General features: G+C 44.7%; 3 protein-coding genes, 1 long non-coding RNA gene and 1 other non-coding gene across 10 annotated transcripts; 2 read left to right on the top strand and 3 right to left on the bottom strand.

The window, feature by feature from the left end:
- Positions 1 to 39,666: 39,666 nt before the first annotated feature.
- Positions 39,667 to 146,795, bottom strand: NUDCD3 (NudC domain containing 3). 2 transcript variants are annotated; one of them, XM_055293265.2, is made up of 6 exons: positions 146,287 to 146,795; positions 140,825 to 141,150; positions 83,174 to 83,306; positions 60,362 to 60,505; positions 48,271 to 48,459; positions 39,667 to 42,194 (listed from the first exon to the last, which is right to left on the bottom strand). In XM_055293265.2, exons 1-6 carry the CDS (start codon positions 146,476 to 146,478, stop codon positions 42,084 to 42,086), a joined length of 1,095 nt encoding a protein of 364 aa, XP_055149240.1. In that variant the 5' UTR covers positions 146,479 to 146,795; the 3' UTR covers positions 39,667 to 42,083. The 2 variants fall into 2 exon arrangements, with proteins under 2 accessions (XP_055149240.1, XP_063465032.1); XM_063608962.1 differs by lacking the exon at positions 39,667 to 42,194 and having other exon boundaries at positions 43,403 to 48,459; positions 146,287 to 146,650.
- LOC129490488 (large ribosomal subunit protein eL32-like) lies at positions 123,341 to 123,960 on the top strand (the record flags this gene model as incomplete). Its single annotated transcript, XM_055294413.2, has 1 exon — positions 123,341 to 123,960. A coding segment is annotated over one exon (564 nt), but the record flags the coding sequence as incomplete, so codon positions are not given.
- LOC134731343 (uncharacterized) lies at positions 146,758 to 197,240 on the top strand. Of its 3 annotated transcripts, none has more exons than XR_010113542.1 (4): positions 146,758 to 146,952; positions 159,766 to 159,858; positions 190,904 to 191,086; positions 196,491 to 197,240. It is a non-coding gene; the product is annotated as an uncharacterized lncRNA (long non-coding RNA). The 3 variants fall into 3 exon arrangements; XR_010113543.1 differs by lacking the exon at positions 196,491 to 197,240 and adding an exon at positions 174,988 to 175,090 and having other exon boundaries at positions 190,904 to 191,185; XR_010113541.1 differs by lacking the exon at positions 196,491 to 197,240 and having other exon boundaries at positions 190,904 to 191,185.
- Positions 162,194 to 162,300, bottom strand: LOC129490825 (U6 spliceosomal RNA). Its single transcript, XR_008660319.1, has one exon. It is a non-coding gene; the product is annotated as a U6 spliceosomal RNA (small nuclear RNA).
- NPC1L1 (NPC1 like intracellular cholesterol transporter 1) lies at positions 170,842 to 199,687 on the bottom strand. Of its 3 annotated transcripts, XM_055293240.2 has the most exons (19): positions 199,563 to 199,687; positions 197,181 to 198,706; positions 195,286 to 195,386; positions 194,718 to 194,890; positions 194,302 to 194,430; positions 192,901 to 193,083; positions 192,193 to 192,307; positions 191,884 to 192,011; positions 190,529 to 190,666; positions 190,206 to 190,295; positions 180,566 to 180,756; positions 180,225 to 180,349; positions 179,505 to 179,631; positions 179,278 to 179,333; positions 175,444 to 175,594; positions 174,940 to 175,171; positions 174,322 to 174,435; positions 174,076 to 174,238; positions 170,842 to 171,928 (listed from the first exon to the last, which is right to left on the bottom strand). In XM_055293240.2, exons 1-19 carry the CDS (start codon positions 199,614 to 199,616, stop codon positions 171,726 to 171,728), a joined length of 3,999 nt encoding a protein of 1,332 aa, XP_055149215.1. In that variant the 5' UTR covers positions 199,617 to 199,687; the 3' UTR covers positions 170,842 to 171,725. The 3 variants fall into 3 exon arrangements, with proteins under 3 accessions (XP_055149215.1, XP_055149216.1, XP_055149217.1); XM_055293241.2 differs by lacking the exon at positions 190,206 to 190,295 and having other exon boundaries at positions 180,566 to 180,708; positions 199,563 to 199,616; XM_055293242.2 differs by lacking the exons at positions 170,842 to 171,928; positions 174,076 to 174,238; positions 174,322 to 174,435; ... (7 more) ...; positions 190,529 to 190,666; positions 192,193 to 192,307.
- Between the last annotated feature and the right edge of the window lie 17,345 nt (positions 199,688 to 217,032).

Raw genomic sequence — 217,032 nt, 5'->3', positions numbered from 1 at the left:
TTGCAGTGATCCGAGATCACGCCACTGCACTCCAGCCTGGGCGACAGAGTGAGACTCTGCCTCAAAAACAAAAAACAAAAAACTGTGTGATCATGAGTATAACAGCTCTTGTGAGGCCAGTGAGTCCTTCCAGTGAATCATCAAGTCAGAGAGTGGCCCCACAACATACACATGGTTATATTTTTTCATTCCTTTACCTTCAACTTTTCTGCATCCTTATACTTAAAATGTGTCTCTTGTAGCAACATATAGTTTAATTTTGTTTTGTTTTATTTTGTTTTCATTCAGTCTATCTTAGTCTTTTACTTGGGGTATTTAGTCCATTTACATGTAAATGTATTTCCTGATATATTTTAGTTTATACCTACTATGTGAATTTTTTTCTTTGTCCCACCTGTTTTATATTCCTTTTCCTCTTCTTTTTTGCCTTTATTTGGATTAAATATTTTTTATTATTCCATTCTCCACACCTATCATTCTATTAGTTATGCATTTATTTACTATTATGTTATTACTTACTATTGACATCATTTTATTATTATTTCAGTGGTTACCCTTGATGACAAGATTCCAGAAGAACTCCCTGTACACATTAAAAAATTTTTTCCCTAAAAATATCTTCATTTTACCTTTATTTTTGAAGAATATTTTGGCTATAGAATTTTGTGGAATTCCAGGTTGGCAGTGATTTTTTCCAGCAGTTTAAAAATGTTATTTCTTTCCTTCTGACTCCAATAATTTGTTTTGAAAAATCTGTCATCTGTCTGATTGTTACTCCTATGGTTACCCTATTTTCCTCTGGCTTCTTTTAACATTTAAGTCTTTGTATTTATCCTGCTTGGGGTTACTGAGTATCTTGAGTTTGTGGGTTGAAGGCATTAATTTGTTTCTAAAATGATCATACTCTAATATTGCTTCTGCTCCATCACCTTTCTTTTCTCCTTCTGGGTCTTCAGTTGTGCATATATTAGAACTTTTCAACATGTTCCACATATCTTGTATACTCTTTTCTCTATTTTTCATCTTTTAAAAAATATTTGTGTATCAGTCTTGATATTTTCTGTTGTCCTATCTTCTACTAATCCTCTTCTACTTCTACTAATCCTACCAATCTACTTCCATTAGTCCTCTCTCCTGTTGTATTCCATCCATTCTTACATCTGTTGTATTCTAAATATCAGCTACTGTGTTTTCAATTCTGAGATTTATATATTTTTTTCTTTAGTGAAATTCTCTATCTTGTTATCTATTTTCTCTAAAGTATTAATAGCTATTTTAAAGTCTGTGTCTGATACCTCTAATATCTGTATCACCTGGGAATTTTGCCCATTTTGTTTTCTTGGTATGCTTATTACTTTTTAATTGAATGTTGGACATAGTGTGCAACAATTTATAGAGGCTCTGGATTCCATTAACTTCCTCCAGAGACCATTCACTTTATCCTTGGGGCAGCTAGAGCGTGAGCAGACTACCTTCATCCAAAGCAGCACGAATCAGGATTGCAGTCCTTTTACATCTCATTCTCTCTTTGCTTCATGCCCACCCCTAGGTTGTTGCCCTCCTGAGACCCCAGCTAGGATCCTGAACTCCCATTTTTGTCTCTTCATAACCATGAGATCATTGAAAAACTTCATCTTTTCACTAGCTTTCTTACTAGCGCCTCACCATGTGTATTTAATACACGGGCAAATGCTTCAAGGAAAACCTCTGAGTTGGGGGCTCCTGGCTTCTTGCGTCCTGGCTATCCTGTCAGCTCTATAATTAATTTTTTATTCTCTTCTCCATGAAATTGCTGAAAGATCTGCTGGCTTCTCTGCCTCTTAGCAGTAATAGTCCTATGCTCAGATTCCTAGCCTCTCTAAGAATTGGTCATCACCTGGAGGGGTAAATGATGTGCAGAATATCAGCTCATCTCTCTCCAATTCTCTTCTATTGGAAACTTGGTTCCTTAAGCCCTGGTTATCTGCAGTTGTCCAGTGCCTTCAAACCAGTTTTTTTAATCTGGATTTTCTAGTTGTTCTCAGTGGGGTCAGTGATATGCTCCAAACACTCCATTATAGCTGGAAATGGAAACTCAAGGAAGGGTAATTTTATAGATGGCACCAAATTGAATGTGTTTCTAGACAAGAGTAAAGTGAACACACGAAAATAATTATGACAGCTCCCCCATATTGAGCTCTTACTATGTGCCAGACTTTGTGCTATGTGACTACATATATTATGTCATTTGATTTTTACAGCAAGGCTAGGTACTATATCTATTCCCATTTTACAGATGTGGAAACTGAGGCTTAAAGAGGCTAATTAACTTGTCCAATCAATCTTTTTATCCCCTGGAGGCAAAATGCATAGAAAAAATTTTGACTTTTAAAAAATTGTGTATATGTATGTGTGTGTATACATACAGAGAATTGTGTGTGTGTGTGTATATAAAACAAGATTTGTGATTTTAACAAATTTTAAGTGTACAATTCAGCAGTATTAAGTACATTCACACAATGTTGTGCAATCATCACCACTATCTATTTCCAAAACTTCTTCATCATCCCAGAGATTCTATAGCCATTAAGTAATAACTCCCCTATAATCCCCTATAATCTATAGCCATTAAGTAATAACTCCCCTTTCTTTCTGTTTCTATGAACTGGCCTATTCTAGATATTTCAGGTAAGTGGAATCAGACATTATTTGTCTTTTTGTGTCTGGCTTATTTCTCTTAGCATAATGTTTTCAAGGTTCATCCATATTGTAGCATGTATCAGAACTTTGTGCCTTGTTAAGGCTGAATGATATTCCATTGTCTGTGTAAATATCACATTTTGTTTATTCTTCAATTAGCTGGTGAACATTGGGGTTCTTTCCTACTTTTGGCTATTGCAAATAATGCTGCAGTGAACAATGGCACACGAGTGTATGTTTGAATCCTGTTTTCAATTCTTTGGGGGATATACTTAGGAGTGGTAATTCTATGTTTAACCTCTGAGGAACCACCAAACTGTTTTCCATAGCAGCTGCGCCATTTTACATTCCCAGCAGTGACGTATGAGGTCTCCAGTTTCTCCATGGCCTCCTCAGTACTTATATTCTTTTCTTTCCTAAGTACAGCCATTCTACTATGTGTGAGGTGTATCTCATTGTGGTTTTTGCACTTCCTATTAACTAATGATACAAAGTATATTTTTATGTGCTTATTGGAAGTTTGTATATCTACTTTAGAGAAATGTCTATTCGAGTCCTTTGCCCATATTTTGACTGGATTGTTTGTTTTTTTGTTGTTGAGTTGTAGGAGTCCCCTTCTGTATTCTGGATAACCTTTCTTAGATATATGATTTATAAATATTTTCTTCTACTCTGTAGGTGGTATTTTCACTTTCTTGATAATGTCTTTTGATGCACTGAAGTTTTTAACTTTAATAAAGTCCATTTATTTTATTTTTTCTTTTGTTGTTTGTGCTTTGGTGTCATATCTAAGAAGCCATCATTGAATTCAAAATCATGAAGATTTACCCCTATGTTTTCCTCTAAGAGTTTTGTTATTTTAGCTCTTATGTTTAGGTTTTGATCCATTTTTGAGTTAATTTTTGTAAATGGTATGAGGTAGGAGTCCAACTTTGTTCCATGAAATAGGCAAACTTATAAAGGCAGGAAGTATATTAGTGGTTGACTAGGCTTAGGGGTGTGTAACAGGAATGAGGAGTGACTGCTAATGGGTATGAGGTTTCCTTTGGGGGTGATAAAAATGTCCTAAACTTAGATAGAGTGATGGCTGCATAACTCTGTGAATATACTAAAACCGCTGAAATTGTACAATTAAAAAGGTGAATTTTATGCTATGTGAATTACACCTCAATAAAGCCATTGAAACAAACAAAAAGAATAGCTGGAGGCTCTATAATGGGGGACAGGCCTTGCAGCCTCACCTCCTGCTTCTAGGAAAGGGAACTTCCCATGGCTGTGGGCCAGACCTCTGCGCTGCCAGGGTCATGTTGTAAATTAAACAAGTAGCCCAGGCTCAGGATTCCTTCTCCTCCCCGGTGCCAAGTTTTAGATAATAAAGAGTCTTCTTTCATGAACTTTTCCCCAATTTCAGCCCAGGTTCAGATGTTGCTGCCGGCTCTTTATCCTGGCAAAGCAATCACAAGAGGGAAATAAGTCATAGATGGCAGCTTCCTACACCCACTTCTCTTGAGAGTAGATGGGAGCCTTGATGAAAAGGCAGGAGCACTGGCAGCTCAACAAATCCTGGGTGAGGAACCAACATTTCGCCTGGGGCCTCCCTGGTGTCTCCTCCAGGGTGGGAGTGGTGGCACTCAGCTTGTCCCCTGGCACAGGGGGAGCTGCTGTCTTGAGGTGACTTCCTGCTCTGGACTCCCCTGTGGTTGGACCAGACTAGCGCTGGGCATGGGGCTCATTTGCTGATGGGCTCACCTTAAGTTTCTACTGGGATATGAACATTTGGACACATGGACAGCTCCTCAGGAGCGCAAATCTCATTGGCTGGTTGCAAGAGGCCTCTTCATGGACAGGGGTGGTGGGGGTATTAGAAGGGTGGAAGGATTGGAAGTTCTGTCTCTGTAGAGAACAGCATGGCTTTGGGATGTCAAAAACTGCAGGGAACCTACCATGTTCCTGCACTTGGAGGGTGGAAGAGCTTGGGGCAGGGGTGTCAGCATCCTCTGGCAGGGAGTTAGGGGGCAGTGGTGAGGGGATCTTGTTGGCTTTCCTGGGCATGGGACACTGATAACAGGGTCCAGAAAGGAGGAGACAGCAGACCCTGGTGGAGATTGTGGCTGGCAGATCTGCATATGGGTCCCCAGGGGGCACCCTGACTCCTTGGTGTGAATGAGGCCCTGGGTTGGAGCTGAAAGCTGAGGGAAATCTGACTGGTGCCACTGTTGTGTGTACCTGGTATGGCCGCTGCTGGAAAGCTCAGGCCTCTCCCAAGGTCCCAAGGCCCTGAAACCTCTCTGACTTCCTGCTTCCCCAACAGGGTGGGCCAAGGGAGCAAAGTGCAGGACTCCTGAAGTCTGCAAAATCACAAAGGAAAAGGATGATGACCCCCCAGGAGGTTGCTCAAGCACGTACAGCCCCTCCTAGCCCAAGCAAGCCCTGCATCCCCTCATCTCAGGCACTTGCAGCTCTTTGCCTGGATTTGGCAACCATCACTGGCCGCAGACCTGCTTTGGGGTTTTAATTATAGTCATTAAGATGCCCGTATCTGTGGCCATGTCAGCAGGGCCCCTAAGGACCTGACCCCAAGAACAGTGCCTCCCCATCCCTCTTGGGTTCCTCACACAACTCCTTGGGGTATGCAGTCCCCAGAGACATAAGGGTGTTCACCATGTCACCCTGCCCCAGCCCACCTCAGCCAGTTCCTGGTCCCTCCCCAGAAGGAAGCTCCCAACCTCATTTGCTATGTCTGCACCGAGGCTCTGTGAAGTGTGGACCTCTGCCATGGCTTTCCCAGAGAGTCAAAGGCAGCTTGGCCAGGCCGGGACACAGGCCTTCTCCATGGGGCCACGCCTGCCCCTCTACAGTTCAGGCGGGACATGTGCCTGCCTGTTTTTTTATGGCTGGCTGGCTGAAGGGTGGGGTGGGGGTGGGGAATAATAACCAGGCTACCCCCACTTCACCCAATAAGGCAATGAGCAGAATGCCCGCCTCCCTGGGCTTCCTCCAGGGACCCAGAGCCTGCAGGCAGAGAGTCTTTGATTCCCAAGAAAAGCTGTTCAGCCAAACTTAGAACAAAATGGCAATTCAGGAGCTGAACTCTACCTAGCAACAAGATTAGCAGCTGATTTTGCAAGCTAGTATTTTTATCCCTGGGATGGGAACAGCTGAGAAGAGTGGCCGCCTCCTGCTACCGCAAGGAGCGCTACTCCCTCCTGTGCCACCTGGGGACCCTGCTCCCTCAGCTGCTCCTGGCCCCATGCCTGGCTCTGCCTTCCTTTCTTGCTTGCAGGGGTCTTGGATCCGTGGGGGGAGGGTGTGGGGCCTGAGAGCTTCCAGAGGGGAACGTCAGCCCCCAGGTCCAATAGGAACCATGAGATTCTGGAGCTCAGAGGCCAGACTCAGCCTTTCCTCCTCTCCTTGCCACATCGTGTTTTCTTTTCCTCATCCCTCTGTCCCCAACACCTGAGAGCCTTTGCACTTTCCATGCTGCGCTGCAACAGCCCCTGGCACTCTGTGCCCATCAGACAGAGGGATCTGTGGGGCCAGGGCTCCCTATTCCCCATAAGCACACAGTGGGCTCTTGATAGACATGTGGTCCTCTGGACCACTCCTTCACGTTATCTCCAGTTTTTCTTTCCACCTCCCAGCTCTTCTTTGCTTGCCTTCTCACCATCCCTCACAATGACCAGAGAACCTTCTGGTAGCCTAAAGTCCTGCTACCTTTTGTGTGGACTACCAATGAACAAAACTGCCATCTTAGGGGCCGTGATGTTGCCTGGTTTTATAGAGAAAATATTATGATGGTAAAATCTCCCAGAAGTGGACTTCCAGTTCTAGAACAAGATGGTACAGACTCACTTTTCCCACATCCTCCCTCCATGGACATAATTCAACAGACACTACAAAGGGACCACGAAAGCTGGAAAGAAGGTGGCAGACTAGCTAGAAGCCTTGGGACTTGAAAACAACATGATAGTAGGCTCTTGGGCTTTTTATCTCCCACATTCCCCAGAATGAGCACAGACAGCCCTGCAACCTGAACTTCCAAGAGGCGTTGACAAAACAAATAAGCAGAGCTGTCCTCTCTGGCCAAAGGACTGGGGAAAGGGAAGGGAGGCAGTGCTAGGGTTCTGTGCTCCACAAGCAGGACACTGAAGTGAGGGTCAATTCATCCACAGGGCAGTATCAGTGGAGCCTGTGTCTCCTGCCCTCCACCAAGTGCCACAAGAAGCCCCAGGCCCCAGTGGAAGCATCTTCCACCCTCACAGGCACAACCACCAGAATAGTATTGCAAGGGCTACGAAAACTAAACTGTCATTAGAACTACAACCCACACAAGTAGGCCATACCTAGATGCTAAACCTAAAAAGGGTGACTGCCTGCTAAAATAGAAGACCTAAATAGCAGCAAGAGTCTTCTAATATAACCAAAATGTCCAGGATATAATCTAAAATTACTCTTCACACCAAGAACCAAGAAAACCACAATTTGAATGAGAAAAACAACCAACTGATGCCAATGCCAAGATGAATCAGATGTTGGAATTATCTGACAAGAATTTTAAAGCAGTCATCATAAAAATGTTTCAACAAGCAATTACAAATTCTCTTGAAACAAATGTAGAAATAGAAAATCTCAAAAAGGAAGTTTTACAATTTACAAGTTCATTTTTAATAAACAAATGACAATTATAGAACTCAAAATAAACTAACCAAATTCAAAACTTTGCTGAGTGGATTCAATAGTAGAATGGAGATGATAGAGAATAGAATAGTAAACCTGAAGACAGATCAATAGAATTTATCAATTCTGAACAACAGAGAGAAAACATACTGGAAAAAAATAAACAGAATTGACCAGGCATGGTGGCTCAGGCCTGTAATCCCAACACTTTGGGACGCCAAGGTAGGGTGGATCATTTGAGGCCAGGAGTTTGAGACCAGCCTGGCCAACATGGTGAAATCCCATCTCTACTAAAAACATAAAATACAGCCAGGCATAGTGGCACATGCCTGTAATGCCAGCAACTCAGGTGGCTGAAGCAGGAGAATCACTTGAACCTGGGAGGCAGAGGTGGCAGTGGGCCAAGATCATGCCACTGCACCCCAGCCTGGATGACAGAGCAAGACTCTGTTTCAAAAAAAAAAAAAAAAAAAAAAAAAGAGTCTCAGGGATCTATGAGACAAAACAGAAGATCCAACATTCCTATCATCATCGTCCCAGAAGGAGGGAAGAAGAAATGTGGGGCTGAAAAAAAATCAAGGAAATAATGTCTGAAAACATCCCAATATTAACAAAAGATATAAATCTATAGATTTAAGAAGGTGAGAATATCCCAAATAGGAAAAATCCAAATTGATCCACACCAAGATACATAATGATTAAACTTCTGAAAACTAAAGACAAAGAAAAAAAATCTTAAAAGCAGATAGAAAAATGATACATAACCAACAGAGAAACACTATGTCAAATGACAGTAGATTTCTCCCCTGAAACCACCGCAGTCAGAAGTGAGTGGCACAATGTGCTGAAAGAAAACACCTGTCAACAGCAAACTCCATATCCAGTGAAATTATCCTGTAGGAATTCAGGGGAAATAAAGACATTCCCTGACAAAAAACTAAGAGAATTTGTTGCTAGCTGAACTGTCCTTAAAGAATGGCTAAAGGGACCAGGTGGAGTGGCTCACGCCTGTAATCCCAGCACTTGGAAGGCTGGGGCAGGCAGATCACTTGAGGTCAGGAGTTCAAGACCAGACTGACCAACATGGCAAAACCCTGTCTCTACTAAAAATACAAAAGTTAGACAGTGCATGCCTGTACTCCCAACTACTCAGAAGGCTAAGGCAGGAGAATCACTTGAACCCGAGAGGCAGAGGTTTCAGTGAGCCGAGATCATACCACTGCCCGGTTGACAGACTGAGACTCTGTCTCCAAAAAAAAAAAAAAAAAAAAGTTCTGGTCATTGTGAGGGGTGGTGAGAAGGTTAAAGGAAGCTCTCCAAACAGAAAGGAAAGTATAAGAGAAAGCGGCTAGAATTTTCATCAAAGAAAGGTAAACAATGAAAAGGATAAAAATAAAGGTAAATATAATAGACTATTCTTTACTTTATCAATTTCTTTAATATTTTATGGCTAAAGCAAAAATTCTAGTACCATCTGATGTGGTTCCTCAATGTATGGAAAATACTTAAGATAATTATATTTCAAATTTTGAGATGATAGGCCAGGTATAGTGGCTCCTGCCTGTAATCCTAGTGCCTTGGGAGGCTGAGGTAGGAGGATCACTTGAGGCCAGGAGTTCAAGACCAGCACGGACAACATAGTGAGACCTCCTCTCTACAAAAATAAAAATTAAAAAATTAGCTGGGTGTGGTTGCACACATCTGTAGTCCTAGCTACTCAGGCGGCTGAGGCAGGAGGATCATTTGAGCCCAGGAGTTTGAAGTTACAATGAGCTATGATTGACTCCAGCCAGGGCAACAGATTGAGACTCTGTCTCTAGAAAATAAAAAGTAAAAAATAAATGTGAAAGGATAAAGGAACCTTAATGAAAGTAAGGTTTCTGCAGTCACTCAAAGTGAGAAAATCTTGACACTAGCAGACTGTGACAAGTTGTATATGTATATGATAATAATACCCAGAGCAACTGCTAAGAAAAATATACAAAGCAATATACCAAAAAATTACAAATAAATTTAAATTAAAAATTTAAAAAGATTCAAGAAATCTAAAGAAAGGTGAGAAAAAAGAAACAGAGGAATGAGAAGCAAAGGGAATAAACAGAAAACAAATACTAAAATGACAGTATAAATGCCTAACATATCAGTAATTATTTTAAATGTGTATTGTCAAATGCACTCATTAAAAGACGAGATTGGCAGAACGGATTTTTAAAAATGACCTAACTATATGCCATCTACTGAAAACTTACTTTAAAATAGATACACTGAAAGTATTAATAAAAGAATGAAAAAAGTATACTGAAAAAATATTAATTAAAAACACAATTTAAAAATTTTATTAATATAGATGGAATAATTATATTAACATGAGAGAAAGTAGAAAGAAATTTCTTCATGGCAAATAAAATTACTAGGGACAAAGATGGATTTTTTTTTAAACTTTTAGGTTGGGGTACCTGTGAAGGTTTATTATATAAGTAAACTCAAGTCATGGGGGCTTGTTGTAGAGATCATTTCATCCCCCAGGTACCCAATAGTTATTTTTTTCTGCTCCTCTCCCTCCTCCCACCCTCCCTGGGGTCAAGTAAACCCCAGTGTCTGTTGTTCCCTCCTTGGTGTTCATGAGTTCTCATCATTCAGCTCCTACTTATAAGTGAGAATATATAGTATTTGGTTTTCTCTTCCTGCATTATTTTGCTAAGGATAATAGCCTCCAATTCCAACCATGTTCCTGCAAAAGACATGAACTGATTCTTTTTTATGGCTGCATAGTATTCCATGGCATATTCCTTTATCCAATCTGTCATTGATGGGCATTTAGGTTGATTCCATGTCTTTGCTATTATGAATAGTGCTGCAATGAACATTGCATGCATGTATATTTATGGTAGAATGATTCCTTTTCTTCTGGGCATATACCCAGTAATGGAATTACTGGGTCAAATGGTAGTTCTGCTTTTATGTCTTTGAGGAATCACCACACTGCTTTCCACAATGGTTGAACTAATTTACACTCCCACTAATAGTGTTCAACTGTTCCCTTTTCTCTACAGACTCACCAGCATCTGTTTGTTGTTGTTGTTGTTGTTTATGATAGCCATTCTGTCTGGTGTGAGATGGTATCTCGTTGTGGTTTTGGTTTGCATTTGGCTAATCATCAGTAATATTGAGCTTTTTCCATATGATTATTGGCTACATCTATTCCTTCTTTTGAAAAGTGTCTGTTTGTGTCCTTTGCCCAATTTTTATGGGGTTGTTTTTCTCTTGTAAATCTGTTTATGTTCCTTACAGATGCTGGTTATTAGGCCATTGTCAGATGCATAGTTTGCAAATATTTTCTCCCATTCTGTCTGTTTATTCTGTTGATAATTACCTTTGCTTTGCAGAAGCTCTTAAGTTTAATTAGATCCCATTTGTCAATTTTTGTTTTTGTTGCAATTGCTTTTGTTGTCTTTCTCATGAAAGCTTTTCCCATTCCTATATCCAGGATGATATTGCCTAGGTTGTCTTCAAGGGTTTTCATAGTTTTGAGTTTTACATTTATGTCTTTAATCCATCTTGAGTTGAATTTTGTCTTTGGTGTAAGGAAGGAGTCCAGCTTCAATCTTTTGCATATGGCTAGCTAGTTATCCCAGCACCATTTATTGAATTAGGAGTCTTTTCCCCATTGCTTGTTTTTGTCAGCTTTGTCGAAGATCAGATGGTCTTAGATGTGCAGCCTTATTCCTGGGCTCTCTACTCTGATCCATTGGTCTATGCACCTGTTTTGGTACCAGTACCATGCTTTTTTGGTTACAGTAATCTGTAGTATAGTTTGAAGTTGGGTAAAGTGATGTCTGCAGATTTTTTCTTTTTGCTAAAAATTGCCTTGGCTATTCAGGCTCTTTTTGGGCTCCATATGAATTCTAAAATACTTTTTTTCTAGTTCTGTGAAGAATGTCATTGGTAGTTTGACAGAGAGAGCATTGAGTCTGTAAATTGCTTTGGGCAGTATGGCCATTTTAATTATATTGATTCTTCCCATCCATGAGCATGGGATGTTTTTCCATTTGTTTGTATCTTCTCTGATTTCTTTGAGTAGTGTTTTGTAATTCTCATTGCAGAGATCTTTCACCTCCCCAATCAGCTGTACTCCTAGGTATTTTATTCTTTTTGTGGCAATTGTGAATGGGGTTGTCTTCCTGATTTGGCTCTTGTCTTGGCTGTTGTTGGTGTATAGGAATGCTAGTGATTTTTGTATATTGATTGTATCCTGAAGCTTTGCTAAAGTTGTTTATCAGCTGAAGGAGCTTTAGGGCTGAGACTGTGGGGTTTTCTAGATAAAGAAATACTTGCAAACCAAATCCAGCAGCACATTCTAGATATAGAATCATGTCGTCTGTAAACAGGAATAGTTTGACTTCCTCTCCTCCTATATAGATGCCTTTCTTTCTCTTGCCTGATTACTCTGTCTAGGACTTCCAACACTGTTGAATAGAAGTGGTGAGAGAAGGCATCCTCTTATGCCGGTTTTCAAGGGGAATGCTTCCAGCTTTTGCCCATTCAGTATGATGTTGGCTGTGGGTTTCTCATAGATGGTTCTTATTAATTTGAGGTATGTTCCTTCAATACCTAGTTTCTTGAGAATTTTTAACATGAATGGATGTTGAATTTTATCAAAAGCCTTTTCTGCATCTATTGAGATAATCATGTGGTTTTTGTCTTTAGTGCTGTTTATGTGATGAATGACACTTATTGATTTGTGTATGTTGAATCAACCTTGCATCCTGGGAATGAAGCCTACTTGATTGTGGTAGATTAGCTTTTTGACATGCTGCTGCATTTTGTTTCCACATGTTTTTTTGTTTTGTTTTTGAGGTGGAATCTCACTCTGTTGCCCAGGCTGGAGTGCAGTGGCGCGATCTTGGCTCACTGCCACCTCCACCTCCCAGGTTCAAGTGATTCTCCTGCCTCAGCCTCCTGAGCAGCTGGGATTACAGGCGCCCACCACCACGCCTGGCTAATTTTTGTATTTTTGGTAGAGACGGGGTTTTGCCATGTTGGCCAGGCTGGTCTCAAACTCCTGACCTCAGGTGATCCGACCACCTCGGCCTTCCAAAGTGCTGGGATTACAGGCATGAGGCACCGCACCCGGCTGGTTTCCAAGCATTTTGTTGAAGATTTTCGCATCAATGTTCATCAAAGATATTGGCCTGAAGTTTTCTTTTTTTGTTGTGTCTCTGCCAGGTTTTGGTATCAGGATGATGCTGATCTTATAGAATGAGTTGGGGAGAAGTCCCTCCCTCTCAATTTTTTGGAATAGTTACAGTAGGAGTGGTACCAGCTCTTCTTTGTACATCTGGTAGAATTCAGCTGTGAATTAATCTGGTCTTGGGATGTTTTTGGTTGGTAGGCTATTTATTACTGATTCAATTTCAGAGTTTGTTATTGGTCTGTTCAGGGAATCAACTTCTTCCTGGTTCAGTCTTGGGAGGGTGTATGTGTCTAGGAATTTATTCATCTCTTCTAGGTTTTCTGGTTTGTGTGCATAGAGGTGTTCATAGTAGTTTCTGAAGGTTTTTATTTCTGTTGGGTCAGTGGTAACATCCCCTTCATCATTTCTAATTGTGTTTATTTGCATCTGCTCTCTTTTCTTTTCTTCTTTATTAGTCTAGCAGTGGCCTATCTTATTAATTTTTTGAAAAACCAACTCCTGGATTCTTTGCTCTTTTGAATGGCTTTCATGTCTCAATTTTCTTCAGTTCAGCTCCGATTTTGGTTATTTCTTGTCTTCAGCTAGCTTTGGGGTTGATTTGTTTTCGCTTCTCTAATTCTTTCAGTTGTGATATTAGGTTGTTAATTTTAGATCTTTCTAACTTTTGGATGTGGGCATTTAGTGCTACAAATTTCCCTCTTAACACTGCGTTAGCTGTGTCCCAGAGATTCTGGTATGTTGTATCTTTGTTCTCATTAGTTTCAAAGAACTTCTTTATTTCTGCCTTAATTTCATTATATACCCAAAACTCATTCAGGAGCATATTGTTTAATTTCCATGTAATCATGTAATTGCATGGTTTTGAGAGATTTTCTTAGTCTTGACTTCCATTTTTATTGTGCTGTGGTCTGAGGGTGTGTTTGGTATGATTTCAGTTATTTTGCATTTGCTGAGGATTGTTTTATGTCTAATTATGTGGTTAATTTTAGAGTACGTGTCATGTAGAAATGACAATGTCTATCCTGTTGTGTGTGTGTGCGTTTTGTTTTGTTTTTTGAGATGGAGTCTCACTCTGTCGCCCAGGCTGGAGTGCAGTGGTGTGATCTCAGCTCACTGCAACCTCCACCTCCTGGGTTCAAGCAATTCTCTGCCTCAGCCTCCCAAGTAGCTGAGATTACAGGCACCCACACCATGCCTGGCTAATTTTTGTATTTTTAGTAGAGATGGGGTTTCGCCATCTTGGCCAGGCTGGTCTTGAACTCCTGACCTCGTGATCCTCCTGCCTTGGCCTCCCAAAGTGCTGGGATTACAGGTGTGAGCCACCACGCCTGGCTCTGTTGTGGTGTGGTGTGTGTGTGTGTGTGTGTGTGTGTGTGTGTGTGTAGAGTTCTGTAGAGGTCTGTCAGATCCATTTGGTCCAATGTTAAGTTCAGGTCTTGAATATCTTTGTTAATTTTCTGCCTAGATGCTGTGTCTAATACTGTCAGTGGAGTGTTGAAGTCTCCCACTATTATCGTGTGGGAGTCTATGTCTCTGGAGGTCTCTAAGAATTTGCTTCATGAATCCATGTGCTCCTATGTTGGGTGCATATACATTTAGGATGTGTCTAATACTGTCAGTGGAGTGTTGAAGTCTCCCACTATTATTATATGGGAGTCTATGTCTCTGGAGGTCTCTGAGAATTTGCTTCATGAATCCATGTGCTCCTATGTTGGGTGCATATACATTTAGGATAGTTAGGTCTTCTTAATGAATTGAACCCTTTATCATTATGTAATGCCCTTCTTTGTCTTTTTTGATCTTTGTTGCTTTAGTCTGTTTTGTCTGAAATTAGGATTGCAATCCTTGCTTTTTTCTATATTCCATGTGCTTGGTAGAATTTACTCCATCCCTTTATTTTGAGCCTATGGGAGTCATTACGTGTGGTATAGGTATAGGCCTCTTGAAGACAGCATACCATTGGGTCTTGCTTTTTTATCCAGCTTGCCACTCTGTGCCTTTTAAGAGACTTGGGGCATTTAGTCTATTTACATTTAAGATTAGTATTGATATGTGTGGATTTGATCCTGTCAGTGTGTTATTAGGTGGCTGTTATGCTGGCTTGTTTGTGTGGTTGCTTTATACCGTCACCAGTCTGTGTATTTAAGTGTGTTTTTGTATTGGCTGGTAGTGGTCTTTCCATTCTATATATGGTGCTCCTTTCAAGTTCTCTTAAAAAGCAGGTCTGCTGCTAATGAATCCCTTAAATATTTGCTTATCTGAAAGAATCTCATTTCCCCTTTGCTTAGGAAGCTTAGTTTGACAGGATATGAAATGCTTGGTTGAAGACATTTTTCTTTAAGAATGTTGAATATAGGCCCCCAATCTCTTCTGGCTTGTAAGGATTCAGCTAAGAGGTCCATTGTTAGCCTGATGGGGTTCCATTTGTAGGTGACCTGCCCCTTCTCTCTAGCTGCCCTTAGCACTCTTTCTTTCATTTTGACCTTGGAAAATCTGATGATTATGTGTCTTGGGATGATGTTCTTGTGTAGAATCTTGCAAGTTCCCTGTATTTCCTGAATTTTACTCTTAACATCTCAATCAAGGTTGGGGACATTGTCATGGGTGATATCTTGAAATATGTTTTCCAAGTTGTTTGCTTTCTCCCCCTCCCTTTCAGGGATGCCAGTGATTCGTAGATTTGGCCTCTTTACATAATCCCATACTTTTTGGAGGTTTTGTTTATTCCTCTTCATTCCTTTTTCTTTATTTTTGTCTATCTTATTTCAGACAGCTATTCTTTGAATTCTGAGATTCTCTCCTCAGCTTGGCCTATTCTGCTATTAATACTTGTGGTTGCATTGTGAAATTCTTGTATTGTGTTTTTTCAGCTCTGTCAGATCTGTTACATTCCTTTTTATACTAGCTATTTCATCCTTCAGCTCCTGTATAATTTTATTGTGATTCTTAGTTTCCTTGGATTGGGTTTTGCTGTTCTCCTGAATCTCAATGATCTTCATTCCTAGCCATATTCTGAATTCTATTTCTGCCATTTCAGCCAGCTCAGCCTGGCTAAGAACTCATGTTGGAGACCTGGTGCAGTTGTTTGGAGGACATATGACACTCTGGCCATTTGAGTTACCACAGTTCTTGCATTGGTTCTTTCTCATCTCTGTTTGTGGGTGTTCCTTTGGCTGCAGTGTGGATTGAGTAGTCAATAGACTTCTTTTCTGGATGTTTTCACAGGGCCGAGGCTTTGTGCAGGGTCTTTATCTGAGGCTGACTTCTTGTTCTTGGTTTCACAGGAGGTAGGTTAGCGAGGTATTTTTGGTGTTGAAGCTTTGGCGTGATCCAGTAGGTGGTGCTTAGGTGTACTGGTCAGTTGGTAGACACTTGCTGGGTTGTGTGGCTCCCCTGTTTCCTCACAGTTTCAATGCTCTGAAAGCATGGGTTTCTCTCCCCTCTGAGTGCTGGATCATGGCGTGGCACTCCTGGGCTGCCTGCTGCAGTTCTGGGGCAATCTCAGGATTTATCTTCCTCCCCCAACTTGGAGGCAGCAGAGGAAGGGATCTTAGTAGTGGCTGTGGCCAACAGTCTTTTGCTTGTTTCCTGGGGGCTCAACCCCAGAGAGATGCAGGTCAGCAGTCATTCAGTGCAATCATCCCAGTATGGAGGGTCTGTGCTATGGTCCTAAGCTGGGAGTTCCTGATCTGGTGATGAATGGGGATGGGGAGGTGGAACCCATGGGAGACAGACTGGCCTCCTCTTCTTGGGTCAACTGTACCTTGTTAGAGGTGTGGATAAATCACTTATGGTCTTTACCCTTTCGTTAGTTTGAGGGTGGCGAGGGCAGTTCCACTACAGAGGCAGTGGCAGAGAGGCTTTCAGTTGCCCCTGGGGCATCTGTCCAGGAAGTTGCAGAGCTTCCACTGGTTTGATAGCCCCAGCAGCGGGTGGCTAGAGGCCCAGGCCTTGAGGATCCACCCAGTGAGGAGCTGTGGGAACAAGCATCCACCTAACAGTCTGGCCACTTTTCCATAGAGCTGCTGCAATATGCTGGGGGTCTGCTCCAGTCCCTAGGTACCTCAGATTTTCCAGCACCTGGAGGTATCAACAGTGAAGGCTGTGAAACAGCAAAGATGGCGGCCTGCCCCTCCCTCTGGGAGCTCTGTTTCAGAGAGGTACAGACTTGTTGCCAGCCCAAACGCACCTGTAGGAGGTGGCTGGAGACCTGGTTGGGAAATCCACCCAGTGAGGAGGAATGGGATCAAAAAACAGCTTTAAAAAGCAGTCTGGCCATGTTTTCATAGAGCAGCTGTGCTGTGCTGGGAATCCATTCCAGCCCCCAGTCACCTTGCACTCTCCAAAGCCCAAAGGGCAGAACGGCTAAGTCACCCAAACAGCAAAGATGGAGACCTGCCCCTCCCTCTGGGAGCTCCATCTCAGGGAGGTTGGAAATCTCTGATAGCCAAGGGACACTGGTGGGGATAGCTGGAGACCCCACTTGGGAGTTCCCATCCAGTGTGGATGGGATCAGGGACCTGCTTTAAAAAAGCAGTCTGGCATGTTTTCATAGAGCTACTGTGCTGTGCTGGGGATCTGCTTTAGCCCACAGTTGCCTTGGACCCTCCAAAGTCTGAAGGCTGGAATGGCTAAGTTGGCCAAACAGCAAAGATGGCAGCCTGCCCCTCCCCCTGGGAGCTCCATCTTAGGGAAGTGTAACACTGCTACAGGTGGCTGGCTGGAGTTCTAAGCCAGTGGGTCTTATCCTGTGAGGTGCCATGGAAATGGAGCCTGCAGACTGTCACTGCTCAGCCCCCGGGATTCAGCCCCTTTCCTAGGGATATGCATGGGGGTCTAACCTCCCATTTTGCTGGAGTTGAAGCTGCTTTTGCTGGGGAGTCCAGAAAATCCAGGTATCTAAGGTTCCTGGGTCTCTGCATGTGCCTGAGTGGCTGCTCTGCTGAGACTCCATGTAGCTCTGTGTGTCAGACTGAAGGCCCTGGCGGAGTGAGTTCACGAGGGGATCTCCTGACTCCATGGAAAGATCCATGGCAGAAGTGTGAATTCTCAGGGTTGCATATTCACTAACTGCTTCCCTAGGTTGGGAAGGTTCCCCCAACTCCATATCACTCTCTGGTGGGCCATTATCCTGCATTGCTTTTCTCCATTATCCATGGGTTGAGTTGTTTCCTTGATTAGTCCCAATGCATGTACCTGGATGTTTCAGTTGAAGGTGTTGTATTTACTTGCCCCTTCCATTCCTCTCCATAAGAGCAGCACATACTAGCTGCTTCTAGTCAGCCATCTTGGCCACCAGGTAAATAGATGTTATTTAATGATAACAAGATCAATCCACCAAGAAGGTATAGCAATAGTAAATGTATATGCACCAAATAATAGAGCTTCAAAATACATAAATTAAAACTAGTAGAGCTGAAAGGAGAAAAAGCAAATCCACAATTGTCTTAGTCCATTTGTGCTGGTATAATAAAAACTCATTCTGGGTAATTTATAAACAAAAGAAATTTATTTATTACAGTTATAAAGGCTGGGAAGTCCAAGATACAAACACTGGCATCAGGTGTCTGGTGAGGGGTGTCTTTTTGCATTCTCATATGGCAGAAGGGGCAAATGCCGTGTTCTCACATGGCAAAGGGCAGTAGGACAAAAAGGGCCTATCTAGTTTCCTCTGGCCCTTTTATAAAGTTGCTAATTCCATTCATGAGGGATTTGCCCTCATGATGCAATCACCTCCCAAAGGCCCTTCTTCTTAATATTATCACATTGGGGTTTAAGCTCTAACATAAATTTTGGAGGGGACACAAACATGCAAACCATAACAACAATTATAGTTGGGGACTTCAAGAACCCCACTCTCAGCAGTTGATAAAACTAATAAATAAAGAATGAACAAGGATATAGAAGAACTAAACAACATCATTAACCAACAGGATCTAATTAATATTTATAGAACACTTCCTCCACCTAACAAGAGCAGAATACACATTCTTTTTAAGTGTCCCTTGACACTCACTAAGATAGACCATATCCTGGGTTATAAAACAAACCTTAAATTTAAAGAACTGAAATCACATATAGTATGCACTCTGACAATAATAGAATTAAAATAGAAATCAATAAGAGAAAAACAACAGGAAAACCTCCAAACACTTGCTTGGAAGTTAAAAATACACTTCTGATAATCCATGGGTCAAAGAGAAAATCCCAAAGAAAATTAAAAGATACTTAGTGCTGAATGGAAAAAATCCAAATTTGTTTGATGCAGTTAAAACAGTGTTGAGAGGGAAATTCATAGCACTGCACTTCATCTGAAAAGAAGAAAGGTCTCAAATCAATAATATCAGTTGCTGCCTCAAAAAACTAGAAAAAGAAGAACAACATAAACCCCAAGCAAACAGAAAGAAGGCACTACAAATGATAAGACTAGAAATCAATGAAATTGAAAACAGGAAAACTATAAGGAAAATTAACAAAACAAAACAAAAAACAAATTCTTCAAAAAATTAACAAAATTTATAAACCTAGAGCAAGACTGATAAAGATAAAAAGAGAGAAGACACAAATTACCAATATCAGGAGTGAAACAGGGGCTATCAGAACAGATGAGGCCAGGATTACCCTGATATCAAACCAAAACACAAAAAAAGGTAGCATAGGCTGGGCATGGTAACTCATGCCTGTAATCCCAGCACTTTGGGAGGTTGAGGCAGGCAGATTGAGATCAGGAGTTCAAGACCAGCCTGGGCAACATAGCGAAACCCTGTCTCTACAAAAAATACAAAAATTAGCTAGGTGTGGTGGTGTGTGCCTGTAGTCCGAGCTACTTCGGGGCGCTGAGGCGGAAGGATCACTTGAGCCTAGGAGGTCAAGGCTGCAGTGAGCTATGTTTGCACCACTGCACTCCAGTCTGGGTAACAAAGTGAGACCTTGTCTCAAAAGAAAAAAAAGAGCATAAAAAAAGCAAATTACACAATCTCTCATGAACTTTGACACAAAAAAATCTTCAACAAAATACTAACAAATTGAATACAACAATGTGTAGACTAAATGGGATTTCTTCTATGTAAGCAAGGCTAGTTCACTATTTAAAAATAAATCGGGCTAGGCGTGGTGACTCACGCCTGTAATCCCAGCACTTTGGGAGGCCAAGGCAGACAGATCACGAGGTCAGGAGATCTAGACCATCCTGGCTAACATGGTGAAACCCCATCTCTACTAAAAATACAAAAAATTAGCCGGGCGTGGCAGCGTGCCTGTAGTCCCAGATACTCAGGAAGCTGCAGCAGGAGAATCGCTTGAACCTGGGAGGCAGAGGTTGCAGTGAGCCGAGATTGCACCACTGCACCCCAGCTTGGGCGACAGAGCGAGACTCCGTCTCAAAAAAATCAATCAATCAATCATTGTAATCTACCATATCAACAGACGAAAGAAGAAAATCATATGATCACATAAACTGATCCAGAACAAACACTTGACAAAATTCAGCATCTATTCATGATTAAAAAACAAAACAAAACAAAACAAAAAACTCTTGGGCCTGGCACAGTGGCTCACACCTGTAATCCCAACACTTTGGGAGACCAAGGTGGGTGGATCATGAAGTCAAGAGATTGAGACCATCCTTGCCAACATGGTGAATCCCTGTCTCTACTAAAAATACAAAAATTAGCTGGGACATGCCTGTAGTCCCAGCTGCTTGGGAGGCTGAGGCAAGAGAATTGCTTGAACCTGAGAGGTGGAGGCTGCAGTGAGCCAAGATCTCACCACTGCACTCCAGCCTGGCGACAGAACGAGACTCCGTCTCAAAACAAAACAAAACAAAAACAAATAAACAAACAAAAAAACAACTCTCAGCACACTAGGAAGAGAGATTAATTTCCTCAGTGTCACAAAGAGCATCTATCAAAAACCTACTATAAGCATTATACCTAATGGTGACAAACTGAGTGCTTTCCCTCTAAGTTCTGGAACAAGTGAAGGGAATCTGCTCTGACCGCTCTTTTTCAACATAGTACTGGAAGTTCTAGTCACCGCAATCAGAAAATAAAAATAGATAAACAGTGTCAAGAGTAGAAAGGAAAACATAAAACTGTTCTATTTGCAGGTGACATGATTAAATACATTGAAAATAAAATCCTGAGGAATCTAAAAAAAAAATTACTAGAGCTAATGAGTTTAGTAAGGTCACAGGATACAAAATCAACACACAAGTCTATTTCACTTCTATAAAGTGACAATGAACAAGAGGAAATATATATTAAAAACATATAAACATATACAATTGACCCAAAGAACATGAAATAGTTAGGTATAAATCTAACAAAACCTGTACTGAATTTATGTAATAAAATTATATTATAGAATGCTGATGAACCAAATCAAAAAAGATCTAATATACCATGGTTGTAGATTGGAAGACTCAATAGAGTACAGATGAAAATTCTTCCTAATTGATCTACAGGTTTAACGAAATTCTTTTTTTTTTTTTTTTTTTTTGAGATAGGGTCTTGCTCTGTCACCCCCAGGCTGGAGTGCAGTGGTATAATCATGGCTCATTGCGGCCTCGACCTTCTGGGCTCAAGTAATCCTCCCACCTCAGCCTCCTGAGTAGCTGGGACTACAGGCTCTTGCCATTATGCCCGGCTAATTTTTTGTATTTTTTTGTAGAGACAAGGTTTTGCCATGTTGCCGAGGATGGTCTCAGACTCCCGGCCACAAACAATCCTTCTGCCTCGGCCTCCCAAAGTGCTGTGATTACAGCCGTGAGCCACCATGCCTAGCTGGTTTAATGCAATTCTTACCCAAATCTCAGCAAGATTTTTTTGTAGACATAGACAAGCTTATTTTAAAATTTATATGGAAGGGAAAGACACTAGAATAGCCAAAACATGTAAGAAAAAGAAGAAAATTCATCATGTCAGGGCTTACCGTATAGCCACGGTAATAAAGACAGTGTGGTATTGGTAGAGGAGCAGACACATAGATTAATGAAATACAACAGAGATCACAGAAATAGACCCACATAAACATTTGATTAATAATTAAATAAATAATAAAATAATATTTGATGAAGGAGCAAAAGTGGTTCACTGGAGAAAAGAGAGCCTTTTCAACAAATGCTCCTGGAACAACTGGACATCCATAAGCCAAATAAATAAATAAATAAATAATAAACCTCACACCTTATACAAAAAATTAACTCAAAATGGATCATGGACTTAATGTAAAACATAAGCTATAAAACTTCTAGAAAAAATAGGAGGAAAACTGAGATCTAGAACTAATCAAAGATATTTTTAGACTTGACACCAAAGCTTGAGGAATAAAAAGAAAATTTGATACACTGGACCTCACCAACATTAAAAACTATTGCTCTGAAAAAGACTATGTTAAAAGCATTAAAAAACTAATTATAGACCAGGAGAAAATATTTGTAAATCACATATCCAGCAAAAGGCTTTTATCTAGAATATACAAAGAATGCTCAAAATTTGACATTTAATGGGCAAAAGACTTGACACAACATTTCACCAAGGAAAATATACATATGGCAAAAAGCACACAACAAGATGCTCAGCATCGTTAGCCATTGGTAAAATGCAAATTAAATCACACAGTAAGATATCACCACACACCTGTTAGAACAGTCAAAATAAAAAATACTGACAGTACCTATAATAGTTTCATACTTTACTGTAGTAAATCACCACAAATTTCGTGGCTTAAAACACCACATATGTATTATCTTACAGTTCTGGAGGTCAGAAGTCCAAAATGAGTTTAACAAGGCTTGTGGCTATCATCCTTCAAAGCCAGCAATGGCTGCTTGGTTGAGTCTTTTTCACTTCACATCACTCTTTTGCCTCCTTCTTCCACATTAAAAGGATTATTGTGATTATATTGCGTCCATCTAGATAATCCGGAATAATCTTTTCTTAAGGTCAACTAATTAGCACTCTTAATTCCACCTGCAACCAAAACTCCCCCTTGCATAACTTATTTCACAGGTCCAGAGGATTAGGATGTGGACTTTTGTGGGAGCCGTTTTTCTGCCTATCATAATACCAAATGTGAGCAAGGATGTAGAGAAACTGGAGCTCACACATTGCTGGTTGGAATGTAAAATGGCAGAGGCGCTCTGAAAAAGTTAGACTATTTTCTATAAAGTTAAACATATACTTAAACATATGACCCAGCAATTGCACTCCTGGGTATTTATCCTAAAGAAATGAAATTTTATGTTCAATTTAAAAACCTATATATGAATATTCACAGCAGTTTTATTTGTAATAGACAAAAATTGGAAACTACTCAAATGTCCTTCAATGGGTAGGCCATTAAACAAACTGTGGTTCATCCATGTACTATGGCATATTATTCAACAATTAAAAGAAACTATGATACACACAGCATCTTGAATGGACCTCAAGGAAATTATGGTGAATGAAAAAGCCAATCTCAAAAAGATAAACATTGCATAATTCCATTTATATAACATTCATGAAACAATGTAATTATACCCAAAGAGATCAGATTAGTGGTTTCCAGGGGTTGGGGATGAGGGGCTATGCCTATAAAGAGGCAGCACGAGGGAACCTTTTGGCTACCAAATAGTTCTGTATCTTGATTGTGGTAGCAGTTTTATAAAATTACATGTGATGAAATTGCATACAGCTATAAGCACACATGCACACACACAAGTGCATGTAGAATTGGTGGAATCAGAATAAGCTCTGTAAATGGTACTGATGTCAATCTTCTGGTTTTGATGCTGTGCTGTGGCTTCACAAAATGTTTCCATTGGGGTAGTCTAGGTGAAGGGTGCATGAGATATTTCTTCACAACTTCCTGTGACTCTATAATTGTTTCAAAATAAGTGGTGACAATTGCTTCTCGGCCTTTTGGCTAAGACCAAGTGCAAAATAAATGGTGACATCAGCAGGATGGCCAACTAGAAGTTCCTAGCATTTGTCCCCTTCACAAAGAAAGCCAGAATAGCAACATTTTAATGAAACAAAACAAAACAATCAAACAAACAAACAAAAAACAGGGAGAGCACTGGAGTGCATCAGAGAAGCAACAGAAACCCTGGTGAGCACAGAAACTTGGAATAGCCAAATAAAGAAAGGAAGAAATGCTGGGCCTTACCCCATCCCCAAACCAGGATCATCTGGGAACCAGGAGGAACTTCTTCCTACAGCAAGAAGGTAAGCAAGAGGATCCCAGCAACCCCCACCAACACCTTGAACACACACAGACCTCATCAGTAGGGTGCCCTGCAGTCTTTACAAGGACTAAGCCCAGCTGAGGGAGCTGCCTCCAGTCCACATACCTATGCTCCCTCCAGAGGAGACACTGACACTGTGCCCCACCCCGTGGCCTATGTAGCTACTGTGCTACACCATCTTGGAATTGCAACTACGGCTAGAGTGTCTTACTCGGGGGGTGAGTAGCCACAACTCCCCTTCATCCCTGAAGCTAAGTCATCACTGAACCACCCCAGTCTAGTAGCCCAACATCCACAAGCTGAGCTGCAAACAGCTGTTATACTCTTTCCCATGGGATCAAGGGTGGAGCTGCTCTACCTGCCCCTCCCTACCCCAGGCCAGAGCTGAAGCACTACCCTCTCTCCTGGAAAAACAGTATCTTGGCCATTCAGAGCAATCACGCCTTCCTGGTGCCTAAGTTGAAGCAGCACCCTGCATCCCAGGAAATGGTGCCTGGGCCTCCCAGAATAGTCATATCCCCCAGGCCTGAGCTGAAGTGGCATATCATCCCCTGAGCAATCAGTACCCTGGCTAAGCTGAGCAGTTGTACATCCCAGGGCTGAGCTTATGTAGTACCCTGGGTCCCAGAGAAACAGAGCAGTGGCTGAAATGAGACACCCGCACCCCCCACAGGCCAAAATACTCAAGTACTCCACTTCCCTGGAGCTGGACTAGCCCCCTAGAGTTTGAGCTGCTGAGACACCCCTCTCCCTGGGGAGTGGAGTCACTGCTGTTTTGTTTCCTGTCCCCCACCACCCCAAGGCCCAAATGACAGCTGTGCTCTGGCATTCTGGGGTCACAGAGTCTAGGATACTGCTAAGCCCCACCATCCCAGGGTCTAGAGTCACCATTACACGATGCCTCATCCTTTGGGACCTGAGTTGCCAATGAGCTCTATTGGCCCAGGTTCCAGAATTGCAGCCATATTCTGCTCCTCAGGCTCAAATCTGCAAAGCAGCCCTTCTTCCCAGGAGTCAGGCCAGTGCTATGCTTTGTCCCCAGGGGTAGAATCACAGCTGTGAACCAGCCCCTGGGCCCAAGCAGCGAGGGGTTGCCACAGAGTCACAGATATTGGCTCTGTGGGCAACCTACACCAAACCCTGCCACATACCACAAGGCACAGGTGCCGCAGTGGGTTCACAGATGCTGAGCCTAGAATCCCAGCCCCATGGCCACTCTGAGCAGCTGCGGTTGGAATCAGCACCACTGTAGCTGCTTGTAGGCTGTGTCAGACCTGATGGCAAAGGAGAACCCCTCAGATAGGTCCCCCCCACTGTGGGAAAAAATGAGAATAGGAGGACCCCAAAAGCCCTTGACACTGAGGACATTAACATCCTATACTGCTGCCACAAACTTCTACGGCCTAGGCCACTGAGGTGTCCATAGCTACTGCTAGCATTGAATGAAGGTGAAGAAGACTTCATTCAACACGAAGACTATACCACTGCATCTATCTGGAAGCAGAGTCACCACACCCTCCCCAGCAAGCCCACTAAAACCCAACTACAAGTGAAAGTCTTTCACTATGAGTCACTCTACAAAGTTTGGAAGTGGCTATTGTCCCAACAGATGCACAAACATCAGTGCAGGAACACAAGAAACATGAAAAAGCAAGGAAATATGACACCGCCAAAGGTACATAATAACTCTCTAGTTACAGACCCCAATAAAAAAGAAATCAATTAATTGCCAAATTCAAAATAATGATCTTAAGGAGAGTCAACAAAATACAAGAAAATATAGATAGACAATTCAACAAAATGAGGAAACCAATTTACAATATGAATGAGAAATTCAACAAAGAGATATAAATCATAAAAAAAGAACCAAATGGAAACCCTACAACTAAAGAATTCAGTGAATGAAATTAAAAATACAGTAGAGAGCATCAACAGCAGACTTGATCAAGCAGAAGAAAGAATCACTGAACTTAAAGACAGGTCATTTGAAAGTACCCAGTCAAAGGGGGACAATAAAGAAATAGGAATGAAGAAAGCCTATAAGACTTATGGGATAATATTAAGCAAACAAATATTTATATTATGGAAATTTCAGAAGGAGAAGAGAAGGGAAAAGGTATAGAAAACCTAATTAATGAAATAATAGTGGAGAATTTCTCAATTCTGGGGGAGATATGAACATCCAGATCCAGGAAGCTCAAATATTTCCAAATAGATTCAACCCAAAAAGGTATTTCTCAAGGTATATTATAGTCAAACTGTCAAGAGTCAAAGACAAAGAGAGAATTCTAAAAACAGTAAGAGAAAAGCACCAAGTCACATATAGAGGAATCCCCATTAGACAAATAGGTGATTTCTTTGCAGAAAACTTAGAGGCCAGGAGAGAACAAAATGTTATATTCAAAATGCTGAAAGTAAAAAAAACTGCCAGCCAGGAATATTAACCCAGCAAAGCCACCCTTTAGAAATGAGGGAGAAATAAAGTATTTCCCAGATAAGTAAAAACAAAGAATTCACCAGTAAACCAGCCTTGCAAGAAATGCTCAGGAATTCTACATCTGGATGTAAAAAGGCAATAACTACTATCATGAAAATATGCAAAAGTATAAAACTCATTGGTAGAGCAGATATACAAAGGAGAAAGACAAAAAAATCAAACCTTATCACTACAGAAAACCACCAAACCACAATGCAACAGTTAAGAGAAAAAATAAAGGAAAAAAGGATATGCAAAACAACCACAAAACTACTAACAAAATGATAGAAGTCCTCTCCTATCAATAATAAACCTTGACTGTAAACAATTAAATTTCCTACTTAAAAGATATAGACTGGCTGAATAGGTTTTTTAAGTGACTCAATTATATGTTGCCAATAAGAAACTCACTTCATCTGTAAAGACATAAATAGACTGAAAGTGAAGAGATGAAAGAAAAAAAACAAACATTCCATGCAAATGGAAACCTAATGTGAGCAGGAATAGCTATATTTGTATCAAATTAAACAGACTTTAAGTCAAAAACTGTAAAAAGTGACAAAGAAGGTCACTATATAATGATTAAGGGATCAATTCAGCAAGAAGATATAACAATTGTAAGTATATACACACTCAACACCAGAACACCCAGATATATAAAGCAAATATTAGATCTAAAGGGAGAGATATATTCCAATATAATAATAGTTGGGGATTTCAACACCCTACTGTCAGCACTGGACAGATCATCTAGACAGAAAATCAACAAACACTGGATTTAAACTGCACTTTAGACCAAATGAACCTCACACTTACAGAACATTTATTCCAGCTGTTGCAGAATATGCATTCTTTTCATCGGCACATGGAACAGTCTTCATGACAGACTACATGTTAGGTCACAAAACAAGTCTCAACTATTTTAAAAGAATTGAAATTATATCAAGTATCTTTTCTGACCACTATAAAACTAGAGATCAATAATAACAGGAAGTTTCAAAATTGTACAAATACATGGAAATTAAACAACAGGCTCCTGAATGACCAATAGATCAATGAAGAAATTAAGAATGAAATTAAAAATGTTCCTGAAACAAATTAAAATAGAAACACAACATACCAAAACCTATGGGACATAGCAAAAGCAGTATTAAGAGGGAAGCTTATACAATAAATGCCTACATCGAAAAAGTAGAAAGATTTCAAAAAAAAACGTATCGATGCATCTCAAGGAACTAGAAAAGCAAGAACAAGCCAAACCCCAAATTAGTCCAAGAAAAGAAATCATAAATGTCAGAGCAGAAATCATTGAAATGGAGACTAAAAAAAAAAAATCAACAAAATAAAAATTTGTTTTTTGAAAAGATAAACGAAATTGACAAACCATTAGCTAGACAAATCAAAGGAAAAAAAAGACCCAAATCAATAAAATTAGAAATAAAAAAGAGACATTGCAACTGATACCACAGAAATACAAAGGATCATCAGAGGCTATTACAAATAGCTGTATGCCAACAAATTAGAAAACCTAGCAGAAATGGATAAATTCCTGGACACATACAACCTACTGATATTGACCCAAGATGAAATAGAAAACCTGAATAAACCAATTATGAGCAGTGAGATTGAATCTGTAATAAAAAGTCTCACATGGCTGGGTGCAGTGGTTCACGCCTGTAATCCCAGCACTTTGGGAGGCTGAGGCAGGAGGATCATGAGGTCAGGAGATTGAGACCATCCTGGCTAACACGGTGAAACCAAGTCTCCAGTAAAAAATACAAAAAAATTAGCCAGGCATGGTGGTGGGCTCCTGTAGTCCCAGCTACTCCAGAGGCTGAGGCAGGAGAATGGTGTGAACCTGGGAGGTGGAGCCTGCAGTGAGCCAAGACTGTGCCACTGCACTCCAGCCTGGGCAACAGAGCGAGACTCCATCTAAAAAAAAAAAAGTCTCCCATCAAAGGGGGAAAAAACCCTGCTGAGAATTTTATTGAGATTACATTGAATCTATATATCAATTTGGGGAGAATTGACAGCTTAACAATATTAAGTCTTCCAATTCACAAATATGATATATATCTCCATTTTTAAAAAGTCTTATTTAATTTTCTTAAGTAGGTATTTTTTGTGGTTTTTAGTATACAGGTCCTATACATGCTTGGTTAAATTAATTTCTAAGTATTTTTCACTTTTAATGCTATGGTAAATGGCATTTAAATTTTTATTTTCCACTTGTTTGTTGCTAGTATACAGAAATGCAATTGATTTTGTACATTGATCTTGTATTCTTCAAACTTACTAAATTCACTTATTAATGTAGTAGTAAAATTTTAATGGAGTTTCAGTTTGGGAAGATGAAAAAGTTCTGGAGCTGGATGGTGGTGGTTATGGTTACACAACCACGTGAATATATTTAATGCCACAGAGCTTGTAATGGTAAATTTTATGTAAATTTTATGTTTTTATGTTTTATATATATATTATCACTGGGTAGATTTGTTAGTATTTTCTAGGTACATTATTATTATGTTCTATGTGGATTTAAAAAGTTTAACTTCTGTATTCATAAAAGAAGGAGGAAGACAAAGAGGAGAAGGAGAAGATAGAAACAAAGACTGTTGATAGCCGCATTTAGCTTTCATTGAATACAGTTAAGGATTCAGAATTTTTCATTTGCTGCCTATATCAGCAAAGATTAGAAAATTTGCAGAGAATGACATTCACTATTATTAGGCAATTCAGAAGATGACATAGAAAGACAGCAGCACTCTCTAATGATAATGATGAAAATGAAAGTACAAGGGAAATCTTAGAATGAGTCTTCAAATGATAACATCCCAGATAAATTTTCTTGAACTCAAGAATTAATGATGAACAATATATTTCTAATTTCAAAAAGGAAATATGACATTCTCATTCAGTGAATCATTCAGCATGAAGGACTTCATCACACAATATTTCACAAGATCCTGGACCATCCCATTTTGCTAAAAGGACAGTATTTTGTGACAGTATTCTTTCATCTTTTATGATGCTTGTACATCAAAATGTACTTTATATATTAAAATTTCTTCTGAAAAATGAGAAGTTAAAAATTAATCCGAGAAATCCATCTAGGATTATGTTTGTTCATGTGTGGAAGATAACCTGGGTGAAGGCAGGCCTCAGACAGTTCCTTCGTCGTGGGCATCCCTTCAGCCTTTCTGGGTAGACAAGAGGGTTATGAGAGAAAGCAGCTAAAGGTGAGGAGTGCCCAGGCTGCCCTCACTACTAATGCATCTCCTGTCTCTGCCTCTGACCCAGCCCCTTGCTCTGCCATGGTGCTAAATCCAAGACCTGCCCTCCCCTGTGAGGGCTCTCCACACCTTCAACTGACCACAAACCTATCCACACCCCTTAGTTTGCCATTCAAGGCCCTATGCACATACCTGCTTGTGGATTCTACCTGGGCTGTTCCCTCTGCCAAGGCAGTCTGACTCCATTCTCCTTCTGGACCCTGGTAGCATCCCTTGCTCGGTCTCCAGTTCCTCCCAGTGCAGTGTTGCAGCCAGGCTGACCAGGCTGACAACCAATCTGCCAGGGGATACTGCCTCTAGGGCAGTGGGTCCCCTCTGCCCTGAATGTCCCTATGCGGGGGACCTGTGGTGTGAAGTGGGGAGTGGTGAGGACTGTGGTGCTCAGCCCTGCCTACCTGCTACAGCTGAGGCTGTCCCTAGAAGGATCCCACCCAGCACTGCCTGGGCTCTTTACTTTTTCAAAAGAGCTCAGAAACCAGATCTTTATATAAAATCTCTTGTTTTTTTTTCAATGCCAGCAACAACTCAAAATTTTAATGGCTATGGAGTTTCAGTTTGGGAAGATGAAAAACTTCTGGAGCTGGATGGTGGTGATGGTTGCACAACCATGTGAATGTACTTAATGCCACAGAGCTTGCACACTTGAAATTGTTAAAAGGCTAAATTTTCTGTTATGTATATTTTATTACACTTAAAATAATTTAAAGTGTGTGGGGGTTTCCCAACACCCCTCCTCAGGTGAGGGCAGTGTAGTAAACAGTGACGATGGGTAGGGCAGGGAATCAGAAAGGGTAGGGGAGGACAGGGGTTGGGTTAGGGCCAGGCCGGGTCTTGCCCATGGGCAGCAGGGGTCCTGAAGGAGGGGCCGTTGACGTGTGTCCAGGTCTGTATGCTGCATTGTGTGGGGGAAAGGGAGAGTGTGATCGTTCAGCAGAGCAGTGGGCTCAGGGGGTGGCCGAGGGGTGGGGATTGAGGGCAGGTGATCCTGGGTTCAGTCACTCACCTCCGGTTGGCAGGCCCCAGGTGGCAGGAGGCCATTCACTGGAGGCCAGAGACAGGTGGTGCTCTCGAGGGTGCTGATGCCCTCATGCGGTGGGACCCCCAGGGAGCCTGCCAGTGCCTTTGGATGCTCAATGCTGGGGTTCTTCCCACTCAATGTTGGTCATTTTGCAGCTGAAGAAACTGAGGCATGGGGAGACTAGGCCCCCTCCCTAACCTTCCTGTGGTAGCCTTGGCTCTGGGCAAGCAGTCAGGGAGAGCCCAGCTGTGCTCCACCTTGCTCAGTGTGGAGGTGACAGTGAGGGCTGGGTGAGATGAGCGGGGGATGGCAAGGGTCACAGGCACCCCTTTGAGAACAGGTCCTAAGGAAGCTCTTAGCTCCTGGGGTCACAGCCCCTTTATCTAGTGGCCAAGGGGTACTTTTGTGGGGCCTGCCACCCCATGTACACCTGTGCCCAGGCCTCCACCTTGCCTCTGGCACCTGCCTTCATGTGTGGAGCAGGAGATCCTGCCTGGGGATCCTTGGGGATCACACGTGATGAGCCAAGCTACGTGCCTATGGAAAGGAGAAAAGGAAGGAGATGGAAGAGGAGCAGGGGAGAAGGGGGTTAGGGTCAGGGGAGGGGAGAGGTGGCCTGGGCCTGCACAGAGCTGCAGTGGTGGGACTGAGGGTGGCCCCGCTCTCAGGGGCCAAGTAGGATTGTGGTGTCTCTATCTCCCAGTGCCCTCCCTTGGGGTCTGGCTCCTGCCCTGCTTCTCTCTTCTGCCTTCAGACATTTGGGATAAACTCCAAACAGCAGACCATGGCCTTTAAGATCTAGCCCCCAGGGTCCCCACTCTTTCTCATCCATGTCTCCAGGGTCCTCTCCCCTCTGAGGGGACCCTCCCAGGGACCCAACCTAAGCCCAGCCTGCTCCCCGGGCCCTGTGGAGTCCACCAGAGCCCAGTCCTCCCTGAGTCATGATGGCAGAGTCCTTTGTTTTTATCTTTTGTCACTACATGGGAAATGTGGGGTGTCAGTGGCCTGTGTTGCTCACAAAGGTCCTGAACATGGGAGTGGCTGCCTGTGGCAGGTAGATCCAGGCTGAAGCAGAGGCGGCCGTCCACTTTCTGCCCTGATCCCTCCCGGCCACCAGACACACTGCCTGCCTTCCACTTAGCGGAGGTTCAACACGGTGTCCATCACCACCTGTAAGTCCACAGGCTTGTTTGGCAACAGCAGTGACCTGTTGACCAGGCCTGGGGTCTGGAGCCTGCACTACTGTGCCCACCGCTGGGTGGTGCCCTCTGGACAGGTGTCCCTCCCAGGAAGCTGAACTCAGGCACTGAGTCTGAAGGGAGGGTGGGGGCCTGGGAGGGCTTCATGGCAGGTGGTGCGAGGTGGGATGGGGTGACGGGTAACATGAGGGGGCCCCCCAAGGCAGGGGCAGGGGGTCTCTGATCACACTCCCAAGGACCCCTGCACCCCACCTCTTGGCAGGAGGATGGACAGCTCCTTGAACTGAACCCCAATGGCTGGGGATCCTTTTTCTCTTTTTCCTTCCTTACCCCAGTCCTGGAACCCACGGTCTCTAATGCTGAAATTCCCAAATCACAACAGCTTGTGCATCCGCAGGAAGCTCTTCTTGTCCTCCTGTTCTGAGGGAGGGAGGACTCTCCCACACCAGCCGCCCTGGTGTAGATTGCGTGGGCTCCACGCTGTCCTGCCTACCCGTTCAGCAGGGCTCTGTGTCCTGGGGTGAACTTACAGCCGCGTCTTCCCGCAGAGAGTGGGTGGTGTTGCCTCCTCCTTCATGTGTGGGCCCATCAGCCCTCATTTCTGTAACGCCTAACCCATCGCTAACCAAAAGTCAGACATGGCGCTGCGGAGATGCTCACCTTCAGGTTCTGGCACCTTCCACCTGCCTTGGTTTCCTCAGCTGTCATGTGGGGTATGGGTAGGATGCACCTCAGGCATTGTTCAGGGCAGTGCTTCTCAAACTCACCCCCAAAGCCTCCACCCCCACCCCCCCAGGGGTTCTGATCCTATTGGGGAGGGGAAGATGGGAAATTGCACCACTGATCCACTCAGGTGTTGGTGGCTTCCACTGGAACCCCAACGTGAGACCACCTCTGAATACTAAACCCACTGCTACATGCTCCAAAAGTGCCAGTGGCAGGTGACATCCCAGGGAATCAGCAAACCCTGCAAAGCGGACTTGATGGTGGCCTCAAGTTAGGGCTCTTTTTTCTCCAAGACACAAAAACGACTAACCTTTAGAAACAGGGATATTTATCTTGAACACAGACAGGACCCTGAAACCCTGCAGGGCTGCCTTGAGCACCCAAAATACACTTCCTCCATGTCCTTTCTGAGTGCACCTCTCAGTCTCTCTCCCTCCCTGTCCCTCCAGTGTCCATCTCTGAGACCCCGAGTCCCTCTCTCTCCCTTTCCCTCCTGTGTCCATCTCTGGTGTCCCTCTTCCTCCCTGACCCTCCCGTATTCACCTCTGAGTGTCCCTCTCCCTCCCTGTGCCCTCATCTGAGTGTCCCTCTCCCTCCCTGTCCCTCTCATGTACCTCTGTGTCCCTCCCTCCCTGTCCCTCCCATGTCCATCTCTGTGTCTCCCTCCCTCCCTGTCCCTCCTGTGTCCATCTCTAAGTCCCTCTCCCTCCTTGTGCCTCCTGTGTCCCTGAGTGTCCCTCTCCCTCATCCCTCCTGGGTCCCTCTCTGAGTGTCCCTCTTCCTCCCTGTTCTGATCTCTTTGGATCTCTACTGGCCTCTCACACTGCAGTCAGTGTCTCTGGTCTGTCCACTCTGTTCCCACCCTGCTCCCTAGGTGCCCACTCAGCCCTGGCTGGCAGCTTTGGGTGCTGGTCTTACAACCCAAGACTGATGTTCTGCTTCCTTGGGGCGAAGGGCAGGGCAATCCCTGTGAGGGGGTCAGTTCTTGGAGAAGAGATGGGCCTAGCTGACCCCCAGCAGGCGTCTTCCTCACAGTTGAGTGCGTGCTTCTCAGGACTTCAGTAGAGGATTCCACTGAGCTGGGTGAAAATGAGTTTCTCTCTGTCCCCAGTTCATTCCCCTTTCCATATTCCTTTCCATGGGGCTCCAGCAGCAGCCTCTGCTCCAGTCAGCTGTGGTTCTCAGTGTCCACCTGCCTGTCTCTCTGGTTTGGGGGCAGCGTGTGCTGTATGACTGCGATTCTCTGACGGATCTGAGAAATGTGGATTCTCCACTCAGCGGTTTCATTGTTCAGATGGGAATCCCTTCCATGCTCCCCTGACTGTCAGGGGTTCCTCCCAGACGTGGTGGAGGCTGGAGATGTCAATGCTGGCTGGGGAAGCAGCCAGGGGCTCCCAGGCTCTGGACTTGGGTGACCCTGTCCTGAAGGTTCCTGGGAAGGGGGAGAAGGCAGGTGGTATGTGGAGGGCTGGGTTGTATCTCCACCTGGGTATTCTCCCAGAGTCAACAGCAGAGAGCTCCCAGGTAGAGTGCCAGGTGGCCAGACTTCTGTGAGGTGTAGGCACTACCCAGGCTGAGAGCCAGGAGGGGCCAGAGATGCTTTTGGTGGGATCAGTCCTTCCTGCTGGGCCCATGGTGCTGGGGTTCTCTCCAAGGGCTGCAGGCCCAGTCTTGCTCATGGCACTCACTTTCTGTTCTCCATGCAAGCCAGATGTGAGACAAGAAACTTAGACCATTTCAACTGCTTAGTGCTTTCTTCCCCCAAAGCCCTGCGATGAGGAAGTGGGCAGTGGGATAGATTGCTCATTTGGTCGTCTGACAGGTCATGAATGGGCCCACCTACAACACAGGTGGCTTGGGTGCTGCCACCAGCCACAGCCAGGAGAGCAGGTCTCTAAACCTGAGGGAATGCTCCGTGGGCACATGCAGGCTTACTGGGGAATTTGGGCTCTATCCTGGGAGTAGAGGCAGCTTCTATCCCAAATGCATGCCCTACAGCCCTGCCCTGCCTCTGGGAAATGTGCCTGCCCTACAGTCCCATCCAGATGGGAAATGTAGGGGAAATGCAGCCTGTGTCTTGGGACTCACGGTGGCCTGAGCACAGAGTAAGGGGTGATCCTCAAGAATACCCCCCACCTTGGGGGACCAGGAGGGTGGAAGGGGAGCTTAAAGTGCAAACACAGGCTCCAGGCTGGGAGTTCTGGAATAAATACAACTTGCAAAGGGTTGTATGCAGAACATTCCTACAAGTCAACAATAAAAGACAAACAGCTTAGTAGAATAAATGGTGAAAAATAGAAACAAAATGCACAGAAGGAACCTGAATGCCTAATAAAAATATAAATGGGAGTTCAACCTCACCATGACAAAGGAAATGCATGGGCAATCCACCTTTACACTCAGCATGACTGCACACATTACAGAGTCCATTAAAATGGTGAGGAGCTGAGCAACAAGACCCACTCACAAGAGGGGTACAGAGGATGCCCTGTGACCCTGCAACTCCACTCACAGGAAATGCCTAGGGAATCTCTCACACTTGAGAATAACTGCTGCATTGTTGTAATATTGAGAAATTGGGACCAACCTAAGTACTCACCAACAGGATGTTGTTAAATAAACTGTGATATCCATTCAATGGAATACCACACCCCACCTGGGGGAGCAGAGGAGAGTGTATGTGGACACAGACAGCTCATGAAGGTAAGGGAGAAAGAAAGAAAAGCAAGTGACAAAGATACTGATTTATACAGTTTACAAATACACGTACAGTGAAAAATGACACCATCAAGCCAGGCACAGTGGTGCACACTTACAGTCCCAGCTACTTGGGAGGCTGAAGCAGGAGGATCACTTGAGCCCAGAGGTTTGAGTCCAGTCTGGGCAACACAGGAAAAACTGTCTCAAAAAAAACTTAAAATGACCATATAATAGAAAATTCTGGAGAGCAGTTATCTTGGGACAGAGATGAAGCAGCTGGCGGGTGAGGGGTGGGGGGGTGGTCACCGGAGTCCTAGCTGTTCTGAAGTTGTGAGTGGGGACAGCAGAGCCTGTTCAGGAGGCTGCTGACTGTCCAGGGCTTTGCAGAGTGCCTGGCTCTGCCAATGGGAGGTTACTAGCAGGAGAGCCTGGGGTGTCGAGAAGTCACCAGGGCTCTGCGCTCAGTTAATGCTCTACTGCTGCTGTCTTATCACTTGACTTTTGGGTGTGGTTGATGTTGCTTTAAGTTTCTGGGGATAGCAAAAGCGTAAGAAGTGACTCTTGCCATCACATGGCTGACCACCTCTGGGGAGAACACTGGAGAACAGTTTAGAGGTGCCCGAGTTTCCCTCACTGCATAGAGAGAGCCTGGTGCCAGGGAAGACAGGCTGGACCTGGTTGTGGCCCCTTGAATGGTGGCAGGGAGACCACAGCACATCGCAGGGCCCTGAGGATGACGTGTATTTGAGGGGGTAGGGTTCTCCAGTAGCAGGTGTTGCATAGAGGAGAATGATGGGTGCAGAGCTGGGTTAATTTTAGCAGAGGTGTGAAGGTGATTCCTCTCTGAGCTGGAGGTGGAAGCAAATGGGAAAACAGCCTGGCATGAACAGACCAGCCCCGGGGAGGCAGACAGTGTCCACCACTACCAGGTCCACCTGCTTTAGGTATACCTTCCTACCAGGACATGAGAGCCCACGGTGGCTGGGGTCTTGTCATCAGGCACCCTGAATGCTTTCAGGTGGATGGTTTGGATCTCTCCTCACCTGGCTGGTCAGGCCAGGGAGGACAAGCTGTGGACCTAACAGGTGACCACTGTCCAGACAAGGCCTATTCTACCTCCTTGCCTCGCTGTCCCCTCCTCAGGCCTGTTGCCCCTTCCTCTCTAGACCCTCTGCCTGCCAGGTGTGTGAGCCTTTCTGCCTGGATAGCCTCATTGAGACAGCCCTAGACTAACAGTCACCCATATTGAGCCCAAGCCCACCCTGCATGATGCCAAGCTTAGAAATGTCACCCTGGAGTCACAAAATTCCTTCTTTGCATTACCAAGAGGTGGTCACTCAGGGGTGCTGGAATCTTCCCCACCTTAAGGCTGAGCTCTAGTCTGTAGCCCATTCCGACAGGTACCTGGGTTTCCCTGATGACCCCAAACCCTGTCTCTTCCCTAAGGGTCACTGCCTTGGGATTTGCCTGCAGGCTAGGCACACCTGGTAAATGAGGTCTCCATTAGTGCCCACAAGCAATCACTGGTGAGTTCCTGAACTCTCAGGCTGGAGCTCAGCAGTCTCACTAGGGACCACCACTGGGGTCACAAGATGGCCCTGATCCCCAGTTCTCTGGATCCCCAGTTCCCTGGACCAGAGCAGCTTCCTAAACTCCCTAGTCCAGCAGAGGTGACGGCTCCCTTTCCCTGCCAGAGGGGCCTCCTCCAAGCCCCACGGTGCCCCAACAACACTCCCTGTCCTCTGGCAGACCCTTACCTGCCTGTGTCTTGCACAAAGTGCACACTGGGAGGCAAGAGCCTGTCTCTACAGTAAGAGGGGCTTGGGGGCAATGCTCCACTGGCAGGCAGACAAGGCAGGCAGGCCCCAGCCCAATGCCTGAGTCAGCAGGCTCCTAACAGCCTGAGTGCCCTCCTCATAGCATGGGGTCAGTGCAGCGGCAATGTCTGGGTTGTTGAGGGTTTTGGTGGGTGATCAATGCTGGAGGATCCTCCCTCTGCCTTCCCCATCCAACACAGATCACCTTCAATGTGCCTGTGCTGGGCAACAAGGTTGGCTGAGATGGCCTGAGACAGGGTACCTTGATGAACAGTCCACTGGGAATGGGGTCTGCAGTGGCCTTGGATGATTTCAGTATCTGCCACTCACCTTGGTCATGGTGCTACAGAGAATGTGGCATGGCCAGGACTGTACCTGGGGCAGATGGTCTTGCTCTTTGGTTTTGGTTCTGGGGAGGAGGGCAAAGTGACTGGGCTCAGGTGAAGGAGCTGTTGGCTTAAAAGGAGGCTGCTCCAAGAAGCAAGTAGGAGACAAGGAACCACTGGCCTGCAGATGGGGCAGGATCCTGGGCCTGGGCCCCCTGAGTCACCAGCCACATGGCCTTGGGAGTGTTACTTACTCCTGTGATTGTAGCACAATGAGGGGTTAGGCTACAAAGTCCCTGAGGCCCTGGCCAGCTCTGGAGAAGAAGGCCTAGGACTGAGAGAGGCAGCAGGGAGGCTGGTCAGGGTCATCTCTCAGGTCCAGGCAGCTTTCCTGCAAGTGTTTCCTAAGCCGCCTTTCTCCAGGGAAAATAGCCTCGGCCCTGCCTGGCAGGAGGTGGGATACACCTGAGTGTTTGACAGTACCCTCATGAACCTGCCTGAGGGTGGCCACATTCCCACACCCCACGTGTGCCTATCTCCATCAGCACTGAGAAGACAGCAAACGCCAGCATGCCAGGGGTTTACCCAGAAAGCCCAGCACATACCCCCAGTGTGTTCTGGCAGACCTGTGCCAGCTGGGTTCAGTGACAGTTGGTCCTGCCATGGGCTCTGGTCTCATCACTCTCTGAGGAGGAAGCAGGAAGTTGTGAGGGGTAGCCGGGCCTGACCTCTCTTCCCTGGCACGATGCTATCTCCCTGTGCAAAGTGGGGACTTCAGGCATTTGGTGTGGAGGAATGGGTGGTGGATCGAAAACCCTTATCAGGCCCGTCACGCCAAGGAGCCCAGTGATGGGCGGGTTTCTTCCCTCCCTCTGAGGTAAGACCAGTCTGTTAAACTTTCAGTACTAAAAAATAAAGCTGAGTGGGAGGAGGGTGAGGACTGAAAAACTACGTATCAAGTATCATGCTGATTACCTGGGTGACAAAATTATCTGTATACCAAACCCCTATGATCCAATTTACCCATGTAACAAAGCTTGAACCTAAAAGTTGGAAAGAAAAAAAAAGGTTAAATTAACAAATCCATTAGTGTGAGCTGGGTGAGTAGTTTAGTCTGAAATGACAGAATATCCATTTTTCGTCTCTGTGGGATAGTGACCACACTGTCCTCACCAGGACTGGCAGGGGAAGCCCCAGGGCTTTGTGACCCTGTCCCTATGGGGCACCCTCGCATCCAGTGAGCACTCCCCAGGGCAGCAGCCTGGTTTAAATGCCTGTTCCCCAGACCTCGCAGTCAGACAGTAGAGAAGAGCCTCAGGGACATAGCCCAGTCCTTCAGGACCTTGGGCCACATGGGCTGCTTGGCCTCTGACCACCAAGGAGGGAGTTTATCAAGGACTGGCCAGGTTCTGTTTTGACAACTTCATGCTTTTCATCCACAAAGCGAGTCATGCTGTCCCTTCCCCATCTGAGCTGGCTGCCAACAGGCCCAGTGGGGAGCAGATTTGAGGTGGGGGTGAGGTCTGTTCCCCAAGCGCAGTGTTCTGGGCAGTGAGTTCTCTGTGCAGCAGCTGATGCCTCTTGGACACATTTCCACACAAAACACTTCTCAACTGTTCTCCCTCCTGCACTCTTCAGGGGCAAATATGCCTCTCCTTTCTCGCGAGTTATTTCTGGCCCTGGGAGTATGCTAGGAAATTCTAAGGATTGCCTTTGAAACAGTCTTCATTCAGCCAAGAAGTACTTCTCACACCCCTAGGTCCTGTCCCCAGGGGTGGGCAGGGTCGGAGAAGGCTGGAGATGGGGTGGGCACAGAACAGGGTGGGGCACAGAGAAGGAGAGTCAAAGATCTGACTGAGGAAGAAGCAGGTGACCACCCACCTGGGAGACTTCTGTGTCAGACACGGGGTTATGTCCTGTAGGAAGCCCATTGAGAGGGCTCAGCAAAGGTAACAGTAGGTATGCACCTGGAGACCAAGGAGGGCCTTGGAGCCTGGTGGGCAAAGGTGGCCCTTCAGTGAAATCATTCCCAACTCTGCACTCACCCTAAGCTTTCCGGTAACTACAGAATTCCAGAACCTGTTTGAAAGGATGTAAGATCTATAGCTACATTCTTTTTCTCCCCACTGGTCAAAATCTCACAGGATTTCTAAAGCTGTATTGAGATCTTGCCCAGTGCATTCAGACCAGATGGGAAACAACCCCTAAGAATTCCCCATGCTGGTGTTTGCTGTGTACACTGGCCTGGGACCTCGAGGCTAGAATATAACAATAATGACCATGCACAGACAGGACTGTCTCAGCAGCAAATGTCACACACAGACCCAGAACTGCTTAAATACCAATTTATTGCAAACCAACACCAAGGAGCTGGAACAGCTTTGCAGGCTGGACACCTCACTCTCCTGGGGCCCTGGACAAGGGAAAGAGTCACCCCTCTTTCCTCGGACCTCAGCTGGTGGGACTTAGTGGCTGACCAAACTGCTGCTGTTGTGTCTAAAAAGAGAAAACAGGCAGGGTGTGCCAGCTCCAGAGACTGGGCCAGTCCAGGGTGGTGGCTCAGGGCAGAGAATCACCCACCAGACAGCGTGGCTCAATGGGAGCAAGGTGCGCAGGGACAGGCTCCACAACCACACCAAGCACTGCAGTGTGGCACCGGGACCAGATGCAAGTGGCTGTTCCTGCCATGGGGCCAATACCCAATACTGCCCCTCAGTCATTCTTCCTGGATATTGGTTTGCCATTTATTAAAGCAGGGCAGGGAGTGGGGAGAAATGCAACACAGAATATAAAATCAAGCAAAACAAACACTAGTCACCATGGAAGTGAATGACTCTCAAAGTCTCCCAAATAACAAGGTTTAGGGCATCTCACACCACTGCATCACTTCTGGAAGACTACCCACAGGGTGGGGGCTGCAATGGGGACCAACTCGGGAACTACAGAGAAGAGAGGAGACACACACCACAAGACCTCCTTTCATTAGGCAGGAAAGCTCTCGCGGGACAGTGGTGTGCAAATCCTAGGACCTCGATGGGAAGAACTCTAGGAAAAAAATGACAAAGTCTTTCTCAGGATCCCTCATAGATGACAAGAATTCTGCTCCCCAGGGTCGAGATCTCTTTAGAGCGGCTTCACCAGCTCAGTGGCAAATAGACAAGACTCTCACATTCCAAAGGGGGTATCTAGGGCCTTTTGCTCTCCTGTGATGATCGGAGCAACATGTTTGGACCCACAGAAGACTTCCCAGGAATGCTTTCTTACAAGGGGTGTCAGCCACCACTGTAAACCAGAAACAAACCACAAACTTACTCTCCAAGAGAGCCCCCACAACCCAAGTATCCACAGAGAGTGTGCAGGGGCGGGGACCTTCCCCTGACGATAGGCTCTCTTAGAATCTGCGGGCCTTGATTCTTGCTGGCCATGCATGGTGCCAGGGTGCACTGCCCTGTTGTGTGGCTTATCCATGCTCTGAGCTTGACAGATAGGCAAATGGACAGTGCCAGTGGTAGCTGAACCATACTCCCGGCGATGGGCACCCAGAGCCCCTATTGAGTACTTGGAACACGGGCCTGAGGCCCTGTCTCATAATCTCGTCTTTGCACCTTGGCTGGAGTCAGTCAGCAGCCATGGCTCAGGGCATAGGCTTGGGGGTCCTGAGGCAGTGACCAGTCCCTGAAGAACAGGTAAGATCGGGCCATAAGTTCCAAGGAGCACAGTCTGGCACCTGGCACAGAGGATGGGAAGAGGGGAGTCTTCACTCTCTTCTGGTTCAGTTGTGGTAGGACAGTGTGCCTTCACGCCCCACGCAGAAATTCCTCCTCTCCCAGAAGCCCTTCAAGGTCAAAGCTTCTCAGGACTTGTGGCTGTCGTGCTCTGCTGATGAGCTGATGGAAATGCTGTGGTCTCCTCCTGAGGGCACCAGCTCTCCACTCCTGCCCACGCTTTGACATCGTGCACCCAAAGAGGACATCTTATGGGGAGCCAAGCACAGCATGCCATGCGTGGTGGCCAGGCTTGGTTCACTTCAACAAGAACCAAAGCAAGGTCGCCACAGTCAGAGAACAGAATCCCCGCTGCATCTGGACCTGAGCCCAGAACCTAGGCTTTCTCCCAACAACTAGAACGTGCAAACAGGGCTCCAGTCTCCACTGCTCTGACCATGAGGCTGAGGCAGGCAGAGCACATTTATAAGGGGATGAGCAAGAAGACCACGTGAATGCTCTCAAAAGAGGTCAAGGGGCAAGGAGTTTCCCAAAGCAGCCCCAGGCACAGCCATTCCTTGCTCGCCCTCATACAAGCACAGAGCTTCACACACTTCAATGACTTCAGCTTCGCCTGAGAGTCCAGCAACAACTCCACATCCCAACCAGAAGACATGCAAGCAGAATAGCGTCAAAACAACAGCAAGCAGAGAGCAGGGGAGGAAAGACATGCTGCCTGCAGTGGCTGGTTGCTGTGGAGACAAAAGCATGTGATCCCAATTTGCTGGGATATCCTCTCCTGCATTTCAAACACTTTCACTCAGTGTCAGCCACAGCAGCCACCACACAGCAGCTGGCCCCGCACCTTCTCTGGAACAGTCTGGAGATGCAAGGTCAGGGTGGAAGGCCTGGTTCACCCTTGAAAGAAAGGATGGCTAGGGGTAAACAAGACGAGCAAGTCCCTGGAACGCAGGGAGCCGAGGAGGGCAGCCGAGGATGAGGCTCTGCCTCCCCACCGGCGAGGGTTTCCTTTCCTTCTGGTCATTAAAACTGCACAGCCCCCGGGGAGATGTTGAACATGGCAGGGTCGAATCGCTGGCCTCGGAAGGGAGAACCTTCAGCATCCCACCCCTTCTTCAGCATCTCATGGACTTTCTACAAACAGAAAATAGAGAGATTAAAGGGTATCACAAGGCACTGTGTACTTTCTCCCAGAGCAGACTCTGACTGCAGGCAGAGAGCCTTCCTGCTTCCTCAGGGCTCAGGCACTTGCCTGGCAAGACCGGCTGACCAGAGAACCGTACTACCCTGGAGCAGCCTTCGACCAAGGGAGGTACTGGGTGCCTGCCAATTTCTCTCCAAGACTGTGCTCCACAGACTGAATTTCTAACCCTCCATCTTCTGTACCCAGCAAGCACTGGCTCCTCTTTATGGTTCATCTTGTCCCTTTTCCACCAGGATCTCTGTCCAAATTCCAAACAGCCTGCAACGTCTATGGTCCCACCAGGCACTGATTAAGGCATGAAGAGGGAGTGTCCCAGCCCACCGGGGTTGTAGAGAAGGTGCGTAGAGAAAGTGCTCAAGCCCCACCTGAGTCATGACTAAGGTGTGCAGAGGAGGTACCCTAGCACCCCAGTTATCAGCATCAAGAACCATATCATCAGACAATCCAGGGTTGACCCAGGATGTGGCACGGAGGAAGAAACCTCAGAATGTCCAGTGGTAGACCCATCAGTCAGGAATTCCCCACTGCATCCTTGCAGATGCAGTCAGAGCTGGTTGACTAAGCCCTCGCCAATGTGTGGCCATTCTGGAACTATCTAGCCTCCAAGGATCAGAAGCAAGGCTCAGTGTGTGGCCATGGCAGGGGACATCAGGAAGATTGGACCCTGAGGGAAGCATCTGTACCTAAGCTGGCAGGCCCTCTCTCCTCATAGGGACTCCACATCTGCCCTCCTCTCCTGGCCACCATGAGTACACTGAGGGCTAGGGATGATCTCTCCTTCCTTCTGACCTTCTGACCATAAGAGACAAAAGAGACTGTGTAGGGCCAGTAGTTATTCTACCAATATGATCCACAGTCCCTGTTGCGCAAAACCCTGTAGCATAGGCCCAGAAAATGAGGCTGTGGGATTCTCAGCACCAGGGCTTCTCCTTAAATAAAACATAATCTTCCTAACAAGAGGGTTTTCTTTTTCCTGTTTTTATTTTTTACAGATAGGGTCTCACTCTGTTTCCAAGGCTAGAGTGCAGTGTGTGGTCATAGCTCAGAGCAGCTTCAAACTCCTGGGCTCAAGCGATCCTCCCAAACTCAGCCTCCTGAGTACTTAAAACTACGGGTGCAGTCCACCATACCCAGCTTCTTTTTCTTTTTTTAAGACCTAAGTGACGCAACAACAAGCATATCAAAGACAGATACTATATACTAGGGATTAATTGACATTACTATCAATTTCTTACAGGCAACTCACATCAGAGACTTTGAAAAGACCATTTTGAGAACAAGTGCTGCAGCTCACATGGAGTGTCTGTGGGTGCAGAGAAGACTACACGAAGCCCCCTCTGCACAGCCCAGAAAGCATGGCCCACACCTCTGCCCACTGGAGGTGTGAGGCTGCACAGCCGCAACCAAACACAAGAATGGATGACCTTCAGCAGGCAGCTGCATGAAGCCTCTGAACCTTTCAACAGAATCCCAGCCAGCTGTAGGGCAAATGACAGCTGCAGAGCCCTGCAGCCACCACAGTCTTACCCTGGGAACCCGGGTTGCTGGATGGGGGCCCGAAGTAGGATGCCCAGAGTGCAAAGGGCAGATTAGTAGACTTGATCTTACAATAGAGGGAGCCTAGGGTACCAAGATCAGCACTCAGACCTTTCCTGAGGCAAAAGAAGAGAGCAGGCATTCCTGTGTGTCACCAAATTCACTCTATGACCAGAGACCATGCCAATGCTATCTGCCTATGAGATGTCACAATTACTAACTGTTAGGGTGAATCCTACCAGGCTGAAGAGATCCTAGACACAGACACATCTGAGCGCAGACAGAGCAATGGCACCTGTACATTCCACATTCTCTTTCTAGATGGGGGAATCCTGCTCAAAAAAAAATTAGGGAAAAGATGAAGGGTTTTAAATTTGTTGACTTTGGAAAAAGGTTAGTGACACCAAAGAATTTAAAACAATAAAAGTATTGTCATTTCAAAATAAAATTGCTTCAAAATACACAGCATCTGTGGCATTAGAAGCACAATTTGAAATCTTGGCAAATTTAGAAAACTCTGAGTTCACACCATAAATGGGCATCAATGCCAGAGCACGCTGGTAACTGTGACTATGCCGACGTGAACGGCAGATGGAGGCTGACAGGAGAACCTGGCCCGTTTTCCATTCTCTCTCCTTAGCGAAGCCTGGTGATCCCAGTGAAGCAACTCCGACCCCTAACTCTCACGATAGTCTCTCTGCCTGTGAGGTATCCCTGAGGACACCTGAATAAAACGTGGCTAACCTGCTACATGAGGCCACATGAGGGCACATACCTACCTTCTAGGTCTGTTTCCTCATTTGATTTTTTTAAAAAAGGCTACAGTCACTAAGGACGTTTTACATGAAATCTCTGCGTGTTGCAAGCCTCCACATTCTGCAGACCCTGCCCCAGACACTGTCATGCCCAGGAAGGAGTTGAGACTTTAGCATCAGCACCAGGCAGGTGCTTGGACACACACAATGAACGACCATAGCCCTGAGAAGTCAGTTCATTACTGTCTATAGCTGTCGCCTGAGAGCTGGAGGCTCCCTGGCTGTTGAGGAGCAGGTCAATCTCAGGGAGAGGGTCACTCTGGGACCTACGCCCCGGCCACCAGCCCTGGGCTTCTGCATGTCGCTGAAGATCTCCCAGGGCACCTTACTCTGGGGAGGGACACACATCCTCTCAAGGGTCAGGATGCTGCCCCATGGCAAGTCTACAGCAGAACAGATTTAGATTCAACACACAGAGCTCTTTCCACTGGACCACAGCATCTTCAAGGTTCTTTGAATCCTTCCTAACTGGGTCGCTGCCCAGTCTACGGGCTCCCCCTTGCTAGGTCACAAGAAGCTGTTTGCAGGCACGGGGACTTTCTGTTCCACACCAGGCTGTGCAGTGCCCTAGGGGCCAAAAAAACAGCTTGCCAAGAGGACACCAACAGGATGACCCCAATGAATTGCCCTCAGAGCAGAGCAGTAGGGCATGAAGGAAATGCCAGTTGCACCCTGTGATGCTGCATGTGTGCAAGCATATATGTGCATGGTGCATAGTGCTGCCATCTTTCACCCCTTGAGGTTGGCCTGTCCCAGACTGACAGTGAGGATCTAGGTAGGGGTTTGAGGTCCAGAACTGCCTGGAAGTTGCCTCGGCTTACCTGGAATGAACAGACCTCCCCATTCCTGGTCCTGGGCAGTGGGCTTGGCAACAAGCCATCAAAATAAGGAGGCCTTAGGCCTCCAGAAATGGAGAGACAAGAGCAGCTACTTCCTGGGGAGGATTATCAATGAGACTGCAAAGCGGGACTGAAATACTCTTTGGAGAAGGTAATGGCTGGAATCCTAGCACCACAAAGGCAGATCTGTGTCTGTCTTCCTCACCGATGTGCCCCAATAGGGGTGTGAGACTATGCAATGTTACAAGGTTTTGGCACAGAACATAAAGGATGGGAGAAAAAGACTGACAGGAAGGTCAAGGAGAGGGAAGGATATAAGGGAAAGAAAAGGGAAACAGCAAGAAAGGAGGGAAGGGGAGGGGCAAGGATGTAGAGAAGAAGAAGAAAAGGCTGGTGGAGCCCCTGACACCTCCACGCGTGTCCTTGGCACTACTGGCAACTCCAATAATGAGCAGGTATTAATGCTATTTTGTTTTTGAATATAAGGTTCTGTAAGAGATACAATCACAGGAAACATGAGGGCTTACAGACAAAAACAGCCAGAGCATCCTAGCTTCTCCCATATCTCAACAGCTAAAGTCTACAGAAAACTGGCCAGGCGTGGTGGCTCATGCCTGTAATACCAGCACTTTGGGAGGCTAAAGCAGGTGGATCATCTGAGGTCAGGAGTTCGAGACCAGCCTGGCCAACATGGTGAAATCCCGTCTCTACTAAAAATACAAAAATTAGCTGGGCATGGTGGTGTGTGCCTGTAGTCCCAGCTACTCAGGAGGCTGAGGCAGGAGAACCGCTTGAACCTGGGAGGCAGAGGTTTCAGTGAGCTGAGATCACACCACTGCATTCTAGCCTGGGTGACAGAGAGAGGCTCTGTCTCAAAAAATTTAAAAAAATAAATAAATAAAGTCTACAAAAACTTCATCAAGGCTTTGAAAAACGCACAAATGCCATTCAAACTACAATAATTTTTATCATCTCTCTGTAACAAAGACTCAGTGTCAGTGTCTGGGGAAGATGTGAGAAACCACCTGACCTTAGACCCTCCATCCTGTGGCACAAAAAGACACTTCTAAGGGGCACGTGGTAAGACTGCCTTCTTACCTGCCTAGGACAAAAGGCATCTGGGTTCATGTTCTCCAGTCAAAACAGACTCTTTCTCCCAAAGGTCAACTCATGAATAGATCTCAGCCCTTTTGTGGACCCAGTGCTGAAAATGGGCACAGAGTGGGCAGACCTTCACATACCCCACCCCCAAACACTACCATGAGAAGCCCTACCCATAGGGCAAAGGTTCAAAGGCTGGCCTTTCATCTAGTGGCCACAGGCAAATGCAGCATAACTGGAATGAGCCATAACCAGGCAGGTCTGGCTGTCTAAGCACCTGAGCTGAGCACGTGCTGCAATACTACCTGAGGCTTCAAACTCTGCATGGACATGGGCCAAGCAAAGATGTCCTTTAAGCTTGCCATGCCCCAGGTGGAAAAGGGGGCCAAACCTAGAGGAACATTCTCTTCCATAGAGACAACGGCCAGGGTGGACAGGGCTGCGAGGACAGACAGGTGTGAAATCAGATCAGAGATCAAACCCCATCCCTGCTGCTTAAGCTACTGAGTCACAACCTCAGAAATTCAATCTCTCTATTGTGGGGGAAAAAAACAAAAACAAAAAACAAAAAACAAACAAACTGTATTTTCAGGGGTACTGTGCAGCCAGTCAACCCCACCTTAACTGTGTGTACTAAGTGCTCAGGACATGCCCCTGGTGTGGCAGTGCCAGGTGAAGAGAACATGCTGACACTCCTCTCCGCAGGCTCCTTCACCTCATAAGAGCAGGATGCACTTGTCTGTGAAAACAGGCAAGAACGGACGACACACAGCAACAGGGCTTGCAGAACCACCTACGATGTATTAATACGTGTACCTTAGTCTTAGTCTTGCCTGTACCGGAAGGCAAGACTAAGACAATCCAGATACACCACAAGGTAAGTTTCCTCCAAGAGACAAAATGAGAAGAAAATATCAATCAGCGATCTTCAGGGGGAGGAGGTGGTCCGTGTTTACAGAACAAAAATAAGGAGACTGTGCCCAGCAGATGACCCCTCCCCACTGACTCAAGGCTGCACTGGGTCCGCATGCCCTGCCGTACTGCGGCCCAAACCCACGTGCTGGGTATATGGGACACGGGAGGTTAAAAATAATCTGAGGAAAGCAACCCTTCTTTCCCTAAATAGCTACTCTTGGGGTTATTAAAATAGGAAGAAAGAATGTATACATCTAATTAATCATTCTCTTTGGCCATGAGCAAACTCTACACTGGGCACTATGCTGGTCAGACAGGAAGCTTTCTCTTCCTCCTCCCTAACCCACTGCTGACATCACAGAGTCTTCACATGCTGGCCTCCAACATCCAGAAACTGGCTCTGCAGCCTGGCTCCCTCCCCTCCTCTATCAAAGGTCCCACCAAGCGACTCTTCATGGGAAGACATGTGCAGATGAGGCACAAACAAAAGCCATCAACACACTTGATGTTACCAGGCTCTGGTGCAGGCAGGGCACATCTCATGACACCCTTAGAGGTCCTGTTATCTGGGCTCTCAGCCCAGATATTAGAACACAGCTGAAAGACCGGAGTGCACCTGTGAGGCAGTGACTGGGGACAAGAGCAGGTAAGACAGGTTCCTTGCTAGGCTAGGACATGGCACGAAGCTGGTCCACACAACCTTCTTCCCCACCGTCATCACCAACCCCTCTGCCACTATCGGCCTTGTCACCAGCACAAGGGCCTAAAGGGTGGGCTCTCCAGGACTGCCGTGCTTGTACCAGCTCATGGCTCTGTGGCTTTCCCTGCAGCTTCTGGTGGTAGTCAAAGGTAAGCCTGTCCAGCACCGCCTGTTCCTCTTCATCCACGGTGGCCATGGAGCGCTCCTTGTTGATCTTGTCAATGTCGATGGGCTCTTCTCCCTCCAGGATGGCGTTCCACCAATACTCGCCCACCTTGCTCAGGTTCACCTGGGAACAAGCAGGACAGAGACCTGAGTCAGAGACCTGGGACAGGTGTCCAGGGCTGGGGACAGAGCAGAGCCCACTGAGGGATGGGTGTCCAGGATAAGCTCAGGACCAACTACACAAAGGGAGGTGACAGACAAGAGGGGGTGCCAGAACCCAAGGCAGGACCCTCTGCACCTGGGAATGTATTTGCTGCCTGTGCTAACAACATATCCCAGGGAAGAGCTAGGAGACACATACCTGAGGGGACTGACATTCTGGAAGATGCCTTTGTCCTTCTTCAGCAGGTCCTGGATACTCAGGACAGTGCCCGTTCCATGTGCTCACCTTGCCCACTCTCATCAAGAAAGGCTGTTTTCCAAGACCCCTAACACCCCCCACACCAGGACCTGTCCTGGGCCAGCCCAGCCTGCCCCCACGCTTGCCATGGAAGGCTCTGCTTAGCTCTTACCAACCAACTACCTCTCCAGTGATCTCTCTTGCTTCCAAGAGCAACACCCAGCATTCTGCTATCTTGGGGGTAAGCTGGGACCTGTGAGACTTAGGGCTCAGCCTAATGCATGACAGAATCTCCTGGGGAGTCCTCACCCCATGACAGGGCGCCATGCCCTGTCCCTACTTCTTCCTCACTGGGGCCAAGCTTGCTGTATGAGGGGGTCCTCCAGCCCCATTCCCTAAAGTTCTCTGATGGCTTGGGAAGGAGAAATAACCATCAAGAACCAACCCCAAAAGTGGTCCCGGCCTCCTTGGGCACCTCTGTGGGGATGGCACAGACACCCCTTGGTCAAAGGAAGCAGCACCCAGCACTTACGATCCAGCCCTCAGTGTTGGGGTCTGTGAGACTCATGTCATTACCGTAAAAACTTAAAGACAACTGGAACTGCAGTATGAGAGCAAACGTGAGGGGTGCTGTATGTACCTAGGTGACTCTGGCTGCTTGGCCTGTCCCAGGGACACAGAGGAGGGCCCTGGCCACACCATGCCCCGTTATCAGTGGTCATGGGGACACAGAAAACAAGAAAACTGGCTGCATCTGCTGTGGTCAGTGGCTGGGCTCAAAATTCTTACCAGAGTGGCCAAGAAGCAACAGAGTGGGTTTGTCTACTTTGCCCTAGATGAGCACTGCACTTTTTCATCAGAAATACTTGATCTGTGTTTAGATTTCATAATATTTACAATTGAAAGAGTACATTCACATGCCCAAGTGTGATGGGACTCTCTGATGGGATTAAACCACTAAGGTGCTCACAGAAAGGGAGAAAAGGTAGCAAAGGGCCCTCAAGTGAGAGCAGCTCTCATCCATGGAGGTGCAGCCACCAGGACACTTATTGACTGGGTGGGCAAAACCTACCAAGCCACACTCAGGGTAACTGTGACACTCAAGAGGTCACAGTGAGTCCACAGGACACCATGTCCCCCCAAGAGGGAGCACTAGAGACTCACCAGCATACACGGGCTTGAGAGAGCAGTGTCCTAACACTGCACCTTCCACCTTCCCACCTCCAAGCCCCTGCTGCCAAAACCTACCCACACCACAGAAGGTACTCAGCACCAGACTCTGCAGAGCCCAGGGATCAAGTCCGAGAATGTGCTCTACTAATGAAGAGGGTGGGCACTGCTGTGGTGCGGGAGAGCACACAATGGAGATTTTCCAGAACTGGGAAGAGCAAGACAAAAACCTGCAATCATGACCTGAAGACAGCATCCCAGAAATCTTGTCTGACATTCCCAGAGCAGATAGGGGGAGTGGTGAACAGGGGGAGTGGGTGGCTCCCCTACACGCCAGCTCTACCCAGTAAATGACGCTGCTCTGCCAGTGTCAATTTAAATTTGGGATGAATCTTCCATTTCCAGACACTCTGCTAAGCTGGTTTGTCGCTGACTTTACAGTTTGTGTGACGGGGACCTGACTCACCCTCAGAGACCCCAACACTATGAACTCTACCTCGTCTTTACCAAGCTGATGCAATGAAAACCTTCCAAGAGGGAAATGCATTGTTTTCTCTATTCCAAGGAAGACTTCAGAGGAACTTGCAGAACTGTAAGTCTCTGGAAAGAAGAGATCCTTTACGAATTTTTTAACTTCACCAGTAGTTATTACTGTGATCGATGTAACTTATTTTATTAGCGTTCAAAAGTCCCGTAAAATACATACCATTACCATTTACCATACATATCATTTTTTGTATTTAAAAATGAGGACAAACCCTTGGAAGTAAGGGCCTTTTCCAGATTGTCCAGCATGAAGAGGCAAAGCAGAGCTACACTGGGGCTGACAGCCCACCACCAGCACTATATGGGCAGGGGGTCGGCCTACACACCATCCAGGGTACGGTGCTGGTGCTCTCAGGCCTTTCAGCACTCCACAGACCCCAACACAGGGTTTCACCGGCCAGGTCCAAACACACACCCAGAGTGGAGGGCTCCTGGGCACAGTGGGAGATGGACCTGAAGACAATGAGCCACCTGCCCAACAGGAAGGAGGGGAACATCCTCAAATCTTCTGTGTCCACAAGTGTACTTTGGACACAGAAGTACACTTGAACCCAACAAAAATTAAGATGAGCACTGCACTTTTTCATCAGAAATACTTGATCTGTGTTTAGATTTCATAATATTTACAATTGAAAGGGTATATCCCAAGTTGTTTCAAAAATATTCAAGGTTTTCCAGTAACTAAATCAAGTAGGTTTTAAATTTAAGTTAATTAAAATAAACTAATTCAGTTCTTCAGTCACGTGAGCCACCTGTCAAGTGTTTACTCAGCTGCCACATGTGGCTAGCAGCTACTATGCTGGGCAGTGCAGCTCTCCAAGGGGGCCATGTGCATCAGTGAGGTATTTTAGGAGGAGATGTGAGCCGACTTTATATTGAACAATTTTTAATGGAGGCAAAATCCACTTAACACAAAACTTACCATTCAAAACTGAACTCAATGGCATGTAGTATATCCACAATGGTGCACAACCATCACCTTTATCTAGTTTCAAAACACTTTCATTACCTCACAAAGAAGCCCTGTGCCAATTATCAGTCACTCCCCATTTGCTCTAACCCTTCCTCTAAATTGTTCCCTCAACCCCACCAAGCCACTAGCAACTACTAATGATTCTGCCTCTACAGATTTGCCTGTTCTGGACATTTCACGCAAATGGAATAATACAGTTATCTGTTTTTGTCTGGCTTATTTCACTTGGCATAATGTCCTCCTCAATGTTCATCTATGTTGCAGCATGAATCAGAACTTCATTCCTTTTTAAGGCTGAATAATATTCCACTGTATGGATAAACCACATTTTGTTTATCTATTCATCAACTGATGGACATTTCAGGTGCCCCCACTTTTTGGCTGTTGTGAATAATGCTGCTATGAACACTGATGTACATATATCTGTTTGAGTCCCTGTTTTCAATTCTTCTGCATATTTACCCAGAAGTGCTGGGTCATATGGTAATTCTACAGTTAACTTTTTGAGGAACTACCATACTATTTTCCAAAGCAGCTGCACCACTTCACATTCCCACCAGTGGCATACAATGGCTCCAGTTTCTCCATACCCTCACCAACACTTGTTATCTTCTGTGTGTGTGTGTGTGTGTGTGTGTGTGTGTTTAATTACAGCCATCCCACAGGTGTGGCTAGCACCACTGGTCCTTTGTCCTGACCGTATACACACAGGCCTGCCTCCTCTGCCTTCCAGACCTGCTCCAGTTAAGTTTCCATCTGTCATCACTGTAAGCAAGTGGGCTGACCTCCATGCTGGGGCAGCAAACAGGACCTGAGGTGTTTTCTATAAAGGTTCTCGTAAAGGCTCTGGAAGACCAAGGTCTCAGTTGCAAAATTTTAGTTAAGTATTTACTTAGTACCCTTAGAATATCTTCTATTTTCTAAGGATGAGCATATTAGTAAAAACAATATGAACAATATTATTAACATGATAATTATTCTAAACAAGGGCATTCTAACATCATTCTTGACTTGCCTGGAGTCCCTCTCCACACTGTTCCTTTACAGAATCTCTCACTCTGAGCTGCAGATCCCCATTCCTTTCTCCTTCCCAAACTCCAGACCTTTTTTTTTAATGGCCCACGCCTCTTAAGTCATTGAGCTGACAAGCTTCTTTATGCTCTGAACATTCTCATGTTCTATAAACTGGTTTAATGTGTAAATGTTTCTGCTGTCACTGTCCACATTTAACTACTTTCGTTAGAGTAATGCTTCTGGGAGGCCTCAGATATGACTTCTGGTAGTTAACCTTCAAAACCACTGAATGGTACAGAGCATACAAGTCTTGCAGGGCTGTCTTCTGACACCCAGTGCAAGATGCAGTTCTAGGAGGACATGGGTACAATGTTCCTAGGATGGAGTTCAAAGGCCTCTATCTAAAAATAACCTCTGATAAAGTAGTCTGACGGTTTTACACTTTTGTTTTTTTCTGTGAATATTTTATTTTTTTAAAGTCAAGTTTGTGGAGGTATAGTATGCACATAGTAAAAATCACTCTTTTGAGGTCACATCTCCATGAGCTGCTGCTACAATCAACCCACATCCCAGCAGCCCCGTTCCCCTTCTCGGCAGTCCTCTCAGCCCAATGCTCGTTCTGCCATCCAGCATGTCCGTGTCCAGAATGTCACGTGTGTGGAATCACACAGTGTGCATCCCTATATCTGCTGCCTCCTTTGAGTGTGGGGACTTTGACGCTCAGCCACACTGTGCTTCACGGCACAGGCAGACCACACACTTGTTTGTGGACATGTGGGCATTTCCAGTGTTTTGCAATCAGGTAGAGAGCTGCTATAGAGATCTGCCTGCTTTCTATTCTCCTTGGTAAGCAGCCAGGAATGCGTGTGTTGGGTCACGTGATGTCAGCTACTGTCCAGACTGACCACTCCACTGCACCCCTACCAGTAGCACAGAAGAGCACCAGGTGCCCCGTCTCATTTAGCGCTTGGTGCTGTCTGCCTTCTTAGCAGCTCTTCTAAGAGGTGTCTAGGGGTATCTCATCACGGTTTTGCTTTGCATTCCCCTAACGACTCATGACGTTGAGCTTCTCATGTGCTTATTAGCCTTCTCATTTTTTTAACATTTTATTTGGAAAGAATTTTAAGCTTAAAGTTACTAGAATAAGACAAGTACAAAGACACCCATACAAGTGTTTAGCAGCTGTGTGTCTGCACACAGCTCTCTCACTCTGTATGTGTGCTGTATGTATAATATATAATAACATAATATTTTCTCTGAACCATTTTAAGAATAGGTTGCATTCATCTTGGCCCTTTGTCCTGAGTTATTTCCTAAGGATAAGGAAATAACTTATGATGATTTACGGAACAGGGTCCAGTCCAGAGTCCCTCCTGCATCTTGAGGGTCCTGTCCTCTTTAATCTGGGACATTTCCACAGCCTTTTTCCTCCCCTGACATCTCCTGATTAACTCATGTGTGCACACCCAGCTGGACACACACATGTTCCACCTGCAGGCACACAACATCCACAGCCCTCAGTGGGTGGGGTGTTCACTCAGGTTACCTGGCCAAAGGGAGGTCTGACTTCTCCACTGTAGTTACTGACTTGCAAACTCTCCTCTCCAGAACCCCTGCATCCCTGCTCCACCCTGCCCCGCGTAGTATCTGCTGGTCCCATCTCTCCCATGAAGGCTGGGAAATGCTGACTTTCTTGCCCTAGTCCCTCCACACTGACTGGTGGCTTATGCTTCTTACTGAAGCAAGCACCTTCTCTTCTGCAATGAAGTTACCTATCTATTGCTGTCAGTACTGACCCCTGGATTCCTGGCCTCTCTGGTCTCTCAATGGCTTATAACTCATTACCATGCTTAATTATGTTGGTGTGAAACGATCCCAGACAAGCTTGGTGGAGGTTGCTTGACTTTGATGGTGCTCCATCATTTCCCTGGCACGTTCTCATTTTCCAGCATAACAAAACGCTCCAGGTTCCTCTTTTATCTACCCAGTCCCAGACCTCTAATCAGTCCATTTCTCTGAGGGACCCCAGACTGCAGGCTGAACAGTGTTCCCAAAATGTCCTCACAGAAACTTCCACCTCAACATGAATAAACTTACCTCAGCATCCCCCAATCTGCGCTGATGACTCACCAGCATTTATATCCCTTTCCTTCCTTAGTAACGGAACCTCATTTCTATTCAGGGAAGCAATGTGCCCAGCGAGGATGACTTTACTCCTCACAGCTGCCCGCGTGATCGAGACTGGGCCAATGAGACTTATGGGAATGCTGTGGGACGTTCCTTCCGGGAAGGCACCTCGGAACGAGAGCAGATAACGGGGTGAGACGACAGCGTGGCAGAGGTCCAGGGCACCTGCTCAGCACCTGCTGCTGGGGGAATGTGGGCCACACTGGAGCAGATTCGGCTTCTCAGGACACTCCACAAGTCAGCACTGTTATGGGCAATCTCCTGATTTTCAATGCTGTCAAATATTTTTTTAAGCTTGAAAATTAGAAACAAAATTAAAACACTGTATAGGCCAGATAGGATCCAGCTGTGGTCTGAGTGTGGCTGGAAGGCCCACGTATTCCAGGGATGGGGCCGACAAAGCAATGCCAAGCTGCGTTCCCTTCCTCTCCTCCAACCCCATGAAACAAGGGTGCCCAGCACTCTGTCCATGGTGCCACCAACAGGCACCATTAGCCGGCTCTGCTTAGTACATTCCTTCCACTCACACTGGAACAGGTTTCCTTGGGCTACCACCTTCTGCTAAATCCGTAAGCTTCAGCTCTTCCCTACTGGAACTGATGAAGGATTCTGATTTCCCCTGAAAAACACTGAGGGCTCTCCCTAGAGACATCACTTGCATTGAAGGCTTAAGGGCTCATATTACATTCACATACTAATTTCCAGGCTCTGGGCTCTTGCCAAAATGCTAAGGTAATTTAATCTGTAGTTCCCACTCTGAATTTATGAAGAAGTATGTTAAGTAATCCATGGGATGGCCTCAATGAGCCAGGAAAGGTTGTGGGGACTCAGGAAAGTGGCTCGCCAATGAGGACAAGTAGACAATAAACCACCCATCTTCGTTTCATCCTCACAATTGTTCTAAGAAGTGACACTGGAATATCTGGGTAAACTAGCAAAGATAAGTGAAGATGAAAAGCCCACTGTTGGTGGGGATGTGGGGATACAGGGCTAATGTCATCGGCAACACTCCAGAAACAACTCTTCCACCAGGGAGAACCACAGCAACAGCTCAGAGGCTGCAATTACACTAGAATTCCACTTTTGAGAAATAATCTAAATTGGGGGGAGGAGGTGGATACAGCTTGCACAAAAACACGCACACGGTTCAAAAATCATAAACAAATATATTACGATGAGTTTTAAAGCCTGAGCTTCAAGGTCTAACTCCTCAAAGAATACTCCAGAGCAATTTCACTGATTTTAGATGACTTGTGTGTGCACCACGTCAATACACGAAGAAGTGTATATGGAACGGCATTCACCTCACATACAGCTACGACCATCTCAAGCACAGCCATGTCCAAGAGCCCACGCAGCAGAGCAGCCACCCACGGCAGCATGGAGGACAGCCTGTCAGCTCCCCCGACTGCAGGAAGAAAGGAGGACGGTGCGCATGCCAACTGCCTAGCTTTGGGGACTGAACGAGCTATCGGAAAAAAGAGCTAGTGCCGTTGCCACGGCTGATTTTACATCTTTGTAACCAAGAAAGGAGCTTGCCTGAGTCAAGAAGTCTCATTTAACATTCTGAAGTGTGGGAGGGAGGGAGGGAGGCAAGAACTGTCATACGGTTTTAGCAGCCACCCCTGCCTGCCCTGGCTGGCTGATGTGGGATCCACGGCACAGGGAGGAGCAGGTTATGTGGAAGGCAGCTGGGAAGCGAAGGCCATGTCTGCACTGGGCTGCCGGGAGGTCAGAAGGTCAGAATCTCTAACCAAGGAGCTGGGGGTGGTGGCAGCAGCGCAGCTCTGGACGCCATCCCTTTGCATCCTTCTCATCTCATGTGGCCTCACAGCAGTGCTGTGATGGGAGACCTGCACTGGTGTCTGGGGCTGCCCTAATGGGGAACAACAGACCAGGCGACTTAAGGCAATACAAATTTATTATCTCCCAGCCCCATGGGCCAGAACTCTGAAATCCAGCTGTCAGTAGGGCCATGCTCCTGCAGAGACTCTAGGGGAGGATCCTTCCTGCCATTTCCAGCTTCTGGTGGCTCCAGGTGTTCCTGGGCTTGGTGGTTATATCATTCATCTCTGCCCTATCTTCTCATGGCCTTCTCTGTGTCTATCTCTGTCTTCTCCTGTTTCTTATAAAGACAGGTGTCACTGGATAATCCAGGATGATTCCATCTTGAGAGATCCTTAATCATATCTACAAAGACCCTTTTCCCAAATAAGGCCACATTCACAGGACATCTCCAACCCTTTAGAGTAAAGCCCTCAACTCACTTTCTTTAGCCATCCCCAGTACCTGCACAGGGTTGGGTACTTAATGATAAGAAACCAACAAACATTGGAGATCAATGAGACTACAGTGCTCAACCTTGTTTGAAGGGTGAGAAATGGAAGTACAGCAAGGCTAAAGAGATGACCCAAACCCAGGCAGCTGCTTGACAGGGAGCTGCAACCCAAAGCCAGCCCCTCTGATTCATTTGCAGTCCCTCTCTGCATCCACACGCTCAAAGCAGTGTGCCAAGCTCCACACAGCAGACACGACGAAGCAAGCGGGAGGCAAACAGGATCGTCGTGAATCAAAGCAATCGGCTCATTAATTCACAATATTATCTCAGATATGTAATCAGAGGAAACAATGTGGGCCTAAAAGGTCACACATAAATAAATAATTAAATCAAGAAGACAACAAACGCCTTAGCTCCTGTAAACAGCAAAGTTTCTATGATACACTCTGCGTTTACTGCACTAGAGGCTACGTGGTCCAGAAAGAGGTGGAGGCAGACAGAGCCCTGCATGGGAGCACTATGGGAAGAGTTTAAACGCCCTCCGTAACTCCTCTTTCTTCAGGTACTTGATTTCTCACAGGTGAAGGTGCATTAGGAACGCAATGCCATCTATCGATAATAAAGGCACTTTAAGGAACCATGGGAAAGAACTCATGCAGTGTTTCAATTGTAGAGGGATTTTTAGCAGAGAATATTTAGGAGCCGTGTTCATGGGCAGTGACAGGTGCCCCTCAGTCTACAATGGTTCTGCTGAATTTCTATAAGCTCTTTGAGTAGCAGGTGTTTGATGAAAGCTAACTACAAAAACTAAAGGCAGCCAGGGCACAAATGAAGCCTGGACTCAAGCAGAACACACAGGTGGAGACAGGCCTGCCAGGGTTGTGCTACGGCCCTGGGGGCCCTGGCATGAAAGCTGAACATCCAGCTATCCTCTTAAGGCACAGCTCCCCCAACCTCCTGCCTGGTGGCTGCATCTCACACATTTACCTAACACAGGGAAGACTCTGAAACCCACAGTGGGGACCCACACTCCTCCCTCCTCATGTTCTGCTCCACGGAGCCTTTCAGGTGAAAGGGAGCAATGCTTCCCAGCCTCAACAGGTCTGAGCCTTCTCCAGAGACTCCCGTTTCTCACAGCACTGGAAAAAGCCTTCTGGGACAAGGCAGGCATGGGTTTGAGGTCTAGCTCTACCCTCTTCGCAAGCTACTTACCTTCTCATAGCCTCAATGTCCCAATTTGTAAAATAAGTTTGCAGAGAATTAAACAGATTGTAAGGCACCTCACAAAGAGCCTGGCCCAAAGACTGTGTTCACTGAATGGCGGCCATTGTTAAAAGAAGTTAATGTTTTGGCCACTAGTCACATTCCTATTCCACTTGTATTTACACATACAAGTGTACAAAACGCACACAAAAAAGAAACATGGCTTTGAAATATCCATGAAGAAGTCAGAATCACTTCTGTCAACAAAACCCTTAAGAGTTGAGCTATGTATTAATAATCACATATTTATGCAAATAGTGTAAAGTAAAAGGAATCATTGGCACCCTGATTGTAATCCCAACGGATTCCAAATACAGTGGCTATGGGCTCAAAGACCAGTGACTAAGGCTTTGGGCTTCTGTATGAAGTATCTACAAAGTGCAACCGGACCACATGGGGAGGCTCACCAAGAGCTCCTCGCTCATAGGGAACCAACTTGAGAGCATCGTGACCTGCTCCATGCTCTGCACTGAGTTCACCCAACAGAAGGCAGGAGAGTCAAGGTCAGTGTTTTAAGGCAGGGCTGTCACGACCTCTCAGTCCATGGAGATGGCAACCCCAGGATCACGGGCTCACTAGTGCAATCCAGGCGGCCAGGGCTGCACCTTCAGAGGGCAAGCTAGCCGGCCCCAGTACTACTAGTGCACCATTCATGCTCTAATACCTCCACAACCACGTGAAGCTCAAGTGAGGGAAGGCCGTAATGGCATCTGCAAAGTCAAGTATGACATAAAGGAAAGGAACTGGTAGTAGTCACAGGAGCCCATAGCTTGGGAAAAGGCTCCAGGCTGTGTAATAATGCATAGGCTTTATATGTCTGGGGTCAGAGGATGAGGAACTGAACTGCTGGGTGATGGGGTGATCATCACAGTACTTGCAGGCAGGAGAAGAGGACTTCTCTGGTCTTTGGCTGCTGAATGCCACGGGCAGGGGAGCACACAGGGTGAGATTTAGAACAAGAACCACTGCCATCTACCGCTGGCCATCAGCAGAGGTAGGCCCTGGGTGGCCAGGAGAGTCAGAACTGGGATGGGCCAGTCCTAGCCCCATTGCTGGAAACTCTACACATCACACATAGGGCCTGACGTAGGGCCTAAATAGGAGGCCCTGTTTAGGATGAAACACCCAGTAGGAGAGTGAGCAGTTGAGGCCACAGCAGCACCAAGAAGCATGTTGTCTGTGCCCAGGTTGGCCCCACCTCTGTGTAGCCAGAGTGAGCTCCACTGTCCAGGCTTGATATCAAGACCAGAGTTAAGGTTGGTCCAGGTTCCTGCAGCACTGACAGAATACCCTCTTTTCAGTGCCTGGCCCGCATGTCCCTCCAAGCATGAGGACAGCCAGGACAGAGTCACTGTGGGCCCAAGAGATAGTTTGTCCCTGCCAGTCAGCACTGGCCAGGGAAGCCCAGGCAGAAGCCTGCCAAGCATGTCTTATAGAAACCAAAACAGATACTTTTATTGCATACTTTGCACATGTGAAGAATATATCTGTATAAAATTCTAAAGACTTTTGTCCAGACATTATATTTTTATTTTCACCTTTATTCCTTTTACCATGCCCTGTAAACACCCCAGTAGGAGAAAAAAAGGAAACAAGTTAGTTCAGAACATGCTGTGCCTCAATTTATCTGTAGGTGACCTCCACTTGGACACCAGCACAGAGCCACCACTGACAAGTTTCAAAGCTTTCACAGGGGAGAAGGAGCTGAGCCACCAACAGATCTGGCCCAGGCGTGCAGCCCAATTTGTGGGCAAGTCTGCTAACTGGTAACATGTGAGCTGTTCATTTGAATTCACACCTTAATCTCACTGTCCTGAACTCTTAGCTATGCCTAACCAGCAGCTGGGTAAGGAAAGCCAGTTGGTCAATGAGCCTGATTCTCTGAATTTATTAACTCTGTACCCTCCAGAGTAGCATCTGTAAAAATTCAACCTAGCTTTTCATTTTCAATTTACTTGTTTCTGCCTTAGATGTAAGAACAGTGGAGCTCTTGGGAATGACCAAGACCTCAAAGGGCCAAAGCTCAAGTGCCCACAGAGGCGATCTCTGAGCAATGCTCAGGAAAACCCATCTGCCCCAGCAGCTGAAATTAACAACCTCACTGCTTAAGTGTAAACAGGCTTGTTGGTCAAAAGGGGCATCACTACGGGTTTGAAGTCCACCTGGGAGCCCTGCACACAGGTGCCCAAACTTACCAAAACGCACTTCCCAGGCTCGAGACTCCAGAGAGAACTCTCAGTGTTGATCTTGTGGGTGAGCTTCCCTTCCATGAGGACACGCTCCCCATTTTCCTCCAGCATGGCCACACGAATGGAGCTGCTGCTAAGGGCCACTGAGACCTGGGAACACAGCAGAAGAAAATCATCTCTCCTATCAGAGTGACCACTGGTGTGCTATACAGTGGGAGTGGTGACGGTTTCCAAGGTACCTGACTGCACACTACAGCGCTGTCATCAGGCTCAGCAGGCATCTCAGTGAAGAAAACCATACCAGCCTAATTTACACCTAGAGCAACCTGAAGATGTCAGCTCATTTAGGTAAATCCACCAGAAAATCTTTCTCAGCATAATTGGTAACGTAAAGTGCTGTGGTGGAAGCTGCTGTGACCCAATCTTCTTCTCCCTTCTCCAGTTAAGGGAGACCAACTGTCACAGCAAAAAGTGAGCAGAGGAGACAAGTGGTATTTCTCCCTTGCCTCCCCTTGTGACTACCTGGGAGACGCAGGAGCCCAGCCCTGGACCACAGCAACCAAGAAAGCTGAGGAGGCTGCACACCCTGAATTGCTCACCCCAGGACTGCTGTACAAGAGACAGGCATCGCCTCTTCCTTCCGTGAGCCACTGCACTGCCTCGTTGACTATAGCCTGGTCTTCATCCAAGAGTATGAGACCAACTCCTTTGGTTTTAGAAGGCAGCTATGCTCACCATTATACCACCAACACCCGCAAACGGTTTTGCATTTTGTCTCAGTTCTTTACAAAACCAAGCCTCTAAAAGCCTCAGCTCACCCTCCTCCCTCTGAGCCTGTCCTAGGCAGAGACTGGCCCCATGACCTTCCTCACTGCCCTAGGAACACCTACCCCTGCCCCACCACTTGTCCATCTCCAGAACTGGACTGGCAGCTGCTGGGAGTAGGGTTCCTTTTACTTCACATATGTATTCCAGCCAGCAGTCTCCAAAGCAGGGTATGCGTACCCCAGGAGGTTCACAGGTCAGTGATTAGAAGAGGAAATAAAACAGAACTTCCATTTACATTTTGTATCTGTATAATGTATGCATTAAGAAGACACTGGGATCAAGTACTTAAAATTTTTTCTAGTAGGTATGTGGAATAAAAATAATTTGGAAGCTACTCTCATTAAATGCTTATAAAACGATTGGAAAAAAAGACAACCCAAACTGATAGATTTTCCAAACTGGAGTTTAGTATTTCCAATGAAATACAATACCATAACCTAACTGTAGTTTAAATATTTGTAAATAAAAAATGGAAATGGGAGAAATGTTGTGCAAGAGTCACCGCTGTCAGTTTTTCTTCTTTTTCTTTAAGAGACACGGCCTCACTGCATTGCCTAGGCTGGAGTGCAGTGGCGTGATCCCAGCTCACTGCTGCATCAAACTCCTGGGCTGAAGCAATCCCTCCACCTCAGCCTCCCGAGTAACTGGGACTACAGGCATGTGCCACCATGCCTGGCTAATTTTATTTTTATTTTTTTGTAGAGACAGGGGTCTTGCTGTTGCCCAGGCTGGTCTCGGACTTCTGGCCCCAAGTGATCCTACTGCCTCAGCCTCCCAAAGTGCTGGGATGACACATGTGAGCCACCACATCCAGCCCATCAGATAGTTTCTAAATGAAAGATAGTTCCCGAGCCATGCAGTGAGGGGAGAAGGTGGCAGAAGGCTGCCCACTGGGGGACACAGCAAAGATATTCTGCTAGCCACGGGCGGCTCTGCCAGGTTCACATGCAGACTCCAAGGAAGCATCCTCTCATGAGACTGCAGTTCCACTTGCATGACCTTTCATAGGGGAATTTACCATGGAAAAGGGTATTTACTTGGCCAGTCCTATTGAACAATAGGCAACTGAGCTTCACTCCCTACCTTGTAACACCATGAGGAACGTGAGCAAATGGAACAACAGATCCACTCACTCTTGAAATGATCCGGACACATGTTGGGCCAAATCATGTCTAACCATGAACTTGTGTGCAATGGAAACACGACACAGAGGGCCCAAGGCTTCTCAGTCCTGCCTTCACAAGAACAAGCTCACTTAACAAATATAATTCTCCCACCCAGCTCTATATAACATAATAATTTCCAAATTTGGGGAAGCTTCTCACACTGCCTACCCAGGGGAATGAACCAAATCATCAAGGGAGAAAACCAGACAAGAAATGCTTCCAGAGGTCCCAGGTGAAGATGTCACACTGGGAACAGACAGCCATCTCTCTGACCTCTTGTGAACTGCAGGCATAATAGGCATGAAGAGAAAAACCCCAGACAGTGAAAATGCGGGAACAGGGAGGCCAGGAACAGATGAGATGTCAACAAATCTGCAGAAGACAAAAGGAGGAGGGGCACATGAGACAAATCCTATAGGGTAGGAGACATCCCGAAGCCACAGCTACATAGGCTCCAGTTGGGAGTCGGCAGGTATACAGGGCAGGAGCAAGGCCAGGGGCACATGTGGGAACTGCTATGGCCCTGGACGCCCCATTGAAAGGGACAAGAATCCCTCTGTTTGCTACAGAAGAATGGAGGACCTTGCTCCAAAGACACTGACCAGCAGTCTGAGGACCTAGTGTGGATGCCTGTGTGTCAAGTGAAGTCCTACTCACCCAAGCATTAGGATGGCCAAGACTCCATGTCCTATAAAGCAAAGCTGACTGGTCAATCCACTCAGCCGTTGGTGGTGGTGGGAAGAGCAGGTTTCAGACACACAGTAGACAAACCCATCAATACGGTCCCACTCAAGAGAATGGGAGAAAAATATTTTTGTATTAAAAAAAAAAAAAGGCCGGGCATGGTGGCTCACACCTGTAATCCCAGCAGTTTAGGAGGCCGAGGCGGGCAGATCACCTAAGGTTGGGAGTTCAAGACCAGCCTGACCAACATGGAGATACCCCGTCTCTACTAAAAATACAAAATTAGCCAGGCGTGGTGTTGCATGCCTGTAATCCCAGCTACTCCGGAGGCTGAGGCAGGAGAATCGCTTGAACCTGGGAGGCAGAGGTTGCGGTGAGCCAAGATTGCACCATTGCACTCCAGCCTGAGCAACAGGAGTGAAATTCTGTCTCAAAAAAAAACCAAAAAGCAAAAACAACAACAAAAAAAACTAGAGAACCGAAGATTGCATCTTGTGAGAAAAAACAGGCAGATGAAAACAAGTAAAAAAAAAAAAATAGAGCTAATTTGGAAAAAAGATATCCAAAAATATTTCTATTTTATGTCTTCACAGAGATCTGAGAAGACACTATATCCATATAACCAGAATAAAATATGAAAATAGAACAATTAGGCCAAAAAGAAAGAACACAAGAATTTAAAATACAGTAGCTAAAATTAAACTTCAGTAAAGAGGCTGGAAGATAAAGTCAAAGAAATCAAGGTAGAAACAGAGATCAATTCAGGCAATCAATTTGGCATTCCAGAAATTATGACAGTAATAAGATAATTTTCCAGAGCCAAAGGAAAATATGCCTCCAGATTGAAAAGTCCCACCAAGAGCTAAGCACAATGAATGAAAGACTCATGAAATTTTATGACACTGGGTGTTTTTAAAAAGGTCCTAAAAGTTCCAAGGAGGAGAAAAAGCTTACTCACAAAGACATGGAATAGACTTCCAGAATCAATTACACTGAGTGTAAGAAGATATTCCCTTCAATCTTAATAAGGGAAAATTATTTTTAGGCTAGAATTCTACATACACCCAAACTGAGAAATAAGTGAAAAGTTAAAATAAGTGCATTTTAAGATATACAACAATTCTACATTATATACCACTTTGAGAAAAACAAAATGAGGATGAAAACTGAAAAAGAGGAATATCCAACTCAAGTCCAAAAACAGTGCATTTAATCTAGAAACGCAGGAAGAAAATACCAGGAGTGTAGCTATACAGCAGAACAGGAAATAACCAGTCTAGAGTGGAGTTCAGGCAGAGATTTCTAGACAATACACAGTATTAATGAATCTGGGTAATTCTGAGGTTATGATGAAAGTATACTATTTGTGATAACAAGATAAAAAAGAAGGGCAGCAAGAACCCTCAGGCAAACAAAAACGATTTAAGAGATTCCTGATCCAAAGGATGTCAGTGAAAATGGTGGTTACTATAGGCCTCCAAAAAGCTCTCCTCCATAAAAGCAACCAAAAAGTTGGCAAAAATTGTCAATATCAACTTCTTATGGATTTTGGAAACCAACCAAAGGTTTGCAGGAACCCAGGGAGCATTAATTCAAGGAAAACAACCACATCTCAGTAACAGTGAGCTCTGTGATATTTTAATTTGGCCTAGACCCATCCCCACTCTCCAGGCTCTCAGCAGGCCGCATTCCTGGTACAGCATAGCAGCCATCGCTGGAGAAAACAGTACTCTTAGAGCTCTTTCAAAGCTTCATTCTCAAAGAACTGTCATCATTTGACCCGTCTGATGGTTCCCTGGAAGACGTCATTTGCAAGACTGACTGACTGTTTCTGGCTAAACTCAGAAAAGCCTTCCCCGCAACCCAGGAGTGTTGTTGAAAATACAGGCAAGTGTATTAACTTTGCAGCCTCCTGAGGTGGCAGATAACAACTGAGGCAAACCAAAGGCAAAAAGGTAGGAAATAAAATGTCCGTGTGGGCTTTGAAAAGCTTTGACATTTTCCCAGGAATCTAGAAGGACACATGAATGTACAGAACTTCAGTGCACACTCAGGAAAAACCTAAGAAGGCCTTAAGCTCTCACCTCTGGCTGACTTTGACTCAACATCAGCAGGAAATGAAGGCTAAGGCAGTTTTTAACTATTAGGCCAAGCGATGAAGGTATGCTCCAACAGGCAGATGAAGCCCCTCGACAAAAACAGGTGTTTACTGATCCCAGGGGTTTAAGGAAATTGCCATCCAATAATTACTTGGCCACTAAGTTCACCAAGTAGAGATTTCACTGGTCAGACACAATAAAGAATACAAACTTTACAGAATTAGTTCAGAAAAGTCATTAAACAGGAACAACTATATCACGTACCAATAGCAACCATGGGAAGAAAGGAGCATCTGATTTCCTGAGTCACCCCATTGTGTTATTTAAAAATCCATTTTTCAATAACAGCAAAAAAAAAAAATGAGACTTACAAAGAAACAACAAAGTATGGCCCATACATAGGAAAAAGAAAGCAATCAATAAAATCTGTCCCTGAGGAAGCCCACATATGAAGAACTTAGCAGAAAACAGTCTCTAAATCAGCTATTTTAAATATGCTCAAAGAGCTAAGAAAACTATGCAAAAATTACTAAAGGAAAGTATGGGACTAAAGTCTTTTAAGTAGAGAATATCAATAAATATCAGTCTCACTATTGATACTGATAGTGAGATAGAAATTATTATTACTATTTTTTTAAGAATCAAATACAAATTCCGGAGTTCAAAAGTAAAAGGGGGAAAAGATAAGAGTTCATGAAAGGGGCTCAAAACCACTTTTTAGCATTCAGAAGAAAGAACAAGCAAACTTGAAGACAGGTCAATTGAGATTACCCAAACTGAGAAACAGGAGGAAAAAACAGTGAAGAAAAATAAACAGAGCCACAGAAGCTGAGGGACACTATTAAGCATACCAACATACAAAAGAGAAAAAAAGAAGGAATATTTGAAAGAATAATGGCTAAAAACTTTCCAAATTTGACATGAAAAAAATTACACCCAAGAAGCTCAATGAATTCCAAGTAAAATAAACTAAAAGGGAGCCAGCCTCACCTAGATGTCATAATCAAACTGTCAAAAAAGCCAAGTCAATAATGAAGGAACAGAACAAAAACAAGGAATAAAATCTTCAGAACTTACTATAAAGCTACAGTAATTAAAACAGTGTGGTACTGGCATAAGGACAGGCATCTATACAGATCAATGGAACAGAATTAAGTCTAAAAACAGCCAGGCACAATGGCTCACGCCTGTAATCCCAGCACTTTGGGAGGCCGAGGTGGGCGGATCATGAGGTCAGAAGATCAAGACCATCCGGGCTAACATGGTGAAACCCCGTCTCTAGTAAAAATACAAAAACAATTATCTGGGTGTGGTGGCGGGCGCCTGTAGTCCCAGCTACTTGGGAGGCTGAGGCAGGAGAATGGTGTGAACCCGGGAGGTGGAGCTTGCAGTGAGCGGAGATCACGCCACTGCACTCCAGCCTGGGGGACAGAGCAAGACTCTGTCTCAAAAAAGAAAAAAAAAAAAGTCTAGTAACAGGCCAGGCGTGGTGGCTCACACCTGTAATCCCAGCACTCTGAGAGGCCGAGGCAGGCAGATCATGAGGTCAAGAGATCGATATTATCCTGGCCAACAGGGGGAAACCATATTTCTACTAAAAATACAAAAGTTAGCTGGGCGTGGTGGTGTGTGCCTGTAGTCCCAGCTACTCAGGAGGCTGAGGCAGGAGAATCGCTTGAACCCAAGAGGCAGAAGTTGCAGTGAGCCAAGATCACGTCACCGCACTCCAGCCTGGCAACAGAGCGAGACTCCATCTCAAAATAAAGTCTAGTAACAAACTCATATATTTATGATCAATTGATTTTAGACAAGAGTACCAAGACAATTCAATGGGAAAAGAATAGTATTTTCAAGTAATTGTACCATGAGAACTGAGTATCCACATGCAGAAGAATGAAACTGGTCTAATAATTCAAAATGAAGTTGGACAACTATTTCATAGCATATAATAAATTTTTTAAACTCAAAATGGGTCAAAAACCTAAATGCAAGAGTTAAAATTTGTGATCTTGGGTTAGGCATGGGTTTTAGATATAACACCACAAGCAGCCAAAGCAAAAAAAAAAAAAATGACTTCATCAAAATTTAAAACTTTTGTGCTTCAAAGAGTAGTATCAAGAAAGTGAAGACAACCCATAAAATGGGAGAAAATATCTGCAAATAATGTATCTGACAAGAGTGCAGTATCTAGAATACATAAAGAAGTCTTACAACTCCATAATAAAAAGGCAAACAACCCAATTAAAACATGCATATGGACTTGAATAGGCATTTCTCCAAAGAAGATACACAAGTGGAAAATAAGGACATAAAAAGATGCTCAATGTTATTAGTCACAAGGGAAATGCAAATCAAAACAATGAAATCCTACTTCATACCCAGTAGGATAGCTACAATTAAAAAACAAAACCAAAACAGACAATAACAAGGGTTGATGAGGATATGGAGAAATATGCACCCTCATACATTTCTGGTGGATCTGTAAAATATAAAATGGTACAACCACTTTGGAAAACTGTTTTGACAGTTCCTCAAAACGTTAATTATAGATGTACCACATGACCCAGCAATTCCACCCATAGGTATATACCCTAGTGGTGAAGACAGAAAACATATGTCCAGAGAACTGGAAGCATATGTCCATGTATGGGTGGTAAAGGGAAAGATTGGAAATACAAGTAGATGCACAGTGGGGAAATACAGAGACGCCTCTTTCTAGCCTCATTCCACGGGACAAGTCCTCGGATGCCAGCAAAGGACAAGCAAGGCAGTCTGAAGGAAGAAAAGAGATTGAGACCACCTTAGATACAATCTTGTGGCATACTCATGTTCAGGCAGATGCCATGTCACAGGCCAGAGGTCATCACCCTTAGGTTCTGATGAGAACTCTACCACTGAGGCCCCTCTAAGACTAGGAAGATATCCAGGAAGCTGAGCAATGTGTCCCTTACCAAACAATAAATAAGATGAAGATACACATGCAAGTGCACTGTGTGTGGACATATCCAAAAAACACATCCACGTGTACTGAGCATAATTAAAGTTATATTCGATGCAAAAACTGGTTTAAAACCCAGAGTACTCACAACCAACATGGCACAAAATCCTTATTCACATACAACTTGTAACAGATGGTGTATACAGTCTAGATCATTTTATTACAATTTTTAAAAATCAAGTGTCCATTTTCAGCTTCAGTTGTATCTAATTTTGTTCAATTTCAAGTTCTATCTGTATTTTTTAAACATTTGCATTTTAGAATGCCTGTATCTAATCAAATACAATGGGAAGATCAACTGTAAGTGATAAAATTCATACTATGTTAGGCTGTTGGTTATGAACAAATGAGATGGGGCCCAAATTGCCACTTAGAAGTCTTCTATGAAGAAAACAAATCATTTCATTTCTACAACAATTAAATTAGAAACCACTGGCAGGGCCAGGCACAGTAGCTCACGCCTATAATCCCAGAACTTTGGGAGGCCGAGGCAGGTGGATCATGAGGTCAGGAGATTGAGACCATCCTGGCTAACACGGTGAAGCCCCGTCTCTACTAAATATACAAAAAATTAGCCGGGCGTAGTGGCAAGCACCTGTATCCCCAGCTACTCAGGAGGCTGAGGCAGGAGAATGGCATGAACCCAGGGGGTGGAGCTTGCAATGAGCCAAGATCGCACCACTGCACTCCAGCCTGGGCAACAGAGTGAGATTCCGTCTCAAAAAAAAAAAAAAAAAAGAAAAGAAAAAAGAAACCATTAGCAGAATTTAGACAAAACTACTCTAATGGGGTAAAAAGATCAAAGTGGATTAGAAGGCAGCAAGCGTTCAAATAACTGACCAAAGAAACTCTACCAAATGCAATCTACTCCTATCTAATCCTGATTCAAATTTCAGAAGCCATGAAAAAACAAAGAACCAATTAACTTGAATACATAAAAATTAGTAAGGTGAGGCTGGGCATGGCAGCTCATACCTGTAATTCCAGCACTTTGGGAGTCTGAGGCAGGGGGATTACTTGAGCCTAGGAGTTTAAGACTAGCCTGAGCAACACAGGGAGACTCCATTTCTACAAAAAAAATTTTTTAATTAATTGGGCATGGCAGTTCGTGCCTGTGGTCTCAGCTACCTGGGAGGCTGAGACGGGAGAATCAATATAAATCAACTCAAAAGGTTAATAACAAAATGGGACAACAGATCTACAATACATATCACATACAAAGGACTGACCTCTCTAATATATACACAACTCCTAGAAATCAGTAAGAAAATGTACAGCAACCTAATAGAAAATGGGCAAAAGATATAACTAGTTCAAAGGATAGGCACATGTAGAAAGATGCTCCACCTCACTCTAAGAGAAATACAAATTCATACTACACATAGATACTATTTTTCATCTATTCAACTTACAAAACCCCAAAATTTGATAACATACTATTGTCAGCAAATTTGTGAAAAACCAAGGGCTCTGGTACATTGTTGATGGTTATGTAAGTTAGTATAACCCCATATGGAAGACAGTTTAGCAACACTTATAGAAATTAGAAATACAGGCCAGGTGTGGTGGCTCATGCCTGCAATCGCAGCACTTTGGGATACCAAGGTAAATGGACTGCTTGTGCCCAGGAGCACAAGACCAGCTTGAGCAACATAGGAAAACCCCATCTCTACAAAAGACAAAAAATCAGCTGGGCATGGTAGCACATGCTTGTAGTCCCAGCTGCTCAGAAGACTGAGATGGGAAGAGACTGTTTAAGCCTAGGGAGGACAAGGCTGCAGCGGGCCATGATTGGTAACAGAACAAAACCCTGTCTCAAAAAAAAAAAAAAGAAAGAAATTAGAAATACATATACCTTTCAATATAGCAACTATACTTCATGGAATTTTTTCTGTATGAAAATGCATACGTGCAAAATGAAGTTTATTAAAGGGCATTAATTGTTTTATTGTTTACAACAGGAAAGATTGGAAACAACCTAAATGTCCATTAACAAGAGGGTGGTTTAATAATCAGCCTATAGTTTGAAGGGGGCAAAAGCAAAGAACAGGAGTCCCAGGTGTGAGGGATGGTGGGTTTGGGGCACTTGAGCCAGATGACCAGGGAAAGCAAGGTCTACCTAGAATTTACTGGGCACCCCTCAGGCACTTGGGGACATGGAGGTAAAAAGAGATGGGAGTCACCCTGGTGCAGCCAAAATGACACTGGCCATGGGCAGTAAGATCATCTTAAAAAGTGTAATGCACCATCTGTGCTAAAGGTGGGGACAGAGCAATACATGTTCATACTTGATATATTTGCATAAAAATATCTGTTGAAATATCCCCAAAACCAGTTATGTGATGACTTAGGTTAGGGCTGGCTGGGGAGGGGTCAGGACAAGACAGAAAAGACACAGAGGCAGGACAAGGATTTTTGTGTTGTTATACAAGTGTGTGCTTTTGAACATATAAATGTGTTATGCACTCAAAAATTATGTAAATACAAAAATAATGCAGTCTATTAGTCTTTTCTGTCATGGAAGTTTCCTATAATAAAACATCTTCCTGCATTTTTTCCTAAGCAACTTCTAAGAACAAATTATGGAGCTTTTAACACAAATTCCAGCACTTACATCAAGCTCACAGGCAAGGCCTCACTACGAATCTAAGCCTGGGGATCAGTTAGAGCCATACATGACATACCTAGTGGCTAAGGTGGTGTTCCAAAAGGTACCCAGGGTGAGGACAAAGATGGCAGGTCACAACAGTGACTGCACCAGGCTGCAGGACCACTCACAATCTATGAAAGGAAGAAGACTCAAGGGAAACAGATTCACTTGTCCCTCAATAACATCCAATCATGACTTCATTTGCAATAAGGCCATAAAACAGGGTGGGGGTGAGGGGACCTTGGTTCTGGTCTATGATCTACCATCAACCCACCATGAGAGTTTTCTCATCTGCAAAATGAGAGGTTAAACTAAAAATCTCTGGAGTTTAATTTTCAAAAGCATTGCAATTCTGTGATTCAATGAAATGCCAAGTTTATAATCACCCAGGTCTGACATGTGCAATCACAAAAACATCTGTCGTTAACTCAAAGTTCCTTGTCTCTATTCTGTGGGTACACTGGAGAGAGAGAGGGAGTCAGCTGCTTTTCCTAAACAGAGCAGAGTAGATTGAGCAAAGAACATGTGATGGAAAAGACCTAACCACATTTTACTAATGTATGAAATTAAAAGCTTCATTTTGAGAAGTTTTCTTTCAGATTCACTAGCAAGATGATTTTTTTAAATGTTACGATGTAAAATAGGAACACTTTCTATTTTTCTTCTAAAGAACATAAAACATTATGCATACACTCTTATTTGTCTCCTACTATCCTTGAGAGGCAGTGTGAACTCATCATATCCATTTCTACAGAAAAGGGATCAATGAGAAACTCCAGGAGAGGCAAAGCTCCGATAATGCCTGCATCAAGCTACAGCTGGAGAGTAGAGGATCTGGCTCTCCTGTGAAGCTCTATCCACAGCCCCAATACAAACACTGGGCTGCCTGAGCAAAGCCCCTGAATCACCAACCCAGAACAGATTCTGATTTTATCAGTTGAGTTGTTGCAGCCGTGGTTACCATTGTGACAATGTCCAATAGGTGCCACAGACAAAAACCAAAAATAAACACTGCTGACAGGCAACCGTGACAGGTACACTTAGGGAATAACTGGAGCCAGGCCAGAAAGAAAGTACAGCTCTGAAGAAAAACACTTAGACAAGCAAAATCCAAGAGATACAAAATAAACTTTTTCCGAAGTTTTAAGTGAGGTACGACTTAAAAAAAAAATCATTCAGCAATTAAGAGACCAAGAATTTTTATTTTTACTTTATTTATTTATTTATTTATTTTTTGAGATAGGGTCTTACTCTGTTGCCCAAGGTGGAGTGCAGTGGCACAATCACAGTTCGCAGAAGCCTTGACCTCCCGGGCTCAGGTAATCCTCCCACCTCTGCCTCCCAAGTAGCTAGAACTACAGCCGTGTGCCATCATCCCCAGCTAAATTTTTTTTGTGTTGTTTTGTAGAGATGGGGTTTCACCATGACGCCCAGGCTGGTCTTAAATTTCTGGGCTCAAGCGATCTGCCCACCTCAGCCTCCCAAAGTGCCGGGATTACAGGCTTGAGACACCATGCCAAGCCAAGAATTTTTAAAAGACGTCTGCAGTCAGGAAGTCGGAGGTTGCAGTGAGCTGAGATGGCACCACTGCACTCTAGCCTGGGCGACAAAGCGAGACTCCATCTCAAAAAAAAATAAAAAATAAAAAAAAATAAGAGGTCTGCAGTGTTGTAAAAATGACACGGGAAAAAAAAATACTATTGAAGGAGAAAAAAAAGTTTTTCCAACCCCATAGGAGATGAAGCATGCCACCAAGGCAGGTCACCAGTACAAATTAGGTCAGCGGGCATCACAAAAGGCCTACTGTCACATAGATATACCGTGTTAATAAATAAATAAGGCAAGCCACTACTAAATAAGCCGCTGAAAAAAGAAGTCCCTTCCTTCCATCCTTCTATCCTGATATTTATAACCAAACTTCACCTTCGACCCTTCTCTGAGGTGAGAGAGCACTAGCTCCAGAGCAAGCCTTCATTGTGACCTGGCTTTTATTGGCTGAGACCATGCACACACAGCTCTCAGCAGCCCTCATGGGTGCACAGTGACTGCCTGCATGATAGGAGGACTGAGGGGGACAACTCACTATTTCAAGACACAGAGAGGGCACCACACAAGTGCTGGTTAAATACACAAACCACCCAGTTTTAGGTTCTGTACGGCACCTGCCTCCATCTTGCTCATTTATTTGCTGATTTTTACTGCTGTACCCCACTGGGATATAAGCTCCAAACCAGCAATCTTGTCTGTCTTGGTGACTCCCACACGCCCAGCTCCCGGGACAAAGCACAGCCCACATGTTTAGAAAACATCTAATGCAGAATGAGCCAAATCCAGGGTTATCCTTGGTGAGAGTAGAGCCACATCATCTTACAGGTCATGACGAGTGCATTTGAGAGAGATGTAAATCTGAACTTCAGACAAGACATAGGGCAGGACCCTCATAACACGGTGCAGACCACAGGGAAGAATCATGGCATCAACATCCCAGATAGTCAACAAGCATATCTGAGACACCATTTCCAGTGGGGAGTTGCTCCAGGTAGCTGTGCAAAGTATGGTGAAAGCTGTTAGCTAATCTGGGTCTCTTGAGTCAAAAAAAGAGAAAATAACCAGTTTTAGCTTGGGCCTAATACAAACCCTTTCAGAGAAAGCCCCAGAGGTTCATAGAGCAGTTCAGAAGACAGATAAAGGACCAGGAAACTGTAATTTTTTTAGCCAAGTGAATGAAGCATGGCAATCAATGCTTTTCCTAATTTATTCAACTACATACACAGCAATACTAACAAAAAATGAAATGGAAATCAACACCTAACCCACTAAAACCCCAAAATTCTGGATAAACTACATGGGAAGAGCTGTTAGCTCCTGCTCCTGGCCTATTAAAAACAGACAGGAAGTAGTCATTTGAAGCTAGAATTCCATGTGGATGATCCCTAGTGATCTGGTCTGACTTTGATCTTAAAATTATACTGAACTCTATGATTCTAGAGGTCACCAGTTGCTGGTAAGAGCTATACTGGGGATGTGGGGTGGGAAGAAGGGAAAACTGAGCAAACAGCTACTTGCTGCCGAAGCCAGGCCACCAGCAACTCACTGATCTGTGCCTATGGTACCTTAAAAGCACACGGCACTCGCAAAAGTCTCAGTCTTCCTAGGGATGCCATGGACCTCACCCAAACTCCTACACACAGGGCAGGTTTAGGACATGTCTACCTATTTCAAGTGGCCCCTGGAGAATGAAGGAGAGACTGCAGAGGGAGTGGTCATGGAGTCAGAAGGCACAGGACAGAAGGGCCAGAGGGACTCAGCTCCAGGCCAGTCTGGACTTCACACCTACCCAGCCCAGGCAGGAATGGGACTAAGCCTAGTCACCTTACTGTCACCATGTGGGATGCAGGGTGCAAGCCAAGTTGCCCCCACCATACAGAGAGGTTCATTTCCTATAAATGCACATGAGACGTGTTCCAGGACAGTCTCTCCTTCTAAGAAGCCAGCACCACTTGTATGTATAGAGTAAGGAGGGTGGCCCAGAGGGAAAAGCATAAGGTTTAGAAGCAGGCACACCTGACTCAAACCACAGCTTTGCTACTTCATTCATACAGCTATTTATTCATTCAAAAACTTATCCAGAGTGCTCACTGTTCCAGGCGTAACAACAAGGGAGATGACACTGTGGATTTTCCAAGTTAACTTTGATGATTCAGTAACTTCTCTCAGCCTCAATTTCTCATCTATAAAATAGAATGAATGATATGGGGGGATCTGGCAAGATAGCTGAATAGGAATAGCTCTGGTCTGCAGCTCCCAGTGAGACCAACACAGAAGGTGGGTGATTTCTGCATTTCCAACTGAGGTACCCTGTTCATCTCATTGGGACTAGTTATGCAGCGGGTGCAGCCCACGGAGGGTGAGCAGAAGCAGAGTAGGACGTCACCTCACCTGGTAAGTGGAAAGAGCAGGGGGCCTCCCTTTCCCAGCCAAGGGAAGCTGTGAAGAACTGTGCTATCCGGCCCAGATACTAAGCTTTTCCCAAGGTTCTTGCAATCCGCAGACCAGGAGATTCCCTTGTGTGCCTATACCACCAGGGCCCTGGGTTTCAAGCACAAAACTGGGAGGCTGTTTGGGCAGACACTGAGCTAGCTGCAGGAGTTTTTTTGTTGTTGTTGTTGTTTTGTTTTTGTTTTTTCTTCATACCCCAGTGGCACCCGGAACCCCAGCAAGACAGAACCGTTCACTCCCCTGGAAAGGAGGCTGAAGCCAGGGAGCCAAGGGACGATCGAGCTTGATTGGGGGAAGGGCACCTGCCATTACTGAGGCTTGAGTAGGTGGTTTTCCCCTAACAGTGCTAAAGAGGCCTGGAAGCTCGGACTGGGTGGAACTCAACACAGCGTGGCAAAGTAGCTGTGGCCAGACTGCCTCTATAGATTTCCTTCTCACTACGCAGGGCATCTCTGAAAGAAAGGCAGCAGCCCCAGTCAGGGGCTTATAGATAAAACTCCCATCTCCCTGGGACAGAGCACCTGGGAGAAGGGAAGGCTATGGGCGCAGCTTCAGCAGACTTAAAACGTTCTTGCCTGCCAGCTTTGAAGAGAACAACGGATCCTGACAAGGAGGATTCTCCCAGCACAGCGCTCGAGCTCTGCTAAGGGACAGACTGCCTCCTCAAGTGGGTCCCTGACCCCCACACCTCCTGATTGGGAAAGATCTCCCAACAGGGGTTGACAGACACCTCATACAAAAGAGCTCCAGCTAGCATTAGCCCAGTGCCCCTCTGGAACAAAGCTTCCAGAGGAAGGAGCAGGCAGCAATCTTTGCTGTTCTGCAGCCTCCACTGGTGATACCCAGGCAAATAGGGTCTGGAGTGGACCTCAGCCAACTGCAGCAAACCTGCAGAAGAGGGACCTGTTAGAAGAAAAACTAACAAACAGAAAGCAACAACATCAACATCAAAAAAAAAAAAAGGACCTCGACACAAAAACCTCATCCAAAGGTCATCAGCCTCAAAGATCAAAGGTAGATAAATCCACAAAGATGAGGAAAAAACCAGCACAAAAATGCTGAAATATTCCAAAAACCAGAATGCCTCTTCTCCTCCAAATGATCACAGCTCCTCTCCAGCAAGGGCACAAAACTGGACGGAGAATGAGTTTGACAAATTGACAGAAACAGGCTTCAGAAGGTGGATAATAACAAACTCCACTGAGCTAAAGGAGTATGTTCTAATCCAATGCAAAAAAGCTAAGAACCTTGACGAAAGGTTACAGGAACTGCTAACTAGAATAACCAGTTTAGAGAAGAACACAAATGACCTGATGGAGCTGTAAAACACAGGATAACTTCGTGAAGCATACACAAGTATCAATAGCCAAATCAATCAAGCAGAAGAAAGAATATCAGAGATTGAAGATCAACTTACTGAAATAAGGTGTGAAGACAAGATTAGAGAAAAATGAATGAAAAGGAACGAACGAAGCCTCTAAGAAATATGGGACTATGTGAAAAGACCAAACCTACGATTGACTCGGGGTCCCTGAAAGTGACAGGAGAATGGAACCAAGTTGGAAAACACAGTTCATGATATTATCCAGGAGAACTTCCCCAACCTAGCAAGACAGGCCAACATGCAAATTCAGAGAATATAGAGAACGCCACTAAGATACTCCTTGAGAAGAGCAACCCCAACACACATAATCGTCAGATTCTCCAAGGTTGAAACAAAGGAAAAAATGTTAAGGGCAGCCAGAGAGAAAGGTCGGGTTATCTACAAAGCGGAGCCCACCAGACTAACAGCGGATCTCTCTGCAGAAACTCAACAAGCCAGAAGAGAGTGGAGGCCAATATTCAATATTCTTAAAGAAAAGAATTTTAAACACAGAATTTCATATCCAGCCAAACTAAGCTTCATAAGTGAAGGAGAAATAAAATCCTTTACAGACAAGCAAATGCTGAGAGATTTTGTCACCACCAGGCCTGCCTTACAAGAGCTCCTGAAGGAAGCACTAAATATGAAAAGGAAAAACCAGTACCAGCCACTACAAAAACGTACCAAAATATAAAGACCAACAACACTATGAAGAAACTGCATCAACTAATGTGCAAAATAACCAGCTAGCATCATGACAGAACTAAATCCGCACATAACAATATTAACCTTAAATATAAATGGGCTAAATGCCCCAATTAAAAGACACAGATGGGCCAGGCGTGGTGGCTCACACCTGTAATCCCAGCGCTTTGGGAGGCCACAGTGGGTGGATCACGAGGTCAGGAGTTCGAGACCAGTCTGGCCAATATGGTGAAGACAGGGGTCTCTACTAAAAATACAAAAATTAGCTGGGCATGGTGGCATGCATCTGTAGTCCCAGCTACTTGGGAGGCTGAGGCAGGAGAATCACTTGAACCTGGGAGGCGGAGGTTGCAGTGAGCCAAGATCGCGCCACTGACTCCAGCACGGGCAACAGAGCGAGACTCTGTCTAAAAAAAAAAAAACAACAACAACAAAAAAAAACCATACACAGACTGGCAAATTGTATAAAGAGTCAAAACCCATCAGTGTGCTGTATTCAGGAGACCCATCTCATGTGCAAAGACACACATAGGCTCAAAATAAACGGATACAGGAATATTTACCAAGTAAATGGAAAGCAAAAAAAAAAGCAGGGGTTGCAATTCTGATCTCTGATAAAACAGACTTTAAACCAACAAAGATCAAAAAAAGACAAAGAAGGGCATTACATAATGGTAAAGGGATCAATGAAACTAGAAGAGCTAACTATCCTAAATATATATGCACCCAATACAGGAGCACCCAGATTCATAAAACAAGTTCTTAGAGACCTATAAAGAGACTTAAGACTCCCAAACAATAATAGTGGGAGACTTTAACACCCCACTGTCAATATTAGATCAATGAGACAGAAAACTAACAAGGATATTCAGCACTTGAACTCAGCTCTTGACCAAGCTGACCTAATCCACAGAATATACATTCTTCTCAGCACCACATAGCACTTATTCTAAAATCGACCACACAATCGGAAGTAAAACACTGCTCAGTAAATGCAAAAGAACGGAAATCATAACAAACAGTCTCTCAGACCACAGTGCAATCAAATTAGAACTCAGGATTAAGAAACTCACTCAAAACCACACAACTACATGAAAACTGAACAACTTGCTCCTGAATGACTACTGGGTAAATAATGAAATTAAGGCAGAAATAATGAAATTCTCTGAAACCAGTGAGAACAAAGAGACAACATACCAGAATCTCTGGGACACAGCTAAAACGGTGTTAACAGGGAAATTTATAGCACTAAATGCCCACATCAGAAAGTGGGAAAGATCTAAAATTGACACCCTAACATCACAATTAAAAGAACTAGAGAAGCAAGAGCAAACAAATTCAAAAGCTAGCAGAAGATAAGAAATAACTAAGATCAGAGCAGAACTGAAGAAAATAGAGACATGAAAAACCCTTAGAAAAAAATCAATGAATCCAGGAGCTGGTTTTTTTAAAAGATTAACAAAATAGACCACTAACCAGAATAATAAAGAAGGAGAGAAGAATCAAATAAACACAATAAAAAATGATAAAGGAGATATCACCACTGATCCCACAGAAATAAAAGCTACCATCAGAGAATACTATAAACATCTCTATGCAAATAAACTAGAAAATCTAGAAGAAATGGATAAATTCCCGGACATATATACCCTCCCAAGACTAAACCAGGAAGAAGTCAAATCCCTGAAAAGAGCAATAACAAGTTCTGAAATTGAGGCAATAATTAACAGCCTACCAACCAAAAGAGCTCAGGGCCAGACGGATTCACAGCCGAATTCTACCAGAGGTACAAAGAGGAGCTGGTATCATTCCTTCTGAAACTATTCCAAACAATAGAAAAAGAGAGACTCCTCCCTACCTCCCTAACTCATAATTATGAGGCCAGCATCATCCTGATTCCAAAACCTGGCAGAGACACAACAAAAAAAGAAAATTTCAGGCCAATATCCCTGATGAACGTCGATGCAAAAATCCTCAATAAAATACTGGCAAACTGAATCCAGAAGCACATCAAAAAGCTTATCTACTACGATCAAGTCGGCTTCATCCCTGGGATGCAAGGCTGGTTCAACATATGAAAATCAATAAATGTAATCCATCATATAAACAGAACCAATGACAAAAACCACATGATTATCTCAAAAGATGCAGAAAAGGCCTTCAATAAAATTCAACACCCCTTCATGCTAAAAACTCTCAATAAACTAGGTACTAATGGAACGTATCTCAAAATAATAAGAGCTATTTATGACAAACCCATAGCCAGTATCATACTGAATGGGCAAAAGCTGGAAGCATTCCCTTTGAAAATCAGCACAAGACAAGGATGCCCTCTCTCACCACTCCTATTCAACACAGTATTGGAAGTTCTGGCCAGGGCAATCAGGCAAGAGAAAGAAATAAAGAGTATTCAAATAGGAAGGGAGGAAGTCAAATTGTCTCTGTTTGCAGATGACATGATTGTACATTTAGAAAACCCCACTGTTTCAGCCCAAAAACTCCTTAAGCTGATAAGCAACTTCAGCAAAGTCTCAGGATACAAAATCAATGTGCAAAAATCACAAGCATTCCTATACACCAATAATAGACAAGCGGACAGCCAAGTCATGAGTGAACTCCCATTCGCAATTGCTACAAAGAAAATAAAATACCTAGAAATACAACTTACTAGGGACATGAAGGACCTCTTCAAGGAGAACTAAAAACCACTGCTCAAGGAAATAAGAGAGGACATAAACAAATGGAAAAAAAATCCATGCTCATGGATAGGATATTGTGAAAATGGCCATACTGCCCAAAGTAATTTATAGACGCAATGCTATTCCTATCAAGCTACCATTGACTTTCTTCACAGAACTAGAAAAAACTACTTTAAATTTCATATGGAACCAAAAAATAGCCCACAAAACCAAGACAATCCTAAGCAAAAAGAACAAGGCTGAAGGCATCATGCTACCTGACTTCAAACTATACTACAAGGCTACAATAACCAAAACGGCATAGCACTGGTACCAAAACAGATATATAGACCAATGGAACAGAACAGAGACCTCAGAAATAACACCACACATCTACAACCACCTGATCTTCGACAAACCTAACAAAAACAAGCAATGGGGAAAGGACTCCCTATTTAATCAACAGTGCTGGGAACACTGTCGTAGATAACAGCCCAAATGCGCAGATAACAGAAACTAGGCCCCTTCCTTACACCTGATACAAAAATTAACTCCAGATGAATTAAAGACTTAAACATAAAACCTAAAACCATAAAAACCCTAGAAGAAAACCTAGGCAATAGCATTCAGGACACAGGCATGGGCAAAGACTTCATGACTAAGACACCAAAAGCAATCGCAACAAAAGCCAAAATTGACAAATGGGATCTAATTAAACTAAAGAGCTTCTGCTCAGCAAAAGAAACTATCGTCAGAGTGAACACGCAACCCACAGAATAGGAGAAAATTTTTGCAATCTATCCATCTGACAAAGGTCTAATATCCAGAATCTACAAGAAACTTAAACAAATTTACAAGAAAAAAAGCAACCCCATCAAAAGGTGGGCAAAGAATAAGAACAGACACTTCTCAAAAGAAGACATTTATGTGGCCAACAAACATGAAAAAAAGTTCATCATCACTGGTCATTAGAGAAATGCAAATAAAAACCACAACGAGATACCATCTCATGCCAGTTAGAATGGCGATCATTAAAAAGTCAGGAAACAACAGATGCTGGAGAGAATGTGGAGAAACAGGAACATGTTTACACTGTTGGTGGGAGTGTAAATTAGTTCAACCATTGTGGAAGACAGTGTGGCGATTCCTCAAGGATCTAGAACCAACAATCCCATTACTGGGTATATACATACCCAAAGGATTATAAATTATTCTACTATAAAGATACATGCACATGTATGTTTACTGCAGCACTATTTACAATAGCAAAGACTTGGAACCAACCCAAATGCCCATCAATGATAGACTGGATAAAGAAAATGTAACACATACACACCATGGAATACTATGCAGCCATAAAAAAGAATGAGTTCATGTCCTTTGCAGGTACATGGATGAAGCTGGAAACCATCATCCTGAGCAAATTAACACAGGAACAGAAAACCAAACACCGCATGTTCTCACTCATAAGTGGGAGTTGAACAATGAAAACACATGGACACAGGGAGGGGAACATCATACACCAGGGCCTGCCAAGGGGTCGAGGGAAACGGGAGGGAGAGCATTAGGACAAACACCTAATGCATGTGGGGCTTAAAACCTAGATGGCAGGTTGATAGGTACAGCAAACCACCATGGCACATGTATACCTATGTAACAAACCTGCATGTTCAGCACATGTATCCCAGAACTTAAAGTAAAATAAAAATTTTAAAAAAGAAATTTAAAACAAAATAGAATGAAATTACTTACTTCACAGGTTGCAGGTTCTTATGAAGAAGGAAATATGGATACAGTTTCTGGCATATATCAAATATTTTTATATTATGGATTTAAATTATGTAATGTCCCATTTTGCATTGTTACTTGAGATTTTTTAAAGTGGAAATTATCTATTTACAACAACCTATGATAATGTTATTCTTATCACAATTCCTTGAGTAGACATCTCTCTCCCACTAAAAGATTAAACTTCCACTGGGAACAATGGCTCACACCTGCAATCCCAGCTACTCAGGAGGCTGAAGTGGGAGGATCACTTGAGGCCAGGAGTTCAAGACCAGCCTGGGAAACAGCAGGACCCTATCTCTACAAAAATTTTTTTTTAAACTTAACCAGGCATGATAGCAAGCACCTGAAGTCCCAGTTACTCAGGGGGCTAAGGTGGGAGAATAGCTTGAACCCAAGAGTTCAAGGCTACAGTGAGCCGTGATCATGCCATTGCACTCCAGCCTGAGTGACAGAATGAGGTCATCTCTATTAAAAAAATAAAAAAAGATTACACTTCTACTCACTTAAACTCATTAGATGGAGGTTTCAGAAACTTTAGTTTTCGAAACTCAAGTTGCGAATGTTACAGGTACATCAATGACATGGTGGCTCCAGTGGCGCAATCGGTTAGTGCGCGGTACTTATAGGACATGGCTCCCTGCTCCGTGGAAGAGCCCCACAGCACACAGGCCTGGCCATCCACTTCATCGCTGTGACCTGGGCTCTTTGCTTTGCCTCTCAGGACTGGATGGGGCTTCAGTGGGTCTCACCCATGACCTGATGTAGCTTAAAGGGGGGTGGCGGGGTGTTTGTAGCTGAAGAAAAATAAATTTTGTGTTTGTTGTTGAGGGGAGCAAAGGCCCACAGCCTGACACCTGTTCCCTGAGGAGGCATAAAAGAAACCTGGGGAAAACAGAATGGTTGGTACCAGTGCACAAACTACAGACCTACCCATCACGCCGCTAGGCAGTAACAGAGGCACAGTGAGTGACACCAGGTGGCTGGCCCTGGCAGAGATGGGATGCCCTTAGAGGACTCCAAGTCAACCTTAGAAAAGAGGGTGTGGGGACAAGGAAGCTTATCCTCGGCACATGCATGCCACCTATGTGAATGGAGGAAATAAAAAAATAGCAAGGGAAGCAAGTGGGGATGCTGGGATGAGGTGGGCCTGTCCCTCCCTCCCTCCCTCTTGTGCAGCCATGTTGTTGCCCTGAGAGAACTGCAGAGTCTGAGAGCTCTCTCCTGTGATTAAAGGTTGTGGAGAATTAAATCATAAACCTTTCATCTCTGTGATGCACGGCTCATCACCATACACGGGGAGGTGCTACCCACTGTGTCACTTTGTCTAATTTGAGTTTATTAGACCCTAGGCTGTCAAAGCCCAGGAAACTCACATGACAGATGCTATGTGAAGGTATGCTAGCTATCACTGTGCATTTAGTAGACTGGACTTTTCTTAGGGAAACTGAAGGCAGATTTAATCTTTAGGAAAAAAGAGAATTTCACCAAGGTAATAATGTTTGAGTATTCCCTTGAAAACTGAGAAGCTGGCCATCTACAATAGGAACCCCAAGAGAGTCTATGGCTTTGCTTATAAAAGAGGTGAAGATATCAGATGTGTTGGCTTCTCTCTCAGGAAGCAGTGTGAACAGGGCTCACCATCCCCAGAGGGAGGTTTCTGCAGAACAGCTGGGAGAACCTCACAAACAGAATAAGGGGAACAAGGATGGTTGCTCAGCTCATTCCTAGGGCAGGAGAAGGAACACACCTCACATCCTAAAGCCAATCTCAACACTCCCTCAAGGATGCTGGGTCTTCCCTGCAACAGTTTTGACTGGCTTGGTGAAGCCGCCCACCCCTACCCACCAAGGCCATTACCTGCTTTCCCTTCACCACGTGCTTGGGTACTGGCACCCTGACCTCCAGGTCAGTATAGTCCTGTGACCAGGTGTAGTTGTCTCGGACAGCGCCATTGTAACTGTCGGGATTTTTCTGGAACTGCTCCTGAATCCTGAGAAAGAATAAAAAAGGTAAGATCCCAGCCAGCCATGCTTGAGCAGAGGACCCCATGGGCAGCCTAGCACATGCCACTCCTACATCCTGGAGACGTGACCAACTCAAGTTTCATCTCAAGTTCACTTGCTCTGGCATCTGCAAACTCCTCTTCTTTTCAGGTGATTTCCTTTCTGACTCTTCTACATGGTACCCATGGAAATCACAGAACAAGGGCAAAGCTACAGAAAAGAAACCCCAGTGCAGCATCCTACAGTTTAGGAAAAGTGTCTGTGACCACAGCCAAACTATAGCTGGTGCTGCCAGCCTTCACAGTACTGAGATCCAGGCCTGTTAATTAACCAGAGGGCTCTTATTAATAAAATCCTTAGGCTCATGAGTCCTTGGTTTCTTATAAACTGCTTGGCAGGGCCAATCTTTAAAAAAAAAAAAAAAAAGAGGCCAGGCATGGTTGCTCACACCTGTAATCCCAGCACTTTGGGAGGCCAAGGGCAGGTGAATCACCTGAGGTCCGGAGTTCGAAACCAACCTGGCCAACATGGTGAAACCCTGTCTCTACTAAAAATACAAAAATTAGCTGAGCATGGGGGCACATGCCTGTAATCCCAGCTACTTGGGAGGCTTGGGCAGGAGAATTGCTTGAACCTGGGAGGCGGAGGTTGCAGGCTGCAGTGAGCCAAGATCACACCATTGCACTTGTTGCCTGGGCAACAAGAGCGAAACTCCGTATCAAACAAAAAAAAAGGCAAAACCATTTCATCCTGCAGCTGCTAAACTTCAATCCTAATCCAACCCCTAGCCTCTATTTTCTCATAGTAAATAAATCACAGCTAAAAGGACTGCATTAAAATTGTATGCATCATTAAGACACAAGCAGTATGTTTAATGAGACAGCCTAAAAAGCCTAAAAAACTCAATCAAGCAAATCTTATTGTATAGGCCTGTTATAAACACAGCACTAAATACAGATAGGCCTACCAAGAAGAAGCTGATGTTAAAAATAAAATATCTTCCATAAAATGTAACAATGCTAATAATATAAACACTATGTAAGTTTAGACTCACAAGTCCATTATACTGAATTGAAGATCTAAATTACAGACAAAAGCCTAGTCATGGAGAAGGCAGCAGCTATGAACACAAAACATTCCAACAGTAGGTGCAGCTCAGTCAACTTCTCGAGGGCCTGCTCAGAGATTAGCAGACAAAACCTGGCAGGGAGACGGCCCCATGGGCTCGTAAACAATGTGTACACTATGATCCTGTTCATACAGGAAAACACAAAACTACATGTATCTACATCTATATAGATGCATATATAAGACAAGGGTTGGGAAGGGGTGGTTCAAGAGGGCAGGCTTTCTCTGGCCAGAGTTCTAAGACAAGAACATATTTACCTACTGTGGGTATGCTCTGCACACTGTCTATGCATAAAGCTGGGCCTCCACCACGGCCTGAGTCCTCTGGGCTCGGCAATGGTGGCTGTTAAGAACTGAATTGGGTCCCCTAAAATGCTATGTTGGAATTTTAATCCCCAGGACCTCAGAATGTGACCTTAATAAAAACAGGGTCTTTACACAGGTGATGCAGTTACAACAAGGTCATTAGGGTGGGCCCTAATCCACTATGACTGATGTCCTTCAAAGGGGGACTTTGGAGAGACGATGTGAAGGCCATGTGGAGATAATGGAGTGATGTGCCTATAGGCCAAGGAACGTCAAGGACCGCAGGCCACCACCTAAAGCTGGAAGAGGAGAGGGAAGATCTTCCCCTAAGGCCTTCAGAGGGAACATGGCCCTGCTGACACCTTGATCTCAGACTTCCCCTCTAGGAACTGTGAAAGAATCAACATTTTTTGTTTAAGCCGGCCATTTTGTGGTACGTTATTGTGGTAGCCTGAGCAAACACGGTGGCTAAGGAAACTAATTTCAATCAGAGGTGATATTCAAAATTCGGCACTGAATATTGGCAGGACTAGGCACTAACCAATCAGAAGAGATGTCAGCCTTAAACTACTTACACAGGCGGGCCACTGTGGGACAGAGAGATGACATACAGAAACCAGGAGTTACATAGGATTCCTGACAGAATGACATGAGAAAACAGGGTAGGGGGAAGGAAACTAAAGAATGCTCAATAGGTTGAAAATGGACAGCAAAAGAAAGATTTAGATGCAACCAATAAACATATTTTCAAAGACTATTTAGTGATATGGAGAAAGTTTTCAATATACATAAAACTGAAAAGGGGGTATTATTACTTTTAAGTATCGTATGACTTTAATTTCTAAGAAGAAATATATAATATATACACACATGTGCACATATATATGAAAAAGACTGAAAGGAAACACATTAAATCTTTGTGGTTATCTCTGATAGTAGAGTAACAGGAATCTGACTTTCTTCTTTGTACCTAGGTATTATCCAAACTCCCTAGAATATGTAGACGTTTATATAAGCAAGAGAAAAAATGGTTCTCTTTAAAAAATGCTAACAGGAGACAGTGATGCACCCTGCAGCCCCTGTACCCAGGTGCGGTCCCAGGGCCACGGCAGCAGCACTAGCCTGGCCCTTGGAGCAGGGTATGAAGGAGTCAGACACAGAGAGGGGGACTCACCCAGCCCCCAAGTTTCCACGGTATCCTTCTAGGTGAGCAATGACAGCAGCTTTAAGACTCACATCTGACATAAATATGCTTGAACATGCAGAGAATATCTCCAAAAGAACAATAGGGTAGCAGCAGCTACCTTTATGGCTGGAAACTGGAGACTTATTTTCATTGACACTTTTGTACATATATTACCATTTGAAAAAAGTCAAAATTGTGAAAATATATAAATAAAATACCTCCCCCCGCCGCCCACACACACACAAAATAAAGACAAACATGGCCTCAGCACTTGGCAGAGATCAGGACTCCCTTTGTCCTTCATAAAAACATGAAGACTCCTCAAAAGTTGGGATAAAGAAACAGTTCTCTCAAGAAAGGAGAATGAGTATAATGCCGGGGGATATCCTTGGGAATGCTGCTGCCAGCAACAGTGCAGTCACTCGGCCTATACCACCAGTGATGCCCACATGGGTTCTGCCTCCTCCAGGGCAAAAGGCTGTCAGTCTCTGCCTTGGAGTGAGGGAGGACATCTGCCACCCTTGCCACTACATGCTTCAGTAAAGCTGTATGCTTTCGGAAAGGGCTCTGGTCACACAGAACCTGCCTCACCCATCCTCCTGCCGTGTCCTCAGCAGCCCTGGCCTGGCTCCTCTTGCATGGAACCTGCAGATTCCCTCCAAAGGAAGCAGGAGAATCACTCCTAAAACAGCCCTTGCAAGTTGTTGGGTGCTTTTTATAGTGCTCTGAATGCACATTCTATTTAAATAAGGTTGATTATTTCCAGCTAACAGTATGTAAAAATAAGTGTCCTGTCAAGTGCAGGTGTCTCTGGCCCCCACTGTGCCACTGTTGGTCACCCCTGCAGCTGCAGGCCTGGGCACATGGTAGGAAGCAGGGGAGGGAGCATCCATGCTTCAGCACCAAGGGTGGGAGTAGGAAAGTGAGTCAGCAGTCAGGTTGAAGATTATGGAGTAGGTCTCCCTGCAGCTCCCACTCCTGATGAGCTGGGATAACAAGGTTCTAAATGTGTTAAAGGAAAAACACAGAACAGGCTCTGTTGGGTGCTGTGGGTAGCAGGGCCCTCTGTCTCCTTGGGGATAGGCGAGACCCTTCCTGGCAGACTGCAGGCCTAGGCGCTCCTGAGTGTGGCAAGCCAGGCACCAGGGTCACCCGCACAGGGAGAGCTAGCAGCACTATCACCAGGAGTCACTGTCATGCAGGCAAGCAGTTACTGAGTAGGTCAGGTTTCTGACCAAGTTCCTGAGACTCATGGTCAGGAACCTGACCTACCCAATCTGCCTGTTTGAGTGCTGCCACTAGAAACAAAAAGGTCCTCTCTCCTTCCTTTTTGTTTTTGAGATGGAGTCTCACTCTGTCACCCAGGCTGGAGTGCAATGCCATGATCTCAGCTCACTGCAACCTTCGCCTCCCAAGTTCACGTGATTCTCCTGCCTCAATCTCCAGAGTAGCTGGGATTACAGGTGCGCACCACCACTCCCAGCTAATTTTTATATTTTAGTAGAGATGGGGTTTCACCATGTTGGCCAGGCTGGTCTTGAAATCCTGACCTGAAGTGATCCGCCTGCCTCAGCCTCCCATAGTGCTGGGATTACGAGCGTGGGCCACCGTGCCCAGCCTCCTTCCATTTGTTTTTAAAAACCACAGGATTAGGCTAGGCTTATACTTGCAATCAATCTCAGCGCTTTGGGAGGCCAAAACAGGAGGATTACTTGAGGCCAGGAGTCTGAGACCAGTCTGGGCAACATAGGAAGGCCCATCTCTACAAAAAATTTTAAAATTAGCCACACATAGTGGCACACACCTGTAGTGCTGGCTACTCGGAGGGTTGAGGTGGGAGAATAGCTTGAGCCCAGGAGTTCAAGGTTACAATGAACTATGATTGTACCACTGCACTCCAGCCTAGATGACAGAATGAGACCCTGTCTCTAAAACAAAACAGGATCAGACGATCCTGATTTTCAAAAAGCTAGTGGCAAGTATGTAAAATGAAGAGTAAAAGGACGTCAAAGACCTAACCTAAAGAGTTTTGTCTAGGAAGCTAGAGCCCCAAACCTATAATAGATTTATAATTCAACGAGACAAGGGCTGACCTCAAGCTCTTCTCCAGAGAGAGAATGCCTATGATAGGCATTGACTGCCTGACTAAAGGCAAGGTTTGGCTCCCCAAGTCACAGCCAGTGATTCCAAAGCGGAGGTGTTTGCACAGAAATGTCAAACTTGCTGCTCCCCACTTCCCACCCACTGGGGCTCAGTGATTGAGGCCCGGTTTGTCAACCCCCTCTCCACCACCCCAAATACAGCTGTTCTTTCATGTCTCTTGCAATCAATCCTGTCTACCCTTTAAATGTTCACACTCTTAACTACATTGCCCTTAACTACATTGCACAAAAGCCACTACTCTGTGCAAAGATGACAACATCCCTGTCACCCTCATCTCCTTCCATTATCCCAGGTGTAAGAGCTATCATCACACCTCACCACCTGTTGACCTCACTGTCCCCTCAGGAGAGGTCTCACAACATTTGGGTGCAATGTACATACATGTGCTAGGGTCTGAAATGTTTCTGTTCCCCTAAAACGTGCATCTTGAAATCCTAACCCCAAAAGTGATGGCAGTAGGAGGTAAGGCCTTTAGAAGGTGATTAGGTCATGAGGGTGGAGGCTCTGAGTGGGATTAGTGCCCTTATACGGAGGCCTCAAAGAGCCTCCTCATCCCTTCCACTATAGGAGGACACCACAAGAAAACAGAGATCTATGAATCAGGAAGCAGGGCCTCCCCAGACACTGAATCTTCTGGTGCCTTGATCTTGGACTTCCAGCCTCCAGAACTGTGAGAGGTAAATTTCTGTGGTCTACAAGCCACCCAGGCTATGCTATTTTGTTATAGTAGCCCAAATGGACTAAGCCAACGTGTGTATGTGTGTATAGCACATGTGTGTGGCATGTGTGCAGTGCACTGTGTGGTAAAGGTATGTGTGCACTACGTGTGTGTGGGGTACGTGTGTGCATACAATGTGTCTGTGCCACATGCATGTGTCTGGTGCATGTGTACCTGCATGTGCATGTGGGCACGTGTACTGTGTGTGCAGTTTGTGTGTGTGGTCCATGTGTGTGGTGCACATGTGTATGCAATGTGTGTGTGGCGTGTGTGGTGCATGTGGGCATGCAGTCTGTGTGTGCTATGTGCATGTGTGTGGTATGCATGTATGCATGCAGTGTGCATATGTGTGCATAAGGTATAGTATGGGCACGCAGTACATATGTGTGTGATGTACGTGCCATGGGTAAGAGGCAACCAGCAGACATGGCTCACTCCCTCCCTTGAAATTCTCACCTGTCTCTTATTAATTTTCTTCTCATCTCACTGACCTGGCACATCCCACACCTGGATGGCAGCCACGGCTGCGTCTCTTCTCAGTTTCTTCGCATGCCACTGTGACTACATTATTCTCAACAACGTCGTACGGCTCCCCACGGCCCAGGAGACAAGGCCAGGGCCTCAGCAAGGCACTCAAGGTAGCCCATGATTGAGTCGTCATGACTCCTTCCTCCCTTTTTCCTCCTGCTCCCACAAATGAAACCTCCTCCTCATCTGTCAACTCTTCCCTGCCTATGCTCAACCTCAACTCAAGATTTCTTCCACCTGATGGAAATATGGTGAATTTTCTTCTGGGTTTCTTCATTTTCAAAGCTTTATAAAATAAGCATTATTATAAAAATGACCCATCCTTGAGGCCCACTGTCCTGCTTCTGAAGCCTAAAACTCATGGTCTGCCCGGCCCACTTCCTACTTCTCGGTTTTATCTTCCTAGGAGTGTTCACTCCTGAGAGCCCGTCCACTCATGCTGATTTCAGTGCTCAAAAATGACTCGATGGCTGGACCCCAGCCCTGGGCCCCCAGCTGCCAGGTCTGCCCCAACTCCAGCGACCCAGATGTAGCCTGGGCCTTGGTCTTGACCTCTGCAGCCTTCAACCTTCTCATTTACGAAGGGACAGGCTGGAGCCAGTCACTACTCCCAGGCTTCCACACAGACAAGCACCTCACACTAACCAGCCTTCCTGCAACTCTTGCCAGATTCGTCTGTCTAGAGGGCGGTTCCTCCCTGCCTGCTGCCCAGCTCTCACTGAGGTTCCCCTACCCGCCAGGCTCCTTTCATTGTTGTGCATGCATTATTTCTAAGTTCATGCTTCTTTACTAGCAGGGACGTGACCCCCCCCATATCAGGCCAACTGTGGATACCCTGCCACCTCAGCCAGCCACACAAAAGGCTCAATGCCAATGCAGCAGCCACCCCAGGCCACGGGCTCTGGTCTCAAGTATGTCCTACAAATCAATGTCTCCAAGCCAGTCCCCCAGTAGTCAAGCAGTTTCCCTGAATGCTCTGTGTGTCCGTGGTGTCCAACCTGAGGTCAAGCCCAGCTTCCCCACACAGCAACCAGGTAATGGTGACTAGGTCACTCAGCCTCTCTGTGCCTTGGTCTCCTGACCTATAAAATGGGAACACTAATAGCATCTCTCCCAAAAGGTAGCTGTGAGAAACAAACCATTTAAAATGACTAAAACAAGGTCTCGTGACACTCAGTATTGCTTTCTCACTCACTGTGTTCCCTTTAGAAAGTCTTTGGCTACAGAAAGACAACTCACTGAGCAGCTTTTGACTATGGGATGATTCTTGAACCCTCTGAGACATTTGGAGAGAGAAGTTATGCCTTTTGCCTAGTAATTCTACACTTTTTTATTGCCTAATAATTCTACACTTTTTTTAGATTTTTCTAAAAATCTAGTATCAATAATTTTATCAATACCTGATTGTTATCTGTTTAGCATCTACCACACTTTGGTCTTCCAATGACAGTAGCCTGCCTACTTTAAAGACAATGCTAACTCACCAAGAGGAGAGTCAGAGTTCCTGGAGATGTAGCTAGTCCCCAACCTGGGACCAGAACACACACGGTGAGCCTAGCTGTCTTCCTTACAACAAGTGGGGAACTGTCAAAGACCAGGAGGGTCATGCTGAAAGGACATATGAGCCAATTTCAGAAGGCTCCCTGATTGCCAAAGATGGGACAATCATAAATAAATAAATAAATAAATAAATAAATAAATAAATAAAGTCCACAATTGACTGAAGCACATAGCATATTAAAAATCCATGAGTTCATAAAACAAAATCTCCAGGGGTCACCTTTGGTGATCAGAGAACAGCTCAACCTGAAAAGTCATCAATAAAATGCTTCCATAGGAACTGTAATTTCAAAAAGGCCATGCCCCTAAATAGGAATTCCAGATAATAAGCAAAGAATGTAAAACAAAATGAGAACATCACTATCTGGCACCATCTTCTGTAAAGAAGGCAATGAGTCTGGCAACTTTCATTCATTCCTGGTGGGCACCAGGTGAAAAGCTGAGGAGGAACCTGTGACAGAAGGATCCAGAACACCCCAAATATCTGTGACACACATGCCATGTACCTCCTGAGAGGGCCTGCCTATTGGGTACCCCTGCCCCCAACACAGGACCTCAAATCCATTCCAACCTACAGGTCTGAATACCACTTTACAGTAAAGACGAGGAGCAGAGAAGCATGGCCATCAAAACCAGGAGCACACAGTCAGCCAGATCTAGAATCAGGAAATTATACCAGGCTAAGTTCTAAGTTTTTTGGACAAATAAATGGCATGGGACAAAAAATGAGAAGGCGAACTACCCTAAATTAAGAGTCATAAGATCTATCAACCAAATTCAATGTTTGGACCTTTCCTGGGATGCTAACTTGAAGAAAAAAAAATTTTTTTCAGACAATCAGGAAAATGTGAATATAGATTGGGTACTAGATGATTTTAAGGAATTACAAATTTGTAAGATAAGATAATTATATTAAATTTAAGTCTTTATTTTTTATTGAAGTATTTACAGGTGAAATTGCATGATGTCTGGGATTTGTTCTATCAAAAACAAAACCAAAAGTCTGAGGGTAGGGAGAAAGATGAAACAACAACCATGACGTGTTGCTAAGTGATGAAGCAGGATGAAAGTTTCGTGGGCGTTCATTATGCTATTCCCTCCTTTCTGTGTACTTCTGAAAATCTAAAGAGTTTGTCTTGGCTATACAACTAGGAGCAGAACTTCTAGGTCAAAGGATATATACATGTTCAACTTTAAGAGATAATGCCAAACTGTTTTCCAGAGGGATTGCCCCAATTTACTCTCACCAGCAAAGTGGGTCATGCTACAGAACTACAGGATCCATGCTTTGTACTGTCAGACTTTATAAAATCTTGCCAATTACATATATATAAAAATAGTTCTCAATATAGTTTTAACTCACATTTCTCTGCTTATTAATGGGGCTGAACAGCTCTTCATATGCTTATTGGTTATATATGTCTCATCACCTGTGAAATTCCAGTTCATGTCTTCCACTATTTTTGTCTGTAATTTCTTTGATTTGTAGAAGTTCTCTATATATTTGGATAAGAATTATTTGTTGGTTTATAGTTTACAAATTCTTTCTAGTTATAAGTTGTCTTCATACTTTAAAGATGTCTATCTGGTCAACACAAATTCTTCATTTTAATATAGTCAAACGCACCAAACTTTTTTCACATTAACATTTTTATATACTCAGAACTCCTTCCTTCCTTAAAGTCTACAAGAGAGTTACATCATTTTTCTACCAATATGCTCTCATAATTTTCTTTTATTCTCTACTTGTTATTACCCATTACCCCCTTTTTTTTGGGGGGGGGGACGGAGACTTGCTCTGTCATCCAGGCTGGAGTGCAATGGTGCAATCTCGGCTCACTGCAACCTCCAACTCCTGGGTTCAAGCAATTCTCCTGCCTCAGCCTCCCAAGTAGCTGGGATTACAGGTGTGTGCCACCACATCTGGCTAATTTTTGTATTTTTAGTAGAGATGGGGTTTCACCATGTTGGTCAGGCTGGTCTCAAACTTCTGACCTCGTGATCCACCCACCTTGGCCTCCCAAAGTGCTGGAATTACAGGCGTGAGCCACCACGCCTGGCCATTACCATTTGACCTTTGTTTCTTTGTAAATTCTCTTTTCTTCTCTCAATAAGTTGTACCAGAAGTTCGTCTATGTTGCTGTTTTTTTTCCTTCAAAGAACCAATTTTTGCCTTTTGCTGATCTTCTGTATTTGCCATTTAAAGTCCAGCTGAGGAACACAGAGGAGAGAGACCCCAGGGACTACCCTGTCACTGACCTGACTCTGGCCAGCGTGGGGGCCACAGGGGTTGGGGCAGCCCCACTGATACTGTTTGATTAGTCAGGAAGACTCCCTTTAATAAAAAATTATTTTAAGAAGTATATTTGAAAATGTGTTTTACATTTTAAAATTAACTTTGTAGCTACAGTTAAAAAGAACTAGATGATTCTATATTTACTGAAAATAAATAAGGCAAGATACTTGGAGTCACTGATAATATGCCCACTAATACTCTGATAGATTTAAATGCAAATTTAGGGAATACTTTTGACAATCTGTGTCAGATGGTCAGCCAACATCAACAAAAATCAGTATATTTACTATAAAACTATTTTAACTTAGTAAAAATGGAAGTTTGTACAGTAAGTTTCTTAAATTGTGTTATATTAATGAGGGAAAGAGGCTTCCTAATTTTTTAGCGGTATTTAAGTGTGAAATATCTATTTTAAAACAAAATTAGATAATCTACTCCATAAATATGTCAATATAAGAATTCTGAACTAAGCTGGGTATAGCGACTTGCGCCTGCAATCCCAGCTACTCAGGAGGCTGAGGCAGGAAGACTGCTTGAGGGCAGGAGTTTGAGATCAGCCTAAGCAACATAGGGAGAGACCCCCCCCATCTCTTAAAAAAAAAAAATTCAGAATTATGTAAGTATGTTACCTTAGTCTTTACTCAATTTTATTTTCCTGTTCATTCAAAATCAGAAAAATTAAGACCAGCTTTACTATTTAAATTCTCAAAAGACTTCCCATGTGAGAAAAAATTAGGCCAAAGAAAACTCCTAACTCTCAAACCTATAGTACCTACAGTATCAAAAAAGATGCTTACCAATGACACAATTATTTCTCAGAAATGTCCTTTTCAGAAGTAGAGAAAACATGGAAGCTTTCTAATTCATCCACAGCTTACACCCTAGATTCTGAATCCCTTTCCTCAAAATCATAAGCCTTGCAGACGTTGCACCAATCCCAGACTGTCCTCAACCAGTCCTAATCAAGACCCCCCCACCCCACCCCACACCCAGTGCTAATTCTGACCCCACCCTATACCCAGTGCTAATCCATACCCCACCCTCATATCAAGACAGTGCTAAGAGAAGGGGACTATAGACGTTTATACACAGCTGGAGGATTTATTCCCCAGAACAGTATTTTTCAAAGGGTAGGTATAAAATCTCCTTAGCAGAGCAGAACAGAAGAAAACGGAATGAAATACACAAGATACACTGCCAGAAAAAGAGCAAGCTCTGTTTTGTGAAACTGCCACTATGCAGGTACGTGCATACCTGGAAGCCTTGTTAACATGTATTTCTCACTATAACTACAGGTTGCAGCCAAAGTTTAAAAGCCACTGGCCATAAAAACCTATCACATTCATAGAAAAGGAGGTAAGAACAGAAGTTCTTGCTGCACTTGAGTGAAGAGGAGGCCAGTGAGGGAATGAACTAACAGAGGGGCCCACAACAGCAATTACAAGCAGTGCATGAGGATGACTAACTCAAAAACATACAGCAGGAGGAGGAGTAGCGAGTGAGCACTGAGCAGTCAGAGGGGGTGGCCTGGGGGAAAGAAGGACATACCAATCATCATTGGAAGAAGGTGAAAAACTGGGGGCTCATAACCACAGCAACAACAGAAGTGAGGACACAGGATTCTGTTGGCCAACAATTTGTCAGGGACACATCTACTCCATGACAAAGAACTCACCTATTAAAAGAGATTGTTAAATGCAGGTGACAGCTCATGTTTAGTTCCTATACATCCAGGTAGAGAGGTAAAAAAGAGGCATGTGTCACAGTGGGGTAGTAAACACACATCCATGTCCTGGCTTGGTCTGCTGACAGGGCCTAGAAGCAGGAGCCATGTGCCCTCTGAGTGCCCAGATCTTGGTTTCTAAATACCATTCAATAAAGGGAATTGGGCTCCTTGGACAATGGCTCATTCTAGGACTGGGAACACAGAAAATACAAGATGAACCCAGAGAATCCTGTAGTGCCAGAAAGTAAGGAAGTGCTTAAAAAAAAAAAAAAAAAAAAACAGTTGGGGAGGGGGTGGGGGGATACAAAGATGTCAAAGAACTCAGAAGCCACAATGGCCAGAGCTGGAACAGTGTGGGGGGCAAAATAAATAATACAGTAGCAAAGAATAAAAGAACCACCCGTGAGTCCATATTGATATAAGTAACTGAATAAATTATAATGAACAAATGAGGGAAGGGGACAAATCTTCCTAATGGAAGTCCAATTAAAAATGTAGAAGGAGGGCCGGGCGCGGTGGCTCACGCTTGTAATCCCAGCACTTTGGGAGGCCGAGGCGGGCGGATCATGAGGTCAGGAGATCGAGACCACGGTGAAACCTCGTCTCTACTAAAAATACAAAAAAAAATTAGCCGGGCGTGGTGGTGGGCGCCTGTAGTCCCAGCTACTCGGAGAGGCTGAGGCAGGAGAATGGCATGAACCCGGGAGGCGGAGCTTGCAGTGAGCCGAGATTGCGCCACTGCACTCCAGCCTGGGCGACAGAGTGAGACTCCGTCTCAAAAAAAAAAAAAAAAAAAAAAATGTAGAAGGAATGAGGAAAATAGGAAATTGCCATTAAAACATGATAATTGCCAAGAGCCACTGATGATGCTAACATCAGTAGGACCTTAAGGAAACAGGATATTTGCATAATCTCTAAGTCAGTATCTTCCCCCAAAATATTTATCAATTCCTTGTAGTGGTTTTAACATATGCTAAGAATTTAACAAATTATTTGAAACTCCTTCATCCTCCTAGGAAGCGGAATTAATGCCCCGCCCTTGAGTGGGGCTGGACTTAGTGGCTCTCATGAACAGAGTACAGAGAGGGGACAACGGTCACATGACATTGGAGGAAACTGGCCAACCAGCCTCAGCCACAAGATCCAAGCAAACATCACAGTAATAATTCATATTAACATCATGTACCTCCGATGTGACATGATGAGAAAGACAAGACACCTCTGTGGTATTCCTCTCCAAATCCATAGCCCTGAGTCTAATCATAAGAAAACAGTACATAGACCCAAATTGGGAACATTCTACAACATACCTGGCCTCTTCAAAAGTGTGAACGTCATGAAAATCAAAAAAAGATGGAAACTGCTACAGACTGAAGGTGATGAGAACATAATGCCTAATAAATGCAAGGTGACTCCTGGACCTAATTCTGGAATAGAAAAGGGACACTAACTAGTGAGAAAACCAGAAAAATTAAAGGAAAAAAAAAAAAAAAAGCCTGTGGTCATTATTATTAACTTGACACAGTTTTTTTTTTTTTTTTCCGATTTTTCTGGTTTTAGTTAGTTCTCACAAATATATCACGCCAACTAACATTCAAAGAAAGGGAAAGGGGAGGAGGTTTAAGTCTGCAGCTGTGACAATTCAGACCATGGGGTTCAAGCCTACCCATAGTTTGAATCCTGGGCTTCAGCTCATACTAGGTATGTTATCTGAGCAAATTCCTCAATCTCATTAAAGCCTCAATTTCCTCATCTATAAAACGGGAACAATAATGATCCCAATTCTTAGCCTGTTGTGAGACTTACAAGCTCTTACCCAGTCTTCTTGCATGTGAACTCTCTCTCTCACCAACATGAGGCTATTAGCAATACCTGAGTTAACAGTTTTCTTCCCTTGATACTGAATCACAGTCCTAAGCAAAACGGTTTAGCACCCATTTTCAACTCAAGATGACAGTATTTTTCTCTTTTTTTCCTCCTTTTCTTCCCATCTCTCATATTCCCACAGTCCCACCAACTTTGAAAAGCAAATAAAAGCACTTTTCTCTGCATAATTTCCCTGCTGGGTGCCACTGTTCACAGCACTTGATATAGCAAATTCTGGCAATGCTTTCCCATTTGATTTATCTGGAAGGTTGTTATTTACTGCTCCTGCTGTTTTGGGGGCGAAAATGTTAGTGGTCTACCAAGAGGACTTTCCAAAAATAACAAGACGTGTTTTCACAACAGTCAGTATGTGGAGGGCACTGTCATGTTGGTTTCTTAGCTTTACTCATAGCATGACAACACTGGATTTTTAGGGATTTTTAGACTAAACTACTTTGATATGACTAGTGAGGTTGTCTTTTGTTTTCTTGAAGATATTATATCCTGGGAGGACTTTCAGTACCAAGAACCACCCAATCTTCTAGGGAGAAATGAATTCCACATTGTCCAATTTTGCTCCCGCCAACAATAGCACCAATTTACTCTGCCTGGAGTATGGAAGCATCAGAAACTCTACATACAGCCCAGCCAAGGACTCGCCATGTCTACCTGCCCTGCCCAGCCTCTGTTCAGTCTCTGGCCTCTCTGTGCCACCCTCGCAGCTAGGACTACCCACACTTGGATCCCAGGCTTCAGCCGGCCCCACCTGCCACTCAAAGAGTGCTGGCCCAGGTACCCTTACTGTTGTAGGTCCCAGGGACACAGATAGGAACAACGTGGGACTTCCAAACTTGGAGTTAACCAAAAGTGATTAAGTGGCTCTCAGAGCCTCTGGTCAACGGAGAAGGCCCCTGGGAGGAGCTGGACATTCAAACAGAACTCGGATAAATGGCAAGACAGGGCCAGCTATGAAGACGACAGAGATGAGCAGCCTAGACAGCGTCCCACACAAAGTCCTTGATCCACAGCCACAGCACTGGCTCAGGGCTCATCTTTGCCTCCAACTCACTGTGCCCTTGGGTTCATATCTCCATTTTCACGTTTATAAAATTTACAAAATGGGGGCACATGAGTACCTGCCTCAAAGATGTTCCTGGGGTTAATGAGTGAATAGATACAATGCTCAGAACAGCGTACGGCTCAGAGTAAGTGTTAGCTGCAGTCATCACTGTCACCATCATTAATATTTTTACTGCTATAGATTATTAATACAAATAATATTGTTATCATCAAAGAGGAGAAGCTATCTTACTAGCCAAGATCAGCATAGGGCTTTTTAAAACAGAGTTCAGAATTTAATTAAAAAGTGATTGCAAATCACTGCAAGGTTGGAACAGGGACCAATGTTATTTGGTTGTTTTAAAAGGTCAATGCACAGCTGCCACATGGAGAGTAGACTGCAGAATGCCAAAAGGAGTAGTAGTTCCAGGGGCTATTTGGGGGCACCAGCATGGAGACTGCAGGCAAGCCTGAGGGTGTAAGCACATGCAGGAGAGTATGTACCTGGGGGACCCAGGGCAGGGCTAAGGACACTCAGGCTGAATCACTTCAGCCCCAGGAGGGCTGAAGGTGGGAGGGGACAAGTGACAAGACGGAGGGTCACCTCACCTCATTCATCTTCTGTCTCAGCTCACTCATTCAATCACTTTCCTCTTACTCTCAAGTCTAACAAAATTGAACTTCCTCCCTAACTACAAGAGGGGCAGACTCTACCCTTTTCTTTTTTTTTGAGACAGCGTCTCACTCTTTGGCCCAGGCCGGACTGCAGTGGTGCTATCTTGGCTCACTGCAAGCTCCGTCTCCCGGGTTCACGCCATTCTCCTGCCTCGGCCTCCTGAGTAGCTGGGACTACAGGTGCCCACCACCATGCCCGGCTAATTTTTTTTTTTTGTATTTTTAGTAGAGACGGGGTTTCACCATGTTAGCCAGGATGGTCTCGATCTCCTGACCTCATGATCCGCCCGCCTTGGCCTCCCAAAGTGCTGGGATTACAGGGGTGAGCCACCGTGCCTGGCCTCCCCTTTTCTTTATAGCACCTTCATACTTAACACCATGACATCAAATGACAACGTATTCACACAGAAAGCAGGCATTTTGTTTACTGGTTTATTTATGCTTACTTATGCAACCAAGAGGGCCTATATGGCTGTCATGGGAGCCCTACCTTCTAGAAAGAGAACAACCACATCCAGCACAGTTTCTAACACACTCTGCATACAGGTGGGATGAGCTTTGAACACATTCAATATAAAAAAAACAGAACAGCTAACAGGTACAATGAGACTGCATGCTAATCTTAAGACATTCCACACTTGTTACCTTTAAATTATCAGCTTTCCTATTAAACGAGATTCAAGTAGCCAAAGTCTGAATTTTGTTTTCAATTTTACAAGAAATCTTTTTTTCTTTTCTTTTTTCCTTTCTTTTTTTTGAGATGGGGTCTCACTCTGTCGTCCAGGCTGGAGTGCAGTGGCACGATCTTGGCTCACTGCTACCTCCATCTCCCGGGTTCAAGCAATTCTCCTGCCTCAGTCTCCTGAATAGTTGGGATTACGGGCATGCACCATCACACCCAGCTAGTATTTGTATTTTTAGTAGAGACGGGGTTTCGCCATGTTGGCCAGGCTGGTCTCAAACTCCTGGCCTCAAGTGATCCACCTGCCGCAGCATCCTTCTAAATGCTGGGATTACAGGCGTGACCTACCGTGCCCGGCCCAATTTTACAAGACTTCTAAGAGCTGGATGTTGTTTAGGCCGAGGTCCTTGACTGTCTGAGTGAACACCTGGGGCCCAGCTCCTGCTCAGGATGGTGGAGAAGAGACCCCACCTCAGCTCAAGCCCCATCTTCAGTTCTCCTGGGAGGTGGTTTACTGTAAAGTCAGCCTTCTTTATGAGCACCAGCCTCCTCTCATTATACTCTGAAATGAATGTGTTTGCAAGCAAAAATGTACAACTGGAATTCAAGAGTATAATCTACAAAATTCTCATAAAAGTGAGAGTCTAGGTGTGTTCATCTAAGACTAATGCATTTGGATATCTCTCAGCTTCAAAAGAAGCTATCATGTGAAAAGGCTAGAGCTTTTTCTATGAGCAAAACCAGAAGGTTTGCTGTATTGAGAACAGAATTTCTGGAATGAGAAGGCTCAGGCCAGCGCAAGGAGGGATACAGACTCAGGGTCCCTGCCCGTCACTTTAACCTTCTCATCTCACAGGTTATCAACAGGTGATAGGATAGGAGGCATCCTATCACCTGTTCCTTGGCCTGTAAATCTAAAAAGAGAAAGCCAGAAAAAGTAAAGCAGCCCCTCTGCCCCTCTTCTTTCTGAGAAAGCACCCAGATAATCACAAAGGTTTGCTCCCTCCAAGACTTGTCCACTCCACCGCAGATGTCCCAGGCCTGGGGACAGGGGAAGGTGGATGTAAAGAACAGAAAGCTTTTCTGGCTGGGAGACAGGGCCCAGTCCCTGAGGAGCCTCACACAAGTGCAGCATTTATATACATTTACAAAGAGAAAACCTCAACAAACTCAAGTTTGCTATTTAATAGAATCTTACAGTAAGTCCTTTTGGTAAAGCAAAGAATTACTTTGACAGAGCAAAACTCCTCTACTAATTGAACACTTACATAACACCCCAACTTTGACGTTAATTAGCACACACCCACTATCAGTAATGCTGAATCCTGTAGGCCTGGGAAAAGCTCCCACTTCCCCCTGTGAGACCCTGTGCCATCAGTATCACTTGGTCTCTTGGATCCCCAAGCTCTTCTTATCCACTGATACCTTGCCTCATGCCTCACTCTTCCTTAAAATCAGTCAAACACAAGGACTCACAACTCTTCTTTCAACCAGCCTTCTGTTCAGGCTGCTGCCTTCTTCCTTTTATTCCCAGCGAAACATCTTGAGTCACTTTCTTCCCACCTTACCTTCCAATATGCCCCACTGTGAAATCTCTGCCAACCACAAGTGACTTCCAAGTATCATAACCAAACTTGCCTTTCTGAATTTCTATCCATCTGATACCTCCACAACATCTGACATGAATGTCCCACCCTTGGACTACCCAGACTTTCCCTCTGCTCCACCTCCACCTGTTCTCCCTCTCCTCCATCTCACTGGTTTCCTTTGGCTGACCCTTCCTGCTGCCTGCCCCTTACACTCCAAAGAACACAGCACTATCTCTGTATCTTCTGCACATACACCCCTGAACTGCAACAGCTGCCTGGTATGTATCCTTTCTACATCCCCTACCTTGTCCACCCTGACTGCTGCCTGTTAACTTTCTGACAAATCTGAGCAAACACTCAAGTTAGATAAGTTGCCCCAATTTCTAAAGATAAGCCCCAGTTCTTTAGCATGAATCAGGGTCTTGGTAGGGCAGAGACATGCACAGTGTGGTCCCTGCCAGCCCCATCCCTGTTCACTCCCTTCCCCTAGGAACACAGGAATATCAGCATCCCTTTAATGGTATCATTTCTTTGCACAGGTTACTCCCTCTGACCAGGTGCTTGCCCCTTCTCAACTGCTGACCTCCAATGTCATCTGCCTCACAAGGTCTCTGCAGGTTGCTCCACATCCACAATGACTGTTTTTGGTCTTTTCCCTGTTTGTTTTGTTTTTGGAGGGGAGGAGGGGTGGGTTGTGTGTGTGCACACAGGTGTGCACAGTGGAAGGTATATCTAGACAGAAATGAACACAACACAGTCACACACACTGCATGGAAATCCGTTACGACAACTTTCATCTGATGTAAAGCTCTATGAAGCAATGAGTTCTCTAATGAGAAAGTGAAAAACCAAGGCAAAGAGGTTTCACGTGTCTGATTTGTTTAATGCAAGGTACATCTTCCAAGAATTCCAGATAAAGGAGAACTGAAACCAGTACTTAAGGACACAGACTCTGGAGTCAAAAATCCCTGCCCAGCCACTAGTCGGTGATACAATCTTGTGTCTCTAAGCCTCCACTTTGCTCATCAGTAAAGTCAGGGAAACAACACTTCCATTGCAGAAGTAGTGCAGAGCTCAGGTGAGACAACATATTAGCTGTATCTGACATTACTGCACACTTACCTATGGGTCTATGCCAGTCCAATCATTATCCCCAATTGACACATGAGGCTGGACTATTCAAGTCCTATAGACATCCTTAGCCAAGTCTGTGACCTCTGGGTGTCACAGCTCTCAGCCAGAGAACATGTGTGTGGTCATACTCTCATGAGGACAAAATGGGCTTTCCTTGTGACCATCTTGGGGTCTTGGTCAGAGTGTTGCTGTTTTCATTACCTGAGACCCAGCTCAACTTGGAAGGGAATGGCCACCCCGGGGAGCAGTAAGTACAACAATCAGTGACAAAGCATCATGGGAGCATTCAAGTCAGCTAGCTGAAATCTCTGCAAACAGTACTTTTCCGTTCTCATTAGTTACAAGCTGCCAGGAAATTTTAGCTGTGAACAGAATGAAGACAGGCTGGAGAAACAGTCCTCCTATTTATAAAGCCTTGGTGTTAGCCAATTTGATCCTCTTCTGCATATAAATGGGCCAAGATCCTCCAGGCACGCCTGCTCTGAGGGTGGCTGGATGGCTGGCAGGGATGCCCCAAGACCTAGACCCCAGGCTGGCCAACCAGGTCCTTCCAATGCCCACGGTGTGACCATGCTTTGTTAGTTTACATCTCACATTTGGGTAGGGGGCTGTCTGTGTATCTCACTTCAAGCCATAATAGTCACTTTTTATTGCCTCCCTTAAAAAGTATTTCAAAGGAGTATTTTTGACTAATGTGTAAATTAGCAATCCCCACACTATTACCCTTTTAACTGGCAGAACTAGATACTCCATCAAACATGATTATATGATTGACTGAAAATCCAAAAAATAAGTAAATAAAACAATGCCTCAGAAATCCAGCCCAGTTTCTGGCAATGTTCATTACATTCATTTGAGAATTCTCTGTAGTGAACTATATAAAAGTTTTTCGATAAGTACAGCCACAATGAAACAAATGTCAGAAAGTCATTTCTCACCGAGAACATTTACTTGGGCTGCCAAGGAAAAGCAACTAGTTCTTGCCTTAGAAGAGCCTTAACCAAGAGATGCTTCACCATGAGGTCATTTCATTCCCTAGGGGCAGGCCTGATAGGAGAAGACCTGATACCTGTTAACGCACTTATTGAAGTCCCATCTCAACATGGGATGGTCCGTGCAAGTTTGGCAGCCACAACGTTCACCTGACAAAACCAATAGTCTCCAGAGGAAGACATTAAAAATACCTTTTTAAGTGATGAGCCTGAGTAGCCTGCCCCAGGCCAACAAACACTGTAACGCAGGTCTTCTGTAGAAAGTTTCTGTATGTTTCCCATCTACTATGGTTTGAATGTGTCTCCTCCAAAATTCAGGTGTGGAAACTTAACGGCCAATGTGATGGTATTAAGAAGTGATTAGGTTATAAGGGCTCCTCCCCATGACTAGATTAAGGCATTTATTAAAAAGGCTTCATGCAGCATCCAGCTCTCTTCCCCTTCTGTCCCTGTCACCACGTGAGGACACAGCATTCCACCCCTCCAAAGGATACAGCATCAGGCCCATCTTAGAAGTAGAGAGCAGCCCTCACTTGACAACAGAACCTGCCAGAGCCTTGATCTTGGATTTTCCAGCCTCCAGAACTGTGTAGGAAAATAAAATTTTGTATAAACACCTGCTCTCAGGTATTCTGTTACAGCAGCCCAAATGAACTGAAACACCATCCTTGCATTAGCCTTCCCCAAAGCCATGGATCTTAGGTGATATCAAGTTCACATGGAAGACAAGAGACATATGACATCAATTAGAAGGGAATAAGAAAAAGGGACAGGCCATCAGCAAGGGGCACCTCTGCCTGGCCACACAGGGTTGCACACAGAATTGACCACACCCTCGGAAATTGTCATCTCTGGGAAATGGAGGCTCCCAGAGGCTAAAGGAATGGTCCATAGTCACATACCCTAAGTGGCTGAGCCAAATTCTGGCCTCACCCCGGTTCTTCAGGCTGTAATGCACCTGTCAGGCCGCTGCCTGCACCCACCACACTTGGTAGCTGAACACAGGCTTCCCCACAGAGTATTCAGCTTCCTGATATTCACTGGCATGACTGTGGTCTACTCCCATGTGCCTTCAGCCTCCACTCTCCTTGGCCTTAATAGGCTTCTCTCATTTCCTTCGCTGCACAGCTGCCTGCCTGTCCCAATTTCAAGAGTCTAGCAGGCAGAAGGTGAAATTAATTCCTGGTCTGTGCAGCACACAGTGAACATGAACAGCAGCAAGTCCTCTAAGAGCCAGGGCAGCCTTTTCATCAGTCTGTCTGTGGTCACTCCTGAGGACCACAGAGATGTGTAGAGTGACTACTGACCCAACCAAAGGCTTTCCACAGAGCCCCCAGAACACCTGCCCGAGGCGCTGGAGAGACAGTAAGTGTGATGTAATTCTGTCTTACACTTAATTCACAAATGATGATGGTATACTTCTCAATGTTGCTGGCACTAAGAGAAGCTTCTTCAGCTTTCCTGATCATCACCCAGAGCCACAGTTAATGTTAACATCAGGGTGAAATAAAACTCCACTTAGATGTGGGACCTGTCTCCACAGAATGATTTAGTCTAAGCTGAGTGACACCTTCCTGAGTCCCTGTTCTCCATCAGTAGCCACAAGAACCTACCTCCAGACCCCTGCTCCAGCTCAGGCAGGAAGCTGGACATGGACCACCTGCCACCTCCATTCTCCCACTCCCACTCCAAAAGAATACAGAAAGAGAGAGAGAAAAAAAAAAAAGACTACTTCATAGGTCTTGCTTCCAAAGGATGTGCTCATTTTGTTCAGAGTATCAAGGGAAATCACAGTGATAGCATGATTTAGAGCATGTCGAACAAGCACGAAGGGAAGAAGGTGCCCTGAGCTTGGGCAATGAGGAGAATGGTAGAACTCTTCCTAGAGAAAGGAGGTCAGGAAGCTGGTGTGGTCCCCTGTAGATCTACAGAACATCAGGACAACTAAACTCCAAATTAAACTAGGACCAAACACAGGGAGTGGCAGAGAGCATGGAACAGAGGTCAGAGTGAATCACAGATGTATGGCTTCAGGTTCTGGGAATGGATGAGCTCTCCAAGGGAGAAAACTGCAGAAAGAAGAAAAGGGCTGATTATAGATATAATCTTGAGAACACCCACGTTTAAGGGGTGGAAACAAGACAAGCCTAAGAAAGAGGCTGAAAGACTAATCGTTGGGGAGGAAGAGAATCAGGAAAGTACAGAAGCCAAACACATGTGTTTCAACGAAAAGGGACAATTGATGGCATCAAATATCAGAGGAGATCAATAAAGGGAAACCTAAAGACAAGCCACTCACTCTAACCCCAAGGAAGTTGTCCATAGCTTGTGAGAGAGCCACTGTATTCATAAAGGCAGAAATCAAACTGCTGGTGTCAGCTCAAGAATAGAAGACAAGGACTGGGTGGAACTGAGGACAAAGAAGGAAGGCACAGGGCAAAATGAAAGGCAATAATGTGCTTGACAGGTAACAAAGCAGGAGAAGATTATTGGATACAGGAGGCTTACTATGCAAAGAGGCAGAAGGAAAGGGGCAGAAACATATAAAAGTTTAGTGAAGAAAGTATAGTACTTTCAACAAATGATGCTGGTGTAACCAGACATCCATACACACACAAAAAAGGAACTTCAAGCCATATCTTGCATCATATACTAAAAATAACTTAAAATGAATCACAGACCTAAATATAAAACCTGAAACTATAAAACTTTTAACAGAAAACATACGAGAAAATCTTTGTGACTTCGAGTTAGGCCATGATTTCCTAGATATGACACCAAAAACATGATCCATTAAAAAAAAAAAAAAACTGATACACTGCACTTCATCAAAATGAAGAACTTCTGCTACTCAAAATGCAATGTGAAGAAAATGAAAAGACAATCCAAAGACTGGGAGAAAATATTTGCAAATTATATATCTGATAAAGTACTCAGATCCAGAATATGCAGAAAGCTCTCAAAACTCAATAATAAGAAAACAACTCAATTTTTTAAAATGGACAAAATATTTCCACTGACACTTCATCAAAGAAAATATAAAGGGCAACATTATTGCTTATTAGGGAATTGCAAATTCAAACCACAGTGAAATACCACACTGAACGTATAAGAATGTCTAATTTTTTTTTTTTTGAGACGGAGTCTCACTCTATCACCCAGGCTTGAGTGCAGTGATGCGATCTCAGCTCACTGCAACCTCTACCTCCTGGGGTCAAGAGATTCTCGTGCCTCAGCCTCCCCAGTAGCAGGCTTATAGGCATGTGCCACCACACCCAGCCAATTTTTGTATGTTTAGTAGAGGTGGGGTTTCACCATGTTGGCAAGGCTGGTCTCAAACTCCTGATCTCACATGATCCACCTAACTTGGCCTCCCAAAGTGCTGGGATTACAGGTGTGAGCCACCGCGCCCGGCCAAGAATGTCTAAATTTAAAACACCAAATGCTGGCCATGCATACTGGCTCACACCTGTAATCCCAGTACTATGGGAGGCTGAGGCAGGAGGATCACTTGAGCCCAGGAGTTTGAGACCAGCCTGGGCAAAATAGCAAGACCCCATCTTAAAACAAAAATTTTAATTAAAAAAATAAATAAAACACTAAATGTTAGGATGAAGAGCAACTGGAGCTGACACATGCTAGTGACGATGTAAAGCATACAGTAGTCTGGAAAACAATCTGGCACCTGATATATGGAATAGCTATTCTACTCCTAGGTTATTCACCCAGAGAAATGAAGTGTCCATCCACACAAAGACTTGTACACAAATGGTCATAGCACAAATGGTCATATTTGTTGACCATTTGTGTTCTGCCAAAAGGCAGAAACAACCCAATATTAATAGATGAATAGACAAAAAATAAAAAAGAAATTGATTATTCATATACATAACATGGTTGAATCTAAAAATAATTATCCTGAAAGAAATCAGACTAAAAAGAGTATATACTCTGAATATTTGTACATTCATGTTCACAGCAGCACTGTTTACAATAGCTGAAAGGTGGAAGGAACTCAAATGTCCATCAATGGATGAATGGATAAACAAAATGTAGTATATCCATACAATGGATTATTCAGACTTAAACGGAAGGACATTCTATACATGCTACAACATGGATGCATTCTACACGTGCTACAACATGGATGAACCTTGAAGGCATTACGCTAAGTGAAATAAGCCAGGCACACACACAAAAATTACTATATGATTCCATTTACATGAGGTACCCAGAGAGTCAGATTCATAGAGACAGAAAGTAAAATGGTGGTTTCCAAAGACTGGGAGCACAGGGAAGGGGAGTCACTGTTTCATGGGTACAGAGTTTCAGTTTGAGAACAGACTTTTAAAAGTCCTGGATCTCAATGGCGATGACGGTTGCATGACAATGTGAATGTACTTAATGTCACATAGCTGCACGCTTGAAAATGGTTACGATGGTAAATTTTATATGTATTTTACTGCAATTTTCAGAAACTAAATAATTTTTTAATGTACATACTATATGATTCCATTTATATAATTCTAGGAAATGTAATCTATCGTGACAGAAAACAGAGCCGTGGTTGCCTAAGGATGGGAATGGAGGTGGAAGGATGGGAAGCAGGAGGGAGTCCGAAGAAACTTCTGGGGGCGGTGACTGTTCATTAGCTTGATTGTGGTGATGGTTTCATAGGGGTGTACATACATCAAAACTTATTAAACTGTGTACTTTAAATACATGCAGTTTAGTACACAAGAAAACAAAATGGACTAAGTTGAAAAGAAGGTGGGCAAAGAGGAAGGATAAAAAGAGGAAAGGAAGCCAGAGTTAGTATTTGGTGGTTGACAGAGTCACCTGAGAGAAAAAACGAAACAAAGTATTCACTATGTTTGGAATGATCTCATGAATAAAATCAAAGGCCATTTGTGGAGAAAAGTCATCTGTAGAGAAGGAAAAAAAAGCAGTCAAGAGAAAGTATCATTGATGAGGGCAAAAATGTCCTCCCTGTGCTACAAGGATGGTGGCTGCCTTGATTCAAAACTAAATACAAACCACAGTCAAGGGCAGCCCAGGAGGGAGACAGCTCATCCCAAGTCCCAGGGACACGCAAACAGGAGTTAGAGTCCCAGGGATGGCCAGACACAGTGGCTCACACCTGTAATCCCAGCACTTTGGGAGGCCAAGGCAGGATGATCGCTTGAGCTCAGAAGTTCAAAACCAGTCTAGCCAACATGGTGAAAACCCATCTCTACAAAAATACAAAAGTTAGCTGCGCATGGGGGCGCACCCCTGTGATCCCAGCTACTTGGGAGGCTGAGGTAAGAGGCCTGCTTGAGGCCAGCAGGCTTCAGTGAGCTGAGATCGTGCCATTGCACTCCGGCCTGGCAACAGAGCCCAAGTCTCAGAGACAAAAGAGAAGGGACTCCTTTACTCAATTAAGCAGGCAAGGCCAGGGTGTGGACACGCTGAAGACACAGGCACTCCACCAGGACTATCTCACAGGAGCTTCTTCCTGGGATGGGCATGTATCCCAGGAAGCCGACAAAGCACAGGAGCTGGCTGCAGGCAGACAGGAGCTCGGGATTCTGACTCTGTACCTCCTTCTAAATGTTTTTGGGAGAGGACAAAAATGGTCATAAGATCACTCATTTGTGATGAGTGGTTTGATTTAAAATATAATCAAGTCAGAAGCCAGGGAAGGCCATCAGAGTGACTGGCCTGGCCAGGTGACAAGAACCAGCCATGTGGCTGCTCTGTGATTCAATTAAGAGAGAACTCACACACACAAAAGGTTGATATCACTTGGGCCATAAATGTAAATTCATTAAACTGTAGCTCCTTTGATGTTATGCTTTAAAAGTCCTTTGCACATTGACTTCCTCCATCTTTGCTGTTCTGGGCAATTCTGAGGAAAAGTCAGCTGTTGGATTTCAGGGACGTTCTGTTCCCAGCCCAAAAACCCAATTACTGTTATGGAGGCACAGGACAGTTCCACATAACAGCTCAGACGGCTGGGAAGAAGTGACTTTAAAAATAAACAATGTTGGCCAGGTGCAGTGGCTCACACCTGTAATCCCAGCTCTTTGGGAAGCTGAGGGGGGCGGATCACCTGAGGTCAGGAGTTTGAGACGAGCCTGGCCAACACGGTGAAACCCCATCTCTACTAAAAATACAAAAATTAGCGGGGTATGGTGGCATGTGCCTGTAATCCCAGCTACTCAGGAGGCTGAGGCAGGAGAATCACTTGAACTCGGGAAGCAGAGGTTGCAGTGAGCCAAGATTGCACCACTGCACTCCAGCCTAGGTGACAGAGTGAGACTTCATCTCAAAAAAAAAAAAATAATAATAATAATAATAATAATAAAAAATAAACGATGTCCATAGAATCCCATAGTGGTTTCTTTGGAAGATAAGCTCACTATTGCTAGAAACAGGATTCCAAAGCAAAGGAGAAAGCACTAAATCATTTTTAAGAATTTTTTTCTGGACTTTAATTTCCTGCTCCTATAACTCTGTACATCTAACCCCAAGATGAAGGTTAAAATGGTGTTAAGACTTGGCAGGACCTCCATGGCTTTGAATAGCAGCACATCTATTCAGCAATCACAGATCCAGGTAATATCTGACACAAACAACACAGTAAGCTGCAGGAAAGGTAGGCACACAGGAAAGGTGAACGTCACAAGCCGACATGCTGGGATTTTAAAACATCTTTAAATGTAAATAATAAAAGCTTGGCCAGGCATGGTGGCTCGCACCTGTAATCCCAGTACTTTGGGAGGCCAAGGGAGTAGGACTGCTTGAGCCCAGGAGTTCAAGACCAGCCTGAGCAACACAGGGAGGCCCCATCTCGACAAAAATAAAAACATTAGCTGGGTGTGGTGGTGCATGTCTGTGCTTCCAGCTACTTGGGAGCTAAGATGGGAGGACTGCTTGAGCCCGGGAAGTCAAGGCTGCAGTGAGCTGTGGTTGTGCCACTGCGCTCCAACCTGGGCGACAGAGCAAGACCTTGTTTCAAAAAAAATAATAAAGGCCGGGCATGATGGCTCACGCCTGTAATCCCAGCACTTTGGGAGGCCGAGGCAGGCGGATCACAAAGTCAGGAGATCAAGACCATCCTGGCTAACACAGTGAAACACCATCTCTACTAAAATACAAAAAATTAGCTGGGCATGGTGGCAGGCACCTGTAGTCCCAGCTACTGGGGAGGCTGAGGCAGGAGAATGGCGTGAACCTGGGAGGCGGAGCTTGCAGTGAGCTGAGATCAAGCCACTGCACTCCAGCCTGGGCGACAGAGTGAGACTCTGTCTCAAAAATAAAAATAAAAATAAAAAAATAAAAACTCCCATGTCAAAATAGTTTGCAAAGAGCACAAGAATAGAATGATCTCCTGGTCTACCTTCCTACCAGTATCAAGTTTGGTCAAATTATTGTTAAATGACTGAATTGAAATCCTTTCATCTGCTCTTCATTCATAGCATATAACCACTGAGGCCAACCTCGACCACCTCCGTGAGCTATGCCAGCTGCCTCTATGACCTGGTCCTCTGGGCCACACCCAGTGTCAATCCTTTAAACTGTTTTTCAGCTCAGGTTAGACTGAGTACTTCTCAAAACTTTCTTTTAGGCTGGGCACAGTGGCTCATGCCTATAATCCCAGCACTTTGGGAGGCCAAGGCGGGAGGCTCACTTGAGCCCAGGAGTTCAGCCTGGGCAACATAATGAGACCCTATCTCTACAAAAAAAAAAAAAAAAAATTTAATTAGCCAGGCACACTGGCATGCACCTGTGATCCCAACTACTCCGGAGGCTGAGGGTGGGAGGACTGCTTAAGCCCAGGAGGTCGAGGCTGCAGTGAGCCAAGATCATGCCATTGCACTCTAGCCTGGGTGACAGAACGGGACCATGTCTCAAAACACACACACACACACACACACACACACCCTTTCTTTTAAATCTTTGATTTGGAATACTCAGACTTGCTTTTTCCTTTATCTTATCCTTCTTTACAAGCTCATCTTCTTAACTGCCCCATAATTATGGACCTCTCCCATCTGAGCATTGACTTCTATCCTTCTCCCTTCAGAGACAGCAACTACCACTTGTAAGATGCTGACTCCCACATCAAGTTCCAACTTCTGCTTCTCTTCCCCAAATTTCAGACTACATTTCCAACTGTCTGCTGGTCCCTTCCACTACATCTCAGTTATCTCCTAGCTGAAGTCAATCACATGTTTCTTATGTGCATAAAGAATAACAATATTTGGCGTGCGTATGGCACTGCACAGGGTCCTTTCCCATCCACAGTTCACACGCTAATCTGTCACCACATCTTATTAGCGATCAGGCTTGTTTTCCTGCAAGGCCTGTAGTCCTCACTTCTTCCTTCCCATCACTGCACATCTCCCAGCTCACGACATCCTCCCAGCCAGTCTGGCCCAGGACTGCTACCTCTTCCACAAGCTCCTCACACAAAACCTTTCCCTCTTTCCCTCCATGCCCAATCCTTCAGGCATGTGTGTGAGAAATTGTGTGTGTATATATGTGTGACAGCTCATGTGAGTATGCATTGAGAGTGTGCATGACAGTGCAAGTGTGTGAGTGCATGTGAGTGTGCCTTAGGGCAGGTAAATGTGAGTGTAAGAACACATGTGTAAGAGCACGAGAGCATGTGTCTACCTGCTCAGAACAATGACACAACTTTGCAGCCTTGAACCAAGTAAAGAATATTGCTTAAGAAACAACAATAACAATCACTTCCAGAAAACAAAAAAAGAGCTTTTAGAAACTAATAATGATAGCAAAGAAAAAAAAACCTCAACACCAGGATTAGAGAACACAGTCAAGGAAGTCATGTGTGGGTTTTCCCCACAAAAAGAATAAAAAGTCAGAGACACAGGATACAGGAAAAAAAATTTAGAAAAATGAAACTAGTGATCAAATATCTGAATAACTGAAGAACCAGAGAACAAAGAAAATAAAGGAAAGCAGATAACCAGAAAGAATTTAAGGAAATTTCTTGAATTCTGATATGAAAGACATGAATCTTCAGCTTTAAAGGCCTAGCAAGAACCAGCACAAGGTTAAACTCGAGCAAACTCCTTGTTCTACTCTTTCCCCACTTCTCACTATTGCACTTGACTTGTCATATCAAAAGCATGATCAGGGTCAGGTACGGTGGCCCGCACCTATAATCTGAACACTTTGACAGGCCAAGATGGGAGGACGGCTTGAACCCAGGAGTTCGAGACCAGCCTAGGCAATATATCAAGGCCTCATCTCTACTTTAGCTAGGCATGGTGGCACATGCCTATGGTCCCAGCTCCTCAGGGGACTGAGGTGAGAGGATTGCTTGAGCCCAGGAGGTTGAGGCTACAGTGAGCCATGATCGCACCACTGCAATACAGCCTGCGTGATAGAGCAAGACCAGTCCTAAAAAAAAAAAAAAAAAAGTATTACATCCTAAGGGTCAAACTGTAAGCTAAAAGAAAATGGATGAATGCAGGGAATATTTCCAATCTTAAGCTCTACAGATTCAAACTATTGATCAAACATAAAGATAGAAAAAAAGCATTTTCAGGCATGTGGCAGGGTAACAAGCTCGTCCTGGTTTGTCCAGGATTTTCCTGGCTTCAGCACCATTAGTCCCACATCCTGGGAATTCCCTCAGTCCTAGGTAAACTATTTACCCAGATATAACCTGGTTAAAAAAAAAAAAAAAACCTAAAACTCACATGTCCCAACAATCTCTCAATCCCAGGCAAATCAAGGAAGTTGGTGACCCTTGATGAGTCTCAAAAACTTTCTGTGTCATGGTCACTTTCTAGCGAGGTTACTAGAGGATTCTGTCAACTAAATCATGAGATTTAACAAAAAGTAAGGACTGTACTCACATCATCCTCAATGGTGAAACACTAGACGTTTTTCCTGATGAATGGAATAAGACGAGGATGCCTACTCTCACTATTTCTATTAAACATTGTACTAGAAGTTCTAGCCAGGGGAGTTAGGCAAGAAAATAAATAAATAGTATCCAGATGAGAAGAAAAAGGTAAAATTATCTGTTTGCAGATGAAAAGATCTTGTATACAGAAAATCCTAAGGAATCCACCAAAAACTATGCATTAATAAACAAATTTAGCAAAGTTGCAGGTTACAAGATCACTATACAAAAATCAATTGTATTCCTATAAACTAGCAATGAACAATCTGAAAATGAAATTAAGAAAAATTCCATCTACAATAGAATCAAAAAAGAATAAAATACTTAGGAATAAATGTTTTAAACTATGAAACTAATGGGAAAACATATTTGTAAATTATATATGTAATATGGGACTTGTATCTAGACTATATAAGGATGGTTAAAGAGTTTGAATAGTTATTTCTCCAAAGATACACAAATAGCCAATAAGGCATGAAAAAATACACATTTTTAGTTACTAGAAAATGCAAATGGAAACTAGAATGAGATCCCACTTCATACCCACTAGAATAGCCATAATCAAAAAAAAATAGATGATAACAAGTTTTGGCAAGGATGTGAAGGAATTGGAATCCCCATAGATTGCTGGTGTACAATGGTGGAACTGCTTTGGAAAACAGCCTGGCACTTCCTCAAAAGGTTAAACATACAGTTTAACAGGACCCAGTATTTATACTCCTGGGTATATACCTAAGACAAATGAACATATATGTCTACACAAAAGCTTGTACACAAATGTTCACAGCACTATTCCTCATAATAGCAATCCAACTGTCCACCAACCAATGAATAAACAAAATGAAGTATGTCCATACAATAAAATATTATTCTGTCAATAAAAAGAATGAAGTACTCACACATGCTACAACATGGATGAATCCTGAAAACATTCCATTAAGTGAGAAAAGCCAGACACAAAGGCCACATAATATATGATTCCATTTATATGAAATGTCAGAACTGGCAAACCTACAAAGGCAAAGTAGACTGGTAATTGCCTAGGGCTGGGAGGTTTGAGAGAAAATGAGGAGTGAATGCTAATGCATACAAAGTTCTTTTTCAGGTAATAAAAATGTTCTGGGGCCAGGCGTGGTACCTCACATCTGTAAGCTTGGCACTTTGGGAGGCTGAGACAGGTGGATCACCTGAGGTCAGAAGTTTGTGACTAGCCTGACCAACATGGTGAAACCCCGTTTCTACTAAATACAAAAAATTAGCCAGGCATGGTGAGCATGCCTGTAATTCCAGCTACTTGGGAGGCTGAGGCAGGAGAATCACTTGAACCTGGGAGGCGGAGGTTGCAGTGAGCCGAGATTGTGAAATTGCACTCCAGCCTGCACAACAAGAGTGAAACTCCATCTCGAAAAAAAAAAAAAGTTCTGGAATTAGATAATAGCGGTAGTTACACAACCTTGTATATATATGAAAAACACTGAATTGTACATGTTAAAGTACAAATTTTAAGATACGTGAACTATATCTCAAGTTTTTAAAACCATATGTGTGTCTGGTATGGTGTGCCATGTGCACTTGGTGTGATGTGTGTGCATGCATACAAGCATGTGTATGAGCCTGGAGAAAGGTGTGCAAGGACACATCTCAGTATACTGACACTGGCTGCAGGACTAGAAAGGGGGAGTGCTGTGTGTGTGTGTGTGTGTGTGTGTGTGTGTGCGTGTGTGTGGTGATGTGTATACACGCATACAAGCATGTGTATGAGCCTGGAGAAAGGTGTGCAAGGACATCTCACAGTATATTGACACTGGCTGCAGGATTATAAAGAAGAAATTCCTTTCAACAATGTTGTGTTGTTTTGGGAGTATTATTAGTTTTGGAGTTTAAAAAATTTATTCCTAAGTATTTTTTTATATATACTCTGTTGTAGATGGATTTTTCTTAATTTTTTCTTTTTTTTTTTTTTTTTTGAGACAGGGCCTCACTTTGTTGCCCAGGCTGAGTGCAGTGGCACGATCATGGCCCACTGTAGCCTCGACCTACAGGGCTCAAGCAATTCTCCCACCTAGGCCCCCTGAATAGCTGGGACTATAGGCACGCGCCACCACGCCTGGCTAATTTTTCAAGACAAGATCTCACTATGTTGCCCAGGCTGGTCTGGAACTCCTGGGCTCATGCAATCCTTTTGCCTTGGCCTCTCAAAGTCTTGGGATTACAGGAATAAGCCACCACGCCTAGCCCTGTGGCCATGTATTTTCTAATATTATAATTGTCTAATAAAGAACTAGCAAATATAATTGTTTTAATCAGAAGAAAATTGAACAAGGTAATAATAGTGATAGAACTGGATAATTCTATTTTCCAAATTTTCCAAATTACTTTTGTAATTAATTAAACAACTGCTTTCCTGTCACACAACTGTAACATATGGTGGAGAAGAAGATACCATTGCTAAAAGCAACACAAACATTAACTGTATGGCTATTAATGGAACTGAGGACACATGAGATTTGTATATAATTCTTGAGGGCAACTTTCTGTAACTGAATTTAATGAGAGAAAAAAGGAAGCCACCAAAAACAGAATGATATGCTTCCTTTTAACAGGAAAATTTAATGAGAACAAAACTGATCATACTCTTCAAGTTAATATGCAGTTTTAACATAATATCAGTTAAAGTCCCCAAGTGGTATAATACAAAACTTGATCAAGTCACAGTGGAATTCATTTTAAAGAAATCAAACAATATTAAAGAACAGTCTTGAGCCCTTTAGTAGACAATGGAATGGTATATTTAGCCTACAACATTAAAGCAGAGAGAAATTTCTAAAATCTAACATAAAGAAAATCACTGAAGGCAGCATCGATGTGGTAAAATCCCCACACTAAATTCAGTGAATCAACTGATAGAAGAAAAGCAGTGAATAAGAAAATGTGAGGATTTGTAAAACTCTACAGAAGGATAATATCCAGACTCCCATCAAAGTTAATGAGTTAACAAAGTAGGAAATACCAACAGTAAATCACTGTGTAGAAAATGTAATCTTTCTATAAATAAAGAAATGCAAAGTAAACTATAAGGTATCATCATAACTGTTATCATCATAACTGTTTAACTAAAATTTTAAAACATATTTCTTAGCTGGTATGACTAAGTACGGCCTGCCCTAGGAAGGAAAGCGTAGAAGGCCATTATGAACATGCTCTACTGCATTAGCAGGAAGTGGGCAGCTACCACAAGACTCCAAATAGTATGCCAGACTCTGCCACGTGCCCTTTTTAAAAACCCACCAGCATATATAATACTTACCAACACCAAAACTAGACTAACCAAGAAAAAAAAAATTTACCACTGACTACATCTGGGGTTTTAAGCCACCTGAGGTTCTAAACCTATTTATGTCACTATTTCCCCTCAAAAAAATAAACAGCTATCTCGAAAACATAATATGAAGATATGAATGAAATTAAGATGAAAAGGATAGGATGCTTTAATTTAGGGGGAAAGAGAAAACAAAAGTTTAAACCCTGGATCCAGTACTAACTCTAACCTATACTAAATTTCACAAATACTATAAAACATTACTCCAAATGAATTAACTCTACACTAGTCAACACTTGGCAAAAATGCTTTTTTGCAAAATCTGCATTAAAGGATTTTAGTTTTCCTCCATTGGAAAATCTTTCATTATTTTTAAAAACGTATTTGTACTGTGTGATAATTCTTTTCTCCTACCACATATCCTAGGTGGTCCTAGACAACAGGCCTAAAAACCCGACGGGCTCAACTCTGCTTATCTCAAAACGCTCCTTCAAGACTATACCCCTCCCAAGGGGATTCTCTGGACACAATTCAAATGCTTTCTTCTATCTCCTTGCCTTCCAGGAATCCCTTTCTCCCTTCTCCTGGCTTCTTTGGCCCTGCACCCATGAAGGCCAGCACAGGCATCACCTTCTCCAGGAAGTATTTCTGACATTCCAGAAAATGGGTCTGGACCCTTCCTCTGCATTCATCACATGGGATTGCAACAGTTTGTCCAAGCTCCCCCTAAACTGTGAGCCCCTTGAGCATCTCCCACTCTATATGTCTGACTGCTAGAACAGAGCCTGAAACATCATAGAAGGTACTCCACATATACATGGGATAGGAGGATAGAAGGGCAAGCTGCATATGAAGAGAAGTCTTCTCTAAAAATCAGTGTGATCTGCAACAGGAAAAGGCTGTCTCCCTGTGGGGGGAGGCACACTCATAAAGACTACATCATTTCCTGCCTGTTAGGGATGCTATGGGAAGGACAGAAAAGCTACCATGATTGAGTCAGATAGCCGCAGACACATGGTACAATCTGACCTATACCACTGAAAGTGAAGAAGCACCAAAGAGAGAGAGAAAGGAGTCTTTCACCAGCCATGTGACATGCAGTATGGCCACACCTCAGCCACAATGGTTGAAAGGGGGAGGAAACAAAGAAACAGAAAGTTTGGGATCCGGGCCCTAACCCAGACTGCGTGAAGGCTCATTTTCTCGAATGTCAGAAATGCTTCCTAGAGAAGGTGGTGCCTGTGCTGGCCTTCATGGGTGCAGGGCCACAGAAGCCAAGGAGGAGGGAGGAAGGGGTCCTGGAAGACAAGGAGGTGGACCGTGTAAAAGCTCTCCACAGTTGGGATGGACACAGTTGGGATGGGACAGTGTTCAAGTGCCTGGCTCCGTGGTAAACAAAATCAGGGCTCACATGATTCAGGTGCATAGGCAGGTGGTCCCTGAGCCCAGGTAGTCTCCCCAAGAGATGTTCTGAGGCAGTCTACAAATATAGCACATGCAAAGCATATTATCAAACTCAGAGGCCTTCCACTGCTCTGAGATAGGAATTATCAGGGACATGTGCACACACACTCTCTCTCTCTCTCATATGTACACACATACAGAAAGAGAAAAAGAAATGTGTATTACCTCTCTATCTTTAAGGATATTTAAGGTAACTTTAGTCAAGTACTGGGTACATTTTGCTTACAAACACTTCATGAATTGCTATGAAATTTTATAGAAGCCTAATTTCCAGGGCTCAAGTTACAGTTACTGAACAAATGTAACCATAATGTGTGCCACTAGCATCTCAACCACATAATTACCCAGAAAAAATTAACAGATACACAACTTATACTCTAAAATCCCCTAATAACCACATGTTCAGAAAATGTTCCTAAATAGGAAAACACTGACCAATATTATTAGCTTAACTTTTCAGGGAATAAAGAAATCATTAAGCAGATTATTCCAACTTTTCAAATATGAGCGAAAACAGAAAACTCCTACTTGATCAGCAGCTCTCAAAGGGAGGGTAGGCCCTGCCTCCTGGGAGTTTGGGAGTGTGTGGGCAGCGTTAGGTGTCCTTGGGGCAGTCAATGGGCACTGTCCCCTGCCCTGCACTACCTTCACACATCCCATTAGACATGCAAGTAGACAGAAGCTGTTTAACATTCATCTGAGCCTGTAACCTAACTCAATTTTAGATAAAAACCCAAATAATTTTTTGCATGTTTTTATTACATCATGAATTTTCCAGGAATACAACATGTCTGATTCTGGCCTTTACTAAAATGTAATTGCCTCTTTGAAAATACTCATCACCAAAGCAACACTGCCTGTGTATTCTGGGTTACCAATCAAGACACACCCAGGCTGTTGTGTGTGTGTGTGTGTGTGTGTGTATACACAAAGATACAAGAGATCTACAGTATCTTTTGCATTGTATGAGTGCCCGTGGCCCTCATGAGATAGCTGCTGGCACTGAATATAGACACTAAGCGAAGGCTACACGTGCAGCCTGGGTGTGTCTTGACCCCGATAGGGTCAGGAGGCAGAGATGCGCAGAAACCCTAGGCCGCTCTAGTTTGTCTTTGTGAGTATCAAGGGACAATGTGGTTAGGGTATAACAATGGAATGACCTCCTGCCCCTCCCCCAAAACACACATGTAACTCCACTCACTTGAACCCAAGTGGCATCAAACCCAGAGAGAAGAAGAGTTGGACACTTGGTTTGGGAGGACAAGCTGCTGACATCCACAGAGGGAAGGGAGCCTGCCATCCCTGAGAACTAGCAGCTGACATAGTCCATGCCCAGCCAAGCCCCCAACAATGTCTAGAGACCAACTTTGGAAAACTGATGCAGCATCCAGACAGGCTAACAGGAACCTCAAATTTAAAAGTTAATACATAGCTAAGTATCCCCAAACCCTGAGAAAAGGGCACCAAATTCTAACCTAAAGAAGTGATGCTGCAGAACACAGAGTTAGTAAAGACACAGGACTTAAAAACAGGCACAATCAACAGCCTCCGAGTGGTGTGAAAGGATATTACACTCAAAAGAATCAACCAGCAATCTTAAACGTTAAAAACTGGAATCACTAAATTAAAATAAATAAATAAAAGGTGAGCCTAAGAACAACTGTTATCTCTGGGAGAACACTGGGCTTGAGGGATGATCAAAGGGGTCTTGAGTTTTATCTATCTACAAAAGGAATGTATTTTTACTAAATAAAAAAAAATCAACGGATATTTTCAAAGAAATATATTTTCTGGATGAAATGGGAATTTAGTACTTCTACAACTTCACAAGCAGTATGAGGGACCAAAAGAATCATTTCCTGGCCAGGCACAGTGGCTCACGCCTGTGATCCCAGCACCTTGGGAGGCTGCGGCAGGTGGAACATCTGAGGTTAGGAGTTCGAGACCAGCCTGACCAATATGGTGAAACCCCATCTCTACTAAAAATACAAAAATTAGCCAGGCGTGGTGGCACACACCTGTAGTCCCAGCTACTTGGGAGGCTGAGACAGGAGAATTGCTTGAACCCGAGAGGAAGAGGTTGCAGTGAGCCAAGATCATGCCACTGCACTCCAGCCCGGGTTAACAAGCAAGACCCCATCTCAAAAAAAAAAAAAAAAAAAAAAAGAAAAGAAAAGAAAATGAAGCAAGAATCATTTCCCAAATTAACTTCCTCCAAATAACAGTCCCTCAAAGTGACAGCAGGCCAACTAGAAAGAAAAAGAGCTCCATTAATTTGAGTTAAATTACACGTTTTTTTCATTTCAGGGCCTCTGGGTTAGAACACGATATAGCCCAGACAAATCATACACCCATGTCTCAGAAAACATCAGGCACAGAGAAAGGTACCTTGACTAGATCAACAATTTTTTTTTTTTTTTTGGTGGAGTCTTGCTGTGTCACCCAGTGCAATGGCACAATCTCGGCTCACTGTAACCTCCACCTCTCGGACTCAAGCAATCCTCCCACCTCAGCCTCCCAAGTAGCTGGGATTACAGGCATGTACCACCACACCCAGCTAATTTTTGTATTTTTAGTAGAGACAGGGTTTCACCACATTGGCCAGGCTGGTCTCGAGCTCTTGGCCTCAAATAATCTGCCCACCTTGGCCTCCCAAAGGGCTAGAATTACAGGTGTGAGCCACCATGCCTGGCCCACCAAATCTTTACATAAGCTTTAATTTTTTCTTATTCTATGAACCAATACCCTTTTAGAAGGAGCATTATCGCCATTCCAGCTTTTAGATTAAGACACCCAACAACACTGGCATTTAGTACAGAATCTCAATCCTCTTTTCCTTATTCTAAATTCCCTCCTCTTACAGTGCCAAAAACAATAACCCACATCCATCCTGGGGGCAGAGCCCAGGGCAGGGCTCAGGGAAGTGGCAGGGGAGCAGAAGGGCCCAAACGAAGGTGGAAGCAGAAGCTGACACCTGTGCTCTGCTCCACTCAGCAGCACCAGTTCAAACACATATGCTTTGCTCTCCGCCCTATGCCCTAGACCCCACACGAGCATGGGACATCCCCAGGACATTTCCAGGGGGCATTTTAAATTTCCTTAATCTTAATGTTTTTTACATGTATTTTCTAATTTTCCTCTATATTACTATAAAGAAACTTTTAGTGATTTTAAAAATCTCACAGTCATCTCACATCATTCTCCCATAATTCTACCAGAAATGAGGCTGAGAGAATACACAGACAGCCACAGCACAGTTCACACAGTAAAACATCAACACCTTAAGGCCTGTCCACATGAAGTGGGAAACTTCTGAACAGCCATTAGAGAACACAGCAGACACCCACTGAGACTGATGTGGATGAGCAGTGTATACAGCCATTATCATCTGTGGAAAGGTTAAAATTGAAAAAGTAGAGAATGTGGGACATTAATCATGGAGGCCATGGGCACAGGGAGAACTCTCTGCACTTCCTGCTCAATTTTGCTGTGAACCTAAAGTCAGTCTAAAAATAAACTGTATTAACCACAAAAGAAAAAAGTAAGAAGACAGGCATAGATAAGTATGCTTGTATTTTCATAGAATATCTCCTGACCGGTACACCAGACACTGGTAACAGCAGCCACTTAGGGTAGAGTGGGTAAACACAGTCACCTCTCTGTGTAGAGCAGAACAGAGCCACAGACACGGCGGTGAGTGAGAAGACCACCAAAGATCCACTACACACCCTCACCCTCCCATACTTCTCAAATTGCTTTTGATATATGCATACAGCATTTTTCAAAACACCAGTTAAAAAAAAAAAAAGAAAAACTTTTAAGGAAAAATAGGAAATTCCAGGGTAAGAGGGGTACAAGAGAGTCAAATCTAAATAAAAGCTAGAGCAGCAAAATCACAGATGCTTGGCCCCAAAGATACAAAGCTGACCTCGTGAATGCATACTTTTGGGAAAGAAATGACCAGTGAACCCAGGACCATGGAAGCCTGGGTGGCACAGCCACCCCACATGAGATATCTCAGTGGCATAAGCCAGATGCTTGCTGCCAGGAGCCAGCACTGCACCAATGTAAAGCTCACAATGCCCCCCAGAAGCAGGGACAGCCACCTAGGGCCAACTTGAGAAGGAAAAAAGCTAAAAAACAAGGGAAAAGTTGAAGAATCCTCATCCCATCCCCTGAGCCACCCTAAATTGGAAAATACTCAGCAGACACAAAAAGCCTCTCAAGAGGACACTGCCAACCCACTCAGGCAAGGGATCATACCCATATGCCCTGAACACTTCCGGGGCCACCATGCCTGGTTTCCTTTCTTATTCAGAGCTCAGGGAGGTATGTACATGGGGTTTATTGCTTGTTTTCCTTGGAGGGAGAAACAGTTTTCTGTTTTTCTTACTTAAGACCCAGTACAGTCAGCAGGGCCCCAAAGGCTTCAGGAAGCAGGCTGCTAGTCACCACACCAATCTGTGAAGTGCTCATCCTGCCAGCCACTCTGGTACCAGATTCAGCCATGTGGTTCTGGGCTCAGCCATGCTGCCTTCAAAAATTAGGGGAAACAAAAGGTCTGGAAGTTTGTTCTCCTAGGAGAACTTCAGCATCCGAAGTGACATTTCTCCTGCTTTATTCAGCTTTTCACTAGGGACACTTGGATAATGCTAAGTGTTTTCTAGGTCACAGCTAGTCCTACCTACCCACTTATTGGGAAGCTCTAGCAGCAGCAGAATAGAAAGCTCTGGGTGAGCCTGCAAAGCAGGAGGCATGCTAGTCGGCAGGAGGGAGAAAGTGTGCAAACACCCCTGCTTCCCATGAACCGCTAGGTCACAAAGCCCCATCAGGTGAGGGAACGTGTGACCCACTCAGACTGGTGTTTCAGACTCTGCTATGCGGGTCACGGGAAGAGAGCACTGGCCCTCCTTGGGAGAAGATTCTGGTCCAAATCTATGGTGTGGCTCAGCTATCACCAGTGAAGACTGAGGGGCACTGGCTGGTTTCTTCCCCACATTCACCCTCAACGGCCCCCCGTGGTGAAGAAGGTTGGGTGTCACTCCCTCCAGCCTCTGCAGGGCAGAGTGTGCTGCTATTACAGGGCCTGCTGAACCAGCATCTCATCCCTACTGAAGAATGGGTCAATAAAGACAGAAAAGTTATGACAGAAAAGGAGGGAAGGAAGGAGAGTCCCTTCCAATGGTCCTCACAATAATACCACCCACAGAGATCGGTGTGAAATTTTGCTTTCAGAAGCAGAATGTGCCCAGACAGAATCAGAACTGCTCATTTAACATGGGAACGGCAAAGCGCCCACTCCAAAACTTCTGCTAGTGGGTAGCCAGAAACGAGCCATCCTCTCTCCCTTCCTGACTCAAATTGTACAACTGCTCAAGGGGAAGAAAGAGAAGCCAGAGGTTCCTCTGCATCAGCCAGAGGCCGATCACCCTGATCCAGGCTGCCAAGTTAGAACCCAAGCTCCCAGATCAAGGGACAAGTCAGAGGTGGAGCTCTTTGATCAAGGGGCAGGTCAGAGATCAAGGTCCCCACTGAGGCCCGGCAGGGACGGGGCAAAAGACTGGGGCAGGCTGGCAATCTTAAACCCCATTTGCCCCAAGGCCCTGAAAAAAAAAAAGTATTCCATAAATACTTGCTGAATCCAAGAACCAAACCTAGTACTTAGCTTATACTGAAAGCTTTAATTATACTATCTCATTTAATCCTTACAACAGCCCTTTAATTGTTATCACCCTATTGTATATAAGAAAAAAACTAAGACCTCAAAAAAAAAAAAAGAAAAGAAAGAAAAAAAAAAAGAAAAGGCTCTCTTCCTCGGCGCTGCGTACGGAGGTGGCAGCCATCTCCTCCTCGGCATCACGGCCGCCCTCACACCCCTTGTGAAGCTCAAGATCGTCAAAAAGAGAACCAAGAAGTTCATCCGGCACCAGTCAGACCGATATGTCAAAATTAAGCATAACTGGCGAAAACCCAGAGGCATTGACAACAGGGTTCGTAGAAGATTCAAGGGCCAGATCTTGATGGCCAACATTGGTTATGGGAGCAACAAAAAAACAAAGCACATGCTGCCCAGTGGCTTCCAGAAGTTTCTGGTCCACAACGTCAAGGAGGTGGAAGTGCTGCTGATGTGCAACAAATCTCACTGTGCCGAGATCGCTCACAATGTTTCCTCCAAGAACCGCAAAGCCATCGTGGAAAGAGCTGCCCAACTGGCCATCAGAGTCACCAACCCCAATGCCAGGCTGCGCAGCAAAGAAAATGAGTAGACAGCTCGTGTGCACGTTTTCTGTTTAAATAAATGTAAAAATTGCAAAAAAAAAAAAAAAAAGAAAAGAAAACTAAGGCCCAGGGAGATGAAAGAATTTGTTCAATGCCAGACAGCTTATCAGTGTCAGACTAACAACTGCATGCACGGTTTCTAGACTCCAAGATTCATACTCTTATTCCATAACATAATTTTTTTAAAAGGGGGGAAAAGACTAGAGTCAGGAAGTAAAAAGATAAATGTAACAGTTTCAGAGATTAAAGGAGCAAACCACAAGGCAAGAGACAGGTATCCTCCTTGCTCATCCACTGGGAGAGTCTACAAGCCTGACACCACAGCACCAACTAACACAGCAGGCCCAGCTCTTGGCTTGTAATCTCAATCTCTTATCAAAACCCAAGGACTTCTTGGAGAAGGGGTCCATTCCACAGCCAAGGCAGGAAAAGAACTCAAACCTGGAACTTCTGAAGTGTTCAAGAAAATAAAGAAGGGCTTGAAAAATGATGCAAACATGTTAACAGGAAAAGTCAACTGGAAGAGGCCACTTGAGCAATTAAACAATAGTAATGGACCATAACCTATGGAATAACTATCCATGAATACACACTGACATACACCAAGAACTAATAAATAAGTAGAGGAGAAAGAAAAGCTCTTCCTTACAGCATGTGAAACTTACAGTCCTTACAGTCCATTTGCTTTGGACTGAGCTCCTGCACAAGGCCCCAGCACACTAGACCAAACCAGAATGGAGATAATCAAAATGAACTTTAAAAAGGGCCAGTTTTCAAACAAACAAACCAAAAAAAAAACAGGAGATTTCGATCAACTTGAGTCAGCAGGTAAGGAAGACCCCTCCGTTTCAATCCTATGAGGAAGTGACTTTGAAACGACCCATCTGCTTTTTGTTCTCTGTGTCTGCTTTTCTCAGCCCTTTTCTGCCTATGAAACCTACCTCATTTGGTCAGCTCATGGGAATACTCATTTTATTTTATAGAATGAGATGTTGCCCAATTCTAGAAACACAAAAGCCAACTAGATCTTTAAACTAAATTTGTTATAATTTTGTCTTTTGACAAGTATAATTCTAAATAATAAATGGAGAAAGAATGATAAAAATAGAAAATCATTTAGCAAACAGGACAGTAATAATTGTTTCAGGCAAGAATAATCAGTGGTTGCTAAGATTAATGGTAAAAGTATGCTGAGAAACAAGATATTTATCTAGTCTCAAAGTTATCTCCCCACAAGATACTTATTAATTACAAAAAAGAACACAATAACTCCACAGTGGAAAAAATGTGCAGCCATCCATTCAGCCAAATGATCACAGTTATGATCACAATTAACATCAGAAGGAATGGGACAAATCCTGGCATGACACACCAAGGGCCCACCATGGTATTCTTCTGTGGTATTCTTGCCAAAAATATATAACACGAATACAGTCATAAGGAAGCATCAGACAAAATTATAATGAGGGACATTCCACCAAAAAAAAAAAAAAAATGGCAATGAAGGAAAAAAAAAAGGACCAATTCTCTTTAACTGTCAAGGTCATGAAAAGACTAAGAAACTGTCACTGTCCCAGATACAGGAGACTGAAGAAAGACACAACCACAAATACAATGACAATAACAAATTGAACCCTGAGCGAAGGATAAAGGACATGATTCAACACGCGGAATTTAAACAAGGTCTACAGATGAGCTAATGGTAATCCCTCATTATAAAAGACTCTAACATTTGGTGAAGCTGGGTGAAGAGCATATTTGAGAATTCTTTGCATGACTTCTGCAATTTTTTTTGGTAGATGTGAATTATCTAAAATTCAAAGATTTTTTTAAAAGACCAAAAAATAAACAGACATTAACAGTTATATGAGAGAGAATATGCTAGTCTTTGGTTAGCTAAGAACACTGACTTCATACCACAGCAGCCAGCAGCCAGACCACAGATCTGACCCTCACGCTTCAGAATCCCAAAGCTGCTATTTTAAAGACCAGATAACAGGCTCCAAATCTGATTTCTCAGCTCACAGAACTCACAGCCAAGTCATTTGAGATGACTTATTCCAAAGGGTCTCAAAGCAAATTCTACAGGACAGAGCTGCCTATACGCCCAGGCTCGGCTTAAGGTCCCCCCAATGTTAGCCTGTCACTCAGATGCTGCTTCCACAGCAAATTCCTTGGCTTAATTAAAGGAGATACAAAAACTTAGGTCACTCCAACTCCCTCACAGCATGGCTCAGAGAGCACAAGGCCTGTGTGGACCAGGCTCTGCATAGTCCTGGGCATCTGTAACTCAGGGGCTGCAAGGGAAGCAGCCAACGAGGGAAGGGAAAGAAGGGCAAGAGCACAAACAACAAAACTAGAAGGGGCAGCCGACAGCCTGATGGCTCAGCACAATGGCTGGAAGACAGAGAAGTGGCCTCAGGACTCTACTAGCAAGTTTAACTTTTAATTATTTTTATTTATCTTTACTTTGACCAAACCAAAACAAGAGTTCAAACTACTACCAAGTTTAAAGTACAACTCTGAGTTGCCCTAAGAAGACAGGGAACATACACAAATGTGAAAATACGAGAAAAACTAAATGTTACTGAAGAGTGGCATTCATGAGATATGTTAAAATTCAAAGGTTGATCATCTTCAATGTGACTTTTAACTTCAGTCATTATTTGTTCAGCTGTTTACTGAGTACCAACTATGTGCCAGGCAGTAGAATCCACAATAAACAAAGTTCTTGCCTTGCATGGTGACGACAAACGACACCCAACGAGTAGATATGCAGTTGTCCCTTGGTATTCACAGAGCGCTGGTTCCAAGAGCCCTAAGGATACCAAAATCCAACAATGCTCAAGTCCCTGATACCCTGATATCAAATGGTATAGTATTTGCATATGCACATCCTCATGTATACTTTAAATCATCTTGGCCAGGCACGGTGGCTCAAGCCTGTAATCCCAGTACTTTGGGAGGCCGAGGCGGGCAGATCACGAGGTCAGGAGATCGAGATCATCCTGGCTAACACAGTGAAACCCTGTCTCTACTAAAAATACAAAAAATTAGCCGGGCGTGGTGGCGGGCGCCTGTAGTCCCAGCTACTCGGGAGGCTGAGGCAGGAGAATGGCGTGAACCCAGGAGGCGGAGCTTGCAGTGAGCCGAGATCACGCCACTGCACTCCAGCCTGGGGGACAGAGAAAGACACTGTCTCAAAAAAAAAAAAAAAAAAAAAAAAAAATCTTTAGCTTTGTAATAGTTAATACAATGAAAATGCTATGTAAATAGTTGTTAAATATTTTTTATTTGTATTATTTTTATTGTTGTATTGTTATTTTTTATGGTTTTGGCTTTTTTAGTATTTTCAATCCAAGGTTAGTTGGATCTGCAGATGTGGAACCGAAGGATACAGAGGGCCAACTGTACATGGTAACAACCAGCTCAGGGCCAGGTGATCTAGGTCAGTCCCACTCCCCTCCTCCTGACTTCTCTGCTGACAGAATGAGCAGGGCAAGCATGAATGGCCACAAGAAAAGACATACAAAGGACAGTTTGCACAGGAAAGGCACATAGAGATTTTTTGTAAACACATAGGAGTGTGTAAACACATAGAAGTGTTTACAGCCACCACTCACAGGATGGAGAACACAGAATCACCTACCCAGGGATACACTGAGGCCACTACAGAGTAGAAGTGACACAGACCTTAGATATACCTCTTAGAAGCAAGGGGTGACAAAGACTCACAAAGTGACACAGGATTTTAGGTGCTCATCCGGACTCCATGAACAAACCAGAGATGAAGCAACAGGTCTAATCGAGGGGTTACTACACCGGTCACAAGGGCTCCTGGAATGCTCTCAGGTTTGTCTCCTCCATCCACCCTCACTGCCTCGGTGATCTTACCCAGTCTATGGTTAAATGCATCTAAATGCTAATGTTTTCCAAATGCCCATCCCGGTCCCTACTCTTCTCAGAACTTCAGACTCGTGTGTCTACTACCTACTCAGTAATGCCACCTCGACCACTGGTCAGCTTCTCAGATTGATGGAAGCCGTGACCAACCCCAATCAACCCTGAGAAACTTCCCCTCCAGTGCTTTAGTGGCTGCCAGTTCCATCCTTCCAGTTGCTCAGCAACAAATTTTGAGAAGGAGGAAAAAAATACAATTACATTTAGAATTCTAAATGTGACAAATACATATACGACGTATTACTAAATATAGTTGTTACTAAAATACTACTATAAATAAGAAATAGTCTGCACTCCTAGAAAATCCAAGAAAATCAACTGCGAAACTATTAGAAACCAGTAAGAGAATTCAATATTGGTGTATAGGACTTACTGAATAAAAAGATTAAAATTCTACAGAAGAACATAAAGCAAGACTTGAGTAAATAAGACATAACCTTTTCTTAGACCAAAAGACTCAATAATGTAAAGATGTCAATTCTCCCTAATCCAAAACATAATGTATTCTCAATGAATATTTCAACAGAATTTTCATACGCAAAAATTAATTTACGGGAATATTTGAGAAAAGTCTGGGGGTAAAAAGATTAAACACTAGTTCCACCAAGTGCCAAAACGTATTATAAAGCTATGAAACAAAATAGTGTGGTACTAACAAATTGAACAAATGGTTTAGTATTTGTAAATACACAGAATGGAAAAAAATACAGAAACATATACAAAGTTAAATCCAAGCTATTTCAAAAGTGAATGACATTTCAAAGAAAACCAAAGAAGAAAAGGTAACAGTAGCCCAGAAAGGAGTTAGGGACTCTGGCTAACACCTAGGATGGGGTCGGGTACTCTGAGACAACCTAGCAACCTACCAGTGAGAGAACAAACTGACACAAACGCCCTGAGGCCAATTTAGCAACATCCATCAAAATTACAAACGCCATACCCTTTGACCCAGTAATTCCTGTTCTGGGAATTCATTTAGCTGATATTCATACACATGTTCCAAGAGACACTTAAACGCATATTCATTGCAACATCATTTGTGATGCTGGCACACGGGAAACAACTTAAGTACACACCCCTTGGGGACTCATTAAATAATAAGATCTACACAGCAGAATACTACATGGCAGTTAATAAACATCTTGGCCACACATCAGAGTCACCTGGAAAGCTTCTGAAAATCCAGACATGACACAGAAGAGGCCACACTCAGACCAATTAAATCAGATCTCTAGAGCAAGGACCCAAGCATTTTATTTTATTTTATGTTTTATGGACCAAACAATATGAACATCAGCATTTTAACGTAGCGGAGAATCTCAGGGCAAACGACCCAAAGGCAAACTAGGTTCCACTGCTCAACAACATGAGCCTGGGTCAGTTTCCTAAACTACAAAATGGGAAGGCAACAGACCAGCCTCAAAGAGTTGTGAGGACAGTGAAAAACCTATGTGTACACTAAGGAGAAGCTACCTGGCAACAGGAAGTATTCAATCAGTGTCAGCTGATTATCTAGTGCAAGGGTTCACAGCACATTCCAGGGATATGACAAAGGCAACACTCACAGATGTGCTTTTGTCTGTGCATGTGTACTATATATAGTAGGGAAAATATATACATACATATAAAATGTTAAAATTTTGCAAAAGATGATATTGACAACAGTTACCTTTAGGAAGAACCTGCTTCTATTACATAGTCTCCTAACTTCCAAAAATGTTACCCTAAATCCAACTCCAACTTATAGGAAATAGGACAGAGGACATGCTAAACTACACGTGGGTAACAATCAGCAAAATCCAGCTAGTGGGAAATACAAACAAACAACTTGATTTACTTTACCAAATAAATTTTGAGGGAAAAAAAAAAAGAGAGAGAAAAAAACGGAGGGTTGACTATGAGGCATTGATGTTTGGAGCCTTATTAGTAGCCTGATTCAAACAAAACTTTCTTTTAATTAGGACACTATAAGAAAACTGGAAGTTTAAACAGTGGCTGAAAATATTTACAGATGAAATGACACAAGGCAGAATTTGTTTCAAAATAACCCAGGAGGGAGAAAAGCAGGCTGCTATTGGAACTGGGCAATGAGCACATGAGGAGTCATGTTCTTCTGTCTACTGTCTTTTGTATTTCAAATTCTACCTAATAAACATTTTGTGAAGTACATATATTACCTTTCTAACATCAAAAAAAAACCAAGCTAGCATAAAAAGAACTATTATTACAGAAAAATATTCAAATAGAAGTTGGCTATTTTAAAAGAAATTGGCTAGTTTTTAAAAAGTATCTCTCAGATAGTATGGTAATTAGTTGCTTTTTTCTAACACAGCAATGCAAATAAATCCTCAGTTAGTCCATGAGGTAGTTCTGCTTCAATTCCCAATAACTCTCTGGCCCTGCCTTCTAAATGTATGATTTTAAGCAAAGCACTTGACCATTGTACATCTCAATTTCTTCACCTGTAAAAAGGAAGCAGATCATTGGTTCTCAATTTTTGGAAATACATATTTTTTCCAGGGGAAAAACTCCACAGATGATTCTAACAATCCTCTTCCTCCTCCCTGACCACATGCTCCCCGAACCCATCCAACTGTGAAAATGTTAAGATACCAGGTTATTTTCTGATATAACTTCAATATCCAGCAAACTCAACACTGCTTTCTAAAAATGAAGCATATAACCTTCACTGCAAAATAAAAATAAACTGCAAAATACAAAATAAAAATGCAATGTTTCTTGTGAGAATTTTTTAAAAGTCCTCCTAACAACTTAAATCAGGTTTTCCTGACTTGTGTTTTAAGTCAAATCGCTTGGAGGCTTCTTATGCCTGAGCTTTCTTAAAGAAGGTGCAGTTTCAAGGTGAATCACTGGAAAGGTGAAATAGCAGCTATGACACAAGATGAGACTGAGCCAGGTGGCCTAGGGCTCAATCCCCAGGTGGGGTCCATGGATAGCTGAATCTGAGGGGAAACAGACAGACATCCCTCAACCTCTGGCTTTCTATTCATTATTCTCTCTCAGTGCATAATATGCAGCATATGCCCTCATCCAAGAACACGAGCCACTTCAGGTAGACAACACTCAACAGTGTACATCACGAATTCATCTTCTTTTTTTTTTTTTTTTTTTGAGACGTCTCACTCTGTCACTCCGACTGGAGTGCAGTGGCATAATCTCAGCTCACTGCAACCTCCGCCTCCTGGGTTCAAGCAATTCTTCTGCCTCAGCCTCCCAAGTAGCTGGGACTACAGGCGCGCACCACCACACCCAGCTAATTTTTGTATTTTTAATAGAGACAGGCTGTCACCATACTGGCCAGGTTGGTCTACATCACAAATTCAAAATCAGCAAAAGGAATGCAGGAAATGCTCAGGATACGCTGTTCAGCATAAAAGAAGGCAAAGTGTAATAAAATTTTATAAATATACATACATGTATTTATGTATATGTTTACATGCACAAGAAAAACACAGGCTGGACACAGACACTCATGCCTGTAATTCCAGCACTTTGAGAGGCTGAGGCAGGAGGATCTCTTAAGCCCAGGAGTTTGAGACCAGCCTGGGCAACACAGGGAGTCTCGTCTCTATAAAAAATTTTTTAAAAATTAGCCAGGCATGGTGGTACACATCCGTGATCCCAGCTACTCAGGAGGCTGAGGTAGGAAGATAGCTTGAGCCCAGGAAGTCGAGGTTGCACTGAGCTACAATTGCGCCGTGCTCCACTATATTCCAGCCTGGGCAACAGAGTAAGACTCTGTCTCAAAAAAGAAAAGAGAAGAGGAAAAGAAAGAAGAAAGGAAAGAAAAGAAAAGCCATAGAAAATATCCCGAAAAGTTAATAGGAAGTGAAGGGATTTTCTTTACATACTTAACTGTATTTTCCAAATATTGTACATTGAGTATAATCCGAAAGAAAAATGAAAAGCTTTTTCTTTTTTAAGAGAGATAATAGTAATGATAATAGCTAGTATCTACTTGAGTGCACACTCTGTCAGGAATCATGCTAAGCAGGTCTCATTCAGTCCTCACCACAGTCTATGGGGTTGGGTATATGGAGAGAAGGGGATTCTGATTAAGCCCCCGTGACTCTACAAAGGGGTCTCCTGCAATGGGCACCTGAAAAAGCCTCGACTAGTAAAGGAAGAAGCTGTTTAAAGATGAAACAAGGAATCCAAATTTCTCAGGCAGTGTGAGCCTACACACGGAAAGAAGTCTCAGGCCTGGAGCGCAGGCAACTTTCTATTCTCCTGACAGCCCACCCGAGAGACATCAAGAGCCACAGATGTCATGATAGGTGTGTGAATGCTATAGAAGGAATGTTTGTGTCTCTCCAAAATTCATGTTAAAGACCTAACCTCCAAAGTAATGTTATTTGGAGGTGGGGCCTCTGGGAGACGATTAGGTCATAAGGGCAGAGCCCTCGTGAATATGAGTAGTGGCCTTATAAAACAGGCCTAAGGGAGTTCATTTGCCCCTTTCACCATGCGACAACTCAATGAGAAGACAGAGGTCTATGAACCAGGAAGTGGGCCCTCACCACTGAACCTGCTGGCACCTTGATCTTGGACTTCTAGCCTCCTCTAGAGGCTGTCAGCAATAAATGTCTGTTGTTTACAAGCCACCCAGGCTACAGTATTTTTGTTATAGCAGACTGGGCAAAAACAGTAAGCAAAACCAAAGAAGAGTTACTAAGAAATGGAATTCGGCATGCACTGGGGGTCACCTCACACAGGACCAGGAAGTGAGAAAGGCTGAGTAAGTCTCTGCCCCTAATCACTGAAAATGTGGGCACAGCCAGCCATAAAGGAATAATGTAAAATGAAGTGCAAACTCCAAGGAGGCAGGGTTTCCTGCTGGGGAAAGCGAAGGGATGAACTACTGGAAAAAACTTTGCTGATGAGAAGAGTGAAGAGTGCCCATACCTACAGAGACCAAGACAGGAGGGAGCAGCCTGATGATGATGATGAGGTATCTGCCAAGGACACTATTAGGAAACCTGAAATTTATCTTCCAAATGATGCCATTCCCTTCCCAAGAAGCACCGAGGTCCCTGTAACTGGGCACAAAGGCCACACTACCCAAAGCAAGAGAAAGTACTGAACAGTTTTCTCAGGTATTATGTTCTAATGGGCTTGTCCTAGAAGGGGTTAATATGTCAAATTGTTCCCTGACACCCTCTTTGTACACTGCCACTACTCCGCTTCCCTGTCCAGGGCAGGAGGAATGGCCTAGTTGGACCCAGGGCCCTGTCACTGCCCAGTGCACACCAACAGTGTTGGAGCACTCTGTTCCTCATCCAAAGGACAAAAAGACACCCAGTCCAAGCACACAGGACAAAGACAACAGTTTCTAGGCAGCAACTGACATTCTTAGTGCTACCATATTTTCCTTCTTCTTTGTTAAAGAATTCTGCTCGTGATTTTTAAAAGGAAAAGCCCAGAACTGACACAGCCTTTCAGAGATTTTTGTCAGCATCCCAGCACGAGCAAAGGCAAAGTCACCATCCCACTGTCTACAGCAACACCTGCAGGTCAAGAGCCTGAACTGCAGGTGCTATGAAAGTTGACACTGACGGCCCATGCCCAGGAAACCAACACCAAACCCTACTGTGAGGTCATCCAAAAAGCAAACCCTAACAGGCAGCTCTTGAGAAATGCCTGATTAGTGACTATGTCATAAGATGCTGCAGACTTTGCGCCCCTCTCTTCCACAGTGCTAATCATGTCTGCAGGCACTGGTCACCCAGTCTAGTATTAAATAAACACTGAGGCTCAAATGGCACTTTTCACTTTTTACAAAGTCTTTACTATGAACAATTCTTTTTTTTTTTTCTTTTTCTTTTTTTTAAGATGGAGTCTCACTCTGCTCTGTCGCCCAGGCTGGAGTGCAGTGGCACAATCTCAGCTCACTGCAACCTCCACCTCCCAGGTTCAAGCAATTCCACTGCCTCAGCCTCCTGTGTAGCTGGGATTACAGGCACGCACCACCACACCTAGTTAATTTTTTGTATTTTTAGTAGAGACAGAGTTTCACCATGTTGGTGAGGCTTGTCTCAAACTCCTGACTTCAAATGATCAGCCGGCCTCAGCCTCTAACAGTGCTGAGATTACAGGCATGAGCCACCACACCCAGCCTGAACAACTATTAAAACTGTAAAGTATCCTTACAGAATATAAGCACATTCTCTGATGCTATCTTGTGCAAATAGGGAAATATCTGTGTGCTCAAATTCTCTCTCTTCTCTGAGGAATAAGATGGGTTATTTACTTTGGGCCAGGCGCGGTGGCTCACGCCTGTAATTCCGGCACTTTGGGAGACCAAGGCGGGTGGATCACCCAAGGTCAGGAGTTTCAGACCAGTCTGGCCAATATGTTGAAACCCTGTCTCTACTAAAAAAATACAAAAATTAGCCAGGCATGGTGGCAGGCATCTGCACTCCCAGCTACTTGCGAGGCTGAGGCAGGAGAATCACTTGAACCTGGGAGACGGAAGTTGCAGTAAGCCGAGATCATGCTATTGCACTCCAGCCTGGGCAACAAGAGCAAAACTCTGTCTAAGAAAAGAAAAAGATACGTTACTTTAAGCACTGGGGTGGGGGCATTTCTGATCTTCATTTGACATGTCCTGGCAGGAGCAAGAATGAAATTCAGGCCAGTTGTAGGTTATTAGTCAGGGAGATGCCAAAATCAGAGTGATGGTAAAATTAGGTCAAAATAAAATTTCCCCCAAATCACCCCAAAAATACTATAAATGAAACCTGTACATTATTATGTATAAATAACAATGTATGCTGCAAGAGCTTTAGGGCAGAACACAGACACAAGGTTGCCAGGATCTGGGAGTCTGGCACCAGTGGAAATGTTATTGTATTAGTCCATTCTCATGCTGCTATAAGGACATACCCAAGGTGGGGTAATTTATAAAGAAAAGAGGTTTAACTGACTCGCAGTTCAGCATGGCTGGGGAGGCCTCAGAAAACTTACAATCATGACAGAAGGGGAAGTAAACACATCCTTCTTCCTGCACATAGCAGCAGGAAGAAGTGCCGAGCAAAGGGGGAAAAGCCCCTTATAAAACCGTCTCATGAGAACTCACTATCACGAGAACCACATGGATATAACTGCCCCCATGATTCACTGCCTCCCACCGGGTCCCTCCCACGACACGTGGGGATTATGGGAACTGCAATTCAAGATGAGATTTGGGTGGGGACACAGCCAAACCATACTGGTCATCTATCTTGACTGTGGTGGTTACAAGACTACATTTGTCCAAAGTCATAAACTATTCTAAAAGGAATGAATTGTATTGTTACATAAATTATACTTTACTAGAACACAAAACAATTGTCTATATACAGTAATGAACACCTTACAATAAAAATGCATATATAGAGGCGGGAGGATTACTTGAGCCCAGAAGTTCGAGTTCAGCCTGAAAAACACAGCAAGATCCTGTCTTTAAAAAAATAAAATTCAAAATACATATATACAAAATATAAATACATTATTTTTAATCTTGCTTCTTTCTTTCCCAGCACTTACCCTGAATTTATTTAAATTAAATAAGCATGTGATGTGACTTTACTGTAGTATACAAAAAGGGAGTTTTTGCCTAATACTGGTTAGAACCAAAAAACGTGTCAAGTAAGAGTCATCAGATACCAGCAATCTAAGACATAGATTCTTAGATTTTAGACAGAGTGCCCACAAAAGGTGATGCTTCTGTGTGGTCTTCTACAGAATAACTACCTTAAATTACTCAATTAAAAGAACTGCAGATCTACAGTTTACAGGATAAACCATCCTGAACACTGGTGGGAGGACTTGGGGTACAGCTAAAGGTAGAACAAGGAAAAGGATGGTCTTTCACATTCTATTTTCAAATCTGCTAAAACACTACATTTCAGGTATAACTAGAGATCGGTGCCACAACTTCCTGTTTTGTTCAAGGAAAACAAGTAACTGAAGCTGAGAATGTTCCAGTCCTTGGAAATGTTTGATTAGGATTCTTGCGGTACCAGTCTATTCTGAACAAAGAGCTACGAAGTAGAAAGGTTAGCTTTTGTGAAACATATCCAAGTCTTCACTCTATACTTATTTTTAAGGTAGAACTCACAAAACTAACTCTAATTCTAACCCAGAACAAAATCTATTGGTTCAAGAATTTTAAAATAGGGTCTCTACAAAACAACAAAGTAGCTATTCTAGTCTATTACTCAGAAATCAAAACCAATCCCCTCTTTTCATTTTTTAGAGATCATAAAAGGAATACAAAAAAATTACTAAAACAAGATAAATGGTCATTACAGAAAAATTAGAAAATATAGTAAGGGACAAAGATAAAAATGAAGAACACTCACAATTCCACCACTCTGTGATTACTACTACTATTTTCTTCCAGCTTTTTTTCTACATATATAATTTTTAAAGTTTTCAAATTTGATATTAGACTATATAGTTTGAATTCTCCCCTTCTCACTTAACATTATATCATGAAAATATTTGTAAAAGTCAAGGTTCCACCAAAGAAACAGAAGCAGCAGATATAGTCAGCCCTCGCCATCCATGGGTTCCATATCCCAAATCAAAATAGTCCCAAAAAATATTTATCGAAATATTTGCTGCAGATCAAAAATATTCCCAAAAAAAGGCCAGGCATGGTGGCTCACACCTGTAATCCCTGCACTTTACGAGGCTGAGGCGAGTGGATCACTTGAGCTCACCAGTTCGACACCAGCCTGGGCAACATGGTAAGACCCTATCTCTACAAAAAAATACAAAAATCAGCTGGGCAAGGTGGCGCACGCCTGTAGTCCCAGCTACTTGGGAGGCTGAGGTGGGAGGATCGCTTGAGCTCAGAAGGCAGAGGCTGCAGTGAGCCAAGATCATGTCACTGCATTCCAGTATGGGCAACAGAGCAAGACCCATATCAAAAAAAAAAAAAATCCAAAAATTTGAAAAAAAAAAAAAAAAATGGATTGTTTTGTCTGTGCTGAACACGTACAAACTTCTTGTCATTATTCCCCAAATAATACAGTGTAACAACTATTTACACAGCATTTACATTGTATTAGGGATTGTAAGTAATCTAGAGATAATTTAAAGTATATGGGAGAATGTGCATAGGTTATACACAAATATTATACTGTTTTATATGAGACCTAGGCATCCATGAATTTTGGTATCCACGAGGGACCTGGAACCAATCCCTTGCAGATACCAAGGGATAAGTGTATTCATTAAGAGAGTTACTGCAAGAAATTGGCTTACATGATTGTGGGGGCTGGCTAGGCCAGTCTGAAATCCACATAGCAGGCCAATGTGGAACTCTCCAGAAACTGAGTGCAGCTGCTGTCCATCGGAGAAATTTCTTCTACTTCAGGGGAGCTCTGCTGTGCTCTTCAGGCTTTCAGCTGATAGATCAGGCCCACTCAGATCACCTAGGACAATCACCCTTACTTAAAGTCAACCAATTATTAACTTGCATCACATCCACAAAATACCTTGACAGCCATGCCAAGATGAGTGTTTGACTGAATAATCAGGACTGTAACTTAGCCAAACTGATAAATGAAACTGACCATCACAATAACCATGTCAGTAGTCTTTAAAAGCATTTTATAAATTTATTTATCCATTCCCTTACTATAGAAATTCAGCATCCTTCCAAAATTTTGCTAATATAAATAATGTTGGAATAAATAGAACTGAAGTGAACAATGCTATAGATTGAATGTTTGTGTCCCAAAATTCCTATGGTAAATCTTAATCCCAAGATATTGGGATTAGTATTTTGGGAGGTGATTAGGGCTCTGCCTTCATGACTAGAATTAGTGCCCTCATAAAAGACTTGAGAGAGTTCTCTCACCTCTTCCACCATTTGAGGACACAGCAAGGTAACTATGAATCAGAAAGTGGGCCCTCACCAGACACTGAATCTGCCAGTACCTTGACCTTAGACTTCCAGTCTCCAGAACTGTGAGCAATAAATTTCTGTAGTCTATAAGCCACCCAGGCTATATTATTTTGTTATAGCAGCCTAAGCGGACTATGACAAACAACTTTGTATATTCAATCTTCATTCTTACATCTGATTATTTTACAGAAAGACTACTAGTAAGGAGGCTGCACATAGAAAGAACTCCAAAAAACCTCATAGGATCCCCTTGCGTCTTTGGCTGAATACAAAACTGCACATGTGTAAAGTGCAACTCCATGAGACAAGCAGGAAACCTGGGTAACTGACATGGACAATCCCTAGAGCTAGGAGACGTTCAAGCCTCAACCAGCCAGAATGGAAAGACCTCACTAACAGCTGGAGCACTCAGAAGCCCCAAAAAGGCATGTCTTAAAAGACTAAGCTAGCTTTAAAATAAAAGTACCCTGGACACGGCTTAACAAAGCTGAAAAACAAGTCCAGACACATCAGTGCACACCTATAATCCCAGCACTTTGGTAAGCAAAGGTGGGAAGATCATCTGGGACCAGGAGTTCAAGATTAGCCTGAGTAACATATTAAGACTCCATCTTTACAATCAATTGATCAATCAATACAAATAAAAAACAAGCTTCAAAAAAGATCATTCTGATCAGCAAATAAATTAATTGCCTGCAAGAACAAAACTCAACACTCAACAGAAGAAATCAAAACCCAGACTCGACAGCATAACATTCATTAATGTCTAGCATCCAGTAAAAAATTATCAGACATTTGAAAGAAAATGTAACCCAAAATCAGAAGAAAACTCAATCCATAGAAATAAACCAAGAAATCACAGAGATAATGGAATTAGCAGATAAAGACTTTAAACTATTGTAAGTATATCGAAGGATTTAACGGCAAACCAAGGTAGAAATCAAAGCCATAAAAAACAATCAAAGGGAACCTGCAGGGCTGAAAAATAAACTATCTGAAATTAAGAACTTATTAGACGAGTTTAACTAAAGATTAGACACTAAAGGAGAAAAGACAGTAAAGTTGAAGGCAGGTCAACAGAAAATACTCCAAAGGAAGGACAAAGAGAAAACAGACCTCCTAAGTGTGTGTGTGTGTGTGTTTGTGTGTGTGTGTGTGTGTGGGCTCAAAAGTCCCCAAATAATACAAACACAAGGAATATCATGCCTGAGTAAATCTTAATCAAATTGCTCGAACTAATGATAATAAAGGAACTGATATAACAACAGAATGGGGATATTTCACACACAGGAGAAAAACGAATGTCTACTCACTTCTCATCAGAGACAGTACAAGCTAGAAGACAATGGAATGATAGTCTTTAAAATGTTTAAAGAAAAACAAAAACAATAAAAAAGAGTCAACCTGCAATTCTATAACCAGCAAAAATATTCTCAGAAAGGGAAGATGAAATAAAGGCATTTTCAGACAGAAAAGCTGAAAGAATTCACTATCAGCAGATCTGCACTATAAAAAATACTTTAAAAAGATCTGCAAGGAAATATCAGATGTCTGCCTTCCACCCTATACTCCCCACTTCCAATCTCTAAATCCTTATTTCACCCCTTCTCATCCAGAGCTCCATATTCAAGAGCTGCTCCCCTTCTCTATCAGCTTGGTTCTGCCATCAAACAATTGTTTTCTCTGAACTCCATTAGTCAGCCTGGACTTTAAGACTCTGCAATCTTGCCCCTCCTGTCTTTACAAAACTTATTTTCTCTTACTCCATATTTTATAAGCCATTCCAAGTTGTTCACTTTGCTTCATTAACTAGAAAAAAAACCCAAAAACTCCCCCACAGCCTAGGCAATACAGCAAGAAAATATTCTAAAAATTTAGCCAGGTATAGTGGCAGACATCTCTACAAAAAATTACAAAATTAACCAGATGTGGTGGTGCATGCCTATGGTCCCAGCTACTCAGGAGGCTGAGGCGAGAGGACTGCTGGAGCCCAAGAGTTCAACTCATATATTGCGCTATGATCACGCCACTGCACTCCAGCCTGGGCAACAGAGTAAGATCCGGTCTCTATTAAAAACTGTGCATGCACACAAACAATCTCCCCCAAAACAGGTCAGAAAGAGAGTATAGGAGTGAGAAAAACAGAAGAGAACTCAAGGTGGCGGGGATTTGGGAGGACACAGGTGACCCATCCTATCAAGGAGGGAAGAGAGTGAATTTTCCAAAAAAAAACAAAGCAGGCCAGGAGACTCGTGGCTGTCTTGTAGACACTGCTACAACTCCCACACAAGAAGGCATCAGCTCTTCTCACTCAGACTGTAAGGAAGGACTGTATAACTAAGTTTAGAGTACCTACGAAACATAACTCCTAAAAAGTGAGTACAAGTACAGCAAGAGGCTTGATTCAGAGAAACCTTACGTCATATTCAAGCTCTACTGCTCATTAGCTGCTTGACCATTGGCTCATTTAAAATTCACAACAGCTCTATGAGACAGGTACTATTATTATCACCTACATTTTATAGAGAAGAAAACTGAGACACAGAAAGGTTATACTGCTTGCTCAAGGTAACACATTCAGGAAGCGACATAGCCAGGATGTGAATCCAGTCCCCTAAAACAGACTGTCATTTCAGGTGTCCATTATACCTCAGGCATGATGAGCAAATCCTAGCAGTGCTCCTGCAGAGAGAAAAACACAAACAATCGAGCTGCTGAGGCTAAGCCTCTAAACAAAGATAAAGTTAGGTCTTTGTGAGAGGAGTCAAGTGCTCTAATTTTGGCTCCGGATCTCAAATGGTTGTATGACTATTGACCTTACCTAATGAGGGAACTGACCTTAAGCCAACTGACCTACCATCCTACATAACTGAAAGACTGTAATGCAGCAGTTTACAAATATGAAGAGCTAAATAAATACTGAGATCAAGAATTGATGTGTTACAAACTAAGAATGAATTATGGACAAACCCAAACACCAGATGTTAAGCAAAAAAGAAGGAAGCTGCAAAGTAGAAATTCCCACCTGGGAAGAACTGGTGGTTCCCTAGGGACTTCAGCAGCACCAGCAACTGCTCCTGGAGCTTCTGCCTCCTGTGAGCCATGGGCCATTTCCTTCGCAGGGTCCTGTGGGCCTGGAGGCTGCACTTTCTCTACTTCCTGACGCCCACCCAATTCTGTGGTGGAGTCAATCTCTATTTCCTGGACTGGAACTGGGACTGGCTCCTTCTCAGCTGCAGCAGCTGACACAGTCTTGGCCTCTTCTTCTTCCTTTCTTCTGATTTTCTCTTCAAGTTCCTGCCTTCTCTTCTCATCATCCTGACGGGCCATGTGGTCAAAGGTTTTGAATACCTAAAATCAAACACCAATCCAGCAATCAGTTCATCTGCCCAATACTGTACCACATATCTTGTAGAAATGTGGTAAAATCTGTGAAGGAGAGAACTAAAAGCCATAAACTGACAAGTTTTCCCACTGGCAAAATGGAAATGCACTGTCACTTCACCAAAAGCTGACAGGTAAACAGTGTTTAACAGGAGGATTCCAAAATCAACGAAATCAAAAACTTACAAGCCAAGGCTAACAATATTTACATACCTCAAAGATGTACAGTTAGATGGTCTTTGTTGTCATTATTTTACAGACCCCAGTCTTGTTCACAATGCAAAGAATACACGGTCCTGGTACAACTGTGGGTTATAAAGCCACCAAAATTCAGACTCACAAATGAAACATGAAAATATGGCTGAACTTCAATTCCCACAATGGAACCAGGTTTACTGGACTGCTGCTATTTTTCACCACACTGCATGGACATTCAATTCAACAAACATCTACTATGTGCCTACAGTGTGCAAGAAACACACGCACAAAAAACATCAAAATGATTTCTGCTGCCTCCTAAGAACTCAAAATTCTGGTGTGTAAACAAGCTCTTAACCTTTTCTGGGAAACAGTCACACCCATGAAGGTGCTGGGACCTCTCTACCAAAAAAGTACAGTCAAGACATACCCACACATGAAAACTCTGATACAAGAGAGGGCGTGACAAAGCCCTCAATTCCCTGTCAGAGTATGGGTGGGAATGAGCATGTCTGGCGAAAGAAATCTAGGGAGACTTCTTGGAACAAGGAGGATCCCAGTTAGACCTTAAATGAGAGGCACATCTTCCACAGGGAACCACTGGAAGAAATGCCATAGCTCCAAGAATAGGCTTGTCAAGGAAGGGCAAAAGCTCTTGCAATAACTGGAGGGAGGAAAGGCTGAGAGAGCAACCTGGGACATGGGTGGGAGTCAGATTCCAAAAGGCTAGAATGCGGACAGGTATTAAATAACAATGTTCTGTGCACTGCGCAGGCAGTCAAAAGGGTGCTAACAGACTAACTGTGTCAAATTATTCTACAAACATTCTCTCAAAACCCTCACAAAAATACTGTGAAGAAGACAGCATCAACATTTCAAAAATGAGAAAAAATAAGGCTTGGAAGGGTTACGTAACTTGCCCCAGCTCCTGCTGGCAAAAGAAGTAAAAAAATTACGCAGCACACACCAAACAGTGCGGGGAGATGATGATGTAGGCAGAGGGGAAAAAAATCAATAAAATCCTAAAAGGTTAAAAACTGGAAACAACACCAGAACCATTTTTACTTCTGCAGATAACCTGAAGCCCTGACTTGATTCTAACATTAGTGTCTCTACCGCTTTGAGTCCACTGCTCTCAGAGTTGCTCATCCTCCTGATACTCCAGATCTTCATCTTCACTCCACAAAAGCAAAGCAACAAGATCCATCTTCACTCCACAAAAGCAAAGCAACAAGATCTCTCTCTCTTAACACCTGAGACTTCTAACACAGAACCCCCGGACTTAATAGTCCTCACCATGTCGCTGCCTCTGCTCACTCAGTACATCAGGCCTTCTCTGACCTACCCATTCACACCACCTGGAAGTGCAACCACTGCCAACCTCCCAACCATCACATGTTCTCAGTACTCATTCTAGAGTCATAGAACATAGAGCTGGAAGAGAACTCTAATCTGTAACCTCCAATCAATCTTCTCAGCTGACAAGAGGTGAAGTAACTCTCCCAAGATTTCCCAACAATTTACGTGAGGAACAGGATGTAGCTAGCTTTCCTGATTCTAGTTTCGAGGACTTCTACAAAGGAGCACTTCTCAAAATGGACTCCAAAAAAAACAGCATTATCGACTATAAAGAATGGCTTGTTGGTCTAAACTATTTTTGTCTTAAAACATACTAATGTATTATAAAGTGGAATGCAATTTTCACATACATCATTCCTACTGAGGTTCTTCAAGCTGTGTATCCAGGCTACGCAAACTTTTAGGAGAAAACGTATGAGCTGCCTAACTCTACACCAACACTGTACTCCCCAAAATATTAAGGGAACGCTTTGAAGTTCCACAATGATGCAGCCCAGCACTCCCATCCAAATTCTTCTGTGCCTATATTCAGCAGAGACACCAAGCATCCCACTTCTGGTGGGGGTGGAGGGGCAGACCACAGGAAGGAGTCTTATGCCATCAAGTTAGGGACAGAAAAAAAAAAAAAAAAACCCTAAGAGGCAGATGAGTAGGAGTGGGGAGGTCAGGAGATCACCTACTACCATGAATAATGTTATGCTAGTACCAAGTCACTCAGTCTCACGCAGTGTTGTCCCACCCCACAATAAAACCCTTGTCAATACTGAAATCACCTTTACAAACCTGTCAAATGAGCTTTTGTGGATAAAAGAACAGGTTCTGGCCAGGCGCGGTAGCTCATGTCTGTAATCCCAGCACTTTGGGAGGCCGAGGCGGGTGATCACCTGAGGTCAGGAGTTCAAGACCAGCCTGGCCAACACGGTGAAATCCCATCTCTACTACTAAAAATACAAAAATTAGCCGGGCATGGTGGTGCATGCCTGTAATCCCAGCTACTCGGGAGGCTGAGGCAGGAGAATCACTTGAACCTGGGAGGTGGAGGTGCAGTGAGCCAAGATTGCGCCACTGCACTCCAGCCTGGGCAACAGAATGAGACTCCATCTCAAAAAAAAAGATAAAAAAAAAAAAAACAGGTTCCCAGGATTCACCCTGATCTACCCAACCAAAATATCCAGGAATATGTGCTTTTAAAAGTTCCTTGGCCGGGCGCAGTGGCTCACACCTGTAATCCCAGCACTTTGGGAGGCCGAGGCAGACAGAACACAAGGTCAGGAGTTCGAGACCAGCCTGGCCAACATGGTGAAACCCCATCTCTACTAAAAACACAAAAATTAGCCAGGCGTGGTGGCGCACGCCTGCAATCCCAGCTACTCAAGAGGCTGAGGCAGGAGAACTGCTTGAACCGAGGAGGCGGAGGTTGCAGTGAGCTGAGATCATGCCACTGCACTCCAGCCTGGGCGACAGAGTAAGACTCCATCCCGAGGAAAAAAAAAAAAAAAGAAAAAAGTTCCTTAAGCGATGCTGATGGTTGAGAACCACTTCCAGAAAACATGACACCTCTCTTAACCATCTGCTGGAGACTGCTGTCCCCTTGGTTTCTGTGAAACTTATTGCTCTCCACCAAGATTATTCCCCAAGGCCTGTTCTTCACCTTTGGCTCTTCTCTCTCCCTCAGACCACTACAGTTGCTCTAGCTCCCAAAAGATCTAGTCCAGTAATTCCAATAGCCTATGGGCAGGGACTCCTATCTGCAACTTCAAGTTCAACCTGTCTAAAACTGAACTTTTTCCCCTAAACCCAGGTGACAGTTCAGTTAATGCATTATCACTATTCCAGTCACCCAAGTTGAAACCTTGGATCATCTTTGACCCATCCCTCCCCTTCCTCCATCCCTGCTCCCCATCTCCACTACTTCATTAGACTGGTCACCAAATCCTAACCTATGGAAGCGTCTTATAAGAGGTGTTACCAGGTAAATGAGTGCTCTGTCAGTTCATCTGTGAAACAAAGACCAACCTCTCAGGTTATGTTAAGGGTTAAATAAGATAACGAGCCCAGAATATAAAACATCTGGTACTATACATATTACTCAGTATATACTCCTTTCTCCTCCACACCTTTCTGCAAACTACAATCATCCTAGACAAAAGTGTTCTCATACTACTACGGAATGGTTAAATAATAGAACAGAAAGATTTGGAATCCACAAAACGAAATGTTTAGTTCCAGCTCTACGGTGAACTGGCTGTGTGTTCTTGGTCAAATCACTTAATCTTGCTGAATTGGTACGTAAACTTGAAACTTCTCTATTTCACAGAGACACTGAAGATCAAATGGCAAGACTTCATTAACCTGCCATAAGATCCTGCTAAAGGCCACCTCCAACAGCTCTCTCATCACTAAGATGGCACTTATGCCACTGACAAGGACGAGGAATAGCCTTAAGTTCTGAAATTGAATCCTAATGGAACCCCATTCCTCATTTGACCCTATTACCCTGGTAGCTACCAAGACATTCAAAGCTTTGGCTTCTGCTGAGGAAAGTAACATCTAATCAACCTGCAGCATGCATTAAGACTTCAGGAGGAAACATCTGAAGCACTTTATAAACTGTAACATCTAGAGAACTGGGGGAGGTATCATCAGCATTTCTATCTTCTTGGGTTTCTACAAATAGGCTTAATGCTTGGCTGAATAGTTTCTTTTAATCTCATCAGAAGTCCCACCTCTCTTATAAAACCTTCTTCACTTCTCAACCATCATTTCTATTTCTTTTCTTTACAATGGGCTCCATCAAATAATTGCCCTTACAAAGTTTTCTATTACTTTCTGGGTTTTCTCTCTTTAACTGTAAGTGTCACAAGGAAAGAGAAACCGTTACTTAAACACCCGTATCACCCGTACCTGTGGCAACTAAGAGTGTAAACTACATTCAGCAAACGGTTGCTTACCACTACATTCAAAAGTGCCCATTCAACTTCACTGAATGAGTACTGTCAGCGTTTCCAACATACAATAAACTTAACCTGGAAAGTACGGAATTAAGTTCAAATGAAATTTTAATAATCACTACAATGACAGTCTTTGACCTGGGAAGTCACATTTCAAACAAGCGGCCACACCCATTGATCAACACAATGCCTCCGTCATCCCCGCCAGCTCAAGTCTTTGGTAGTTCTGGGGCATGCACGTTTCTGTTGCTGTAAATGTCCTTCCTTCTGTCTGGCCTGCATGGATTTCGCTCCCTGACTAGCAGCCCCCAGCACCGTGAGGGGTACGCGCTGCCGGGTGCTGAGTAGGGCTCTTAACAGTCGGCTTACTACTTCTGAAACCTCAGGACGTCCGGAGCGAACCCCGGCTGCTCCCTCAGCGGAATAAGCTGACATCCAATCCGCGCTTCAAATTACTGAAGCCATTCTCGCAAGCTCAACCCCAGGACACCAGGAAAAGGAGGAAACAGGCTGGGAGAGCTTGGAGGAGCGGGCGCCAGGAGTCAGGGCAGGCTGGGGGCGGCGGCTCCCCAGACCGCAGGCCCGGCCGCCTCACCTGCAGCACCAGGGCCTGCGCGGCCCCGGGCGGGAAGCCCATGCGGTCCGATGGGTGGCGCAGCAAGCGATAGAAGTCTGTCTTGCGGTAGAGAAAGCCAAAGAGAACGCGCAGGAAATCCTGGACGTTGCCCACGTGCTGCAGGATGCCCAGAAGGGCCTGGTCGTACAGCTCGGCCGCCCCTGGCTCCATGTCGCCTCCCGCCCTAGGTACGCTTCACACACAGAGCGCCGCCTCAGACCTGCCGACTGGCCACTTCCGGCGTCCGCAGCCAACGGCTCCGCCGGACGGCGCGGCTGCGGAACTTCCGGTCTGTGCTCGTTCGGCCCTCGCGGCCCCGGGCTGTTTTCCCCGGACCCAGCTGCCCCAGGGGCTTTGCCTTGAGGTGGTCTTCGACAAAAGAGCCCAACAAGGGCAGCAAGAAGGTTCCTACGCGGAAGGAGGCCCGTGGCTGCTGCTGCGCTGCGGGGGCTTGACCGCCATGTTTGAAGCGGGCGGAAAAAAATTACGGGGCGTGCAGTGTCACGTGACTGCTCGGATTTTTTTTTTTTTTTTTTTTTTTTTTTTTTTTTTTTTTTTTTGTCACGTTGTCTGTGGATCCTTTCTTATTTCTGTGTTGAATTCCAGCCTGGGTATTCGGAACCTATGGTTACAGCTGGGGCTACGGTAAGCTTTTTGTTAGTGAGCCAGATATGGGAAAATGCGTATATGTGGGATGTATGGGTTTCTTATTAACAGATCTGTGAGTTAAACTCAGGGCGTTGCATCAGAAGAAAATCAAGATGAAGAAAAGAAAATAAAGAGTGAGTGCATTCACGTATATTAAGTGGAAAGAGCTAGATTCAGAATAGAGAATCCGTATGCCATCGTTGTGAAATATGTACGTGTATGTGTGTGTATAGTATGTATATACATATATACGTCATATATACATGTGTTGTTAGTCTAGTGTCTGTCAAAGTATAATCTTAAGTAAAAAGCATGACGCTCATACAAATATATCATGAACACATATCCAAGATTTCTTCAGCAAATTAACAATGATATGGTAAAGCTGGTTCAAAAGCATTTTGAGGAAGTGGACATTAAACATTTTGACAAAGCATTCGAGTAAGATTAGGTTGGATACAAAGCTGGCTGGTGTTCTACAAGATGATAAAACCATAGGTTATCATTTCTAGTGGATAGAAATGATTTGCACCTCTTCTAGATTAAAACATGCAAGTTAACATGTCTTCATAGTATATAAGCTTTAATGAATTGTAAATAAAATCAAACTCAGGTAAATTGCCCTAGAACAGTGGTTCTGAAACTCTTGATTTAGGAACCATTAATCCTCTTAAAATTTGTTGAACATTCCAAAGAACATTTGTTGATATGGGTTATGCTTATCAATATTTACCACATTAGAAATTAAAACTTAGAAAATGTTTAAATATTTATTTACTCATTTTTAAATGACCATAAAACACATTACATGTTAACATACTTTTATGCAAAAAATAATGTTCTTCAATAAAAGTTTAGCGAGAGGAGTAACATAGTTTTACATTTTTGCAAATCTCTTTAATGAGCTTACTAGAAGACAGCAAGATTTGGCCGGCACGGTAGCTCACGCTTGTAATCCCAGCACTTTGGGAGGCCAAGGCGGGAGGATCAGGAGTTCGAGACCAGCCTGGCCAACACAGTGAAATCCTGTCTCTACTAAAAATACGAAAATTAGCTGGGCGTGGTGGTGGGTGCCTGTAATCCCAGCTCCTCGGGAGGCTGAGGCAGGAGAATCGCTTGAACCCGGGAGGCAGAGGTTGCAGTGAGCCGAGATCGCACCACTGCATTCCAGCCTGGGTGACAGAGCTAGACTCCGTCTCCAAAAAAAAAAATAGAAGACAACAAGGTTCTCACATCTGCATTCACTGCAACATAATTTGCACTATGTTGTTTTGATTGAAGTATATGAAAACATGCAACCTCACACAAACAGTTGCAAATGAGAGGAATATTTTGTCTTTTCAAATAAATGTGGGTATTTGTCTTTTAAATGACATCAAAATTCTTCTACAAGTGATAGTTTCTATTTTTTTTTATTTTTAAGAGGCAGGGTCTCCCTCTGTCACCCAGGCTGGAATGTAATGATGTGATCATAACTAACTGCAGCCTTGAACTCTTGAACTCAAGCAATCTTCCTGCCTCAGCCTTCCGAGTAGCTGGAACTACAGGCACATGCCACTGTGCCTGGCTAATTTTTTAATTATTTTTGTGGAGACGAGGTTGGGCCTACATTGTTCAGGCTGGTCTGAAACTCATGGGCTCAAGCGATCCTCCCCTCTCAGCCTCCCAAAGTGCTGGAATTATAGGTGTGAGCTGCTGCACCCAGCCCTATAACTGGTAGTTTCTTAAAGGTTACTTGCCGTATGGAATCTAAAACTGTATCTATAGACTTTTCATACTCTGTTACATTAATATCGATTGATCTGTCTTTCACTTTGAATGGATCTTTAATAAGTGCATGATTTTATACCATCATGCATTAATTAGTCATTTGAAAATATTGGTCCACTGTGTTACGCAGCTCTTCCAAATGTTCACTCGTTTCATGCAACGAGCATATCTTGCCCCCAGATCTTGGTTTCTAATATCATTTCATTATATAATATCAAAAAATAACATTTGTTAGAATTACCACTAAACTCATCAGAGAAGTCTTTATTTATTGACAAGCACTCAAGCTCATGGAAGCAGGATATGGGTTTTTTGAATTCTAATTTTAGCTTAAAAACTTGAACTTTATTATTGGAAGTAGATACAATCAATTATTTTTCTTGATGAGACAGGCTCCCTTCATTCTGTCATTCAAGTAAAAATGATGCTCTGTGACTTGTTCAACTGGCAACTCAATCACACAAGTGCTTTGCATCAATGCAACCATTTTGCTTCAGTATGAGGCAGACATGTCTTATGTGTACTTGTCTTTTAATCACACACTATTAAAAAGACTTGTTCTCAAGTGGAGAAGCTTTAATAAAACAACTTTTAATAAAATTAATAATTAAATGCTATCAGGAGCATTCTTAAGTGAAACTGAACATTTTTAACCTGTAAGTGTAAGGCAGTGCATACTAGTCAAGTTTGGTGTCTGTTATGGACTGAATGTGCCTGCCCCCCACCACATTCATATGTTGAAGCCCCAGTCCTCAGTGGGACTATATTTGGAGTCACATTGGTGATTAGAAGGGCCTTTAAAAGATACTTAAAGGTTAAATGAGATTATAAGGGTGGGACCTTAACCCAATGGAACTGGTATCCTCATAAGAGGAGAAGGAGACACTAGAGATCTCACTCTGCACACACACAGAAGAAAGGCCATGTGAGGACACAGTGAGATTGCTTCAAGCCAGAAAGAGAGCTCTCACCAGATACCAACACCTTGGTCTTGGATTTCTGGCCTCCAAGACTGTGAGAGAATAAACGTGTTGTTTAAGCCACCCAGTCTATGGTACTTTGTGACAGCAGCAAGCTAGGACAGTCCTCTGCCTTGATTCCTGCTGAGACACTTGCAGTTTTACCTGCCATTGCTTTTGCACCATCATTGTAAATGTCAACATAGTAAAAAACAAATAACATCATAGTACTGTTATTTTTACCTTGAAGGCACCCCAGGGCCACACACTACACTCTGAGAATCACTGCCCTAGAGAATTAATGAATCTCGGGCGAGCCTATTATATAATTCCTCAGTATAACTGAAAGGACATGCACTCATCTTCTTGCTATATTCAAAGTTTTGAATAATTTTCTTTAGCACCTAAAGGAAGGAATGGAACAGACGCTGCATCTGGAGAAGGGAAATTGAGGGAAACACTATAAAATAGGAGAAAAACTTACTCTTGTATTTGATACCATATATATGCATTACCTATTCAAAAAGTAAATAAAATATCTTTTTTTTTTTTTTTGAGACAGAGTCTTGCTCTGTCGCCCGGGCTGGAATGTAGTGACGCAGTCTCAGCTCGGCTCACTGCAAGCTCCGTCTCCTGGGTTCACGCCATTCTCCCACCTCAGCCTCCCGAGTAGCTGGGACTACAGGCACCCACCACCACACTCGGCTAATTTTTTTGTATTTTTAGTAGAGACGGGGTTTCACCTTTCACAGGATGGTCTCGATCTCCTGACCTTGTGATCCACCTGCCTCAGCCTCCCAAAGTGCTGGGATTACAGGCGTGAGCCACCGTGCCTGGCCAAAATATCTTTTAAATTGAGTGGAAAGCTAAACATAATGTCATAACACAGTCCAGCAATCATGCTCTTATGTATTTACCCAGCTTATTTGAAAACTATGTCCATACAGAAATCTACATGCAAATGTTTATTGCAGCTTTACTCAAAATTGCCAAAAATGGGAAGCAACCAGCTTCCCTCAACAGGTGACTGAATAAACGAACGATAGTACATTCATAGAATGAAGTACTGTTTTCAGCAATAAGAAGGAATAAGCTATCAATCAATAAAAAGATATGGGTTAATCTTAAATGCATATTGCTAAGAGATAGAAACCAGTCAAAAAATGCTACCACCCGATTATATGACATTCTGAAAAATGCAAAATGTAGAAACAGTAAAAGATCAGTGGTTGTCAGGGTTTGGGTGTGAGGAAAGGTTGAATGATGCACAGGGAATTTTTTAGGATGTAAAATTATTCTGTATGATAGTAATGATAGATACATGACACTACACATTTGTCAAAACCCATAGAAATTTATAGCACCAAAAGTAAACCTTAATATATGCAGTCTTTTAAAAAATCACTTAGGAGATTGGGGGATCCCAGAATGGGTTGCAGAATGTGACAGAACAATCTTAACTGTGTCACAGATGTATGAAACAACCTCACTGAAGGGATGACAGAAAGAGATGCTGTCCTAAGTAACTTTGGAAATGAGCAGAGTCTGTAAGACTAAAGACAAAAGGAACTGTATATAAACACTGAAATCTAGTTGATACAATTATTCCTAACAGGGGTAGGGGTTATCAATTCTGAAACCACTAGATAAGTATAGTGGAAATGAACAATTAAGTAAATGGTTGAGGGTGGTGGGATCCAGGTTTCTCACTGGTGGAGTGAGAGGGTTTTAGATAAGCAGGGGAAGGAGGCTAGAATGATCCATGTGGTAATAGTTCAGAGTTAGAAATTCATCCTTATAGATACAGATGGCTATGTGTAGACTATTTATAGAAATGTGTATATATGCAGGTGAGTGTACATACATGTATTTACTTGTTCTCAGCTGAGAAGGTCTAGAAGCAACAATGCTCCAGTAGCAACGAGCATACCTTCCACCCAGATCTTGGTTTCTGATATTCTCCAATAGAAAGAACCAGGGCTTCTTGGAGAAATGGCTGATTCTAGGACTGACACAGAAAATAAACAAGATGCGCCTGGAGCATCTTGTGGGTGGTGCCTCAAAGTAAGGAAGTGCAAAGAAAAAAAAAACCCACAATGATGGGGGTATGACAAAGGAAAGTGCTTCCAATGGCCAAAGCTGGAACAATTTGAGCAGCAAAATAAGGTATTATTATATTAGAACCCATAATATAAAACAAATATCTGTGAGTCCATACTGATATACATATAAATATATTGATATATACATAACTATATGATATATGGAGATATTTATCATACTGAATAAAGAAATGGAAGAAAATAGACACATTTTCTGTTCAGAAGAATTCCCAGTAATTTATGTAGCTATTCTGCCCTCAAGGAGGTGGAGCATGACTCCCTACTTCTTATGTCTAGGATACGTGTGGTGACTCTTCCTAATGGTAGACCATGGAAAGGGGAGAAACCTGACGAGGATGACCTCAGCCAGGTGATCGAGGTCAACATCAACAGTGATAAGTCATGTTGATAGTATACACCTTTAATATGCTATGAATGACACTTTACCTCTGTGGCCTTCCTCTCAAAAACCCATAACCCTAGTCTAATCATGAGAAGAATGTTGGACAAGCCCCATTTGAGGAACATTCTACAAAATACCTAAGAAGTACTCCTCAAAACTGTCAAGGTCATCAAAAACAATGAAAGCTTGAGAAACTGTCACAACCAAGAAGAGCCTAAGGTGACCTGACAACTAAATAGCATGTGGGGTCCTGGATAGGATCCTGGAACAGAAAAAGGACGTTAGGTAAAAATTAAGGAAGTCAAAATAAAATAGGCACTTTAGTTAGTAGTAATTATCAGTATTTATTAATTGTGAAAAATGAACCATACTAATGTAATATGTTAATAATAGGGTAAACTGGATGTGAGCTATACAGGAACTCTGTAATCTCTTTGCCATTTATTTTGGAAATCTAAAACTTATTTTAAAATGTACTCTTAAAAATTGTATTTTATTTTATTTATTTATTTATTTATTTATTTATTTTAGAGACGGAGTCTCCCTCTGTTGCCCAGGCTGGAGTGCAGTGGCATGATTTCGGCTCACTGCAACCTCTGCCTCCCGGATTCAAGCAATCTGCCTCAACCTCCTGAGTAGCTCGGATTACAGGCGCACGCTGCCTCGCCCGGCTAATTTCTTTTGTATTTTAGTAGAGACGAGGTTTCACCGTGTTGCCCAGGCTGGTCTCGAACTCCTGAGCTCAGGCAGTCTGCCCGCCTTGGCCTCCCAAAGTGCTAGGATTACAGGCGTGAGCTACTGCGCCAGTCAAAAATGTATTTTAAAAAGTAGTAATCATCCACCATCCCGTTCACTCCCCTAAAAAGTAAGTGGACATGTTAGGGCAAAGTGCCTGCCTGAGCTCTAGAGGTCAGACATAAAACTGAGTAAGAGGAGATAGTGCAGGGCTGGGCCCCTTCTGGCCCAGCTGAGACTCTCACATGGGGTTCAGGAGGGCAGATGCTTTTAGCTGTTTCTCCAGCAAAGATGTTTTCTCTGCATTTCTTACTCCTTCCTGGTTATGCAATCTCTCATCCCACCACCAAACTCTTCTGAAAGTAGCTGTAGCTGTCCTCCAACAACTGGGAGGCCCAGGGCAGCAGCATGTTGGTCATACTGATGGCAAAGGTGCCCAAGGCACACTCAGTAACTTACGTTTTTTTTAAGTAGAGATGAAGTCTCACTATTTTGCCCAGGCTGGACTTGAACTCCCGAGCCTAAGCAATCTACCGGCCTTGGCCTCCTAAAGTGCTAGAACTACAAGTGTGAGTCACTGCACCTGACAAACTTACTTTCAAGTATCAGGGAAAAAGGGGTACAAATAGTCAGCGATAATGCAAATGGTGATGAGTTGTTGAATCTCAGCTGGAAGATATACTATACCAGGTTTCACTGAACAATTTTTTCCCATGTATGTGAATGTTTTCAAAATAGAAAGTTAGTAAAAGAGATCTGGTGCAAACATGGTAAAATGTTAGTGTGTGTTTAATATTAATGTGGGCTCCTATGTATATTTACACTATTTTCTGTCTATTCTGTGTGTTTGAATTAATTTTATAATTCCATTATTGATTTAAAGTACTCATAAGAATAAGGTGTTATAAAAAATCAGAACGTTATGTTTAAAAGAGAAAAATATTTTTTTTTTTTTTTTTTTTTTTTTTGAGACGGAGTCTCGCTCTGTCGCCCAGGCTGGAGTGCAGTGGCGCAGTCTCGGCTCACTGCAAGCTCCGCCTCCCGGGTTCACGCCATTCTCCTGCCTCAGCCTCTCCGAGTAGCTGGGACTACAGGCGCCCGCCACCACGCCCGGCTAATTTTTTTTGTATTTTTAGTAGAGACGGGGTTTCACTGCGGTCTCGATCTCCTGACCTCGTGATCCGCCCGCCTCGGCCTCCCAAAGTGCTGGGATTACAAGCGTGAGCCACCGCGCCCGACAAGAGAAAAATATTTGAAACTAGGCCGGGCACGGTGGCTTCACACCTGTAATCCCAGCACTTTGAGAGGCTGAGGCAGGCAGATCACCTGAGGTCAGGAGTTAAGGACCAGTCTGGCCAATATGGTGAAACCCCATCTCTACTAAAAATACAAAACTTAGCTGGGTATGGTGGCACGTATCTGTATTCCCAACTACTCGGGAGACTGAGGCAGGAGAATCGCTTGAACCTGGGAGGTGGAGGTTGCAGTGAGGCTAGATCATGCCACTGCCATCCAGCCTGGGCGACAGAGTGAGACCGTCTCAAAAAAAAAAAAAAAAAAAATGAAAAAAAGAAACTAAACCATGGTTTAATGAAATAAAATACCTCAGTTAAAAATAAGAATAAAGAATAAAGGAGATCAAAGTTGGGGATGTCAAATATTGCCCTCTGTAAATCTAGAAAGTTTCTGCATTTTATTATTAAATATTTTATAATTAAAATGTAATGTTTTAAGAAGATTCATTATACACTATAATAAAAAGATGTGGGGGAGCAGACACTTGTAGACACTGCTGGTGGAAGTGTAAGAATATACAGACATTTTTTAAAGCAGTTTGGCAAAATCTAGCTTTATCAGTCAGGATCCTGGTGGGAAACAGATGGCCCTCCCAAGCTGGGTAGTTTGAAGGGAGTTTTTAAAAGGCACTATTTACAAAGATAGGGGCAAGGTTTTTGAAAGCTCACATGAGATAGAATGGGACCATGGGACTAGCAACAGCAGGGAGCTGTTCCCACCCCTGGACCTGGAGGGCCTGGAAGAAAGTGGCTTCTAAAATCAGGATAAATAGTTGCTAGTGGAGAAGCCCACCTGACCTTTAACTCCTTGCCCTCTGACTTCTTGCTGGTAGTGACTAATGGTCACATCCATTTTGAAGCCAGAAGTTAAAATAAACAGGCTAACCCTCTTCATCTGGATCAGCCTTCCAGGGAAGAGAATAGGTTGGAAAAAGGTGGACAGCAGATCAGAAAAGGCAAGAAAAAGAAATCCAGTACACTATTGAAAATCAAAATATACATAGGTATTGGCCAAGCAATTTCACTGCTAGAAATTTACCAGCTGGGCGCAGTGGCTCATGCCTGTTATCCCACCACTTTGGGAGGCCGAGGTGGGCGGATCATTTGAGGTTGGGAGTTCGAGACTGGCCTGACCAACATGGAGAAACCCCATCTCTACTAAAAATACAGAATTAGCCAGGTATGGTGGCACATGCCTATAATCCCAGCTACTCAGGAGGCCGAGGCAGGAGAATCACTTGAACCCAGGAGGCAGAGGTTGTGGTGAGCCGAGATCGTGCCATTGCACTCCAGCCTGGGCAACAAGAGCGAAACTCCTTCTCAAAAAAAAAAAGAAAAGAAAAAAAGAAATTTACCATATAACTATATTCAAGCAACTGTATGGATTTATTTATATGAGGACATTCATTACAGCATTATTTATAATTGTGAAAAGCTAGAGTTCAATGCCCAACCATAGGTGGCTGAATAAATAAATTGTGATACATAGTTGTTATTCACACACAACATATATTTACCAAGAATCCATGGGTATGAATTTATGAAGTGAATATAATTATAGGTGTGAGCTGCAGAATGGAATATATGGCAGTAACAGGCCATATATTATAGGTGTGAGCTGCAGAATGAAATATATGGCAGTAACAGGCCCCAAGTAAGTCCAAAACCCAGCAAAGAAAAACCCATATTTAGTCCTAAAGCTGGAGAATAATCTCCTTTGACTCCATGTTCCACATCCTGGGCACACTGGTTTGGGGATTGGGCCTCCAAGGCCTCAGGCAGCCAGGTCTCCATGGCTTTCTCTTGGTTTGGAGTATCATGACTGCAGCTCTCCCAGGCTGGGGTTACACAAGGGTAGCTCTACAGTTCTGGGCTCTAGTAGGTACCGCCCTGGTGGGAACTCTGTGACAACTCTGACCACACATTCCTGCTAAGCATTGGCTTAGTAGGGACTCTCTGTGGTGGCTCTTCCCCTGCAATAAGTCTCTTCCTGGGCCTCAAGCTGTTTGATACATCTTTTGAAAACCAAGTGGAAGCTGCTGTGACCCCACCACCTATGCACCCATCCCTGCAGAGTTAGCACAATGTAGACATTGCCAAGGCTTACTGGTGAATAGCATCTGGCTCCCTTGTATTCATGCTAATCTCTTCAGCAAGCAGTCTCTGGGCCACACCCTGAGTTCACTCTCCTAAATGTACCTTTTTATACTTTACATGGCCAGGCTATAAATTTTCCAAATCTTTCACTCTGCTTCTTTTTAAATTGTAAATTCTGTCTTTAAGTCATTCCTTTGTTCTTGTATCTCACTATATGTGATTAAAAATAGCCATGCAGCAGTCTGAATGCTTAACTGCTTAGGTATTTCTTCCACCAGATATCCTAGTTTGTCATTCAAATTCCATTTTCCATGAAGCTCTCAGGCATGGACACAGTTCCACCATTACTATTTTGTAACAAAGATGCTCTTTATTCAAGTTTCCAGTACCTTGTTTCTCATTTCCATCTGAGACCTCATCAGAATGGCCTCTACCAATATTAAATATAATGTTGGTAGATAATGTAGCCAGTAAAGGCCATTTACTGTTAATGTTGGTAGAGACATGGACAGTAAAGGCCATTTACTGTCCACATCAGAGACTGTGTCCATATCTCTATCAACAGTCGTGACCACTGAAGTAATCTTTAAGAAGATTCTGACTTTCCCTGTATCTCTTCTCTTCTGAGACCTCACCCTTAATGCTCCGTTTATGGCATTATATTTAGCATGCTCCTCAAAATTCTTCCAGTCTCTACCCATTACCCAGTTCCAAAGCTACTTTTACATTTTCAGATATGTGTTATAGCAACAGACCCACTTCTCAGTGCCAATTTTCTATCATAGTCCGTTTTCTGCTGCCATAACAATACCACAGACCAGGTAATCTATAAATAACAGGCCTTTATTTAGCTCATAGTTCTGGAGGCTGGAAAGTTCAGGAACTTGATGCCAGCATCTGTTGAGGGCCTTCTTGTTTAGTCATCCCTTGGCAGAAAGCAAAAGGCAGAAGGGCAAGTGAGTACACAAGATAGAGGCAGCAGGGGCCAGCCTGACTTTATAACAATCCACTTTTATGGTAACTAACTCACTGTAGTAATAACAACATTAATTCATTCGTGAGGGCTCTACCTACATGATCCAATCACCTTTTATTAGGCCCTACCTCCCAACATTGTTTCATCGGGGATTACGTTTCCAGCACATGAATTTGGGAGACACATTTCCACCATAGCAAGTATGTTAACTAAAGAGAAGACATAAAAAAAAGAAATCAATTATTTAGGAGTGAAAATATGATGTATTACCTGAAAAATACACCAGATCAGTACCACAGATTAGAAGTACAGCTGGGGAGCCACTTTGGGAGGCCAAGGCAGGTGGATCATTTGAGGTCAGGAGTTAAAGACCAGCCTGACCAACATGGTGAAACCCTGTCTCTACTAAAAATACAAAAATCAGCCACTCATGGTGGCACACCCCTGTAGTACCAGCTACCTGGGAGGCAGCGGCAGGAGAATCACTTGAACCTGAGGCAGAGGTTGCAGTGCGCTGAGATCGTGCCATTGCACTCCAGCCTGGGCAATAAGAGTGAAACTCCATCTCAAAAAAAAGGAAGGGGAGGGGAGGGGAGGGGAGGGAAGGGGGACGGGAAGGGGAAGGGAAAGGGAAGGGAAAGGGAAGGGAAGGGATAAATTACTATTGAACTTGAAAAAATAGCAATAGAAACCACTTAAATTGAAAAAGAGAGAAAAAAAGACTAAAAAAAAAATAGAGCATCAGTGAGTTGTGGGACAACTTTGTCTTGTCTAATTTACATGTAGTTGAGGTCCTAAAGGCTGGGGTGGGGAACAGAAAAAATATTTGAAGAATCTGGCTGAACATTTTCCAAATTTATTAAAACTAAAAACCCATGAGCCAAGATGCTCAGTGAACCCCCAATAATAAGAAAGGTAAATAAAACTACACCGAGGAACATAATAGTCAAATTGCTTAAAAGCACTGATAGAGATAAATCTTAAAAGTAGCCAGAGAAAAAAGGTAAATTATGTACAAAGGATTATATAAGAATAACAGCAGACCTCTCAAAACAATGTGAGTCAAAAGATAATGTAGAAACATCTGTAAAATGTTTAAAGAAAATGTCAACCTAGAATTCTGCCCTGAGCAAAAATATATTACAAAATGAATGAAAAATAGACTTTCTCAGACACACAAAAGTTGAAATAAGTTATCACTAGTAGACCTGAACTACAGAAAAAAAAAGTTAAATGTCTTTCAGGGAGAAGGAAAATTACATCAGATGAAAATTCTGATCTACACAAAGAAATAAAGAGCACTGAAAAGTTTTTTTAAGCAAGCAAATATAAAATACTATTTTTATTAATTTGAAAATCTCTTTAAAATATACTTGACAGCTTAAAGCAAAAGAATTAATAACATGACATCCTAAGGTTTATAATGTGTAGAAGTAAAGTGTATTATAACCATAATACAAAGGCCAAGAGGGACGAAGTGAGAGGATACAGTTGTAAGATTTTTATACTGCTTGTGAAGTTATATAATTTATTTGAAGGTAGACTGTAGTAAGTTAGAGATTATCTATAAACTGTAAAGAAAGCTCTAAAAATAAAAATTAAAAAAACAGAGTGGTCACATAAGGCAACAAAGGATATAAAGTAGAATTATACAAACCACTCAATAAATTCAAAATCAGGCAGAAAAAGCAGAACAATAACCCAATTACAGATTTAAAGCTATATTGATAATCATAGCCTACTCAGAAAAGCTCTTTTGGGGTCAAAAGGAAAAGGCACTCTCACCCTCCACATCAGAGACTGGACTGTGGAGATGGTGGCCCAGAAGACAAACAAAGGGCTGGAGCACCTTGTCAAAGCAAAGAAATACCTGAAAACTTTTTTTTAATGGAAGCCAGATTATGACAGTGTTGCTTCTGAATATGGAAAATATATTTAAAATAACAGTAACATTAAATGTAAATAAACATTTCAATTAGAAGGAAGAGATTGTCTGATTGTCTAAAAAAGCAAGACCCAACCATATGCTGCTTAAATGAAACCCACTTTAAAGTGAAATACATTAAAACTAGGCTGGGCACAGTGGTTCACACCTGTAATCCCAGCACTTTGGGAGGCCAAGGCGAGAGGATCATTTGAGACCAGGAGTTCAAGACAACCTGGGCAAAATAGCAAGGCCCGGTCTTCAAGAAAAAAAAAAAAAAAAAAAAACTAAACTAAGTGGCAAAAGGTATACTATGTTTAAACCAATCAAAATAAAATGTTAACTATAAGTGACAGAATGTATATTTTGAAAGGCTAAAAAGATTGTACACACACACACACAGTGGTTATCTCTGGGTTACAGATATAAGTAATTTTTGTTTTTTGTTTTCTTAACTGTACTTTTCTTTGTCTTACAATTATCCTGTCATAAGTGTATGGGGATTTAAGGAGTGTTTGTTTGTTTGTTTGTTTGTTTGTTTTTAAATAGAGATGATGTCTCACAATGTTGCCCAGGCTGGTCTTGAACTCCTGGACTCAAGTGATCCTCCCACCTTGGCCTCCCAATGTACCAGGATTACAGGTATGAGCCACTGTGCCCAGCCCGTTGTGTTTATTATCAGAAAAATAATTTTTTTTTTTTGAGATGGAGTCTCGCTCTGTCACCCAGGCTGAAGTTCAGTGGTGCAATCTCAGCTCATGGCAACCTCCACCTCCTGGGTTCACGCCATTCTTCTGCCTCAGCCTCCCTAGTAGCTGGGACTACAGGTGCCCACCACCACGCCCAGCTCATTTTTTTGTATTTTTAGTAGAGACGGGGTTTCACCGTGTTGTCCAGGATGGTCTCCATCTCCTGACCTTGTGATCCGCCCGCCTTGGTCTCCCAAAGTGCTGAGATAACAGGCGTGAGCCACCATGCCTGGCCAGAAAAATAAGTGGTTTTAAAACAAAAGAATATTTTCTGAGAATACACTAAGCTGTCACTGCTATGTAATAATTGCTCTTCAGAGTAATGAGAGCAAAAGAGCCATCTGTTTATTTCAGTCATTTATTTAATGGATATTTATTGTGTACCTATGTGCCAGGTGCTAGAAACACAGTGGTAAGCAAAAAGATAAAGTCATTGCCTCCTATAGCTTACAGTTTAGAGGAGGAATCAGACTTGGGGGAGCCATGTAACCCCACCAATGAATTTTCATCTTCAAACTGCGATGGGGACTAGGAAGGAGAAGGATATGGCATAGTGGGAGCACGTAACAGGGACCCGACCAAGACTGGGGTAACAAGACAGTATCCCAGCAGAAGTCACTTCTGATCTGAGATCCAAAGGAAGAGGGATGGGAGGGAGCAAACTAGGACCATCTAAATCCTTCTTGGAGACTTTTCTGGCTGTAATTGACAAGAAAGAACTGTCTTCTCTGGGATGAGAGAAGCCATATCATCTGCTACATGGAGGAAGCCCATTTTTCCCTTGAGAGAAGGAAACCAACCCATAAAGAGAAGCAAAAAACTACTGGGCTTTCTAAAAGACTTTTTTAGGGTAGTTATAGGTTCACAGCAAAATGGAGAGGAAGGTACAGAGATATCCCATATACCCACTCCTGCCTCTGCACATGCATAGCCTCTCTTATTCTCAACATTCCCCATCAGAAGGTACAAAATGATACATTTGCTACAACTAATGGTACATTTGTTACAATATCACCCAGAATCCTTAGTTTACATTAGGGCTCACTCTGGTGTTGTACATTCTATGGGTTTGGACAAATGTATAATGACATGCATCCATGATTATAATATCATATAAAGTGGTTTCCCTGGCCTAAAAATCTTTTGTGCTCTGCCCATTCAACTCCCCTAACCCCAAACCCTAGAAACTACTGATCATTTTATTGTGTTTATAGCTTTGCCTTTTACAGAATGTCATATAGTTGGAATCAGACAGATGTAGACTTTTTAGATTAGCTTTTTTCACTTAGTAGTATACATTTGAAGTTCCTCCACGTCTTTTCTTTCTTTTTCTTTTCCTTTTTTTTTTTTTCGAGATGGAGTTTCGCTCTTGTTGCCCAGGCTGGAGTGCAATGGCGTGATCTTGGCTCACTGCAACCTCTGCCTCCTGGATTCAAGCGACTCTCCTCTCCTACCTCAGCCATCCGAGTAGCTGGGACTACCGGCGCCTGCCACCACACCCGGCAAATTTTTGTATTTTTAGTAGAGACAGGGTTTCACCATATTGGCCAGGCTGGTCTCCTGACCTTGTGATCTGCCCACCTCGGCCTCCCAAAGTGCTAAGATTACAGACTTGAGCCACCGTGCCCGGCCCCTCCATGTCTTTTCATAGCTTAGCTTGATAGCTCATTTCTTTTTAATGCTGAATAATATTCATTGTGGGGATTAACCCATTCACCTACTGAAGGACATCTTGGTTACTTCCAAGTTTTGACAATTATGAATAAAGCTGCCATAACACCCATGTGTTGGTTTTTGTGTAGACATAAGTTTTCAACTCCATTGGGTACATACCAAGAAATGTGATTGCTGGATCATGTGGTAAGATATATTTAGTTTTAGAAGAAACTGAAGAACTGTCTTCCAAAGTGGCTGTACCATTTTGCATTCCTATCAGTAATGAAGGAGAGTTGCTGCTTCTCCACATCCCCGCCAGCAGTTGGTGTTGTCAGTGTTCCAGATTTTGGACATTCTAATAGATGAATAGTAGTATCTCATTATTTTTTTAATTATCGTTTCCCTGATGATATATTACATGTAGCATCTTTTCATATGCTTGTTTGCCATCTGTACATCTTCTTTGGTAAGGCTAAGTTTTTAATTGAGTTATTTGTTTTCTTATTTTTGTATTGGAGAGTCCATTTAGATTTTAAATAAAAGTTCTTTATCGGATAGATATTTTTCTTTTTTATATTCTGAAGCACTTCACAAATGTGCATGTCATCCTTGTGCACAGGCCATGGTAATCTTCTCTGTACCATTGTAATTTTAGTATGTGTGCTGCAGAAGCCAGCACAGATGTGTCTTTCGCTAATGTCTTCTCCCAGGCAGTGGCTTGTCTTCTCATCCTTTTTTAATCTTATTTATTTATATATTTTTTGAGACAGAGTCTCACTCTGTCACCCAAGCTGGAGTACAGTGGCACAATTTCAGCTCACTGCAACCTCTGCCTCCTGGGTTCAAGCGATTCTTGTGCATCAGCCTCTCAAGTAGCTGGGATTACAGGTGTGCACCACTGCGCCCAGCTAATTTTTCTATTTTTAGTAGAGACAGGTTTTCACCATGTTAGCCAGGCTGGTCTCAAACTCCTGGCCTCAAGTGATCCACCCGCCTCGGCCTTCCAAAGTGCTAGGATTAAAGGCATAAGCCACTGCACCTGGCCATTGTCTTCTTCTTCTTGACATTGTCTTTTGCAGAGCAGAAGTTTTAAATTTTAATGAAATAACACTCATCATTCTATTACTGCTAAAAAGATTTTATTAATTACAGTTTATCAATTATTTATTTCATGGATTATGCCTTTGGTGTTGTATCAAAAGGTCGCTACACCCAAGGTCATCTAGATTTTACCCTATGTTATCTTTTAGGAGTTTTATAGTTTTTAATTTTACATTGAGGTCTATGATCCATTTTCAGTTAGTTTTTGTGAAGGGTGCAAAGTCTGTGTCTAGATTTATGTTTTTGCACATGGATGTCCAGTTGTACCTGTATCATTTGTTGAAAAGACTACCCTTTGGCTGGGTATGGTGGCTCACACCTGTAATCCCAGCACTTTGGGAAGCCAAGGCGGGCAGATTACCTGAGGTCAGGACTTTGAGACCAGCCTAGCCAATATGGTGAAACCTCATCTCTACTAAAAATGCAAAAATTAGCCAGGCATGTTTGCGGGCCTGTAGTCCCAGCTATGCAGGACACTGAGGCATGAGAATCACTTGAACCCAGTGATTCTCATGGTAAAGGTAAAGGTCCCATTGAACCAAGATCATACCACTGCACTCCAGCCTGGGTGACAGAGCCAGACTCTGTCTCAGAAAAAAAAAAAAGTCTACCTTTGCTTCACTATATTTATTTGGGTCTATTTCTAGACTCTGTATTCTGTTACAGTGATTTATTTATCTATTCTTCACCAGTTCTTTCACTTTCTTCATTACTATAACTTTATAGTAAGTCTAGAAGTTAGATAGTGTTAGTCCTCTGACTTTGTTTTCCTTCAGTATTGTGTTGGGTATTCTGGGTCTTTTGACTCACCATGTAAACTACATTGGCAGTGAGATAACTACTCTAGATGCCTGAGACTCCAGGTCTCACTCTCAGCTGATGTCTTTGGTCTTAGGTAAATTTAGTTACCCGAATGATGACTTACTTCTTCCTTACTGCATAGGCAACCTTGGTTATCTGAGATGATGATTGTCTTCCTCAAGGGGAGTATGACCTTTGAACCCCATTTATAACTCACTTAAAAATGGGTATGGACAGCCTGGACAACATGGTGAAACCTCATCTCCACTAAAAATACAAAAAAATCAGCTGGGTGTGGTGTCACATGCCTGTAGTCCCACCAGTTACTCAGGAGGCTGAGGTGGGAAGATAGCTTCACCCTGGGAGGCAGAGGTTGCAGTGAGCTGAGATCGCACCACTGCACTCCAGCCTGGGAGGGAGGGAGAGAGAGAGAGAGAGAGAGAGAGAGAGGGAGAGAGAGAGAATGAAAGAAACGAAAAAAAAGGAAAGAGGGAGGAAGGAGGGAAGGAAGGAAGGAAGGAAGGAAGGAAGGAAGGAAGGAAGGAAGGAAGGAAGGAAGGATGGAAGGAAGGAAGGAAGGAGAGAGAAAAAGGATGTTAGGTTGATAGGTTTTGGCTGTGTCCCCACCCAAATCTCATCTTGAATTGCAGTTTGCATAATCCCCATGTGTTTTGGGAGGGACCAGGTGGAGATCGTTCAATGAGAGCGGTTTCCCCCATCCTGTTCTTGTGGTGGTGATTTAGTTCTCACGAGATTTGCTGGTTTTATAAGGGGCTTCCCCTTTCACTGGGCACTGATTCTTCTCTCCACTGGTGCCATATGAAGAAGGGCATGTTTGCTTCCCCTTCTGCCATGATTGTAAGTTTCCTGAGGCCTCCCCAGCCATGCTGAACTATGAGTCAATTAAAACTCTTTCCTTTATAAATTACCCAGTCTTGGGTATGTCTTTATTAGCAGCATGAAAACAGACTAATACAATGGGTATAGAAAGGTTTCAAAGAAGCAAAACCTTAGTAAGAATATTTGTGTGATGGGGGGAAATTTTTGTATATTTCATGTTTTATATGCTTGTAACATTCAAAAGTATTTGGTCTATTAGTGTAAGAATTGTGTAATTCCAATTTAAAATGGTATTTCATATAAGCTTAAGATTTTAAATTGAAATGTTGCTAAATCTATGTGCAGTGTTACAACATCTATAAGAACTTTATATTAATGATATTCCATAAATTTAATTTATTAGGTTTAAAAGAGTTAAGTATATGGGAAGATTTTGTTTCTTATGCAGAGTATTTAGGAAGAAAATGGAGAATATTACCTTTATAAATGCAGTTAAAATATGTTTAATTAATTAAATTTGTAAACAGGCTAAACATTTTCCAAAGGTTACCTTTAAAGTAGTGACTAAATAGAAAAACAGAGGCTTGTACTATTGACTGAAATTAAGGCTGTTGAGGCAGCACTAATTTGATCAAGGTTTATTTGAAGCCAAATGTGAGAATCCACTTAGGAAACACACCATGTTAGGAATGTTCCAGTCTGTTACAAGGTAGAAGGCTTTCATAGGAAAGTTTAGGAGAAGGGAGGGGACTCCTCATACAAGAGTTTTTTCCTCTTTCATTGGAGGGTACAATACAGAGGTTACAATTATTGGATACAGATTGCAACATACAAGCTAAAATGTCTACATGCGAGACAATCAGTAAAACTTTATGATTCAGAAATAAATCAGTGTTCTTCCCAGTGTCAGAGGGTTACACATTAATCAGTACATCAACAATTTGAGGAACTCATGGTAAGATTCTTTCCTTAGGGACAAGATGTCACTATGGATCACAAGGCCTTTCCAAGGTAAGTATATTAGTCTGTTTTCACACTGCTGATAAAGACATAGCCTAGACTGGGCAATTTACAAGAGAAAGAGGTTTAATTGGAGTTACAGTTCCACGTGGCTGGGGAAGCCTCATAATCATGGTGGAAGGCAAGGAAGAGCAAGTCACATCCTACATGGATGGCAGCAGGAAAAGAGAGAGCTCGTGCAAGGGAATTCCTCTTTTTAAAACCATCAGATCTCATGAGACTTATTCACTATCATGAGAACAGCACAGGAAAGACTTGCCCACGTGATTTAATTACCTCCCACCAGGTCCCTCCCACAATGGGTGGGAATTCAAGATGAGATTTGGGTGGGGACACAGCCAAACCATATACGTAGGTTAATTTGGAAGCCTGTTTATTTTTACAGTAAACTGTCAAATGTGACCGATAGTTCATCAGTATACTGAACTTTTAAAACTGAAGGAAGAACAAGGTTTTTTTTTAAATTTCTGACTTTAGTACATCAGGTATCGTGGTGGAGGGGTGGTATTGTTATCCTTGAGGTACCTCTGGCTGCGTCTCTTCTCATCACAGATATCTGGAACTCAGGAACTGAACTGGGTTTTAGGCAGAATTGAAGTGGAAACACTTAGTAAGCACCTACTATGTCACAAGTACTAGATGCTTTCACATATAATATCTCATTTCATCCTTTAAAAACCTGGGGAGTCAGGGCAAATTTTCCTTTTTTTTTTTTTTTTTTTTTTGAGACAGGGTCTCACTCTGTGACCCAGGCTGGAGTGCAGTGGCATGATCACAGCTCACTGCAGCCTCCACTTCCCGGGATCAAGTGATCCTCCCACCTCACCCTCCCAAGTAGCTGGGACCACAGGTGAGTGCCACCAACCCAGCTAATTTTTTTTTAATGCAGAGATTGTGGTCTCTCTGTGTTTCCCAGGCCGGTTTAAAACTCCTGGGCTCGAGTAATCTTCCCACCTTGGCTTCCCAAAGTTCTGGGATTGCTGGAGTGAGCCACTGTGCTCAGCCACTAATTTTTTTTTCACAGATGGGGTCTTGCTATGTTGCCCAGGCTGACCTGTGATTCTTAGACTCAAGTGATCCTCCCATCTCAGCCTCTCAAGTAGCTGGGACTACAATTAGCATCACTGTGCCCAGCTAAACTATCCCCGTTTTTACAGGTAAAGAAACCAAACCCATGCCAGGTGCGGTGGCTCACACCTGTAATCCCAGCAATTTGGGAGGCCGAGGCAGGCATATCACCTGAGGTCAGGAGTTCAAGACCAGCCTGGTCAACATGGCAAAACCCCGTCTGTATACAAAAATTAGCCAGGCGTGGTGGCAGGCGCCTGTAGTTGCAGCTACTTGGGAGGCTGAGGCAGGAGAATCACTCAAACCTGGGAGGCAGAGGTTGCAGTGAGCCAAGATCACACCAATGCACTCCAGCCTGGCCAACAGAGTGAGATTCTGTCTCAAAAAAAAAAAAAAAAAAAAAGCAAAAAAGAAACTAAAGCCCAGATAAGTCAAATATATTACCCAAAGGGGCCCAGCAAAGGAGTGACAGAACCAGCTTGGAAACTCTGCCTCGCCGTGAAGAGTGAGATTATCTGCCCTCCCATTTCCTCTGAATTGCCGTCTCTAGATGGCTCTGAACCTTTCCTCCACCCTCCATCTCCAACATCCAGTCCCTCTGCTCATGGAGAAAGGCACATCAGAGCTCAGTTCTGACATCTTAGCCCCATACTGGGCCTATGTGTTCCTATTCTGTGTGGAATGCCCTCCTCTCCTCCCTCAGATCCAATGTGGAAACCCCACACCACCTGGATTCTGACACCCCACATGTGCTGCCTGGCCCCACCTTACCCCATGGCCTGTAGGCCAAATCGTGAGGGAAGGGAAGAGGAAGAACTCTCACTGTGCTTTTACTCAGCCTTGCTCTGGTGACTGACAAAGTTGAGGAACTTGTATGGGCCATTTGCTTGTTTGAGTAGCCAGCCTAGCTTTTCTTTTGGTTGTCTGTCTTTTTCTTACTGAGTTGTAGGAGATTTTTTATACATTCTAAACACAAGCCCTTTCTCAGATATGTGTGTATTTCAGATATGTGCAAATATATTTTCCTCTCTATGGTTTGAATTTTATCTTTCCTAAGGATGTCTTTTGAAGAACAGAAGTTTTTTTTTTATTTCAATACTGTTCAATTTATCAATCTTTTTCTCTATAAGTAAGGCTTTTGTTTCCTAAGAAAAGTTTTTCCTATTTCAGTCTTGGGGATACTCTCTTATGTTATCTTTTAGAACTCTATCATTTTATCTTTCACATTTAGATCGACTATCAGGAACTGATTTTTGTGTATCTTGGGGAAGAGGGTCATGATTCATTTCTTTCTGTATGGATACCCAACTAGGTCAGCATCATACATTGAAAAACCTCCTTTACCCAATGCTCTGCATACCTCCTCCATCATAAATCATGTGTCCTTGTAGATATCGTCTGTTTCTGGACTTTCTATTCTTTCCATTTTTCTATTCTTCCTTGTGCCAAAATCTCATTGTCTTTATTTCTGTATTTTTATAATATCTTGATTTCTGGTAGTGTAAGTTCTCTGACTTTGTTTTTCTTCAAGATTACCTTCATGAATTTTCATCTTTTGTGGTTCTATATGAATTTTTGAATCAGCTTATCAGTTTCCACAAAAAATTTTCTGGGGTTATGATTGAAATTACAGTGAAACTAGTAATTAATTTAAAGAGAATCGACATCTCTGTAGTATAGAGCCCTCAATTCATGGTATATTCTTCCATTTCTTTTGACAGTTAATTTCTCTCAATATTATACAAATTAAATTACAAAGTTGTTATTTTTCATAGTTTTCTTGACCACCTTTTGTTAGAGTAATTCCAATAGTTTATATATAGATTCTTTTGGGTCTTTAAAAAAAATTTTTTTGTAGAGGTGGGGTCTTGCTAAGTCTCGAACTCCTGGCCTCAAGTGATCCTCCTGCCTTGGCCTCAGAAATTGCTGGGGTTACAGGCATGAGCCACTGCACCCAGCCTGAATCTTTTTTATACACATTTATGTCATCTGTGAATGATGTCAATTTTCTTTATTTCTAATCCTTATAAACTTAGTTTCTTTTTCTTGCCTTATTGCAATGGCTAAGACCTCCAGTACAATGTTGGGTAAAACTGGGCAACTTTGTCTCATTCCCAATCTCAGGGGAAAGGGTTTCAATGTTTGACTATTAAGTATAAAATTTGTTCAACCATATGTTATTTTATATGTGTGTGTGTGTGTGTATATATATATATATAATAACGTTATACAGTTGAACAAATACTACAGATAGGACTGGCATGGTGGCTCATACCTGTAATTCCAGCTACTTGGGAGGCTGAGGTAGGAGGATCCCTTGAGGCCAAGTGTTCAAGACCAGCCTGGGCAACAAAGTGAGAACCCCATCTCTTAAACAGACAAAAATAAATACTAGAGATAAAGAGGGATATTTTTATAGTCATTTCAAACTATAAAAGTCTCAATTTATAAAGAAGGTTAAAACACCCTAAACTTGTATGCATCATACACACACACAGACACACACACACACACACACACACAGCTAAGATTTATCTTAGCTAGAATGTCTATTGTTTCTAATGGGAGGGTTAGCCACATAACCCAGACCTCCCCTCCACACTCCTTCCTCTCTTTGTATATTCTTTTTTTTTTTTTTTTTTTGCCTTCCAAGTAGCTAGCCTGGCTAACTTTTAAACTTTTTGTAGAGACAGGATCTCACTATGTTGCCTAGGCTGGTCTCGAACTCCTGGCCTCAAGCAATTCTCCTGCCTCAGCCTCCCAAAGTGCTGGGATTACAGGCATGAGCCACTGTACCTGGACTCTCTTTGTATATTCTTTTTTTTTTTTAAACATAAACTCAAGATTTTATTGTCTTCATAATAAAACAAAAGATGACACTTGGAACTGGATCACTTGGCCCTTGCTCTTCTTACCTCCTCCCAGTTCAAAATGCTTGTATCTCTTAATAGCCAGCATTCTCTTAGATCTGCAGTTGAGCACCACGTACTCAAAACTTAGCACAATCTTCTTTGTAGTTTTAGCCTTTTTCTGGAAAATTGGCTTAGTCTACCCACCATAGCCCCTCTGCTTCCTGTCATAACATGGCTTTCCCTAGGCATACAGGGAAATGTACCCTGTGTCACTCTGTGGGGCTGGTGCTTCCCACACTTCTTACAGAAAGTCCAGTGGGTTTTAGGAGTGTTCACCATGTTTGCAGGAGCACCGTTGGCACTGTTTGTGTTTTCTTGATTTTATTTGCTGTTAAATATGTTGCAACTATTTTTCTGAGCTCCTATGTGTCTTTCAACTTTCTTTAATTTTTTGTTTGTGTGTTTTCAGATGTTTTCCATTATTATATGGTCAGACCTTAGTGTTTACCTTTATGGCTTCTGGACTTTGTGTTTAGGAAACTTTTCCCCCTCCAAGATTATAACATACTCTTCTGTGTTTCCTTCTGATAGTTGTATGGTTTCATTTTTGTGTTTAGTTCTTTAATCTGTCTGTACTTTTATTTTGTGTATTATGTGAGGTATAGATATAACTTTATTTTGATCCAAATAATTTGCTCACTACTCTCACAGCATTTACTGAAGGATCTACCCTTTCCTCTGATTTGAAATGTCTGCTGTCAAAAGCTATTTTGTTCCTCAGATCTATCTGTTTATTCTGCACCTGTGGAGCTTTTAACAGGGTGACTTGTGCGATTTCTCCTCAGTCTCTATTCCTTCGTAGCTGTCCCTTCACCAGACCTCCTGTCCGTCATGGTCAGCCAGCAACCCTCCCAAAGGTGGGCTAATGATGCTGGTACATGGGGCTCTTATGAGGACCCAAAAGTAGATAGTAGGCTCCAGAAACGCCAGCTCCTTTCCACCCCTTTTTGCTTGTCTTCCCTTTACATGCCGACAGTCCCTCTGAGCCTCAAAGCAACAGCAGCCCCTCAGCCAAACAAGGGCTGGACCCCGCGTGGGGCAGAAAGACTCGAGGGGATCTGGAATGTTCCTTGACATTTCCACCCACTGCCCTGGCCTGGGGCCCTCCTGGGAGCTGGTCGTGTGTACGGTGGGTTCTTCCCTCCCTGAATGCACAGTGGTTCTCCTGTATCTCCTCCAGGTGTTGCCTACTTCACAGGCTGTTCCAGAAAAGGAGGGGCTGCACATCCTACTCCTGACTCTCAGGCTCTGTGCCCTCCCAGTTTGAAGGGAAATTACTCCCACTCCTCAAAGGCCCTTGTAAGGCATGAGCACACAATGGCCTGGCTACTTTCTTGAAAAGAAGGAGGAGAAATAGAACAAAACACAGACTAGTATCTCCACAAATCATTCTCCCACACATGTATTATTTGTGTCATTCACAAAAACTATCTTAAACCGAGAGGAAGCCAGGGTAGGACATGTGACATAAAACACCATTTCTGCCAACAAATGTTTATTAAACACCTATGTGCACAGCACAGAGCCAGGATCTTCATCTCCACTGCAGTTCATGCTTCTGGAGAGCTGTCCAAAAGCTCGGGTTGGGCTGGTTTGAGGCCTGGGATCCAGGCCCGAGGTGAAGATGGGAGGACCAGCCCAGCCCCAAGAGCTCCCAACCTTCAGACTCCTGGGTGGCCTTGACTGGCAGCAAAGCCTTAATAAGAATTGGAGCTGGAGACCAAACCCAACACCATTTTCCAGGAGGGGCTAATCCATGACCACGTTGCTTATGAGAACATCCTTCCTGGGCCTTTCTCTTGCCAGAAAAGGCCGTGGATGGCAGACCTGCAGGTGTGCCCTGGAGGGAGTGGCTGCCGACCGGCCTCCCACAGCGTTGGCTCTTGGCCTGAGCCTTTGCCTCTCCCTGGCCTCCTGTGATATCACACCCAGGGTAGTGGTCACTGTCTGTGTTCTCAGGGACACTGCTATGTGTTAAAGACTTACTGACACAGAATTAAGACTTTCGAGAGAGGAACTGAGAAAGGAAAAGTTGGATGAGAAGTGGGCTCCTAGGAAAGTGAGTGTGGGACAAACATGGAGTGTGTCTGTTCCTGCCAACTTCCAGACCCAGGCCCAGAAGGAGGAGGCACTGCCCAAGGCCTAGGTGACTTGGAAACGGGACCCACTATGGGAGCAGAGGAGCCATCAGTGGTGCTGCCTGGATACCTCAAGAGCAGGCCATCCTCCAGTGACAGGCAGTCTTATGGGAACGGCCTCCCCTAGGATTCGAGGAGGGCGTGTGTCAAGGGGCAGTCACAGGGAAGACCCCCATAACCCTTTGGTTCAGGGCCATAGAGCCTAGACAGGACGTCTGGCTGTATCAGAACTGCTGCCCATTGTTGGGCAAGAAGTTGCTGACGGCACCAGCACCTTTGATAGAACCTTCAAAGCTGTGGTTGACATAGATGTTGTCAGCTGTGGAGACTCGGGAGGGGTGATTTGGGCAGGAGGCCACTATGACTGCTGCTGCCGCCTCCTCAGCCCGCTTCTGCTCCAGTGCCAGAGCCGGGTTGACGTCAGGCCCTGCAGAGAGACAGAGAACCACAGTCAGAGAAGTGGGCAGGGGACACAGGTGAGAAGCTATTCCTGGTTCTGTACAACAAACCCAGGGCAGGAAGGGTCCCAGGGGGGATCTGTGCCATGTGCCTTCCAGGGTCACTATGTTCACAGCCGAAGCTTCAGGGTTGTCCTGGTCCCTCCATCCCCCAAGCATTTTGAAAACCTCCAAGGAACAGCCACCACCTGCAGCTCCAAGGCCCTGGATATCCCTCGTCCAAGCACACCCCACGACTGCTCCTCTTTGCCCCTTTCTTATGTCTCACCCACCACCCCCAGCACACACACTCTACTCCTTCCAAGAGGGTCAGGGAGTCCCAACAAGAGACATGATTAGGAACCATGGAGCTGTGTGGGCTCCAACCCCTGCTACCTTTGACCAAGTCTGTAACCTGGGGCAGGTGTCTTAGTTCCCTCATCTGTAAAATGGGAAGGATAATAATACCTGCCTTGGGGTAGTAAGAGAATTACAGACACATATGTTGATGCACAAACACACCCCTCTATAAATGTCCTCTAATAATGTTATTACCATCTGGTGGGGGGTAAAATTGAACTCCTCCCAGCTTGCCCACCCTGAGAGCCAGAAACACCTTCATCCTGGGAGGCTCAATTTGAGCCTCCATGCGCCTCAGCCTCCCAAAGTGCTAGGATTACAAACATGAGCCACCACTCCTGGCCAGCACTTCAAAATATTAATGAGACCGGGTGCAGTGGCCCACGCCTGTAATCCCCGCTTTTTGGGAGGCCAAGGCAGATGGATCACCTGAGGTCAGGAGTTCGAGACCAGCCTGACCAACATGGTGAAACCTGTCTCTAATAAAAATACAAAAATTAGCCAGGCATGGTGGTGTGCACCAATATCCCAGCTACTCAGGAGGCTGAGACAGGAGAATCGCTTGAACCCAGGAGGCAGGGGTTGCAGTGAGCTGAGATTGCACCACTGCACTCCAGCCTGGGCAACAGAGCGAGACTCTGTCTAAAAATAATAAAAATGAAACTAACAAAAATAATTAAAAACAAATTAACGATAGGGCTGGGCACAGTGGCTCACGCCTATAATCCCAGCACTTTGGGAGGCCTTGGCAGTCGGATCACCTGAGGTCAGGAGTTTGAGACCAGCCTGCCCAACATGGTGAAACCCTGTCTCTACTAAAAATAAATAAATAAATAAATTAGCCAGGCACGGTGGTGCGCACCTGTAATCCCAGCTACTTGGGAGGCTAAAGCAGGAGAATGGCTTGAACTTGGGAGGCAGAGGTTGCAGGGAGCTGAGATCATACCACTGCACTCCAGCCTGGGCAACAGAGCGAGACTCCATCTCAAAAAATAAAAATAAAATAATGTAAAGTAAAATAAAATAAATAATAAATTTAAATTAAAATAAAAGCCAAGCGCAGTGGCTCACACCTGTAATCCTAGCACTATGGAAGGCCATGGTGGATCACTTGAGCTCAGGAGTTTGAGACCAGCCTGGGCAACATAGGGAGACCCCATCTCTACAAAAATAAAAAATTAGCTGGGCATGGTGGTGTGCACCTGTGGTCCCAGCTACTCGGGAGGCTGAGGTGGGAGGATCACTTGAGCCTGGGAAGTCAAGGCTGCAGTGAGCTGTGACAATGCTACTGCACTCCAGCCTGGGTGTCAGGGCAAGACCCTGTCTCCAAAAACTATTAATAATAATAATAGAATGGAACCAGCAATATCAGAATGCTTCATATGTATAAAGGAAGTATTAATATTATTTAATGAAGCATTTGTTTTAGGCAGGCATGTCTATGTGTGCCCGTGCGTGTCACCTTTCTGTGTAAAATATATTTCTTGCTGAAGGGCATGCTTAAAAGTCCAACAGCAGTGCAGTGAAGATCCACAGTGTACAAGGCCACAGAAACGTTGTTTGAGACATACATCGCTGACAAAAAAAGATGTTCACAGCACATTAAATGAACAATAGTAGCTTCCAAGACTAGAATTGCCACATGGTCATAGTCCTGGCTTCTGACGTCTGCCCATGGTTTGTGTGCACTTCCTGAGCTTTTGTGATGAGCATGCACTGTTACTGTTGTCGTCATCATAATCATGACAGCCTGGTAGGAACAGGCTTGGGCACTCACCCACGTAGCTGAGGATGACGGGCAGGAAGACCAAGCCGTGCAGCAGGCCCAGCAGAGTGATCAGGAGGTTGAGGCGGAAGAAGAAGATCTGAATGAGCTGGGCCTTGGCGAGGCCCAGGACAAGGATGCCAGGCAGGTTGGTCATGGCCACACCTGCAAACACCTGGGGGGGGGGTCAAAGCCAGGTGTCAGGCAGGGCACAGGGCATCAAGCAGGGCACAGGGTGTCCCACTCCTCCCCACTCACCGCACTTCCCATAGAGATGGTGGCCTCTTTGGCCCTCTCCAGCCAGGTGGGCTTGGTGCTGATGGCAAAGGAGCGGGTAATGTGGGACACAAACTCCACAGACATGCCCACCGCCTATGGGCAGAGAGGGGGCATAAGCCAAGAAAGGCAGAGGTAGGGAAGGAACTGGGGAGATGAGGCCTCCACCAGGACCAGCGCGGGGCAGGCATCTAGATTCTAGACAGAACTGGGAGTATTTGGCCGGGTGCAGTGGCTCATGCCTATAATCTCAACACTTTGGGAGGCCGAGGTAAGAGGATCACTTGAGCCCAGGAGTTTGAGACCAGCCTGGGCAACAAAGTGAGACCCTGTCTCTACAACAAAAGTTAAAATATTAGCTGGACGCAGTGGCACGTGCCTGTAGTCCCAGCTACTTTGGAGGCTGAGGTAGAAGGATTGCTTGAGCCCAAGGGTTCGAGGCTACAGTGAGCTGTGATCATGTCACTGCACTCAAGCCTGAGCAACAGAGCAGGACCCTGCCTCTAAAAAAAAAAAAAAAAAAAACTAGGAGTATTCTATGAAGCTGGATCCCCAACCACCCCTCCAGGGGCCCCCTGGTGCCTGTGTCTGCTGGGTTACCGAGACCAGGTTGATGAGGGACACAGCGTTGTAATTGATGCCCCACAGGGCCATGAAGCCGACCGTGTCCACGAGGATCATGACAATGGAGAGCAGGTTGAGGAGGCCGGAGCGCAGGTCCAGGCCCAGCAGGAGGCAGGAGACAGCAAAGGTGGGCACAAGGCAGAGGCTGAGCATGAAGAGCCCCTCAGGGAGGATGGTCAGGTACTGCTCATAAAACACACTGGTGATCCTGCCAGAGCACAGAGCATGGTCACAAGCTCAGGCCTCTGGGGCCCTCAAGGTGGGTGGGACACCCCACTTCAGAAGGAGAATGCTGAGGGTCAGGCAGGCTTATATTGGGGTGCAAACCAACATAAGAAATAGGCCCAAGGCTGCAGCCAGAGCCTCCTGACCTAAAACTGGCCCTCATCTCATGCAACTCCTTGCAAGCCCTCCACCATAAACTCCAGTCTCCAGCAACCATCCCCCACCTCCCTCCAGCCCAGCCACTCAGGTCCTCACGTGTAGGGGAAGACCTCAAAAGCCGGGTCTGTCCCAGGCACTTTCCGCAGGTCAGCAGTGATGTTGGCTGCCAGCTCCCGAGCTGCCCGCAGAGCTTCTGTGTAATCCTGTGAGTTTTTCAGGGGCTTGTGATAGGCCATGAACCTGGAGGCTGGACAGCCATGGCACACAGAAGATGGAAGGGCAAAGGTCAGAGCCCTTTCCAGGACACCTTCAGAACACCCCAGATGCAGTGGCACAGGCATGTGATCAAGCTGGGTTCAGGGCTCTGCCACCACCATTTGAAATTCTTAGTAAATTTTGTGCAAGAGGCCCATATTTCTGTTTCGCACCAGCCCTGCAAACTCCATAGCTGGCCCCACTGCTGTGGGAGACCCAGGCCTGACCTTTGATGAATAAAGCCTACAGAGATCTCCCTAGTGAACCGAGATTCTTCTCTGTATGGTTTCAAGATATGCATTGGATTTTTTAAATTAACTTAATTGGTTTTTAATTTGCATATTCCTATAGGAAAGGACTAGAAAGGAAGACAGAAAAATGAGAACGGTTGGATTATTAGAGCTGTGGCTTAGGGATCCTGCCAGATAAGGGTTATTTCTTAATGACTTTTAAGAAATTAAGGTTATTGGCCAGGTGTGGTGGCTCACGCCTGTAATCCCAGCACTTTGGGAGGCTAAGGCAGGCCGATCACCTGAGGTCAGGAGTTCAAGACCAGCCTGCCCAACATGGTGAAACCCTGTCTCTACTAAAAATGCAAAACTTAGCCAGGCGTGGTGGCGCACCCTTGTAATCCCAGCTACTTGGGGGGCTGAGTCGGGAGAATTCTTGAGCCCAGGAGGTAGAGGCTGCAGTGAGCCGAGATCGTGCTACTGCACTCCAGCTGGGCAACAGAGCAAGACCCCATCTCAAAAAAAAAAAAAAAGGAAGAAGAAATTAAGGTTATTAAGACCTTTATACAATAAAGGGTTTTTTGTTCTTGTTTTTGTTTTTGTTTTCGAGACAGAGTCTCACTCTGTCACCGCAGCTGGAGTGCAGTGGTGCGATCTTGGCTCACTGCAACTTCTGCTTCCCAGGTTCAAGTGATTGTCCTGCCTCAGCCTCCTGAATAGCTGGGATTACAGGTGCATGCCACCATGCCTGGCTAATTTTTGTATTTTTAGTAGAGACGGGGTTTCACCATGTTGGCCAGGCTGGTCTCAAACTCCTGACCTCAAGTGATTCACCAGCCTTGGTCTCCCAAACTGCTGGGATTACTGCTGGGATTTGGGCCACCGTGCCTGGCCCAAAAAGGTTATTTCTTGGCGAAACTCTGCCTCTATTAATAATACAAAAATTAGCTGGGCACAGTGGCATGTGCCTGTAATCCCATCTACTAGGGTGGCTGAGGCAGGAGAATTACTTGAATCCAGGAGGCAGAGGTTGCAGTGAGCCGGGATTGTGCCACTGTACTCTAGCCTGGGTGACAGAATGCAACTGTGTCTCAAAAAAAAAAAAAGTTATTTCTTTATTGTGTACAGTGAGCATGTGTATCTGAAAAAGAAACAACAGTGCTACATAGGTGTGGAGAAAAAAGAAGAGAAATGTTCTTGGATACATACAATCTCAGAGCAGGGGAGGTGCCTGGAGAACTTCCCACCAGGCCTCTGACCACCTGGAGGGTAGTTCACACACAAATGCCCACCCCAGCCCAGTGATTCGGGGTCTGCAAAGTCTTGGGTGAGGGCCGAGAACTTGCATTTCTTTTTTTCTTCTTTTCTTTCTTTCTTTCTCTCTCTTTCTTTCTTTCTTTTTCTTTCTTCTTTCTTCCTCTTTCTCCCTTTCTCTTTCTTTCTTTCTTTCTTTCTTTCTTTCTTTCTTTCTTTCTTTTCTTTCTTTCCTCTTTTTTTCTTTTCCTTTATTTTCTTTTCTTTTCTTTCAATATCTGGCTTTTTTGCCCAGGCTGGTCTCAGACAGACTAGACTCTTGGGCTCAAGTGATCCTCCCACCTTGGCCTCCCAACGTACTGGGATTATAGGCGTGAGCTGCAGCACCTGGCTGGAACTTCATTTTGAACAATTTCCAGGTTATGCTAATGCTGCTGGCTGGGGGACCTCACTTTTGGGAAGTGCTGCTCTAGACTAACCTAGTTCACACACAAGAAGACAAAGGTCAGAGATGGTGCAGACTTGGCCCGGTTATGTGGGCTTGGCTCTACTGTGTGCTCCTTCCAAGCCCTGCTCCTCGTTCCCTGACACACCCACTCCCATCTGTCCACACCAGCCCCACCACACTGGTCTGTCTGAGACCAGCCCGGGCAAAAAAGCCAGATATTGAAAGAAAAGAAAAGAAAATAAAGGAAAAGAAAAAAAGAGGAAAGAAAGAAGAAAGAAAGAAGAAGAAAGAAAGAAAAGAAAGAAAGAAAGAAAGAAAGAAAGAAAGAAAGAAAGAAAGAAAGAAGAAAGAAAGAAAGAAAGAAAGAAAAAGAAAGGGAGAAAGAGGAAGAAAGAACAGCCTCACAGAGCCTGTTGTGCTCAGGGACCAGGGCCAGGCAGGGTGCATTGCCCTTTCGGGAACATGGGAACTTCATAGCTGGAAGGGTGGGGTGAGCGAACTTGCAGCTTTCAGCTAGCAGTTCAAACATGAATTATTTCAGTACAAAGTGAGATCATCCTTCAAAAGCTTCCCCACCCACTGACGACCACCATGTCCGTCTCCAGCATGAGCTCCCTTAAGGCCCCTACACCGAGCATGTCTGCACAGAGCTATGGCCAGCTCCTTTACACAGATGGCTGTCTCGTTCTGCCATCGGCTGTATGAGCTGACAGCATGTTGTGGGTCCTTTTCCTGTCAGTCCAACTGCATCTCTCTTGTTACTTTTTTCTTTTTTTTTTTTTTGAGAGAGGGTCTCACTTTGTTGCCCACGCTGGAGTGCAGTGTTGCGATCACAGTTCACTGCAGCCTCAACCTCCCAGACTCAGGCATTCCTCCCGCCCAGCCTCCTGAATAGCTGGAACTACAGGCACACACCACCACACCTGGGCAATTTTTTAAATTTTACTTTGTAGAGGAGGCCGGGCACAGTGGCTCATGCCTGTAATACTAGCACTTTGGGAGGCCGACACAGGCATATCACCTGAAGTCAGGAGTTTGAGACCAGCCTGGCCAACATGGTGCAACTCCGTCTCTGCTGAAAATACAAAAATTACCCAGCCATGATGGCATGCTCCTATAGTCCCAGCTACTCAGGAGGCTGAGGCAGGAGAATTGCTTGAACCCGGAAAGTGGAGGTTGCAGTGAGCCGAGAGTGCACCACTGCACTCCAGCCTGGGCAACAAAGTGAGACTCCATCTCAAAAAAAAAAAAAAAAAAAAAGAGGGCCTCCCTAATGTTGCCTGGGCTGGTCTCAAACTCCTGGGTTCAAGAGATCCTCTCGCCTTGGCCTCCTGGAGTGCTAAGATTACAGGCGTGAGCCACCGCGCCCAGCCTCTTGTTACTTTAAATGACTGCTAGGATTGTGCTGTGCCAAGCATCCTAATTCATTTAGCCAGCTGCCCTTTGGGTGTAATTTGTGCTGGTAAGAAAGGTGCTTAGCCAGGGTGTGGAGAACTCCCAAGTATGTATCAACTGCTGAATGAATTCCACAAACTTAACACTGACCATGGACTTGGGAGTGAGAGAAGGGGTGAAGTCTGAGATGCGGAGTTGGGAAACAAGACCCCTGCTGACAGGGCCAGCGCAGTTAGAACCTCCTGACAAAGGAGGGAGACCACATGTGACAGGCTGTTCCCTGGGGTTTTCGGGGGCCCTCCAGAGCGACCAATTTATGTCCTCCCCTCCAGGCAAGGCCGTGCTTACCTAAAACCTGGCCATCTGAAGTCAAGTTCACAGAGGTGCTGTATGCTGCCAGGCCGCTGCAAGAAGGTCAGGGTGAAGGCTTAGCCGGGGACAAAGCTCCTTTCATCTGCCCAGCCCACAGCCACCCCAGAGAGGCCCCTGATAGCCTCCTCCTGCCTCTCTCTATTCACCCCCATCCTGGGTCCCACATGTCTGTCCTCCGCAGCAAAAGGCCCTCCCAAGCTTACCCTTTGGGACATTTGATGTTGGGCCGGTCGTTCAGGAACCAGGGAAGATACTTATGGAACTGCTCCACTGAGGGCCTCACAGAGCCCATCGTGATGCTCATGCAGTTCTTTAGGCAGTTCAGAGAGTCTGCAGAGAAAGCAGGGGTCTGGGCAGTGACACCCCAGGGCCAGCAGCTCCTGCTTTGTGCCCCTCCTTCCCCAACAATCCCATCAAAGGTCCCGGGCACTCCAGCCTCAACCAGTCACTTCTAGGGGGATTTGCATTTGTCATTTGTGGGAGAAGGTTCTCCTCTTGGCTATAGAAACTGTGGGCACCTACAGGTAGAAGGGGAAAGGAAGTTTGGGGCAGAAAAACAGGCCCCACAAAGGCCTCTCCACCTACAAATGCCACTGCTTTGGGCGGCAGGGCCATGTGCTAACCTCAACAGCTCTACCTCCCAACTCCCCACTGCCCTGCCACCCAGGAGCGCCACGTGATCTGAAAGTGGGGGCACAGTACACAGCAGCATACATGTGTGATGCCCACAGGCCAGCACAGTCACCCACACAGGTGCTCCTCACAGAGTGCCTGTCCCTCAGGCCACATCTGCACCCATGCCCCCGACGGACCCTGCAAGATTCGTGGGAGAGGTTGAGGGAGCCTCTCCCGTCCTCTCCTTTCTGTTGCCTCAGTTTGCCCGAGCTGTGGTGGACAGTGAGCCCCCATGGCCCCACACTCACTGACGGTTGAGGGGCAGAACTTGTCCTTATTGGGGCCAGATATATAAAGGCGGCAGCAGGAGGACGGGGTCAGCCAGTCAATGAAGTCATCCACCCAGGAGGAGGCAGGGATGGCCAGGTAAGACCTAAAGGTCAGGTGGGAAGAAGGGTGAAAAGGCCAGCTGGGCAGGGTGGTGGGTCCTTCTCGTGGCCCAACCCCCACGCAGCCCTCCCCAGGCATACAGCAGCAGGGCAGCAGGGCAGCAGGACAGGGATAGAACAGGCAGGAAGAGGGGACTGCAGAGGACTGGGGGTACTCAAACAGGGAGTAGGCCGGGGTTTGGGGCGGGCCAGGAACTCACTGCTCAGGGAACTCTGTGGCATACTGGATCTTCTGGGTGAAGGAGAAGTTGTTGCAGCCTGCACTGGAGCAGATGGCATTCATCCCAGCCTCGCTGGAGAAGTTGTAGCCCGAGGTGGTAACAAAGTATACCGGAGCCCCCACCTCGAAGTAGCGGTTCAGAAAGAGGAAATAGTCAAGCAGGTACGAGTCCTAGGAGTGGAGGAGGGTCAGTGAGCTTTGGTTCGCTATGCACACCCCTGAAGGGCTCACTCCAGCTCACACTCTCAAAGGTACACACAGAGGTACATGCTAAAAGGCACATGCTCAGAGGTCCATGATCAGAGGAACACACAGAGGAACATGTTCAGAGATACACATGCAGTTACACACTCAAAGGGATGTGCTCAGTGGGACACTCAGAGATATACAGGCAGATACATGCTTAGAGGTACACAGAGGCACATGCACACAAGTACACAAAATATACACAGAGATGTACATGCTCAGAGGTCACACACAAAGTACATATAGAGAAGGACATGCACAGACACACACACTCGGGTACTCTCAAGATGTATGTGCACTGTACAGTTACACCGGAACAGTTTTAGGTGTACCCACTGATGAACATACTCCAAGGTTCACAGAATAGGTACAATCACAGGTGCAAACAGAAGTACACTTATGGAGGTACAAGCACAGAGCAACACCTATCACCTCACATGAACACACACTGACACACACAAACATGCACAGACACATAATTGTACCCCTTCCTATCACCCCCAATTTGGCACAGCCACAGTCTAACAAGCTGGCCTGTGACAACGGCCCATATTTGTGTGCACATATAAATGTCAGTGTGTACACCCTCAAAGCCATGCACCAGGCATCCTCATGGTCTTCTCCCTTCTATAACATAAAGGCTCAGAGTGACATTAGGGAAAATGGCACAGTAGGAAGTGTCAGGAATCTCTCTCCCCACCTAGACAACAATTTGTCTGGTTTAACTATTTTGTTTTTGTTTTGTTTTGTTTTGTTTTGTTTTGTTTTGTTTTGTTTTGAGATGGAATCTTCTGGGCTGGAGTGCAGTCACGCAATCTCTGCTCACGCAACCTCCACCTCCTGGGTTCAAGTGATTCTTATGCCTCAGCCTCCTGAGTAGCTGGGATTACAGGCACGTGCCACCACTCCCAGCTGATTTTTGTATTTTTAAAAGAGATGGGGTTTCACCATGTTGGCCAGGCTGGTCTCAAACTCCTGACCTCAAGTGATCCACCGTCTTGGCCTCCCAAATGGCTGGGATTACAGGTGTGAGCCACCACGCCAGCCCTGGTGTAACTATTTTGGAACTCTGGAGTCTATTGAGGACTGGAAGCTTCCAGGATAAGGCTTGGACAGTAAATTGTGGTTAATTTCAGGCAATGTCAGCTTGTAGTACAGTAGCAGCTACCCATTTGCCACTCCCAGCCTCAAGGCATGCAGCTGTGTATGCTTTCCAGAAGCAGCTTGTACACAGCTTGCAGGAGCCAGGTAGGCAAGGACACCATCCACCAAATATCAGCTGGGCATGATGGCTTACACTTGTAATTTCAGAACTTTGGGAGGGCAAGCAGGAGGGTCACTTGAGCCCAAGAGTGGGAGACCGATCTGGGCACATAGCGACACCCTGTCTCTACAAAAAAATACAAAAGTTAGCTGGGTGTGGTGGTACATGCCTGTAGTCCTAGCTACTCAGGAGGCTGAGATAGGAGAATCATTTGAGCCTGGAAGTTTGCTGCTGCAGTGAGCTATGATTGCACCACTGCACTCCAGCCTGGGCAAGAGAGCCAGACCCTGTCTCTAATAAATAAATAAATAAATTCAAAGATCAAAGATCTGAGTTCTGATCATTGATCATTACTTCTGATATTGGTGGTACAGATACACAGGCAGGCAGCCACTACTGCAACTCCCACCATCATTGTTGCAACCGCCTCCACATCTTACTAAAGTGACTTCCAGGAGATTTAAAGAGTAAGCACCTATCCCCCACCCCTTCATTTTTCCCTTTTTCTCCTTTTGGAAACCATACATATAAGGACAAGGACATTCAAAAGCAACCATAAATATAGGGATATTTAGACAGTCACCACACTGCATAAATGCTCAGAGAAAAATGCAGTCTCAAAAATACCTGAGAAGACATTAACTCTGTACCTTTGGCTGATCCCCAGCACAGAAACACCAACAGCAATAAATAAAATAAAGCAAGCCCTGGGAAAGAAGGAGAATCTGATCTCCAGAGCTACAACATTATAAGAATCAAATGTCCATTTTTCAACCAAAAACACACCAAGAAAAAGAAAAACATGGCCCATTCAAAGGAAAAATATTAACCAACAGAAACTGTTCCTGGGTAAGACCAGACAGCAGACTTACTAGACAAAGACTTCAAAACAATTGTCTCAGCTGGGCGCAGTAGCTCATGCCTGTAATCCCAGAACTTCAGAAGGCCAAGGCAGGCAGATCACATGAGGCCAGGAGTTCGAGACCAGCCTGGCTAATATGGTGAAACCCTGTCTCTACTAAAAATACAAAAATTAGCTGAGCATGGTGGCAGGCACCTGTAATCCCAGCTACTTGGGAGGCTGAGACTTAACCCCAGGAGGCAGAGGTTGCAGTGACCTGAGATCACACCACTGCACTCCAGCCTGGGTGACAGAGCAAGACTCTGTCTCAAAAAATAAATAAATAAATAATAAAATAAATGAATAAAACAATTGCCTTAAAGTTGCTCAAAGAGCTAAAAGAAAACAAAGTCAAGGAAATAATTTATGAACAAAATGGAAATATCAATAAGCAGGAAACAAAAAGAAGCAAAAAAACTCTGGAGCTAAAAAGTACAGTAACTTAAATGAAAAATTCACTAGAGGGATTCAAAAGCAGTCAGAAGAAAGAATTAGCAAACTGAAGATAAGACCATTGAAATTACTGAGTCTGAAGAAGAGAAAGGAAAAATAATAACAAAAGTGAACAGAGCACGGCCCAAGGGACCTGTGAGACATCATCATCATCAAATAGAACAAAATATGCATTGTAAGAATTCCAGAAGAAAAGAGAAAGGTGAAGCGAGATTATTTGAAAAAATTATGGCCAGAACTCCCCAAATTTGATGAAGACATGAATATAAACATTCAAGAAACTCAATAAACTCCAGTAGGATAAACTAAAGAAACCCACACCAAAGGATATTATAATTTTTTTTTTTTTTGAGATGGAGTTTCGCTCTGTTGCCAGGCTGGAGTGCAGTGGCACAATCTCAGCTCACTGCAACCTCTGCCTCCTGGGTTCAAGTGATTCTTCTGCCTCAGCCTCCCAAGTATCTTGGACTACAAGAGCGCACAACCATGCCCAGCTAATTTTTGTATTTTTAGTAGAGATGAGATTTCACCACATTGGCCAGGATGGTCTTGATCTCTTGACCTTGTGATCCACCCACCTTGGCCTCCCAAAGTGCTGGGATTATAGGCGTGAGCCACTGCACCTGGCTGGATATTATAATTTAGCTGTCAAAAATCAAAGACAAGCCAGGCATGGTGGCATATACCTGTAGTCCCAGCTACTCAAGAGGCTGAGGTGGGAGGATTGCTTGAGCCCAGGGTTTCAAGGCCATTCTAGGCAACATAGCAAGACCCTGTCTCTAAAAAATAAAAATAAAAAGTAAAATAAAATGTTTTTTTAAAAATAGAAAATATTGAAAAAAAAGTGACTTGGCATATACAAAAGATCCTCAAAAAGATTATCAGCATATTTCTCATCAGAAACCTTGAAGCCCAGATGGCAGTGGGTTTGTAAATTGAAAGTGCTGAAGAATGCTGGGCATGGTGGCTCATGCCTGTAATCCCAGCACTTCAGGAGGCTGAGGCAGGTAGATCACCTGAGGTCAGGAGTTTGAGACTAGCCTGGCCAACATGGCAAAACCCCATCTCTACTGAAAATACAAAAATTAGCCAGGCGTGGTGGCACACACTTGTAATCCCAGCTACTCAGGAGGATGAAGCAGGAGAATCACTTGAACCTGGGAAGCAGAGGTTGCAGTGAGCTGAGATCATGCCACTGCACTCCAGCCTGGACGACAGAGTGAGACTCTGTCTCAAAAACAAACAACAAAAAAAAAAACAAGTGCTGAAGAAAAAACAATTGTCAATGAAGAATCCTAATTCCAGCAAAACTGTCACTTAAAAATGAGGGAGAAGGCCAGGCATGGTGGCTCATGCCTGTAATCCCAGCACTTTGGGAGGCCGAGGCAGACAGATCATTTGAGGCCAGGAGTTTGAGACCAGCTTGACTAACATGGTGAGACCCCATCTCTGCTAAAAATACAAAAATTAGCCAGGCATGGAGGCATGCACCTGTAATCCCAGCTACTTTGGAGGCTGAGGTAGTAGAATCTCTTGAACCTGGGAGGTGGAGGTTGCTGTGAGCCGAGATCACACCACTGCACTCCAGTCTGGGCAACAGAGTGAGACTCCATCTCAAAAAAAAAAAGAAAACTAAAAATAAAAAATAAAAATAGGGGAGACGCCAGATGAGGTGATTCTTCCTATAATCCCAATACTTTGGGAGGCTGAGACAGGAGGATCACTTGAGCCCAAAAGTTCGAGACCAGCCTGGGTAACATAGTGAGACCCCCATCTCAAAAAAATTGTTTTAATTAAAAAATAAAAATGGGCCAGGCACGGAGGCTCACGCCTGTAATCCCAGCACTTTGGGAGGCCAAGGTGGGTGGATCACCTGAGGTCAGGAGTTCATGACCAGCCTGGCCAACATGGTAAAACCCTGTCTCTATTAAAAATACAAAAATTAGCCTGGCATGGTGGCATGCACTTGTAATCTCAGCTTCTCAGGAGGCTGAGGCAGGAGAATCACTTGAACCCAGGAGGCGGAGATTGCAGTGAGCTGAGATCATGCCATTGTACTCCAGCCTGGGCAACAAGAGTGAAACTCCATCTCAAAATAAATAAAAAATTTTAAAAAATTAAAATGAGGGTGAAATTAAGACATTCTCAGATAAACAAAAGCTGAAGGAGTTCATTATCACTAGGCCTTCCCTGAAAGAAATGCTAAAAGGCATCCTATAGGTTGAAATAAAAAGACATTAGACAGGCCAGGCATGGTGGCTCATGCCTGTAATCCCAGCACTTTGGGAGGCCAGGGCGGGCGGATCACCTGAGGTTGGGAGTTCAAGACCAGCCTGACCAATGGAGAAACCCCATCTCTACTAAAAATACAAAATTAGCCTGGCATGGTGGCACATGCCTATAATCCCAGGACTCGGGAGGCTGAGGCAGGAGAATCACTTGAACCCAGGAGGCGGAGGTTGCAGTGAGCTGAGATCACACCATTGCACTCCAGCCTGGGTGGGCAACAAGAGCGAAACAACGTCTCAAAAAAAAAAAAAAAAAGACATCATACAGTAAGTCAAAGATGTATGAAGAAATAAAAATCCCTTGGCTAGGTGGGAGGATCTTTTGAGGCTGGGAGTTTGAGGTTATAGTGAGCTATGATCACACCACTGCATTTCAGCCTGGGCAACAGAGCAAGACTCTGCCTCTTTAAATAAATAAATAAATAAATCCCTGGCAAAGGTAAATAAATGGGCAGTTATAAATGTTATGATGTATAACTCCACCTTTTTGTACATGATTTAAGAGACTCATGCAAAAAAATCATTAGCCTATGATTTTAGATACACAATGCATAAAAATACAAAAGTTTTTGAGAAATAGTCTCGCTCTATTGCCCAAGCTGGAGTACAGTGGTATGATCCCAGCTCACTGCAACCTCTACCTCCTAGATTCAAGCAATTCTCATGTCTCAGCCTCCCAAGTAGCTAGGTTTACAGTTGTGTGCCACCATGCCTGGCTAATTTTTGTATTTTTAGTAGAGATGGGGTTTTGTCACGTTGGCCAGACTAATCTCGAACTCCTGGCCTCAAGTGATCCAACCACCTCACAAAGTGCTGGGATAACAGCCATGAGCCACTGCACCCAGCTGAAAATATAATTTTTTGAGACAAGGTCTCTCTCTGTTGCTCAGGCTGGAGTGCAGTGGCATGATCATAGCTGACTGCATCCTTGAATTCCTGGACTCAAGCAAGCCTCCCACATAGCTGGGACTAGAGGCATGTGTCACCTTGCCTAGCTTGCCCAGCTAGAAAAATTTTAAATTTTTTCTAGAGATGGGATCTCACTGTGTTGGCCAGGCTGGCCTCAAATTCCTGGCCCCAAGCAATCCTCTTGCCTCCACCTCTCAAAGCATTGGCATTACAGGCATGAGCCACCATGGCTAGCTAAGATATAATTTTGTGACATCAATAACTGAAAGGGAGGTAAGATGGAGTTGTTATAGCAGCAGAGTTTTTGTATGCTATGGAAACAAAGTTGGCATAAATTTAGAGTGTTATAACTTCAGCACATTTAATATAATCCCCATGATAATCACAAATAAAATTAGCTGTAGGCTATGCACAAAAGGAAATGAGAAGGAAAATGTAAAATTTCACTAGTAGCAATCAACTAAGCACAAAATAAGTCAGTAATGCAGGAAATGAGAAACAAAAAAGCTACAAGGCATATAGAAAACAAATAGCAAAATGACAGAAGTAAATCTCTCCTCATTAGTAATTACTGTAAATGTAAATGGATTAAACTCTCCAATCAAAAGAGAGTAGTTGGACCAGGCGTAGTGGCTCACACCTGTAATCCCAGCACTTTGGGAGGCCGAGGTGGGTGGATTACTCAAAGTCAGGAGTTTGAGACCAGCCTGGCCAACATGGTGAAACCCTGTCTCTACAAAAAATACAAAAAAATTAGCCAGGCATGGTGGCATGCACCTGTAATCCCAGCTACTCGGGAGGCTGAGGCAGGAGAATTGCTTGAACCCAGGAGGTGTAAGTTGCAGTGAGCCAAGGTCGCTCCACTGCACCCCAGCCTGGGTGACAGACCGAGGCCCCATCTCAAAAAAAAAAAAAAAAAAGAGTGGTAGAATGGATTAAACACACACACACACACACACACACACACACACACACACGATCGAGATTGTGAGAGTCAGCATACTGTGCCCTAGGCAGCCCCCATCTGCTAAAAAACAACAAAACGTGATCTAACTATATGCTGTCTCCAAGAGACTCACCTTAGATCCAAAAACACAAATAGATTGAAAGTGGAAGAACAGAAAAAAGATATTCCATGTAAACAGTAACCAAAAGAAAATAGGGGTAGCTATAGTAATATTAGACAAAATAGACTTTTTTTTTTTGAGACAAATCCTCACTCTGTTGCCCAGGCTGGAGTGCAATGGCATGATCTCAGCTTATCACAACCTCCGCCTCCCAGGTTCAAGTGGTTCTCCTGCCTCAGCCTCCCGAGTAGCTGGGATTATAGGCATGTGCCACCATGCCCAGTTAATTTTGTATTTTTAGTAGAGATGGGATTTCTCCATGTTGGTCAGGCTGGTCTCAAACTCCTGACCTCAGGTGATCTGCCTGCCTCAGCCTCCAAAGTTCTGGGATTACAGGAGTGAGCCACCACTCCCAGCCAAAAAAATAAATATTGTATGAGTTCACTTACCTGAGGTGCTTAGAGTGGTCAAACTCATAGAACAGAAAGTAAATGGGCCGGGCACAGTGGTTCATGCCTGTAATCCCAGCACTTTGGGAGGCCAAAGCAGGCAGATCACAAGGTCAGGAGTTTGAGACCAGCCTGGCCAACATGGCAAAACCCCATCTCTACTAAAAATACAAAAATTAGCTGGGTGTGGTGGCACACGCCTGTAGTCCCAGCTACTCAGGACACTGAGGCAGGAGAATTGCTTGAACCCGGGAGGCAGAGGCTGCAGTAAGCCAAGTCTGCACCATTGCACTCCAGCCTGGGTGACAGAGCAAGATTCCATCTCAAAAAAAAGAAAAAGTAGGGGCCAGGTGTGGTGGCTTACACCTGTAATCCCAGCACTTTGGGAGGCCAAGGTGGGTGGATCACCTGAGGTCAGAAGTTCAAGACCAGCCAGGCCAACCTGGTGAAACCCCGTCTCTACTAAAAATACAAAAATTAGCTGGGTGTGGTGGTGGCCACCTGTAATCCCAGCTACTTGGGAGGCTGAGGCAGGAGAATCACTTGAACCCGGGAGGTGGGGATTGCGGTGAGCAGGGATTGCACCATTGCACTCCAGCCTGGGCAACAAGAGCGAAACTCTGTTTCAACAAACAAAAAAAAAGTAAATGGTGGTTGTGTCAGGGGCTGAGGGGAGGGGAGAATGGGGAGTCACTGTTTGTTGGGTAAAGTTTCAATTTTGCAAAAAGGAAAGAGTTTTGGAGATGGATGGTGGTGATAGTTGAATAGTATGAGTGTATTTAATATCACTGAACTGTACACTTAAAAATGGTTACAATGGTAATTTTCTCTTATGTGTATTTTACCACAATAAAAAGCGGGAAAAAAATGATAAAATTTTTAAAAGCAGTAAGAAACAAATGTCCCCAACAGAAAAATAAACAAAAGACATCAACATAAAACCTCAGCAGGGTCTGTTGGCCCATCACGTCCTTCCTTCTTGCTCTTGGGGCACTAGAGACCCTCTTCACCTCAGCCCCGTGACATAGCCCCCAGGGCTTCTGCAGGTGGCAGGTTCATTCCGTGACTCCTCACCTGCTCTCCCTCCATACGGTCACCCAAAGTACAGTCCTGAGCCATCTGTTCTTGTCCTCCCTCACTTGGCTTCCAGGACCCCAGGCCAGTACTGCCTAACACACCTACCCCAGCCGCACCCCACTCAGCCCTGTTGTGGGCTCGGGCCTGGCTGCTTCCACTGGGGCTCCTGCCAGTGCCCAGACCCTTGCCCAAACCTCCATCACAGTTCCCCAGATGGGACCTAGATATCGAGTCCCCTTGATGTCCTCCCTCTCCCTAGAGCTTGCTCATGCAGTCTGACCGTGTGTCTCAGACTTTGTTGTCTGTGGCTGCTTCCTCTTGGCCACCAGCCCATGGCCACCACTGATGCATATCCAGAAGAGCCAGGTCCCCAGCCCTGGCTGATGCATTGTGCCTGTTGGCCCACACACTTACTGGTCCAGGCTGGGCAATCAGCACTCTCCCCCACCATGCCCTTGGCCTCCAGCTCATCCCACCCCCACAGTCGCTGCCACGCCCAGGAAACACACCTGGGCTCACCCCAGCCTCCCACTGGCGAGTCTGTCATCACTGTCCTCTGCAAATCCTATGCAACCTTGGAGGTCCCCTCCAACCACGGGGCTTTCCTTCTCCTGAACCCCTGCCCTCCCCGGGTTTCAGGCCCAGAGAATTCACAGGGCTGGACACTGGGAAGGCACTCAGCAAAGTGGCAGTCATTCTTTGTGGCCTGCCGTCTCACATGGACAGCCCTTCGATGCCTGGGCCATCTCTCTTACTGTGGCCTGGGGCTGGCACCTGGCTCTTGTGCTGTTCATACACATATGTGGCTTCACTCCCCAGGACTGCTGGAGATGCCTCCAAAGCAGTGAACAATTCTGCACCTCTGGCCAAGCCCCTGGCCGGAGACCCCCGCACCCGTCCCTGCTGGTTGCTACTGCCCCTCCCCAAATCCCAGGGGCCTAAGGGTTGAGAAGGGCCTGGGCTCACCTTGGGCAGCGCCAGCTCCTGGTCCAGTCCCACGCTGATGTGGCACATGTAGTAGAGGCTCACTCCGAACAGGGCAAGAAACAGCAGCAGCTGAGAAGGGACCTGCTGCATGAGACTACCCTGCCTAACAGCCGTCCCCCAATCACACAAATTTAAGTCAGTCAGGGTGTCATGGGCAACACTGTGGAGTTGAGCAGACTTGCGTGCCAGCCCCAAGTATCAGCACTTAGGCCTAGGCAACCTCCCTACCTCCAACCCTGCTCTCCCTGAGGCGGGGTCCCCACCTAGTCCCCCTACTCTCGTGTGGTTCGAGGCCCACTCACCACAACGCCTCGAGTGATCCAGTGCAGCAGGAAGGGGGCATAGGCCTTTCGGAAGAAGCCAAGCAGGAGCCCCTCTCCCTGGCCAGGCGGGGGCAGCTCCTGGGGCTTGACACAGCAGCAGACGTCCAACCGGGAGGCCTGGAGTGGGAGGCAGCCCCTCAAGGTAGTCCCAGAGCAGACAAGATCCCAGGGACCACCTTCCTGCCCCCAGGGAGTGTCACCTTCTGTGGGTGGCCCATGCCAGTGCCGCTCATGGAGACATACCAGTGTGCTGTTTTCTTTGCTTTTTTTTTTAAATCTTGATAAAGTATCTTTAAATTTTACACCATCATAGGAACCAACAGATCAACTCCTGTCAACCTCTCATTTATACAGCTGACCCTTGAACAACACGAGTTTGAACTGCCTGGGATCACTTATCCCTGGATTTTCTTCCACCTCTGCCGCCCCTGAAACAGCAAGACCAAACCCTCCTCTTCCTCCTCTTCCTCAGCCTACTCAACCTGAAGACGACGAGGATGAAGACCCTCATGAAGATCCACTTTCACTTCATGAACAGTAAATAGATTTTCTCTTCCTTCTGATTTTCTTACTAACATTTTCTTTTTTCTTGCTTCCTTTATTGTAAGAATACAGTTTATAATACATATAACATTCAAAAGATGTGTTATTGACTATTTATGTTATCATTAAGGCTTCCAGTCAATAGTAAGCTAGTAGGAATTAAGTTTGGAAGGGTCAAATGTTACATGCAGACCAGGCATGGTGGCTCACGCCAGCACTTTGGGAGGCCAAGGTGGGCGGATCACCTGAGGTCAGGAGTTCGAGACCAGCCTGACCAACATGGTGAAACCCCATCTCTACTAAAAACACAAAAATTAGCCAGGCATGCGGGAGGAGGGGGCCTGTAATCCCAGTAATCGGGAGGCTGAGGCAGGAGAATCGCTTGAACCCGGGAGGCAGAGGATGCGGTGAGCTGATACCGCACCATTGCACTCCAGCCTGGGTGACAGAGCGAAACTCCGTCTCAAAAAAAAAAAAAAGTTACACGCAGATTTTCAACTGCTTAGACAGTCGGTGCCCTAATCTCCACATTGTTCAAGGGTCAACTGTATTTTATTTCTCAACCTCATGCACTTTAGGAGGTTTGATTATGTTTAAAAAATTGTCAAAACAAATTTATTTTTCTATAGGAAATTGGAGAATACATGGACTAAATATTACCCTCCTGGCACAATGCCCCTGTCCCCCACCCCATTCTCTGGGCCATCTCTGTGGTAGTAAAGCCACCCCATCTCCCTGCCATGGTGGGAACCCAGAGGCAGGTCCCTCAGTACTGGCCCAGCTGCCCCTACCTCCTGCCTCTTGCTGTCCAAGGAGAGCAGGGCCACAAAGGCTGACATCTGCAGGAGGAAGTCAAGGATCACTGCAAGGCCAGAGGTCAGGGCGAAGGTCCGCACAGCTGGCATGGGGGTCAGGGCCCCTGTGAGGGAGCAGAGGGCTGTCAGGGCACCTTGGCTTCAAGGGCAGAGTGGTAGCCAACATTGACAGGGTGCAGGGGGAAGGGGGTCTGCACTATACCCACTGCCCTCTGGGAACTCCTAGGCTCCGGCACTAACCCAGCAGGCCTAATGCCAAGTGGGGAGGGTCTGACCCAGGCTCACCTAGGAAGAAGCAGATGGCCTCAGAGAGGCTGCACAACAGCATGCTGGGAGCCACCCTGCCTAGGGCTCGCCCAATGTGGACCTCTCGTGGCTCCCCAGGCCTCCGGGGCAGCCTCTGTGTGGGAACAGCAGGGATAAGAGCCAGGGCCCTCCAAGGGCACCGCCCCTCAAAGGCCAGCAGGGAGCTGGCAAGTGCCCAGAGCTGCAGCCAGGCCTGAGGAGCTGCTCTGACTTTCCTGAATCATCAGAGACTCTCATACCCTCCATGGCCAGTGTTCTTCTTCCAGGGTCTGCCTGGGAGAAATGGTTGGTGCATTCGAGATGTCTATAGCATCCCTGTTCCAAGCATTGTTGGAACCCTAATTGTTCACCAACAGGGAGAGGTGAAATCGATTCTGATTTATCCTTACCATGGAATGCTACGTAGCAGCATAAAGACAGGAGGAGGCTGTAATGTACTAACGTGGAGAGGTTTTACTAGACATTGCAAGGGGTTAACAGAAAGCTAATTCCAGATGGTAGAGGCAGGATGAAGTCATTTATGTCAACACACTCTAGTTTCTACAGATATTGTAAACATGAGTGTCGATGAACAGAAAGAGTCTGCAGGGAGACCCAGCAAATTCACGCCAGAGTCCCATCTGGCCAGGAGGTGAGGTTGGGAGAAGAGTGGGCAGTTGGGGGTGTGGAGAGCTCCTCCCTTCTTACCTGGTACTCGAGAACAAAGATGAAGATGTTATCAGCCCCCACGGACAGCACCAGAAAAGGCACCACTTGTAGGATGACCAGGGAGGAGCGGATACCCAGGTAGGAGAAGAAGCCCATGGCAGCCATGACTGCTCCCAGGACCACGGCCACCCCGCCGAGGCCCAGCGTGGCCTTGGAGTCCACCTGCAATGCAAACAGGCTCAGCCCCCTAGCCACCTAGCACCTACCCAGTATGCCCACCAGCCTCAGCTAGGCGAGACAACGCAGCAGGCAGGCACCCTCATTGCCTGCAGGTACCCGATACTGCCCCCAGGGGTGAGGAGCTCACATCTCACATTAAAGCCCCTCTGCAGAGCCATCCTCCCAAGGGTAGGTCCAGGAAACCCAAAGGCATGGGTGAGCCTACTCCATCTTCCTTGAGCATGCATTGCAAGAGATTTTAAGTATTAGCTTTGCATTTGGGCAAGTGAGGGTATGGCACGTAACAGACAGAAAACTGCTCTTAGGCCAGGTGTGGTGACTCACACCTGTAATCTCAACATTTTGGGAGGCTGATGAGGAAGAATCACTTGAGCCCAGGAGTTTGAGACCAGCCTAGGCAAAAAGCGAGACCCCATCTCTACAAAAAATAAAAAACAAAAGAAAAATGGCCGGACATGGTAGCTCACGCCTGTAATCCCAGCACTTTGGGTGGGCGGATCACCTGAGGCCAGGAGTTCAAGACCAGTCTGACCAACATGGAGAAACCCTATCTCTACTAAAAACACAAAATTAACCGGGAGTGGTGGCACATGCCTGTAATGCCAACTACTCGGGAGGCTGAGGCAGGAGAATCGCTTGAACCTGGGAGGCAGAGGTTGCGGTAAGCCGAGATCGCGCCATTACACTCCAGGCTGGGCAACAAGAGCAAAACTCTGTCTCAAAAAAAAAAAAAAAAATAGCTGGGCACAATGGCATGTGCCTATAGTCCCAACTACTTGGGAGGATGAAGCAGGAGGATCACTTGTGCCCAGGAGTTTTGAGGTTGCAGCGAGCTAAGATCATGCCACTGCACTCCAGCCTGGGCAACAGAGCAAGACCATGTCTCAAAAGAAAGAAAGAGAGAAAAAGAGAAACAGAGAGAGAAAGAGAGAGAGAGAAAGAAAAGAAAGAGAAAGAGAGGGTAGGAGGGAAAAGAGAAGAGAAAAGAAAAGAAAAGAAAAAGAAAGGAAAAGAAAATAAAATTGCTCTTGACCTTTCAGCACAGAACACCTGCAAGAGGTATTACCCTTTGGGGCAGCCACTTGGGTGTGTCCACTTTGCTGTTCTGAGGTGCTCTGGTTAGGAAAGTTGTAGAAGGCCTGCTGAAGATGCCTGGGGTCCTGGGCTAGCCCACCTAGCTGTGCCCCTCCCGCTTCTCACCATCACTCGGCTCCAGCTGGAATAGCTGCCCAGGGCCAGAGAGATGTACAGGAATATGACAATGTAGCTGGTGGCAAAGATGGGCAGGTCTTCAGCTGTGGTGCGATTGATCTCGTCTTCCAGAGAGCGCTGTGGACACACACCCGATCAGCCCCCACTGACTGTGCCTGCTCCAGCCAGGCCAGCTCTCAATAGCTCGGTCACTGGGCACTAACTGTGTGTTGTGTCACAGGGCCTGATGGCCCCCTATAATCGCTGGTGAGGCTACAAGAACAGCCATCACAATCACCCCATTCTGAGCAGGCAGCCACTGTCCAGGGTCACTTGGGAAGGGCCAAGGCCAGGAAGGGAACACAGGAACTGACCCAAGACCACCTGGGTTGCACCCCCAGAGCCAGGGACCCTGCAGCCCCTACCTCAGCCATGAACGTGACCTGGAACATGCCAGCCGTCCGACGCTGGAAGGCTCGCATTTCCTCTAAGAAGGCCTCCTCCCACAGCTTGGCCTGGGCCAGACGGGGGTCCCCAGCAGGGTAATTGTTGAGGGAGAATGTCATGATCAGGGCCTCCGCCTCAGAATAGTCCTTCCCTGGGATAAGAAATACTCAGACCCTTCCTGCTGCACCCGTGCCTCCCTCCCCCTCCAGCTGCACCCCTATATTCCCTCCCCCTATCTAGCTGCACCCTTCCCATCACCCCTTGCTCCTTCTCCCCCACTTCTTCCTCATCTGATACATGGCCTTACCTCCTACACCCCACTTCTCTCAGCCAAAGGCAAGACCTTTGGGCCCAGGCAAAAAAAAACAGAGTGCCTGAGTAACACTACGAGAAGATAAAGGAGATGGCAGAGAGAGGAGACAGGACAGGGTTGGCCTACAGCTTCCAGAAGCCAGGCCAACCCTAGGCCACGAGAATCCCCAGCACCACTCCCACCCTCCCGTCTATGGTTCCTGCCCCAATCCTCTCAGGGCCCACTTAGCTTACCTTTGTACCCCCCAATGGCAAGGAAGGGGAAGACAGGGGCCCCATAGTCAGCCATGCAGCTCAGGGCCAGGGCTGTGCCGTCCTTGAAGGTGAGTGGGGCACTGGAGGGAGATGACCACAAAGGGAAAGGGCCTTTCCTGGCCCTGCCCAGTCCCTACGGCCCCTCCCTTCCCCTCCCACCCCAGACCCACAGCACTACGGAGGGTGAGCTGGCGGGGTGGGGGACACTGGCTGCAGATAGCTGCAGATAGCCCAGCTATCTGCATTTAGGCCATTTAGCCATTTAGGACCCAGCCGAGTGGGTCCTAAATGGCTCCCATCCAGCAAGATCTCCTGCAGGCCTCCGCCCACGGAGTGAGTTGGAGCTGCCCTGAGTGCCTTCTCTGTGCCAGGCAGGGGCTGCTCTGGGCCCTGTCCCTCTGAGCCTCTCATGTCTCCACACACTAGCCTGACCTTCCTGGCTCTGACATTATCTGATTCTGGATTGAGCATCACACCTGAAGTCCCATGAGGGTGGAAGAGCTGGGATTTGAGCCATGGGGTCTGGCATGGGCTGTCTCAAACGTTGCCCTCAGCCTCCTTCTCCTGCCTAGGGCCCCCCAAAACCCTGTAGGTATTGAGGTCAGATTTGGAACCCTGGAGCCCAGGAGCCAATGTTTTCACAGTTGGGACACCTGAGCAAAGCTCTCTACCCCCCTCTCTCAGATCTGAGCAAGCGAGTGCTGGTTGCTCTGTGACCTTGAGCAGCTTACCACACCCCTCTGAGCCTCAGTTTTCCTGTCTGTAAAATGGAGATAATTGGACCACCCAAGAGTTGTTGTGAGCATCCAAAGTCAAAATAAAGATAATGCCCTATAATGGACTATAAAGCTACCATCAGACATGAGTCTGAGGTCAAACCATGATGCCTCCCCAGAGCAAACAACGGCTCCTCTCGTTCCTGCTATTTCCAAGAGACAGCCCTTGGGTTCCTGGCACAGACACTCTGGGAAGCAGCCCAAACTTGGGGCCCGGCTGAGGGATGCAGAGCCAGGTAGTGGGGGACAGAAAGTGTTGGCACTCTCTTCCAATCCAGTGGTTCTCAAAGTGTGGCCTGGGGCCCTTAGGTGTCCTAGAGACCCTTTCCAGGGTCTGTAAGGTCAGAACTGTTTTCATAATAACACTAAGATGCTATTTGCCCCTTTTAACTCTCATTTGCTTTGCAGTATGGAGTGCTAAACGTTCACTTTGAGGACCTCTGCTCTACTCCAACCTCAAGGAGCCTCCACTGCCATGGCCTTGCTGCTGCCCTTGGCTCTTGGCCCCCTTGGCCCAGCAGCCTTGTTGGCATCTTGTTGGCAGCACACCAGAGTGGACAGAACCAAGGACTGAACCCCAATCAATAGAAGTGTATGTGGCTGTGGCCTACCCCAGGACACCCGGCCCAGGTGCCTGAGACCAGCCACAACCTCTGGCCTGAGGGCACCTTTTCCAATGCATACCATGGTACCTCATGGGCTACCGACGGCCCTACGGCACCTGGCACAGAAACAAGAAGCAAAACAAAGCAAATATAAATATGTGCTCTGCCAATCGGGCTCCTCTGTCAGACTTAAACCAAGAGTGTGGCAGGGAGCTCCCACATGTCAAGAAATCTGCAGAAAGACAGAGTGGACTCGGGGTTGAAGGGCCAGCAATGGCCACGCACAAACCTGCAACCATGAGCAGGAACTCTGACCAAAGGAAATGGCAGCCGGACGAGGGGCAGAGATAATCATCTGGGTACCCCAGTCCAGAGCCGTAGGAATAGCTACCTCTGGTCCTTCAGGACCAGCTGTATGCCCAGCCAGGTTCCCAGGAGGCCGTGGCAGCCCAGCACCAGCCCACTCCTCACCTGGGCCCCACCACGGACTCACTTGGCACAGTACAGAAAATGGTCCTTCCAGTCGACTTGGGAGGTCTGCCCCATCAGTGTCTGGTTGGCCGTGAGCAGCAGGAGCGTGCGGTTGTTTTGGAAATACTGCAGGAGGCTATTGATGCAGCAGTCGTAGAGACTGGTATTGTCTGGATTGAGGGGGGCGTAGCAGATGTCCCGCAGGGAGATGTTGCGCTGTGCTTCGGGCAACCATACCTGGAGGTGCCGCAGCCTCTCCTGCAGCTCCAGCAGCTCCAGCAGCAAGTCCAGGTCCAGGATCCCGCTGAAGTTCTTGGGCCCCAGCAGCAGAGAGTCATACCTGTAGCTGGACCGGTTAGGAGCCGTCAGGATCACCTGGTTGGTTCGGAAGAAGGGGCCGAAATGCTGGTCATGGAAAGCCTTCTCACTCCTGGCTTGGCTATTGGGGGCCGACCACAGCTCCACGGGGTCTGTAGTGAGCTCTGTAAAGACCAGGCCTGCTGCCAAGGCCACCACCGGGATGACAGATAGCACCAGGATGGTCAGAGGCCACGAAGCCACCCACGTGCCCCAGCCCTGGAAGAACTGGCCAAGGAGGGTGTGGGTGGAGAAACTGAGCTTGTCAGAGAGGCTGGTGCTCTTCTTGGAGTCCACCGTCTTGCTTTTGTCCCTGGCGGGGGCCACACGGAGTCCCACGAGCAGGATGGTGACCACAGCGAAGACAGAACAGAGGATGATGATGAGGACCAGCCTGCCCGGCATCCGGCCCAGGTAGAAGGTGGAGTCCAGGGCCTGGGGGCGGGCTATGGCAGGACAGGATGCAGCACAGTCCTGGCAGGAGCAGGCCACCACGTCGTCACCTTGGGACTCATTGCAACGTGCAACCCCCTCATTCAGAGGCTGAATCCCACTCCCCACGGCCTGGCCGGGCTCCAAGAGGTGGAAGGTGATGTCCAGTGGGGCCAGACCATTGCCTGTGTCTCCCTGGAAGTTGAGCCAGCGCTGGGCATTGCAAAGGGCAGAGCCATACACGCCACACATGGTGCCCACAGCCAGCGTGGCGGCTGCAGGGATGCGCACACGGCTGCAGGAGTCATAGCTCTGCTCGGCAAAGCTATGCTGGTAGAAGGCCTCATAGGCCACCACAGCTGGGAGTTGTCCAGCCCCTAGCTGGGCCACACGGGTCACATTGATGAAGAGGCTCTGGTTGGGGCTGCACGTGTTGTGGCAGTGCAGGTTCACGAAATTGTCAGAGCAGGCTGGGCAGCGGGTGAGGAGGGCCTTGGTGATCGACATACTCGCTTCCAGTGATACCAGCTGCTTGGCGGAGCAGCAGGCTTGGGTGTTGGGGCCAGTGTAGAGGCGGGGGCAGATCTTCTGTAATAGGACCAGGTGATCACCTGTGATCTTGCGGGCCGGTGTGTTGGACAGGCAGGACACGTTGGAGAGTGTCATGAGGCCTCCAGACAGCTCGGGGTTCTTCCCACATTCGTCATAGAAGGCGCAGTAGCCAGGCTGGTGGATGGGTGTGTAAGGTTCGCTCTGGGCCTGCAGAGCACAGCAACATCACGCATGGGCCCTGACACAGCTGGGTGCCATCCAGACAGCAGGCAACCAGGAAGGGTGTGGGGGTAAGAAGGACATGGAGCAGAGGCAGGGAAGCGGGGAGTGTGGGGAGTAGGAAGCCTCCTGGAGGCATGTGCCAGCCAGCCAGTGTTGGAGTGACAACACTGGCCTTTCTTCCTGGGGGTGGCCTGATAGACCTGCAGCTTAGGAAAGTCATGCTGGAGAGGCTAGAGATGGGTAAGGAGGCAAAGCTGACTCCAAGGTCCCGGGTTCTGCCCACGTCGAAGTCAGCCTGAGTCCCCACACTGTACAACACATCCAGAGGCCAGGGTCTGTCATGGAGAGTCTGTGCAGGAGGCCCCCCCGCTCCCACCACCATCACCACCACCACCTGCTTGAGGCCAAAAGCCATCACCCACCTCCCAGACACAAAGTGAGCGAGGAACTTAAGAGGCACCAGCCCTGGATCTTCTCCCAGCCTCCAAAGTGCTCAGTCTTCCCTAGGTGATGCTCACCAGGTAACCCCATCCCAGCACCTCCTTGCCTCAGACCTCCCTTAACTGCAGAACTGGACCCCACAGTAGGGCCAGTGACAGGAGCACCCCAGTCCAGCAGCCTCTTTCACCCCCGTGTGCATTCAACCCTGTGACCTGGAAACCCTCCACCTGCACCCCTCCTCTGTGGGGCCTGGCATCCCTCATGTGTCCAGAAACTGGCCCAGCCCACAGGCCCTGAGGCTCCCTTGCTGTTACCCAGTAACGCTCGCCTGGTACAAGGCTGGCTCCAGGGTCCCTAACTGGAGGCCGCAGGGGAGGTGGAGCCAAGCCCTGGGACTCACCAAATGCAGGAGCAGGGCCCACAGCAGCCAGCCCTTCAGGCCGGCCTCTGCCATCCCGGGTCTGGGAAGGGGTCAGCGGGGAGCCAGGCCAGGCCTCAGGAACAGCCAAGGGCCGAACACACATTAAGGCAGCCTCCTCCCTTCAATGACAACCCTGGCCTGACTGGGTTAGGGACCAATGAGGCTGAGCCCTGCTGGTTAATGATCCACCACTCCTACTGTTTGGCCCCAGTCCACAGGCCCCTGCTTTAGATGAGCCTCATCACGCAGGTGCTAGGGTCTCCACTCACTTCCCAAAGCGACCGAAGCCAGAGGGCTGAATCAGCTAGGGGAGAGACCACGCTATTAGCCCCTAACTCAGCCTCTGCTGGAGTTGGTGCCAGGGCCTGGAGGCACAGATGGGACCAGACACTGGCTGGGCTCCAGCCTCAGGAGCTCAGCATGGCCGAGGAACCTCCGCACCCTCCCTGGCTCAGCCTCAGACCCCAGCTCTGCCCTACCCCCTCTTGGGACCAGGGCCAGCTATGGGCTCAGAGGCACCCTCTGCACTGTCATCCCTAGCAACTGTTGTTAATTAATATTAACAGCCTGATAACGGAGGGGCGGTCAGGGTGGAGTGACGCAGTGACAAAAGTCCCCTCCTCCAGGAAGCAAAGGGAAAGAACAGCTCACTCTAGGGCCTGACATTTGACAGAGACCCCAGATAGTGGAAGACTCTCCTTTGCTCACTTTGCTCTTCATCCCCCCTTCCCCCTGACCTTCTCCCTCTTGTCCCTTGCCCAGGCCTGTCCCACCAGTCACCCCTAACAAGGGACAGAGCATGGCCAGGAGCCTCGAGCAGCAGCTCTGCTCCACCTGGGCCCAGGGGTGTGGTACACACTTTCTGCTCCCTCCTGATAGGAATCTTCAAGGCCTACTTTGGGCTCTCACTATCACCAGGATGGGCCATGACCTTGGCCCCATTACCAAAGCTGAGCTGCAGATAAGGGCAGCTTGTTGGGAACATCTCCTGCGTGGCCACCTACTGGAGACAGCTGCAGGGAGGGACCTGTCTCTAGTGTTCTGTGGACCCCTGCCTGATTCACAGGGGAGCCACCCAGCCTCATGCAGGGGAAGACAGAGGCTGAGAGGAAGGGGGCCGAGGCAGGGTCAGGCTGACTCCTCAGCCCTCAAGACAGCCACAGTGGAGAGGAAAGACAGTCAGCAGCCAAGGGCCTGCCCCTGTGAGTGACAGCTCCATCCAGCACCTTCCCAGCATTGCTTCCAAGTCCCTGGCCGGCAGAGGTGGAGACCCCACCACCCATGAAGCTGCCTCTCTAGGTCCTCTGTTCCTGGTGTTGTCATCTAGTTCCTCCAGAAACAGATCCTGAAACAAGGATCCCAGTGCAAAGAGTTTATTGGGGAGATGACCCCAGATGACAGCAGTCCGTGAGTGGGGAATGAGCCAGGGGATGGAAGGAAGCTGACCAGAGTGCATCCAAGAGCTTGCTCCTGCCCCCAGGGACCTCCAGGAGCTGGTGGGGACGTGCCCAGGAAGGTCCCCTCCAAGGAATAAGGACACAGACAGCTTTCCACCATGTTCATCTGTCACTGGTAGAGGACATTCCTGGAAGCTTTAGCCCCAGCACGTGGCGGGCACATTCAGGGTCAAAGGGCCTTAGGCAGGGCCGTGGGCACTTGGCAGCAAGAAGTCACTGTTGGCATGCACGGGGCTGTGAGTGTCAGAACAAACATATGAAAGGCCCACCCTGCCTTTCATATGTTTGTTCCCGTGGGGGCTGCCTAGGCTAAGCCCCTGGAGCCCAGCTGTGCCCAGCCTAGCACCACAGAGAGATAGAGTCCAGCTATTTGGTCTCCTGGGGTCGTTTGTGAAACACGTGCAGTGTAACAGCGGCACAATCCGGCTCTGAATGACAGTGAAAATTTTACACCCGATCTCCCAACCCAGCTGCTGGTGCCTCTGGACACACGGGCCGAGCTGTGACCATATGATATGTACATGCATCCTGCTTTTTCTCTTGACTTTTCACATAAATCCTCCCTGTTGCCTTCAATCTCTGATCAGCACGTCTGTGACTAGGTTATGGTCCACAGGACGCATGGATCTTCTCCTCTTCTGGTGCTGACTGTCGGGCCGGTTCCCAATAGTTCATTTTTGATAAATAAGTTTCTGGTTGACTTCTTTGCACCTAACAATGTTTCCTCTTTTTTTGAATTTATTTCCTTAAAACAAGTTCCCCCAGATGAGATTTGTGAGTCAGAGTACAATGTTTACCATCCTTTTTTTTTTTTTTTTTTTGAGACCGTGTCTCACTCTGTTGCCAGGCTGGAGTGCAGTGGCGCAATCTCGACTCACTGCAACTTCCGCCTCCTGGGTTCAAACGATTCTCCTGCCTCAGCCTCCCGAGTAGCTGGGACTACAGGCATATGCCATCATGCCTGGTTAATTTTTGTATTTTTAGTAGAGACAGGGTTTCACCACATCGGCCAGGATGGTCTCGATCTCCTGATCTCGTGATCCGCCTGCCTCAGCCTCCCAAACTGCTGGGATTACAGGTGTGAGCCACCAGCCCCAGCCCAATGTTTACGACTCTTATGTGGACAGCTCATTTCTTTCCTCAGGCTAATCTAGGATTTATTGGGTAATTATCAGATTCTCAGTTATTGGAATTTGGTGAAGGGTTGATGCCAGTCTTGGGTAATGAAGACTCGGTGATTTCCCGAGGGCCGTGACTCTTACCACTGACATGGGCAACTCGCACAGGCACCATCTTCCCGCAGTCTCACCTTCATCGTGTATTATGTTTGTCATTAGACCTTACTAATTTAATGACTGCCAGATAATACCTCATTTTCCACTTTCTATTGGTATTAGTAAGATTGATATTATAAGTTTGATGTTGGAATCATAAGACATGCCCGAAATGATTATATATAATCATTTCCCAAGCTTCTCACCCATCAGAAGGGCCCAGAGCTGTGCCAGTTCACTGAGGGAGCAGCCGGGGGTGAGGCAGCCATCAGCAGAGCAGCCCTCTGTGGTTGGCTCTGGGGTGACACCTGGCAGAGGCTGCCCCAGGTGAGTCATGTGCAGACAAGCCCTGGAGACATGAGGATCACTCACTGAAATAAGCCAGGCACAGAAAGACAAACTTCATGTGTTTTCACTCATTTATGGGAGCTAAAAATTAAAACAAATGTATGGCAATAGACAGTAGGTAGAACGATGGTTACCAGAGGCTGGGAAGAGTAGTGGGGAGGTAGGGGGAAGCGGAGATGGTTGATGGGTACAAAAATATAATTAGAATGAATAAGAGCTGGTATTTGATAGCAATAACAGGGTAATTACAATCAGCAGTACATTTTAAAATAACTAAAAGGGTGTAATTAAAATGTTTGTAACAGAGAAGTGACAAATGCTTGAGGTGATGGTCACCCCATTTACAACCTGATGTGATTATGACACATTGTATGTCTGTATCAAACTATCTGATGTACCCCATAAATATATAATCTACTGTGTACCCATAAAAATTAAATTAAAAATAAAATCACTCGCTGACTTGCTGTTCTGCATCCCAACAGCATTCAAAAAGTTTGGGGATCTGGGCTGAGAGGAAGGTAGGTGACATTGCTAAGCCGGTCACCTGTACCTTGGCTGGATATGTGTACAACACTCTGACCAGTACAGATGTGAGTAATCACATCCCCTACTTCTGGCTCTTTGGGGTAACCAGCCTGCCGGTGGCCCCTTCGTCTTTCTTGCCATCAGAACCTGCACTCTGTTTGGTGAAGGACTGTGTCCACTGCTCAGGTGAGAGAGGCTCTCCCTGTTCTCCCAGCCCCCTTTACAGCTAGCAGGGGCCCTGTGATCCCTGTGGGAAGGCTTTTTCTTCCCTCATGAAAGGAGAGGTATGCAGCTGGCATGATATTCTAGCCTTCCCCACTTTTCGCTGCACTAGACAGATGGAAGGTCTGGAGCTGTAGCAACCATCTTGTGATCCTGAAGCATTGAACACGAGGAAAAAGTTGAGATGCAAAAAATGCCCATGGAAATGACATCAGCAAAATGGTGGCCTAGGAAGCTCCAAGCTCTCATTTCCAAACTGAAACACTGAATAAACAAGCCAAACTGTCAGAACCAACTTTGTTGGCACTCTAGAAAACAAAGGCCTACAGCAACCAGGCAAACACTCAAGTTAAAAAAGGCCATCTTCAAAACAGTAGCAAAGTTTTGTGGTGTTTTTACTTAGTCTTGCCCCACCCCTTCCCCAGCATGGCATCAGTCTTGTCTATTTTTTGTTTTTTTTTTGAAACAGGGTCTCATTCTGTAGCCCAGGCTGAAGTGTATTGATACAATCATGGCTTACTGCAGCCTCAAACTCCTGGGCTCAAGCAATCCTCCAACCTCAGCCTCCTGAGAAGCTAGAATTACAGGTATGTGCCACCACACCCAGCTAGTGTTTTAAATTATTTGTAGAGTTGGGGTCTCACTATGTTGTCTGGGCTGGGGCTGGTCTCAAACTCCTGGTCTCAAGTGATCCTCCTGCATTGGCCTCCCAAAGTTTTGGGATTACAGGCATGAGCCACTGCACCCAGCCAACAGTTTTGAAATTGAGACAACAGTACCACAGTTCTCAGTTCCCTCCCTCCAAAGAGAGCAGGCCTTATTTGCAAACTGTTATGTGCATCTGTTCTTATCTGGGGGATCCTGGAAGAACTGATGCAAGATGCTGTATCTCTTGCCTAAAACCAGGACATTGCTCAGAAAAGATGCCTGGGGCAAGAGGTTATAGGTAGAGACATGCCATAGACCATTTTAAACCCAGAGGAGAAGCTTGGACAATTTGGATATTCGGCAGCAACTCGTGGGCGCAGTGGCTTACGTCTGTAACCGCAACACTTGCGGATGCTGAAGCAGGCAGATTGCTTGAGCCCAGGAGTTTGAGACCAGTATGGACAACATAGCAAGACCCTGTCTCTACAAAAAATTTAAAAATTAGCTGGGGGTGGTGGCATGCACCTGTAGTCCCAGCTACTTGGGAGGCTGAGGCGGGAGGATTGCTTGAGCCCAGAAGTTTGAGACTGCAGTGAGCCATGATTGTGCCACTGCACTCCAGCCAGTGCAGTAGAGCAAGTCTCTGTCTTAAAATATATATATGTACATAAATTTTTAAAGCAGCTATGAGCCAAGCACAGTGGCTCATGCCTGTAATCCCATTGCTTTTGGAGGCCAAGGTGGGAGGATCACTTGAGGCCAGGAGTTTGAGACCAGCCTGGGCAATAATTGCAAGACCCCATCTCTACAAAAAATAAAATGTAAAAAAAGTTAGCTAGCATGGTGGCATGTACCTGTAGTCCCAGCTATTTGGGAGGCTGAGGTGGGAGGATCATCTGAGTTTAGGGGTTTGAGGCTGCAGTGAGCCATACCGCACCACTGCACTCCAGGCTGGACATTGACTCGAAAAAAAAGAAGAAGAAGAAGCTGCCAGGTGCAGTGGCTCATGCCTGTAATCACAGCAGTTTGGAAGACCAAGGCAAGAGGACTGCTTGAGGCCAGGAGTTTGAGACAAGCCTGGCCAAGATAGTGAGAGCCTGTCTCTACAACAAAATAGAAAGGCAGGCTGAGCATGGTGGCTCACACCTGTAATCTCAGCAATTTGGGAGGTTGAGGTGGGAAGATCCTGCCCTGATCCCAAGAGTTTGAAACCAGCCTGGGAAACATGATGAGACCCTGTCTCTACAAAAAAATAAATAATTGGAAGGGGCCAAGATAGCCGAATAGGAACAGTTCCCATCTGCAGCTTCCAGTGAGACCAGTGCAGAAGGCAGGTGATTTCTGCCTTTCCAACTGAGGTACCCAGTTCATCTCACTGGGACTGGTTAGGCAGTGGGTCCAACCCACAGAGGACGAGCAGAAAAAAAATAAATAATTAGACAGGGGTTAGGCACCTGCTGTCCCAGCTACTTGGGAGAGACACAGGAAGATCACTTGAACCTTCAAGGTTGAGGCTGCTGTGAGCTATGTTCACACAGGACAAGATGGGGAGGGGAGAGGAGGGGAGGGGAGGGGAGGGGAGGGGAGGGGAGGGAAGGGTGAAAGAAAGGGAGGGAGGGGGAAGGGAAGGAAGGAGGGAGAGAAGGAAAGAGAGAGAGCAAGAGAAAGAAAGAAAGAGAGAGAAAAGAAAGAAAGAAAGAAAGAAAGAAAGAAAGGAAGAAGAGGAAAGAAAAAAGCAAAAGAAAAAAGGAAAGGAAGGAAGGGAGGGTGGGAGGGAGGAGAGAGACAGAGAAAGAGAAAGAGAAAGATAGAAAGAAAGAAAGAAGAAAAGAAAAGAAGAGGAAAGAAAAAAGCAAAAGAAAAAAGGAAAGGAAGGAAGGAAAGAAGGAAGGAAGGGAGGGAGGAGAGAGACAGAGAGAGAGGAAAGAAAGAAAGAAAGAAAGAAAGAAAGAAAGAAAGAAAGAAAGAAAGAAAGAGAAAGAAAGAAAAGAAAGAAAGAAAGAAAGAAAGAAAGAAAGAAAGAAAGAAGAAAGAAAAGAAGGAAAGAAAGAAGGAAAGAAAGAGAAAAGAAAAGCAAAAAGAAAGAAGGAGGAAGGGAAAGGAAGTGGAGAGGAGAACAGGGAAGGGAAGGGAAACTTAGCTGGGCATGGTGGTGCATTCCTGTAGTCCCAGCCACTCGGGAAACAGAAACAAGAAGATCACCTGAGCCCAGGAGTTCGAGGCTGCAGTGAGCCATGATCATGTTACTGCACACCAGCATAGACGACAGAGTGAGATCCAACTCAAACAAAAATAAAACGGCTATGTGTACAGGAAATTGACAATGCCACATGCATGTACAGGGCAAAACACATGTTCAGAAAAGCCCTAAAACTTTTGTCACAGGCTGATCCTAGGCTCAGAACAAGCCTAGCTAAGTGTTAAAAGAGTCCCAATTTGCAAAAGATGGGAGAGGTATGCTTGGGTGTGTACGTGTGTGTGTGTGTGTGTGTGTTGGTGTTGTAGTTTTTTAGCTCCTGGCATTCAAGGAAATCTCTGTCAAAACACTGGCTAAACACAAGCTGAAGAAACAGACACTTTGGTGACCACAAAAAAACAATGAATAGTCTTTGCAAAAATAGCTTGGGAAAGTATAAAAACAAACATTACTACAGCCTTCAGCAATTAAAAAAAATGCTGAGGAAGAGAGAGAATCTGATTTCCAGACTTATCACATTATAATAGTCAAATGTCCAGTTTTCAACAGCAACAGCAAAATCACAAGTCAGACAAAGAAACGGGAAAAGACGGCCTATTCAAAGGAAAAAAAAAGCAAGTTGACAAAAACTGTGCCCAAGCCAGCCCAACATTAGACTTATTAGACAAAAAACTTTAAAATAGCTATCTTAAAGAGCTAAGAGCAAAAATGGATGAGGACTAAAGTAAATTAGGAAAACTATGCAGGAACAAAATGAGGTTATCAATAAAGAGAAATTATAAAAAAAAAAACCACACAGAAATTCTGGACCTGAAAAGGATAATAACTGAAATAAAAAACTTCACTAGAGGGGCTCAAGAGCAGATTTGAGAAAGCAGAAGAAAGAATCTGTGAACCTGAAAGTAGGACAATTGAAATCATCAGGTCTGAGGAACAGACATGAAAAAGAGTGAGGAAAAGTGAACAGAGACTGCTCCTTATGGTACACCATGAAACAAAATGACATGGGTGTTATGGAAGTTCAATAAGGAGAAGAAAGAGAGAATGAGACAGATTATTTAAGAAATAATGGCCTAAAACTTTCCAAATTTGATGAAAGACAGGAATATTAAATATCTGAAAAGTCCAATAAACTCCAAGGAATATAAATACAAAGAGACTTATATTGAGACATATTATAATCAAACAGTTGACAGGCAAATACTAAGAGAGAATATTGAAAAGAAGAGAAAAGCGACTCATCACATACAAGGTGTCCTCAATAAGATTATCAGCTGATTACTCATAAGAAACGTTGAAGGTCAAAAGGCAGTGAGCATGATATATCTAAAGCGCTGAAACAAACAAAATTATCAACCAAAAATCCTATTTCAGCAAAACTATCCTTCAAAAATAAGTGAGAAATTAAGACATTTTCAGAAACATAATAGCTGAGAGAGTTCATTACCACTAGACCTGCCTTACAAGAAATGCTAAGGGGACTCGTTCAGGTTGAAATTAAAGGATGCTAGACAGTAACTCAAAGATGTTTGAAGAAATAAAAATCCCCAATAAAGGTATTTACATAGGTAAATATAAAAGCCAGAATTATTATAACTTTGGGGTTTTGGGAGGGGTTTGATTTTGTTTTTGAGACAGACTGGAGTGCATTAGTGCAATCACAGCTCACTGCAGCCTCGACCTCTGGGCTCAGTTGATCCTCCCATTTCAGTCTCCCAAATAGCTGGAATCCCATTACAGGCACATGCCACCAGGCTTGGCAAAATTTTGTATTTTTTGTAGAGATGGGGTCTCACTGTGTTGCCCAGGCTGGTCTCAAACTCCTGGAGGCAAGCAATTCTCCCACCTCAGACTTTCAAAGTACTGGCATTACAGGTCTGAGCCACCATGCCTGCCAAGTCACTCTTTCTTTTTCCCTTTTTTGTAAAGCTGGGATCTTGTTATGTTGCCCAGGCTGGTCTCAAACTGCTGGCCTCGAGCAATCCTCCCACCTCAACCTTCCAAAGCACTGAGATTGCATGTGTGAACCACCACACCCAGCCAAAAAAACATAATTCTATATTTTTGAGCAAACAATGTGTAAAGATGGAATTTTTGACACCAATAACCTAAAGCAGGGACAAAGCTGTATAGGAGTAGAGTTTTGTATGCTGTTAAGTTGGTATCGATTCAAATTAGATTTTTATAACTCTAGGATTTTATTTGTAATCCCCAGGGTAACAACGAAGAATAATACATAGAATATATGCAAAAGGAAATGAAAAGAGAATCAAAATGTGTCACTACAAAAAAAATTTTAAAAACGCAGCCAAGCAAGGTGGCTCATGCCTATAATCCCAGCACTTTGGGAGGCTGAGGCAGGAGGATCATTTGAGGCCAGGAGTTCAAGACCAGCCTGGGCAACATAGTGAGATTCTGTCTCTACAAAAAATTAATAAAATAAAACAAAAAGCAAATAAATAAATAAATACAGAAGTCAATAATGAAGAAAATGAAAGACAAAAATCTATGAGACATACAGAAAAGAAAAGGTAAAATGGCATAAATCCTTATCAGTAATTACTTCAAATTTAAATGGATTCAACTCTGTAGTCAAAGTTGGAGAATGCAGAATACATTATTTTAGAGATACGATCCAACTATATGATGTCTAAGACACCCACTTTAGATCTGAGGACACAAATAGGTTGAAAATAAAATAATAGAAAAAGATATTCCATGCAAATAGTCACCAAAAGAGAGCTGGAGTTGCTACACTAATATCTGACAAAATAGAATTTTTATTTTATTTTATTTTATTTATGTTTGGAGACAGGGTCTCACTGTTGTCCAGGCTGGAGTGCAGTGCCGCAATCTTGGCTCACTGCAACCTCTGTCTCCCGGGTTCAAGCTATTCTTGTGCCTCAGCCTCCCAAGTAGCTGGGATTACAGGCGTGTACCATCATACCCAGCTAATTTTTTGTATTTTTAGTAGAGACGGGGTTTTGCCATGTTGGACAGACTGGTCTTGAACTCCTGACCTCAAGTGATCTGCCCACCTCAGCTTCCCAAAGTGCTGGGATTACAGGCATGAGCCACTGCACCTGACCACAAAATAGAATTTAAATAAAGAATTGTTACAAAAGACAAAAATGACATTATACATTACTAAAATGGTCAATTCATCAAGAATATGTAATAATATATATATGCACCAAACAATGTGACCTTAAAATATGTAAAGCAAACATTACATCATTGAAAGGAGAAATAGACAATGCAACAATAAGTAGTTGGAGACTTCAATACTCCATTTTCAATAATTGATGGAACAACTAGACAGAAGACCAGTAAGGAAATAGAAGTCTTGAACATTTATAAAACACTTGGACGCTTGCATATATACAATATTCCACTCCACAACAGCAGGATACACATTTCTTTCAAGTGCATATGGAATATTCCTCAGGATAGACAGTATGTTAGGCGACAAAACAAGCCTTGTTATATTTTAAATAATTAAAATCATAGAAAGCATATTTTCCAGTCACAATGGAATGAAACTAGAACTCGATAACAGAAGAGGCTGAGCACGGTGACTCACACCTGTAATCACAGCACTTTGGGAGGAGAAGGTGGGAGGATCTCTTGGGCCCAGGAGTTCAAGATCAGCCTGGGCAACATAGAGAAACCCCATCTCTAAAAATAAAAATAAGTTGGGTGTGGTGGCTCACACCTGTAATCTCAATACTTTAGGAGGCTGAGGGAAATGAACTGCCTGAGTCCAAGAGTTCAGAACTTCCTGGGCAACATGGTGAAATTCTATCCCTACTAAAAATACAAAAAATTAGCCGGTGTAGTGGTGTGCACCTGTAGTCCCAGCTTCCCAGGAGGCTGAGGAAGGAGGATCACCTGAACCTAGGAGATTAAGGCTGCAGTGAGCCATGATCGCACCACTGCACTCCAGCCTGGGCCACAGAGTGAGACCCTGTTTCAAAAAAAAAAATTAGCCAGGCATGGTGGCACACACCTGTGGTACCAGCTGCTCAGAAGGCTGAGGTGAGAGAACTGCTTGAACCCAGGAGATCAGTACTTCAGTGAGCCATGATCACATCACTGCGCTCCATCCTGGCTCCAAAAAAAAAAAAGTAAATAAATTACAGGAAAAAAAACCCTGAAAATTCATGATATTTGGAAATTAAACAACACATGCTTAACAACCAATGGATCAAAGCATAAATCACAAAGGAAATACAAAAATACCTTGAGACAAATGAAAATGAAAACACAACATACCAAAACTTATGGGATGCAGCAAAGCTGTGCTAAGAGGGAAATTTTTAGCCATAAGCACAATGAAAAAAGAAGAAAGCACCCTGGTGCGGTGGCTCACGCCTGTAGTCCCAGTGCTTTGGGAGGCCAAGGGGGCAGGATTGAGGGAGACCAGCTTGGGCAACATGGCTAAATCCTATCTCTACGAGAAAGATAGGAAAAATTAGCTGGGCATGGTGGCACGTGCCTGTAGTCCCAGTTACTTGAGAGGCTGAGGGATGAGAATCACTTGAGCCCAAGAGGTCGAGGCTACGGTGAGCTGAGATTACAGCACTGCACTCCAGCTTGGGCAACAGAGCAAGACCTTGTCTCAAAAAAAAATTTTTTTTTTAAAGAAAGGGCCAGGTGTGGTGGCTCATGTCTGTAATCTCAACACTTTGGGAGTCCATGGCAGGAGAATCATATTAGGCCAGGAGTTCAAGACCAACCTGGATTAACATAGCAAAACCCCATCTCTACAAAAAAGAGAGAAGGAGGAAAGAGAGGAAGAGGAAGAGAAAGAAAAAAAGAAGAAGGAGGAGGAGGATGTTGGGAAAAAGCTGAGTGTTGGGAGGGAAACTGAGGCAGGACTTGCATAATGTCCTCTGGAATGTGTCTAGACTTGCTGGCTCCTTGCTTCTAGCCCTCCTAGGCTCCTATTCCCATTATCTCAAGTAGCAGAACATGTTCCATATAAATGCTAAACCGTCACAGCTGTAGATCATGCGCCTGCCCTTTTGACCTCCACATTCTCACCACCTGTTTCTTTTTTTTTTTCTACTTTAAGTTCTAGGGTACATGTGCACAACGTGCAGGTTTGTTACATATGTATACATGTGCCATGTTGGTGTGCTGCACCCATTAACTCGTCATTTACATTAGGTACATCTCCTAATGCTATCCTTCCCCCCACCCCACAACGGGCCCCGGTGTGTGATGTTCCCCTGCCTGTGTCCAAGTGTTCTCATTGTTCAATTCCCACCTATGAGTGAGAACATGACTCACCACCTGTTTCTTTGTTGGATTACCAATAAATACCGTGGGCTCCCAGAGCTCGGAGCCTTCGCAGCCTCCATGATCACGATGGCCCCTTGGTGTCCCACCTTTATCTCTCAAACTGTCTTTGTCTCAATCCTTTGACTCCTCCGGACTTTGTCACCCCCACGACCTGGTGTTGGGTCTCATCACCCCAACAGGAGCGGGGTGAAGAGGAGGAAGGGGGAGGAGGAAGAAGGAGGAGGGGGAGGAGGAGAGAAGAAGAAAGATGAAATTTTCTAACTGCACACCTTAAGGAGCTAGAAAAAGAAAAACTAAACTCGAAGCTAGAATTTTTAAAAATAATAAAGACTACAACTGATATAAGTGAAATAGGGAATAGAAAACTATAGAGAATAGCTATGAAACAAAAAGTTGATTTCTTGAAAAAAATATTCTGAAGGAGCAATCTATAATACAAACAAAATAATACAGAAAAATAAATTTTAAAAGAAAAAATCAACAAAATTGACAAACCTTTAGATAAGGTGACTAAGAAAAAGAGAAGACTCACATTACCAAAATCACAAATGAAAGTGGGAACTTTACAATTTTACAGAAATAAAAAATAGAAGATAATACTATAAATGAATGTATAACAAATGATAATCTAGAAGAAATGGACAAATTGCTAGACATTACATACCAAAACTGATTCATGAAGAAGCAGAAAATCTAAATAGACATATAACTAGTAAGGAAATTGAATCAGTAATTTTTAAACTCCCCCAAAGGAAAAGCCCAGGATCAGATGGCTTCACTGGCGAATTCTAGCAAACATTTAAAGCAGAATTAATATCAGCTGGGCATGGTGGCTCAATGCCTGTAATCCCAGCACTTTAGGAGGCCGAGGCAGGCGGATCACCTGAGGTCGGAGTTCGAGACCAGCCTCACCAACATGGAGAAACCCCGTCTCTACTAAAAATACAAAATTAGCTGGGCGTGGTGGCACATGCCTGTAATCCCAGCTACTCGGGAAGCTGGGGCAGGAGAATCGCTTGAACCCAGGAGGCAGAGGTTGCTGTGAGCCAAGATCACGCCATTGCACTCCAGCCTGGGCAACAAGAGCAAAACTCCGTCTCAAAAAAAAAAAGAAAAAGGAAAAGAAATAATATCAATCCTCCTCAAATTCTTCCCTAAATTGAAGAGGAAAGAACACTTCCTAACTTATTCTATGAGGGCATGTTCATAGTATCCTGATCCTATGGTATACTGATATCAAAACCAAAGACACTACAAGAAAACTACAGACCCCATAAATATTGAATAAAATACACAATATCCTTCATGAATACTGAATAAAAATACTAGCGAACCAAGCCGAGCATCGTATTAAAAAGATTATACACACTGGCCAGGCGCGGTGGCTCAAGCCTGTAATCCCAGTACTTTGGGAGGCCGAGGCAGGCAGATCACTTGAGGTCAGGAGTTCGAGACCAGCCTGGCCAACATGGTAAAACCCCGTCTCTACTAAAAATACAAAAACTAGCCGGCTGTGGTGGTGCATGCCTGTAGTCCCAGCTACTTAGGAGGCTGAGGCAGAAGAATCACTTGGACCTGGGAGGCAGAGGTTGCAATGAGCTGAGATCATGCAACTGGACTCCAGCCTGGGCCACAGAGCAAGACTCCCTCTCCAAAAAAAAAAAAGAGTATACATCATGACCAGGTAGACTTGATTCCTGGAATATAAGGATGGTTCAACATATGGAAATCAATTAATGAACTGTACCAGATTAATAGGATGAAGGGAAAAAATCACATGATTCTCTCAACTGATGCAGAAAAGACATCTGACAATATCCGACATCCTTTCATAATAAAACCACTCAGAAAACAAGAAATACAGGCAACTTTCTCAACATGATAAAGGCCATATATGAAAAAAAAATGTCCAGGTGCAGTGGCTCATGCCTGTAATCTCAGCACTTTGGGAGGCTGAGGCAGGTAGATCACTTGAGGTCAGGAGTTAAGAGACCAGCCTGGCCAACATGGTGATACCCCATCTCTACTAAAAATACAAAAAATTAGCCAGGCGTGGTTGCATACGCCTGTAATCCCATCTACTTGGGAGGCTGAGACAGGAGAATTACTTGAACTCAGGAGGCAGAGGTTGCAGTCAGCTGAGATTGTGCCATTGCACTCCAGCCTGGGCGACAGAGTGAGATTTCATCTCAACAACAAAAAAACCCCACAGTTTACATCGTCCTCAGTGACAGAAGGCTGGCAAGCTCAATGATTCATGCTCATAATCCCACTGCTTTGGGAGGCCAACGTGGTAGAATCACTGGAGCCCAGGAGTTCAAGAGAAGCCTGGGCAACATTGCAAGACCTTGTCAAAGCAAGGTCAAAGGAAGGTCAAAGCAAGACCCTACCAAAAAAATTTTGGTGCGGTGGTGCATGCCTGTAGTCCTAGTTACTCACGAGGCTGAGACAGGAGGATCACTTGAGCCCAGGAGTTTGAGGCTGCTGTGAACCACGATTACATCACTGCACTCCAGCCTGGAAAACAGAGGAAGACTCTGTCTCAAAAAATAGTTTTTTTTTTAATGATGAAAGACTGAAAGTTTTTCCTCTAAGATCAGGAACAAGAGGGCTGGGGGTGGTGGCTCACGCCTGTAACCCCAGCACTTTGGGAAGCTGAGGTGGGTGGATCACAAGGCCAGAAGTTCAAGACCAGCCTAACCAACATGGCAAAACCCCGTCTCTACTAAAAATGCAAAAATTAGCTGGGCATGGAAATTAGCCAGGCACCACACCTGGCTAATTTTTGTATTTTTAGTAGAGACGGGGTTTTGCTATGTTGGCCAGGCTGGTCTTGAACTCCTGACCTCAGTTGATCTGCCCACTTCTGCCTCTCAAAGAGCTGGGATTACAGGAACGAGCCCACCATGCCCATCGGAGATACTTTCTTTTTTATATTTTGAGATAAGAAAAGCTTTATTTAAAGTCAACTGGCAAGGAAGGAGGGAATGCTCAATCTCTTTTCCTGAGCTAGGGGTTGGGTTGGGTTTTATAAGCATAGGGTAATGAGGCATGATCTAATTCGATCTCACAATGAGGTGATGCTGAAAGGTAATATCTGACTGGATCCTGCCATGGGGTGATGCCAGAGCTTGATCTGATTGGATCCTGGATCCTGCCATGTGGTATCTGATGTTTTGTTTTTTAATTTTTTTTTTTTTTTTTTTTTTTTGAGACAGAGTCTCGCTCTGTCACCCAAATTGGAGTGCAGTGGAGCGATCTCAGCCTACTGCAACCTCCCCCTCCCAAGTTCAAGCAATTCTCCTGCCTCAGCCTCCCAAGTAGCTGGGATTACAGGCATGGGCCACCACATCTGGCTTTTTTTTTTTTTTTTTTTTTTGGTAGAGACAGGGTTTCACCATGTTGGGCAGGCTGGTCTCAAACTCCTGACCTCAAGTGATCTGCCCACCTCGGCCTCCCAAAGGGCTGGGATTACAGGCACAAGCTACCATGCCTGGCCTTGTTTTTTAACTTTTATTTTACGTTAAGTTGTACGTATGCAGGTTTGTTATATAGGTAAACTTGTGTCATGGGGGTTTGTTGTACAGATTATTTTTTTGCCCAGGTACTAAGCCTAGTACCCAATAGTTATCTTTCCTGCTCCTCTCCCTCCTCCCACCCTCCACTGGGCTCCAGCATCTGTTGTTCCCCTCTTAGTGCCCATGTGTTCTCATCATTTAGTGAGAGAATATAAGTCAGAATATGTGGTATTTGGTTTTCTGTTCCTGCGTTAGTTTGCTAATGATAATGGCCTCCAGCTCCATCCATGTTCCTGCAAAGGACATAATCACATGTCTTTATGTCTGAATAGTATTCCATGGCATACATGTACCACATTTTCTTTATCCAATCTGTCATTGATGGGCATTTAGGTTGATTCCATGTCTTTACTATTGTGAATAGTGCTGCAATGAACAGATGTGTGTATGTGTCTTTATGGTAGAACAACTTACATTCCTTTGGGTATATACCCAGTAATGGGATTGCTGGGTCGAATGGTAGCTCTGCCTTTAGGTCTCTGAGGAATTGCCACGCTGCTTTCCACAATGGTTGACCTAATTTACACTCCCACCAACACCGTACAAGTGTTCCCTTTTCTTTACAACCTTGCCAGCATGTTATTTTTTCTTTTTTTTACTTTTTAATAATAGCCATTCTGGCTGATGTGAGATGGCACCTCATTGTGGCTTTGACTTCTGTTTCTTTAATGATCAGTGATATTGAGTTTTTTTTCAAATGTTTGTTGGTTGCATGTATGTCTTCTTTTGAAAAGTGTCTAGGAATGAGATACTTTCACCACTTCTATTCAACATAGTATTAAAAGTTCTAACCAGAGCAATTTGGCAAAAATGAAATGAAAAGAAAAGAGAAAAGAGAGAAAGAGAGAGGGAGAGAGGGAGGGAGGGAAAAGGGAAGGGGAAGGGGAAAGGGAGGAAGGAAGGAAAAGAGCGTCCAAATTAGAAAAAAATTAAACTTACCTCTATTTGCAGATAGATTTTATATTCTAAAACAGTAAATACGCCACTAAACGTGTACTATAACTTGTCTGAGTGTGGTGGAGCATGCCTATAATCCCAGCACTTTGGGAGACTGAGGCAGGACAATCACTTGAGCCCAGGAGTTCAAGACCAGCCTGGGCAACAACGTGAGACCCCATCTCTACAAAAAATAAAATAATTAGCCGGGCATGCTGGCATGCCTGTAGTCCCAGCTATTCAGGAGGCTGAGGCAGGAGGATTGTTTGAGTCCTGGCAATGGAGGCTGCAGTGAGCTATAACCGTGCCACTGCACTCCAGCCTAGACAACAGGGTGAGACCCTATCTCGAAATTTTTTTTTAATAAAAAAAATTACTAGAACAAATGAACTTGGCAAAATTATAGGATACAAAATCAATACACAAAAATCAGATGCATTGCCTGCTTGCCTGCCTTTCTTTTTCTTTCTTTCTCTTTCTTTCTTTCTTTTCTTCTTTCTTTCTTATCTGTCTTTTTTCTTTTTGAGACAGGGTCTCACTTTGTCACCTAGGCTGGAGTACAGTGACACGATCATCACTAACTGCAGCCTTGACTTCCCAGGCTCAAGCAGTTCTCCCACCGCAGCCTTCGGAGTAGCTAGGAGGGACTTTAGGTGCTCATCACCATGCCTAGCTAATCTTCCCCCTTCCTCCTTCTCCTCCCCCCTCCCCTCCCCTCCCCTCTCCTCTCCTCTCCTTTCCTTGACAGGGTCTTGATCTGTCGCCCAGGCTGGAGTGCAATGGCGTGATCTCAGCTCACTGCAACCTCTGCCTCCCCAGTTCTAAGTGATTCTCTTGCCTCAGCCTCCCAAGTAACTAGGATTACAGGTGCGCCACCATGCCCGGCTAATTTTGTATTTTTAGTAGAGACAGGGTTTCACCATGTTGGCCAGGCTGGTCTTGAACTCCTGACCT

Source organism: Symphalangus syndactylus, chromosome 9, assembly GCF_028878055.3.
Source record: "Symphalangus syndactylus isolate Jambi chromosome 9, NHGRI_mSymSyn1-v2.1_pri, whole genome shotgun sequence".
NCBI classification, from domain to species: Eukaryota; Metazoa; Chordata; class Mammalia; order Primates; family Hylobatidae; genus Symphalangus; species Symphalangus syndactylus.
This window is presented reverse-complemented; position numbering and strand designations above follow the sequence as displayed.

What these genes read in the sequence shown, in the direction of transcription:
- NUDCD3 (XM_063608962.1), bottom strand. Translation starts at nt 146,478, where the DNA reads ATGGAGCCAGGGGCGGCCGAGCTGTACGACCAGGCCCTTCTGGGCATC. An exon ending in GAACCACCAGTTCTTCCCAG is followed by an intron (nt 83,307 to 140,824) that starts GTGGGAATTTCT and finishes ATTCTTTCTCAG; the next exon opens with GATTCAGGAGCAGTTCCAGA. An exon ending in ACGTGGTGAAGGGAAAGCAG is followed by an intron (nt 60,506 to 83,173) that starts GTAATGGCCTTG and finishes CTGTGTTCCCAG; the next exon opens with GTCTCAGTGGCCCTTAGCAG.
- NPC1L1 (XM_055293240.2), bottom strand. Translation starts at nt 199,616, where the DNA reads ATGGCAGAGGCCGGCCTGAAGGGCTGGCTGCTGTGGGCCCTGCTCCTG. An exon ending in CATTTTCTGTACTGTGCCAA is followed by an intron (nt 195,387 to 197,180) that starts GTGAGTCCGTGG and finishes ATCTCCCTCCAG; the next exon opens with TGCCCCACTCACCTTCAAGG. An exon ending in GTTCTGCCCCTCAACCGTCA is followed by an intron (nt 179,632 to 180,224) that starts GTGAGTGTGGGG and finishes CTTTCTCTGCAG; the next exon opens with ACTCTCTGAACTGCCTAAAG.